The sequence below is a fragment of the Oncorhynchus mykiss genome, chromosome 23 (assembly GCF_057628025.1).
Source record: "Oncorhynchus mykiss isolate SJ-2025 chromosome 23, ASM5762802v1, whole genome shotgun sequence".
Lineage (NCBI taxonomy): Eukaryota > Metazoa > Chordata > Actinopteri > Salmoniformes > Salmonidae > Oncorhynchus > Oncorhynchus mykiss.
The window spans coordinates 18,268,295-18,509,715 of record NC_143044.1 but is presented as its reverse complement, the minus strand read 5'-3'; the positions used below and the strand labels follow the sequence as shown (position 1 = coordinate 18,509,715).

General features: G+C 41.9%; 4 protein-coding genes, 1 long non-coding RNA gene and 2 pseudogenes across 6 annotated transcripts; 3 read left to right on the top strand and 4 right to left on the bottom strand.

Moving 5' to 3' along the window:
* Positions 1-15,228: 15,228 nt before the first annotated feature.
* On the bottom strand, positions 15,229-18,180 carry LOC110502527 (ubiquitin-conjugating enzyme E2 D4). The gene is made up of 7 exons (XM_021580602.3): positions 17,897-18,180; positions 17,185-17,248; positions 16,948-16,979; positions 16,511-16,588; positions 16,293-16,398; positions 15,998-16,091; positions 15,229-15,645 (listed from the first exon to the last, which is right to left on the bottom strand). Exons 1-7 carry the CDS (start codon positions 18,098-18,100, stop codon positions 15,600-15,602), a joined length of 624 nt encoding a protein of 207 aa, XP_021436277.2. The 5' UTR covers positions 18,101-18,180; the 3' UTR covers positions 15,229-15,599.
* A 6,652-nt stretch (positions 18,181-24,832) lies between these two features.
* Positions 24,833-143,000, top strand: LOC110502525 (regulator of G protein signaling 7). Of its 2 annotated transcripts, XM_021580599.3 has the most exons (19): positions 24,833-25,230; positions 26,118-26,233; positions 96,474-96,570; positions 97,275-97,346; positions 120,385-120,435; positions 123,380-123,486; positions 123,934-123,985; positions 125,168-125,232; positions 126,988-127,064; positions 127,263-127,344; positions 128,423-128,497; positions 128,601-128,699; positions 128,786-128,847; positions 129,249-129,359; positions 129,595-129,720; positions 137,360-137,546; positions 137,730-137,819; positions 141,856-141,892; positions 142,318-143,000. In XM_021580599.3, exons 2-18 carry the CDS (start codon positions 26,156-26,158, stop codon positions 141,874-141,876), a joined length of 1,452 nt encoding a protein of 483 aa, XP_021436274.1. In that variant the 5' UTR covers positions 24,833-25,230; positions 26,118-26,155; the 3' UTR covers positions 141,877-141,892; positions 142,318-143,000. The 2 variants fall into 2 exon arrangements, with proteins under 2 accessions (XP_021436274.1, XP_021436275.1); XM_021580600.3 differs by lacking the exon at positions 97,275-97,346 and having other exon boundaries at positions 24,835-25,230.
* LOC149972530 (uncharacterized) lies at positions 62,824-71,003 on the top strand. The gene is made up of 2 exons (XR_016490991.1): positions 62,824-70,344; positions 70,457-71,003. It is a non-coding gene; the product is annotated as an uncharacterized LOC149972530 (long non-coding RNA).
* LOC149972529 (uncharacterized) lies at positions 103,439-106,691 on the bottom strand (annotated as a pseudogene).
* A 511-nt stretch (positions 143,001-143,511) lies between the features above and the next one.
* LOC110502526 (gremlin-2) lies at positions 143,512-152,992 on the top strand. Its single transcript, XM_021580601.3, has 2 exons — positions 143,512-144,593; positions 151,689-152,992. The coding sequence occupies exon 2, from the start codon at positions 151,690-151,692 to the stop codon at positions 152,242-152,244; it is 555 nt and encodes a 184-aa protein (XP_021436276.2). The 5' UTR covers positions 143,512-144,593; position 151,689; the 3' UTR covers positions 152,245-152,992.
* A 2,355-nt stretch (positions 152,993-155,347) lies between these two features.
* LOC110503097 (uncharacterized) lies at positions 155,348-216,886 on the bottom strand (annotated as a pseudogene).
* Positions 216,887-233,045: 16,159 nt separating this feature from the next.
* Positions 233,046-239,388, bottom strand: LOC110502523 (muscarinic acetylcholine receptor M3-like). The gene has a single exon (XM_021580597.3). It carries the CDS (start codon positions 239,368-239,370, stop codon positions 237,493-237,495), a length of 1,878 nt encoding a protein of 625 aa, XP_021436272.2. The 5' UTR covers positions 239,371-239,388; the 3' UTR covers positions 233,046-237,492.
* Positions 239,389-241,421: the final 2,033 nt, after the last annotated feature.

Genomic DNA, 241,421 nt, shown 5'->3' with positions numbered 1-241,421 from the left:
GTGAGGAGAATCATACTGTATAAAAAAAATCATGACAGCTCTGATGAAAACAGGAAGTTTCAGTCTAATTTTATAAATGCCGGTAGATCATTTGTTAATTCGACATGGTAGGAACTTTTTGTATCGGTACAATTAACTATACGAGAAATGGTGGTGGAAACACCTTTATGCGCAAATGTTGATATAACAACCATCATATCAAAGTAAATTTGGATTCATGCGATGCTATAGTGGTTTGTGGTCCTATGACTCGGGAAACCATACAGTTTATTAGGCTACAGGTTAAATAAATGAGGATGAACTTCACAGGGTGGTGAAAGTGCACAGTGATTGATGCTCCTTATGTTAATATTGCTGTCATTCATGTTAATACTGTGGAGTTGTTTATCCATCCTCAGTTTTCTGATATCTTATCCATTAAACCATGTAACTGTTTTAAAATCACCACTGGCCTCATGGTGAAAATCCTTGAGCAGTTTCCTTCCTCTCCGTCAACTGAGTTAGAAGGACGCCTGTATCTTTGTAATGACAAGGTGTAATTAAAAACTTCAGGGATATTCAGTGTCTGCTTTTTTAATTTTTTTAACATCTACCTATCGGTGCCCTTCTTTGCAAGCCATTGAACAGCCTCCCTGGTCTTTGTGGTTGAATCCAAGCTTGAAATGTACTACTCAATTAAGGGACCTTACAGATAATTGTATGTGTGGGGTACAGAGATAGGGTAGTCATTCAAAAATCACGTTAACCACAATTACTGAATACGGAATGAGTCCATGCAACTTATTATGCGATTTGTTATGCACATTTTTAGTCCCAAACTTATTTAGGCTTGTCGTAACAAAGGGGTTGAATACTTTTTGACAAGCCCTGTCATAGGCGTCCTAAGGATAGCCTTTCCCCTCCCTATTTAATCTTGCTCTTGTGACTAACTGGGTTTGAACCAGGTCTCCTGCATGTCGCAAGACTGTCTGCTCTATACCAATAGATTTGTCACAAAAACTGTTGTGTTAAATTGCAAACTGTGCCTACTCTGGTCTTGGCACGTGCACTCTAGCCAACAATTTGCAGATACAGTGCGGGTAGGCTTTGCGGGTTGGCTAGTCTACATGATGAGATTATTATGGATAAGAGCAAGAATATTTGTATTTGTCAAACAGCAGTCAAGCATTGATCATCCTGTCACCAGAATAAACCTGTTGATATTTACTTGAAAGGAGCATCAAGATCACTGTGCACTTTCACCACCCTGTGAAGTTCATCCTCATTTATTTAATCTGTAGCCTAATAAACTGTATGGTTTCCCGAGTCATAGGGGGGGGACCACAAACCACCATTTCATCGCATGACTCCAAATTTACTTTGATATGATGGTTGTTATATCAATATTTGCACATAGTGTTTCCACCACCATTTCTTGTATAGTTAATTTTACCGATACAAAAAGTTCCTACCATGTCAAATTAACAAATGATCTGCCGGCATTTATAAAATTATACTGAAACTTCCTGTTTCCATCACAGCTGTCATAATTTTTTTTATACAGTATGATTTTCCTCACATACAAGCTGTGGATGGAAACAAAAACAAATAAATAACAATAATCCTAGTCAGCCAGTAACTTGCCTAACTAGGCTAATTAAACACTCATGTAAATATGCACATCAGCCAAATGATACCCAACCAGCCTAAAAGTCTATTTAAAGTGAAATACGGAGGAGCATTTTTCTTCTCAACTTTTTTAGTCACTAATTATTCAATAAACAAGCAGTGGAAAGAAGTAGTTTGACAAGTGTTCAAAAGTCAGTAACAAGTCTTTAAAATAAAGCTTCAAATATATATTCTCTACAAACCTAGTTAACATTAACTACACTGCAGTGATGATGGCGGGAGTTAGCTAGCTAGCTAGATTTGCCCCAGCAGTTTCAATTTAGCTACCTAGCTAGCTAATGGCATTTATAATCTACTTCAACAATCAGATGGTTAACTAACTAGAAAATATATTTGTTTTCCCCTGGTCTGGAGTTTGTCTGAAATGTACCATTATATTCACATGATAAGCAAACTGCTGTCATGCCTTTTCACACACCAAAAAAAAAGATGAACACAGATAAAAGAGACTATTACTTTCAAGTAGATTGTTTTCATTTAATTGCCCTCATCCTCTTTTGCTCATGTGGGGAGCTACTTCCTGAGATTTGATTGATGGAACTATCCAGCCAATGTTTAGGCAGTTTTGGCAGAGGGAACTGGTTGTCAGGAGTAAAAGGTCCTGCACCCAGAGCGCAAATCACATTTTCACTTCCAAATATCTTTCTACAAACATACAAAACATTCTACAAGCTTATAAATCTCTTGGTAATGTGATAACAGTCACAGAACTCAGAACGTGCACAGATTCAAAATCTGCAAGTGTATTTTTATTCACAACAGAATATTCATACTCATAAAATATCTTACTTTTTATTTTTTTAAATTTTATTTCACCTTTATTGAACCAGGTAGGCTAGTTGAGAACAAGTTCTCATTTGCAACTGCGACCTGGCCAAGATAAAGTGTAGCAATTCGACACATACAACAACATAGAGTTACACATGGAATAAACAAAACATACAGTCAATAATACAGTAGAACAAAAGAAAACAAAAAGTCTATACAGTGAGTGCAAATGAGGGAAGTTAAGGAAATAAATAAGCCATGGTGGCGAAGTAATTACAATATAGCAATTAAACACTAGAAAGGTAGATCGGCAGAAGATGAATACTTGCTAATCTTATTGAATGTATTCAAATGTCAAATTACAAGTTTAGCAAGTTCCTTGGTGTCCACATCAACAACAAACTAGAATGGTCCAAACACACCAAGACAGTCGTGAAGAGGACTCAACAAAGCCTATTCCCCCTCAGGAAACGAAAAAGATTTGGCATGGGTCCTGAGATCCTGAAAAGGTTCTACAGCTGCAACATCGAGAGCATCCTGTTGCATCACTGCCTGGCACGGCAATTGCTCGGCCTCTGACCGCAAGGCACTACAGAGGGTAGTGTGTACGGCCCAGTACATCACTAGGGCTAAGCTGCCTGCCATCCAGGACCTCTACACCAGAAGAAGGAAGGCCCTAAAAATAAGAAGTCAGAAGAAGGCCATGAAAATTGTCAAAGACCCCAGCCACCCCAGTCATAGACTGTTCTCTCTTCTACCGCATGGCAAGCGATACCGGAGTGTCAAGGACAAAAAGGCTTCTCAACAGTTTTTACCCCCAAGCCACAAGACTCCTGAACAGGTAATCAAATGGCTACCCGGACTATTTGCATTGTGTGCCTCCCTCCCAACCCCTCTCTTTACGCTGCTGCTACGCTCTGTTTATCATATAGTCGTATGAAAAAGTTTGGGCACCCCTGACAATTTCCATTTATAAATAATTGGGTGTTTGAATCAGCAATTTCATTTTGATCTATCAAATAACTGATGGACACAGTAATATTTCAGTAGTGAAATTAGGTTTATTGGATTAACAGAAAATGTGCAATATGCATTAAAAAAAATGAGACAGGTGCATATATTTGGGCACCCCAATAGAAAAAAATCACATCAATATTTAATAGAGCCTCCTTTTGCTAAAATAACAGCCTCTAGACACTTCCCATAGCCTCTGATGAGTGTCTGGATTCTGGATGAAGGTATTTTGGACCATTCCTCCTTACAAAACATCTCCGGTTCAGTTAGGTTTGATGGTTGCCGAGCATGGATAGCCCGCTTCAAATCATCCCACAGATTCTCAATGATATTCAGGTCTGGGATGGCCATTCCAGAACATTGTACTTGTTCCTCTGCATAAATGCCCGGGTAGATTTTGAGCAGTGTTTTGGGTCGTTGTCTTGTTGAAATATCCAGCCCCGGCGTAACTTAGACTTTGTGACTGATATTGAGTGGAATCCATGCGACCCTCAACAGCCCCACAGCATGATGGAACCCCCACCAAATTTTACTGTGGGTAGCAAGCGTTTTTCTTGGAACACTGTGTTCTTTTGCCGCCATGCATAATGTCCCTTGTTATGACCAAATAACTCAATCTTTGTTTCATCAGTCCACAGCACCTTATTCCAAAATGAAGCTGGCTTGTCCAAATGTGCGTTTGCATACCTCAAGCGACTCTGTGGCGTGTGTGCAGAAAAGGCTTCTTCCGCATCACTCTCCCATACAGCTTCTCTTTGTGCAAAGTGCGCTGAATTGTTGAACGATGCCCAGTGACACCATCTGCAGCAAGATGATGTTGTAGGTCTTTGGAGGTGGTCTGTGGGCTGTTTTTGACCGTTCTCACCATCCTTCGCCTCCCCGATATTTTTACTTGGCCTGCCACTTCTGGCCTTAACAAGAACTGTGCCTGTGGTCTTCCATTTCCTCACTATGTTCCTCACAGTGGACACTGACAGCATAAATCTCTGCGATAGCTTTTTGTAGCCTTCCTCTAAACCATAATGTTGAACAATCTTTGTTTTCAGGTCATTTGAGAGTTGTTTTGAGGCCCCCATGTTGCCACTCTTCAGAGGAGAGTCAAAGAGAACAACAACTTGCAATTGGCCACCTTAAATACCTTTTCTCATGATTGGATGCACTTGTCTATGAAGTTCAAGGCTTAATGAGCTCTCCAAACCAATTGTGTGTTCCAATTAATCAGTGCTAAGTAGTTACAGGTAGCCGGCTGTGACAGAGCCTGGACTCGAACCCAGAATCTCTAGTGGCACAGCTAGCACTGCCTTAGAATACTGCGCCACTCGGGAGGCCCCAGCGTTTGTAAATTGGGTCTGATAATTATCTGTACAAAACCGTTAATCTGATAGTACTTGTGGAATATACAAATACTTGATGTTTTCCAGGTTCTTGAAATACTTTGCAAATGCAACTTCTATGTGAAAACTGAAATGGTCTACTCTTCCTTTTCCATTTTAGTAGATGCTCTTATCCAGTGCATACATTTTCATACTTTTCCGTACTGATCCCCCATGGTAATCAAACCCACAATCATAGCATTTCAAGCGCCATGCTCTACCAAATGAGCCACATCATCGTCACAAACCACTTGATGTCTCAATGTCCTTAAACATTGTATTGTGCATTGTTATTCTTCATGGTGATGGAAAGTCTCAGGGTACAAACCTACATGACCATACAGTAGTGTACATTTGCATTACGTGGTTTGTAAGGATGGTAAATTAATACTGCAGTAGTGTTTGTTTGATCAAGAAAACATTTGAATTTAATGTGGATGTTGTCTTTTCCCATAACTTTGCACCTTTTGATGTAAATGTTTGAGGAATTATTTGTATTTTGTCTGAATACCATTAGAATGACAATCGCAGAGAAAGGGACAGGGCAACAACTCTTACAATTCCACCTATTGAATATTTATTTTTTTGCTCCTGCTACAGAGTTCTATATCAGTCTGCTAATATTAGTAAAGGCCCAGTGCACTACTTTTGTGAAGAAAAATAAATATATATATCATTTTTAACAGGGGGTGTTGCAGCACCCCTACTTCCCGCTGCTATAGAGGTGACCGTGACCACACGTAACAATGCTAAACTTAAGTCTAAATTAAATAACTAGTGTTGCATAAACTATTGTACCGTGTCTATAAAGTTTGTTTTGATTGAGGCAACGTTCTATATCTGACTATATGCCCATCCTAGGGGGAAAAAATACGATATGACATTGATTATATCTCAATTCCATCCCAGCAGAAGCCACAATGTCTAGTTGCTTTCTGTGGTCAAAAGAAAGTACAAAGAAATGTTTCAAATGGTGACAAAAAAAATGTGCTGGACAGTCTAACGCTACAAAGTAATACATAGGCCTACAAATGACTGGACACGAAAATAAGCAACTGAATGTGGAGGAGAAAACTACAAATACCATATGAAGAGTAAAACATCGTTTTTGGAAGCATACCGTTGGCATCATTCCCATTCTCAAAACAAAGGAATGTTTTAAACTTTTGCAAAACATGGCAAAAATATCTGTATTTCTTTCTTTACCTAATAACATGATTTCCAGTTTCTTGCGGTCCACTCGAAATCTCTCCTCCGTCCACTCCGGGTCTGGTAAGGCATGGGGTCCGCTCAAGTCATCCTCGGACCCGGGGACCGGGGAGTCAGTACTACGCTCGCTATTTGAGCCCTGGTCCGACTGTTGCAAGTATCCGCCCAGGGAGTCGCACTGGGTAGCCATTGCGCTGCACAGCAACGTTTCCAATGGCCACTGCGTTTCTAAAAAAAAAAGTAAACTACCACGTTGTGGATTGTAAAACCTACTTTCCCTTATTTATCTATCACTTTGAGATTTTGTCCAGACTCATTGTTGCGCATTGACTTCTTCCTCGACCGTTTCCTCGAGCCCCTCTGTTTTCCCCATTGAGTGGCGGTTTGGTTTGCTGAGTCTAGAACACAAGTAAAGTTTCAGGTGTCAGACACAACTCCAATATGTGGGACTCCTCCCAAATGTAGTTTCTTTGGCATGTACTATTAATTTCTCTCATTTGTCCCAATCAACAGGTTTATTTTCCATTGACCCAGGTTTATCCGACAAAAACGTCGCAAAAAAAAAACATTTGAAAATGTGTAACGAAGATAGGTATAGGAGGAATGTTCTATAGATCGACAACATTTCTATTCGTTCGGGAGGTGTTCATCTTCTTTTGTCTAATTTTTTTCATTGCGCCAAATTATGATGTAAACGGTGTTTTCGAATAAATTAGGATTGCCGAATAATTTTGAAGGTACGCAGGTCACATGATGTCAACAAGTATCCTACCCTAACTATAAAGCTCCACTCCACATTGAATTCTAAGGGTTGAGGGATTGATTGAAATTTACAGAATGGTTACCTGGTGGAAAATGGGGGCGGGTCATGCTTTTTCAATTTCAATCAAGGGGAGGATTTAGTATTTTTGTTCAATCTAGTTCAGGGGAAGGTCGTGTAATTTATTCTCAGTGTTTTAGAATCAGTTACTAATTAGGCTATAAATTGATGTGTGCTCGATGTTGCCCCTCATCTCTGATTCTCAGCTGGTACTGCAATGTCAAGTGCGCCTATAGGCTATTTCGTGTGTTCTCAATCAAGTGATTCATTGCCTATATGCTACGGAATGCATGCTCGGGAAAAGCACAGATCAAAATTATATTTCTATTATAGCTGCTGGGATGGTGTAAATGACATGATGAGGAGGACCGAAGGTCAGCATTGATAGCTTGTTACTACTATAATTTATTTGATTAAAATCAATAGGTTTCTTGCCCATTATGTATTTATCAGGGTTATTGACCTCACAATAAGCCAGATTCGAGTAACTTACATTTTAGTGCTGAAACATGAAGCAGCAGCAGCTATGCCACAATCAATCTGCCTGTTTGACAGATTCAATTAGGCTGCTATATCCATAGATTTGTCGGTCAATTCCGCCTCTGTGTCAGTGAAGGGCTGTAAGTTAAAAACCAAGACTCAAATTGATGGGGTAAGAGAGGGTATGTCATAGGCCTACCTTTTATTAAAGAAAATGGCAAAAAGCACACGCCTATCCCTTGTTAGCTTAAGATTTGGAAGAAAATAAAACGGATCAGAATATACAAAGTGATCTATAACAGTTATTTAGGGTGGCAGGTAGCCTAGTGGTTAGAGTGTTGAGCCAGTAACCGAAAGGTTGCTGGATTAAATCCCTGAGCTGACTAGGTAAAACTCTGTCATTCTACCCTGAGCAAGGCAGTTAACAACCCACTGTTCCCCAGTCGCTGTGGATGTTAATTAAGGCAGCCCCTTGCTCTTCTCTGATTCAGAGGCGTTGGGATAAATGTGGAAGGCACATTTCAGTTGAAGGCATTCAGTTGTACAACTGATTAGGTATCCCTTTATTTGGTCCGCAATGCTTTATGCTAGAAACATGTCTATCCATGCTGGCTTTTGCAGGCAACCTGAGACATGAAACAGATAGGTGGAAGGGCGTACAGGCTGTAGCCAATTTATTATTGAGCAATTTACCTAAATGGGTAAAGGAAACCTTTAAAAACTACTTCATTTTTATTCAACAGTAAACATGTTTCCATCCACAGCTTGTATGTGAGGAGAATCATACTGTATAAAAAAAATCATGACAGCTCTGATGAAAACAGGAAGTTTCAGTCTAATTTTATAAATGCCGGTAGATCATTTGTTAATTCGACATGGTAGGAACTTTTTGTATCGGTACAATTAACTATACGAGAAATGGTGGTGGAAACACCTTTATGCGCAAATGTTGATATAACAACCATCATATCAAAGTAAATTTGGATTCATGCGATGCTATAGTGGTTTGTGGTCCTATGACTCGGGAAACCATACAGTTTATTAGGCTACAGGTTAAATAAATGAGGATGAACTTCACAGGGTGGTGAAAGTGCACAGTGATTGATGCTCCTTATGTTAATATTGCTGTCATTCATGTTAATACTGTGGAGTTGTTTATCCATCCTCAGTTTTCTGATATCTTATCCATTAAACCATGTAACTGTTTTAAAATCACCACTGGCCTCATGGTGAAAATCCTTGAGCAGTTTCCTTCCTCTCCGTCAACTGAGTTAGAAGGACGCCTGTATCTTTGTAATGACAAGGTGTAATTAAAAACTTCAGGGATATTCAGTGTCTGCTTTTTTAATTTTTTTAACATCTACCTATCGGTGCCCTTCTTTGCAAGCCATTGAACAGCCTCCCTGGTCTTTGTGGTTGAATCCAAGCTTGAAATGTACTACTCAATTAAGGGACCTTACAGATAATTGTATGTGTGGGGTACAGAGATAGGGTAGTCATTCAAAAATCACGTTAACCACAATTACTGAATACGGAATGAGTCCATGCAACTTATTATGCGATTTGTTATGCACATTTTTAGTCCCAAACTTATTTAGGCTTGTCGTAACAAAGGGGTTGAATACTTTTTGACAAGCCCTGTCATAGGCGTCCTAAGGATAGCCTTTCCCCTCCCTATTTAATCTTGCTCTTGTGACTAACTGGGTTTGAACCAGGTCTCCTGCATGTCGCAAGACTGTCTGCTCTATACCAATAGATTTGTCACAAAAACTGTTGTGTTAAATTGCAAACTGTGCCTACTCTGGTCTTGGCACGTGCACTCTAGCCAACAATTTGCAGATACAGTGCGGGTAGGCTTTGCGGGTTGGCTAGTCTACATGATGAGATTATTATGGATAAGAGCAAGAATATTTGTATTTGTCAAACAGCAGTCAAGCATTGATCATCCTGTCACCAGAATAAACCTGTTGATATTTACTTGAAAGGAGCATCAAGATCACTGTGCACTTTCACCACCCTGTGAAGTTCATCCTCATTTATTTAATCTGTAGCCTAATAAACTGTATGGTTTCCCGAGTCATAGGGGGGGGACCACAAACCACCATTTCATCGCATGACTCCAAATTTACTTTGATATGATGGTTGTTATATCAATATTTGCACATAGTGTTTCCACCACCATTTCTTGTATAGTTAATTTTACCGATACAAAAAGTTCCTACCATGTCAAATTAACAAATGATCTGCCGGCATTTATAAAATTATACTGAAACTTCCTGTTTCCATCACAGCTGTCATAATTTTTTTTATACAGTATGATTTTCCTCACATACAAGCTGTGGATGGAAACAAAAACAAATAAATAACAATAATCCTAGTCAGCCAGTAACTTGCCTAACTAGGCTAATTAAACACTCATGTAAATATGCACATCAGCCAAATGATACCCAACCAGCCTAAAAGTCTATTTAAAGTGAAATACGGAGGAGCATTTTTCTTCTCAACTTTTTTAGTCACTAATTATTCAATAAACAAGCAGTGGAAAGAAGTAGTTTGACAAGTGTTCAAAAGTCAGTAACAAGTCTTTAAAATAAAGCTTCAAATATATATTCTCTACAAACCTAGTTAACATTAACTACACTGCAGTGATGATGGCGGGAGTTAGCTAGCTAGCTAGATTTGCCCCAGCAGTTTCAATTTAGCTACCTAGCTAGCTAATGGCATTTATAATCTACTTCAACAATCAGATGGTTAACTAACTAGAAAATATATTTGTTTTCCCCTGGTCTGGAGTTTGTCTGAAATGTACCATTATATTCACATGATAAGCAAACTGCTGTCATGCCTTTTCACACACCAAAAAAAAAGATGAACACAGATAAAAGAGACTATTACTTTCAAGTAGATTGTTTTCATTTAATTGCCCTCATCCTCTTTTGCTCATGTGGGGAGCTACTTCCTGAGATTTGATTGATGGAACTATCCAGCCAATGTTTAGGCAGTTTTGGCAGAGGGAACTGGTTGTCAGGAGTAAAAGGTCCTGCACCCAGAGCGCAAATCACATTTTCACTTCCAAATATCTTTCTACAAACATACAAAACATTCTACAAGCTTATAAATCTCTTGGTAATGTGATAACAGTCACAGAACTCAGAACGTGCACAGATTCAAAATCTGCAAGTGTATTTTTATTCACAACAGAATATTCATACTCATAAAATATCTTACTTTTTATTTTTTTAAATTTTATTTCACCTTTATTGAACCAGGTAGGCTAGTTGAGAACAAGTTCTCATTTGCAACTGCGACCTGGCCAAGATAAAGTGTAGCAATTCGACACATACAACAACATAGAGTTACACATGGAATAAACAAAACATACAGTCAATAATACAGTAGAACAAAAGAAAACAAAAAGTCTATATACAGTGAGTGCAAATGAGGGAAGTTAAGGAAATAAATAAGCCATGGTGGCGAAGTAATTACAATATAGCAATTAAACACTAGAAAGGTAGATCGGCAGAAGATGAATACTTGCTAATCTTATTGAATGTATTCAAATGTCAAATTACAAGTTTAGCAAGTTCCTTGGTGTCCACATCAACAACAAACTAGAATGGTCCAAACACACCAAGACAGTCGTGAAGAGGACTCAACAAAGCCTATTCCCCCTCAGGAAACGAAAAAGATTTGGCATGGGTCCTGAGATCCTGAAAAGGTTCTACAGCTGCAACATCGAGAGCATCCTGTTGCATCACTGCCTGGCACGGCAATTGCTCGGCCTCTGACCGCAAGGCACTACAGAGGGTAGTGTGTACGGCCCAGTACATCACTAGGGCTAAGCTGCCTGCCATCCAGGACCTCTACACCAGAAGAAGGAAGGCCCTAAAAATAAGAAGTCAGAAGAAGGCCATGAAAATTGTCAAAGACCCCAGCCACCCCAGTCATAGACTGTTCTCTCTTCTACCGCATGGCAAGCGATACCGGAGTGTCAAGGACAAAAAGGCTTCTCAACAGTTTTTACCCCCAAGCCACAAGACTCCTGAACAGGTAATCAAATGGCTACCCGGACTATTTGCATTGTGTGCCTCCCTCCCAACCCCTCTCTTTACGCTGCTGCTACGCTCTGTTTATCATATAGTCGTATGAAAAAGTTTGGGCACCCCTGACAATTTCCATTTATAAATAATTGGGTGTTTGAATCAGCAATTTCATTTTGATCTATCAAATAACTGATGGACACAGTAATATTTCAGTAGTGAAATTAGGTTTATTGGATTAACAGAAAATGTGCAATATGCATTAAAAAAAATGAGACAGGTGCATATATTTGGGCACCCCAATAGAAAAAAATCACATCAATATTTAATAGAGCCTCCTTTTGCTAAAATAACAGCCTCTAGACACTTCCCATAGCCTCTGATGAGTGTCTGGATTCTGGATGAAGGTATTTTGGACCATTCCTCCTTACAAAACATCTCCGGTTCAGTTAGGTTTGATGGTTGCCGAGCATGGATAGCCCGCTTCAAATCATCCCACAGATTCTCAATGATATTCAGGTCTGGGATGGCCATTCCAGAACATTGTACTTGTTCCTCTGCATAAATGCCCGGGTAGATTTTGAGCAGTGTTTTGGGTCGTTGTCTTGTTGAAATATCCAGCCCCGGCGTAACTTAGACTTTGTGACTGATATTGAGTGGAATCCATGCGACCCTCAACAGCCCCACAGCATGATGGAACCCCCACCAAATTTTACTGTGGGTAGCAAGCGTTTTTCTTGGAACACTGTGTTCTTTTGCCGCCATGCATAATGTCCCTTGTTATGACCAAATAACTCAATCTTTGTTTCATCAGTCCACAGCACCTTATTCCAAAATGAAGCTGGCTTGTCCAAATGTGCGTTTGCATACCTCAAGCGACTCTGTGGCGTGTGTGCAGAAAAGGCTTCTTCCGCATCACTCTCCCATACAGCTTCTCTTTGTGCAAAGTGCGCTGAATTGTTGAACGATGCCCAGTGACACCATCTGCAGCAAGATGATGTTGTAGGTCTTTGGAGGTGGTCTGTGGGCTGTTTTTGACCGTTCTCACCATCCTTCGCCTCCCCGATATTTTTACTTGGCCTGCCACTTCTGGCCTTAACAAGAACTGTGCCTGTGGTCTTCCATTTCCTCACTATGTTCCTCACAGTGGACACTGACAGCATAAATCTCTGCGATAGCTTTTTGTAGCCTTCCTCTAAACCATAATGTTGAACAATCTTTGTTTTCAGGTCATTTGAGAGTTGTTTTGAGGCCCCCATGTTGCCACTCTTCAGAGGAGAGTCAAAGAGAACAACAACTTGCAATTGGCCACCTTAAATACCTTTTCTCATGATTGGATGCACTTGTCTATGAAGTTCAAGGCTTAATGAGCTCTCCAAACCAATTGTGTGTTCCAATTAATCAGTGCTAAGTAGTTACAGGTATTCAAATCAACAGAATGACAAGGGTGCCCACATTTTTGCATAGCCTATTTTTCACATCTGATTTAATTTCATACAACTTAATATTGCTACACTAAAAATCTTTGTCTACTTTCCAACAAACACTGGGAGACAAATTCACCTTTCAGCAGGACAATAACCTTAAACACAAGGCTAAATCTACACTGGAGTTGCTTACCAATATGACATTGAATGTTCCTGAGTGGCCTAGTTAGTTTTGACTTAAATCGGCTTGAAAATCTATGGCAAGTCTTGAAAATGGGCAAAGATTGTACAATCCAGGTGTGCAAAGCTCTTACAGACTTCCCCAAAAAGACTCACAGCTGTAATCTCCGCCAAAGGTTATTCTAGAAAGTATTGACTTAGTGGTGTGAATTGATTAAATTGAGATGTAAATGAGATATTTCTGTATTTTATTTTCAATAAATTAGCAAATATTTCTAAAACATGTCATTATGGAGTATTGTATGTAGATGGGTGAGGAAAAATATGTAATCCATTTTGAATTAAGTCTGTAACACAACAAAACGTGGAATAAGGGGTATGAATACTTTTTGAAGGCACATAAACAGCATAGGATGACATTGGAAGGAATTAGAGGGAAATAAGAGTAGGAAAGGAAAGAAAGGACAATTGGAGAATCTCAATTTCATGGTTCTCGCGTAGTCGCTCCTCACCTTCTCAGAACCATTGGAGAAGAAGCTCAGAGTGGTGGGACCTCTGGCTATCTGATCCAATGGGTTTTGAGGAGGCAAGAAAAGAGAACTCAAGGAGTAGGCCGAGGCAATTGGGATTCTCTCCATTACATGTAAGAAAGGGAGGATAGAAAAGAGGCTACATTTATGAAAGTGGACAGCATTTGGAGGGTAATAGGTGTTTCAGTATCAATTAAAAGCTGTGCTCCTTTAATTATATTTTCACCAAGAGCATGGAATGTCCCCAAATCAATTTTACAAGGACATGGAGAGGGTCTAGTGAAAGGTTGTCATTTTCAAACAGTGTTATCTAAGCCTCTACAAAGTCTTGACGATTTCACAAGTGCCAGGTAGAGTGGGACACAAATGTATTTCTAATGAGAAAAGTGTCCGCTTCATGTACATAACTGTGCCACTAACACTGAAAGACACGCTTCAGCAAAAGTAGGGTTATGATGTTTTAGGGGTTGTAGCGTCCACCGAATAATACATTCTTGTTTCATATTATTTTTTATACATTACCTTAATTGAACTGAACATCACAGGATTTGTGGTAGAGTGATTTATCTACCAAAAAGTGTCCCACCAATGCAGACTTCAGCTTATGTCTTCTATTCATTAAATATTTAAGAAGCAATTCACATTCTAAAGCATCCTGAGGCAGTGTGCCCAAATTACATTCAGCCAAGGCACATTTTTTTCTTGAGTGGTATGTCGAGAGGTCAGAACATAAATAATATATACACTGCAAAATAACCACAAGAAGCTCAAACAGATATAGTACTTGAATACAATCATTTCAAACCTTGATTACATTGGGGTATGAGCACATATGCCTCTATTTATCCATGGGAATACTTAGGAACAGATTTCCTAAATAAATTAAAATCAGAGCTGATTTCCTGGTGATTTTAGTCCTTTGGCCAACAATGAAAATATATATTTTTTGCTCAGAAAACTTTGGGGGCCAAATAAAAATCACCCGCTGCCACCTATTGGAACCCTGCAATACAGAAACAGCTTCTGTACAAATTGATACCGTGAGATAACATTGTCGATACCAGTAAAGATAGTTGAATTACCTCTGAAATTGAAACATTAATGCGCAATTTAATTTAGGCCTACATTTTACAGCTCTATTCCACAGCAATCCAGGTAGTGCATAGGGGACTGAACAAACAGTATGTATATTTTATTATAATTCAATGTTTAAGTTCACAATGTTAACTTTTATCCTCACCTAGGCTTAGAGCCTCTGAAGTCAGAATTCCCTGTCAAATAATTAAACCTGAGTCGCAGAAGTAAGCAACCGTACCATGCCATTAACTGTGGAGGTATTGATTAGGAAAAACAAGGTAACTGTAATCGATTGGTGTAATTTGCCATTGAACTGAGCATAGCAGGTGAGAACAGGTAAATGCTGTCATCTAGTGGTGAAGTAAAAAAATGACATGGGGACAATTTCTGAAATCTGCTGCCCTGACCAGAAAAAGCCTTAGATCTGAAAGAAATGGACAGGTATAAAAGCCCCAATTTCCCCTCTGATATGATAAGAGGGTGCTTTTTGATGTTGCCATAATGTAGCTTCCTTTTCAATCACTTCAGTTAAAGGGTTGATGCACAATGGGAAAGAAATACTGTACTTCTCTAAACATTAAGGTCCAGAACTGGAAATCACAATACAACGCATCTCCAGTATCACAATAAAGACAAGATCCATTTGTTTTACTTTTTAATGCAAAATAATAAAAATAGATTAAGTATAGCTTGATACTATACAATAAAAATATCTAAAATAAAGAAAAAATTACCTATAAGATGAGGGATGGGACTGGATTCATATATATATTTTTAAATCTTTATGGCCATCTCAGCAATAACTGAATAATAATTTATATAACATTGGAAATGTCAAAGAAAATAATGAGTTCAAAGCATAAAAACAGTTAATTTGGGCATAGAAAGTGCTTCCCATATAAAACACTTTCTTGAACCAGTGTGGATGAGGGGTGGCAACAGTACTTTGTTTTCAGAGGTGTCCAGGAAATACATTTGCTTAAGCTTTTTCCGTTGTCTAAAACGTCAGTCCTTTACATTGCATACTTTTGAGTCCAATCTCTTGCTAATCTGTTGTACCTGTAAAAACAAAAGAAAATGAAAACCAGGTTTAACAAAGACCGATTGCGCAATCTACAGCCAAAACGTACATTCAGCAAGTCTTGTTGTTTCAGCAGCCATATCACTATACAGTACATATCCTGGTAGGAGTGTCTATTTTCAGAATGTATGTTTATTCTATAATTGACTGGAAGCTGTAAACATGAAAGAAATTCAGTTAACCCACTGTTCCTAGGCCATCATTGAAAATAAGAATTTGTTCTTAACTGACTTGCCTAGTTAAATAAAGGTAAAATGAAAAAAAATATACACACATTTTCCTGCTAAAAGAGGGATGGGGGTGTGTGTGTGTGGGGGAGAGTTAACTTACTTTTCTTTGTCCTGCTTGTAGATGTGTGCTATGTCTGGGACTAGGGGGTCATCTGGGTTTGGGTCACATAGCAAAGAACATATGGACAATAAAACTGGAAGAACAAAAGGTGAGGATAACCAGGATGAGTTTATTTTGCAATTACACCGTCACAATAGTCAAGGGCAACAGTTGAACAAATTAGGAAAACATTTGAGATGCATTTTGCTTTAATTATTTCATATTGTGCAATTAGGGTAGAAACGAGACAAAACAAAGTTGGTTTACAAACTGAATGTGAGCCAGTTTGTCTTACCTTTCGAAACTGTAAGTGCTGGGGACCACTGTGACCTCAGAATGTCCAGACAAATGCTACCATTACTGTTTATGTTTGGGTGATAGATTTTCGTTGTGAAGGCTACCTATGGAAACACAATACATGCAGAGAAAAAATGTCAGGCCTAAATGTGGTTGAGGGTACTCTACACCCAGGGGAATATTGAGTAATAACAGGAGCTGTGAGGTGTTTCTAACCTTTGGTGGTTTGAAGGGATAGTCTGTGGGGAAGTGGATGGTGAGGAAGAATACTCCTCCCTGATATGGGCTGTCAGTCTAAAAGAGATAAAGGTGAATTGTTAAACCAGTGATGTGAACCATAAAGTAACATGCATTACTCCATATAATGTTAAAGCCCACAGTCAACCTCACTTTATGTGTCATTGTTTATAGCAACAAGAATGTGATGGGGGTTTACTGGAGACGATACACATCCAAGCATATCATGTAAGTAACTCAGTTACAGAAGGCTATACAGTAAGACAAGGAGACCATTAACACTTGTTTCTTTGGTGGTGCAAAAAGGTTGAGCTTATAACAAATGGGATCAATGCAGAATAAAGAGCTTCTACCAGCAATCAACATAATGTTGACAATTATACTAGAAAAAAATGTGAATTTAGAAAAGGGCTTACAGGTCCCATGATGGTGGCTTGCCAATGAAACACTAAAATAAAGATGAGACAGAATAAATAATAATTATTGACAATAATACAACGCAAATAGTAATCTAAAAGGAATGAGTTGACCAGGTAAACTCCCCTTCATGTCCTATCAACTGAGTCACATACAAAGTCCGTATTCATCCAATTTTATTTCTGTTTATTTTTTTGTTTATTTGGGGTGGACACAGCAACTGTACTGGAACTTACAGTCCTCTCCAACTGGTCCAGCTGAGCATTGAGCAGGAGGGTCCCTTTGCAAGTCATGCAACTCCTGTTAAAAAAAAAAAAAAAAGCATGGTAGCACAATGAAATTTGTATAGGGGGGGAAATTCCATACATGTGCATTGACTACTTTAACAATGTTGTTACTTTGACAAGCCAGTCTTGTGGTCTATGACTTTATACAGATTCAAGGAGGCCTTGCTATAGCTAGCTTATATCTGTAGATTGGAATTGATCGCCATATCAATAACTTAGTGCAAAATGTAATGAATTATATCATTTAAGGCGCATTGCTGATATGTTATGTTGAAATATACACTGAAAGTAAACCAAGCAGATATACAATAGCCCACTCGTGATGATCGCGGTTCCAGAAGCGTTTTTATTCAGGCCCACATTGCTCATCATAGACAGAAATAACCAGAACAGCGACACAACTACCGAAAGCTAGCTCATTTATCTAGTTAACTAAAGTTACACCGAAAGCTAGTTAATTTGGCCAGTTACTGATTGATAATAAATTAGTTAATGATTGACTGGTGCTGGTAGTTAACGTAACTAGGCTATGTAGTTGTAGCACAGAGCATACAGACCAATAGCCACTAGCTAACGTTATGCTATCGTTGGATTTTGTGTCAGGACATAGACCAACCGTTTATTAGCATGACGACGTAAAAACATTTATGGACACACTTACCTTCTGTATTCTTTTCAAAGCCATGTCAGCCCCCTGCTTTAGATGTATGATGTAACGACTGGACACTGTCAGTTGTATACCCGTTTCTCGGCTCAGCTCACAACAATTAGTTTTGAGATATGTATGATTTCTTTTGTTTCCGCTTTTTGTTCGAGGAAGCAAACCGCGGGGAATTCTGGGGATTATAGTTTTTACTTCTAACATCAGCCTGTTAAAGTGACAGTACACTCTGGACAGATGCAAGTAATATATTGGGCGCGTCCTCAGCCCAGGCGTTGCTGACGTATGCCAGATATTACAAGGCCTGGATAGGTATTTAAAGAATCAGCAAACCATGTAATAGTGTACCCAAGAATGCAAAGGTAACTGAACTAAATGACTATCGCCCTGTAGCACTCACTTCTCTCATCATGAAGTGCTTTGAGAAACTAGTCAAGGATCATATCAGCTCCACCTTACCTGTCACCCTAGAGACCCGCTTCAATTTGCTTTACCGCCCCAATAGGTCCACAGACGATGCAATTGCCATCACACTGCACACTGCCCTATCCCATCTGGACAAGAGGAATACCTATGTAAGAATGTGGCCCTGGGTCGGAACCCCTCCCTGTGAAACTGTATTCTATTCTACTGTGTTTTAGTCAATTCCTCTCTGACATTGCTTGTCCTAATATTTATAGTTCTTCATTTCATTATTTTACTTTTCGATTTGTGTGTATTGTTGTGATATGTTAGATATTAACCTCACTGTTGGAGCTTGGAACACAAGCATTTCACTGCACCCGCAATAACATCTGCTAAATATGTGTATGTGAAAATTCGATGGAGCGAGACACGTACAAGGCAAACAGGGTTGAGCTCCGCAAATCCATTAAGGACGCAAAAAGACAATACAAACTCAAACATGAATCGATGTTCGACAACTCAGACTCGCGACGCATGGTTATCACGGACTACAAAGACACATCCAGCTGTGTGGTGCCCACCTAAGCCTCCCTCCCAGAGGAGCTTAACACATTCTATACTCGCTTTGAGGCAGACGATAACGAGTCATCCAGGAAAGCTCTCGCTGCTCTGGATTACCAGGTGCTTTCTCTCTCCAAGGCTGACACGAGGAAAACTCTCAAAAGAGTGAATATTTACAAAGCCGCAATGCTTCTTTACACTCTGCAAGCTTAAGCCGGAAGCCAGCCGGACCAATGTGTTGAAGGAAACGTCATACAGCTGGTGACCAAAATCAGCGTGCATGCGCCTGGCCCAACACAAGGAGTCACTAGAGCATGATGGGACAAGGACATCCCATCCAAACCGTCCCCTAACCCGGTTGACACAGGGCCAATTGTGTGCCACCTCATGGGTCTCCCGGTCGCAGCCGGCTGCAACACAGCCTAGGATCAAACCCTAGTCTGTTGTGACGCCTCTAGCACTGCGATACGGTGCCTTAGACCACTGCACCACTTGGGAGGCCCAGATCACACTTTTCTACACAGTTAGAAAAACGTTTCTCTCATTGATCTTTCCTGACTGAGAGGACCTACTACATACACCTTAGCCTAATACATTTAAACTCAGTTCTTCACAATTCCTGACATGTAATCCTACTAAAAATTCCCTGTTTTAGGTCAGTTACGATCACCACTTTATTTGAATAATGTGAAATGTCAGAATAATAGTAGAGAGAATGATTTATTTAAGCTTTTATTTCTTTCATCACATTCCCAGTGGGTCAGAAGTTTACATACACTCAATTAGTATTTGGTAGCATTGCCTTTAAATTGTTTAACTTGGGTCAAACATTTCAGGTAGCCTTCCACAAGCTTCCCACAATAAGTTAGGTGAATTTTGGCCCATTCCTCCTGACAGAGCTGTTGTAACTGAGTCAGGTTTGTAGGCCTTTTCAGTTCTGCCGGTAAATTTTCTATAAGATTGAGGTAAGGGCTTTGTGATGGCCACTCCAATACCTTGACTTTGTTGTCCTTAAGCCATTTTGCCACAACTTTGGAGGTATGTTTGGGGTCATTGTCCATTTGCGACCAAGCTTTAACTTCCTGACTGAGGTCTTGATGTTGCTTCAATATATCCACATAATTTTCCTCCGTCATGATGCTATATATTTTGTGAAGTGCACCAGTCCCTCCTGCAGCAAAGCACCCCCACAACATGATGTTGCCACCCCGTGCTTCACTGTTGGGATGGTTTTCTTCGGCTTGCAAGCCTACCCCTTTTTCCTCCAAACATAACGATGGTCATTATGGACAAACAGTTCTATTTTTGTTTCATCAGACCAGAGGACATTTCTCCAAAAAGTAAAATCTTTGTCCCCATGTGCAGTTGCAAACCATAGTCTGGCTTTTTTTATGGCAGTTTTGGATCAGTGGCGTCTTCCTTGCTGAGCGGCCTTTCAGGTTATGTCCATATAGGACTCGTTTTACTGTGGATATAGATACTTTTGTATCTGTTTCCTCCAGAATATTCTCAAGGTCCTTTGCTGTTGTTCTGGGATTGATTTGCACTTTTCACACCAAAGTACTTTAATTTCTAGGATACAGAACGCATCTCCTTCCTGAGCGGTATGGCGGCTGCATGGTCCCATGGTGTTTATACTTGCATACTACTGTTTGTATAGATGAACGTGGTACCGTCAGGCATTTGGAAATTGCTCCCAAGGACGAACCAGACTTGTGGAGGTCTACTATTTTTTTCTGAGGTCTTGGCTGATGCCTTTTGATTTTCCCATGATGTCAAGCAAAGAGGCACTGAGTTTGAAGGTAGGCCTTGAAATACATTCACAGGTACACCTCCAATTGACTCGAATGATGTCAATTAGCCTATCAGAAGCTTCTAAAACCATGACATCATTTTCTGGAATTTTCTAAGCTGTTTAAAGGCATAGTCAACTTAGTGTTTTTTATTTTATTTTTTATTTCAACTTTATTTAACCAGGTAGGCTAGTTGAGAACAAGTTCTCATTTGCAACTGCGACATGGCCAAGATAAAGAAAAGCAGTTCGACATATACAACAACACAGAGTTACACATGGAATAAACAACCATACAATCAAAATACTGTACAAAAATCTAGATACAGCATGTGCAAATGAGGTAGGATAAGAGAGGTGAGGCAATAAATAGGCCATGGTGGCGAAGTAATTACAATATAGCAATTAAACACTGGAATGGTAGGATGTACAGAAGATGAATGTGCAAGTAGAGTTACTGGGGTGCAAAGGAGCAAGATAAATAAATACAGTACGGGGATGAGGTAGCTCATCATTAGATGAGCTATGTACAGGTGCAGTGATCTGTGAGCTGCTCTGACAGCTGGTGCTTAAAGCTAGTGAGGGAGGTAAGAGTCTCCAGATTCAGAGTGTTTTTGCAGTTCGTTCCAGTCATTGGCAGCAGAGAACTGGAAGGACTGGAAGTGTATGTAAACTTCTGACCCACTGGAATTGTGATACAGTGAATTATAAGTGAAATAATATGTCTGTAATCAATTGTTGGAAAAATGACTTGTGTCATGCACAAAGTAGATGTCCTAACCGACTTGCCAAAACTATAGTTTGTTAACAAGAAATGTGTGGAGTGGTTGAAAAACCCAAGTGTATGTCAACTTCTGACTTCAACTGTAGATCTAAATGTGTAAAGATAAGTCAAATAAGGCATATCTGGCATATTCTAAAACTATGTCTGGTTGTTCGCTAGCAGTAGTCACTATTCTATTATCATTGCACTAGTTTGAGAAGTGTTCTGTCTTGAACCACCAGATGGCTCTAATGTTCTTTACTGTGTGAATTCCCTGAACTGTGTATGATCCTGTGTAAAAACGCAGACATCTAAAATAAAATAACATAAGCTTAAAGTACAACCTCCACTGTTTGATCAAATATAGAGGAAAAAATGTACTGCATTTGTTTTTCTATTGAAAATTGAATGAAAAAATAAAGCGAAACAGGGATTTTTTATAATGAGCAAAGACTTGGCTTTCATCTTGGTCATAGGATAAATACTTGCATACATTTTGCGGCGAACAGTAATAGCATCTTCCTCCAGAGCTCCATATGGTCTCCCTAGGACTGCTGCACTCAGTTGTAGCTGACTTTTGTGGATAGATCAGTCTTGGCAAGTGGGCAAGAAGGATGCAGGTAATGTGACATATGTTAAACCCACAGGGTTCTCTCACAGGATGGGATGCAGTTCTCAGAAGGTACCCAGGTGGCTGTAGTTAATTATACGGAGGTGTTCAATATAGGGAGATCCCCAGTAACATGTAGTCAATGCTGCATAGAGGCAGTGCTTGACTTGGGTAGGAGCTCACCGGAACTGAGTAAGGCACCTCGAATAGATATGGAATGATGGGAGAGGGAGAAAGGGTTTTAAAAGACAATTCTGCTTGATGAAGTGAGAGGCCCCTAGATATGATTGTAGACAAACTGTTGGTGATAGATTGCCAGTTTTAGGCATCCTGGGTTAACTGCATGCACCCTAAACATAATGTCTATGGAAATACAAAGTATCCGCGGATTTATATATGCCAACAAATGTATGACACTGTGCAAGGTGTACTGACAGTCTTCAAGGACCATCTTATTGATTAATTCTGATAATTTGAAAACATTTTTTCATTGTATGAAGTTTGGGGAAAAATGAAAGGGAGATGGAGGAACAGGGTGTGGGTTGGGATGAGACACATGAGTCTTGAAGCTAATTTCTGTGCAAATCCTTTGTGCTCTGACAGTGGTGTGACTTCCAGTCAAAGATGCTTCAGTGAAAGAGGTTGTTAATTATTTCTGGATATTCAGGACTGAGTACAATGCATCTATTTGACCATAGCAGCAAACAGGACGGAAGACAAAAAAAAGTTAGGACACAGTGTCAGCTAAACCCGAAAGCTATACATACTGTGCATGCATAATGAAGTAAATCGAGATGTATTGTAGGCAACCAAGTTCTGGGACACTGTAAAGTCCATGGAGAATATGAGCACCTCCTCCCAGCTGCCCACTGCACTGAGGCTAGGAAACAATGTCACCACCGATAAATCCACGATTATCGAGAATTTCAATAAGCATTTTTCTATGGCTGGCCATGCTTTCCACCTGGCTACCCCTACCCCAGTCAACAGCTCTGGATCCCCACAGCAACTTGCCCAAGCCTCCCTCATTTCTCCTTCATCCAAATCCAGATGGTTGATGTTCTGAAAGAGCTGCAAAATATGGACCCCTACAAATCAGCTGGGCTAGACAATCTGGACCCTCACTTCCTAAAATTATCTGCCGCAATTGTTGCAACCCCTATTACTAGCTTGTTCAACCTCTCTTTCGTATCGTCTGAGATCCCTAAAGATTGGAAAGCTGCCGAGGTCATCCCCCTCTTCAAAGAGGGAGACGCTCTTGAACCAAACTGTTACAGACCTATATCTATCCTACCCTGCCTTTCAAAGGTTGGTTTCGAAAGACAAGTTAACAAACAGATCACCGACCATTTTGAATCACACCGTACCTTCTCTGCTATGCAATCTAGTTTCCGAGTTGGTCATGGGTGCACCTCGGCCACGCTCAAGGTCCTAAACGATATCATAACCGCCATCGATAAAAGACAATACTGTGTAGCTGTCTTCATCGACCTGGCCAAGGCTTTCGACTCTGTCAATCACTGCATTCTTATCGGCAGACTCAACAGGCTTGGTTTCTCAAATGACTGCCTCGCCTGGTTCACCAACTACTTCTCAGATAGAGTTCAGTGTGTCAAATTGGAGGGCCTGTCGTCCGGCCCTCTGGCAGTCTCTTTGGGGGTGCCACAGGGTTCAATTCTCAGGCCGACTCTTTTCTCTGTATACATTAATGATGTTGCTCTTGCTGCTAGTGATTCTCTTATCCACCTCTACGCAGACGACACCATTCTGTATACATCTGGCCTTTCTTTGGACATTGTGTTAACAAATCTCCAGATGAGCTTCAATGCCATACAACACTCCTTCCGTGGCCTCCAACTGTTTTTAAATGCTAGTAAAACGAAATGCAATACTCTTCAACCGATCACTGCCCACACCCGCCCGCCCGCCTAGCATCACTACTCTGGACAGTTCTAACTTAGAATATGTGGACAACTACAAATACCTAGGTGTCTGGCTAGACTGTAAACTCTCCTTCCAGACTCACAGTAAGCATCTCCAATCCAAAATTAAATCTAGAATCGGCTTCCTATTTTGCAACAAAGCCTCCTTCACTTTTGCTGCCAAACATACCCTCGTAAAACTCACTATCTTAGCCTCCAACACTCTACTCAGCAAATTGGATGCAGTCTATCACAGTGCCATCCGTTTTGTCACCAAAGTCCCATATACAGCTTACCGATCATTGCACCTGTACACTGCCCGTCTGAAAATAGCCCATCCAACTACCTCATCCCCATATTGTTATTTATTTTTTTGTTCCTTTGCACCCCAGTATCTCTAATTGCACATTCATCTTCTGCACATCTATCACTCCAGTGTTTAATTGTTAAATTGTAATTATTTCACCACTATGGCCTATTTATTGCCTTACCTCCCTAATATTACTACATTTGCACACACTGTATATCAATTTTTCTATAGTGTTATTGACTGTACGTTTGTTTATCCCATGTGTAACTCTGTGTCTTTTGTGTCACACTGCTTTGCTTTATCTTGGCCAGGTCGCAGTTGTAAATGACAACTTGTTCTCAACTGGCCTACCTGGTTAAATAAAGAAGAAAAAAATAGATTTAATGACCTAAATGCTAATCAGATATCTCTAGGCTATGTCAATATGATTAACATTCTAGCAATGTATGCTTAGAAAATACAAATTGAAATGACTCTTGAATATGCTAAATGTAACAGTGTGTACAGAAATATAATCAATTCATAAAGTATACAGGGATACATTTATTTATTGGTTTGGTCGGTACTCATTACACTATTAAATGCAATTTACTAAATGTGTATTCCCAATTATCATCATCATCATCGTCATCATCATCATCATTACTGTTTTATAACAACAACATAGCGCTATCCTACTTCAAGCTGATGGTCCCCTGTAAATTTGCCAGAAAGGGGTTTAGATTTCTTGCACATGATTGGTCATGGATGACAGTTGGCACGTTCACGTTATTCTGCGCGTCCATTCTTCAGCGTCATTGTGGAGAGGAGGGAAGCGGTAAAAGTAACAACCAAGTCTGCATCGTATGCCTGCCTTTTCCCATTGCCAATGAATTGTCCTCGCATTCCTATGTCTTCCAGTTGACATACTGCACGCACGGCACACCAGTTCTGCAAAGAAACAGGATATTCGCAGGCTGTGTAATTTTCAGGTAAATCATCCAAGAACGATTTCTTATGTACTTATTTGTATTTTATTCGCCATACATTAACGGTCGATAAAGGGAGCGGGCATTTTTGCAGTATCTGTCCATGTTCCTGATATCATCGGGTTCTTGTCTTGAAGGAGACATTTCATTGACTATTAGCTATGTGATGATGAGAGCTTTGTCTTTATCGGAAACATCCTTGAAAGGATGTTGTGGGTGTCTTTGGGGGTGGCGATAAAGATGCTGAATCTCGGATGCACACAGAATACCCTCGAACATTTCTCACCGTCTGTAATTAAACGGTCTTTTGTATCCTTTATATATACGTTTTATCTTAAAATGACACTAAATGAAATATTTGTGTAACAACTCGGGCCTATTTTCGATTTAGAGCTTGGGTGCACGTTATCTTGCCACGGTGTGTGCTGCCTTCTCGGATCCCTGGCTATTGAATTCTCCAATGTCAATAAGCACTATCCTATAGCAGTCATCTTAGGCTACATATGATAATGAATACAGAAATCAATAATGTCTTTGTATCAGCTTTCATTTAAGCTAGACATTATGCATTTGTTAAAAATGTGGAATACTGAAGGAATTAATAATGACAGAAGACAAGAATAATAATGATGAGGATCACATCACTGTAATTACTACAATTTGTACTAAAATGAACCAGCCATAACATGTCGTTAATAGATCAATTCGTTGATCACCATTAACATTTCTACCATGTTAGCCTATGATTAAAAACAGACTAACAACTGATAGGTTATTTTAATGTGCATAGCCATGCAAAGGAGAGAGTTGCATTTGTTTTGTTTTGTGTGGATTCTTCTATAATGTATCCATGTTATAATGTTCTCCACTGTCCAATCTCTCTGCTTCAGCACCTGATCATTGCTGACTCTGTTCACCCTTCTGGATCATGGCACAGACCAACAGTGTGGGGCAGGGGTGCAATGGAGTAGCCGATGAATCGCCGAACATGATTGTATACAGAAAGGTAAGATGTGCAGAACAGTGGGAATTGGCCTGAAATGTTTCTTACAGAAGAAGTATGAAATGCATAACCATGGTAGCAAATGAAAGGGAACCGTGTGTATATTATGGGGAAATTATTAGACCAAAGGGAGAACACAACAGTTGACCTGACCAAGACTGAATCCAAACATTGCACTGTTGATTTTGTGTGCATTTTACATTTATTGTACTTTTTGTTGAATTTGTTGATATCTGAAAATATTCTGTATACATTCAGTAACAAGATAAGAATATTCCTGGAAAATATGGGGTAGGTGCAACAAGACAAAACAATTAAAAGGGTTTGTGTGAGAGGACTAACGAGAGGACTAACTGGTGTCTCCAAGTGAACACAGTTCCTAAGTAATTTCAATGCGCTTTTATGCCTTTAATGCCTCAAAGAAGAGTGTTCAACTATAAGGTTGAGCTCTCCTAGCTGTGCTGTTGAGGAACTAGAGGAAGCACACTTGAATTTGTTTTGTTTGGAACACAACACTGGATCCACACCATCAAACAATTACTGCTGTTGTTACGAAGTCCAAAAAACATCCATTATATATTGTAATCTGAATCTGGTGGGCATCATTTGAAAGCTTGTTCTATTGCCTAAATTATACAATTCAATATTGCAGTGTTAAGCATTCACAATGCAATTCAGGGAAACAAATCATAATTTCTGAATTGTTCGTCCGAATTGCTTTACAATAGACACACAGAGCAACCCATGTCATCTTGTAACTGTATATCAAACATAGTGATCATAAACATTGACACTCTGTATGACATGCATACACAACCCAACCAAACCCAGAAGCCAGCCACACCAATGTGTCGGAGGAAACACCGTGTACCTGGCAACCTTGGTTGGCGCGCACTGCGCCCGGCCCGCCACAGGAGTCGCTGGTGCACGATGAGACAAGGATATCCCTACCGGCCAACCCCTCCCTAACCCAGACGACACTAGGCCAATTGTGCGTCGCCCACGGACCTCCCGGTCACGGCCGGTTACGACAGAGCCTGGGCGCGAACCCAGAGTCTCTGGTGGCACAGCAGGCGCTGCAGTACAGCGCCCTTAACCACTGCGCCACCCGGGAGGTCTAAAGCTGTATTTATTATAATCCTCAACGTCTCCTCTTCGAAAATATATAGTCCTCTTAATTTACAGTATTTCCCTCACTCAGACAACAACAACATTTGCAAAAGTTGCCCAATTAGGAGAAGGGATAGGGGCAACTTCTTGTCGCACAAGGTGCTCAAGTTCAGAACGTCTGTCAGTCAAAACCCACACAGCACTGTGAGGCGCAGAGACAGGGCTCTGACGTCATGTATAGCTCGTTACTGTACAGCCACTGCATTCCAATATAGGTGTGTATCAGTGCCCACATCAGCCATTTTCAACCTGTATACGGGTACGAGTGCAAAGGGTTAAATTGGGTGAAAACCCATTCAACCTCAGTGCACTGTACTTTAGTAGTGACACCTTTATAGGTTGATACAAATTCAATGCTTAAGGCTACACATGTAGAACTAAAATACTTTGACTGTACTGGAATTATGTCCTTGATTTGGTGTTGTAGCGTGAGCTAGCTATGTGTGCTTCGAATGAGCGTGTGACAGGGGTGTCACCGGGTGCACAGTGGCAAATGACTGTCACCGGGTGCACAGTTGCAAACATGCATAGACAGGCACTTGTGCTTGCATGCCAACACACTCAGGTCACATGCTCTGGTTTGTTCTAGTTGCTCTGGTTCTATATGTATGACATTCAGCCATTTTGAACCAATTGAGTTACATATTTTGGAGCAAAAGAAAGGAAATTGCATTAGAATGTCTAGTATGTTGTCATTGCAGTATTTCTTTAGATTCAGCTGTGGAATCTAGTCCATCAATGCAACTCCCCCCTGAGAAAGATAAATGTATTGATGTTTTGTCAAGATATCTTCTTACTTCAAGCTTCAAAATAGCTTGAAAAACGTAATGTAAAGTAACGAGCCCTTTCCCAACAATGCAAAGTAAAGATTTTAGAAAAATTGGCACAAAAAAATACAAAAACTAACAGTAACACAACAAAAGAACAATAACGAGACTATATACATGTAGTATGTGCAGGGGTATGAGGTAATTGAGGTACTATGTACAGTGCCTTGCGAAAGTATTCGGCCCCCTTGAACTTTGCGACCTTTTGCCACATTTCAGGCTTCAAACATAAAGATATAAAACTGTATTTTTTTGTGAAGACTCAACAAGTGGGACACAATCATGAAGTGGAACAACATTTATTGGATATTTCAAACTATTTAAAAAAATAAAAAACTGAAAAATTAGGCATGCAAAATTATTCAGCCCCCTTAAGTTAATACTTTGTAGCACCACCTTTTGCTGCGATTACAGCTGTAAGTCGCTTGGGGTATGTCTCTATCAGTTTTGCACATCGAGAGACTGAATTTTTTTCCCATTCCTCCTTGCAAAACAGCTCGAGCTCAGTGAGGTTGGATGGAGAGCATTTGTGAACAGCAGTTTTCAGTTCTTTCCACAGATTCTCGATTGGATTCAGGTCTGGACTTTGACTTGGCCATTCTAACACCTGGATATGTTTATTTTTGAACCATTCCATTGTAGATTTTGCTTTATGTTTTGGATCATTGTCTTGTTGGAAGACAAATCTCCGTCCCAGTCTCAGGTCTTTTGCAGACTCCATCAGGTTTTCTTCCAGAATGGTCCTGTATTTGGCTCCATCCATCTTCCCATCAATTTTAACCATCTTCCCTGTCCCTGCTGAAGAAAAGCAGGCCCAAACCATGATGCTGCCACCACCATGTTTGACAGTGGGGATGGTGTGTTCAGGGTGATGAGCTGTGTTGCTTTTACGCCAAACATAAAGTTTTGCATTGTTGCCAAAAAGTTAAATTTTGGTTTCATCTGACCAGAGCACCTTCTTCAACATGTTTGGTGTGTCTCCCAGGTGGCTTGTGGCAAACTTTAAACAACACTTTTTATGGATATCTTTAAGAAATGGCTTTCTTCTTGCCACTCTTCCATAAAGGCCAGATTTGTGCAATATACGACTGATTGTTGTCCTATGGACAGAGTCTCCCACCTCAGCTGTAGATCTCTGCAGTTCATCCAGAGTGATCATGGGCCTCTTGGCTGCATCTCTGATCAGTCTTCTCCTTGTATGAGCTGAAAGTTTAGAGGGACGGCCAGGTCTTGGTAGATTTGCAGTGGTCTGATACTCCTTCCATTTCAATATTATTGCTTGCACAGTGCTCCTTGGGATGTTTAAAGCTTGGGAAATCTTTTTGTATCCAAATCCGGCTTTAAACTTCTTCACAACAGTATCTCGGACCTGCCTGGTGTGTTCCTTGTTCTTCATGATGCTCTCTGCGCTTTTGACGGACCTCTGAGACTATCACAGTGCAGGTGCATTTATACGGAGACTTGATTACACACAGGTGGATTGTATTTATCATCATTAGTCATTTAGGTCAACATTGGATCATTCAGAGATCCTCACTGAACTTCTGGAGAGAGTTTGCTGCACTGAAAGTAAAGGGGCTGAATAATTTTGCACGCCCAATTTTTCAGTTTTTGATTTGTTAAAAAAGTTTGAAATATCCAATAAATGTCGTTCCACTTCATGACTGTGTCCCACTTGTTGATTCTTCACAAAAAAATACAGTTTTATATCTTTATGTTTGAAGCCTGAAATGTGGCAAAAGGTCGCAAAGTTCAAGGGGGCCGAATACTTTCGCAAGGCACTGTACATGTAGGTAGTGGTAAAAGTGACTAGGCAATCAGGATAGATAATAAACAGAGTAGCTGCAGCGTATGTGAAGAGTGTGAAAGAGTGTCTATTTGTGAGTGTGTGTGTGTTTTGTGTGTGTGAGCATATGTAGTGTGTGGGAGTGTCAGTGTTGTATGTGTGAGTAAAGTCCAGTGAGTGTGCATAGAGCCGGTGCAAAGAGTCAGTGCAAATAGTCAGGGTAGCCATTTGAGTAACTGTTGAGCCGTCTTATGGCTTTGGGTTAGAATCTGTTCAAGAGTCTTTTGGTCCCAGACTTGGCACTCTGGTACCGCATGCTGTGGGTAACAAAGGGAACAGTCTATGACTTGTGTGTAGGGCTGACCCCAATTAGTCAACTGGTTGATTGTTTGGTCGTTAGGCTGTTGGTCGACCGAGATTGTTTTAGTCGAGCAGTAACAAATATACAGTTGAAATCGGATGTTTACATACACCTTAGCCAACTACATTTAAACTCAGTTTTTCACAATTCATGACATTTAATCCTAATAAAAAATCCCTGTTTTAGGTCAGTTGGGATCGCCACTTTATTTTAAGAATGTGAAATGTCAGAATAATAGTATCACATTCCCAGTGGGCCAAAAGTTTACATACACTCAATAAGTATTTGGTAGCATTGCCTTTAAATTGTTTTACTTGGGTCAAACGTTTTGGGTAGCCTTCCACAAGCTTCCCACAATACGTTGGGTGAATTTTGGCCCTTTCCTCCTGACAGACAGTGTAACTGAGTTAGGTTTGTAGGCCTCCTTGCTCGCACACACTTTTTCAGTTCTGCCCACAAATGTTCTATGGGATTGAGATCAGGGCTTTGTGATGGATACTCCAATAGCTTGACTTTGTTGTCCCTAAGCCATTTTGCCACAACGTTGGAAGTATGCTTGGGGTCATTGTCCATTTGGAAGACCCATTTGTGACTAAGCTTTAACTTCCTGACTAATGTCTTGAGATGTTGATTCAATATATCCACATCATTTTCCAACCTCATGATGCCATCTATTTTGTGAAGTACACCAGTCCCTCCTGCAGCAAAGCACCCCCACAACATGATGCTGCCACCCCCGTACTTCACGGTTCGGATGGTGTTCTTTGGCTTGCAAGCTTCCCCCTTTTTCCTCCAAACATAACGATGGTCATTATGGCCACATTTCTGTTTGACCACATTTCTCCAAAAAGTACAATCTTTGTCCCTATGTGCAGTTGCAAACAATAGTCTGGCTTTTTTTATGTTGGTTTGGAGCAGTGGCTTCTTCATTGCTGAGTGGCCTTTCAGTTTATGTCGATAAAGGACTCGTTTTTACTGTGGATATACTTTTGTACCTGTTTCTTCCAGCATCTTCACAAGGTCCTTTGCTATTGTTCTGGGATTGATTTGCACTTCTCGCACCTAAGTACGTTCATCTCTAGGAGACAGAACGCGTCTACTTCCTGAGCGGTATGATGGCTGAGTGGTCCCATTGTGTTTATACTTGCATACTATTGTTTGTACAGATGAACATGGTACCTTCAGGCGTTTGGAAATTGCTCCCAAGGATGAACCAGACTTGTGGAGGTCTACAATTTTTTTTCTGAGGTCTTGGCTGATATCTTTTGATTTCCCATGATGTCAAGCAAAGAGTTACTGAGTTTGAAGGTAGGCCTTGAAATACATCCACAGGTACACCTCCAATTGACTCAAATGATGTCAATTAGCCTATCAGAAGCTTCTAAAGCCATGAAATAATTTTCTGGAATTTTCCAAGCTGTTTAAAAGGGCAGTCAGTGTGTGTAAACTTCCGACCCACTGGAATTGTGATACAGTGAATGATAAGTTAAATAATCTATCTGTATTTGCGGCCTTCTCAGTGAACTAATCCATTGCGGAGACTAATAGCCAAAATGTGGTCAGAGGCTCAATATGGAGGGTGTGATGCAATTGCATAGCCTCCAGGGGCATGCAGAGGCCAAATCAAGCTCCATACTGCATCACCATGTGCCTCCCAAATGTTTAACAATGCAGAGGGCCCTGTATATCTCCGCATTGACATGATTGGTTGACGGTAGGTGGGGACGGTACATCCTGTAGAAAACACAAACTCACTTCCTTGACAACAGCTCTGTACTGCTCCACGAAGTGCAAGAAGTATGAATGCCCTGATTTCTGCTGTGGCTGTATCATCGAAAATGCTGGATGGCCAATGCAGATCGGATTGACCATGCGCCCAGATGCACAATGCACTTCTCTCCAGAATGCGCTCTCTCTCTCGCAAATGTGTGCACATTCATTGTTTCATAACTTCATTGTGTGAATTGTTTGTGTTTGATTGTTGGTGTATGTCAATTTCCCATTACAGTATCAGTAGTACATTTACCGTTAATTCCTATAATTTATCATTTACAATGTTTGTTACTTTGGTTATGGTAATTTCAGTTAATGCATTCAATATTATTATTATTGTAGTCTTCCCGTTATCATTGTGGACATTGTTGTGGACATTGTTTGCAGAGTTCACAACCTATGCTAAGCTTGTGAGAAACAAGTTTTAGTTTAAGTCCATTCCATTTTGGAGTTTTGTCAATTTAGTCACTGTCTTTTGTTTGGAGCGCTGTCAATGTTTAGTAAGGACATGGACACATAGAAGTAGGCCTATAGGCTCCCTGGCCTGCTCGCAAATATAGGCATATCAATGTGCCCATTTGGGGACCTGATAGTATTTCTGATTGGCTTAACGCACCACCACTAAATACCTGTGGAGCTTCTCAAAGTAAAATGTTTTCTTAACCTCAAACAGCAAGCAAACAGAGTCTGTTTTTACTTCCATTAAGAATTACAATAGTTCCTCAATGTATTTGAAAAATCTTTCCAGCTCTCTCCCTTTCGATAACCACTCAGCGTGAAAGGGAAAAATGTCATGCTCTGATCCAGTGGAAACGTCATAAAATAGGCCTACCTGATTACTTCTTATCTGTGTTTGACTTGGACTGAAATATAGAGTATTCGGAAAGTATTCAGACCCCTTGACATTTTCCACATTTTGTTACGTTACAGTCTTTTTCTAAAATTGATTAAATTAATTTTTCCCCTCATCAATCTACACACAATACCCCATAATGACAAAGCGAAAATAGGTTTTTAGAAATTTTTGAAAATGTAATACAATTTTTTAAAATTAAATATCTTATTTACATAAGTATACAAACCATTTGCTATGACACTCAAAATTGAGCTAAAGTGCATTCTGTTTCCATTGATCATCCTTGAGATGTTTCTACAACTTGATTGGCGTCAACTTGTGGTAAATTCAATTGATTGGAAATGATTTGGGAAGGCACACACCTGTCTATATAAGGTCCACAGTTGACAGTGCATGTCAGAGCAAAAACGAAGCAATGAGGTTGAAGGAATTGTCCGCAGAGCCCCGAAACAGGATTGTTTTGAGGCACAGATCTGGGGTAGGGAACCAAAAAATCTCTACAGCATTGAAGGTCCCCAAGAAAATGGTTGCTTCCATCCTTCTTAAATGGAAGAAGTTTGGAACCACCAAGACTCTTCCTAGAGTTGAGCCATATGGGGAGAATAGCCTTGGTCAGGGAACCTGATGGTCACTCACACAGAGCTCCAGAGTTCCTCTGTGAAGATGGGAGAACCTTCCAGAAGGACAACCATCTCTGCATCACTCCACCAATCAGGCCTTTATGGTACAGTGGCAAGACGGAAGTCACTCCTCAGTAAAAGGCATATGACATCTCCCTTGGAGTTTGCCAAAAGGCACCTAAAGGACTTTCAGAACATGAGAAACAAGATTCTCTGATTAAATTATTATAATTAAATTAAATTAAACTATTTGGCCTGAATGTCAAGCGTCACATCTGGAAGACACATGGCACCATCCCTACGGTGAAGCATGGTGGTGGCAGCATCATGCTGTGGGGATGTTTTTCAATGACAGGGACTGGGAGACTAGTCAGGATCGAGGGAAAGATGAATGGAGCAAAGTACAGAGAGGTCCTTGATGAAAACCTGCTCCAGAGCAGTCAGGACCTCAGACTGGGGCGAAGGTTCACCTTCCAACAGGACAATGACCCTAAGCACACAGCCAAGACAATGCAGGAGTGCTTTCGGGACAAGTCTCTAAATGTCCTTGAGTGGCCCAGCCAGTGCCCGGATTTGAACCCTATCAAACATCTCTGGAGAGACCTGAAAATAGCTGAGCAGCAACTCTCCCCATCCAACCTGACAGAGCTTGTGAGGATCTGCAGAGAAGAATGGGAGAAACCCCCAAATACTGGTGTGTCAAGCTTGTCGCGTCATACCCAAGAAGACTTCAGGCTGTCAAAGGTGCTTCAACAAAGTATTGAGTAAAGGGTCTGAATACTTACATGTAAATGTGATATTTCAGTTTTTTATTTTAATGACATTTGCAAAAATATCTAAACATCTGTTTTTGCTTTGTCATTATGAGGTATTGTGTTTAGATTGATGAGGTGATAAAAACTATTTAATAAATTTTAGAATAAGGCTGTAACATAACAAAATGTGGAAAAAGTCAAGGGGTCGTAATACTTCCCGAATGCACTGTACATACATATAAATACACTGCTCAAAAAAAATAAAGGGAACACTTAAACAACACAATGTAACTCCAAGTCAATCACACTTCTGTGAAATCAAACTGTCCACTTAGGAAGCAACACTGATTGACAATAAATTTCACATGCTGTTGTGCAAATTGAATAGACAACAGGTGGAAATTATAGGCAATTAGCAAGACACCCCCAACAAAGGAGTGGTTCTGCAGGTGGTGACCACAGACCACTTCTCCAGTTCCTATGCTTCCTGGCTGATGTTTTGGTCACTTTTGAATGCTGGTGGTGCTTTCACTCTAGTGGTAGCATGAGACGGAGTCTACAACCCACACAAGTGGCTCAGGTAGTGCAGCTCATCCAGGAAGGTACATCAATGCGAGCTGTGGCAAGAAGGTTTGCTGTGTCTGTCAGCGTAGTGTCCAGAGCATGGAGGCGCTACCAGGAGACAGGCCAGTACATCAGGAGACGTGGAGGAGGCCGTAGGAGGGCAACAACCCAGCAGCAGGACCGCTACCTCCGCCTTTGTGCAAGGAGGAGCAGGAGGAGCACTGCCAGAGCCCTGCAAAATGACCTCCAGCAGGTCACAAATGTGCATGTGTCTGCTCAAACGGTCAGAAACAGACTCCATGAGGGTGGTATGAAGGCCCGACGTCCACAGGTGGGGGTTGTGCTTACAGCCCAACACCGTGCAGGACGTTTGGAATTTGCCAGAGAACACCAAGATTGGCAAATTCACCACTGGCGCCCTGTGCTCTTCACAGATGAAAGCAGGTTCACACTGAGCACATGTGACAGACGTGACAGAGTCTGGAGACGCCGTGGAGAATGTTCTGCTGCCTGCAACATCCTCCAGCATGACCGGTTTGGCGGTCAGGTGTGGGGTGGCGTTTCTTTGGGGGGCCGCACAGCCCTCCATGTGCTCGCCAGAGGTAGCCTGACTGCCATTAGGTACCGAGATGAGATCCTCAGACCCCTTATGAGACCATATGCTGTTGCGGTTGGCCCTGGGTATCTCCTAATGCAAGACAATGCTAGACCTCATGTGGCTGGAGTGTGTCAGCAGTTCCTGCAAGAGGAAGGCGTTGATGCTATGGACTGGGCCGCCCGTTCCCCAGACCTGAATCCAATTGAGCACATCTGGGACATCATGTCTCGCTCCATCCACCAACGCCACGTTGCACCACAGACTGTCCAGGAGTTGGCGGATGCTTTAGTCCAGGTCTGGGAGGAGATCCCTCAGGAGACCATCCGCCACCTCATCAGGAGCATGCCCAGGCGTTGTAGGGAGGTCACGTATAGGGCACGTATAGGCCACACACACTACTGAGCCTCATTTTGACTTGTTTTAAGGACATTACATCAAAGTTGGATCAGCCTGAAGTGTGGTTTTCCACTTTAATTTTGAGTGTGACTCCAAATCCAGACCCCCATGGGTTGATAAATTTGATTTCCATTGATAATTTTTGTGTGATTTTGTTGTCAGCACATTCAACTATGTAAAGAAAAAAGTATTTAATAAAAATATTTCATTCATTCTTTTTAAAATATATTTTCCTTCATTATTTTCCACTAACCTCCCCACTCCTCCCCTAATTGGAGTAAACGAATGAACAACAACATTTAGGCTTCTTCTTCCAGCTTATACACACTATATACATTTTACGGAGACAATCTATTTTACAATAGTTATATTTTGTTTGTTTTTAGTCCTGTCCTTCCTCTACCCTCAACCTCTACTTATGGGTATTATTTATTCCATCTTAGAAACACTTCACTTTTGAAAACTGTCACTTCTGTGAGCTGTCAGTACAGAGGGCTCAGTCTGGTGTGTGGGTGAACCTTTATCATAAATAAACCAGATCTGAAGACATCTAAATTGTGGTGGCTGAACCTTATCCGCTGGCACTTATGGCTCTCTAGTGCCCGTTCTGCATGGTCCTCCTGGATCAGCTGTTTAGTATTTTTCAAAGTGTCTCCTTTCATGCTGTAGCTAGTGAAAAACAATGGTACAGTACTTTATATCCTCCTCCTACAGCTGCCTCCTACTCCACTGGAAGAGAATGGCATTCAACGTTGGACTGTTTGAAAAGTAGGGAAAACATTAAGGGTTAGAGGGTTGGGTTGGTATATTTCAACAGATTTGTTATTCTACATTTGTTTTAGCCAGAGTGTGGGAGGGACATTTTGTTACTTATTTGATTAAACAAAGGAAGCAGTTTGGAGAAACAGTATCAAAGACTCCCAGGCAGAAAATCATAGCATCCTCTAAGAGCATTCCTATTGATTTGTGGTCTTTTTGGCTACTCAATTACCAATATGATGTCTCTTCCTTCCTCCCACTATTGATCTCAAACCCTTTTTAATCACTTAATGATTGGTCATGGGATATAATAATGTAAAAATGCAATTCTACAAAATATTTCATCCTGTGCAGTTCTGGCCAATTGTTTAAGTACAAATCTCTGATCTCCTTTTTGTCTTTTTATATCAACATTTAGCCCACACACTTCAGGCTTCCACACATCTCATCCTCACGAATATGAAATTGAACCTTCATTTTCATCAGGGTAGAAAATTGGTATGGTAATGTGAATAAATGAGTAGCGTCTGTAAAATAAATGTCCAAGCAACCTCCTTACACTTGGCTTCGATATCAATGTATTATCAGATCTATTTCTGTTCTATGACTGTGATCTTTGCTGATCTCATATACTTTTCCATTCGGTCACTTCTTGACCACATGTGGCCACTGCACAGCCACAAAATACTGGATGACCCACATCTGAAGACATTTCTAAGAGAGCTAACTCAAATTAGAAAAGTACTGTGGAGTGTGTTTTGGTGAACTGATGACCCAAGTGCTTTCACATGGACATGTATTGGTAATTTGGCCCTCAATAGGAAGGAATATTTTCAAGTGGCTAAGATGCACTTACTTTCATGTGCAATGACTTTTATGAGTAAGCTTGGTTAGCTCTACAATGTTGTCAGAGATCCTCAAAGTTCAGAAAACCCAACTAGTCACTATTCTCATAATTCCTTACGTAATCCATTCCTTGCACAATATTTGCACAATCATGCCATTTCTCAGTTGTTTGAATTCCATTTTTCAAAATGTATTGTAGGCCATCGTCAAATTCCTTTCCTGCAAAGAGTTTCATGAGATATTGGTCTCTGCTCCCTAGGCATCAAATAAAGATACACTTTCTGATAGTGAATGGCGGTTTTACAGGGACTCCATTGAGAGTAACACTCCATATCCTCTCTCAGCTCTAGTTGTTTACCTCTAATGAAAATGGATGGAAAGGGGGTAGAGGTGCTGACCTGATTACTGGGGAGCTGTGGGCAACTTTTCCTTCACACACATATGAATAGCATGCACTGTGATTACCTGATTTATTGACAGTACTCTTGGGTGACACTGATGTTAATTTGTATAGAATATCCCACATGAAAAAAATACTACAGTTTACTATAGAATTCTGTAGTAAAATGCAGGATACTTATGGAAAAGGCCCATGGAGTTGGTGGAATCGCCCTTTAATTCATGGCAACTTACGCAGCTGGGCCAGAGCACTTTAATTAGGTCAGGTGGGAATGTCCAACAGATCTCAACTCATTAAAAGGAGGAAATCGCCACCGCCCAACCTTACGGCTTTCTCTCCCTTAACTCCTTCTAATCCAGACATTGTGTGCATCCAAGAATCAAGTAAATATACCACTTTGTGGTTAAATTAATTTCTGCCTCAGTCTCCTCCATTCTTCTCAGTCACCTGACCCGTGACCATCTGTTCACCTTCACTATTGTCAGTCATCTTACCTGTCTGGCTACACACACAGAGATCCCAATAATCTTTCAATACTGTAGAATACTATACTACACACTGTAGTATCCCTTGATAATGTCTACTACTTGCTATAGAATTGTGTAGTATATTGTAGAATACATAAAAATACTACATTATAAACTGGGTGGCTCGAGCCTTGAATGCTGATTGGGTGACAGCCGTGGTATATCAGACCATGGGTATTACAAACATGTATTTTTACTGCTCTAAATACGTTGGCAACCAGTTTATAATAGCAATAAGGCACCTCTGGGTTTGTGGTAGATGGCCAATATACCACGGCTAAGGGCTGTATAAGCACTCTGCATTGCGTCATGCATAAGAACAGCCCTTAACCGTGGTATATTGGCCCCATATTACCACACCCCCTCGGGCCTGATTGCTTATGTATACTACAGACCGCTAAAACACTACAGTAAATACTACAGTAATGTCCGCAAAAACACTACTGTAATTGCTACAGTATATTATACTACAGTATTTCATTTGCATATACCCTGCCCATTAGCCTCCCCCATATCTCAATTTGTGCCACCCATAAGTGTGAAACCTACAGTCGTGGCCAAAAGTACATCTGCTAATATGGCCTGCACGCACAGTGAGACGAAGACTTTTGGAGGATGGCCTGGTGTCAAGAAGGTCAGCAAAGAAGCCACTTCAGGGACAGACTGATATTCTGCAAAAGGTACAGGGATTGGACTGCTGAGGACTGGGGTAAAGTCATTTTCTCTGATGAATCCCCTTTCCGATTGTTTGGGGCATCCGGAAAAAGCTTGTCCGGAGAAGACAAGGTGAGCGCTACCATCAGTCCTGTGTCATGCCAACAGTAAAGCATCCTGAGACCATTCATATGTGGGGTTGCTTCTCAGCCAAGGGAGTGGACTCACTCACAATTTTGCCTAAGAACACAGCCATGGATAAAGAATGGTACCAACACATTCTCCGAGAGCAACTTCTCCCATCCATCCAGTAACAGTTTGGTGACGAACATGGCCTTTTCCAGTATGATGGAGCACCTTGCCATAAGGCAAAAGTGAAAACTAAGTGGCTCGGTGAACAAAACATTGATATTTTGGGTCCATGTCCAGGAAACTCCCCAGACCTTAATCCCATTGTGAACTTGTGGTCAAACCTCAAGAGGCGGGTGGACAAACAAAACCCCACAAATTCTGACACACTCCAAGCATTGATTATGCAAGAATGGGCTGCTATCAGTCAGGACGTGGCCCAGAAGTTAATTGACAGGATGCCAGGGCGTATTGCAGAGGTCTTGAAAAAGATGGGTCAACACTGCAAATATTGACTATTTGCATCAACTTCATGTAATTGTCAATTAAAGCCTTTGACACTTATGAAATGCTTGTAAATACTTCAGTATTCCATAGTAACATCTGACAAAAATATCTAGAGACACTGAAGCAGAAAACTTTGTGGATATTAATATTTGTGTCATTCTCAAAACTTTTGTGCCATGACTGTACATATCAAGTATTATAGACGTGACAATAGGTGTTAGTTAAAGTGAGTTTTTCCCCTCTTAATTTCTCTGTCAATACTACATATTACAGAACGGTTGAGAACCTAATTGGTCATCAGATAACTAGTGAGCAGATCGCGGCGTCTTCTTGCTGGAAGGATGGATAGATATGTTGCATTCTCCCATAGGGATTCTCTAAGAAGACATTTAATAAATTCCACAAAATTGTCAACAGTGACACCCAAATGACAGAGAATGATTACATATAAGAAGTGCCTTCCATTTGAATATCTGAGAATGGTGTTGTTGATGTAATAAAAAAATATTTTCTTTGAAAATTACATGTAGGATAACAGGCTAATATTACATTTTTGTTGAAGGAGAAAGAAAAGGATAGGTAGATCATAGTCTCATTCAAAGGGAGAATTGCTGCATGTCCTCAATGGAAATCTATATGTTCTATGTACCGAGCGGTGATGCAAAACTGAAACCTAGCCACACTCGTATCTAAGCAACAGTAGCTAGTGACACAAGGTTTTTAGCTAGATAGCCAACGTTATATCCCAAAAACATTGACGCTCAATATATTTTTGTTCTCAGCCATATCTAAGCCATATTCAAAATGTAATTCAAGCCAGTTCAAAGACTCTAACCCTAACCCTAACCCTACATTATTGAAATTGAATCTGTTTCGTTTGTTGACGTTGTAATGTTAGTTGATAGCTAGCTAGTATGCTAGCCATGCTCTTTTTTTATTTTTTATTTTTATTATGCACACAACAAATACAAAAAAACAAATATACAAACAAGAGTACATAAACCATAAACAGACATATCAAGATTAATTTTCAATTTGTTAAATACTTTTATGGTGCGTATTGCTTTTTTGTTTTTACATTTACTGATAATTTCAGAATAATATTTCAATTATATATTTGTTCTCTGCCCACTTCATTTTATGGACAAAGAATATTCCATGAAAGATAAACAAATTAACAATGAAAGTTAAATCAGGGTCCATATCATTTGGATCAAAATTAAACAGAATATCAGAGTCTTTCAAATTAACATGAATAGTAATGTCTTTTAAAGTAAAATATTCTAACTCAATAATTGTTTAACCCAAATAATGTTGTTGTCAAACCAGTCCTGGAAAAATTAAGACTTGTTTTTGTATTTTATGTCTTTATTATTCCAGATTGTATTACCTATGAGGGGAAACATAGTGTTTGTACATGAGGTTCCAAGTTAGAAGTACTTGTTTATGAAAGTTTGCACGCTTAGTAGGGATTTTATCCAATCTGTTGGAATATTAAATTAGGGATGATATTCCAAATGCAATCCTTATTTCTTAAATAGTTTTGTATCCATTTAACCTTACATATTATATTAGAGGTTTTACAATCCTGAGCATTCAACCCTCCCTCACTTTGGGTGCTACATATTACCGCTTTTCTTAAATAATGAGCTTTATTCCTCCATATGAAGTTAAATAATTTAGTATCAACCAGTTTAGTTACTGACAGAGGAACACCCAAGGCAAGAGAGGTATAAACTAATCGGGACAGACCTTCAGATTGTGATAAAAGTACACGTCCAGATAAAGTAAGATCTCTTAATAACCAGGAGTTAAATCTCTTTCCAATTTTCTCTCAATAGGAGATACATTTAAGTTGGCCCTTTCTTTCTGATCATTGCTAACTGTAGTACCACAATATATGTGATCACGTCTTTTACAGGGATATTACATACTGAGTTTAAGTCACATCTTTTCAACGCAAAAAAAATCACATTTCCTAATATTCAGAGATTAACCTGATACGTGTGAGAAGGCATTAATACACTCAATAGCTTTCCTGACTTCATTATGATCTTTTTACAAAAATGCTGGTGTTGTCAGCCAATTGTGAACATTTTATCTCTTTGTCTTGTATCTGAATACCCCAAAAACGATCCTTATTTATATGAAGTGCCATAACTTGTGTGACCAATAAAAATAAGAAAGGAAATATTGGGCATTCTTGTTTAATTCCACGTCTAATGTCGAATCTTTGAAGTTCAATGGGATAATTTAACAGAGCTGTTACTATTATTGTAAAATGTCTTAATTACACTTTGAAAATATTGACCAAAACCACAAAATCGAAGTCTCAAAAAGAAAATAATATTCAACTGTATCAAATGCCTTGTAAAAGTCTACAAATAAAATAAAGCTATCTTCCATAACATTATATGTCTCCCCTTCATAAAACCAGACTGGGTATCATCAATGATTTGGTCAAGACCTTTTTTCAGTCTTTCTGCAACGATGGATGCAAGTAGCTTTACATCATTGTTCATTAATGTGATTGGTCTCCAATTTTCTAACATAGAATCTTTGTTTGGTTTGGGTTTTACAGACCTTGTGTCATAGAAACAGGCAGGACCCCTAAATCAATTGCCTCCTTAAAAACAAATATAAATTCAATAATATCCTCCTGAAAATATTTATAGAATTCACTGATAATGCCATCATTCCCTGGAGATTTGTTCTCTTTTTAACTTGCTGACACATTTTTTTTATTTCATTGATAGAAGTAATTTCATCACAAGACTTTTGGAAGTCTTTGACAGAGTCTAGAAAGGCAGATATGTCACTAGTAGGACAGGCATTACTGGTATAAAGGTTACCATAGAATTCTGAAACGTATTTTGAAATATCTTTGGGTTTTTCATTTTCTTTGCCATCTATATTAAGCTTATGAATAGATGTAAATTCAGAATTTTTTCTTTCTAAATTGTAAGAGCATTTTGTATTTTTTTCACCTTCCTCCAACCATCTCCTTCTTGATCTTACAAATGACCCTTTTGCTCTCTCTTCATACATTCAGTTCATTTCTAGTTGTAAAGAGAATAACTGACCCTTTCCTTCTTCATCAAGGTCCTCCATAGAGATTAGAGAAAGTATTTAACTACCAATGTGGGTGTTTCAGGGGAAGGGGGTGTATCTGATCTCAATCACCTAGGACTTGACAATGGTTAATCAAATCTCCCCATTTTTGCCAGTTTTTGCTAAATTTTACATGCCTTTTCATACAGCTGCAACTGTATATGAATTCGTAAATCAAGGCCTTTCTTGAGTTGGGCTCTGGGATGGAACAACTGTTGAGCATCTGAGTTCATGGTTGTTTGTGGGGGATGGGGTTGAGTGTGTGTGTGTGTGTGTGTGTGTGTGTGTGTCTCCCACAACTGTTGCTAAAAATAATACAAATTGAGGTGAGGGCGATGGAAATGCTTTTGCCGGCTGATCTGCTTCTGTTCTGTGTGCTCTTTTCAAAGGATGTGTCTTGGGGGCCCTGGTATCCGGGGGGGGCGAGGGTGGTCTGCCGGTCACTGGGAGGACAACCCAACTCAGGATGGGGAGGGGTTTTAGCGTGTGGAATAGTGGGGACAAATTGGAGGTTTACTTTGTAGCAATGCAAATATCATGGTATAGATATATGGACACTCAATCACTATAGTACTTTTAATGGTGAGTTTACGAACATATATTATGATATATAGATTTGAAACTTTTCATAATATTTTCATAATGGTAAATGGTGAAATAACTATAGCCAGTTATAATTGTAATGGCTTAGCAGATAATAAGAAAAGACGGTCTGTATTTACCTGGCTAAAAGAGAATTAATATAATATATATTGTTTACAGGAAATTCATTCAACAATTTTAGATAAAGTGGGATATTATAATATGGTTTAAATACTTCTACCGAGCATAAAGGAAATCACACCACAAACTATCACCATCAGGCACTTAAAGAAATCATGAATGTCATGGATATATTGGAATTAGCGGATATATGGAGGCTTAAATACCCTGACTTAGTGAGATATACAATCTTGATTACTTTCTTAAGTCATTCTCTCTGGCACCAAAAGTTTAAAAAATTGTTGATAGGGGACAGAATGCGGTCGGACCATCACATAATGGTGCCGGAGAAGAAGGCAGACGTTTTACGGGCCCCCAACAGATTGTGTTTTTTGTTTGTTTATTTGCGTTTTTTGTAACTTATTTTTGTACTTATTTTGTACATAATGTTGCTGCTACCATCTCTTATGAACGAAAATAACTTTTGGACATCCGGACTGTGATTACTCACCACGGATTGGCAAAATCCTTTTTTGCCTTTAACAAGTCTGACGAGCCCGACGTGAACGATATACTGCTTTCTCGGGAACAGGCTCAGATCCCCGTGATTTGTGTGAAGAGGAGGCGGAGAAAAGGGGTCCGGAGGGCGGGCTGCCTTCTGAGAATGGAAGGAAGCTAACTTCCATTCTGCTGGCAAACATACAATCTTTAGACAAAAAAATATGACCTACGCGGAAAATTAAACTACCAACAGGACATTCAAAACTGTAATATCTTATGCTTCACAGAGTCGTAGTTGAACGACGACACAATCAACATACAGCTGGCTGGTTATACGCTGCACCAGCTGGATAGAACAGCAGCTTCTGGTAAGACCAGGGGCGGCGGACTATGTATTTTTTTTTGTAAGTAACAGCTGGTGCACGATATCTAAGGAAGTCTCGAGCTATTGCTCGCCTGAGGAAGAGTATCTCATGATAAGCTGTAGACCCCACTATCTACCGAGAGAGTTTTCATCTGTATTTTTCATAGCTGTTTACATACCACCACAGTCAGAGGCTGTTACTAAAACAGCATTGAATGAGCTGTATTCCGCAATAAGCAAACAAGAAAACGCTCACCCAGAGGCGGCGCTCCTAGTAGTCTGGGACTTTAATGCAGGGAAACTTAACCCTTTCACACCTACCATCATATGTGTGTGATCGTTCTACAGTGGTCCCTGAAGCGTACGATCACACCCGTGTGATTAGAATGCTTATTTAGAACGGCCAGTTTCGATTGACGCAACAATCAGCATTTGATCAGCCACACTTTTTTCAGAAACTGTTTACGCAAACACAGTCCTTACAAAGTTATGTCCAGAATGTGAGCAGTTTATTTTTGGATGCAATGTTCAGATATTCACATAAGTATTTATAGCATAATGCAATCATCCAAACCGGAAAAATGTAGGTTAACTGAGGAAACGGTCATATTTTATAACTCCCGGCTGACATAAATTACAACATGTATTAGCTAATAGAAATTACTATTTATAATTAATCACATCACGGGTGAGCTCACTATTGTCAAAATAATTGAGTAAAACACTTTCTAGAAATCGAAAGTAATCCGACGCTGATTAGTTTCAGCGTGCCGCCATGCTTTTTTTCCTCACAGAAACCAAAGATAAGAGAAGACTAGATGAGTTTGGTCTGTTTATAGTACGCATGTTGAAGGGGTGTGTCGTCTACCATCGTTCACATTCCACCATTCACTTCCTGAAGTTCTCAAAAAATGAGTGAACCCTTACTCACCTCATTTTATTATAGCATCTTTGGTCTGACAGACGATTACGTGAATCCCAGAATTCATTGTATGTCAACAAACATGGCTCCACACATAGCTGGAATTAGCTTAGCTCATCATAATCAGTACAACCTTCAAAAAAGTATTTTACACACATATTATATGCCATTACAATCTATGCAAGAATCGGAATGCATGATTTATCACCGGGACTTGAAAAACATGTATAAAACAGTAAATATATCAATAATTACCACACAAAATATTCTCTGATAGTAATTTATTGATACAAATGGTGCGTGCAGGCAGTCAATTACGTCATCTCTCACTCCCTCTCACTGAGCCATTTAGTGTTGTTGTTTATGTATGTAGCTAGTGAGCTACGATGTAGCATTAGCAATGTCTTATAAAAGGAGACAACTCGGAAATTCTGAAGATTTAAAAAAATTCTGACAATGAGTCTGAAAGTCAGGAATCAGATTCTGCCAGTGAAAGTGAGGAGCTTCCCCCCCAGCCATTGAGAACCCTGAATCTGAAGACCCCTTGTCCACTGACAAAGTCCCAGTTCCCTTTGAAGATACTGGTGGTGATGGAGGCAGACCGACAGTGGATGAAGTACAGGAGTTCTGTGGTAGCTGGAAGGCTGCCAGCCATTTCACCCCTCCTGACCCTGCTGTTTGCCCTGATGAGTCCCAGTCTGGAGTGCCATTCCCCTTGCCATTTCCATCTGAGGCTGAGTGCTTCAAGTTGTTTCTGACAGAGGAGCTGGTGGGAGACATATCAGAGACCAATCGTTATGCTTTGGAGTTACAGGAGAAGAGAGAGCCAGGAGTTGGGGGGAAACTCGCTAAATGGGTGACAACCACAATTAGTGAAATGTATACCTTCCTGGTGACAGTCCTTCTCATGGGAATAGTAAAGAAGAACTACCTAAGAGAATACTGGAGCACAGATCCTATGTTTGCAACTCCCTTCTTTTCCACCATCGTTTACCAAGACTGCTTCCTAGTTCTGCTGCGATGACTGCATTTCATCAACAATGCTACTGCCATCCTAAATGATCCGTTATGCAAAATAAGAAATGTTAACAGCTGGCAGGAAAGTGGCATGACAAACGAGACATCCATGACCTCTCCATTGTCCATACAGCAACCATGTTGGCCACAGGGAAGGTGGACCACCTGACGGGAGAGAGAAAAATTAAACCAGACTGCGTGCTTGACTATAACCTCAAAATGGGGACAGTGGATAAGGCGGACATGATAAACAGCTTTGTGGAATGCACTCAGAAAACGACCAAGTGGTATAAGAAGATATTTTTCAATTTTTCCGGGGTAGCTTCAAAATACAACAAGCCAATACTTCTCTGACGCAATTAGCATTGTTTTACAGAGCTAAAAGAAGAATGTAGCTAGCTATATAAGCACAATTAAAAAATAACACCATAAAGGTTATGAAAAGAGTAATGTTACCTCGCATGTCCGCGGTTATAAGGAATATAAACAAATAAATGATGCTCCATACACACAGTGAGCTACAGTAAAAACGGTATAACACGACATACAGAAACTATTATAATGTAATAAGGTAGTTACTTTGATAGAAACGCAGTCTGGATTTGAGCCTGGGTGTCTGTAGTGACGCCTCTAGCATCTAGCATAGATAATACTTCTCTGACGCAATTAGCATTGTTTCCCAGAGCTAATAGAGGAATGTAGCTAGCTACCTAATCATTGAGTATAACACCATAAAGGTTAAAAAATGAGTAACGTTACCTCACGTGTCCGCGGTTATAAGGAATATACACAAAATATTATGCTACAGTAGAAACGACATAACACGATATGCAGAAACTATTATAACGTAATAAGGCACTTACTTTGATAGAAACTTACACATTTCCAAAGTTAGTATTGGTAATCAAAACAACTATGACTGCGATGCAGGCAACAGACGGAAGATGTGAACATGTGTGTGCAGGACGAGAGATGAGCAAATTTCTGCAGACTTGAAATGCACAAACAATTGGGAAGTGTTTGGGGAATATTGACAGGATCAGAAATGTAAAAAAAAATGAATTGTTCTGCAAAAGTAAAAACGACTACTTTTATGTGAATGCATGAGGTGGAACACACCTCAATTCAAATTGTTCTTAGAAAAAACATTTGTTTTTTGAAAATTGTTGAAAAGTTGAAAATTGCCTATAAATAAAAACAGGCTGCGTGCCTTGGTTTGAGGGCAGTGCGGATGAAATGTACTGTTACATAACAATCACATTCTGGAATGGAGAGAACGTTCTAACATCACTTGCATAAAAAAACTCACGCTGGGACGACCGTTAGAGATATTTGGAACTCACGCATGAAAGGGTTACATCCGTTTTACTAAATTTCTATCCGCATGTTAAATGTGCAACCAGAGGAAAAAAAACTCTGGACCACCTTTCCTCCACACACAGAGACACATACAAAGCTCTCCCTCGCACTCCATTTGGAAAATCTGACCATAATTCTATCCTCCTGATTCCTGCTTACAAGGAAAAATTTAAGCAGCAAACACCAGTGACTAGATCAATGAAAAAGTGGTCAGATGAAACAGATGCTAAATTACTGGACTGTTTTGCAAGCACAGACTGGATTATGTGCCGAGATTACTCCAATGGCATTAAGGAGTACATCACATCAGTCATTGGCTTCATCAATAAGTGCATCAATGACGTCGTCCCCACTGTGAAATACCCTAACCAGAAGCCATGGATTACAGGCAACTTCCGCACTGAGCTAAAGGGTATGCCCTCCGACGAACCATCAAACAGGCAAATCATCAATGCAGGACTAAGATCGAATCATACTACATCGGCTCTGACGCTCGTCGGATGTGGCAGGGCTTGCCAAGCATTACAGACTACAAAGGGAAGCACAGCCAAGAGCTGCCCAGTGACACGAGCCTACCAGATGAGATAAACTACTTCTTTGCTCACTTTGAAGCAAATAATACTGAAACATGCATGAGAGCACCAGCTGTTCCAGAAGACTGTGTGATCACGCTCTCCACAGCCGATGTGAGTAAGACCTTTAACCTGTAGTGACGCCCAGCCTGTGAACGGGACCGTTATCATCATCTGACACTAATTAGCATAACGCAACAGACATATATCTTCCTAGAAAATATTCCTATTCATGAAAATCACAAGTGAAATATATTGGAACACAGCTTAGCCTTTTGTTAATCACCCTGTCATCTCTGATTTTGAAAATATGCTTTACAGCCAACGCTAGACAAGCATTTGTGTAAGTTTATCATAGCCTAGCATAGCATTATGCCTTACTAGCAGCAGGCAAACTTGTCACGGAAATCAGAAAAGCAATCAAATTAAATCGTTTACCTTTGATGAACTTCGGATTTTTTCACTCACGAGACTCCCAGGTAGACAGCCAAAGTTCATTTTTTCCCAAAATATTATTTTTGTAGGCGAAATAACTCCGTTTGTTCTTCACGTTTGGCTGAGAAATCGCCCGGAAATTGCGGTCACCACAACGCCGAAAAATATTCCAAATTAGCTCCATAATATCAACAGAAACATGGCAAATGTTGTTTAGAATCCATCCTCAAGGTGTTTTTCTAATATCTATTCGATAATATATCAGTCGGGACAATTCCTTTTCACTTTGACCGATTGGAGTAATGGCTACCTCTGTATTTTACGCGAGAATCTCTCTCGGAGCCACCATGTGACCACTTACGCAATGTGGCTGCCTACGGCTATTCTTCAACAGAAATGCGTAAAACTACGTCACAATGCTGTAGACAACTTGGGGAATACGTAGAAAGCGTAAGGTCGTTGATGGTACATTCACAGCTGAATAGAGAGTCATTGGAACGCAGCGCTTTCAAAACCTGGGGCACTTCCAGATTGGATTTTTCTCAGGCTTTCGCCTGCAACATCAGTTCTGTTATACTCACAGACAATGTCTTTACAGTTTTGGAAACGTTAGAGTGTTTTCTATCCAAAGCTGTCAATTATATGCATATTCTAGCATATTTTCCTGACAAAATATCCCGTTTAAAACGGGCCAGATGGATTACCGGGACGTGTACTGCGAGCATGCGCTGACCAACTGGCAAACGTTTTCACTGACATTTTCAACCTCTCCCTGTCCGAGTCTGTAATACCAACATGCTTTAAGCAGACCACCATAGTGCCTGTGCCCAGGAACACTAAGGTAACCTGCCTAAATGACTACCGACCAGTAGCACTCATGTCTGTAGCCATGAAGTGATTTGAAAGGCTGGTCATGGCTCACATCAACACCAATTTCCCATAAATCCTAGACCCACTCCAATTTGCACACCGCCCCAACAGATCCACAGATGATGCAGTCTCTATTGCACTCCACACTGCCCTTTCCCACCTGGATAAAAGGAACACCTATGTGAGATTGCTATTCATTGACTTTCAGCTCAGCGTTCAACACCATAGTGCCCTCAAAGCTCATCAATAAGCTAAGTACCCTGGACTTCCTGACGGGCTGCCCCCAAGTGGTAAGGGTAGGTAGCAACACATCCGCCATGCTGATCCTCAACACAGGGGCCCCTCAGGGGTGCGTGTTCAGTCCCCTCCTGTAGTCCCTGTTCACTCATGACTGCATGGCCAGGCACGACTCCAACATCATCATTAAGTCTGCAAGTGACACAACAGTGGTAGGCCTGATTACCGACAGCGACGAGACAGGCTATAGGGAGGAGGTCAGAGATCTGGCCGTGTGGTGCCAGGACAACAACCTCTCCCCCAACGTGATCAAGACAAAGGAGATGATTGTGGACTACAGGAAAAAGAGGCCCGAGCATGCCCCCATTCTCATCGACGGGGCTGTAGTGGAGCAAGTTGAGAGCTTCAAGTTCCTTGGTGTCCACATCATCAACAAACTAACATGGTCCAAGCACACCAAGACAGTCGGAAAGAGGGCACGACAAAACCTATTCCTCCTACGGAGACTGAAAAGGTTTAGCATGGGTCCTCAGATCCTCAACAGGTTTTACAGCTGCACCATCGATGGCATCCTGACTGGTTACATCACTGCCTGGTTTGGCAACTGCTCGGCCTCCGACCGCAAGGCACTACAGAGGGTAGTGCATAAGGCACTGTACATCACAGGGGCCAGGATTTCTACAATCCAGGACCTCTAAACAAGGCTGTATCAGAGGAAGGCCCTAAAAATTGTCAACGACTCCAGCCACTCTAGTCATAGACTGTTCTCTCTGCTACCGCAAGGCAAGTGGTACTGGAGCGCCAAGTCTAGGTCCAAGAGGCTTGTGAACAGCTTCTACCCCCAAGCCATAAGACCCCTGAACACCTAATCAAATGGCTACCCAGACTATTTGCATTGCCCCCACCCCTCTCTCCCCCTCTTTTACACCGCTGCTACTCTCTGTTGTAATCATCTATGCATAGTCACTTTAATAACTCTACCTTCATGTACATATTACCTCAACTAATCGGTGCCCCCCTGTATATAGTCTTGCTATTGTTATTTTATTGCTGCTCTTTAATTACTTGTTACTTTTATTTCTTATTCTTATCCATATTTTTTAAAACCGCATTGGTGGTTAAGGGCTCGTAAGTTAGCATTTCACTGTAAGGTTGTATTCGGCGCATGTGACTAATACCATTTGATTTTGATCATTGGCATATATATATATTACTTTTACAGAATTTCCATATTGGAAATTGAATCAAAGTCTATTGGATGATAACTTGTTTTTAACGAGGACAGAAGAATTTCTAACTGTTATTTTCCAACATAACATAGGTACAGCAGATCCCCTTATTGTAAGGGACACTTTTAAATGTGCCTTTAGAGGCCATCAAATTCAGTACTCATCTATAAAACAAAAGCATTTTAGGTCAAAAATAGTCCATATTAACAAAGGAAATGGAAGGACTAACAGTACAGATATATAGCAGTAAAACCTGTACCATAGATGCTCAGAATAAGTTAGAAGAAAAAGAAAAGGGGGGAACTTCTTCAAGAAAGATCCTGTATAATATATCAGAAAAATAAAGCGAACTGGATAGAATATGGGTAAAAATGCACCAAAAATATTTTTTAATATTCAACATAGAAATGCTACCAAAAATAACTGACTGAATCTTGTTACAAATGATGGAGTCACCCATGATTCACCAAACAATATTTTGAAAGAGGAAGCAAATATTTTAGTTTCAGTCTCCTCCATCTCCACTAACTGAAGCTAATTGTATGGATTTTTTTCCCGATTAATAATGTAAAATTAACATCTGTACAGAAAGACTCATGTAAAGGCCAAAATACAAAGGCGAAACTTCTTGATGCAATTAAAGCCTTTAAGGCTGGGAAAACTCCAGGGCTGGATGGTATACCAGTGGAGGTATACCAATCTTTTTTTTATATTCTCAGAAGACCGTCATTAGCTTGTTTTAACCACTCCTGTATAAATGGTAGATTATCGGACACTAAACAACGTCTGATTTCATTATTACTGAAACAGGATCCAAGTGGTAAATATAAAAGATCTAGTCGATTAAAAAAAATGCCTCTTACTCTTCAGTGTTGTGATGCAAAAATTCTAGCTAAATGCTTAGTGCTTTGAATTAAAAAGGTATTGTCTGATATTTTGCATCCTAATCATACAGGGTTTTTTTACATGGACGATACATTGGAGATAATATAAGACAAGTACTGGAAACAATGGAACACTATGAAATATTTGGGAAACCAGGCCTGGTATTCATAGCGGACTTTGAAAAGGCCTTTGATAAAGTACGACTAGAGTTTATATATAAATGCCTGGAATATTTCAATTTTGGAGAATCTCTTATAAAATAGGTTAAAATCATGTATTGTAACCCTAGGTGTAAAATAGTAAATAATAGCTACATCTCAGAAAGTTTTAAACTGTCAAGAGGAGTAAAACAAGGTTGTCCACTATTGGCATATCTATTTATTATTGCCATCGAAATGTTAGCTTTTAAAATCAAATCCAACAATAATATTAAGTGATTAGAAATCCAGGGCTTAAAAACTAAGGTGTTAATGTATGCTGATGATTCATGTTTTCTTTTAAATCCACAATTAGAATCCCTCCACAGCCTCATAGAGGATCTATATACTTTATCTCACCTCTCTTGTCACGTTCTGACCTTAGTTCCTTTGTTATGTCTTTGTTTTAGTTTGGTCAGGGCATGAGTTGGGGTGGGTTGTCTATGTTCTTTCTTCTATGTTGTGGTTATGTGTTTGGCCTGGTATGGTTCTCAATCAGAGGCAGGTGTCGTTCGTTGTCTCTGATTGAGAATCATACTTAGGTAGCCTTTTCCCACCTGTGTTTTGTGGGTGATTATTTTCTGTTTAGTGTTTTTCGTCACCTTACAGAACTGTTTCAGTTTCGTTTGATTCTCTTTGTTATTTTGTTTAGTGTTTGGAGTTTAAATAAATACACCATGAACACATACCATGCTGCGCTTTGGTCCTCACCTTCTTCTTCATACGACGACCGTTACATCTCTGGATTAAACGAAATGATGATATGTGTATATTACATATTGGATCACAAAAAAATACAACTTCTACATTACCGTGTAGTTTACCAATAAAATGGTCTGACTGGGATGTGGACATACTCGGCATACATATCCCGAAAGAAAGAAATTATCTCACTCCAATCCATTTTAACAGAAAGTTAGCAAAAATAGTTAAGATATTGCTACCACTTTTGTGAAACATCACAGCACAGTTGAAAAATATATGGCACATTTTTTGTCCATTACATTGATCAGAAATACAGTGTAGACATTGTTCATGTTGTAAATTACTATTGTAGCTGGAAACGGCTGAATTTTAATGGAATATTTACTTAGGGGTACAGAGGCCCATTATCAGCAACCATCACTCCTGTGTTCCAAATGGCACGTTGTGTTAGCTAATCCAATTGATCATTAGAAAACCCTTTTGCAAATATATTAGCACAGCTGAAAACTGTTGTACTGTTTAAGGAGCAATAAGACTGGCCTTCTTTAGACTAGTTGAGTATCTGGAGCATCAGCATTTGTGTGCTCGATTACAGGCTCAAAATGGCTAGAAACAATTAACTTTATTCTGAGACTCGTCAGTCTATTCTTGTTCTGAGAAATGAAGGCTATTCCATGCAAGAAATTGCCAAAAAACGGAAGATCTTGTACAACGCTGTGTACTACTCCTTTCTCAAAACAGAGCAAACTGTCTCTAACCAGAATTGAAAGAGGAGTGGGAGCCCCCGGTGCACAACTGAGCAAGAGGACAAGTGCATTAGAGTGTCTAGTTTGAGAAACAGACACCTCACAAGTCCTCAACTGGCAGCTTCATTAAATAGTACCCGCAAAACACCAGTCTCAATGTCAACAGTGAAGAGGCAACTCCGGGATGCTGGCCTTCTAGGCAGAGTTGCAAAAAAAACGCCATATCTCAGACTGGCCAATAAAAACAAAAGATTAAGATGGGCAAAAGCGCACAGACACTGGATATAGGAACTCTGCCTAGAAGGCAGCAATTTACTTCGGAAATTTCTGTCTTTTTCAGCTTCAGACAAAAGCTCATATTTGACTTAAAACTATTTTTGTATTAATTAGACCATATATATAACCCTGTAGGTTATAGAAAAGAGCAAAACTCAATATTTTCTACCTCCAGGTTATGGAACATTTGCTCTTTTAATATCAAGGAGAATGCTACAGTAGCCTATACAACATCTCCTTAATGATGCTTGGCAGATGCACATACAGATAGATGTAGGACCTTCATTTGATCACCCTGTTGCAGGAGAACTTTGAGGTTTAAAAAGGCTTCTGATGTTTGTAATTTCACAATTGGTTTTGTATGGACCACTACAAAAATGTCCATTCATTATAATTTACATTTCCTGTTGTTGCAGGATTATTTTCCTGATGTAACAAACTGCTCAAATGAAGATCGGTACTACATTGGTACTTAAACGTGTGGTGTTTCCAGTCACAGCCCAATCATCCCTCCGTTGTATTCTTCCCAATCATATATAAAACATATGGCTATATCATATATCACGGTTGTGAGTGTGCTATGATGAATAATGCTCTGCTGTGTTCTGTATCTAGGCCGAATGATGCTAAGAGAGAGTATTGAATTTTTCATGTGGGCCAAAAACAGCCCTGGCGAGACACTCAGTACAGAGTCACACGGAGGAGAGAACAACATCCTCCCCCAGAGCCAGAGCCAGGCCACAGCCATATATATATATATATGTGTGTGTGTGTGTGTGTGTGTGTGTGTGTGTGTGTGTGTGTGTGTGTGTGTGTGTGTGTGTGTGTCTCATGGGCACAGGAATCCAAAATAATCAATGCTTTGCAAAATCGAATGCTTCTAACCGAAAGAGTCACCTTACCTTGATACTTAAAATCGATACTGTCATTAATGTGGTTCTTCAATAATTATGCATGATACTTGTTGGATGCGCATTTGATGTTCAGCTGATTAGTTACGCTGTGATATTTTCACACATTTTCAACTGATCCAGGAAGGAATTTTCTAAATGACAGTCAAGTGACGAACAACTGTTGTGATAACGCATGTGATGCAATAACAGCCCAATTGCTGGAAAAAAGGTATTCGCGAGGAATGTCCAGAATATTGTGGGGTCTCATTCATTACGCCGGTGAAGACAGTTCTGCATGGATCCATGTTGGATCTAATACCCCTAGCGAATTGATGTTGATCATCTGTTGTTGTCTGCTTGATTTGCAGTAGGGCCTCATTAGATTTAACAGAGATGGGCTTTACTTGGCTCATCGCGCTCTAATGATTACTTGTGGCGGGCCGGGCGCCTGCAGGCTGACTTCGTTAGTCAAATCAAATCAAATCAAAATCAAATGTATTTATATAGCCCTTCGTACATCAGCTGATATCTCAAAGTGATGTACAGAAACCCAGCCTAAAACCCCAAACAGCAAGCAATGCAGGTGTAGAAGCACGGTGGCTAGGAAAAACTCCCTAGAAAGGCCAAAACCTAGGAAGAAACCTAGAGAGGAACCAGGCTATGTGGGGTGGCCAGTCCTCTTCTGGCTGTGCCGGGTGGAGATTATAACTGAACATGGCCAAGATGTTCAAATGTTCATAAATGACCAGCATGGTCGAATAATATTAAGACAGAACAGTTGAAACTGGAGCAGCAGCACGGTCAGGTGGACTGGGGACAGCAAGGAGTCATCATGTCAGGTAGTCCTGGGGTGTTTCCTCCGACACATTGGTGCAGCTGGCTTCCAGGTTAAACGAGTGGGTGTTAACCTCTCTGGGATATGTGGGACGCTAGCTTTTCGGCGAAAGCAAACGATGCTGTTAGCTGAGGATAGCACCTCCGTAAACAAAGAGAGAAAAGCATATTTCAACCCTGCAGGCACGACACAAAACTCAGAAGTAAAAATATAACTCATGCCTTACCTTTGATGAGCTTATTTTGTTGGCACTCCAATATGTCCCATAAACATCACAAATTGTCCTTTTGTTCGATTAATTCTGTCGATATATATCCAAAATGTCAATTTATTTGGCGCATTTGATCCAGAAAAACACCGGTTCAAACTTGCGCAACGTGACTACAAAATATCTCAAAAGTTGCCTGTAAACTTTGCCAAAACAATTCAAACTAATTTGGTAATACAACTTTAGGTATTTTTTTACGCAAATAATCGAGCCCGTTGGGGGGTTGGAGCGATGAGACAAGATTGTAATTGGATCACAATTGAATATCACGAAACTGGGGAGAAAAAGGGGTATAAAATTATAATGATATTACTACACAGATCATACACATAACATTAGCTAGCGAGCTAACAGTACTCTTTAACTTGCAATGAAAACAACTTTCTGACAAAATTAGCAACGTATAATATCTGAAAATGTAGCAAGACTCTTACCCGCATTTCCTCATTGTCTGATTCATTTTTAGAATCAGAGAGTGTCATCATGGGCGATTGTACTCCAGAAAGTATCCCAGCAAAACTTTTTAATTTCTTCATGATATCTTTAAAAAAAGTGATGGGAGAAAGAATTGTCCACACATAATGAACAGCTCATATTATAGACAGGAGCATGCTACATGGCAGACCAATCCGATCCCATCTCTCGGCATATCCAGCCTGTCCATTATCTCAGCCAATCATGGCTATCGAGAAGGTTCCTGTATTCTTCCGTGGCTAAACCAACTAGGCTCGTAATTTAACCTGTTAGAGCTCTAGGGGCGCTATTTCATTTTTGGATAAAAAACGTTCCCGTTTTAAGCGCGATATTTTGTCACGAAAAGATGCTCGACTATGCATATTCTTGACAGTTTTGGAAAGAAAACACTCTGAAGTTTCAGAATCTGCAAAGATTTTGTCTGTAAGTGCCCCAGAACTCATTCTACAGGCGAAACCAAGATGATGCATCACCCAGGAATTAGCAGAATTTCTGAAGCTCTGTTTTCCATTCTCTCCTTATATGGCTGTGATTGCGCAACGAATGAGCCTACACTTTCTGTCGTTCGCCCAAGGTCTTAGCAGCATTGTGACGTATTTGTAGGCATATCATTGGAAGATTGACCATAAGAGACTACATTTTCCAAGTGTCCGCCTGGTGTCCTGCGTCGAATTCGGTGCGCAATTGCCAGCTGCTTCTACTTTACCATTTGATTCAGGGGAGAAAGCATGTGTCCAAGAACGATGTATCAATGAAGAGATATGTGAAAAACACCTTGATGATTGATTCTAAACAACGTTTGCCATGTTTTCAGTCGATATTATGGAGTTAATTTGGAAAAAAGTTTGCGTTTTGAGGACTGAATTTATGGATTTTTTTTGGTAGCCAAATGTGATGTATAAAACGGAGCTATTTCTAATACACAAGGAATCTTTTTGGAAAAACTGAGCATCTGCTATCTAACTGAGAGTATCCTCATTGAAAACATCAGAAGTTCTTCAAAGGTAAATGATTTTATTTGAAGGCTTTTATGTTTTTGTTAATGTTGCGTGCTGGATGCTAACGCTAATGCTAACGCTAAATGCTAACGCGAAATGCTAACTCTAGCTAGCTACTTTTACACAAATTATTGTTTTCCTATGGTTGAGAAGCATATTTTGAAAATCTGAGATGACAGTGTTGTTTACAAAAGGCTAAGCTTGAGAGATGGCATATTTATTTCATTTCATTTGCGATTTTCATAAATAGTTAACGTTGTGTTATGCTAATGAGCTTGCTGATAGATTTACACAATCCTGGATACAGGGGTTTTTTCATAGCTAAACGTGACGCAGAAAACGGAGCGATTTGTCCTAAACAAATAATCTTTCAGGAAAAACTGAACATTTGCTATCTGAGAGTCTCCTCATTGAAAACATCTGAAGTTCTTCAAAGGTAAATGATTTTTTTGAATGCTTTTCTGTTTTTTTGTGTAAATGTTGCCAGCTGAATGCTAATGCTAAATGCTACGTTAGCCATCAATACTGTTACACAAATGCTTGTTTTGCAATGGTTGAGAAGCATATTTTGAAAATCTGAGATGACAGTGTTGTTAACAAAAGGCTAAGCTTGAGAGCTAGCATATTTATTTCATTTCATTTGCGATTTTCATGAATAGTTAACGTTGCGTTATGGTAATGAGCTTGAGTCTGTATTCACGAACCCGGATCCGGGATGGGGAGATCAGAAAGGTTAACAATGTTATTCGTATTTACAGATGGCATATACATTTGTAATGAAGGCACATGAAAGTTCACATGTTCCAGAAGGCATTTCTGCCAAATAACACGTTTGGATAAACCAAAAAAAAGAATACTTCCAATACCTCTCCTGTGAAGTAATGAAATGCGACATACGCCTAGCTTTTTGGAACGGGTCACAATTATACAATTGTATAACAATGATGTCCTTGAAAATCATGGTCCCACTTTAAATTATGTGCAGCTTATAAAGCCTTCATAAAGCCTTCATAAAGCCTCAAACATAAATCAGATTAAATTGAGGCTTCACAAAACATATTTAATCTTGTCATGCATCCTGGTAGAGCATTGCAATGCCAGGATAGTGGGTTAGATTGCCGGGACCACCCATACATACAAATGTAAGCAGGCGTAACTGTAACATGCTGACCAAACTGGATGCGCCCCCCATCACGTGCCCCATTGAGTGCATGTTGATTTTGTCCCTTCATACCAGACACGATCAGGACACACAGGTTGAAATATCAAAACAAACTCTGAACCAATTATATTAATTTGGGGACAGGTCAAAAAGCATTAAACATTTATGGAGATTTAGCTAGCTAGCTTTCTGTTTCTAGCTAATTTGTCCTGGGATATAAACATTGGGTTGTACCTGAAATGCACAGGGTCCTCTACTCCGACAATTAATCCACAGATAAAACGGTAAACCAAATTCCTTTCTCGTCATCTCTCGTCCTTCCTCAGACTTCTTTTTTACTTCTTTGGACTTTATATGGTGGTTGGCAACCAACTTTACGGCATTAATACAACCGACTGGATTGTGGGCATCAGTTCATCTATCAATCATCCACGTGGGTATATGCTCCTAAACACCAATGAAAAGATGGCATGTGGGTATATGCTCCGAAAAAACAATGAGGAGATGGCAGAGGCTGGACCTGCAGCGTGTTGAGTGTCACAAATAGAACATATTTATATTTTAGTGCCTGTCCACGCAGACGCTCGCTGAGGCGCGCGAGCAGTAATGATATTGCAAAACAATAAACTTTTGACAGGATTTATTGTTTAGATCCCCACTGACCATTTCACACATTCATTATGTTAGAAATATTGTTTCAATGTCCAATCTTTTGATGTTAAAGTTTTGGTAGAGTCTCTCTCTACACACAAAGGATTTTTTTGACTTCTCCATACTGCAGTGCAAGAGAGAGAGTTTAGGACCGGTCGTTAAGTCATAAAATCATTGAGGAACATGTAACTTGTTTCCAGAAAAAAGCCACATTCAATTTCCTTAAGTTGGGGACTTTCATCAAGGTAAGTGTTTCTTGGTGTCATGTCATCCCCAGGCTATTGCTCACACAGCACATAAAAGCCTGGGATATTATCAACCATTCATAGTTGGCCTTAGTGGGAGTGACCATAGAATATTATGGGAGTAACCTTACTAAGTGAAGTATTTGTCATCAGGCTATGTCCTTTGTTAGCAAAAACATTCTCCCTGGTCATCACTAGTTAACACAGCCACAAAGTCATCATTATGGCTAAACTATGCCTATTTCCACAATTTCTAATCTGTCATTTTATTTTAAACCTAACCCTAACATGTCTGGGAATGAGATTAGGTGTAATGTGACTAACATGACTTCACTTCCTTCAGCACAACATCAGCCATCCTTCAGCACAACATCTCACCCTTTATAAAGCACATGTTTATATCATATTCGTATCGCTCCCTCTTATAATTTGGGATCAAATATGCTCTGAAAGCAAACATGTTGACATGAGTACCCTGATATCGGGGAATTGGTGCCATTCTGAATTTTTTTTAAGATTTTTTTTACATTGGCGATTATGTCACAGGTATGCACACTTTATAAACCATGACATAGTTACATATGCTTTGTAAGACATGCATGTAGTTCTTATGAAGGCATTATGAAGGCTTTATGAAGCCTTTATAAGCTGAATGGCATTTAAAGTAAGCCCAATATTAAGTGCTTGAAAAAGTCCCTGACAGTCCTTGAATTTGAGTTGCCGATGTCTGTATGAACCCTGCCTGAAGGATGTATAGTCCTAGGCCTATGTTGTTGTATAGCTGGAGTTATGGGTCAATTTGCATATATTTATACTTCTATTCCTTCAAGTACACATGTGGAACAGCATGAAAATCCTTTTGTTTAAAACCATTTTGAAACGTTAATCCCAATGTCAGACATTTGCCCCATTATTTATAGAAAGACGACTGTGTTAATTAATTGTACACTATGTTATTGATTTGTTGATTTATGAGGGCATAGTGTGTATGCAGGTCATTATGTAGGAACAAGCCTAGGTTTGTCTTCGTCACACTAATACAGCTGTGGAAAATGTATCTTGTCTACAGACACTACAGTGAATCATCAGCTGGTTATCAGGTCTATTCAGGCCCTTGCAGTTGTACATATGAAACCGGGTGAAGAGCTGTGAAGTGCCAAGCTCCCCAAGCAGCAATCAGTGAGAGGCTCATTAATTGGAAGATCAGAGGAACCTTTGTGTGAAGCCCTTTGTGTGTTATATAGGCCAGCGGAAATGACTACCAACTGGGCACACCATGTCATTTCAACGTGGGTAATTGGGTAATATTTGGTTGATTGATTAGATTACAACCTGTATTCACCCACTCAAAAAGGCAGCCAAAAATGTGTTCAATTTCCAATGTGTTATCACTATGCTTTCAACCATCTAAAAGCACAACCAAATTCCAATGGAAAAACAATGTCTCATTTTTGGTTTAGTTGTCACTCAAAAGCACAGCAAAGTTCAAATGGGAATAAAATGTCAGATATTTTGTTTATTTATACGACAGATTAAAGTGTTATCTCTGTCCTTATTCTAATAGCAGAACCAAAAGACCTGGATTGCAGTTGAGATTACATTAAATGTACATGGTACAAGTGATCAATGCTGTTCAACACTGATTATTCAGATTATTCAGCAATTTTAAAGATCTCCACAGACCTGCAACAACATATGTATTATATCTTAAACATGCACACTTTATATGATTACATAAGAAGACATTTATAGTTACGGTAACTTCAGTCTAACTCATTTTAAGGTTGAATGTTACATTAGTTTGTAAAATAGCCTTACATTTAGGCTATTTACTCTATTACAAAAGCAATATTGAATTATTTTTGATTGACAATGCAACCAAATATTAACATTAAAAAGAGATGTATCGACTGCTTGGATAGTTTCATCATCATTATAAATAAGAAAATTAAACAGGTATGGAGAGCCTTTCCACACAATGAACACAGCAAAAAAAGAAACGTCTCTTTTTCAGGACCCTGTCTTTCAAAGATAATTTGTAAAAATCCAAATAACTTCACAGATCTTCATTGTAAAGGGTTTAAACACTTTTTCCCCATGCTTGTTCAATGAACCTTAACCAATTAATGAACATGCACCTGTGGATCGGTCGTTAAGACACTAACAGCTTACAGACGGTAGGCAATTAAGGTCACAGTTATGAAAACTTAAGACACTAAAGAGGCCTTTCTACTGACTCTGAAAAATATCAAAAGAATGATACCCAGGGTCCCTGCTCATCTGCGTGAACGTGCCTTTGGCATGCTGCAAGGAGGCATGAGGACTGCAGATGTGGCCAGGGCAATAAATTGCAATGTCCGTACTATGAGACATCTAAGACAGCGCTACAGGGAGACAGGGCGGAGAGCTGAACGTCCTCGCAGTGGCAGACCACGTGTAACAACACCTGCACAGGATCGGTACATCCGAACATCACAGGTACAGGACGGCAACAACAACTGCCTGAGTTACACCAGGAACGCACAATCCCTCCATCAGTGCTCAGACTGTCTGCAATAGGCTGGGAGAGGCTGGACTGAGAGCTTTAGGCCTGTTGTAAGACAGGTCCTCACCAGACATCACCGGCAACAATGGGCACAAGCCCACCGTCGCTGGACCATACTGGACTGGCAAAAGGTGCTCTTGACTGACGAGTTGCGGTTTTGTCTCAACAGGGGTGATGGTCGGATTTGCGTTTATCGTCGAAGGAATGAGCGTTACACTGAGGCCTGTACTCTGGAGCAGGATCGATTTGGAGGTGGAGGGTACGTCATGATCTGGGGCGGTGTGTCACAGCATCATCAGACTGAGCTTGTTGTCATTGCAGGCAATCTCAACGCTGTGCATTACAGGAAAGACATCCTCCTCCCTCATGTGGTACCCTTCCTGCAAGCTCATCCTGACATGACCCTCCAGCATGACAATACCACCAGCCATACTGCTCGTTCTGTGCGTGATTTCCTGCAAAACTGGAATGTCAGTGTTCTGCCATGGCCAGCGAAGAGCCCGGATCTCAATCCCATTGAGCACGTCTGGTACCTGTTGGATCGGAGGTTGAGGGCTAGGGCCATTCCCCCCAGAAATTGCCGGGAACTTGCAGGTGCCTTGGTGGAAGAGTGGGGTAACATCTCACAGCAAGAACTGGCAAATTTGGTGCAATCTATGAGGAGGAGATGTACTGCAGTACATAATGCAGCTGTTGGCCACACCAGATACTGACTGTTAATTTTTGATTTTGACTCCCCTTTGTTCAGGGACACATTATTCAATTTCTGTGGAACTTGTTCAGTTTATGCCTCAGTTGTTGAATCTTTTTATGTTCATACAAATATTTACACAAATAAATGCAGTTGACAGTGAGAGGACGTAATTTTTTTTTGCTGAGTTTACATTGACATACCCTGACCAGGTGAAAGCTGTGATCCCTTATTGATGTCACTTGTTAAATCCACTTCCATCAGTATAGATGAAGGAGAGGAGACAGGTTAAAGGAGGATTTTTAAGCCTTGAGACATTTGAAACATGGATTGTGTATGTGTGCCATTCAGATGATGAATGGGCAAGACAAAAGATTTAAGTGCAGTTGAATGGGGTATGTGTTAAGAACTGCAATGCTGCTTTGTTTTTCTGCTCAACAGTTTCCTGTGTGGGGGGGTCGGGGGACTGTGATGACAAATGTCCATTCATAGTGACCATGTGCTAGGCTCCAGGTTTAAACATCTACAAATGGTCTGCATTCCATAATAATTAAAATAGGCTACATGTCCCAAATGATTGCACAACTTGTAATATGTTAGCCTAATATGATCTACTATTGCTGGCACGTGACATAGCAAAGAATGGAATGATGCAACATTTAAGGAAACGAAAACTGAAGTGACAGTTATAAATGTATGTGGGTATAGCTGACGGTGGCTACCGATAGTGGCTAATATTTAACACCATACAAATGATAAAATAATTCCCTGAAAAGTCTGGCCATATAATTAAACCGTTCAACTTGGTAGGTTGTTGCTATAGTCGTTTGCGCATGGCCTATAGCGTGGGTCTACACATTTCATGGCTTCCCTAGCCGCGTCCTCAGAGCATGCACAGACCAGCTGGCTGAAGAGTTTATGGACATTTTCAATCTTTCCCTATCCCAGTCTGTTGTCCCCACATGCTTCAAGATGTCCACCATTGTTCCTTTATCCAGGAAAGCAAAGGTAACTGAACTAAATGACTATCGCCCCGTAGCACTCACTTCTGTCGTCATGAAGTGCTTTGAGAGACTAGTCAAGGGTCACATCACCTCTTCCTTACCTGAAACCCTAGACCAACTTCAATTTGCTTTACCGCCCCAACAGATACACAGATGATGCAATCTCCAACTCACTGCACACTGCTCTATCCCATCTGGACAAGAGGAATACATATGTAATAATGCTGTTCATTGACTATAGCTCAGCATTCAACACCATAGTACCCTCCATGCTCATCATTAAGCTCGAGGCCCTGGGTCTGAACCCCGCCCTGTGCAACTGGGTCCTGGACTTCCTGACGGGCCGCCCCCAGGTGGTGAAGGTAAGAAACAACCTCCACTTCGCTGATCCTCAACTCTGGGGCCCCACAAGGATGCGTGCTCAGCCCCCTCCTGTACTCCCTTATCACCCATGACCGCGTGGCCACGCAGGCGTCCAACTCAATCATCAAGTTTGCAGACGACACAACAGTTGTAGCCTGATTACAAAAATTACGAGACAGCCTACAAGGAGAAGGTGAGGGCCCTGGGAGTATGGTGCCAGGAATATAACCTCTCACCCAACGTCAACAAAACAAAGGAGCTGATCGTGGACTTCAGGAAAGAGCAGAGGGAGCACCCCCCTATCCACATCAACGGGACCGCAGTGGAGAAGGTGGAAAGCTTCAAGTTCCTCTGCGTACATATCACTGACAAACTGAAATGGTCCAGCCACACAGACAATGTGGTGTAGAAGGCGCAACAGCGCTTCTTCAACCTCAGGAGGCTGAAAAAATTTGGCTTGGCACCTAAAACCCTCACAAACTTTTACAGATACACAATTGAGAGCATCTTGTCGGGCTGTATCACCGCCTGGTACGGCAACTGCACCACCTGCAACTGCAAGGCTCTCCAGAGGGTGGTACGGTCTGCCCAACGCATCGTCGGTGGCAAACTACCTGCCCTCCAGGACACTTACACCACCCGATGTCACAGGAAGGCCAAAAAGATCATCAAGGACAACAATCACCCAAGCCACTGCCTGTTCACTCCACTATCATCCAGAAGGCAAAGTCAGTACAGGTGCATCAAAGCTGGGACCAAGAAACTGAAGACTGAGACTGTTAAATAGCCATCACTTGCACATTATAGGCTGGCACCCTATATACATAGACTTGAAATCACTGGCCACTAATAATTGGGACATTAGTCCCTTAAATAATGTTTACATATTTTGCATTTCTCACCTCATATGTATATTCTGTCCTATTCTACTGTATCTTAGTCTATGCCGCTCTTACATTGCTGGTCGAAATATTTATATGTTCTTAATTCCAGTGGAAATTCTTACTTTACTTTAGATTGTGTGTATTGTTAGATATTTCTTGTTAGATATTACTGCACCTTTGGAGCTAGAAACACCAGCATTTCGCTACACCCGCAATAACATCTGCTAAACACGTGTATGTGACAAATAAAATTTGATTTGATTTGAAGTTGAATGTTCATATGCTTCAGTTTGCTGCCATATGACTGTTTTCGCTAGCTCTTATCAATATCTCTTATCAATTTGTAAGTTGCAGTGCTTGGAGAATCATGTTATTTCTATCTGGAAAAAAATAAAGTAGATGTTGTTCCACCAGGAACCGACAGGTTCCTCGACCTTATTCATCGCTTCCTCGCGCAACAACTAGGTGGGATTATGAGGGAATTAAGTCAAGAACAACTGAATGTAATGAGCAACTTCTCCTTCTGAAAATGGTTGATATGAGTCAGAAACATTTATTAAAGTGTCAAAATTGACCACAAAGTCTAAATGGGATTCGATATACAATGATGGCAAAAAACATTTGAGAGTGTGCTGACCCTGGTGCAAGATGGGGTACGCAGCTGGAGGTTGAATGTTTGAAGGGGTATGAGACTATAAAACATTTGGGAATCACTGGTGTAGATCAATTAGGGTTTCCAATCTCTCCAAAAGAATGTGGTGTTTTATGGTGTCAAAATCGGGCACTATGGTCTAGGAGTATGAGGACAGATGCAGAGCCTTTGTCTGATGCAATTAAAAGGTCATTTACCACCAAAACAAGTGCAGTCTCAGTGATATCATGTGGTTTAGAACCAGACTGAAGCATTTCGTATACATGATTTGCCTACAACAGCTTTTTCCCCAATATATGAGAGGAATAGAAGATTCGATATAGGCCGATCATTTTATAGATTTTCTGGGTCAAGGTTTGGCTTTTTCAAGAGAGGCTTTGCTTCTGCCACTTTTAGTGAGTTTGGTACACATCCAGGGGATAAGGAGCCGTTTATTATGTTCAACATAGGAAGGCCAAGCACAGGATGTAGCTTTTTCAGTACTTCAGTTGGAATAGGGTCCAGTATGCAGCTTAAATGTTTGGAGGCCAGACTATTTTCATGAATGTGTCAAGAGAAATATGATAAAAAACTTGAGTGTCTACATTGATCCTAGGTCCTGGCAGTGTTGTGCAGACTCAGGACAACTGAGCTTTGGAGAAATACGCAGATTCAAAGAGTCTGTAATTTGCTTTCTATTGACCATTCTCTTTTTTTTCAGGAAGTTAACCTGTCTAGAACCCCGTTCCGCTAGCGAAACCCCTCGCCAACAGCCAATGAAATTGCAGTGCGCCAAATATAAATCAACAGAAATCTCATTAATCAAATTTCTCAAACATACAACTATTAGGCACCATTTTAAAGATACAATTCTCCTTAATCCAGCCACAGTGTCTGATTTAAAAAATGCTTTATAGCAAAAGCTCCACAATCGATTATGTTAGGTCACCACCAACCCACAGAAAAACCAACCTTTTTTCCAGCCAAAGAGAGGAGTCACAAAAAGCACAAATAGAGATAAAACTAATCACTAACCTTTGATGATCTTCATCAGATGACACTCATAGGACTTCATGTTACACAATACATGTATGTTTTGTTCGCTAAAGTGCATATTTTTATAAAAAAATCGCATTTTACATTGGCGCGTTACGTTCAGTAGTTCTAAAACATGCTTTGATTGTGCAGAGAGCCACATGAGTTCACAGAAATACTCATTATAAATGTTGATTAAAATTCAATTGTTATGCATGGGACTTTAGATACACTTCTCATTAATGCAACGGCTGTGTCAGATTTAAAAAAAACTTTACGGAAAAAGCATAATCTGAGTACGGCGCTCAGAGCCCAAACCAGCCAAAATAAATATCCGCCATGTTGCGCAGTCAACATTAGTTAAAAATAGCATAAATAGCATCGTACGAAAAGTTCAAAACGTTATATTACAGGTCGAAGAAACTGGTCAAACTAAGTATAGAATCAATCTTTAGGTTGTTTTTATCATAAATGTTCAATAATGTTCCAACCGGAGAATTGTCTGTAGAAAAGCAATGGAATGCAGGTCGCTCTCATGTGAAATGCGTGTGACCAGCGCGTAGCTCTCTGCCAGACCACTGACTCAAAGAATTCTCATCGGGTCCCACTTCACAGTAGAAGCCTGAAAAAACGTTCTAAAGACGGTTGACATCTAGTGGAAGCCTTAGGAAGTGCAACATAACCCATATCCCACTGTGAATTCGATAGGGGCTGAGTTCAAAAACGACAAACTTTCGATTTCCCACTTCCTGTTTGGATTTTTTCTCAGGTTTTTGCCTACCATTTTGCCTGTTTTTGCCTTCTGTTATACTCACAGACATCATTCAAACAGTTATAGAAACTTCAGATTGTTTTCTATCCAATACTAATAATAATATGCATATATTAGCATCTGGGAGGCAGTTTTCTCTGGGCATGCTATTGATCCCAAAAAAGTTTTTAATGAATTCATCACTGTTGAATTAATCTTCTGTTTTTTCACAATGTTTGTAACTTATTTTGTACATAAGTATGCAACTACTGTCTCTTATGACCGAAAAGAGCTTCTGGACATCAAGACAGCAATTACTCACCTTGAATTGGACGAAGAATTTGTCTTTAATGAGTCGGAGGAGAGGGATTTATTCCAGATACCGAACAAGGCCCTCATCCTCGTAATTCGCAGGAGAAAGATACCGAAATATCTCAGAAGGAGATCGGGGTGGCTGGTAAGGAGCCAGCGACGAGTGACTAATCTGCCTTTGCCATCAGTTATATTGGCCAACGTACAATCGCTGGATAATAAAGTGGACGAACTACAATATATCCTACAAACGGGATATTAAAAACTGTAATATCTTATGTTTCATAAGTCGTGGCTGAATGACGACATGAATAACATTTAGCTGGCGGGTTATACACTGTATCAGCAGGATTGAACAGAAGCCTCTGGTAAGACAACAGCTGGTGCATGATATCTAAGAAAGTCTTGAGGTTTTGCTCGCCTGAGGTAGAGTATCTCATGATAATCAATCAAATGTATTTATAAAGCCCTTTTTACATCAGCCGATGTCACAAAGTGCTATACAGAAACCCAGCCTAAAACCCAAACAAGAATTGCAGAAGCACGGTGGCAAGGAAAATCTCCCTAGAAAGGCAGGAACCTAGGAAAAAACCTAGAGAGGAACCATAAGCTGTAGATCTACCAAGAGAGTGTATCTATATTCTTCGTAGCTGTCTATTTACCACCACAAACTGATGTTGGCACTAAGGCCACACTCAATAAGCTGTATACGGCCATAAGCAAACAGGAAAACATTCATCTAGAGGTGTCTCTCCTAATGGCCGGGGACTTTAATGCAGGGAAACTTAAATCCGTTTTACCTAATTTCAACCAGCATGTTAAATGTGCAACCAGAGGGGAAAAAACTGTAAACCACCTTTACTTCACACACAAAGACACGAACAAAGCTCTCCCTTGCCCTCCATTTAGCAAATCTGACCATCATTCTATCTTGATTCCTGCTTACAAGCATAAACTAAAGCAGGAAGCACTAGTGACTCGGTCAGATGAAGCAGATGCTAAGCTATAGGGCTGTTTTGCTAGCACAGACTGGAATATGTTCCCAGGATTCTTCCGATGGCATTGAGGAGTACACCACATCAGTCACTGGCTTCATCAACAAGTGCATCAATGACATTGTCCCCACAGTGACTGTATGTACATGCCCCAACCATAAGCCATAGATTACAGTCAATGTCCGCACTGAGCTAAAGGGTAGAGCTTTCGCTTTCAAGGAGCGTGACTCTAACTTGGAAGCTTATAAGAAATCCCGCTATGCCCTCAGACGAACCATCAAAAAGGCAAAGCATCAATACAGGACTAAGATCGAATCGTACGACACAGACTCCGACATTCGTCGGACGTGGCAGACTACAAATGGAAGCACAGCTGCGAGCTGCCCAGTGACATAGCCTACAAGACAAGCTAAATTATTTATATGTTTGCTTCGCAGCAAGTAATACTGAAACATGCATGAGAGGATCAGCTTTTCTGGACGACTGTGTGAGTAAGACCTTTAAACAGGTCAGCATTCACAAGGCCGCAGGGCCAGATGGATTACCAGGACATGTACTCCCAGCATTTGCTGACCAACTGGCAAGTGTCTTCACGGACATTTTCAACCTCTACCTGTCTGAGTATGTAATATCAATATGTTTCAAGCAGACCACCATAGTCCCTGTGCCCAATAACACTAAGGTAACCTGCCTAAATTACTACCGACCGTTAACACTCACGTGAGGAATAACAATATCCCTATACTCTCTACACCTGCCAGTTTTAGCCTTAGCCAGCACCCTCTTCAGATTAGCCTTTATTTCGGTAGCACTGCCCTTCGGGATGATTATTTTTAAGTCTAGTACTGCCGGTAATGGAGTCACCAATGACTAGGGGTTTTCAATTTGTCAGAGCTAATGGTGGGAGGCTTGGGCGGCTCAGACCCTGTAATGGGTGGAGGAGAGACCATAGAAGGCTCGGCCCCTGACTCCGACTCATTGCTTAATGGGGAGGACTGATTGAAAGTTTCTGTCGGCTGAATGAGCGACACCGGTTGAGCATGCCGACAGCATTTCCTCCAGAAGCCTTGAGAAAATTGTCTTTCTGTGGAGACTCCTATCTGTACTTACTGGCGGCACAGACGCTGTTTCATCCTTTCCTACACTTAAATTACCATTGCCTAACGATTGCATCTGAAGCTGGGCTTGTAGCATGGCTATCCTCACCATAAGGTGATAATTGTTCTGTATATTATGAGTACAGCGACTGCAATTAGATGGCATAGTGTTAATATTACTACTTAGCTTTGGCTGGTGGAGGTCCTGGAGAACCATGTCCAGATTAAGCTTCCCGGGTAAAAAAGTTGAATGAAAAAAGTAGAGCGAGGAAAAAACATAACGTTGATAAATGTGTAAAATTAAGATTTTGATGAAACGGTTATAGAAAGTAAAAACCATAAAGTTGGCATGTAGCCAAGTAGCAACAAAGTAGCAACAAACAGCACAGCAGCATGGAGAAGTGAAATAAAAAAGTGAATGCAGCGATCAGGTTGGTTCCACCATGCTAATCATAGCCACCATTGATAATGCAATCAGTACTAATCAGTAATCAGTACTGTGTGTGTTTGTGTGTGACCGACCAGTATCTTTGATGAGGGCACAGAAGATGATCTACGCTGCCATGCCCATAAATGGGGTGCTGGCAAAGAGCTCAACGTTGTCGATGGGGAGACCAGAATAAGGTAGGTTTAGTCTGACCTGTTCAAACATCAACATAGTATATGCTCGTTAGTCAGATATCACCTATCCTAATTGCCATTGGTATTACAATATTGACTGTATATGTGTTCACAGATGCGTCAATGGAGCCAGCACTTGCAAACTTGCAAGATGATGTGATGGAGTCCTGACCGACAGACAGGCTTGATGCTGATGTCTCTGAATGGAGACAGGCCTTGCACTCAACACATACACAATGTGGGACTGAAGGTGATTACTGATAATACAGTACATCAGAAATGTCCAGTATTTGCAACACCTTTTCCATTCCTTGTGTCACTGATGAACTCTGCCTCAACCTTGCCTATTTTTACAGATGGATAGGGCTGTAGATGCTTTTGCCAGACGCCATCCTCGGTTGTTTGATAGGGAGACTCATAATTGGATAGGTTTTATCTGACCTGTTCAAACTTCAACATAGTACCTGTTTGTGTGTCAGATATGACCTATACTAACTGCCATTGGTAATAGAACAGTGACTATATGTGTATGTGTTCACAGAAACATGTATGGAACCAGCACATAGAGACTTGATGATGTGATGACTGACATACGGCTTGATTCTGATGTCTGTAAATGGAAAGAGACCTGGCACTCGGCATTAAAGTTTTACTAGACACAACTTTTACTTGTATTGTCTTTTTTCAATTATTGAATTGAATGGTACCAGTCAATATGGGGAGGGAGAACCCTGTGCATTCTACACCAGAATCAGGGAACTCCTGTTGTATACAAATGAAATCAAATGGTATTTGTCACATGCTTTGTAAACAACAGGTGTAGACTAACAGGGAAATGCTTACTTACAGGCCCTTCCCAACAATTTAGAGAGAAGAAAATAGAAATAACAGAAAAATAGACAAATTGTAGTAGAATAAATACACAATGAGTAACGATAACTTGGCTATACCAGTCCTGAGTCGATCCCGAGATATGAGGTAATTGTGGTAGATATGTACATACAGGTAGGGATAAAGTGAATAGACTACATAATAGTAACAATAGTAACAGTAACAATAGCAAATGTGATGAGCCAAAAGAGTGCAAAAACTGTCAATGCAGATAGTCTGGGTAGCTATTGGTTACCTATTTAACCAACTATTTATTTTTCTTTAACCTTTTTTTTAACCAGGAAAAGCCCATTGAGACCCAGAGTATCTTTTTCAAGGGAGACCTGGCCAAGAAGGCAGCAACAATCAATACATTACAAAATTACAACAATACAACAATACAATACAACAACATAATCCAAAAAAAGCAATTACACTCCACTGTATCAGAGTCTCCCATCAATATTTTTAATGAATTCAGTGGCACTATCATATCCAGATGAAGCATGTATTGTAGACTATTCCATGCGTCTGGTGCACAAGAAGAGAAGGCAGTCTTGCCTAATGCTGTGAATGTCCTGGGGACTTTAAGTAGCAACCACCTAGCAGTCCGGGTATGCTAACTGCTGGTGGGGAAGGAGACCAGACTAAAGAGGTAAAGAGGGAGTTTACCCAAAAGGGCTTTGTAGATAAACACATACAAATGTATCTTTCTGTGCATATAAAGTGAGGTTCAACCTACCATTTAGTACAATGTGCAATGGTGGGGGAGTGACTTGGCATTTGTAATAAAGCGCAAGGATGCATGATAAACAGAGTCCAGTCTCTAAGACGGAGGAGGTTGCATGCATATACAACAAGTCACCATAATCAATTACAGAGAAAAAAGTGGCCTGAACAAGCTTCTTTCTAGCCATAAGCAAGAAGCTAGCCTTATTACGAAAATAAAACCCAATTTCAATTTAAGCTTTGTCATAAGATTATCCACATGAACTTTAAAGGACAACTTGACACTTTTTCAATGGATAAGCCACCAGATGTGACAATGCTAACGTTCTCTGGCAGAGTTCTAGCTCTGATAAAGGTCATGATTTTAGTTTCTTTGTACATTCAATACCATTTTGAGACTATAAAGGGAGGCCTGCAGTGACTGAAAAACAGCTCTTCAACAGCATGAACCAGAGAAGGAGCACATGAAAATATAACTTATAGCTTTGGTATAGAATCTGTTCAGGGTCCTGTTGCTTCTAGATTTTGTGCATCGGTACTGCTTTTTGTACGGTAGCAGAGAGAACAGTCTATAACTTGTGTGGCTGGAGTCTTTGAACATTTGTAGGGCCTTCCTCTGGACATTGCCTGGTATAGAGGTCCTGGATGGCAGGGAGCTTGGCTCTTCTCTTGAGGGGGAAGAAGTGTTGTCGTGCCCGCTTCTAGACTGTGTTGGTGTGTGTAGACTATGATCATTTCTTAGTGATGTGGACACTCTTGACTTGCTCCACTACAGCCCCGCTGATGTGGGTGGGGGCGTGATCGGCCCGTCTCCTGTAGTCCACGATCAGCTCCTTTGTCTTTCTGACGTTGAGGGAGAGGTTGTTTTCCTGGCACCACACTGCCAGGTCTCCAACCTTCTCCCGGTAGGCTGTCTCATCGTCGGTGGTGATCAGACATACCACCGTCGTGTTGTGGGCAAACTTAATGATGGAGTTGGCGTCGTGCCGGCCATGCAGTTGTGGGTGAACAGGGAGTACAGGAAGGGACTAAGCATGCACCCCTGAGGGGCCCCGTGTTGAGGGTCAGCGTGGCAGATGTGTTAATGCCTACCCTCACCACCAGGGGTAGCCCGTCAGGAAGTCCAGAATCCAGTTGCATAGGGAGATGTTTAATCTCAGGGTCCTTAACTTAGTGATGAGCTTGGAGGGCACTATGGTGTTGAATACTGAGCTGTAGTCAATGAACGTAAGTGTTCCTTTTGCCCAGGTAGGAAATGGCAGTGTGGAGTGCAATAGAGATTGTGTCATCTGTTGATCTGTTGTACAGATTGGGTCAAGGGAGGTTGAAAATGTCAGTGAAGACACTTGCCAGCATGCTCTGAGTACGCGTCCTGGTAATTTGTCTGGGCCTGCGGCCTTGTGAATGTTAAAAAATATATATATTTTTTATTTTTATTTTTTATTTCACCTTTATTTAACCAGGTAGGCCAGTTGAGAACAAGTTCTTACCCACATCAGCTATGGAGAGCGTGATCACACAGTCGTCCGGACAGCTGGTGCTCTCATGCATGGTTCAGTGTTGCTAGTCTCGAAGTGAGAATAGAAGGGATTTAACGGGACACCACACAGGAAGGTATGACCACTCTGAAGGTATGACCACAAGGTAGCACCATTAGCAATAGACAAAATACAGATAGGCACAGTATCTGTATCGGCTCGGAATGAGAATGAAAGGTGAAAGGTGCACATTGTTATATTAGCAGAAACTGTTTCTATGTTATTATGTAAATGTTTGTTTATTCTATATGGACTTGTTACTACATTTTAAAGTTATAAAAATGCTTGATTTAGAATACATAAATTCAGTAATTCAGTAATCATATGACTCTGTAGGCTACTGACCTATTCAAAGCTTCCTCCTGCATCTCACTGTACAACTGCCTGTAGTTATTGAACTCAACCTGCAGGAGGTTTGTATGTTGTGATTGAGTGGGGGGAAACAGCAGTGGGCAAGATTCTGACAGATGAGTGTGTGTCGGTGGTGGCAAGAACACACCCAAGAAACACCCACATCAAACCACACCCCCGAGCCAACTCACATTTGGCTTCTGTCATGGCTGCCAGCATTTCGAGGAGCAAGCGAAAAAAAAAAGTCAAATCAGCAGGTGCAGTTCCTTTTTAATGGTGAAAGTGCCATGTCCGTTTGCAATATTACTACAACAAAGAAGTTACTGCAAACCACAAACATTTTTTTATACGTCAGACAGCATTGCAAGTGCGATGGAACAGCAGAATATGTACAGCTTTTTTCTTACATTGCTCCCCATCTCCGCTCTGCCTCTGCTTTGTCAACAAAACAATAACAATGCCATGAGGCAGACAGTGGCACTGCTTCCCCTACTGCGGATTCCATCTTTAATGAGCTTGTAGATGGTCAGCTCTTAACAACTCCACAGAGGGAGAAAAGCTGACAGATTGGCTTAAAGGGATAGTTCACTCAAATTACAAAATGACACATTGGTTTCCTTACCCTGTAAGCAGTCTATGGACAACGTATGACTGGAACTGTTTTTAAATGCTAACATTTTAGCATTAGTGGCACAAATCCTATTCGATTCATGGTACCAACATAAGCATCCAGAAGTATCTAAAATTGATTTGTGAATAACAGTCACTTGTATATGTGGTTTGAACATGATTCATGACAAATGCTAATATTGGTACCATGACTTGATTTTCTTTCTCTCCATCTCTTGCTTTTTATTTCTTTCACTTTCACTCATGCTCCTCTTTCTGGTACCACCTCTTCTCCACCCCTCACTCTCTCTCTCTCTCTTGCTCTCTCCTTTCTTTCATTATTTGTACCCCCCCCTCTCTCTCTTACCCCAGTGTGAAGTCCAGAGAAAGAGAAAGAGAGAGATTGTATTTAGGTGTTGCGTAGCACAATTATTTTTCCCCCCTATATGAAATGTTGATTCGCTCATGAGTAACAGCTTTTTTTGGTAGGAACACTAGACTACCTTTTTTGTTGCAGTTTCATCAAAACTGTTATTCGAGGGTCTTACTTCTGTTCTATGATGTATTTTTTTAACATATCAGTCCTCCAACTGAAATGGAATAACTAACAGTCATATTTGAATAAATAGTGTATTGCATCATGCCTATGACAATTATATTACACTGAACAAAAATATAAATGCAACATGTAAAGTGTTGCTCCCATGGATCATGAGCTGAAATTAAAGGTCCCAGAAATTTTCCAAAAAGATTATTACACTCAAATTTTGTGCACAACTATGTTTACATCCATGTTAGTGAGCATTTCTCCTTTGCCAAGATAATCCATCCACCTGACAGGTGTGGCATATCAATAAGCTGATTAAACAGCATGATCCTTACACAGGTGCACCTTGTGCTGGGGACAATAAAAGGACACTCTAAAATGTGCAGTTTTGTCACACATCACAATGCCACAGATGTCTCAAGTTTTGCGGAAGCATGCAATTGGCATGCAGACTGCAGGAATGTCCACCAGAGCTGATGCGAGAGAATTGAATCTTAATTTCTCTACCAAAAAGCTGCCTGCAAAGTTGTTTTAGAGAATTTGGCAGGACACCCAACCGGTCTCACAACCGCAGACCTTTGTGTGTGGCGTCCTGTGGTCGAGCGTTTTGCTGATGTCAACGTTGTGAACAGAGTGTCCCATGGTGGCAGTGGGGTTATGATAAGGGCAGGCATAAGCTACGGACAACAAACACAAATGCATTTTATTGATGCCAATTTTAATGCACAGAAATACCGTGACAAGATCCTGAGGCCCATTGTGAGGCCTATTTTGTTAAGGTATCTGTGACCAACAGATGCATATCGGTATGCCCAGTCATGTGACTGATTTCCTGATTGACCGATGAACTGTAACTCAGTAAAATCTTTGAAATTGTTGCATGTTGAGTTTATGTTTTTGTTCAGTATACTTATTCACCATACAAATTCCAGTGCAGTGCTGAATGCTGGAAAATATTTGAGACCTCAATATTGAAAGTCACATTATTCATGGGCCAGCGGTCACAGCACTTGCAACTCAGCTCACAGCTTCATGCCATTAGTTCAGTTTGGCAGCCCTAGCTCACCTCAACTACCCATTCTCCATCCAAGCTCTCTGCTTTGTCTCTGTTCACCCAGAGAATGTCTTCCTGTAATATTATTTGTGTTTCGTTTCCGTATATATACCATGGTTTTGATATTGATAATGATGACAATATTGTTACTACAAAAGCAAACTACTTTTATAAACTTTCATTTATGTAGGGATTTTCAGTCTCCAGTCTACAATAGGTACTCAAATCATGCAAGTACATTTCTGAATAAGTTTGAAGATGCAATCATACTTGCAATGTGATGAAATTAATGTACAACTCTGTTAAAAATGAACCATTATAATTGTAATCAAAATCATTTCTATTTTCATTCAGTTAACATGGTGCAATTAATTACAGCCTCCCTAGTTAAAGTAGATGGTAGTGTGCAACTCTGTATACATCCCTGGAAATTCTCCTGAAGCTAATGACAGGGTCTCCATTCAGGATGGTTAAACAGTTGCAGGAATGCTATAGGAAGTTTTCAAGATTTCACAAAATGGAACCACCATAGGAAAATGCAAGTCATTCTTCCATGTGACATGTCTTGTCATTATTTGTCTCACAGAGTGTTTCAGTCTCCTTGTCTTGGTTATCTACTGATTGGAAAGTGACATTCCAGTGGACAATACTAGTGTCTGGGAAAGTTGTGCTTTTTCACTCTGCTCCACGCTCCACTGGGGTTACTGATGGATAGCATTCCAACAGGATGTCCGATAGATCCCTGGCTAACCGAGGGAGTGAGGAATGTGTCAGGTTGTGTGTGTGTGTGTTCATTTTGAATTAATTTATTTTTTGCATTATTTGAGGTCAAATAACACTGCATATTTTTTGTTATTTTAACAAGCTGTAATTTTCTGCAAATAAATGCTCTATATGACAATATTTTTATTTGGAATTTGGGTGAAATGTTGTCAGTAGTTTAAAGAATAAAACAAAAATTTTCATTTTCCCCAAACACATACCTATAAATAGTCAAACCAGAGAAACAGATCATTTTGCAGTGGTCTCTACATTTTTTACAGAGCTGTATATAAATGTATACGTACACTACATGACCAAAAGTATGTGAACACCTGCTCGTCGAACATCTCATTTCAAAATCATGGGCATTTTGATTGAAATCTATTTGATTTATTAGGATTCCCATTACCCGACACCAATTTCAACAGCTAACTGGGGTCCATCGGCATTAATATGGAATTGGTCACCCCTTTGCTGCTATAACAGCTTCCACTCTTCTGGGAAGGCTTTCCACTTGATGTTGGAACATTGCTGCGGGGACTTGCTTCCATTCTGCCACAAGAGCATTAGTGAGGTCGGGCACTGATGTTGGGCAATTAGGCCTGGCTCGTAGATGGTGTTCCAATTCATTCCAAAGATGTTTGATGGTGTTGAGGTCAGGGCTCTGTGCAGGCCAGTCAAGTTCTTCCACACCAATCTCGACAAACCATTTCTGTACGGACCTCGGTTTGTGCATGGGGGCATTGTCATGCTGAAACAGGAAACGGCCATCCCCAAACTGTTACCACAAAGTCGGAAGCACAGAATCGTCTAGAATGTCATTGTATGCTGTAGCGTTAAGATTTCCCTTCACTGGAACAAAGGGGCCTAGCCCGAACCATGAAAACAGCCCCAGACTAGTATTCCTCATCCACCAAACTTTACAGTTGGCACTATATATTGGGGAAGGTAGCGCTCTCCTGGTATCTGCCAAACTCAGATTAATCCGTCGGACTGCCAGATGGTGAAGCGTGATTCATACCTACAGTTTGATTGAAGTGGATTTAACAAGTGACATCAATAAGGGATCACAGCTTTCACCTGGATTCACCTGGTTAGTCTATGTCATGGAATGAGCAGGTGTTCTTAATGTTTTGTATCCTCAGTGTAGATGTATCAATAGTATGTATCAAAAAGCTTATGATCTCTATACATTTGCTTCTCAGTTTGTGCATTATTTTGCCTGTCGGTATAACATTCATGGCTGAGTGTCTGTCCAATCTGTCTCTCAGTCCCGTCTCTCTCTCCAGAGACAGGGATGTGGCCCGGAATGCCAATCGGGATCCAGCTGCTTCCAACTTATTGGTATTCAAGAGACAGCGCATTCCCGAGCGTCTGTTGCACGTGTCAAGGAGGTGCTTGGCTGGGCTAGAGGTGCTCCTCTCTCTCTCTCTCTCTCTCTCTCTCTCTCTCTCTCTCATGTTATTAGGATCTAAAAATAGGAGCCATCCTCCCTCCAATCCCAATGCACCTCTGTTTTCCTCTACTACTTCCCTCCTTCTCCATCCTTGTCTGTGTTTTGTCTCAGTAAACATGGCTGGTGTTCACAGATAAGACTCTTCACATCTATACCCAGACTATTTAGACTGTAGTTACGCACTTACCCCAATTTGGGTGAAGCCATACTCAGCTAGCACAGTGGATCTGTGCCGATTCCGGCTGAGAGTTGGGACACTCGGCTGAGAGTCAGACTCGGCTGACATCACGTGGCCTGAGTCTGGACCGTCTTCGGAAGTATTACTTATTACTAGGATGCTGAGTTATCTGGCCCAAATGTATTACTTGGGGTTCGAGCTGATTGGGGCTACTCTCTGGCAGATGATTACATGGGCTGCTTTATGTAATTAACATTTCATTATTTATTTATTTTTCCATATTTTCCTCATTGTTTCTGTGATCAAAAGATACAATCAACATTTAAATAAAATGATTTAAGAGTCCTGTGTAGTATTTTAGTATTTTGATACTTTGTGCAAAGCAATTGATAAGCATGAAAAACTTTGTGGCTAGAACCTAAGGCGCAGCGTTCTAAGACACTGCATCGCAGTGCAAACTGCGTTGCTACAGATGCTGGTTTGAGACCCGTGCCAGCCGCGACCGGGAGACCCATGAGGCAACCCACAATTGGCCCAGCATCGTCCAAGTTAAGGGAGGGTTTGGTCGGCCGGGATGTCCTTGTGCCATCGTGCTGTAGCGACTCCTGTGGCGGGCTAGGCGCATACACACTGACATGGTCACCAGGTGTATGGAGTTTCCTCCGACACAAAATGTTTTTTGTTTTTGTGGATGAGTATAATTTGTATTTATAAAATGTATAATAGTAATATTTAAAATTACTAAATTGGGTAATTTTGTATACATTTATTTAAATTTGCATCGGGCTGCTTCTGGGGGATTCTGGTAAGATGCCGGCAAAGTCGGCTGAATTCCGATAGATGGAAACAGCCCGATGTACTTGGGCCGATTCTGGGCAGTCATTCATTTTGATTCCAGGCTGAGTTCGACACCCAATTCTGGGCCGATTCCTCATTGATAGCTGGCTATTCATTAAAACCCACTGCTGTGTTACATTTCCTCGTTTCAAATTATCAGCAACTGTTAAAATGCAACCATCTCTGAATCTCTAAGCTGGGTTTGATGACCCCCACCCGCCCTCCCCCAAACCTACCAGTAATTTACCAAAGTTAATATAATTTTCTGTAATTTTGATAATAAACAGATAATCTAGGGCAATCTATGGTCATTTTTAGTCATTTATACTTGAATAACTTGTAAAAAAATTTATTCATATATAGTTTTCATTTTTATATGTTTCCATATTGTCCATGAGTTTCTATTGGATAGACCATATGGTTCAAGAGAAAATAGGCTTATTAATGAAAAAGGCATCTAATCAACAATGGCATTCTTTTCAATTAACACTTTAACTCTTCCAACTATTGACCTTTCTTCACTACTGCCACCAGTTTGGTGCCAAAACATTTACAACAAAGACATATTGACATAGGAGAATAAATAAAAGTATGCAAACAAATATACTAAGGATAATCCATGCTGAAACCCTCATATTAAACACCAATGGTATTCACTAAATTGATGGTTTATATTTAGGATAATGTTTTACAGCATTGTCATTCATTTTCTAAAATAAATTATATTTGATGTTTTTTTCCTTTCCAGGTGATAAGGCCAGACAGAGGGCCATAGATAATTATAGACTCCTAGAGCCGGAGGGTAGGGCTGCCGTCTTATCGGCTCTCAACCAATCATGCTATTTTGTTTGTTGTTCGTAACTTGTTTCGTACATAATGTTGCTGCTACCGTCTCTTATGAACGAAAAGAGATTCTAGACATCAGAACTGGGATTACTCACCTCAGATTGGACGAGGAGTTCTTCTTCAATGAGTCGGAGGCCAGGGATATATTGCAGACACCCGACCATGTCCCGATCCCCGTGAGATTCGCTGGAGATAAAATACCATGAAATCCTTGAAAGTTACCAAAATGCTGGTAGTTTACAGGTAAACTTTGAAAGTTAATATACTGTAACTTAACAAAATGTGGAAAAAGTCAATTGGGTCTGAATACTATCCGAATGCACTGTACATAGCAAATGCCCCATGCTGCTACATCATTATAAAACTGCTTTTGATGAATTGATTGTGCGCTCATAGAATACATTATAGATGAACACGTACAGTAGCAGCAATAATATAAAATACATTTACAGGACAGGCCAGGGTTTATATTTGTTTAGTAAATACCCTTATAAACATGGTCACAGTATGTATTTTCCTTTTCTCGGATTTCTTAATCATCATTAACTCCTGTGGCTGATTCTTCAACAGTGCAAATCAGCCAGCTTAATTAGTCACTGCAGAAAATGTTGCATGGATCCAAAAAATATGCAGCTTTTATTTGTACTTTATTTTGACATTTTCAGCAGGCTGTTTGAGTGATTAAACCACAGTAGGTGGGCAGCGATATATGCACTCGGTAGAATCTGTTCCAGCACACGACCAACCTTGGCTTAGTCATTTCGCCCACCGTCCGCCCACTAAGAAACACAGAGAGATAGGCCGTTCCCCAGGATCTCTATCCCACCATCAACCAGAGAGATAGCCATCCAAACAGTAGAAACAATAACAGAGAGCACAGACCCAGCTAGAGGCATTATACAGACAGCAAGCCAAACAATAGAAAACAACAACACTGAACCTAGACGCAATAATGTACGACAGCGTATGAAGAACAACAGAAAACAATAGAGACAGCATTGGAGTTCTAAACAGTGGTTGTAAAGGCAGACTTGGCTATAGAAGCAATGACTATGTTTACAATAACGGTATTAGAATCAGCAAAATTGAGTATTGGGACCATAACTGAATTAGTAGTGTTAGTAAGAGAAACCGCAGAGCCATGATATACCACTGCCAAGTCTGTGCTAACTGTAGAGAGATATCAGCGATAGAATCAGAGACAGCAGCATATTGTTGTTGTCAGACAATTTTTGTTTTGTTTTTGGTAAAAAAAAATATGGCATTTTCTAAAAAATGTATGTTTTGAAGATAATACGTTTTTATCCAACAGCGATGATATATATGACTGCAATCTGAGTGAGCCTCTATCTAGGGAGGTGTATGAGAATGGTAGGTGGAAATAAACCAGCAAAGAGATGAGAAAGCTGACTGGCATAAAACTCCTGTCAGACATATAGTGCCTTCAGAACGTATTCACACCCCTTGACTTTTTCCACATTTTGTTGTGTTACATCCTGAATGTAAAATGTATTGAATGTATTTTTTTCATCACTGGCCCACACACAATACCCCATAGTGTCAAAGTGGACTAATGTTTTTTGAAATTTTAACTAATTAATTAAAAAATCAAATCTGAAAATATGTTGAGTCGCAGCCCAATCCAGATCCAGAAATTTGACAGTGGCTTCTGATTAAATTACATTTTCACAGAACCGCTTGTTACAATTTCGATGAGGCTCTCGTTCAGATATCGGTAAGTGGACTGAAGGCAGGGCATGAAAGGGATAATGAATCCAGTTGTTTGTGTCATCTGTTTCGGGAAAGTACCTGCGTAATTGTGCACCCAGCTCACTCAGGTGCTTGACTATATCACATTTGACATTGTCCGTAAGCTTGAGTTCATTTGCACACAACAAATCTTACAATGATGGAAAGACCTGTGTGTTGTCCAGAGAAGAGCTCCAACTTCTTAATCATAGCCTCAATTTTGTCCCACAATTTGAAAATAGTTGCGGAGAGTCCCTGTAATCCTAGATTCAGATCATTCAGGCGAGAAAAAACATCACCCAGATAGGCTAGTCGTGTGAGAAACTCGTCATCATGCAAGCGGTGAGACAAGTGAAAATGATGGTCAGTAAAGAAAACTTTAAGCTCGTCTCTCAATTTTAAAAAAATGTGTCAATACTGTATGTTGTAAAAGCATTACATGGTCACTGCCCATATTGCATAGTGCAGAAAATACATGACAGTTCAGGGGCATTGCTTTGACAAAGTTAACCATTTTCACTGTAGTGTCCAAAATGTCATTGAAACTGTCAGGCATTCCCTTGGCAGCAAGAGCCTCTCGGTGGGTACTGCAGTGTACCCAATTGGCGTCGGGAGCAACTGCTTGATGCGCGTTACCACCACTATGTCTCCCTGTCATGGCTTTTGTGCCAACAGTTCATATTTTCAAGCATGTTATGGGTATGCTTGTAATCGTTAAGGACTGGGTAGTTTTTCAGGATAAAAAATAAATGGAATGGAGCTAAGCACAGGCAAAATCTAAAAGAAAACCTGGTTCAGTATGCTTTTCACCAGACACTGGGAGATGAATTCACCTTTCGGCAGGACAATAACCTAAAACACAAGGCCAAATCTACACTGGAGTTGCTTACCAAGAAGACAGTAAATGTTCCTGAGTGGCCGAATTACAGTTTTGACTTAAATCTGGTTTAAACTCTATGGTTGTCTAGCAAGTTTGAAGAATTTTGAAAATAATAATGGGCAAATATTGTACAATCCAGGTGTGCAAAGCTCTTTGATACTTACCCAGAAAGACTCACAGCTATAATTGCTGCCAAAGGGGATTATAACATGTATTAACTCAGGGGTGTGAATACTTATGTAAATTACGTGTTCTGTATTTAATTTTCAATATATTTTCCCAAAAATGTTTACTTTTTTTTTTACTTTGTCATTATGGGGTATTGTGTGTAGATGGCCGATTAAAAAAAGTATTTAATCCATTTTGAATTCAGGCTGTAACACAACAAAATGTGGAATAAGTCAAGGGGTATGAATACTTTCTGAAGGCAGTGTATCTCACCTGTGAACTGTGTTAACCCCAAAAAATGTCAAATGAGGATAAATGCTGCTGTTTTTCCAGGCAGCAGGCTTACCTCTCATCCATGCGACACAGTTCAGCTTCCAATACATGTAATTCCCCGGAGAGGGGTGAGAGAGTATTCAACATTTCCCTGTAGGTATCCAGACATTTGGCTTATTCCCTCTGGACTCCGGGTTAGAGCAACCACATCTTGTGAGCTTTGTTCTCTCTCTCTCTCTCTCTCTCTCTCTCTCTCTCTCTCTCTCTCTCTCTCTCTCTCTCTCTCTCTCTCTCTCTCTCTCTCTCTCTCTCTCTCTCTCTCTCTCTCTCTCTCTCTCTCTCTCTCTCTCTCTCTCTCTCTCTCTCTCTCTCTCTCTCTCTCTCTCTCTCTCTCTCTCTCTCTCTCTCTCTCTCTCTCTCTCTCTCTCTCTCTCTCTCTCTCTCTCTCTCTCTCTCTCTCTCTCTCTCTCTCTCTCTCTCTCTCTCTCTCTCTCTCTCTCTCTCTCTCTCTCTCTCTCTCTCTCCTCTGTGTCTCTCTGAAAGCTCATACGTAGGAGAGATGTGAAAATGGGGGCAACATGTTCCAAATGCTTGCCTTTGATGAAAATACACCGGTTTGACAATTCAAAGAGATGGGTGATTGGCTGAGGTGGAGGGTGAACAACTTACATCTATCTATCTATACCTCTACTCACATAAAAAATAACCCAGCATTACTTTCATATTATTCTCTCATCTCAATTTACTTTAGCATGGCAAATACACTGTGTTTGATTAGATCAGTTAAAGTTGCCAACAGATCATCAGTGATACGTCTGGGAAAGCTTCAAAGCCAAATAGGAACGTTGGTGTCAGTCTGTCGGCAACCATCTGGAGCACAAGCTAAATGGAATACAGAAAGTGAGAATGCCATCTGTCAAAACCCTCGTAGAAATCACAATAATATACTATTAACTGTGAACTGGGGTAGAACTTTCAAATCAAAATCAAAGGTTATTGTTTATTGTGGCATGTGCAGCTAAATGTTTCTAGCTCTCTCACCCTGTTGCACATTTTATACCAACTTTTCAGGATGTTGTGTGAGTTCAAGTTGTCAGTTAAAATGTAATTATTTCTCGGCCAGAAGGGAAATGTTGTGTCCAATGAGGGAGCGTTACAAAATTAGACAAAAAAAGAAAAGAAAGAACGGAAAGATTATTTAGCAAGAGGAGACTTTCAATGAATGGATGCTCCACTGAATTGCTTTGCCTTATGGTTTGGATGGTACTACACTACAATACCAAAACTATGTGGACACTTGCTCGAACATCTCATTCCATAATTATGGGCATTAATATGTAGTCGGTCCCCTCTTTGCTACTATAACAGCCTCCACTCTTCTGAGAAGGCTTTCCACTAGATCTTGGAACATTCCTGCGGGGAGTTGCTTCCATTCAGCCACGAGCATTAGTGAGGTTGGCACTGATGTGAGGTCTGGCTTGCAGTCGGCGTTCCAATTCATCCCTAGTCTGAATCATGAAAAACAGCCCCATACCATTATTCCTCCTCCACCAAACTTTACAGTTGGCATGCATTGGAGCAGGTAGCATTCTCCTGGCATCCACCAAACCCAGATTTGTCCGTCGGACTGCCAGATGGTGAAGCGTGATTCATCACTCCAGAGTATGCGTTTCCACTGATCCAGAGTCCAATGGCGGTGAGCTTTACACCTTTCCAGCTGATGATTGGCATTGCGTATGGTGATCTTAGGCTTGTTTGGAACTGGGTAGTGAGTGGTACAACTGAGGACAGATGATTTTTACACGCAATGCCCATCAGCACTCGGTGGTCCCGTTCTGTGAGCTTGTCTGGCTTACCACTTCGCAGCTGAGATGTTGCTGCTCCTAGACATTTCCACTTCACAATAGCAGGTCAGACATTTGACAAACGGACTTGTTAGAAAGGTGGCATCCTATGACGGTGCCACATTGAAAGTCACTGAGCTCTTCAGTAAGGCCATTCTACTGCCAATGTTTGTCTATGGAGATTGCATGGCTGTGTGCTCGATTTAATACACCTGTCAGCAACGGGTGTGGCTGAAATAGCCAAATCCACTAATTTTAAGGTGTGTCCACATACTTTTGTATGGATAGTGTATATGTTAATTTAACACTGCACCATTGTTACTCTAATACAAGGCCCTCCCTCTCCCTCCTTTCTGCAAATCTGACCACGACTCCATTTTGATCCTCCCTTCCTATAGGCAGAAACTCAAACAGGAAGCACACGTGTAAAGGACTATTTAACGCTGGTCTGACCAATCGGAACCCACACTTCAAGATTGGTTTGATCACGTTGACTGGGATATGTTTTGGGTAGCTTCTGAGAATAATATGGACGTGTTCACCGAGACGGTCACTGAGTTTATCAAGAAGTGTATAGGAGTTCCTCTGTCCAGTGTCTGTGCGCTTTTGCCCATCTTAATCTTTTATTTTTATTGGCCAGTCTGAGATATGGCTTTTTCTTTGCAACTCTGCCTAGAAGGCCAGCATCCCGAAGTTGCCTCTTCAATGTTGACGTTGAGACAGGTGTTTTGCTGGTACTTTTTAATGAAGCAGCCAGTTGAGGACTTGTGAGGCGTCTGTTTCTCAAACTAGATGCTCTAATGTACTTGTCCTCTTGCTCAGTTGTGCACCGGGGCCTCCCACTCCTAGTTCTATTCTGGTTAGAGCCAGTTTGCTCCGTTCTGAGAAGGGAGTAGTACACCAGATCTTCAGTTTCTTGGCAATTTATTGCATGGAATAGCCATTATTTCTCAGAACAAGAATAGACTGACGAGTTTCAGAAGAAAGTTATTTTTTCTGTGTATTTTGAGCCTGTAATCAAACCCGCAAATGCTGCTGCTCCAGATACTCAACTAGTCTGAAGAAGGCCAGTTTTATTGCTTCTTTAACAGTTTTCAGCTGTACTATCATAATTGCAAAAGGGCTTTCTAATGATCAATTCGTCTTTTGAAATTATTAACTTGGATTAGCTAACACAACGTGCCATTGGAACACAGGAGTGATGGTTGCTGATAATGGGCCTCTGTACGCCTATGTAGATATTCCATAAAAAATCTGCCATTTCCAGCTACAATAGTAATTTACAACATTAACAATGTCTGCACTGTATTTCTGATAAATTTGATGTCATTTTATTGAACGAAAAATGTTTTTTTCTTTAAAAAACAACGACATTTCTAAGTGACCCTAAACTTTTGAACGGTAGTGTTTATACTGATTTCTATACTATCTATTGCATCTTAGCCTATGCCGCTCTCACGTTGCTCATCCATATATTTAGATATTCTTATTCCAATGCTTTACTTAGATTTGTGTGTATTAGGTATTTGTTGTGGAATTCTTAGATATTCAACAACTGAGACATAAACTGAACAAGTTCCACAGACATGTGACTAACAAAAATTTAATAATTTGTCCCTGAACAAAGGGGGGGTCAAAATCAAAAGTAACATTCAGTATCTGGTGTGGCCACCAGCTGCATTAAGTACTACAGTGCATCTCCTCCTCGTGGACTGCACCAGATTTGCCAGTTCTTGCTGTGAGATGTTACCCCACTCGTCCACCAAGGCACCTGCAAGATCCCAGACATTTCTGGGGGGAATGGGTCTCGGTCTCGGTGTAACGCTCATTCTTTCGACAATAAACGCAAATCCAAACATCACCTCTGGTGAGACAAAACCACGACTCATCAAAGAGCTCTTTTTTCCAGTCCTGTCTGGTCCAGCGACTGGGCTTGTGCACATAGGCGACATTGTTGCCGGTGATGTCTGGTGAGGACCTGCCTTACAACAGGCCTAAAGCTCTCAGTCCAGCCTCTCCCAGCCTATTGCAGACAGTCTGAGCACTGATGGAGGGATTGTGCGTTCCTGGTGTAACTCAGGCAGTTGTTGTTGCCATCCTGTACCTGTCCCGCAGGTGTGATGTTCGGGTGTACCGATCCTGTGCAGGTGTTGTTACACGTGGTCTGCCACTGCGAAGACAATCAGCTCTCTGTCTTGTCTCCCTGTAGCGCTGTCTTAGGCGTTTCACAGTGCGGACCTTGCAATTTATTGTCCTGGCCACATCTGCAGTCCTCATGCCTCCTTGCAGTATGCCTAAGGCATTTTCACGCAGATGAGCAGGGACGCTGGGCATCTTTGTTGTGGTGTTTTTTAGAGTCAGTAGAAAGGCCTCTTTAGTGTCCTAAGTTTTCATAACTGTGACCTTAATTGCCTTCCGTCTGTAAGCTGTTAGTGACTTAACGACCGTTCCACAGGTGCATGTTCATTAATTGTTTATGGTTTATTGAACAAGCATGAGAAACAGTGTTTAAACCCTTTACAATGAAGATCTGTGAAGTTATTTGGATTTTTACAAATTATCTTTGAAAGACAGGGTCCTGAAAAAGGGACGATTATTTTTTTGCTGAGTTTATATAATCCATAATTTGGGGTTTGATATCATGTCTCTCCCCAAAACGGTGAGCTCATACCACTGTCTGACTGTTATCTCAGAGAAGGACAGCTTCAAGCCTGATATGTTTGATAGTGAATTATCCTGTTAAAATGAGGAAAGAATGGTTGCTTGGTTAAAATGTGGGGGACAGATTGACTTACATTTTGATGAATAGAAAGGTATTTTATGAAAACCAAACAGGCTAATATTGCATGATTTTCATGAAGACTGTGCTTAAAGTATTAAAACACCTCTATAACACTGGCTAGTAAATTAATAAATAATTTCTCCATATATTTTACACTATATGAGCTTAAATGTTTATTTTAAAGGGCAAAGTCTTGGATGGATTTAGCTGACATAGCCAGATATTTTATCTATTCATATTTAACTCTATTCTTTAGATCTATTCATATGGCCTGTTCATTTGAACAGGGGGCCCCACAGCTGTTCTGAACAAAAAAAACAACTTGTTTTATTTGTTTCTTACATGTTTGGGACATTAAAGTCTGTAAAAACGTTTTAAAAGTGATTTTAATGTGAAAGTATGTTTCAAAGTATTCCCACGCATAATAGAGAGAGATATATGTGACCGTATACAAATGTCAGCAAGGTTAGAAATGATTATGTTTTCGTCAAATATTATATCTGGTTGGGCTTCTTGTGGACAATTTGCAGTCTACAAATTTATTTGTTATCATGTTCCGGCCCCCTGACCATCCGCTCAAGAAAAAAATCGGCCCACGGCTGAATCTAGTTGATGATCTCTGCCCTATAGTGAGAATTGGTTTTGGAACGAGTCAATACGCAAATGCATCACACTGTTCAACATTGTGTTTACTATTGCTTGTCAACATACTGTGTTCTAAATTATAACATCACACATTTTGCCAAAGTATTATGAACAATCCTCTGTTTCTGATTGCAGTGGATGATTTAAAAATGCTACGGGAAGAAGAAGTGTACATGACCAACTCTCACTCAAATCTGCATGAAATCTGCCTGTGTGCTCCATAATGTGTGGTGTACTGTGTGCTACTCCAAAATGTTGCTTTTCTATAGTGTGTAAGGTGTCAGTCTCTGTGTGGAGTGTTTGTGGGGTCTCTAGCTGTGTGAAATTCTATACGCTTTGTGTACTCAGATAACAGCAGCTGGATAATTCCATTCACCCACCATTGTTTCAGCATTGCAGTTGGACAATCATCTATCACAGAGTAGGAGAATAATGGAGGAGCTTTTCATTTCATTACAGTGGGCCTGCTGCTAGGGCTTTATTTTCTGTGTAAACCACAAACAGACTTGAACTGCTTATTAGACATTCATAATGGAATTGGATCAATATTTCTTAGAATGTATTATTCCTTCCTTTCTCTGTCTTTTTCCGGGTAGCAAGCAGTTCAAGTGAGTAGATAGATGTATGAAGCACTTAGATGCAGAGTAAGAAGCAGAGTTAGAAGTCTAGTAGTCCATTTAAAAAGTGAACGTTTGTTCTTTTGTCTCAAATCCTCATTGTGGCTCCCCGAAAATTCTGAGACACATCACGAAGTAGTTGGAATAGCACCATGGAAGCCTTTGTTATATTTGGAGCTTTTTTTGGTCATGCCATATTTACAGACTTGTGTTTAGTCATGTTTGTAATGAACACGAGGGGAGAGCTAGTTTCAAGCGCAGGGCACAAGCAGGTGTTTATTGAAAAGGACCACAGGAGGAGGCAGGTAGCTGGGTCCTGGGGCAGGCAGAAGGTCATACACAGGGGGTCCAAAAGGCCAACAGTACAAGCAGGGAAAAGGCAGGGAAAAGGCTAGTAACGTAGTCCGGGAGATCAGGCAATAGGAAGATATCAGGGGATCTAGGTGTTTGAGAGTGTGAGCTGGAAAGTGAGCTGCGTTCAGGGGATCTACGTGTTTGAGGGTGTGAGTTGGAAGCAGACGTTACAGTACACCTGTGCACCACAGGAGGATGGAGGGCTGTACCTCACAGGCTTGAGAAGGGACACAATGGAAGGATGAGGAGATCCGGTAATGGCGGGCCAACTGGAGACGGTAGGTGACATGATTGATGCTGTGTTTTATTTTGAAGGGACCAATGAACCGAGGACTGAACTTTTTGCAGGGGTCACGAAGCCGGATGTCCCGGGTAGAGAGCCACACACATTGCCCAGGGTGGAAGAGTGGAGTAGGTTGGCGACGCCGGTCAGCGAACCATTTCTGGGAGAGGGAAACTTGATGGAGGTGCCAATGTATGGTCTCCCAAACCTGCTCGTTCCGTCGAAACCACTCATCAACGGCAAGCACAGTTCCGGGCTCTGTCTCCCATCGGAACACGGGGGGTATCCGAGGACACACTGAAATGGAGTGAGATGGAGTGAGGTTTGCACCAGGGAGTTCTGTGCGTATTCGGCCCAGGCTAGATAGCGACGCCACTCATGTGGTTGGTGGGTGCAGTGTTGGCGAAGGTACTTCCCTATTTCCTGATTCAGGCGTTCCGTCTGCCCATTGGTTTGAGGATGGTATCCGGAGGATAGGCTGATGGAGTCCCCCAGTTGGTCAAGGAAGGCTCACCACACCCTGGAGACGAACTGGGGTCTCCAAAACTATGTCTTTCGGGATCCCATACAGACGAAACATGTTGGAACATGCACTCGGCCAATTTCATGCATTAGGTAGATTCGGAAGGGGGACAAGTCTGCACATCTTGGAAAACCGGTCCACTACAATTCAAATAGTTGTGAAGCCCGAATAGTCAGGGCAGATCCGTGAGGAAATCCATGGCGATGTGAGACGATGGTCTGTGTGGTGTAGGTAAAGGCTCAAGCTTACCGGTAGGGGTGTCAGGAGGTGCTGGGTCGTGGCATAGGGCCTCTTGGACGGCATAGGGCCTCTTGGACGGATATCCCACTGTATGGGTCCCATGACACAAGCCGGAGGCAGAATGGGCTCAGGAGCTGGGTTAGAGGAAGGTGGGTTATATAGACAGGATAAGGAATACGTTTTCACATTTTTCTTGCCAGACAGATTGGTGACGGTGAAGGTGAAGCGGGTGAAGAGTGCATAGCAAGCATGTCTGGGGTTGAGCCTCTTAGCACTTTTTAAGTACTCCAAATTGTGGTGGTCGGTAAGGACAAGGAATGGGTGATGAGCTCCCTCTAACCAGTGGCGCCACTCTTCGATAGAGTGGTGAGGAGCTCTCGGGTTCCCAACATCATAGTTCCTCTCAGCGGGTGACAGTTTCTTGGAAAAGAAGGCACATGGGTGTAATTTGGGAGATGTCCCAAACCGCTGAGAGGGAACCGCTCCCACGTCGACCTCGGTTGCATCCACGTCCAGAACAAAAGGAAGGGTAGGATCTGGTTGCAGAGGTTACGAGGCATTTCGAGGTCTCAAATGCAATAAGGGCTGCGTCGGTCAATTGGAGGGTCAATTGTAGAGCTGAAAGAGGAGTGGTTGTGCTGCTGCAGTTTTGGATGAACCGGCAGTAGTAGTTGGTGAATCCAAGGAACCGTTGTAGTTCCTTTATTGAGGGGTCGGTAATCTATGCAGGGACGGAGACTACCATCCTTTTTTTTTACAAAAAATAACTGGATGCAGCCGGAGACGTGGATGAATGGATGAATCCCATGTCGAGAGCCTCTTCTATATATGTGTCCATAGCCTCATTCTCTGGGATGGACAGGGGGTAGATCCGACCCTTAGGCGGCGATGCCCCAGGAAAGTCAATCACGCAGTCCTCTAGGCGATGAGGGCAGAATAGACGCCTTTCATGCTGAAGACACTCAGAAACTGGGCATATACAGGTGGGATGTGGGTTGGAATGGCAGACCCCGATCCTTCTATAGGTGGCTCAACAGGTTAGACTGAAGCAGTTCTTGAAACAGGCGGGAGACCATGACAGCAGTTCCCCTTTGCCTGCCAGGAGATGGCAGGGTTGTCAAGGCTTAGCCAGGGGTGACTGAGGATGAGGGGTTCTTTAGGTGAAGACAACACCATTAACCGAATGACCTCAGAGTGAAGGAGACCAATCTGAAGGGTTATACTGTCGGTCATGCGAGTCACAAGACCAGTTCCGAGAGGTTGTCCGTCCAGCGCATTAATCCTAAAGTGAAGATTAACAGGGATTTATTTAACCCTTAACTGTTGTGCGAATTGTTCGTGAATGAAATTTCCCGCAGCCCCCGAGTCCACTAGTCCGTCCACAAACTGAGTGACCTCATTAGCAGAAAGAAGAGCCAGGATCCCAAACTGCCTTTTGGTAATGTTCAAAAACGTAGAGGTGCTTACCCCGGCGGAAGTGGAGGGGTTGTGGTCACCCCTTCGTGGGGGGCGAATCGGACAGCTCTCTCCACAATAGAGGCACAGGTTCACGTAACCTCCGGTGTCTCTCGGCAGGCATGAGAGGGGCGTGGTCAAGTTGCATGGGTTCGGGGCTATTGGACCGTGGTGGAAGAGAGAAGGACGTGGAAGACTCGCAGGCCATGGGCAACTGTATAGATCTGCGGTCCACCAGTAGGTTGCTAAAGAATATGGACATCCGCACGTATTGGTTTAGGTCCTTTAAATCTCCTCTGCATGCCATTTCTGTTTGCAACTCCCGATTAAGACCCCTCCGGTAGACTGTATTGAGAGCTGGTTCACTCCATCCACTGCTGGCTGCCATGGTACGGAAGTCAAGGGCATACTCAGTGGTGAAGCGACGGCCCTGTCACAGCTCACATAACAGGTCCCCGGTGTGACGACCTGGAACTGAATGGTCGAACACCTCCTTGAAGAGGGCGTGGAAACGTGATTCAGAGGACAGATCAGAACTTTGAGTGGCCTACAGGGCTGTGACCCAATCCAGAGCTTTGCCTGTGAGTATGGAGATGACGAAGTCCACCCTGTGTTTGTCAGAGGTGAAGTCAGCGGGGTGATGGTCAATGTACAGGTTACACTGCATGAGAAATCCTTTATATTTCCATGGGGAGACGTCGCATTTATTAGGCATGGATATAGGGGGAGATGAACGAGAGGAGGCTGTGGCACTTGATATCGGTGAAGCAGGAATGAACTGGCGAAGGAGGTCGCAAAGTTCATCGATACGTTCCTCCTGTCGGGCCAGACGTAGCTGCAGCTCCGCTGAATCCATCTGTCATTTTTGGTGAGGTATTCTGTAATGAACACACGGGGAGACAGAGAGCTGGTTTCAAGCGCAGGGCACATCAGGTGTTATTTGAAAAGGACCATAGGAGGAGGCAGGTAGCTGGATCCAGGGGCAGGCAGAAGGTCATACACAAGGGTTCCAAAAGGGCAACAGTACAAGCAGGGAAAAGGCTAGTAACGTAGTCCGGGAGATCAGGCAATAGGTAGATAACAGGAAATCTGACTAAGTACAGGCAGGGAATAGGCAAAAGGCGCCGTTAGTGAGGCAGGAAAAAACTATCATACACGGGAGGAGTAAATCAGAGCTCTGAACGACGTGTGGTACAAAACAAACAATGCCTCACAGTGATCGGGTGCAAAGAACTGAACTAAATAGTGTGTGATAATAACACAGGTGTGTGAACAGGATATTAGAATTCAGGTGATTGGGATCTGGAGAGTGAGCTGCGTTCAGGGGATCTAGGTGTTTGAGAGTGTGATCTGGAAAGTGGGCTGGAAAGTGAGCTGTGTTCATGGGTTCTACGTGTTTGAGGGTGTGAGTTGGAAGCAGACGTTACAATATTTAATAAACCACTGTTCAGAAAACATACCCAGCAGGGTCTAGTTATAGTCTGCGTAAGAGACAAACACTTCTTCTTCATGACATGTACACGCATGAATATCTTAAATCCAAAATATTCAGGCTGATGGTATTTTACACTGAGTGGGAGGGAGAGACAGTGTTAAGTCTCGATTATCACTCTGTTATCCTGCTGGTTAGCTCAGTGAATTACGTAACTTAGTTCTAAAAAGTGTCAGCCAATGTGATGTCAATCTGCCAGATGTAATTTAGCTATGGCTGATCTATTGGCAATGTGAATACTGGAAGTGGCTGTCTTTGACCTAAGGATATATGTTTGTCAAAGTGACAGTGCTTTGTTAGACTGCTCAAAATGATCTGATGAGAGCTGTCCAGCACAGCTCTCAATCCTCTGTCTGGCACCAATTTCACCTGTTAAGTGGGGAGGACATACATATTTATAAATCTGATCTCATGTTAGATAGGCATCTCTGTAACCCCATACACTACCTACAGCTCTTTTGGTTCTATGTCTGTGTTCTATCAGTCCATTACAAACCAATTACTCGATAGGTTTTGGCTTCAGTGTACTTGAAATAGGGCAAACTCTTTTTGTAAGATGCTGGTCCCATTTTCTAAAAATATTTAATTGATTCAATTTTTTTGAATTGTTTACTTATCTATAGTTGATTATTATTGATTACAGTGGAGTCTGCTCTCCACTGTTCCATATTCAATATATTTCAGTTGATACATTGGTACATCCTAAATTGCTATGGTACTGTATCTAGCATTTACAATTACGTGTTCTCGTCAGCAAATTCTTAGGACATCCAAATAGTCCATTAGAACAAAAAAATAAAATCCTGACCTTCACCTTCACCTTCACCTTAAGATCTTAAGATCTTAAATGAAATGAAATGAAATACAACAGATCTGATGATTGAACAACATTTTGCAGTAAGTAAGTACCTCTATTTTAGACTCTATGGTACAAAGATCCAGTGCTTAGGTAACGGTAACTGAGACTTACATGGCAACTTCTGGGGCGGCAGGGTAGCCTAGTGGTTAGAGTGTTGGACTAGTAACCGGAAGGTTGCAAGTTCAAACCCCCAAGCTGACAAGGTACAAATCTGTCGTTCTGCCCCTGAACAGGCAGTTAACCCACTGTTCCTAGGCCGTCATTGAAAATAAGAATTAGTTCTTAACTGACTTGCCTGGTCAAATAAAACAAATTAAACTCAGGCTAAGAGTACTCAGGCTAACAGCATTTTTGCAAATTACCATAGAAAACAGTTTTATGGTTATGTTACCTACACAATCCCTTCCAGAGCACAGCTGCCAGAATAAAATGTAGTTGTCAAGATATTAGTGTAGTTGTCAAGATATTGTACAGACTTAGGGCGAAAGTTGATGAGGCACAGGGAAGCCAGTCAGATTAGCAAAATGCAGGATAGAAAATGAGCTTTTGTAACCAACACTAACCAATAAACCTTAATGGTTCCCAATTACTATTCAATATGATACAGTATATGGGCAGTGCATTGTAGTCTATGTAGCAGAAAGAGAGCAGCAGGCCTTGCATTGTGTGTGTGTCACATTGTTAGCATGTATTTATTCATGCCACAGGGCTGGTTTGAGATATCTCTTGGCATCCATCCGTGAAGGCAGACAAATACGGGCCACGCTCTGCTCCACTCCGTCCTGTCTGTTCCTGGAAATAGGGCCATCTGCCAGGGCAGCTGAGCCATGGTGCAGAGCAGTGCTCCTGTCCTGGAGAGTTGTAATGCAGATCTGTCTTTCTGTGACATGTCTGTTTTGAGCCAGGTTGTCATGTCCAAACACACCAAGACAGTTGTGAAGAGGGCACGACAAAGCCTATTCTACCTCAGGAAACTAAAACGATTTGGCATGGGTCCTCAGATCCTCAAAAGGTTCTACAGATGCATCATCGAGAGCATCCTGACTGGTTGCATCACTGCCTGGTACGGCAACTGCTCGGCCTCCGACCGCAAGGCACTATAGAGGGTAGTGCGTATGGCCCAGTACATCACTGGGGCTAAGCTGCCTGCCATCCAGGACCTCTACAACCAGGCGGTATCAGAGGAAGGCCATAAAAATTGTCAAAGACCCCAGCCACCCCCAGTCATAGACTGTTCTTTCTTTTACCGCATGGCAAGTGGTACCGGAGTTCCAAGTCTAGGACCAAAAGGCTTCTCAACAGTTTTTACCCCCAAGCCATAAGACTCCTGAACAGGTAATCAAATGGCTACCCGGACTATTTGCCTTGTGTGCCTCCCTCCCAACCCCTCTTTTACTCTGCTGCCATTCTCTGTTTATCATATATGTGTAGTCACTTTAACTATATATTCATGTACATACTACCTCAATTAGCCCGACCAACCGGTGCCGCTGCACATTGGCTACCCGGACTATCTGCATTGTGTCCCACCACCCACCACCCGCCAACCCTTCTTTTACGCTACTGCTAATCTCTGTTAATCATATATGCATAGTCACATTAACTATGCCTACATGTACATACTACCTCAATCAGCTCGACTAACCGGTGCTGTATAATGCCTCGCTACTGTTATTTTTCACTGCATTTTTTAACTGTTTTTATTTCTTTACTTATCTAATACCTTTTTTTAACTTACAAATTGCACTGTTGATTAGAGCCTGTAAGTAAGCATTTCATTGTAAGGTCTACACCTGTTGTATTCGGCGCACATGACAAATAAACTTTGATTTGATGTCACATTTCTTTTAGGTTTTAGCTCAAAGGTGTGATTTTATTCATCACAGTGCCCTTTTAAATGTACCTGAGATGTGACATTTAGTTCTGTCCTGTTTGTTTTAAGACACGCGGGATAGGGAAACATTAGGCAGAAACGTTGCTGTAAGATTAGCACTAATCCAATAACATAGACTGACATTGATAAGAGAAGTGTCTCTGCTGCAAATATCCAACTCAGCTCTGTGTCACAGAGGCCATTCAGAACTCAGTAAGACACCACCACTCCCTCACTTCAGCCTCTTTCCTCAGTCTCTCCTCCAGACAATAATAATCCTATGTTATCTTAAATAATGTCTTCTCTCATTTCTTCCAGATGGAGGACGTAATAGCACGCATGCAGGATGAGAAGAATGGAATTCCTATCCGCACTGTGAAAAGTTTTTTGTCCAAGATTCCAAGTGTTTTTTCAGGTAAAAGTCTTGATTTAACTAAAGCTGTTGTGCTAATACATGGAGTATACCAAACATTAGGAACACCTTGAGTTGCATGGTGGACCATTCTTGATACACAAGGGAAGCTGTTGAGGTTGAAAAATCCAGCAGCGCTGCAGTTCTTGACACAAACCGGTGCACATGGCACCTACAACCATACCCTGTTCAAGGGCACTTCGATTGTCTTATCCCATTCACCCTCTGAATGGCACACATACACATCCATGTCTCACTTGTCTCAAGGCTTAAAAGTCCTTTAACCTGTCTCCTCCCCGTCATCTACTCTGATTGAAGTGGCTTTAACAAGTGACATCAATAAGGGATCATAGCTTTCACCTGGACTCACCTAGTCAGTCGATGTCATAGAAAGAGCAGGTGTTCTTAATGTTTTGTATACTCGTGTATATTAAAATGGTAATATAAGGTAATAAGGACTTTTGGATTCTGACTGACTTGGAGAGCCGTCGGTGGTTCTGAAAACTAATTTACGTAAACCAGAGAGTAGACAGAATAATGTTGCAGGGAACTGTCCAGAGTTCTGAAAAGAGAACCTAAGGCTGAGTAACAAAAACTCAAAGCTAAAAACAATGCTTATGGAAATTGGAAAGGCTAGATAGCCTTATAAATGTGGCTTGTTCTCTATAACACCTTGTAAAAAAGTGGTATGCTTATTCCCTTTGCAGGACTGCAAACAACAGATATGATCTGGAATCGGCCAGGGTGTCTCTTAGTTGATATTATTCATTATACAACAGGTGGGTCTAATCCTGAATGCTGATTGGTTGAAAGTGCATTCCAGCCGGTGTCTATTTCACAAGTTACCACCTGCTAAATCTATGACGTTAAAATGCCTATGTACTTTGTTCCATCTGACTGCCCAATCCACTGTTTCACCAGCCTAGGCAGGCTGAGATTAACTTGATCTCCACTATAAAAAGCATCGAGACATGATCTCACATTTCTTTCAGAATAACATTAGTTTTCAACAGCGGAGATTTGTATAAACTTTGTTGTCTGGCTCTCCGACATTTGTAACATTGTTTCAATATTCAAATTTGATCTCCAAGTGTCCCATAGTAATGCACGTGTAGGGGTCGGGAGTCAGGATGAGAGAGAGAAGCAGGCAGTGTTTCTCAGTCAGTCGAAATCATGAATCAGCTGGCATCATTTTTATGGATATATACAAAGAAATGTCAATTGAAAAAATGTCAAACGAAACATGTGCAGCTAGTTTGCAGTCTTTCCAGCTTCAGTTTGAATTCATTGTGTTAGCTGTGTTGTTGGCTAGCTCCTCTGAACAACACTGTCCTAGTGAGAGAGCACATTTTCTATGCCAGGCGAAATCGTGCCTCATTAGCTCATTGTTATGGATGCATCCAAATAAATGTCACTAGGAAACAAATGCAGCTACTGTTGTTATTCTGTCTGCACTGTTTGACGTGACTGTAAGTTAGCCGTAGTTGGCTAGCAAGGGATAAGAACATTGCCAGCCAGAATGGCAATGGAACATTTTGAATGAACAACTAAGTCGCGTCCATAGATACAGAACAAAAAGACTGAACGACTAGGTCGCGTCTCTGGCAACCGAACAAATAGAACAAACAACTAGCCGGCTTGGGTAGCAACCCTAGATTTGTTTCGGGACTATATCTTCTGGAAGGATGAAATAGTATGAATTAATTCATCAAAATAATGTTTTTAATGACCATCTGTCAATCATTATTTGAATATGTTGGTAACCCGTTGTAAAAACGTGATAATGCCCTCAAAGGCGGTGTTTGGAGGATATATTGGCACGGTTTGGCGACCCTCGACTTCATCTCAGGCCTAACAACACCCGTGCCAATATATCCTCAAAACACCGGCTTCTCGGGCATTATCACTTAAGTATGTCACTAGTGACTTTCCCCAGAGTATACAAACAGAACAGTTGATGTAATGCGAGTAGGGTTCCTGGAACAGTAAAGCACTCCGGGGCCGAGATGACTAAATTAATAGCACAGCCACAGGATGAATGGATGAGCTGTTCTGTTCATTCTTATTCAGTGTTGCTCAGCATTCGGTTAAAATGAAATGCCCTCTATTTAGTAATAGCTGCAGTTCAATAATGTGTTAATTGAGACACATAAACTCTCCTCCAGATTTATTTGGACAGTGAAGCTACATATTTTAAACATGGTTCTATACTCCAGCATTTTGGATTTAAGTACAGAATGTCACCTTTTATTTGAGGGTATTTTCATACACACGGGTAACTGCCAAAATAAAGGAAATACTTGTGTAAATGAGGGATACAAAGTATGTTGAAAGCAGCTGCTTCCACACAGGTGTGGTTCCTGAGTTAATTAAGCAATTAACATCCCATCTTGCTTATTGTCATGTACAGTGCCTTGCGAAAGTATTCGGCCCCCTTGAACTTTGCGACCTTTTGCCACATTTCAGGCTTCAAACATAAATATATAAAACTGATTTTTTTTGTGAAGAATCAACAACAAGTGGGACACAATCATGAAGTGGAACGACATTTATTGGATATTTCAAACTTTTTTAACAAATCAAAAACGGAAAAATTGGGCGTGCAAAATTATTCAGCCCCCTTAAGTTAATACTTTGTAGCGCCACCTTTTGCTGCGATTACAGCTGGAAGTTTTGTTGCAGTGTCATGTACACGCTTAAAGTGGCGTTTAAATACAAAACAAAATTGATAATATAACTTTCATAACAGTTACATACCAATAAAACATTATTTTTTAAAGACTAGCCTGCTGGCCTTATTGAGTCAATAGGAACATTAGCCCGAGTTTTTTAGGAGGGATTTCACACCTGGCACAAATGATTGTCTAGTTCTGTTTTTGCTGCTGAGGGGTGCCCTATACCTGCGCCCATAGGGTAGTAGCTCCAAGGCCGAGTACAGGGGTTGGCTTGGGTCTAATGCAGAGTTCAATATAAAAAACAACAACATTGAAATAGTGACACGAGGAATAAATACAAAATGAATAAAGAGTAACAATAACGAGTCAAAATAACATAGCTACAGTACATACAGGGAGTACCAGTACCAAGTCGATGTACAGGGGTATGAGGTACAGTGGGACAAAAAAGTACTTAGTCAGCCACCAATTGTGCAAGTTCTCCCACTTAAAAAGATGAGAGAGGCCTGTAATTTTCATCATAGGTACATTTCAATTATGACAGACAAAATGAGAAAAAAATCCAGAAAATCACATTGTAGGATTTTTAATGAATTTATTTGCAAATTATGGTGGAAAATAAGTATTTTGTCAATAACAAAAGTTTATCTAAATTTTTTGTTATATACCCTTTGTTGGCAACGACAGAGGTCAAACGTTTTCTGTAAGTCTTCACAAGGTTTTCACACACTGTTGCTGGTATTTTGGCCCATTCCTCCATGCAGATCTCCTCTAGAGCAGTGATGTTTTGGGGCTGTTGCTGGGCAACATGGACTTTCAACTCCCTCCAAAGATTTTCTATGGGGTTGAGATCTGGAGACTGGCTAGGCCACTCCAGGACCTTGAAATGCTTCTTACGAAGCCACTCCTTCGTTGCCCGGGCGGTGTGTTTGGGATCATTGTCATGCTGAAAGACCCAGCCACGTTTCATCTTCAATGCCCTTGCTGATGGAAGGAGGTTTTCACTCAAAATCTCACGATACATGGCCCCATTCATTCTTTTCTTTACACGGATCAGTCGTCCTGGTCCCTTTGCAGAAAAACAGCCCCAAAGCATGATGTTTCCACCCCCATGCTTCACAGTAGGTATGGTGTTCTTTGGATGCAACTCAGCATTCTTTGTCCTCCAAACACGACGAGTTGAGTATTTACCAAAAAGTTCTATTTTGGTTTCATCTGACCATATGACATTCTCCCAATCTTCTTCTGGATCATCCAAATGCTCTCTAGCAAACTTCAGACAGGCCAGGACATGTACTGGCTTAAGCAGGGGGACACGTCTGGCACTGCAGGATTTGAGTCCCTGGCGGCTTAGTGTGTTACTGATGGTAGGCTTTGTTACTTTGGTCCCAGCTCTCTGCAGGTCATTCACTAGGTCCCCCCGTGTGGTTCTGGGATTTTTGCTCACTGTTCTTGTGATCATTTTTACCCCACGGGGTGAGATCTTGCGTGGAGCCCCAGATCGAGGGAGATTATCAGTGGTCTTGTATGTCTTCCATTTCCTAATAATTGCTCCCACAGTTGATTTCTTCAAACCAAGCTGCTTACCTATTGCAGATTCAGTCTTCCCAGCCTGGTGCAGGTCTACAATTTTGTTTCTGGTGTCCTTTGACAGGTCTTTGGTCTTGGCCATAGTGGAGTTTGGAGTGTGACTGTTTGAGGTTGTGGACAGGTGTCTTTTATACTGATAACAAGTTCAAACAGGTGCCATTAATACAGGTAACGAGTGGAGGACAGAGGAGCCTCTTAAAGTATTTAAGAGTACCGATTTTAAGTACCTTGGCATCATACTTGATTCCAACCTCTCTTTTAAAAAGCATGTGAAAAAGGTAATTCAAATAACCAAATTCAACCTAGCTAATTTCCGATTTATACGAAATTGTTTGACTACAGAGGTAGCAAAACTGTTCTTCAAATCTATGATACTCCCCCACTTAACATACTGCTTGACTAGTTGGGCCCAAGCTTGCTGTACAACATTAAAACCTATTCAGTCTGTCTACAAACAGGCTCTCAAAGTGCTTGATAGGAAGCCCAATAGCCATCATCATTGTCACATCCTTAGAAAGCATGAGCTCTTGAGTTGGGAAAATCTTGTCCAATACACCGACGCATGTCTTGTATTCAAGATCCTTAATGGCCTGGCTCCCCCTCCACTCAATATTTTTGTTAAACAGAAAACCCAGACATATGGCAGCAGATCCACAAGGTCTGCCATGAGAGGTGACTGTATAGTTCCCCTAAGGAAAAGCACCTTTAGTAAATCTGCATTCTCTGAGAGCTTCCCATGTCTGGAATACACTGCCATCAGACACACATAACTGCACCACATATCACACTTTCACAAAATGCTTGAAGACATGGCTAAAGGTCAATCAGATTTGTGAACATGGTCCCTAGCTGTGTGTTGCCGCTTTCCATGTTGTCTGTTGTCTGTAGCTTGTGAGGTGTGGAAACACTTTGTTGCTTTTATGAATTTTGTCTTGCTGCTTTTTGTTTTGTTGCTCTGTCTGTATGCTGCGTCTTGCTTGTCCTATGTTGCTCTGTCTGTATGCTATGTCTTGCTTGTCCTATGTTGCTCTGTCCGTATGCTATGTCTTGCTTGTTCTATGCTGCTATTGTCTATATTGTAATTGTTTTTAATAACCTGCCCAGGGACTGCGGTTGAAAATTAGCCGGCTGGCTAAAACCGGCACTTTTACTGAAACGTTGATTAATGTGCACTGTCCCTGTAAAAATAAACTCAAACTCAAAGAAGAAGTTACAGGTCTGTGAGAGCCAGAAATCTTGCTTGTTTGTAGGTGACCAAATACTTATTTTCCACCATAATTTGCAAATAAATTCATTAAAAATCCTACAATGTGATTTTCTGGATTTTTTTTCTCATTTTGTCTGTCATAATTGAAGTGTACCTATGATGAAAATTATAGGCCTCTCTCATCTTTTTAAGTGGGAGAGCTTGCACAATTGGTGGCTGACTAAATACTTTTTTGCCCCACTGTAATTGAGGAAGCTATGTACATACAGTATCAATCAAAATATGGACACCTACTCATTCCAGGGTTTCTTTATTTTTACTATTTTCTACATTGTAGTATAATAGTGAAGACATCAAAACTATGAAATATCACATATAGATTAATGTAACCCAAATAATGTTAAACAAATCAAAATATATTTGAGATTCTTCTGTCACGGTTTTCTAGGTGTGAAAGAGAGTCAGACCAAAATGCGGCGTGGCTTTTGCGATCCATGTTTAATGAAAGTGAAGCAACACGAATCCAATACAAAAACTACAAAACAATAAACGTAACGAAAACCGAAACAGCCTAATACTGGTGCACATAAACACGACAGAAAAAGGACACTAAGGACAATCACCCACAAAACCCAACACCAAACAGCCTAATACTGGTGCACATACACACGACAGAAAAAGGACACTAAGGACAATCACCCACAAAACCCAACACCAAACAGGCTACCTAAATATGGTTCCCAATCAGAGACAATGACGAACACCTGCCTCTGATTGAGAACCATATCAGGCCAAACATAGAACTAGACAAACTAGACATGTAACATAGCATGCCCACCCAGCTCACACCCTGACCAACCAAAACATAGAAACATACAAAGCAAACTATGGTCTGGGTGTGACATCTTCAAAGTAGCCACCCTTTGCCTTGATGACAGCTTTGCAATCTCTTGGCATTCTCTCAAATACCAGTCCTGGGACAACTGTAATTTCACCAACACTCAAAATGAAGGGAAAAAACATAGGGCCTCACTGACTTGCCCTCCTCTTTCTCTCTTTTATCATGGCATGTGTCTTAGTTCTGTGGCCTTACTCTCCAACTCTGTCTAATTCACACATTATCTCCTCCTGAGAGTGTTGGACCTGGTGATGAGCTGATCCATCAAGGTGCCGGATTTGCACTCTGCTTGCTCTGCAAATTTGTCCGCATTCTTCTCCAGGCTGTCAGATACCTTCAGCAGAGTTATTTTTTTCCATCTCATCTTTGGGGTGGCAGGTAACCTAGTGGTTAGAGTGTTGGGCCAATAACTGAAAGGTTGCTGAATCGAATCCCCAAGCTGACAAGGTAAACATCTGAACAAGGCTGTTAACCCCCTGTTCCCTGGTAGGCTGTCATCCCTGGTAGGCTGTCATTGAAAATGAGAATTGTTCTTAATTGACTTGCCTAGATAAATAAAGGTTACTTAAAAAATCTGTGGTCCTCTGCAGCCTTTTTCTTCTGACCTTGTAGAGCACTTTCATTCTTCCTCTTCTCCTAGTCCAGGTGTGCTCAGTATTTTGACCTTGCTGATCCAGCAGAGGTCAGCAGCTCCTTGGTGAGTGGGACCTTGACACCCCCAATGACATAATCACACACCAGTCTCTGGGCGATGACTGGGCCTTCCTGCATGTTACAGGTTTCCAACTCCTTCTTGATGGAGATGCCTCTCGGTGGTTGCTTGCCCATGGGAAGCCATGCAGGAACACATCCAGCCTCGTCTCTGTGGGCCGGAAAGAGAGGAAGTGCTCACTTTTGGCCTCGGGATAGGAAGTTCCCAAACGGTTGGGTAATCACGTCACCTGAAACAAAACAGATTAAAGGAAATAAGTGAAAATTAGTCATTATATTACATCAGATAGGCTTCTTCGACATACAAGTTATAATTGTGTATACATTTGGTAATAATCGGGAACAAAACATTTTCCAGAATCTTCTGGACAAGACTGCTCATCCTTCCCTGGTACAGTCTGGGTCAGAATACATGAGAGTGGGGTCCAAACCCGCAATCTGTCTCCCGGTGGGGTATTTCAGGGGGCTCTTGTCCTGCACTTTCTGTAGGATGTTTGAAATACCCTTGATGCAGTTCCTCCTAAACTCTAGGAAAGTAGGCTCTCCTATATTGGATTTACTCTGCAGTTCCTGACAGAGTGATAATGGATAAATAGTGCTAAATAACTTAATACAATAGTGAGGATGCAGGCAGCAGATAGTTATCTATCATTTAGGAATGCTTTTCCAACTATCTTGAAGGAGTTCCCACATATGCTGAGCATTTGTTGACTGCTTTTTCTTCACTCTGCGGTCCAGCTCATCCCAAACCATCTCAATTGGGTTGAGGTCGGTCGATTGGGTAGACCAGGGCCCTTCTTGGTCAAATAGCCCGTACATAGCCTGGAGATGTTTTGGGTCATTGTCCTGTTGAAAAACAAATGATAGTTCCACTAAGCCCAAACCAGATGGGATGGCGTATCGCTGCAGAATGCTGTGGTAGCCATGCTGGTTAAGTGTGCCTTGAATTCGAAATAAATCAGTGTCACCAGCAAAACACCCCCACACCACCTCCTAAATGCATCACGGTGGGAACCACACATGCAGAGATCACCCGTTCACCTACTCTGCATCTCACAAAGACACGGCGGTTACAAGCAAAAATCTCAAATTTTAACTCATCAGACCAAAGGACAGATTTCCACCAGTTTACTGTCCATTGTGTGTGTTTCTTGGCCCAAGCAAGTCTCTTCTTCATATTATTGGTGTCCTTTAGTAGTGGTAAATCTTCATGAAGGCCTAATTCACGCAGTCTCCTCTGAACAGGTGATTTTCAGATGTGTCTGTTACTTGAACTTTGAAGTATTTATTTGGGCTGCAATCTGAGGTGAAGTTAACTCGAATGAACTTATCCTCTGCAGCAGAGGTAACTCTGGGTCCCCTCCTCCTCATCGCCAAATGTCATGGAAATTTCCTCTATTTACCAAATCATGAGAGCAAACCACACACAAGTCAGAGTTAGTTATCACAAAGTCCATCTTTAATTATATGAGCTCTATCACAACCCTGTGACTCTCAGATCAATTCAGTGTATATCAATGAATTCTCTGAGAGTCCCTCACACATTGCAACTGAGATCCTTTATAGCAAAGACACACATAGTGAGACAGCATAGGCATAATTTATCGTCCAGCTTTGTCTCCTAAACTATGCTCTCTTCTCAAACTCAGAACCATAAACAAATCCTCCATATCAACAGGCATATATCAAATCCATCCTATCTTGACAAGATCAGAGACACACTGACTGGCACACAGACATTGTGGAGCCAAGAGATACACGCTTGACCTCTCCCCTCTCTCCGGCCCAAGTAACTTAGTCTTGACATAGATCAGATACTGCAACCCCGCCACAGTATTATACAAAAATAACATTCTGATGAGAAGTAACTTACAAACATATGATGAATATAAAACATCTTACCTATGTTACCAACCAATTCTGATTACTCCCCAACACCTGTCTCCCCACTCCCAGTATTTGCACAAGATCACCGTCCTATCCCCCAGCACTTAATCAATATCCCGTCTTAATCTCGGGCGGATGTGCCTCTCATGATTAAGTTTAGTTTATTTACGGTAGTGCACATTACCACAGGTTATTTTCGAACCTGCTCAGTGTATATCGGTTATACAAAACCCAGTGTATGTTGGTCATACAAAACCCTGTGGGAATAGCAAAGCTCCCATTATTGATGAATTCTGAAAATTTTAGAACATCAAAGAACTCAAATCCCCCCAGAATCGAGAATAAAGGCTACTGACCTGCTGCCGACTGGGAAAAGCACTGTTCGTTTTGATCTGTCACCTCCTTGTCATCTGGGTTAACACACCGGGACTGTTTTTAACTTCAATCCAGAAGCCAGGTCTTTTTTTTTTCTTTTTTCTTTTATTAACGTGCACGTTTTTTCCCGGCGTACGACCTCCAGATGGCAGGGACGGATTTTTAGATCCCGGCTTCGAAGGACCAATTGTTGAAGGAATTCTAAATTCCTCCGTTTTAATTCCCAATCAAAATTAAACACTCTGTCCATTCTTATAAAATAAGCGTCTTACAAACCCTTAATGCATTGACAGAGTGTTTAATTTTGATTGGGAATTAAAACAGAGGAATTTAGAATTCCTTCAACATAAACACGAAACACAAACAACGCACCGACATGAAACAGAGTCAATAACACCGGAGGAAAGAACCAAGTGGAGTGACAGATATAGGGAAGATGAGGCACTGATGTGCTTGACGATGGTGACAGGTGTGCGGGATAATCAGCAGCCTGATGATCTAGAGGCCGGAGGGAGAGTATACGGGACAGTAACCCCTCCCCGACGCACGGCTCCAACAAAGGGGATGAACCTGGGGATTACGGGCGGAGCGGACCGGTCACCCCTGCGGAGGCACGGGAACCCGTCACGTTGGCTGAGGCGCCGGAACCCATCACGTCGGCTGAGGCATGGGAACCCATCACGTTGGCTGAGGCGCTGGAACGCGTCACGTCGGCTGAGGCACGGGAACCTGACGATCTGGCTGAGGCATGAGAGCCTGTAGCGGCTCCCGGACCCAACATCATTTACACTGACACAAAAAAACACTCCCTTATGTTTCCCTTAGGCGAGGTGTTATTCTATAACGAGTGCGCTGAGATTCGGGAAGCAAGAACAGGGAGTGAGTGTTTAAATAAATAAAACAATAAACACGAAACACAACCAACGCACCGACATGAAACAGAGTCAATAACACCTAAGGAAAGAACCAAGGGGAGTGACAGATATAGGGAAGAAAGTCAAGGAGATGATGGAGTCCAGGTGAGTGTCATGAGGCACTTGTGCGCTTGACGATGGTGACAGGTGTGTGGGATAATCAGCAGCCTGATAACCTAGAGGCTGGAGAGGGAGTATACGTGACAACGATACTGATTACCGATATTACACATTTTTGCGGCCTTTTAAGCATTCTAGTACAGTTAAATTGACCACTGTGTCCATGTGTGTGTGTTAACTAAGGCACTGCCTCTCAGTGCAAGAGGCATCACTATGGTCCCTGGTTCGAATCCAGGCCGTCCCATACGGCGGCGCACAATTGGCCCAGAGTCATCCGGGTTTGGCTGGGGTAGGCCATCATTGTAAATAAGAATTTGTTCTTAACTGACTTGCCTAGTTAAATAAAGGTTACACACACACACACACACACACACACCACACTGACCAAAAAGTTATTTTGTTGGCATTTACGTAAGTCCCCATTACCAGTAAAACATAATAAAAACCTATTTCTTTCACTTACTTGATGTGCTGTTTCGTTGTTCATTTGTTCAGTCATTTCATTGTCAACCAGGATTTCCTCATACATGTCAAGCAGTGAAGTGTCATCTCTGTCTGTCCGTGGCCTCTCCTTCCTCGGGGGTGCACTGTTACTGTGTCCATTTCCAACTTGTCCAGCTGTGTATGTAACATTTCACGTAAACCCTGTTTCTTGTCTGCATCGAAGTAGCGGTCCTTGTACATAGCATCGAGCATGGTGGCGACACAGTAAAGAGAGAATGCCACCGAATTGCTTATTCACAGCCTGTGTCGGCAGTTTTGTTGAGCAGGCATTTCAATGCCATGACAGGGGGTATCACGTCTGCTGCAGGCGCAGTTGAGAATATTATTTCTCGAGTCAGTTGTTTGAATGGAGCTAGCTAGTGTGTTCAGGTTTCCAAGTTCATGTTTCCAAGTTTTCAGACATGTTATCAAATGCCATGCACATTCAACGAGCACATTCATGAGCAATACGACTTTTCTCAGTATGAAATCCTCGACGACCCACATGCTCATGGGGCTGATATCGCTGGTCCAAATGTTAGTTGTGAAGCTAATAGCAGTGACGCTATTACTGTGTAACTCCGGTAGGGCAACATCTGAAAAATGGCGCACTTGGTAGTGTGTACCGGTGCTCGACCAGTCGGCGAAAGCCAACATCACCCATAACAGGGAATGGTTGCTTGTCAAGGGCAATGAATTCCATTATCTTGGCGTTAATGGATTTCGCCTTTGAGTTGTCTCGCTGAAATTGTCTTACTCTTTCAAATGACTGCTTGACTTGTTGACTGCTCGATCCACACAGCTGACACTGTAGGCTAGGTTAGGAATGCTATGTTGCACGGGTAGCGCAAAATTGTATGGCATCATTACTTCATGTACCTACCTACATTATATAGATGTGCACGTCAGCTTTGACATCAGTTTTGCACATCGGCGTTAAACTAGACATCGGGCCGATGTCGATGTTGGCATTTTTAGCTAATATCGGCCGATTCTGACATATTCACCGATATATCGTGCATCCCTACTGTATAACATTCCAAGTCTACTGACCAAAATGAGGCAACAAAAGATATGGAATAGGCTAATGCTATTAAATGGCATCTTCTGTAGATTTCCCTATGCTTCTGTTGAATATATCCTAATAAAATTCCATAATTAGCTAATGAGCAAAGTATTGTGAACGCACCTGTGACATTAACTAACATTTGCTAATAAATAATATAAATAACATTAACAATAATTAAATCATTTATTGATTATTTACTTTGAAATGTAGTAAATCCCGAGCTGTTGCATGCCCCATGAACTGTGACCCAGGTACCTTGACTGAATGCAATCTCCCTCCCAATAGCATAAATGCAGATCCAGTTTTTAACTTTTTGTGCTTTGGTTGAGGCTTTTGTTGGGGAACATCGCCTGAAAGACCTCTCCAAATTGCTCATTGGCAATATAGGACTGACGCCTCGCCACTGAGTTTAGACTCCATAGCACCTCTGCTTTTAGTGTGGGCGTAGAGCCAAACGTTGTTCGGGAGATTGCGTGATTCTGCTGTTCCCTGCAACAAGGTTGTTTGAGTGCTAATGTGTCTGGCTGTAATTGGGTCATCTGTGGTACTGTGGCGGGGAGACGACTGAACAGAACTGAGAAATTACGGGCGTTGGCGGCTTTTCACAGCGGTTTGGTGTTTTTCACACTGCGTGTGGAATTCTACAGCTTTAATTCCCATAGTGCTAAGTGATTTCAACCACGAAGTAAAGTTGCTGTTCTCCAACCAATTCTCGTTGAATTTGCACTTTCCGATGGTAGCTGCAGACTAACATTAACTGTCTAGCATAGTTTAGAGTCTACCTTCATTACCACTTCACCGTAGCCAATATTTGCTAGCTAACAGACGAACGCACCAGCAGCATGAGAGAAAAGCAGCCAACAGTCAGGAAGGTCTCGCTGACTTCTGACAGCTGCGGGAAAGTTACTAAGTGTGGTTCCGCTCTGTGCATAACTCAAGCTTAAATGCGTTCCATTGAAGTAAATTGGGGCGTAATAAAAAGCAGTCCATCTCCCAGTCTACTTTTTTAAAGACCTTTGAAAAATGTGTTGTAGAAAATGTAAGATTTTTATTAAGGCCTTTAACTTCTTTGGGACTGGGGGGCAGTATTGAGTAGCTTGGATGAATAAGGTACGCAGAGTAACCTGCCTGCTACTCAGGCCCAGAAGCTAGAATATGCATATTCATAGATTTGGATAGAAAACACTCTGAAGTTTATAAAACTGTTTGAATGATGTCTGTGAGTATAACAGAACTCATATGGCAAGCAAAAACCTGAGAAAAAATCCAACCAGGAAGTGGGAAATCTGTTTTCAAGTCATTGCCTATCAAATATACAGTGTTTATGGGGTCATATTGCACTTCCTAATGCTTCCACTAGATGTCAACAGTCTTTAGAACCTTGTTTCAGGCTTCTACTATGAACGGGAAGCGAATAAGAGCTGTTTGAACCAGGTGTCTGGCAGAATGCCATGAGCTAAGTCAGGCTCGCGGCCGTGAGAGCGAGCTGCATTCCCTTTCATACCTAAAGACAAAGGAATTGTCCCATTTGGAATATTATTGAAGACTTATGATAAAAACATCCTAAAGATTGATTATATACATCGTTTGACATGTTTCTATGAACTGTAATGGAACTCTTTTGACTTTCGTCTGGACTAAGTGCCTGCGCCTTATGAAAACATTTATCGTGGAACTGGGATTCCTGGGAATGCATTCCGATGACGATCATCAAAGGTAAGTGAATATTTATAATGCTATTTCTGAGTTTTGTGACACCTCTGATTGATTGAAAAATTGCTATGTTTTTCTGTGGCTAGGCACTGACCTAACATAATTGCATGGTGTGCTTTTACCGTATATTTTTTTAAAAAATCTGACACAGTGGTTGCATTAAGAAGAAGTTTATCTATAATCGTATAACACTTGTATCTTAGATCAATGTTTATGATGATTATTTCTGTAATTTGATGTGGCTCTCTGCAATTTCACCGGATGTTTGTTTGAGACAATGCATTTCTGAACATAACGCACCAATTTCAAATGAGGTTTTTGGACATAAAGATGAACTTTATTGAACAAAACACACATTTATTGTCTAACATGGAGTCCTGTGAGTGCCATCCGGTAAAGATCATCAAAGGTTAGTGATTCATTTTAACGCTATTTCTGTCTTTTGTGACACCTCTCCTTCTTTGGAAAATGGCTATGTGGTTTTCTGTGACTAGGCGCTGACCTAACATAATCGCAAGGTGTGCTTTCGCCGTAAAGCCTTTTTGAAATCAGACACTGTGGCTGGATTAACAAGAAGTTTATCTTTAATATGGTGTATAATACTTGTATGTTTGAGGAATTTTAATTATGAGATTTATGTTTGAATTTGGCGCCCTTTCACTGGCTGTTGGCTAGCATCCCACATATCCCAGAGAAGTTCATTTAGATAAATTCATTTAAGACCTTTTAAGGATCCGCAGGCACCCTGTATATAATGCAACAATTTGTGACGAAACTATCAGTATAGTTGAACATGCGATTGAACTAATTTGAATTTTCTCCGGTACATGAGAATTTATTTGTACTTGCAAAACCTCATCATGCACAGCCTTTTATCCGCAAAAAGTCTGTATGCTGGAAACGCACCTATTATTTTATGCAGATTTTTAAATATTTGCATTAAAATCTGTCGCAAATTGGATGGAAACCTGGCTTCTGTCTTGGAGTGTTCTGTTATGCGTAACAGATTTTGGAATGCTGTTCCTTTCATTCAAGATTTACAAAATGCCATTTAATTTCCCCATCAATCTCCCAATGCCTATCCACTATTTAAACTTACAGGCTGCAGGTCAATGAAGGACTGTCTGGTCTCATTGAAGCTGGGTAGGAATATCTTCCTGCCTATTTTGTAGACTGGTGTTGGGAGGATCACTGGCAGAAGTCTTAAAGCAATGTCACCTTGTGTATCTGGAGAGAAGAATGTTTAGTGAATAAATTAATTGTTTCAGGCTATAAATAAATGAGCATCTGAGACCCCACCAGCAGGGTCATTTCAAACTATACCTGCATTTCAGAGAGAAGATCTTGGCCCTGCTCCTCTCTGGGCTGGCGAAGCAAGGTTTTGTCCTTGAAGACCGTGATCTAGTTAAGTGAGTGAAAAACGACAGAGTCCATGTGTGTTTCTGAGTAAGGGTTGTGAGAGAGAGCTTTCAATTTCGTGCAGATACGGGATATACATTTAAAATAAATTATGAATATAGTTTATTTATTTACTGTCCTATCATGATGGAATGGTCCCCAACCCTATACCCTAGACACACACCTGAGCAACCCATACACTAAGGAGAAGTCCTTAAAAGTTTTATGTGCTTACTGTAAGTAGCCTATAAGCAGCCAAATCAGAAAGATGAATGTGGTCGGAGACGTACTAAAGCAGCAACGCCCCCCTCAAGATTCCGAGCCTGCCTGGCAGGGTTGGTTCTACAAAACCAAAGCCCCCTGAGGGGAGAGCATAATACACAAGTAAATTCTCAAAGCTGCTAATGTGAACCTTGACGACCTTGTACCCTGCCGGTGGGGATTCCGGTGGGGTGCCCCCACCCAGGCAGTGCTGGCAACACTAGCTGCAGTATCCCATGGGGAGGGGGTCACACATTCAGAGAGGGTACACATTATTGTGGCCCTGGTGGCACAAAATCATCAAATGTCTGACTGCACATAGATGCTTGGGTATATGGTCACAACATGTGACCAGCGTGTGGGTGTTTCAGGGGAAGGGGGTGTATCTGATCTCCATCACCTAGTACTTGACAATGGTCAAATCCCCCCATGTTTGCCCGTTTTTTCTAAATTTTGCATGCTTTCTCATACAGCTGCAACTGTATGCATTCATTAATCAAGTCCTTCCTTGAGTTGAGCTCTGGGATGGAATGACTGTTGAGCATCTAAGTTTATGGTTGTTTGTGGGGGAAAGGGGTTGAGTGTGTATGAGTGTGTGTGTACATATCCTACAATTGTTGCTGTGGTAGCCGTGCTGGTTAAGTGTGCCTTGAAGAGTTCCGTTACAGTTCGCAGAAACATGTCAAACGATTTATATAATCAATCTTTAGGATGTTTTTAACATAAATCTTCAATAATGTTTCAACCGGAATATTCCTTTGTCTTTAGAAATGCAATGGAATGCAGCTACCTCTCACGGGCACACGCCTGACTGAGCTCATGGCACTTTGCCAGACCTCTGGTTGAAACAGCTCTCATTCTCTCCCCCTTCACAGTAGAAGCCTCAATCAAGGTTCTAAAGACGTGGAAGCCTTAGGAAGTGCAATAGGACCAAATTTACACCAACTTGGATTGGCAAAGAGTTGAAAAACTACAAACCTCAGATTTCCCACTTCCTGGTTGGATTTTTTTCTCATGTTTTTGCCTGCCATATGAGTTCTGTTATACTCACAGACATCATTCAAACAGTTTTAGAAACTTCAGAGTGTTTCCTATCCAAATATGCTCATCATCTAATCATATGCATATCTTAGCTTCTGGGCCTGAGTAGCAGGCAGTTTACTCTGGGCACCTTATTCATCCAATCTACTCAATACTGCCCCCCAGCCATAAGAAGTTAACAAAAATACTTTTATAATTTTTCACATTTCATATATAATGTTAAGGATGGAAACTTGACAGAAAAAGGGGATATACTTTCAAGTTACAGTAGTTTCAAGTGGTGGTAGTTTTTCTTTAGCATTTGAAAATGTCCAAAGAGCATTTAGCACCATACAACAGAATCTGTATGATTTGAGGCTGGTTCTGAATTTGTGTAAAACAAAATTCATGTTATTTTCAAATGCCAGGCATGTTACTAATCATGTTGTGGCCAAACGTTTTGAGAATGACGCAAATATTAATTTTCACAAAGTCTGCTGCCTACATTTGTATGATGGCAATTTTCATATACTCCAGAATGTTATGAAGAGTGATCAGATTAATTGCAAAGTCCCTCTTTGCCATGCAAATTAACTGAATCCCCCAAAAACATTTCCACTGCATTTCAGCCCTGCCACAAAGGACCAACTGACATCATGTCAATGATTCTCTCGTTAACACAGGTGTGAGTGTTGACGAGGACAAGGCTGGAGATCACTCGGTCATACTGATTGAGTTCGAATAACAGACTGGAAGCTTCAAAAGGAGGGTGGTGCTTGGAATCATTGTTCTTCCTCTGTCAATCTTGGTTAACTGCAAGGAAACACGTACCGTCATCATTGATTTGCACAAAAAGGGCTTCACAGGCAAGGATATTGCTGCCTGTAAGATTGCACCTAAATCAACCATTTATCAGATCATCAAGAACTTCAAGGAGAGCGGTTCAATTGTTGTGAAGAAGGCTTCAGGCACCCAAGAAAGTCCAGCAAGCGCCAGGACCATCTCCTAAAGTTGATTCAGCTGTGGGATCAGGGCACCACCAGTACAGAGCTTGCTCAGAAATGGCAGCAGGCAGGTGTGTGTGCATCTGCACGCACAGTGAGGCGAAGACCTTTGGTGGATGGCCTGGTGTCAAGAAGGGCAGCAAAGAAGCCACTTCTCTCCAGGAAAAACATCAGGGACAGACTGATAATCTGCAAAAGGTACAGGGATCGGACTGCTGAGGACTGGGGTAAAGTCATTTTCTCTGATGAATCCCCTTTGCGATTGTTTGGGGCATCCGGAAAAAGCTTGTCCGGAGAAGACAAGGTAAGGACTACCATCAGTCCTGTGTCATGCCAACAGTAAAGCATCCTGAGACCATTCATATGTGGGGTTGCTTCTCAGCCAAGGGAGTGGCCTCACTCACAATTATGACTAAGAACACAGCCATGAATAAAGAATGTTACCAACACATCCTCCAAGAGTAACTTCTCCCAACCATCCAGGAACACTTTGGTGATGAACTATGCCTTTTCCAGCATGATGGAGAACCTTGCCATAAAGCAAGAGTGATAACTAAGTGGCTCGGGGAACAAAACATTGATATTTTGGGTCCATGGCTAGGAAACTCCCCAGACCTTAATCCCATTGAGAACTTGTGGTCAATCCTCAAGAGGCGGGTGGACAAACAAAAACCCACAAAATCTGACAAACTCCAAGTATTGATTATGCAAGAATGGGCTGCTATCAGTCAGGATGTGGCCCAGAAGTTAATTGACAGCATGCCAGGGCAGATTGCAGAGGTCTTGAAAAAGAAGGGTCAACACTGCAAATATTGACTCTTTGCGTCAACTTCATGTAATTGTCAATAAAAGCATTTGACACTTATGAAATGCTTGTAATTATACTTCAATATTCCATAGTAACATCTGACAAAAATATCTAGAGACACTCAAGCAGCAAACTTGTGAAAAATCATATTTGTATCCTTCTCAAAACTTTCGGCCACAACTGAACATTGGATGGACATACAGTGAGGGGAAAAAAGTATTTGATCCACTGCTGATTTTGTACGTTTGCCCACTGACAAATAAACCTAATGGTAGGTTTATTTGAACAGTGAGAGGCAGAATAACAACAACAACAAATCCAGATAAACGCATGTCAGAAATGTTATAAGTTGATTTGCATTTTAATGAGGGAAATAAGTATTTGACCCCCTCTCACTTAGAAAGATTTCTGGCTCCCAGGTGACTTTTATACAGGTAATGAGCTGAGATCAGGAGCACACTCTTAAAGGGAGTGCTCCTAATCTCAGCTTGTTACCTGTATAAAGGACACCTGTCCACAGAAGCAATCAATCAGATTCCAAACTCTCCACCATGGCCATGACCAAAGAGCTCTCCAAGGATGTCAGGGACAAGAGTATAGACCTACACAAGGCTGGAATGGGCTACAAGACCATCGCCAAGCAGCTTGTTAAGAAGGTGACAACAGTTGGTGCTATTATTCGCAAATGGAAGAAACACAAAAGAACAGTCAATCTCCCTCGGCCTGGGGCTCCATGCAAGATCTCACCCCGTGGAGTAGCAATGATCATGAGAACGGTGAGGAATCAGCCCAGAACTACACGGGGGGATCTTGTCAATGATCTCAAGGCAGCTGGGACCATAGTCACCAAGAAAACAATTGGTTTTCGCTGTGAAGAACTGAAATCCTGCAGTGCCCGCAAGGTCCCCCTGCTCAAGAAAGCACATATACATGCCCGTCTGAAGTTTGCCAATGAACATCTGAATGATTCATAGGACAACTGGGTGAAAGTGTTGTGGTCAGATGATACCAAAATGGAGCTCTTTGGCATCAACTCAACTCACCGTGTTTGGAGGAGGAGGAATGCTGCCTATGACCCCAAGAACACCATCCCCACTGTCAAACATGGAGGTGGAAACATTATGCTTTGGGGGCGTTTTTCTGCTAAGGGGACAGGACAACTTCACCGCATCAAAGGGACCATGGACGGGGCCATGTACAGTCAAATTTTTGGTGAGAACCTCCTTCCCTCAGCCAGGGCATTGAAAATGGGTCGTGGATGGGTATTCCAGCATGACAATGACCAAAAACACACGGCCAAGGCAACAACGGAGTGGCTCAAGAAGAAGCACATTAAGGTCCTGGAGTGGCCTAGCCAGTCTCCAGACCTTAATCCCATAGAACATTTGTGGAGGGAGCTGAAGATTCGAGTTGCTAAACGTCAGCCTCGAAACCTTAATGACTTGAAGAAGATCTGCAAAGAGGAGTGGGACAAAATCCCTCCTGAGATGTGTGCAAACCTGGTGGCCAACTACAAGAAACATCTGACCTCTGTGATTGCCAACAAGGGTTTGTGTGCAAACCTGGTGGCCAACTACAAGAAACATCTGACCTCTGTGATTGCCAACAAGGGTTTTGCCACCAAGTACTAAGTCATGTTTTGCAGAGGGGTCAAATACTTATTTCCCTCATTAAAATGCAAATCAATTTCTAACATTGTTGACATGCGTTTTTCTCGATTTTTTTGTTGTTATTCAGTCTCTCACTGTTCGAATAAACCTACCATTAAAATTATAGACTGATCATTTCTTTGTCAGTGGGCAAATGTACAAAATCATCCCTCACTGTACATAGAGCAAGTACAAATGTTTGTGAATGTGGGTGGATGACAAACTGAGCTTCACTATTCATGTGGAGAACTTGATAAGGAACCTTGCAGCAACAAATTCATTTTTGTAAGGGACTGGCTCAAATTAATATCCTACATCTGTAACATTTTGGAGAATTAACGTATGGTTAGGGGAAGTGTTATATAAAATGCCACAGTTGTCTCTGACAGTTGCGTTATACGCCCACCCATACTCCTTGACCAACCTCCCTATTTTCATTTCGGTCTTAAAGATGCACTATACAGAAATTGCTCCGTCATTTCCTCATTGCAAAAATTCTAATAGTTCACCTAATTTCAGTGTATGTGACAAAGCAAGCAAGTATAGTGCAGAGTATCATTGTACTATCTAAACCACTGTGAAATATCTTTAACATGTCAAAAATTATTGTATTTTCAGCTGTTTGAAGCTGGTGTACAAAACCAAAAGTAAAAGAAGCAAAAACGAAACTTAAGAACAGGATGCATAGAAATAGCGCACATAGAACATATCGAATACTTCTCTTTTCAATGAGAATGACAGATCTATAACCCACATGTGAATTTGGTCGGGTCACCCAAAAAGTTACATATTGCAACTTTAAGTAACCAGACCATTATTCCATTTGTAACGTAACATGTACTAAATGGAGGTACACAAATTTAAGTAACATATCCTATGTCTGGCTAATGTGGTCAGGCTGAAAATAGTGTCGTTTTCAGGTATCAAGGTAAGACCCAGATGCAGAGCGTGTCGAAGTAACAATGCTTATTACAGCAACAGGGGCAAAGGTGCAGGACGGCAGGCAGGCTCAGGTCAGGCAGAGGTCAGTAATCCAGAGGTTGGGCAACAGTACAGGACAGCAGGCAGGATCAGGGGCAGGCAGAGTGGTCAGGCGGGTGGGTACAGGGTCAGGACCGGCAAGGGTCAAAAACCACAGAGGCCGAGAAAAGAGAGACTCGAGAAAAGCAGGCTTTGACACAAAAACGCTGGTTGGCGTGACAAGACGAACTGGCAACAGACAAACAGAGAACACAGGTATAAATACACAGGGGATAAATGGGAAGATGGGCGACACCTGGAAGGGTGTGGAGACAATCACAACGACAGGTGAAACAGATCAGGGTGACAGTAGGAGCAATTGTTAACTAACTGTAAACAATTTTATCTGGCATCTTGGATAACTGTGAGGTGAACAAATTCACATATTTACCATTAATTAGTTACCTCTAGTCTCCAAAATAGCAAGGTGTCTCCAGCAATGTTTACTTTTTGACTTCCTTTTACATTTCCACTTTCCAAGCGTATTCTATTCTGTCCAGTTGTTTTAGCCTATCTTAACTAACTAACTACATCGGTAACACTGATGTACTGCAGATAAGATGTCTCATTGAGTGTAGGCGACTCTTCAGCATTACACTATGCACTGAATATACAAAACATTAAGAACACCTGCTCATTCCATAACCATAGACTGACCAGGTGAAAGCTATGATCCCTTAATGATGTCACTTGTATGTGACAAAACACTTCAATCAGTGTAGATGAAGGAGAGGAGACAGGTTAAAGAAGGATTTTTAAGACTTGAGACAATTGAGACATGTATTGTGTATGTGTGCCATTATGGGTGAATGGGCAAACAAAATATTTAAGTGCCTTTGAACAGGGTATGGTAGTAGGTACCAGGCGCATCGGTTTGTGTCAAGGACTGCAACGCTGCTGGGTTTTTCGAGCTCAACAGCTCAACAGTTTCCTGTGCGTATCAAGAATGGTCCACCACCCAAAGGACATCCAGCCAACTTGACACAACTGTGGGAAGCATTGGAGTCAACATGGGCCATCATCCTTGTAGAACGCTTTCGACACCTTGTAGAGTCCATCCCCCGACGAATTGAGGCTGTTCTGAGGGCACCTAATGTTTGGTATAATCAGTGTATATGTATTAAGGTGTCCTCCTTAGCGTTAGTTAGACAGGTTATGCCATGACTGTTCCAGCCACTCTTATCAGGGGTGTAATTTGTATTAATGGGAACAGAGTTAGGTGGTTTCTAATGGGAGAGCTTGGGACTCTAATGTTCTATCTGCAAAAGGATGATTCTGAGATAATTGGCTTTAACGTTCTGATTTGAATGGTGTCAGCATTTTTTATCTACTATTCTTTTGAATTTAACAACATGCATTGGGATATTTACAGTACTATATACAGTGGAGAGAACAAGTATTTGATACACTGCCGATTTTGCAGGTTTTCCTACTTACAAAGCATGTAGAGGTCTGTAATTTTTTATCATAGGTACACTTCAACTGTGAGAGACGGAATCTAAAAAAACAAAAATTCAGAAAATCACATTGTATGATTTTTAAGTAATTAATTAGCATTTTATTGCATGACATAAGTATTTGATACATCAGAAAAGCAGAACTTAATATTTGGTACAGAAACCTTTGTTTGCAATTACAGAGATCATACGTTTCCTGTAGTTCTTGGCCAGGTTTGCACACACTGCAGCAGGGATTTTGGCCCACTCCTCCATACAGACCTTCTCCGGATCCTCCAGGTTTCGGGGCTGTCGCTGGGCAATACAGACTTTCAGCTCCCTCCAAAGATTTTATATTGGGTTCAGGTCTGGAGACTCGCTAGCCCACTCCAGGACCTTGAGATGCTTCTTACGGAGCCACTCCTTAGTTGCCCTGGCTGTGTGTTTCGGGTTGTTGTCATGCTGGAGGACCCAGCCACGACCCATCTTCAATGCTCTTACTGAGGGAAGGAGGTTGTTGGCCAAGATCTCGCGATACATGGCCCAATCCATCCTCCCCTCAATACGGTGCAGTTGTCCTGTCCCCTTTGCAGAAAAGTATCCCCAAAGAATGATGTTTCCACATCCATGCTTCACGGTTGGGATGGTGTTCTTGGGGTTGTACTCATCCTTCTTCTTCCTCCAAACAGGGCGAGTGGAGTTTAGACCAAAAAGCTCTATTTTTGTCTCATCAGACCACATAACCTTCTCCCATTCCTTCTCTGGATCATCCGGGTGGTCATTGGCAAACTTCAGACAGGCCTGGACATGCACTGGCTTATGCAGGGGGACCTTGCGTGCGCTGCAGGATTTTAATCGATGACGGCGTAGTGTGTTACTAATGGTTTTCTTTGAGACTGTGGTCCCAGGTCTTTTCAGGTCATTGATCAGGTCCTGCCGTGTAGTTCTGGGCTGATCCCTCACCTTCATCATGATCATTGATGCCCCACGAGGTGAGATCTTGCATGGAGCCCCAGACCGAGGGTGATTGACCGTCATCTTGAACTTCTTCCATTTTCTAATAATTGCGCCAACAGTCACAGAGACACAGACAGAGACAATAAGAATGTGTTCTTAACTAACTTGCCTAGTTAAGTAAAGCTATTTTAAAAAAAAAAATCTGCAAATCGGCGCCCAAAAATACCGATTTCCGCTTGTTATGAAAACTTGAAATCGGCCCTAATTAATCGGCCATTCCGATTAATCGGTCGACCTCTACTCTACATGCTTTGTAAGTAGGAAAACCCGCATAATCGGCAGTGTATCAACTACTTGTTCTCCCCACTGTAGGTAGAGAACATTGAACAGAACAACTACATTTGGACAAAAATGCAGATGAAACTATAGTCCCAAGCTCTTGAATGGCTGTAATAAAAGCATATTGTTTTGGATTGACAATTACCCCCTCGCAATTGTTCTACCTGGGAGGAATTTGCATGTAATAAAGAGGCCGACTCCATTCTATAATTTACATCACTGTGCTAAAAGGTGCTGTACAGTATGCTTTTGGTGTATTTACGTATGTTGTTTTCCATTCCAGGTTCTGACATTGTACAGTGGATGATCAAAAACCTGAACATTGATGATCAAGGTAATGTATGCTCATTAGTGTCCTCATGTCTTTACTTATGTGACACTAGACACGTGAAAGAGTGAGTCATTTAGAGTTATGTTACATACAACACCCTTATTCTTGAGAAGTTCCTTCCATGTTTAACATGTCAATGGCTAATTAGAATCATTGTAACATTAGTTGAAAAGTAGCCTAAAGTCAGACTTTGTTTCTCTAAAACCCCAATGCATTCGGTAGCAGTGCTTTTCTAAAGCAATTGATTTGATTATATAACCTAGTAGGCGCCATCATGTTAGGTCACGTCACTCGAAGGGAACAACATGTTTCAAAAGGTTGGTTATTATCACTTTGCCATGGAGTGAGAGGAAGGGGGAAGGTTTTCAATGGCGGACAGAGGGAGGCAATAGGTATAACCCATGTCACTGATTTAGAGGAGAGGGGAAGCCTTTGAGTGCTGGACAGAAAAAGAATTGGCATGTCTTCTCTCCCTCAGGCTCCATACCCGGCAAAAGTCTGTTGAGACTCTATTGTATTTCCTCGTCTACCTACCTGTTTTCAAAGCACTCAGTTAACAGCTCCACACACGGCCTGTTCAATAAGACAATCACAAAGAGCCCTTGATGTGTGTGTGTTTTCCTATGTGTGTACCTTCTGGTGCATGCCTTGGTATGGAAGGGTCGATTCACCCGCATTAGTGATTTTATTTTCACTTTTTAAAACAAAGCTGACTCAACAGCACTCCACAAATTGCGCATGGACCGTGGAGCACTGGAGAACTCTGAAAAAAGCACTGCAGTCAGGCTGAAATACCTGCTCCTATGCTTCAGCAGAAAACAGGTTCAGACTGAATCTCTGATTCCTTTACTTCAAGAGGAATGATTGAGGAATCTCATTGCACTGTGTCGTCACTCACAAGGTCTGACGAGCAGGAAATTGCACAGAAACACATTTAAGCTTGAGAGAATCTTGTTTGAGGTCCCAATGGTCCTGTGAGAAAAATTTGATTACAAATGATATAGAACACAAAAGTCCCAATACGCTCATTAGAACATTCTAGTATAGAAATGACCTCAAATTAATTATAATCTGCATGCCAGGGTATTCACGAGGACAGTACAGTCCATTTTAATGGCTGAGTCACTGTAAAGACGATTACAGGGCACACGAGTGTAGTCGGGGGTCAAAAAGTCAGATAGCTTTACATTAGCTAGGGAATAACAATTTGAGGACACTCCCCAAGCCAGACACTCATTTCTATTTCAGTTTAAAAAATGATATTTTTTATTCTCCTGTTCCCTCCTTTGTTTAGGATGTGAATCCGATTAGCCTACAAAGCAGCTATGTACCTCTTGGTTCTAGACACTTGTATCCACAGTTGGTGGATATAAATGCATGCTTTAGCACTTAGGGCTATGTGCTAACAATCCATAAAGTTGTTAAAAGTTATTTTGTGGGGTGACTGGAATCGTCTTTAATCCTGTTTGATATCCACTGTGTCTGAAGCTCTAACCAGACAGCAAAATAGATGAATGTGCAAATCCTCTTTCAGAATTCCAGAATATACAGTATGCCATCTGTGTAGCTTCCCAACAGAAGATAATATCTGTCTCTTTCTTTCTGTAATTGATTTATCTATAACAATTTTGCTGTTTTGGTTGAAAACACTGTATCCAAATTGCAGACTAAAAATCTCACACAAGCATACAATGCATAAAACATATCACATATCCACACACAAATACACTGAAAGGGCACATTTATGAGTAAGCTAAACATACACTATATGACCAAAAGTATGTGGACACACAGATCTCCATCGTCACAGCATTGTCATGCTGAAACAGGAAAAGGCCTTCCCCAAACTTTTGCCACAAAGTCTGAAGCACAGAATTGTCTAGAATGTCATTGTACGCTGTAGTGTTAAGATTTCCCTTCACTGGAACTAAGGGGCTTAGCCTGAACCATGACAAACAGCCCCAGATCATTATTCCTCCTCAACCAAACTTTACGGTTGGCACTATGTATTGGGGCAGGTAGCGTTTTCCTGGCATCCGCCAAACCCAGATTTGTCCGTCAGACTGCCAGATGGTGAAGCGTGATTCATCACTCCAGAGTACGCGTTTCCACTGCTCCAGAGTCAAATGGCGGTGAGCGTTACACCACTCCAGCTGACGCTTGGCATTGCACATGGTGATCTTAGGCTTGTGTGCGGCTGCTCAGCCATTGAAACCAATTTCATGAAGCTCCCGACGAACAGTTCTTGTGCTGACGTTGCTTCCAGAGTCAGTTTGGAACTCAGTAGTCAGTGCTGCAACCGAGGACAGACTATTTTTACACACTACACGCTTCAGCACTCTGTGGTCCCGTTCTGTGATCTTATCTGGCTTACCACTTCGTGACTGAGCCGTTGCTGCTTCTAGACGTTTCCACTTCCCAATAACAGCCCTTACAGTTGACCGGGGCAGCTCTAGCAGGGCAGACATTTTACGAACTGACAGTGCCACGTTGAAAGTCACTGAGCTCAGGCCAATTTACTGCCAATGTTTGTCTATGGCGATTGCATGGCTGTGTACTCTATTTTTTTAAACACCTGTCAGCAACGGGTGTGGCTGAAATAGCAGAATCCACTAATTTGAAAGGGTGTCCATTTTGTATATAGTGTATCTTTAAACATTAATGAGTGATCATTTATTAATGCATAGCTGGGTCGTACACATTCTAGATACAGAGAGACAAGGTGGAAATAGTGATAAAAATATAATGTGTTTCATTTTACATTAGGAGGGGTAACGGATATGGCATATGAGGTCAGAATTACCTTTGAGGCAGTCCCTAAAGGTACTATGCTGACCTCATATGCCATACCCCGGTGGAGGGGGGAAGTGGGATGTTTCAAACGGGACAATGGGAATATTAGGGGTGCTGTGGTGGAAAATTATATGATGTTGTTTGTGTTGTCCAGTGGAGGCCCTTCACATAGGGACCCTGATGGCTGCCCATGGCTACTTCTTCCCTATCTCAGACCACGTACTCACACTCAAAGACGACGGCACTTTTTACAGGTTTCAGGTACAGTGAATTCATAGGCTGTATGGCTCTTATATGTACTATAATGTACTCCTTCTTTATCTCATCCAATCCATATCAGACCACACAGGCAGGACTCAATCCATATGTCTTTGTTGAGTGCTATATCTTTTACACTTAATCCATTTATATTGCTGGATGTTTTACGGAGGCAACTAAAGTGCCTCGCTCAAGGGCCTAATGGGAATTTTAGCCAGGCGTCTCAGTTCTTAGATCAGTTCTTAGATAAAGGAGTCTCAGTTCTTAGATCAGTTCTTAGATAAAGGTGTCTCAGTTCTTAGATCAGTTCTTAGATCAAGGTGTCTCAGTTCTTAGAACAGTTCTTAGATAATGGTGTCTCAGTTCTTAGATCAGTTGTTAGATAAAGGTGTCTCAGTTCTTTAGCTGCCTCGTCCCTCACTCTTTTCTTCTTACAATCACTCTTCTCAGACCCCCTACTTCTGGCCATCAAACTGCTGGGAGCCAGAAAATACAGACTATGGTAAGAGCCTTAGCAGAAGTGAATAGTATTACACAATGGAAGGCTGAATGGTGCATTGAATGTAACCATATATAGATAAAAATAGATTTTGGGCTACTTTCAATCTGTAGTACGGACGATCCGCCTTAAAGCGTGATTGGAATTAAAATAGTATTTTTGATTGAGCCGTCATATGCGGCGTTTACCATCAATGCAGTCAGTCCCCGCAAACGCAGGAACATTGCTTTTAAATTTCAATTGCGCTATAGCACGGATCTTCAAACCTTTGGATTGAATCTAGGCACACATTTGTATAGCATCTGACATGCTGTACATTGTAACCCAACGCTCCAGCTTAGCAGAAGAAAACAACCAAAAATTGTGCTTTAATGGAAAAGATAGGGCTATGTTAATTTGAGTCTTATTTTGTATGTGAGTTGCAAGAACCACACCAGCCATATAGAGACCCATTTGCATCCCCAATGCAGCTCTTTGATTCGTCCCTATTGTGTTGTTGAAGTGCTGATTGCATGGGGGGAAATGGAGATGGGGGGAAGGGATTGACCAGGCGAGGGAGATGTTTGATTGTGTAAACCGATAAAAGAGGAAATAAAGCTGAGTTTATTAAACACCTGTAGCGCATAGCTAACACCAAGCACATTCATTTCCTCTCCTTTTGTGTTGGGGTAGGAAGACTAATGAATGAAATGGGAATAACCATAGCATTAGGGAACCTCTAATTACTTTGTACTAGACAACAGACTGGCATGATTGACACTTTCTAATGAATACACGTACAGGGGTAATGGAATAATGAAATCTCTACAGATGGTCAGTGTAGAGAGGGATAGAGGGTTGGAGTAATATTGATGGAATGGGAGGGAAGGTGTTTCCATCCAAGTCCCTGTTCAATTTCACAGACGTGCTATGGTTATTGACCTGTGTAATTTACAGGCTAGTTTAGATTGGCCATTGAGTGGTTTCGGTAAACAGGTTAGGACCAGTTAAGGATTTTGTTAAGGTGCATTAACAAGCCACATTATACTCTGGTCATAGGGATTTACTTTTCCAGAGGCATCTCAATGTTGTGGCCTTGTCTGCAGCTGTTGCAGGAAGGGTTTGGCAAAGTAAAACTTGATCAACAGCCAGCATCTGTCAACAGTAGTTTTCTCTGTTTTCTGATACGTTTGTTCTGTCTCTCAGCTGTTTACCTGTGCAAAAGAACAATGCAAAACAAAGCTCGTCTGGAGCTAGCAGATTATGAGGCGGTAAGAGGTCTTCTCTGTTCATATCGCAATTCTCTCTTTATTTTGTTAGCAGTAGAGTAATTCATATTGATATCAGCCTGATTTGTATCCTCACAGCGAAAACCTTTTGTTCTGTTGGTATTATTGTGTTATTGTATTACAGTGCCTTGCAAAAGTATTCATCCCCCTTGGTGTTTTTCCTATTTTGTTGCATCACAACCTGTAATTGAAATATATTTTTATTTGGATTTCATGTAATGGACATACACAAAATAGTCCAAATTGGTGAAGTGAAATTGAAAAAATAACTTGTTTAAAAAAAACTACGAAAAGTGGTTTGTGCATATGTATTCATCCCCTTTGCTATAAAGCCCCTAAATAAGTTATGGTGCAACCAATTACCTTCGGAATTCACATAATTAGTTAAATAAAGTCCATCTGTGTGAAATCTAAGTGTCACATGATCTCAGTATGTATAAACATGTTCTGTATGGCCCCAGAGTCTGCACACCACTAAGCAAGGGGCACCACCAAGCAAGTGGCACCACAAAGACGAAGGAGCTCTCCAAACAGGTCAAGGACAAAGTTGTGGAGAAGTACAGATCAGGGTTGGGTTATAAAAAATATCAGAAACTGAACATCCCACAGAGCTCCATTAAATCCATTATTTAAAGAAATGGAAAGAATATGGCACCCCAACAAACCTGCCAAGAGAGGGCCTCCCACTAAAACTCACGGACCAGACAAGAAGGGCATTAATCAGAGAGGCAACAAAGAGACCAAATATAACCCTGTCTGTCCATAGGACCATTTTAAGCCGTACACGCCACAGAGCAGGGCTTTATGGAAGAGTGTCCAGATAAAAGCCATTTAAATAAAAAAATAAGCAAACACGTTTGGTGTTCACCAAAAGGCATGTGGGAGACTCCCCAAACATATGGAAGAGGGTACTCTGGTCAGATGAGACTAAAATGTAGCTTTTTGGCCATCAAGGAAAACGCTATGTCTGGCGCAAACCCAACACCTCTCATCAACCCAAAAATACCATCATTTTTCATCGGCAGGGACTGGGAAACTGGTCAGAATTGAATGAATGGATACAAGGGCTAAATACAGGGACATTTTTGAGGGAAACCTGTTTCAGTCTTCCATAGATTAGAGACTGGGACGGAGGTTCACCTTCCAGCAGGACAATGACCCTTAGCATACTGCTAAAGCAACACTCAAGTGGTTTAAGGGGAAACATTTAAATGTCTTGGAATGGCCTAGTCAAAGCCCCGACCTCAATCGAATTGAGAATTTGTAGTATGACTTAAAGATTGTCATACACCAGAGGGACCCATCCAACTTTAAGGAGCTGGAGCAGTTTTGCCTTGAAGAATGAGCAAAAATCCCAGTGTCTAGATGTGCCAAGCTTATAGAGACATACCCCAAGAGACTTGCAGCTGTAATTTCTGCAAAAGGTGGCTCTACAAAGTATTGACTTTTTTTTTTTTGGGGGGGGGGGGGGGGGGGGGGTGAATAGTTATGCACTCTCAAGTTTTCTGTTTTCTTATATCTTATTTCTTGTTTGTTTCACAATAAAAAATATGTTGCATCTTCAAAGTGGTAGGCATGTTGTGTAAATAAAATGATACATACCAACCCAAAATATATTTGAATTCCAAGTTGTATGGCAACAAAATAGGAAAAATTCCAAGGCAGGTGAATACTTTCACAAGCCACTGTATGTCATGGGATAACTGTCTGGATTTTTTATGCTTATTGTTGATTCAGGAGAGCTTAGCGAGGCTACAGAGAGCATTTGCCAGAAAATGGGAGTTCATATTTATGCAAGCAGAAGCACAAGCAAAGTAAGTTTCCAAATGAAACAAATGTAGTACTCTATGCGTTGATATGCCCTCATCTCTAACTACCACTTCTCATCAGTTTCCTAATAACACCAAATTTTAGGCCAGGGGAAGTGGCAAAGAAAAAACAGTAATAATTACACAAAATATGTTTCTGTAAAATACCAAAAAAGTAATTGCCTGTACTGTGTATCTCCTCAGAGTTGACAAAAAAAGGGATAAGATTGAGAGGAAAATTCTCGATAGTCAAGAAAGAGCATTTTGGGATGTGCACAGACCTGTGGTGAGTTTATTGTGCTTTTAAAATCTTATGCTTCAAGAGTCACATTATTTCCATAACATAACATCTAGCTACAGTATTTGGGCAAATTTTCCACTGCAGTATTCAGTTAATTGGAGGCTGTGCTCAAATTAAATCCATATCTTTGAAGTTCAGCTTTGTAGCATAATTACAATTTTAAGTTAATTTCCGATTGAGCCGACATATGCAGCGAATACTGTGAATGCAGTCTCCGTGAACACGGTAACATTGCCTTTAAATTTAAATCGCGCTATAGCGCTGAACTTCCACGATAGGTATTGAATCGAGTAAACTTAGTATTCCTTTGTGCAATATTGTTGTCGTTTGTCATACATACATGTTTAGAAATATTAATTGTCAACAACCTGTGCATTTTTTCAGTCCTCAAAGCAATTTCCTTCACCGTTCAGTGTCAATAATGTAATGGATTTGGATAATAGTCACATTTTCAGAGCTTGGTAAAGGCAGAGATTTTTTCTTTCTTCTTTGTCTACTGTAATATCTAAATGTTATTACTGTACTGTCAATTCCTCCCCCCAAAAAATTAACATAGAGGTCTCCAGTGGTCTGTTTGACCTCATCATCCATTCAGACACATATCCTTCTTAGCATTAGCTTCCACTCGGGAATGGATCTGCCTCTCCGGCCATGAACTTAATTGGAAAATAACAGGATTAATTGATGCATTCTCGGAGCATTATAATCAGGTTCCTTTCTGATTTCACAGCAGCCTCGTCAAACCACTTAACCACCGTGATCCTGGAGGATGCCTTGATTGTACCCTTTGTTTAACCATGCACGACGTACCGACAATATGTTTTATTTCTCAGTGACACATTGATTGTTTGGAATTTTTGTTAGAATTTTTACATTAATATTTCACAAGACCATGTTTGACTGCGCATGCAGCAAATTGCAATGGAAGAAGTAGGCTATGGTTTGCTGGGTTCACTAAACAGTCCTAACTGAGCTGCTAGTGAATCAATAAGAAGAAGCAGAGAATGCTCTCTGAAGGTGTTTATTTTATTAATTTATACTGCTAATTTTTGTTGCTCTCCAGCCCGGATGTGTAAACACAACAGAAGTTGACATAAAGAAGTCCTCCAGAATGAAAAACCCCCACAAGACAAGAAAGGTTAGAGTGTCTGATAAATCCATTGCTTCTGAATAACAGGTCACTTGAAAATACTGTTGTTCGAGTTTGACTTTGGTGGGTTCTGTTTGTCTCTCTGCCTCAGTCTGTATATGGGCCTCAGAATGATGTGCGCACCCACAGCCCCACCCACACCCCTGCCCCAGAGGCCAAGCCGGCCACAGAGGAGGAGCTACAGGACCAGGTAATGTAGGGCGTGCTGGACTGCCTGGTTGGTTTTCTCTTCACAATAATATATTCACAAAATATTATTTCCCCTTGCTTTTCCAGATCACTTATTGGGGAGGGCAATTAGACAGACATCGACTGAAAATGTCCAAAGTGGCCGAGAGGTGAGCTACGTTCTCCTTCTCTACACCCCCCCCCCCCCATTGATCCATTGTTGAACTCTTTAATGTTTATTGTAGCCAGTAATTAAGAGCTTAGACAACCTTGAAAAGTGTTTAGTCCAAACAATACCCGGATGTGTATCATCAGCACTAAGGCTTTTTGTCATTTACTGTGCCGTAACACTGAACAGAATGTAGATTCCCATCCTTAGTTGCCTGGGTAACTCACTATTGTGTTTGAGTAAATATGCTAGATTACTTCACTTCCTGCTATCTTCGAAGGTCAAATACTGTATAGCACTGCTCTTAGTCGTATCCTGAGTTCCCCAGGCGGCATGAAACATTGTTACCTTTTCTGTCCACTTTACCTGACTGAACTGAATAGTTTGTTTTCTTTCTCCCAGTTTGTTGGCCTATACAGAGCAATATGTGGAATATGACCCCTTCATCACGCCAACCGACCCCTCCAACCCCTGGATCTCAGACGACACCACTGTGTGGGAGCTGGAGGCCAGGTTTGTCTTCTTGTACTGTCTTTTTTACTTTTTTTAATGTTTTATCTGTGTTGTTTTACACTGGTACAAGTATAGTGTGTGGTACCAGTATATGCTTTGTAAGTTGCACTGCTGAAAACCATCTCCCGAGGGATGTCAGGTAATAATATAATGATTTGTAGCTGTGTAGTGTGTACTGTTCACTGAGGTTTCCCGCTATACACTGTGGTGTCTGACTGCGTGTGTCTCTCCCCAGTAAGGAGCCAGGTCAGCAGAGGGTGAAGAGGTGGGCGTTCGGAATCAATGAGGTTCTCAAGGATCAGGTGGGGAGGGAGCAGTTCCTTAAGTTCCTGGAGTCTGAGTTTAGCTCAGAGAACCTGAGGTAGGGGATACAGTGCATACACATACATATAACACATATCTACGCACGTACGCCCCCACATGCAAACACTCACTTCCTTTCTGTCACACAATCATAATGTATCCTTGCATAAACTTTCACGTTGCCTGTACTCCCTCTGCTGGTACTTCTCTGAACTGTTTTGCCCAGGGGTAATCTTTAGGTCAATCTGGTAATGTAACTAAGTGAGAGTTGATATTATCTAACTGAGTGAGAGTCAGAGGTGAAATTTTACACCTAATCCGTCACATGAATTACCCTATAATTAGATAGATGTGATGTTATCACCAGCAAAGGACATAACTGAGTACTGAAAATGAATTCAAATACAGTTGAAGTCGGAAGTTTACATACACTTAGGTTGGAGTGATTAAAACTCGTTTTTCAACAACTCCACAAATTTCTTGTAAACAAACTATAGTTTTGCAAGTCGGTTAGGACATCTACTTTGTGCATGACACAAGTAATTTTTCCAACAATTGTTTACAGACAGATTATTTCACTTATAATTCACAGTATCACAATTCCAGTATGTCAGAATTTTACATACGCTAAATTGACTGTGCCTTTAAACAGCTTGGAAAATTCCAGAAAATGATGTATTGGCTTTAGAATCTTCTGAAAGGCTAATTGACATAATTTGAGTCAGTTGGAGGTGTACCTGTGGATGTATTTCAAGGCCTACATTCAAACTCGTTATCTCTGCTTGACATCATGGGAAAATCAAAAGAAATCTGCTAAGACCTCAGAAACAAAATTGTAGACCTCCACAAGTCTGGTTCATCCTTGGGAGAAATTTCCAAATTCCTGAAGGTACCATGTTCATCTGTACAAACAATAGTATGCAAGTATGAACACCATGGGACCACGCAGCCATCATTCCGCTCAGGAAGGAGACGCGTTCTGTCTCCTAGAGATGAACGTACTTTGGTGTGAAAAGTGCAAATCAATCCCAGAACAACAGCAAAGAACCTTGTGAAGATGCTGGAGGAAACAGGTACAAAAGTATCAATATCCACTGTAATACAAGTCCTATATCATAACCTGAAAGGCCGCTCAGCAAAGAAGAAGTCACTTCTCCAAACCCCCATGAAAAAGCCAGACTACGGTTTGCAACTGCACATGGGGACAAAGATCATACTTTTTGGAGAAATGTCCTCTGGTCTGATGAAACAAAAATAGAACTGTTTGGCCATAATGACCATCGTTATGTTTGGAGGAAAAAGGGGAACGCTTGCAAGGCGAAGAACACCATCCCAACCGTGAAGCACGGGGGTGGCAGCATCATGTTGTGGGGTGCTTTGCTGCAGGAGGGACTGGTGCGCTTCACATAATAGATGGCATCATGAGGCAGGAAAATGATGTGGATATATTGAAGCAACATCTCAAGACATCAGTCAGGAAGTTAAAGCGTGGTCGCAAATTGGTCTTCCAAATGGCTTAAGGACAACAAAGTCAAGGTGTTGGAGTGGCCATCACAAAGTCCTGACCTCAAACCTGTAGAAAATTTGTGGGCAGAACTGAAAAATCATATGCGAGCAAGGAGGACTACAAACCTGACTCAGTTACAACAGCTCTGTCAGGAGGAATGGGCCAAAATTCACCCAGCTTATTGTGGGAAGCTTGTGGAAGGCTACCCAAGACATTTGACCCAAGTTAAACAATTTAAAGGCAATGCTACCAAATACTAATTGAGTGTATGTAAACTTCTGACCCACTGGGAATGTGATGAAATAAATAAAAGCTGAAATAAATCATTCTCTCTACTATTATTCTGACATTTCACATTCTTAAAACAAAGTGACCTAATTGACCTAAGACAGGGAATTTGTACTAGGATTAAATGTCAGGAATTGTGAAAAACTGAGTTTATATGTATTTGGCTAAGGTGTATGTTAACTTCCGACTTCAACTGTATATCAGACAAATATTTCCAGAGAAAATCTCTAATACTATACAGAAATTCCTTTAAGAAGGCATGGTGAGAAAATGTTCTAGACTAGACATGCACAAGCATGCACACTTAATACGTTGGTAGTCCTGTATTAGCCTCAAGATTGATAGAGAAAGGCAAGAATAGAGCAGTTAAAATGATAAACGCAAATAAACGCAACATGTTTAGCTGAAATAACAGATCCCAGAAATGTTCCATATGTCCATTGCTTGTATTTCTTAGCCCAAGTAATTGTCGTGACGTTGTATTAGTTAATGTGACGACTGCTGCTCATCGAATGATTAACGGTTTATAATTGCGTGATTAAATGAATCAGGCAATTATTAACTCATTAACCTGGGGCACCATGGGAAAATTTGTTTTAGAATATCGATCAGAATATCGATTTTACAATAGTTGCTAATTTATCAATTTCCTCTACAGTCTCATTCTGAACGTCGCATAATCCGTGAATCTGCAAAATCCCGAGTCCCACCAATGAGTTCGTACCACACCAATTGTTGTTCATTATTTATTTACTAGAAAGCTAAAATGATAATAAAAGATACACAAAACACAGTCTAGGCTATTGATTAGAACTGAGTACAACGGGCCAACACACTCTGGCGAGAAAGAGAAAAAGGGAAAGTACACGAGAGAAATATACATTTGGGTGCATTTATCAGCTATGCTTATTTGAACCCTAACCTTGCCCCAAACTGCCGCTCTTATGGGTCAGAATATAATGATGTAATTATGTGTTGAAGGTCTCCGCTGTGGGTCTTTGTGTGGACCGTTTCGTCTTCTCGGATGGCGCACTTCTCTGGTTGTCCTCACGATGTCAGTGTCCTTTTTGCTTAACGGTCTGATTCCTCCCCCTTATTCTGAAAGGGTTCTTCTGAGGACAGCCAGCCCTGTAGCTCAGGGCTCACAGCGTAGGAATGAAAACAGTGTATATACCACGATTCGATGGGGGGGTGGAGACCGGGTGGTCCAGCTTGAATTCACCCGCTTAGACGCAGCTATTCATCCGTAGTATGGGTAGAAAAGGATTCCTTTGTCTTCAACCTTGTGTTGCGTTTTGGGCTTGTTGTCTACTCAGACCTTTGCTGCAGCTCGGGTCACTTAGTCTGGTATGTTCATTCTTAACTTCTTATGGCCGGGGGGCAGTATTGAGTAGCTTGGATGAATAAGGTGCCCAAAGTAAACGGCCTGCTCCTCAGTCTCAGTTGCTAATATGTGCATATTATTATTAGTATTGGATAGAAAAATGAAAATGATGTCTGTGAGTATAACAGAACTCATATGTCAGGCAAACACCTGAGGAGAAATCAAAACAGGAAGTGAGAAATCTGAGGCTGGTATGTACTCAACACAGTTATCATTGAAATCCCCTTGAGATATTAATGATGTTGCACTTCCTAGGGCTTCCACTTGAATGAGGCTTCTACTGTGTTGTGGGACTGAATGACAGCAGAATGAATCAGGTGTCTGGCAGTCAGCCATTTTCTGGTAACGCAAATTCCACATGATAGCGACCTGCGTTCCATGGCTCCTGAAGACACAAAGGAATGCTCCGGTTGGAACTTTATTGAAGATTAATGTTAAAAACATCCTAATGATTGATTCTGTACTTAGTTTGAAATGTTTCTTCAACCTGTAATAACCTTTTGAAGTTTTTGTCCGACGTAACGCTGACCAGAACGAGCGTTTGGATATGTATACAGAATGCGCTAACAAAAGTAGCTAATTGGACATAAATAACGGACATTATCGAACAAATCAAGCATTTATTGTGGATCTGGGATTCCTTGGAGTGCATTCTGATGAAGATCATCAAAGGTAAGGGAATATTTAGCATGTAATTTATAGTTTATGTTGACTTCAACATGGCGGCTATTTTGACTTGATTGTTCTGAGCGCCGTCTCAGATTATTGCATGGTTTGCTTTTTCCGTACGTTTAAAAAAAAATCTGACACAGCGGTTGCATTAAGGACAGGTATAATTCCATGTGTATAACTTGTATTATCATCTACATTTATGGGTATTTCTGTTGAATCGATGTGGCTATGCAAAAATCACTGGATGTTTTTGGAACTAGCGAATGTAACGCGCCAATGTAAACTCAGATGTTTTTATATAAAAATGAACTTTATCAAACAAAACATACATCTATTGAGTAACATGAAGTCCTATGAGTGTCATCTGATGAAGATCATCAAAGGTTTGTGATTCATTTTATCTCTATTTATGCTTTTTGTGACTCCTCTCTTTGGCTGGGAAAATGGCTGTGTTTTTCTGTGGCTTGGTGGTGACCTAACATAATCATTTGTGGTGCTTTTGCCGTAAATCCTATTTGAAATCGGATTCTGTGGTGGGATTAACAACAAGAATACCTTTAAAACAGTATAAGATACATTAATGTTTGAGGAATTTGAATTATGAGATTTCTGTTGTTTTGAATTTGGCGCCCTGCACTTTCACTGGCTGTTGTCATATCATCCCGTTAACGGGATTGCAGCCCAAAGAGGTTTTATACCCTCGGGTCAGAAGTGGGTGTAACCGCCTTTAGGGAAATTCTCTGTGCGTACCAAGTTAAGAGGCAAGGTCTAGATTTTCTTAAAATCCAATTTGAGATAACTAACTTCACATTTCATCTTTACCAAAACATTCTCTTTGATTTGGACATTTTACACACAACGTACAATGTATAAACATCAAGCATATACTAGGAAAACTCTTGAAGTTACAATGTTTTCGTAATAACGTCACCCTTTAACCTTTAAAAACAAAACAAAAATGACATTAATTTTCATATTCCGTCTATCGTCATTACCACCATTGTGGCTGACGGAAACTATTGTTCCAAAGTCCATTTATTGCATGTTTAATGTTCTGAGGCCGGTTCTCCATAGTGAGGGGACAAAGGAATTTTTTCTGTTGCCTAAGATTTACAATGGGCGTGAGGGGTCATGAAACCCCCACATCTTCATACCACTATATTTCTCCTCTTCTGTTGGGGTTGAGCGATAATCTGTAGGGTTGTGGTCTCCTGTAACCTGATCTGATCAGGACAGTCATGACACAAGTGCCTTCTTATTGGTGTCCTTTTAGTAGTGGATTCTTTGCAGCAATTCGACCATGAGGCCTGGTGCGTGGTGCCGGCACTGGTGGTACCGGGCTGGTGACACGCACCTCAGGGCAAGTGCGGGGAGGAGGAACAGGGCGTACTGGACTGCCGAGGCGCTCTGTAGGCCTGGTGCGTGGTGCCGGCACTGGTGGTACCAGGCTGGGGACACACACCTCAGGGCGAGTGCGAGGAGCAGGAACAGGGCGTACTGGACCCTGGAGGCACACTGGAAGAAGAGTGTGAGGATTAGGAACAGAACACACTGGGTTGTGAAGGTACACTGGAGACCTGGTGTGTATAGCCGGCATCAATTGTTCCGGAACTTTAACACATGTTTCAGGATGAGTACGAGGAACTGACACAGGTGGCATCGGACAGCCAACACGCTCCTCAGGGTGAATGCCATGCATACTACGCCAAACCAACAGCTCTCTCTCTTCACTCTCCTCCAATTTCATCAACAACTCCTCGATTGTCTCATAATCTCCCCTCCATTCACTCTCCTCCATTCTGTCCAATAACTCCTCGACAATCTCTGACTCACCCCTCAACTTCGCCCACTGCTCCATGTGTCCCCTCCCCAAATTTTCTTGGGGTTTCTGTGGCCTACCTCCCCGACGTCGTTGCTGTCCTCTCTTACTTCGCCGTTCCTCCTGCGCAGTTTCCACCTGCCTCAATGGTAGGCGATCCTCTCCTGCCAAAATCTCCTCCCACGTCCAGGATCTTTTACCGTGCAGTATTTCGTCGCAGGTCCATTTTTCCACAAAGCGCCGTTCCTCCCTTTCACGCTGCTTGGTCCTGATTTGGTGGGTTATTCTGTCACGTTCGCCATATTGATGAGACCAAGGCGCAGCGTGATAAGCATACATTCTTCTTTTAATGAAGGAAAACCACTAAACAAACTAACAAAGAAACAAAACGAACGTGAAGCTACAGTATATAACACGAGTGCTAACATGCAACTACACATAGACAATAACCCACAAAACCAAAATGGAAATGGCAACCTAAATAGGATCCCCAATCAGAGACAACGATAAACAGCTGCCTTTGATTGGGAACCAACTCAGGCCACCATAGACCTACATTTACCTAGATATATACGAAAACCCCATAGATATACAAAAACCCTAGACAAGAAAAAAACACATACCACCCTCGTCACACCCTGACCTAACCGAAATAATAAAGAAAACAAAGATAACTAAGGTCAGGGCGTGACAGAGAGTGATTGATTGATTTCAGCTTATATTTCTTTCTTCACATTCCTAGTGGGTCAGAAATGTACATACACTCAATTAGTATTTGGTAGCATTGCCTTTACATTGATTAACTTGGGTCAAATTCCACAAGCTTTAAGTTGGGTGAATTTTGGCCCATTCCTCCTGACAGAGCTGGTGTAACTGAGTCAGATTTGTAGGCCTCCTAGCTCGCACACGCTTTTTCAGTTCTGCCCACACATTTTCTATAGGATTGAAGTCAGGGCTTTGTGATGGCCACTCCAGTACCTTTGCCACAACTTTGGAAGTATGCTTGGGGTCATTGTACATTTGGAAGACCCATTTGCGACCAAGCTTTAACTTCCTGACTGATGTCTTGAGATGTTACATCTACAGGTAAACCTCCTTTCAGAAGCTTTTCTGGAATTTTCCAAGCTGTTTAAAGGCACAGTCAACTTAGTGTATGTAAACTTCTGACCCACTGGAATTGTGATACAGTGAATTATAAGTGAAATAATCTGTCTGTAATCAATTGTTGGAAAATTACTCGTGTCATGCACAAAGTAGATGTCCTAACCGACTTGCCAAAACTATAGTTTGTTAACAAGAAATGTGTGGAGTGGTTGAAGGACAAGTTTTAATGACTCCAACCTAAGTGTATGTATATTTCCGACTTCAACTGTATGTCTGTTACTTGAAATCTGTGAAGCATTTATTTGGGCAGCAATTTCTGAGGCTGGTAACTCTAATTAACTTATCCTCTGCAGCAGAGGTAACTCTGGGTCGTCCTTTCATGTGGCGGTCCTCATGAGAGCCTGTTTCATCATAATGCTTGATGGTTTTTGCAACTGCAGTTGAAGAAACTTTCAAAGTTCTTGAAATTGTCCAGATTGACTGACCATGTCTTAAAGTAATGATGTGCTGTCGTTCCTCTTTTCTTATTTGAGCTGTTCTTGCCATAATATGGACTTAGTCTTTTACCAAATAGGGATATCTTCTGTATACCACTCCTACCTTGTCACAAAACAACTGATTGGCTCAAACGCATTAACAAGGAAAGAAATTCCACAAATGATCTTTTAACAAGACATACCTGTTAATTGAAATGCATTCCAGGTGACTACCTCATGATGCTGGTTGAGAGAATGCCAAGAGTGTGCCCAGCTGTCATCAAGTCATACTACATGATTTCATGTGTTATTTCATAGTGTTGATGTCTTCACTATTATTCTACAATGTAGAAAATAGTAAAAATAAAGAAAAACCCTTGAATGAGTGTCCAAACTTTTGACTGGTACTATATAAATTATATATTATTTTTTTGTTGTGTCTTGCAGGTTCTGGCTAGCGGTCCAGGAGGTGAAGAAGAGGCCAATCCGGGAGGTCCCGACCCGGGTTCAGGAGATCTGGCAGGAGTTCCTGGCCTCTGGAGCTCCCAGTGCCATCAATGTTGATTCTAAGAGCTACGACAAGACCACCCAGAATGTCAAGGACCCTGGACGCTATGCCTTTGAAGACGCACAGGTAACGCTATAATAATATGTCAGTGAACTTTACATAGGCAAGTTACTGACTTATGTATCAGCTGGATAAGCTACTATACTGTTCAGTACATTCTTCAGAACATAAAGTATTCTGGAATGTTGAATCTTATCAAGGGTTCTTACTACGTGACCTGTGGTTGAACCATTTCTTTGTGGTTTACAGGATCACATCTTCAAGCTGATGAAGAGTGACTCCTATAGCCGCTTCATCCGTTCCAGTGCCTATCAGGAGCTGTTACAGGCCAAGAAGAAGGTAAGGTCTTCAAAGCCTTAATGATTAATTTAAACAATACTATTCTAAGTTAGACACTTCTGATGGAACGGAACCAGCAATGATATACTGTCTATAATTGAAAACCAAAATGAACTAGATCGGCCCTTTACAAAAACAGAAATCATTTTATAGGGAGTTTAAGGATTTGCTTATTCCTCTCTTGATGGATGTTCTAAATGTATCTGCTGAGACGCAGAGCCTTCCGGACTCCTTTTCCACGGCTATTATAAAAGTTATACATAAAAAAATAAAGATCCTCTACAATGCTCTTCCTATAGGCCGATAAGGTTCCTCAATGCCAACTATAAATCAATTTCTAAGGTGTTGGCTAACAGATTAGGACAATATTTGCCAAACCTGATCCTCCACCAATCATTTGTGCTGGTTATTCAACGTAATTCACAGTGTGAGGAGTGATCATAGTATAACAGTATCTCTAGACGCTGAAAAGGCCTTCAATAGGCTGGAGAGGTGTCGTGGAAATTTCCTGTATTACCAAATCATGAGAGCAAACCACACACAAGTCAGAGTTATCATAAAGTCCATCTTTAATTATATGAGCTCCATCACAACCCTGTGACTCTCGGATCAATTCAGTATCTATAAATGAATTCTCTGAGATTCCTTACATATTGCAACTGAGATCCTTTATAGCAAAGACACAGATAGCCAGACAGCATTGGCTATAAATTATCGTTCAGCTTTGTCTCCTAAACTATGTTCTTATCTCGCTCTCAGGACCATAAAACAAAACCTCATCAACAGGCATATATCAAATACACCCCTACTTGACAAGATCACAGAGACACAGTGACTGGCACACAGACATTGTGGAGCCAAGCGATAATTGGTTCCCCCTCAATCATCCCTTAAACATGGTTTAAAAGATATGTTTACATATGAAGACAAGCTTGACCTCTCCCCTCTCTGCGCCACAAGTAACGGAAACCTTGACAGAGAACAGATATCTGCAAATGGCCACCACTATAGTACAACAAGATGCATTCTGATGGGAAGTAACTCATCAAGCATATAATGAAATTAAAACATATTATCTATGTTACCCAACTATTCTGATTATTCCCCAACAAGTGGCCATACCTATTATGGCCATACCTATTCAAGGTCCTTGGTAAATTTAACTTTCGTTTGTCAACTGGGTTATGACTTTATACCATAAACCGCAAGCTAAGATCACCACTAATGGCATGATGTCAGCCACATTCCCACTCTTCAGAGGTAGTAGACAGGGCTGTTCACTTTCCCCACTCCTTTTTGTGCTAGCCACAGAATCCCTCGCAGAGGCCATAATAACGGATCCTGGCCTAAAGGGCTTTCAGGTAGGCCAGATAACGCACAAGGTCTCATTGTTCTTAGACAACATTATTTTGTTCCTCCCTGACCCGACCGGATCCCTCTCAAAACTACAATAGCTTTTGGGTACATACAGCTCTATGTCAGGTTACAAAGTCAACATGGACAAAAGTGAAATACTTCCACTGACTCGCTTTGACTATAGCATCTGTGAGAAAACAGGTCCTTTCAGTGGTTCAAATATCTAGGAATCACAGTTGATAATTACTTAAGAAATTTGTACAAGCTTAACTACTGTCTTGGGTCAGAAGGTGGTGGATGACTTGAATAGATGGATAGATCTGCCTCTTACATTATTTGGGAGAATTAGCTGAATTAAGATGAACGTTCTGCCTAAGATGAGGAATAACTCCAACATCAAATGTACAGAAATCACCCTGTCACTGCAAGAAAATATGTCGCATTGACATGGAAGGAAATCAGATTCCCCTCTCCCAATTACAAGATGGCTCTCTGAAATGAATAACAATATTCCTATGGAGAAGATTACCTATGCTTTAAGAAATAAATTCAACAACTAAAAATAGGACAACACTTCCTGGACTATCTGGAAACTCTTCCATTGGGGTTGGTGAATGTGAGCTTGTAGATCGATGTAGCTATTGTCTCTTTGTAATTTACTGTTTGTATTGCTTTGTGAATATGTTAGTCTCTCTTGTCATTTGTCATATTTAGTCATTATTAGTATTATTACTATTCTAATTTAATTTTGTAATTTGTCATTGTTTTAATTTAGTTTTTATTTTGGGGGGTAGGGTGGATTGACTTAACTTTTGTTGTAGTACTTATTACTCTTGCTGTATTGTAATGTTCTGTTGTTGAATAATTGAAGAACCCCCCCAAATAAAAATAATAATAATGATGCTCAAATTGAAAATCATTAAACTAAATAATGAGGATTTCTATCAGCCTAATCAAGGTGTAAATTATATCTCACATTCCAGTGTATAATGGCGGGAGCTGCTTGTGGATTTGACAGCTCTAAAGCAGTTCCAACACCATCGAAACATCAGATGTCGGCTAAAGCGGATCTAATTGAATCCGGCCCTAAAGAGATTTGTTCCTTTTGAACAGAATTATTGTGTTTCATTTGAGAAAAGTGCCTATATATTTCACGATTAACTGATTGATAAGACATTTAATAATGAAAACAATAATTTTGCAACAATGGTAGTTAGACATTCACCATTACATTTCAAGAGCTAGATGCAATAAGAGCACAAGTACACTACCATTCAAAAGTTTGGGGTCACTTACAAATGTCCTTGTTTTTAAAAGAAAAGCACATTTCTTGCCCATTAAAATAACATCAAATTGATCAGAAATACAGTGTAGACATTGTTAATGTTGTAAATGACTATTTTAGCTGGAAACGGAATATTTTTTTATGGAATATCTACGTAGGCGTACAGAGGCCCATTATCAGCAACCATCATTCCTGTGTTCCATTTCTGATTAGCGCTAGTTTGTGCTGTTCTGTGAAGGGAGTAGTACACAGCGTTGTACGAGATCTTCAGTTTCCTGGCAATTTCTCACATGAAATAGCCTTAATTTCTCAGAACAAGAATAGACTGACAAGCTTCAGAAGAAAGGTCTTTGTTTCTGACAATTTTGAGCCTGTAATCGAACCCACAAATGCTGATGCTCCAGATACTCAACTAGTCTAAAGAAGGACAGTTTTATTGCTTCTTTAATCAGAACAACAGTTTTCAGCTGTACTAACATATTTGCAAAAGGGTTTTCTAATGATCAATTAGCCTTTTAAAATGATAAACTTGGATTAACTAACACAACATGCCAGGAGTGATGGTTTCCGACAATTGGCCTCTGTACGCCTATCTAAATATTCATTAAAAATCAGCCGTTTTCAGCTACAATAGTCATTTACAACATTAACAACTGTAATTTTTGATCAATTTGATGATATTTTAATGGACTTTTCTTTCAAAAACAAGGACATTTCTAAGTGACCCCAAACTTTTGAACGTCAGTGTATATTTGGACATGACCTATTAATATTGTTTTTATACAGTAGACGGGTTGGCTGTAAACGTCACGAAAATTATGCACGTGCATCGCTGTGGCCGGAAGGCGTGCATTGATATGATTCTGAACCGTCAGATAGCTAGCAACAATTACAAGAAGCTGCCATGTGGGGTATCATAGGTAGCTAGTTTCAGCTCGTATCTTGTTATTGATACCATGTCTTGTTTTAAGGTGTTTTGATTGATGTCATGTCTATGCTAATATGGCAAAAATTCGGAAGCTAACTAACCAACAACTATAACGATGTATTTCAGAGAAAAAATTTGTTTTGTGCAAAAAAGTTTGGAGATTAAACATAGTTTACATGTTGTCAACAGTCTAAACCAACCCCGTCTGTTTTGCCCCATAGTTGCACAAATCTCAGTTTTGTGGAGAACAACCAACCCGTCTAGTCTTGTGAAGTCACGTTTTATTAATGGAGGTTGCTACAAAATGCTGCATTTGATGAGTTATCTCTTCTGAGAGTTAGATGAGTCAGCTGAGCTGTTTCAGGACAGAGGCATGTGACCTCTCCTGCATGTCTCAAATTTTGGCCTCTGAAACCAACCTGCCAAAATGTCCTCCCTCATTCTGTGTTCTCTCCTTGTCCCCACAGAAAAGTAAGAACTTGTTTTGAAGGATTTTGCTTCCAGGTAATAATGCCAAAGCTCTGTGCCGAGTGTTACAGTAAATTGCATGTGGTTGCTCACCTCACTTACTGTCATCCTGTGTTTTCCCTCACATTAGTGCATTAATAAATCTCTTGATAGCTCTTGATGTAAACTGTATTAATTGACTCAGGATTCATTGATTCAGGAACCTACAGCATGTCTGACATCACATAACACAGTATGATGCCAAATCAAGTTGTACACTTGATGCCCATAGGATGTCAGTATAACCCAGACATTCCCTCACACACACTTCCATATTCCAAACTGGTAGAACTCTTACACCCTCTGCTGACATACAGTATGACTTTTCCACACGCTAAGATTACAGAATGGTGTCAGGATGGATATATGATTACATTTTCTACTGTATCTTCTCAATCCCTATCCTCTTCTTCTTCTGACAGGGGAAACCCCTTACATAAAAGAGGCTGACCAGTCTTGTGCCATCATGCTAAAACATAGCCACTCTCGGATATAGAGGAGGACCATATCATTTCTACGTCATCGCCGTTTGCTTTCCACTCAGACGATGAGCGGGACAGTACATCAGATGTTGCATGTCCAAGGAGAAGACTTGTTATTCCTTTTACCTGATCTATGTCTACTATTGGAAAGGAGAGGCATTTGGAGACTTTTACAAATATTGGGGCTGGATAATGCCTTTCCAGAAAGTCAGTGTCCAGTTACTTACACCATATCTGATGGACATGTATGTCCCTCTCCAGCTGAGCTAATAATGTCAGAAATTTTTTTTAAATGAAGGAAACGTGAGCTTAACAGTAAATTCTATTCAAAATATCATCACTATACAGTACTCGATCTGTAATCACAGATACTTTGGTCACGCTAAGGGAAGTGTTGTGCGGTATGCATAAATGTAAATTGTTATGTTCATTTTGCATTGATTTTATTGCACTACAATAATTAGCACAGTTTTCATTACACTTGTAAAGTCACATTTGAGCTGTAAGAAAAGGTGTTTTCTGTCTTATGTAAAACGTAATTCTTTGTTACTCTCTCCTGCATTTATTTTTATACCATATTTAAAGACACTTAAAAATGTATTAAAGTTGTCCCTTTATCTGTTTTCACTGTCCTGGTAATGAATCAATACATTTTGTACTGGCCAGCAAAGAGTAGATGTACACACTGATCTGGGGTCATTGTAATAGATCATTGTTAATCTCTCTCTGCTCTGTCTGCTGAGGGGACAGACTGTCATCTGCAGTTTTAGTTGCTACAGCTAGATGGTGGTAGATTTAACAGAGCAGTAGCTCGTTTTCTATTATTTTACTGTAATTTAAGGGAATACGTTTTATGTTTACAACAAATTATGCTTTGCTTGATTTTGTTCAAATGTGTTATTTGTCAAAAATGTAGACATTTCCTATACTGTACAAAAAGTAAGGCTTCATTCTAATACAATATTCAAAGTTTCACCAACCATAACCTTTAGGCCACTCAGTATATTTTAGGCCACTCAGTATATTTAAGCAATGAGAAACCATGACTAAAGACATTAGTCAAAGTATGGACAAAGACCGAGGCCTGAATTCTGCTGCTGTAGTGTCGTGCCATTCTCTACTGGTATGATGAAATGATGAAATAGTTATTGTTTGGCGAGTCTGACGCTCTTTTTTTTTGTAGACGTTTCAGATCTTTGATAGTGAATGACAGACAGTGTTTTTTGTCTTAGTTCCAGTGGTCAGAAATCAGAACCACACACATAATTGTCTTACTTCTGTATGCCTAAACCAAAGGAATGGGAATGGCAATTTCAAAGGGTCCTGTCGACGTATGGAGTATGGAGTCGACGCAGGAGTAAGACTGATTTATGGATTATGTGATTTCACACACCCAAAGAGAGCTCTGTATTGAAGACTTTCCAGTGGCACTGGAACACCCCTAATCATTTTACCCACCTCGTGTTCAGGTGAGAAGAAAGGTGGATATATGGAAAGAGAGAGAGGGATGAGTATGAAAGTGAGCTAGAGACGAAGGGTAAGCCAGGGAGGAAATTGCGTGAAGGGGAAATGGTGGGAGAGCAAGAGGGATTTGGGGTATCAGACTAAGAGAGGGAGTAATAGAGGGAAGAAGGGAACCGGGAGGGAGAGAGCAAAAGACTGACGGGATTTCAAGACTGGAGAGTCAGCAGTTAGTATGTTTGTGGAAAGAGGAGGGGGGATAAGTATTGAGAAAAAGAGGTAGGGAAGGGAGAGAGGTGAGGCTTGGTTTGATTCATGTTGTGATCAGAGCCAATAGAAAGCCCCCGTCTATGTCTAGGAGGAAGCAGAAGTGAGAGTCCAAACCCAGCAGGAGACATACAGAGACGCACAAACCTACAGACACAGAACTAGGATACACAGACATAGAAACCCATTGGCATGGAAAGAAAGATTACAGAGAAAGGTTAAGAGATAATGACATGTATTATTAGATAATATATATTTGAGATGGATATGAGATAGACATGGATTATTAATAAACTCAAAAATACAGACTCAGTGGAGAGAAACAGGACCACAGACCTTGGGACACGCAACTGACAATCTACCTCAGCAACCACTGCTGTTCCCATGGAAACCAATACCAGGATTCACTCTCCAGGACTGGTAAGGGTGGACAGCTACCCCTAACAGAGACAGGATCACCCCACTGTCCCGGGACACTGTGGCAAGAGGTACAGTCACTGTCTTTCTCCTTCAGGACATGCAGTGGTCCTTGGTGGCTGGTCAGATATTCAGGCTGGAGAGAGACAAGTATAGAGGGTGGGATTCAATCATAGGAATCATTTTCCTGAATGTTAATGGAGGTGATAGCCGTCTGTGAGTTAATGGGTGTGTGGGTGATTGCTGATTTGGCTAATGAATGAAAGACCTTTAGTAAGCAATGATTTGATGTGGGTAGGTGTGAGAGGTATGGTAGCATTAAGGTAAGAATGTAACTTTGTGTCAAAGTGTAAATCCATCAGTGTGCATGTGTCTATTAGAGAGAGTGTGAATATGTGAGAGATGAATTATGTGTGTGACATGAGTGAATGTTGTGTGAGTAGCGAGCATGGCTTTTGATCTGACTCACCGCTCTGGTTACTGCTCCACCTAGCGTCACAGACTCTGATTTCCATGTGGCTCAGTTGGTAGAGCATGGTGCTTGCAATGCTATGGTTGAGGGTTCGATTCCCATGGGGGACCAGTGTGAAAATGTATCCACTCACTACTGTAAGTTGTTCTGGATAAGAGTGTCTGCTAAATGGCTGAAATGTCAATTCCAAAGAGGATTTTTAGGCAGGACACACATCTTTGTCCTGATATAAACCCTTCCCACACCCTTATTATATCCAATATAATTATATCCAAATCCAACAAGCTCTTTGTTCATTAAGCAATAAGGCACAAGAGGCAGTGCTGTATTATGAACACAGTCACAGGTAAATGGCGATGTTCGGCCCGATATTCAAGATGCAGCACTGCCTCTTGTGCCTTATTGCTTAATTCATTCATGATACAGCACTGCCCCTTGTGCCTTATTGCTTAATTCATTCATGATACAGCACTGCCTTATTGCTTAATTCATTCATGATACAGCACTGCCCCTTGTGCCTTATTGCTTAATTCATTCATGATACAGCACTGCCTCTTGTGCCTTATTGCTTAATTAATTCATGATACAGCACTGCCTTTCGTGCCTTTTTGCTTAATTAATTCATGATGCAGCACTGCCTCTCGTGCCTTATTTCTTTTATAAAACTGTTAACGACAAATACAAATAACAATGAATTACATATACTTTCATTCTTCCACGAGAAGATATAGTCCAGACGAAAATCTGGTTGTTAGTTATTTTGGTCATGTTGCTACAAATGATTTTTGCATAGTTGCTATGCAAAAGGACTGGTCATCAGCTCTAAACAAAATGTTCGCTGTGCAGGCTGGATAACGTTATTGTCATGTTTTAGCTAGCAAGCCAACTTCACCTAACTTAGTCACGTCAAACATTGAAACCTGAAGTGACAGTACACATTGACATTAGCTGTATATTTTGTTTGTTTGAGCTTTTTTTCTATTTGCATTTACTTGGATATGTCCATGATAATGACATTGATGCGTGATTTCTCATAAGAAGTTGTCTCGTCTAGTCTGGGCACTGTTTACTCAATGTATTGTAGCTACAGTGCTAGAAATTCTAAAGAGAAACATTGTTTCCGAGGTTGGACAGGCAGACAGCAAGTCTTCCATTAACCCCGCTCTACCAAACTAAATGCCAGGCTGGAGGCAAGGTGAAATAATGTGCGAGTAGTGATAAATACAAGAAATGATTTGGATGGCAATGTGAACATGATATTCTTATGGAGGAGCAGTGATCATTTTCAGATGGAACTGTTAGCAGCCATAGTGTGACTGTGACTTCCAATACAGCACGGTTGGGGAACGCTGCTTGTCCAATCAGTATCCAGGATCCAAACAACCAGATTTAAAATGCATATTAAATATACATTTCCAAACATACTCTCTGTTTTTAAAATTTAAACAATGCCTTGCCTTGTTGGAGTAGAGCAATTGATTCTCACTGAATCTCCCAAGTTTAATTTATTCAAATACCACCTTCTCTAGACTTGTAATCGGTATATTTTTTAACACTGTTTTTCTCACTTGCAGTGGAGGCTGCTTAGGGGAGGATGGCTCATAATAATGTCTGGAACGGAGCAAATGGAATGGCATCAAAACATGTTTGAGATGTATTTGATACCATTCCATCTATTCCGCTCCAGTCATTACCACGAGCCCATCCTCCCCAATTAAGGTGCCACCAACCTCCTGTGCTCACTTGACAGATTTAAGTTATCCAAACAGACACTGGTAGGGACTGTACAGGCCTGTCGTTGTGTGTTCAGCTCCAATTTAGGGTTGGTTATGTTATGCCGTGATTAACTCCCTCTAGGTGGGGAACACCCTTTCAATGATATTGTAGCGATCCTCGCTATATGAGCCACATTACAATTCCCACAATGCGGGTTAAACCCTATTGGTGCAATGCCTCTGGTGGTTTGTCTTTCATGCCAGTGACCCAGGTTCACTTCTCTGCCCTGCTGTTTGCTACAATATGTTGTTCTCATTCTGTGTGTACTGTACAGAGCAGGGTAAACATCTCCACCAATGCTGAGGGCAATGGAGTCCAAACTGCCTCTCCTAACTGTAATAGACCAGCATAGCATCTCTCAGCTGGTAGAAATTATGAAGATGGATTGTGGTGACAAATGGCTGTCCAAACAGCTCAGGGTCCCCTCATGGCATGTTGGCATTCACCCAAAGTTCTTCAAAATGGACGTTTTCACTTTTAATGAGCCGGAAGAGGCCAGTTTTGGGAAATACAAGCCACAAATTAAGATAATGACATGCTTGCACCTAATGTAATTGCTTTCATGTAAAAACACAGAGTTTTGTTTTCTGTGTGTGAGCTTTGGCCTGTTGAATTGAATACAATAATTGACGTGAGTTATCTGTCTATGAAACTTCCTGGCGCACCTAGCTATAATTATAGTCTGGCTCAGGCTTTGTTTTGGCCTGTCTTTTTGGGCCAGTTCTTGTCATTGGTAGCACTTTATTTCAGGGCCCATGTCTAAGGTACTGCTTTGAACTTATTGACGGAATACTTAGCGGATTGGATTATTGAAGGACCCTTGACCTGACATGGTTAATCTGCTCCAATAAAGGAACTATGTACTTTGGTGCAGACGGAATGTCCATCCAAGTGTTGCTGCCCACTGGAGTCAGTAAAGCTCAAGTTGCTATTGGCAATTCTTACTCTGGGAGATGGCTATCCCAGTTTTGTTTTTGGAGTCCAGTATTTGTAGACCCGAGGACTGAGACTGTTTATTCAAGCATATAGACCCTAGTATTTGTAATTGTGCAATAATAGCGTGGTCCAGTTTAGCTCTGTCTCACTGATAAAAACAAAAGCAATAGTCTCCCTCCGGCTCAGTCTCCATGATGATTAGTATGAGAGAGAGAGAAAGAGAGTCAGGGGGTAGATGAGGGAGGCCTCAAGTACTAAAGTCAGGGCTAAAGAGTTTGTTTTGTTTTCCAACAGTCTCTCTGTACACTATCATTAACCCCCCTACTTCCACCCCAACTTCCAAACCACAATTTGTCTAGCTGGGAGAATGATGACGATAGCTGGCAGGGTCGGCTGTATCATACATAGACAAAGTTTGGAAGTGGGAAGGGACTGAAGCCGTGACTGTATAACATATGTCATCTGCTGTGTACACAGTCAGGATATCCCTCCAACCCCCAGGGCCTTGTAAGTCACCAGACCTGGGATAGTCTTATCTAATGAAGGGGAAATAGAGAGACAACACCTTCCAGGACTGAGTTCATACAATATGAACATTTTTAGGGCAAATTGCATTTATTTAACTGGTAAATAAATTACAGAATTATGGATGGGGTTAAGTCAATGAGATGCAGTGGGGACCAAAGGAAAAATCATGATTAGGTTTGACACTGTGTGGTCGAGTGTGTATGTGCATGTAGGACGTTTGTCTTCATGCTAGAGTTTAGCCAGACTCAGTCGTGTGTAACATAAATATCTTACTGACATCAACGCGTAAATTACGTTTAAAAAAGCATTCTTCTCTGGATGACACTGAAGAGGTGAGGTTTGACTTCCCTTGTCCTTCTCATGACCACCATTATCCACAATACACCTTTCATTCAGTCTTCTCTAAACCTGCCACTACCATCCTGGTTCCTGGGTATACTGTACCTAGCCCTCCACCAACCTCATGGTTCCTGTGTATAGTGTACCTAGACCTCCACCAGCCTCATGGTTCCTGGGTATACTGTACCTAGCCCTCCACCAACCTCATGGTTCCTGTGTATAGTGTACCTAGACCTCCACCAGCCTCATGGTTCCTGGGTATACTGTACCTAGCCCTCCACCAACCTCATGGTTCCTGTGTATAGTGTACCTAGACCTCCACCAGCCTCATGGTTCCTGGGTATACTGTACCTAGCCCTCCACCAACCTCATGGTTCCTGGGTATACTGTACCTAGCCCTCCACCAACCTCATGGTTCCTGGGTATACTGTACCTAGCCCTCCACCAACCTCATGGTTCCTGGGTATACTGTACCTAGCCCTCCACCAACCTCATGGTTCCTGGGTATACTGTACCTAGACCTCCACCAGCCTCATGGTTCCTGGGTATACTGTACCTAGCCCTCCACCAACCTCATGGTTCCTGGGTATACTGTACCTAGCCCTCCACCAACCTCATGGTTCCTGGGTATACTGTACCTAGCCCTCCACCAACCTCATGGTTCCTGGGTATACTGTACCTAGCCCTCCACCAACCTCATGGTTCCTGGGTATACTGTACCTAGACCTCCACCAACCTCATGGTTCCTGGGTATACTGTACCTAGCCCTCCACCAGCCTCATGGTTCCTGTGTATAGTGTACCTAGACCTCCACCAGCCTCAAAGTTCCTAGCCCTCCACCAGCCTCATGGTTCCTGGGTATACTGTTCCATACTTAATAACTCTCTGGTCAAAGACCCAGTAGACCCAGAGGGGAATGGGCAAGGTATATGCAAATTTAATATTGTAGTATTTACTATAGTTAGAAGTGTAGTGTAGTGTTTTGACAGACTGTAGTATTTTTGCGGACATTAGTGTAGTACTTACGACAGTGCTTTTTATTTACAATAGTATTCTACAGTGTACTACAACATTTTATAGTAAGTACTACACATTATCAATGGATACTACAGTGTGTTGTATAGTATTCTACAGTATATGTTTCTATAGTAAGCACTCTAGTATTCTACCGTAAACTGTAGTATTACATTTTCATGTGGGACAGCAGCATAACATTTTATTACCACTTGATTTAGCCTACATCATCATCAATATTCAGTCTGATTGGCTGATACACACAGCTGAGAGAGGTAGAAAAACAGAGGAATATCACAATTAGTAAAATAAATTGAGCTAGCTAACTAGCAGATTTACATCAATCATCAACATCATTGCTCGGATGATAGCACACCCTCTTTTCCCAATGTCAATCATTTATTCAGGAGGCACTGCCACTAGCTTTTTACAATTTGTGATGATGAGTGAGAATTTCAAGATATAATTTCAAGATATGATGTTATGAATTTCAAGATATGAATTTCCTGATACTGTACCTAGCCCTCCAACGGGCCTCATGGTTCCTGTGTATAGTGTACCTAGCCCTCCACCAGCCTCATGGTTCCTGGGTATACTGTACCTAGCCCTCCACCAGCCTCATGGTTCCTGGGTAAACTGTACCTAGCCCTCCACCAGCCTCATGGTTCCTGGGTATACTGTACCTAGCCCTCCACCAGCCTCATGGTTCCTGGGTATACTGTACCTAGCCCTCCACCAGCCTCATGGTTCCTGGGTATACTGTACCTAGCCCTCCACCAGCCTCATGGTTCCTGTGTATAGTGTACCTAGACCTCCACCAGCCTCAAAGTTCCTAGCCCTCCACCAGCCTCATGGTTCCTGGGTATACTGTTCCATACTTAATTACTCTCTGGTCAAAGACCCAGTAGACCCAGCTGCTCAATAGATTACTGTGAACATTAGAACAGTTTCATTGAGACTGAGAGAGCTTAACAGGGTAGAGCGCCATGACCCAGGGTCAAGAGCAGAAACTAAACAGAGACAGAAACGCAAAGTGGATTATGATAAAGTCATTGTCCCCCGTCAAAATGTGTACAAGTCCAGGAAATGGAGAAGGGATGTAAAAGTCTTATAGGGAATAGGAACAGCCAATTACCTTGGGGCATTTTGGTCCACATTCAGAATTGTTACTTTATACTATCTATGCAATTCAAGAACAACATCTGTTGCAAAGATTCTTGAGTGATTGACAAATTGTACTGGCATTAACACTGACAGTTATGTACAGATACATACATACCAGTAATCCTCAGAGTCCCAACAAGGATATTCAACTTAAAGCATACTTTTCTCAACACAAATCAGAAAGTCAAATTCTAGAGAACGTTTCAGATGACATTGTGAATTGTGTGTGTGGTTGGTTGTGTATGTATGTTTTCGTGTGTGTGTGTATATGTATGTCTGTGTGTGTGTGTTTACGGGGGGGGGGGGGGGGGGGGGGGGGGGGGGGTTCATCTCAGTCTCACATCTGTCAATCGGCAGTGTGGAGAGAGACAGAGACTTGCTAGGTCACTCTCAGTTCATTGTGCTCTATAGGGCTTGGTCACAGAGTGGGGATCTGGACCCACAGTGTAATGTTTCACTCCCCTAATAGCATTACGATTGGCCTGCTAATGCATGTTTACATATCTGGTGCATAGTTTATAACTAGAGTAAGCATCGCCTAATTATTTCATTAATTACGCCTGATTATTTTATTCAGTGTTTATTTCTGGATAAAGTTCTGTAGCTGAGAAGCACATATAAGTAATGACAAAGAGACATTGACAAATGGAGTTGCAGATGATAGATTGATCTCCTCAATGATGCCTGAAAGGCTAGACTGAAAAGGGCACGTTCACACACATACATAGGCTAAACACCAAAACATTCACACACTGACGGAGTGCTATTACACTGGAATAGATTAAGGATTGATAGATACCTAGTAGACCTAACCTCGCTACATTCTTAAACCAATAGATGCTGCTCACGGTAGATTCACTGCTTATACTGTGAAGGTACAAGGCTCAATCTTGGTTTAGTAGCATTGTTACTAATCTTTCTGTCTTCTCTTTCCCAGAATGTTTTGGAGAATCACTCTTCCAGTCCTACTGGCTGGGGTACTCTGCGTAGCCACAGAAACAAGGAAGCCCCGTCCCCAAGGCTCCATCCCCTCACCTTTCAAGACCAAAGGCAACCTGTCAGATCGTCAGCGCCTGTTGCCGCGGAAACCCGAAGTCCTTTCGTCAAGTCGGGAGGCCCTGGTGGTCACCGAGCGCCGGTACCTCCGACGTGACTGGTGCAAGACACAACCCCTCCGCCAGACGGTGAGCGAGGAGGGCTGCCGAAGTCGTACGGTGGTCAACCGCTTCTGCTACGGCCAGTGTAACTCCTTCTACATCCCCCACCTCATGGGCCCCAGCTCAAATCGAGGCCCAGGGTCCAGCCGGAAAAACCACAACAAGGTCCAGGAGCCCTTCCAGTCCTGTTCCTTCTGCAGGCCACACCGCTTTACCCAGCTCACTGTTCAGCTGGACTGTCCGGGCCTGCAACCTACCTTTCGCCATCGCAAGGTACAGCGTGTCAAACAGTGTCGCTGTATGTCGGTGGACGTGACTGGCAACGGGAAACTGTGAGGAGTTCTTTGGAACCATACCATGACAGTCACCATGGATACTAATGTGACAGTGAAAGTGAACATTAACATGAACATGAATAGCATAGATATGACAGGGGACATGCTAGTACTTCTCCCTTATATTGGGTTATTCTGCATAATCACTTTGATTGGTCACACAAAATGAACCTGACAGGTACTGATAGTACAGAGTGACCCAGCTATAAGACCTTTGACTATATGGGCAGCTATGGTGAAAACTACAATGTGCAGACATAAATGGATGGATGCATAGCACAACACCAACTGAAGCGCAGACATGTTTCAGTTCAACGCAGTCAATCATATGAAACAACTGGGTCCTTCAACTCTCTATAAGCTCATACAGGTTGTGATATTACCTTACCTAGGGCCATGGACTGATGGCCCCTTTCATCTGACTGTTGGCTCTAGAAGGAACATACATATAAAACCACAAACACAAACAAGTTCTAGACTGAAAGTGGAGCTCTTAAGCTGGCTGTGTCATGTTTTACTCGGTTTACCTGGGGGAACTCTCCAGCCAATAAGGCTACGGACTGAGAGAAAGCCCCCATAGCCTGTCTAAGTTTCTGCCTTTTTAATTCAAGAGCCGCCTGTGAAATAATTCTGACAAACATCAAGCTAACCAGTAAAGAAATTATATTATTATATTATGTATAACTGTGGTACTATATAAGTATATGTCAAAAGATAAGACACTATAAATATATATACAATCTATTTCATGTGAAACATCTGTGTGGTCTGAATGCGAACAATGTTGTGGCATTGAAGGATATGGTTGACTAACAATGGTTGATAAGAATAGGCTCAACAACTTTACATTTTATTTTTCATTTTCATTTATTTAACTAGGCAAGTCAGTTAAGAACAAATTCTTATTTACCAGAAGGCAAAAGGCCTCCTTTTGCGGGTGCTGGGATTAAAAATTAAATATCAATATAGGACAAAACACACATCACGACAAGAGAGACACCACAACACTACATGAAGAGAGACCTAATACAACAACATAGCATGGCAGCAACACATGAAAACACAAGATGACAACAACATGGTAGCAACACAACATGGCAGCAGCACAACATGGTAGAAGCACAAAACATGGTACAAACATTATTGAGCACAGACAACAGCACAAAGGGAAAGAAGGTAGAGACAACAATACATCACGCCAAGCAGTAAGAGTGTCCATGATTGAGTCTTTGAATGACGAGATGGAGATAAAAACGGTCCCGTTTGAGTGTTTTTTGCAGCTCGTTCCAGTCGTTAGCTGCAGAGAACTGAAAAGAAGAGCAACTCAGGGATGTGTGTGCTTTGGGGGACCAAAGAAAGAATGTGACTGGCAGAATGGGTGTTGTATGTGGAGGATGAAGGCTGCAGTAGGTATCTCAGATAGGGGGGAGTGAGGCCTAAGAGGGTTTTTTCAAATACGCATCAACCAGTGGGTCTTGCGACAGGTATACAGAGACAACCAGTTTACAGAGGAGTATAGAGTGCAGTGATGTGTCCTATAAGGAGAGTGGCAAATCCGTTGGCCGACTGGTAAAGAACATCCAGCTGCTTAAGAGCACCCTTACCTGCCGATCTATAAATTATGTCTCCGTAATCTAGCATGGGTAGAATGGTCATATGATTCAGGGTTAGATTGGCAGCTATGGTGAAATAGGAGCGATTACGATAGAGGAAACCAAGTCTAGATTTAACCTCAGCCTGCAGCTTTGATATGTGCTGAGAGAAGGTCAGTGTACCGTTTAGCCAAACTCCCAAGTACTTGTATGAAGTGACTACCTCAAGCTCTAAACCCTCACAGATATTAATCAAACCACATGCAAAATCCTAGAGGAAAATCTGGTTCAGTCTGCTTTCCACCAGATACTGGGAGATGAATTCACCTTTCAGCAGGACAATAACCAAAAACACAAGGCCAAATCTACACTGGAGTTGCTTACCAAGAAGACAGTGAATCTTCCTGAGTGGCCGACTTTCAGTATTGACTTAAATCTGCTTGATAATCTATGTCAAGATCTGAAAATGGTTGTCTAGCAATAATCAACAACCAATTTGACATAGCTTGAAGAATTAAACAAATTATAATGGGCAAATGTTGTATGTACAATCCAGGTATGGAAAACTCTTAGAAACGTACCCAAAAAGACACACAGCTGTAATCACTGCCAAAGGTGTATTGACTCAGGGGGGTGAATACTTATCTAATAAAGATATTAGTGTTTTATTTTACATTCATCTTTTACAAATGTTCAAAGCAAAAAGCCACTTTGACATTACAGAGTATTTTGTGTAGATCATTGACAAAAACACTGCAGTGAAATCCATTTGAATCCCAATCTGTAACACAACAAAACGTAGAAAAAGTGAGGCGCTGTAGCTAATCAAAACAATAGAGGATGATGAGAAGTCCTGATGACGTACTAAATACCTTAGCAGCTAAGCTCAAGTCACGGTTCATTTCATGATTTATTGCATAAACCACAACTGTACATCACGTATCATTCTTGAACTATGGTGCATGATAAACTGATGATTGTCACAATGCAGGTTTTCACTGAGCAGGACTGGTTTCCATACAGGTTGTATTGACAGAGTAATTTAGTTGAATTTCATTGGCTCATTTGTCTTTAACTAGGCACTTGCTATCCGGTAGGCAAATATTTATATAGGCCCACTTTTGTGCTCCTCTTTATACTTGAAGGCAGTGCAGAGATTGATATAAATAGCTTATTTTCTCTGTAAAACATGATTGTCTTAACTGGTGTCTTATCTATAGCTACAGGGGATAGGCTGATACCACAACACATGTCTCACTGTAAAACAATGTATTTCTCTTTACAATGGCACCTGTCCAAAAATTATTAGCTCTTTAATTAAATCTACATTCTTACTTTGGACAGCAGAATGCGCTGTTTGGAACTAGGGGAAATGTATCATTGACAGATTACGGCAAAGTGTGGTACTGTGTTAATATCACACTTTCCAACAAGGTGACAACCTGTCAGGCATACATATACCCAGTTAGGTGACTGAAAGAAACAATTAAAAAAGAAAATAACACAGTAAATATATTTTTAAACACAATACAATAGCTAAAAAGCTTGTGTTGATCTCACTTGTGCAAACTTATCCTGGATAAGACCAGTCCATTGGCTCAGATCTACTGACCCAGTTTGGCTTTCTGTGGAACACAAAACAGATGAAAGTGAGTTACAGACATTACAATGGTGCACGTAAATGAATTCATCCGTGCATTTTCGAACAAAAATAAGGTATGCGAGAATCCTATGCACTCAAAGTGGTGACGGGTGGGGGGAAATTTATACAGAGATTTTCAAAACGAGTGAGAATGGGAGAAATATACAAAGAATAAGAAGACAAAATAAAGACATAAAGGGGTTAGGACAAAGACAAAAGAGACAAAAAAGAGAACTCACTATTCCAGAAGACTGTTTGGGTTTGATGCTGTACGAGGCCTTCTCTCTGGCTTGATTGAAGACCTCTGCCATTTTCAGTCTGAAAAGACACCAATAGTTTCAGCCATTTAAAATGTATCTTCTCCTAGAAATGGACATAGGGTATGTTTGCAGTAGTAAAAGGTCAGGCAGTTCAGCAATGAGGTTCTCCAGGCAAGATTTGGGTCTGTGCTGTTTACACACAAGAAAGATTTGGGTCTGTGCTGTTTAGACACAAGAAAGATTTGGGTCTGTGCTGTTTACACACAAGAAAGAGTTGGGTCTGTGCTGTTTACACACAAGAAAGATTTGGGTGACCAGTTTCACTGTTTTAAGAAACCGCTTTCTGATCTACTGTACCGATAGTGCAAGCTCTAAACCATTCAGTGGCACAACTTTCCACACTGCACGAGGTAAAAGATACATTCTAGACCAGTGACGGGCAACTTTTATGGGGGTGGGGGCTATAAAAAAATCTAAACTCATCATGGGAGGCGTCAGTTGCTCGCAGTTCTGCGTACCCACATCCTTACCCACACATACAGCCGGCCCTAGCCTTTTCGGGGGCCTAAGCGAAATTTAGTTTGTCTGCCCCCATCCATTCTACACATTTTGCCGTGGGGCGGAGAGAAGATTTTGCAATTTTATAACACATTTCCTGCCCATTTTGCCATGGGGCAGAGATAACTGTTTTTAATATGATATCTGACTGAGAGTGACTAATAAAATCAATGGGGGCCCCCCGGTCGGTAAATCGACCATGATTTCTACAAGTTTAGATAGGTGGCTGCTAGACTAACATACCAATCTAAACAATGTTTGCTGACATGCTAATTAAGTGACTGTTAGTGACTTCTGATGCACAACCAAATTTTGAAATTACACTCTCAATATACTTTTTTTTGCCTTCAGAAATGTATCCACGAGCCTATAAAAGGGGGGCCTTTGGCCGCCAGTTGCCCATCCCAATTCTAGACCAGTAAATTCAAATGTGTGTGCGTGTTTGTCCAAATTTGGTATGCCTTTGTAGTAAGTCGGGGGGGGGGGGGGGGGGGGGGGGGGCTCTCATTTTATAGATGGTGGTACACTGTAGGCCAAATAGTTAATGATTACAAATTTGTTTTTGTTACTTATCCAGCAAATGAGCAAATACATATCACAATCTAATCTACATCCAGCAGAACAAAACAATTTGCATTTCAAATGCTATCTCTAAACCCATCAAACCACTGGAAGCTAACAGAATCACTCATGTGTTCTTTTTATTGGTGGGGTTAAGAAACCGATCTGGGTCATTTCAACCCTCCTCTCTCTCATCTTATCTATGAATTTGAATGACTCTGATAGGATCTAATAGTGAACATGTGATGCATGCTATTGGAAACTCATGTTTGGGGATCATTCCAACACTGAAGATTCAACACTCATCTATGAGAACTCCTGACTTTCTGCTTGATATTGACCTAACAGGGTTGGTTTAACTTTTCAGCGATATGAAGCTGGAATCCTTAATTGTGAAGCTGACCTATCCGTTTAAGATATTACAACAAAGAAGTTACTGCAAACAACAAACACTGTTTTCTTCCCTCTGACATCATTGCACACGCGACAGACAGCAGAATATGCACTGCAATTTGTTGTTGTTGCAGTACACCTCCACTTCGTCAACAAAATAAAACCATAACAATGGCGGTGGGTCGGACAGTGGCGCTGTTTCCCCTACTGCAGATTCCATCTTTAACTTCTATAGGAAGCAAAATGTCGGTTTGTCTTATGCTTCTCCCTGCTATGAAATGATTACATAAAACATATACTGCATACTGGGATTAATGGTGTTCGGTTGCTACAGCATCCGTGGTTGTTACAACACACACCCTTCTCTATTGTTTCAAAGGGAGTTGAAGAGCTCAATGTGCACTACATTTGACCTCAGTCAAGGTGCTTTATTCTACACATTAAGCTGACAGATGACTTCAATTGGCTTGTCAAGGTAATGTGCTTGAAGGTGAATGTGAAACAGTATGTTCATTGTGTTCATGCACAGGGGGATATAGTAGTGCAGTAGACATGTCATTTTGACATGTACAGTCATTCTGTGGTAGGTCTGTAGAAGGTCAGAACATACATTGTACAACAATCCCCAAAGAAAGAGTGGCTTTCATTGAATAGGATAGACTCAACACACATGAAAGAACTGCAAAGTGTATTTTACACCAATCCTTACGGTTCCTGTAACATTCTTTGTTTTCCTTCTTCCAAAGGTCTTTGAAATCAGTGGAGAACTCATGCCACACCGAGAACAGCGTGTTGGGAGACACTTCCTTCTCACCTGCCTTAGCCTTGACTGAAAAGAACAAGCTAAACTGCAAGAAACTGAGGATAGACAGAACAAAAACATGAAATCAAACCTAAAATACCAAAATTACAACAATAGATTACAGAAAGACTAAGTCATTGTGAAACCTGTATGCTTATAATAATTATGCAAAATGTGAAAAGTAAAAAGTTAATCTTAAGACCATTTCATGCATTAAACTTGATATGGAAGTATACTAAATAGAGGCGACTGGCCATTTCGTAATAAAACACAGCAAATATTAGAATGTATTAGCTGCCACAATGGCATTCTTTCCTAAGTCGATAACATAAATATTTTCCCTCCACAGATACAGTTCTAGGCGTACAGGTTATAAACCCTTAAAAGGAAATGAATCTTGATGTGCTCAAGTCTCAAGAGGGACACACACATAAAGAAAGGGAGAGAGAGAGAGAGAGTGACAGAAAGGAGAGAAAGATAAATAGAGGAAGAGAGAGCACACGTGAAAGTGACAAATGCCCTGGCGTTGCGCTTGATCAATGCTCTGGACAGGTTGGGGACCCTTTGTTTGGAGTTTGGAGGGAACACTTTCCTGCCTAGTGTTAACAGAAGCCCGGAGCCAACGCTGTCTACTCTGGCTTTGCTTAGGTAAACAACACAGACACTGGAGGCCTTCAGTCTATCATAGGACCCGCAGTCAAGGCCATCTAGAGGTAGAGGTTCCATGTAGCCTCGGGATCTAAACATCGACACAGGACCTGTACGTACTGGCATGCAGTAGTAGAGAATAGAAGTGAGTGAACTCAGCTCGCTGTATTGAAAATTGTTCTGACACAACATTATCCTTTGAGCCAATGTTATCATACTGCAGCTCAAACATCTTTAAAAAAAAATGTTTCTTGTGCCTCCAGATCAGTTTTAGCTATAAAAAGAAAACATAGTCAGAATATAGGCATACGGTAGATAACAAGCCACTCAACAGGACAACATCAGGAAGTGAAGTAGTAGGCTATGTAAAGGCAAGGACAGCAGTAATGGATCATTATAGAAACATGTGGCACTCCAGCCCATGAGCTAGTTACTAGTTAAGTCATCATGGACAACATTAAGCTACATTGCGGTGATGATAACAATGTGGTTACACGTAAGGCATAGAACAAGGTTTTATTATCAGTACTGAATAGATTAAACCATTTTCAATAAAGGCAGAATGATTGGTTTTGCATATACAGACGGTTTACACAGGATTTCACACATCAACATTATTAACACTTGCTGTCATTTTCAGGGTTAGTTCATGTAATTGAGTGTTGAAATGATTGTGGTGGCACCACTGATAGATGAACTCCATGGTTTTCTGGGCAAGTATTCTTTGTGTACATTTAGTATTATTGAGTTCAGTAAATTATTATGAAATGTCCTCAAACTCGTCCACAGAATAACTTGATATGAGAGAGCAGCATCACATTGTGCAAAGCCTCAAACAGGCAGAGGAATTCCAGAGGATATCCTTAGCCTTAGGAGGGATTTTTTCATAATTCTCTCTCTTTCCAGCTAACTTCATAGAGATATCGAGGAAGTCTGTGCTACTGTAGCCTAGGTGGTCCGGTGAACCAATGTTGTTTGAGACCTGACTTGCATTAGCTCCCAGAGATAATGCCTATAGACCAAGGTTTTAGTTTAGCAGGCTAACACAGTCTTGTAGTGTGCAATGAGCAGAGGAACATTTTAAAGCTAAGGTGAAGTGTAAGAGAGTTGGTTCAGTGAACTACAATGGTGCTTGGGCTAACAACCAAGTATTTTGGTGTGCAGTCGACCCGGGTTCAAACCCAGCCTATCGCATGTGCGTGTCTCTCCAGTTATATTGGTTTTGCTTTCACACACAATTCTAAGAAATGTCTTAGTAGCTTTCAAGAGCATATTCCAAATCCGTAGCAGCCTAAAACCGTTTATTGGTCTGAAATTACCCATAACCTCTTCATAGCTTTCCAAGACATCCACTAAAGCAGACGATCAGGAATCTCTCCTGGCATGGATCTCTGGCCTGCCTTTATTCAGGGAATATCAAATCACTGTGTGTAATTGAAGCCAGAGCCACATCTAAGGAACCCTGACATGTCCAATGGGACGATCACTTTTGTCCACGGCTCCCCATACTAAATCATCCTATAACTGATCCCCATTTTTACATCTGCTTTCTGTTGCTCATCAATAACCAATCAGAAATCAGAACAGGATGGATGTCATCAGATCAATGCAACAACAGTCACCAAAGGAGTATGGAATCCATGATGCAGTGAATCAATATAGTGACCCATTTGAGTTTTACAGTGCTAGTCTAGAGGTTTCAAAATACATTTAGGACAACAATGAATAGATCTTATCTGACATGATGTTACGTGTAGATTAGGCCTACTCCTGGAGACAACTCTACTAGCCAAGGCAGTAGTCAGTCCCCTGAAGAGAGCATGCAGCTAGTATAACTAATCGTTATTTACATCAGAAACAGATTATCACATGGCCAATGTTCTGTTCAGAGGAATAGAGGCTCCATCAAAGGCATCGCACGCATGAGAATCTGTGAAACCAGTGGGGAAAATCGAGCTAGACCAAACAGTGCCGTTCCTACGAGTCCGCTTCCACTGTTATTCTGTGGTTAGTTTCATGGTCAGAAAATAAACAAGAGTGGTCGAAACTGTGGAGCCAGAAACTGTTTAACCCCGGGGTCTGAAATTATAGAAATAACACAAATAAGACATTGCTGTTGTTGCTTTTTTTTCTGCAGTGGAGGCACCCAGTGAATTTCGTCTGGAGCCTTCCAAGTCACATGTCAGTGTTATATCGAACATTCCTCTCTCTGTGGACAACCTCGTCATTTGCCTCAAGGGAAAACCCAATATTTCTTTCAGAGGGACACTTTCATCCAGGCTTCCTTTAAACTGCGACTCAAGGACAGAGAGCGACATAGTGGAAGAACATGTGTTACAAATTACCAACTCTCATTTGAATACAAAAGCACTTGAGAAAGGGTCAGTGAGCTCAGTCTTACAACAAGAATGGAAACAGTTAGCTAGAAATAGCCTGCCGCAAAGCCCATGTAAAACTGCCTAGAAAGACATCCCACATGTTTTAATAGACATGACAACCAAACCTTACACTTAAGAGTTGTGAAACATTCATCAATAAACATTTTAATCTTGGCTTTACACAATACTTTGTCTGTTCTGATGAGAATAGTTCCATTATTTTAGAGTTTTGGAGGCTTTACTTCAGAGGTAAGTTAGTTAAAGGGTCTGATATGCAGGGGCGAAAGGTACTCTTTCACGGGAGGTTGTTGAATGGGTCTTCGTGGGAAGGTGATAACAATCACACTGTGGTCAAATGAAAACAAACATGGCCGATCGCAGAGGGAAGGTGGATTCATCATCAACCCTCGTTCCACTGCTAATTCATCATCTCTGTTTTAACTGCTCTCAGGGTAAACAGCTCCCTCCAAGTGTTTATTTTATGTCCTGATATGATAGAGGGAGGAATGGAGATGAACAGAGAGTAAACAAGTGACGGCGAGAGAGGGGCTTCTTCAGAAGGTAGATAGAGAGAGACAGATAGTGCTGAGGAAGGAGGATAAAAAAAGAGGTGAAACTGGGGTAGAGGTCAAGGACCGGATAGGGAATAGTAAGAGCAGAGGGAGTGAAAGAGGTGAAGAATGAACAGGAGGAGGAAAACAAAGATAAACCAGGTTGCCATTATGGTTACACTATCAACCTTGAAAAGTTAAAGGAGAGCCGCACACTCTAGGAGCTCAGATGCAATAATTTAATAACCTAATATCCACCGTTTCGACAGACACGCTGTCTTCATCGGGGTATAAGAGAGGGGTACAACAATTGTCAGATTAATACTGCCATTGAGAAAATTCAAAGCAAACCGAGACATTATCTTTTTCAAGGACAGTCTCGCAAAAAGAAGCATTCTTGTGTTCTAACTACTCGCTATTCAAAGTGCTCTGAACAAATTAAGGGAATCGTTCACAAACAGTGGCACATTCTAATCAGGACCCTTCCTTGGTCATATTCTCAGGACAGAAATCTCAGAGATCAATTGATAAACTCTGATCCCTGCCCAACGTCTATTTACACTCCTACTGGATGGAAACTACGAGTGTAATGGATGTGCTCAATGCAATGGCACTTATAAATGTAGATCCTTCAGATCCCAATTAAAGGTGTTATCACGTGCTCCACTACGGCCGTTATTTATCTAATAACTTGTCCTTGTGATAAAAATGATGTGGGTAAAACAAAGCATAAATTAAAAGTATTAATCTCGTAGCGTCATTAGGTGCAAAAAAATCAACTTATCCAGTTGCGGCCTACTCGATTTTGTACCTAAGTTATATCAGCATCGAACATGTCACTCTCCCTAGGAGAGGGGGTGACCTCGACAATTTATTGTTAAAATGAGAGGCTGCCTGGATCTTTAATTTGAAGACCCTTGCTCACTTCGGCCTCAATGCAGACTTTGATCTGAAGCCATTCTTGTGATTATTGTGATTTTGCAGTTTGTAAATGTCTGTTGGCCTCTGTAGCCAAATTGTATCTATGATCGTATGCTATCCATTCATGGCATGTTATTTTTTTTATCTATCGGAGAATTAACCAATGATATCAGGCCACCTCAGGCCATTATTACAAACACCTGTGTGTGTCCTTTGACACTATATACTGTAAACTAGTCACCCTGCAGTGTTTGTCATTATACCCTGATGAAGACAGCTTGTCTGTTGAAACGTTGGATATTAGGTTATTAAATGATTGTATCTGAGCTCCTAGAGTGTGTGGCTCTCCTTTCATTTTTCAAGTATTCTACTCCGCTAGCTAGCACCTCGCCTAAATAGGTGTTTGTATCTTTCGCCTCGAGATAACACTATCTACCTTGTCAGGGTCCAATTCTGCCAACAGCCCTCATGATGTGTTCATATTTGGCCTGGATGTACATCATCTATAGTTTGGAAGGATATCAGCTCCTACAAGAGAAGAAAGTATCTGTTTTTTATTCAATAAGTATCTGTTGGTATTGTCTTGCGAAGGCAATTGAATTTAAGTGCTGTCCTACCTAGTAGCCTACTTAATCATTGCTGTTTGAACTGTCTGTTCGCTCATTATTTGTGTCCGTTTCTGTGGACTTAGTTTCAGGCCTATTTCAGCAATCGTCTTGTGTTGTAAGGGGTGTTTTCTGTGTTTTCTTCAACTCTACCAGCAATTAGTGGTGGGAGCTGCATCTTTCACCTCTGCTGGGCAATACACGATTAGTGTTAGTGCTTCAGTCTCCGAGTGTTTATTCAGTGGCAGCTGGCGGTCTTGTCAAGCGGTGGTGTTGTCGCTGAAATGAAGACTTTCTGCCAAGCGGTTTGAGGAAGGAAAGAGGAGGAAGGCTCCACATCACTCTCTCACTTGAGTATCTCACCTAGTTATCTTCTGATGATCCAATTTGGCTCTTTTGCAGCTTTGTCAAGTATGTGTGTGTTTCCTATCCCTGTTCTCTTCTCTCCCTGTAGGTTTTACAGACGCTCCCCACCCCTTGGCTACATTCCCTTCTAATTTAGTATACCCTGCCCACTCACTAGAAGCTGTTCGCCTACCACCTCCTGCCCCTTGCTCTGCTCTGCAGAGGACTTTGTCGACCAATTTGAAAAAAAGGTTTACGACATCTGTTCCTCGTTCCCTTAGCCTACTGACTCCACTGGTCCCACTCTAACAGAACTACCCTACACTTTGACCTCTTTCTCCCCTTCCTCTCCAGATAAAATCCTGCGACTAGTGATGTCTGGCAGCCCGACCACCTACCGACTTATCCACATCCCCTCTTCCCTTCTCTAGACCATCTCTGAAGACCTACCATTCCTTACTTCCCTCATCAACTCATCACTTGCTGCATCCTCTGACTTCAAGATGGCCAGGGTTGCTCCCATCCTCAAGAAACCAACACTTGACCCCTCCAAAGTAAAAAACTACAAAACGGTATCCCTTCTGTGTTTTAGTTCCAAAACACTTGAGCATGCTGTCTATGACCTATTCTCTCGTTATCACTCTCAGAATGATCTTCTTAACCCTAACCAGTCAGGCTTCAAGGTGGCTCACTCAAATGAGACCGCTCTCCTCTTATATTCCTACCAGCAGGCGTGGAGAGGGTCTGTGTCTGTTCCAACTGCTTCTCACTACTTGTGTCCTTCAGTCCTCGATTATTTACACCAAGTCACTCGGCTCTGTCATATCCTCACATGGTCTCCCCTATCATTGCTATGTGGATGACACTGAACTACCCCCCCCCCCCCCCTTCTGACACCCAGCTGGCGACGCACATCACTGATTGCCTGGCAGACGTCTCAGCTTGGATGTCGGCCCACCACCCCAAGTTTAACCTCGACAAGATGTAGCTGCTCTTTTTCCCGGGGAAGGCCTGCCAGCTCCAAGACCTCTCAATCATGGCTGACAACTCCATGGTGTCCCCTTCCCAGAGAGCAAAGAACCTTGGCGTGACCCTGGATAACACATCATTCTCTGCAAACATCAAAGCATTGACATCCGTAGAGTATGACCTTTCCTCACACAAGAAGCGCCACAGGTACTAATCCATGCACTTGTCATATCCCGTCTAGACTACTGCAACTCTGTTGGCTGGACTCCCCGCTTGTGCCATCAAAACCCCTGCAACTTATCCAGTACGCCACAGCACGCCTGGTGTTCAACCTTCCCAAGTTCTCCTATGCTACCTTGCTCCTCCGCACACTACACTGGCTTCCAGTCGAAGCTCACATAATCTTCAATACCTTGGTGCTTGCCTACGGAGCAACAAGGGGAACTGCCCTTCCCTACCTTTAGGATATGTTCAAACCCTATACCCCAACCCGAGCACTCCATTCTGCCACCTTTTCCTACTAGCACTGACTTTGCAGATAACTACTTTGTTGAGGGAAAATGTACTTTCTAGGATTGTGAAACATTGTTGTCTAATGATGAATTCACTAATGTAAGTCACTCTCGATAAGAGCGTCTGCTAAATGACTCAAATGTAGGTCTGCTCTTGAAATATCTTTCAGACAGAGGTCAAAGGCTCAACTACCAAGTGCTGCTGCAATCTATCATAACAGATGGAAAAAGTTGAAACAATAGCCTTGAGTTATTCAATACAGCCTGGGATAAGCAGAGGTCCCCATGGAAACTGCGTTGAATGATGGTCTGTACACATCTTCCTTCCAAACACTGTACATTAACCAGGAGAGCAACTGAGACATCAGTCTTGGCTGGACAGATGCAGTGTAGTCTAACCAAGGGTTAGCATGATGATCAATGGCCCATCTCTACGTTCTATTCTATATACAGTGCCAAGATGGCTTCCTCATTTCAGGTATTCTGACACTGAACATAATCCAGGGAGATATCTGAGCCATTAGTCATTGGCCTTCGTCTTTGGGGCAGCTATAGTTTAGCTAACCAAGGATAAGGGGGATCAATGACCCATCTTGAAGCTTGACTCTCAGTTGAAAAACCAAAATGGCTTCCCTTGTCAATGATCAATGGTCCATTTGCCTCACCCACAACCCCAAATGGCCTCAGTGATTGAGTCATTTGTAAAGTAACCACAAGTGGGACACCTTCACTCAGAAATGCCTCTATCTTCTCCTTAAAGGGTTGCAAGTGCTCTCCAGAAGAGACCTGGTTGACCATCTCTGTCTCGGCCGAGCATACTGGAGTGGAGGAGGAAGAAAGAAAAACATGTTTTGATGAGTTTTTCTGTCCAACAAAGAATGAGCTTGTAAATCATAAGACCATTTTTGACATTGCAGTATTACATTCTACCTGTTTATGTAATTAGAGCTAACTACCAAACATAATGGAACGGGCTAAGCTAACCAGTCATGATGCATTCCCATTCACCCTACTACTTTTCTCCAAACAATGAGTGATGTCCTTGGAACCTGCAGACCCCTTAAGCATCCCTTGGAGCACTCCAGAGTCATGGTCCATCAGCGCCCATGATGAATCCAAAAAGTGCATGTTAGAGTTCCCGAAGCTAATTGTTTGACCACATGGCCCCCTCTGTGGAGGTAGTTAGCTAGCTGTTGTCCTGAGGGCCATCCCAGCCCACTGCTATGGGATGCCTACTCAACCTAACCCCCAGGCAACTGTCATTGAAGCCCACATCTGTTACAGCACTCAGCTGGTCCCTGTAAAGTGAACCCTATACAGTTTGTGATGAAGCATTTATGTGCGCCATCATGGTACTCTGCCATGTAGGTTAGTGTATTTCGTCATGAATCTTGTTCTGGAGGCAGCTCTGCAGAATGGTCACTGGCTGGTACGGGCGCAAAGTCATACAATTTGATTTTAAACCTAACTTTAACCCTAACCACACTGCTAACCCTAATGATTAACCTTAAATTAAGCTATTTTTTGGCAGCTTGCTATCTAAGGAGAAATCACTAATTTCTGCCTCCAGGACAAGATTCATGACAATAAATGTCAACCTGCCTCTGCTATTGGGAATGAGCAAGCAAGTCAGTATCCCAATGGACCTGGTCAACTCGATCTTCACGCACTACAAATAATGAGATGCTTCACAAGATTGATTGCAATGCAGTAAAAAACATAGTTGGCAAAATACAAGCCTTGATTGGTTTAACGGTAAGATACGTGATAGAGAACAGAGGAGATTTGGGTGATTATTCTTGATCGACACATACAAAAAGTTGTACTCCGTTAGCATTAATGTTTCCCCACCTGACCCCTATAATGTGTTAATGAGTTAGAACTGAGTAATGAATGTACGTGTTTCCCCATTCAGTCATTCAATCGGTCTCATAGGGAATTTGTTTAACCGTGAACTTGGCTTTAAATGTTTCATCTGATTTCCACACTTCATCATGGATTTTTGTTGTTCCCTAATTCCTACTATTTGACTCATGTTACCCTGGGGAAAAAACTTGAAAGACTTTCAGCCTAACCCTAGTCTGATCGAGGTAATTCCCTGTAAACCTCTAACATGTTTATAAGTGCTACCTGGACTCATATTATATGCGAAGTGACCTAGTATTTGGTTTGAAGTATTATGAAAAGGATACACAGACTTACAAAAAAATATTCTGTTCTTGTTCAACTAGATGGCAGTCAAACATTATTGCTACCCATACAGTACACTGATGGCTTTTATTATGGGACCTTCAGATCTTATGGTTTGTAATGTGCGTATGCGGGTGCTGCATGAATAAGGCGGCCTCTCCAGGCCCTTGACTCACTCTGAGGGACATGAGCTGGAGCACAGGTAGAAGAAGCACCCTGAACCTTCATTTTTTTTGGAGCTCTGTGTTGTGAGGACAGTAAAAGGGCGCCTAGCAGATTCTGGAGGAGCCTACTCCGGACTCTCCATCTGGTTCTAGTTTGGGGGTTTGTATGACAAACAGATGCTATCTGTTGACCCTGTTTTGTGATCAAAACATCACTATGTCTCGGCAAACTTTGAAGAATTTTCCGTTATAGAGATACAGGAATGCATTTAAAATAAGTAATACTTTCATAAATCCTACACAACGGTATCATAAACATGATGTGACACCTGTCATAATCAACGTTGATTCAGGTTTACTACCTACCGTTCAACATATATAGCTCAAGGATTATAAATAGAGCTACAAATGGACCAGAATATATTTGTGGGAGTCAGTCTCACCATTAAGATCTTTCCTTAGCTTGCGTAGGTCTCTCTGAAAGTCGTCAAACTTCATTTGAGAGGCCTAGAAGAGGTCCTGGGGTTCAGGGAGAGGGTAGACACAGGTCTCTCTACTGGCATCCTGAGCACGCACGCATGCACGCACGCACGCACGCACGCACGCACGCACACACACACACACACACACACACACACACACACACACACACACGCACACACGCACACACGCACACACACAGTCAAAGGCAATCATCATCAAAGATACATACATCTCAGGTAAGATTGGGATGGATGTCGCTGCCATTCTTATCAGTAGTCCAAACATTTCCAGTAAGATAATGTTGCATGGTGGTAATGGCCATCAGCTAGAGTGGAGCCATTGTAATCAAAGCGTATGTTCGTCATGTCCATCAGTATTACTAGGGAGCCATTAGGAGCCGAGAACCACGTTGTGTATGTTGATTTTGGCAATGTACTTTTGGCTGAGTTCATCTCATCTGGCTAACCTAATTATTTACAATAGGCCTCCTTTGGATCCTGTGGAAGCTAACGTACTACAGGTCCAGGCGAACTGGGAAGGAGACATTCATTTCTTTTGCAAATGAGGAAAAGGAAAATAAATAATTTGATAAGAAAAGCCATTCTATCCTCGGGCGAGAGAGAAGATGAAAAGGTGGTTGGATAGATATCTAAGTAAATCAGAAAGGGATTCAAATAAACAGGAACCAAAACATACCTCATCAAAGTTCCTTAGATAGTAAGCAACGATGTATGACAAAAGACAAAGACAGTTATCCTGGAAGAGAGAGGGGGGCAAAGGATCCAAATAAATAAACCATAATTTACTTTTTGTCATTAATCTAATCATTTTAGAGCAGAATGTTTCGATTGGTATGTAGAACATATCTAAAGAGGACTTAAAAGTTCATCACCTCAAAGCAATGGATCAAACACGAGTGAAATCTCTGCTGGGGAGAATGTCATAACTTAGAGCTGGTAACGTGTCTTATGTTCTTTATGGGCATCTCTCTAGGATTCCAATACCGTAAAAACTGAGCACTGTGTTCTTACATGACAGCACTGATCATACACTAAAATCTAATAAACAGTCAGTCACTCACTCATTTGGGGGCAAATAATTGCCTAAGCACCATAATAGGGCAGTTACGGTCAGAGCTCAACACACACTCACACTGCTCTTGATGTCCTTGAGTTTTGGCAGGATGTCCAGAGTGAATCCGTCAGCCTGCCCACGCGATCGGTTCCCTCCGTTCATGAAGTTCCCAAAAGCTAAGATGAGGCCTAGCACCTGCAACACACACTGATCACTCTGCAGAGTCTAATAGACAGCATGGGGAAAGACATGGAGGTAGAGGAAGGGGAGGGAGAGAAGGAAGAGAATAGAAGGAGAAAGGAAAGGAGAAAGATGTAGAGAAATGAGGGACAGAATATATAAGAGAGGGGTAGAGAAGAGGGAGCGAAAAAATATGGAGAATAAAAAAGAGAATTGGAAAGAGAATGAGGAGACAGAGGTGTAAACACAAACAGAAGAAGAGAGAGATAGTTCAGTTCAGTGCCTCTAGTATCAATGAGGCATACTGTATATTTGCCATCTGCAGAGAAAATGGCTCTCATTCCTTATGTACTCAACACTCTCGATGTAGAGAAGAGGAGACTTACTGTACACACTCTCTGAAGATTTCTACTTTCCAGATGATGGAGGAGATACATTCAACAAAGGTTGATTGAAAGAGGATGCCAAAGACCCTTCCTGAGAAATTGGGGATTTGGGACAACTGGAAGAGAAACCTTAGAAAATAGGAAAGAGAAGAACAAAATTATAGTGTTAAAATACTTCAACAGGGCCCATTTAGAAATTGCCATTTTCCTGACCTTTCCTATCACCAGCAATTGAGCGAGAAACAGAAACAGGACAGACTTGGCACAGAGGAAAGATTTGCTCTTACTGTTCAGGCTTGTCCAATGGCTTTGCGTCGTTCTTGCCTTTGGATGATTTGATGTGCTTCTCAATCTTCTCCATCTCATCTTGCTGGATTCTCTTAAATAAGTAAGGAGTGTGATATTGGGTAAACAGTAAGTGGCACTCAAAATATACCCTGTACTTGAGATATACCATACATGCAAACAAACTCTGTTCCTTCACTTTCAGGGGAACTAAATATAGGCAAATACAGCCATTGTAGATACTTTATAAACACTATAGGGTGAAACCTACAGTAATTTTTCGATTTCCAACATGTTTTCCACTTTCCAGACACAAAACCACAGTTTTATACAAAATTAACCAGGCCAGAGATGCCCACTCTTTTCACAAAGACAAAGACAATAGAGGTTGACAGACCTGGTGCAGGCTGGCAAAACCACAAAACGTCCGACAAAGAGAAATGTAAACTCTGTATGTCTCTCATGAGTTCCGGTTCGTCTGAGAAGCAGGTTAGGGGAGCCGACGTTGACTCCAGGGTCTGGCCCAGGCATAACTCAGCAGCAGCACATCAAATATGGGCATCAAACACCGAGCAAATTAGTATTCAACACACTCAGCCTTGGGTCCGCGAGGGCAAGCTCTGGTTCTGGTTTACGACATGTTTAAATACATCTAACACAAAACATATCCTTTTTCAACGTGTGGGCGTACCAATGTGAGCAGTAATTTGGGGACAAGAAGATATGATGGTGAGATCTGTCAATTGGTGCATTTGTCTTTGGCTCTGACAACATGAAAGACACATGTCACCGCAGTCCCCACATTTCTGGTCAACAGTTTTTTTCTTAACTTCCCATGTATGGCGCTAAACTTCAAGTCAATGTTGTTTTCTGATGAATGACTTTTATGAGAACGTAGCCTGAGGTGCTATTGTTGTACCACTGAAATACAGTACCAGTCAAAAGTTTGGACACACCTACTCATTCAATAGTTTTTCTTATTTAAAAAAAAAACTATTTTCTACATTGTAGAATAATAGTGAAGACATCAAAACTATGAAATAACAGATATGGAATCATATAGTAACAAAAAATATATATTTTTGATTCTTCAAAGTAGCCACCATTAGCCTTGAGCGTGCATTAGCCAAGAGCGTGCAAAGCTGTCATCAAGGCAAAGGGTGGCTACTTTGAAGAATCTCAGATATAAAATATATTTTGATTTGTTTAACACTTTTTTTTGGTTACTACATGATTCCATATGTGTTATTTAAAAGTTATGATGTATTCACTATTATACTACAATGTAGAAAATAGTAAAATAAAGAAAAACCCTTGAATGAGTAGCTGTGTCCAATCTTTTGACTGGTGCTGTATGTCACTGTCATCAATTCTGTGTTTATCCATACAAAGTGACAGTGTTGTTATAATGTCCCTCAACCTCTGCAGTCACAGCCTATGAGTATATTTCATGAGTGTAACTGTTGTGGTTTGTCATGTTGTTGCTTATCATGTGCAAAGTGATGTGGTGTTGGGAGTGGTTCCCTGAACTTCTAAGAGTCGTGTCAGAAGGTTCCGACTCCTGATATTTGCGGGGACGGGTACCTCACAGTGACCCCTTCCTGCCTGTGGGTTTGTGTTGTGAGAGCAGAAGTGGTTTTATTGTACGAGCCCACAGACAGGGTGACTCCATTTCTTCCTGTGAAGTGAGGAGTGAACTCCTCCATGGCTCTATGTTTGTGTGTGTGTTCTAGAACTGTGAGGGTGTAACCATTAGAACCCACCATTCCTAAGTCAGGGTGGCTACGCTGCCAACTGTGGTTAGGGTTTAGAGACTGGGAGACAGGATGGAGTCTCACAATACAAAATAGAAACAATTTGGCTCCACAACTCAATAACATAGCCTCAGGCAGGAGAGAGAAGGGCGTGGGGAGCGGGGTGCGAGAGATGAGGATGGGTTAAGCAGCTAAAAGACTCTTTTTGATCCTCTGTTGTGACACATTTCCTAAAAAATACACCATGTCTCAAGTCACAGTAATTTGAACATGATCAATATTATTAATGTGGCTCTAGCAGTCAAAGGACGGGCCTCTTGTGTTGTCCAGCCAAAAGCTTCTCAGGAATGTCATAGCGTCTTAAAACTGTATCACGGTTGAAATGTAAAAAACATGCCCCTTTTCATGCTCTTCTCTTTATTGACATAACAATGCATCGGGCTCTGAATGTTCTGCTGAAAGAGACAGGATTAATGTCATGCAGGGCTTTTGATGACAATGCTTGGCTGTAGCTATTGGAACCTTCACAACCAGCAGGGTGTACTAGGGAGTCTTTTTCTAAAGCGTTTAAATAATAACAAACTTTATAACATTATCCCGTTATCTCATTGTACTTACTAAAAGTGCCCATTATAACATTGGAGAGGGATACATTAAAATCCAAGATATAATATGTCTCTACTCCCCATGTATGATGATGTATGTCTTATAAGAGTGGAGACAACACCTTTCAACCCATACCCTGGGTGGTTTGAGCCCTGAATTCTGATTGGCTGACAGTTGTGATATATCAGACCGAGGTTCTTCCTTTAAACTCTATACCACATGTATGACAAAACGTTGATTTTTATTGCTCTAATTACATTGGTAACCAGTTTATAATAGCATTAATGCACCTCGGGGGTTTGTGGTATATGGCCAATATACCACGGCTAATGGCTGTATCCGGGCACTCCGCACTGTGTATAAGTACAGCCCCTTGCCGTGGTATATTGGCCATATACCACACACCCTCATGCCTTATTGCTTAAATAGATGTTTACTCGAGAAATAGTACTGTATATCTCCTTCCAGCAGACATACTGTACACTCGGACTGACTCTGTGGCCAAACATCACACATACCAGTAGGGCTTGTGGTTTCCATGTTTGTTTTGGTATTTAATGCACATTTTCTTTAGTTGGCCTTTCAAGTGGACTCGATGGAACATGAACTCCAGATACAGAGTAATGTTCAGAGCAGACGCTGTGGAACTGACAACCAGAACAAATTCCTTAAACTGTTAATAACTAAAGATTAAAAGACTGTTATTAAAATGCCACCTTTCTATATGTTCCAAGGAAGGACCACTTCATTTATGGGAATTGTTGTTCTGTTTTGTAGTCCAAATAAAATAAAAGAAATTACTGACTGATTTTCAACTAGTTGCTAGTACTGGGGCTTGACTATTACATATTTCATTATATAATAAAACCATAGCTTCCTGTAACTACAGTCAGGTCTAAAATTATTGGCTTCCTTGATAAAGATGAGAATAATTTTTTAAATAAAATAAATCATACAAATACTGAGCTATATTGTATGCTCCCCAAAAAATATTATTATATTGTACTCAGAAAAATATTTTTTGCCAAGAGTGCGCAAAGCGGTCATCAAGGCAACAGGTGGTTAATTTGAAGATATTTTATATTTAACTAGGCAAGTCAGTTAAGAACAAATTCTTACTTACAATGATAGCCTACTGTAGGAACAACCTTGTAGGTTGGAGGAACAACCTGCCTTGTTCAGGGGCAGATAGACAGATTTTTACCTTCTCAGCTCAGGGATTCAATCTAGCAACCTTTTGGTTACTGGCTTAATGCTCTAACCACTAGGCTACCTGCCGCCCCATGAGATTAAGAAGTAATATTTATTTTCTCAATGAAAGATACATGTCAAAGTGATTGGCACCCTTAAAGATTCCTCAAAATAAAAACAAACAAAATACAATCTGCATTAACATTCAACTTTTTTAATGAATCAATTACAATAATTCAATTTTGATTGGTTGTGTACAAATAGTTTGTAGATGTTATCGCAGGTGCAGAGAAAGGCTTATGTTTCTGTCTCCAACAGGGCAGTAATACCGAACAAAACAAAACAATACACATAACTTCCAAAAATATCAGATCGAGCAATGTCAGAGTCTGAAATATATTTATATATACAGTACCAGTCAAAAGTTTGGACACACCCACTAATTCCAGTGTTTTTCTATGTTTTTACTATTTTATACATTGTAGAATAATAGTGAAGACATCGAAATTATGAAATAACAAATAACAAAAATGATAAACAAATCAAAATATATTTTATATTTAAGATTCTTCAAATTAACCACCCGTTGCCTTGATGACCGCTTTGCACACTCTTGGCATTCTCTCAACCAGCTTCATGAGGTAGTCACCTGGAATGCATTTCAATTAACAGGTGTGCCTTGATAAAAATGTATTTGTGGAATTTCTTTCCATCTTAATGCGTTTGAGACAATAAGTTGTGTTGTGACAAGGTAGGGGTGGTATACAGAAGATAGCCCTATTTGGTAAAAGACCATAAAGTCCATATTATGGGAAGAACAGCTCCAATAAGCAAAGAGAAATGACAGTCCATTATTACTTTAAGACATGAAAGGGAAAGGGAAAGGGGGATACCTAGTCAATTGTACAACTGAATGCTTTCATGTCAATGTGATTCATGTCAATTCAATGTGTCTTCCGCAATTAACCTAACCCCTCTGAATCAGAGAGGTGCGGGGAGCTGCCATAATCAACATCCACCTCTTTGGCGCCCGGGGAACAGTGAGTTAACTGCCTTGCTCAGGGGCAGAACGACAGATTTTTACGTTGTCAGTTCTGGGATTCAAAGGTCATTCAATCTGGAAATATCAGGAACTTTGAAAGTTTCTTCAATTGCAGTCACAAAAATCATCAAGCACTATGGTGAAACTGGCTCTCATGAGGACCGGCACAGGAAAGGAAAACCCAGAGTTACCTCTGCAGCAGAGGATAAGTTCATTAGAGGTACCAGTTTCAGAAGTTGTGGCCCAAATAAATGCTTCACAGAGTTCAAGTAACAGACACATCTCAACATCATTCAGAGGAGACTACGTGAATCAGGCCTTCATGATCAAATTGCTGCACAGAAAACACTACTACAATGACCCAACACACCTCCAGGCTGTGGAAGGAATATTTGACCAAGAAGGAGAGTGATGGAGTGTTGTATCAGATGACCTGGCCTCCACAATCACCTGACCTCAACCCAATTGAGATGGTTTGAAATGAGTTGGACCGCAGGAGGAAGGAAAAGCAGCCAGCAAGGTGCTCAGCATATTTGGTAATTCCTTCAAGACTTTTGGAAAAGCATTCCAGGTTAAGTTGGTTGAGAGAATGTCAAGAGTGTTCATTTAAAAAACAAAGTGAATATATGTCAATCACAATTTGAATATGTTGGTAAACCGTTGTATAAAAGTGATAACGCCCTCGAAGCCATCTTGGGCCTAATTAAACAAGGATTGGAGGGGGGGGGGGGGTTGGCTAGCTAGCTAGTTTATGTCTTAAGGTTACTCTGCAGCACAGAGAGTGGTAGCTAACTATAGTTAAAGTTATCGTAGCTTTCTTGAACGATTTTCAAACCACTTGATGAACTTAGGACTGCCAGAGCATCTAGCTAGCTGACGTTATGAGCTGGTATAGCATTAGCTTACTAGCTACGATTAGTCACTGTAGCTATGTCAATTGTCAGACAATGAAGAGAACGTCCACGGATATCTCTTCTTTCTTTAAGAAGAAAAGTAGTACAGTGGAGACGCAGCCGACAGGGGACCAGCAGCAGAGAAGAGGACGTTAGAGAGGATGCAGTCGACGATGATGATAACGTCATTGAGCAAGCCAATGAACAGGCAGAGGCAGTGAGAGAGTGTGACAGAACAGAGGCAGAACATGACAGCGACGAACAGGCACAGGCAGCATCAGTGACAGAGCACAGTGAAGAACAACAGACAGCAGCATGGCACGAACGTGTGGAACAGAGAGCAACAACAGTCACAGAGGTTGACAACCAAGCGAGGCAGGACTCAACTAGAGCTATTCAACCCGTTCCTGGACTAGCAGGTGAAGTTAGGACGGTGTGACAGTGACCCTGATAATGAAATGGATGGCTAGAGAGTAACATTATCTGGATAAATGTATGGTTATAGTGTGTCTACATTGATTTATGAGTCATGACACAATCACATAAAGCCTTCTGATTCATGTTTATTGGTAGTTGAGTTTGAATAGTCTGAATAGAATTGTCTATAGGCTGATATTACAAATGTAATGGGTAATTACTATGGAGAGGGGCTAGCTACTCATGTTATTATTATTATTACTTTTATTATTTTAAAATAACTGATTTTGCCTCTTGTTTCATCCTAGATATATCCCAGTCAAGAACAGAGGGGTCCCGTCTTCAGGGGGATAGAAGAAGGTGATTCATGAAAGAGTGGTACAGTACGCATAAATGGCTGGAATACTCTCAGTCTCAGAGTAAAGACTCTGCCTACTGATATGCCTGCAGTCACTTTATTCTCCCCTCCTCAGGTGATTCAGTGTTTACACCTGAAGAGGGGTTAAAACATTTGGAAAAAAAGCAACTTACAAAGATGGGGGATTTGTAAGCCATGCTAAATCAGAATCACATAATAATGCTATGTTAGCATGGGCAGAATATGAAAAGTCAACTGCAAGCAAATGCTCTCTCTCAGCCTCCTTAAATACAGAATATAATACATTTGTGAGGGAAAATAGAGAGTACATTAAAACTGTTGGAGAAACCCTGCTCCTCACAGCTACACAAAACATTGCACAGAGACCACATGAAGAAACGGAAGGTCAGAATAAAGGACATTTCCTCTCAATTATGGAACTGCTAGCCAAGCATGATCACACATTCTAAAGAAAACAACAAGTCAAAGAAATGCAACATACCTTGGGCATAGTACACAAAACAAAATAGTTGATTGCCTGGCTGAAATGATCCACACCTCAATCAATTGTGAAGTTGCACAAAGTGAGGCTTTCAGCGTTATGGTCGACGAGACCAAAGACATTAGCAAGAAGGAACAGATGTCCTTTGTAATTCGATACTATTACAATGGGTCAATATTTCAAAGTTTCCTCACCTTTGAAGCAGCAGAGCGCCTGGATGCTGCAGCACAGAACATTGTACAAATACTGCAGAAGCCTTGACTACAGAAACCACCTAGTAGGGCAAACATATCATGGTGCATTTGTCATGAGTGGAAAGAACACAGGTGTGCAAGCACACATGAAATCAGAGGCCCAATTAGCTTTTTATGTTCACTGGAATGCACATTGCTTAAATGTAGTATTAGTTGACAGTGTGAAATGCATCCCCGGAGCCTATTGTTTATTTTCTCTTTTGCAGAAACTCTATGTCGTTGTGTCATGGTCATATGTGCACCAAAGGTGGCTAGAGGTACAAAGGGAGATGTTTCAGCGAGCCCAGAAAGAGTTACAAAGGCTGATGGAGACACGGTGGGCATGTAGGTACAATGCTTGCAAGACAGTGAGGGACAGACTGCCAGCCATCATACTTCTACTGAAAGAAATATCTGAAGAGAGAATGGTGACAGAGCTGTAGAGGCAAGAGGTCTATTAGCCCAAATAGATCTACAGTTTGTTGGCCTCCTTGTTACATTCACCAATGTTTTTGGTGATATAAAACATCTGTCAGATATTTGACAGTCCCCCACAACTCAATATGAGCACGACTGATACTGTGACCCTTGCCAAGCTCTATGCTTGTAGGGTACTACATTTCTACTCCAGTAGTTCAAAGACAGGTCATCACAGAAAAATAGTCATTTCGGGCAGGTTCATTCATTCCAATTGTTGATGTGCTTCTCTCTGAGGTGAAGAGAAGATTTTCTGAACAAAATTGTGTCAAAATGCAAGGGATACAAGCATGTAATGTAGTGTTTCTATTTGCCTCACAATACAACTGCAGCACTGAGGATCTAGAATATGAGCTCGCACAGCTTCACTGAAATCTTGATAGGAAGCAAACTAGTGGCTTGGAAACACCAACCAGTTTAATAGAGCTCACAGTCTTCCTTGAGCCATATAGGTAGGTGTTCCATGAGATGTTTAAACCTTTCAGTATTGCACTTGTATTACCTGTGAGCACTGCAGCATGCGAGTGCAGTTTTTCTGTGCTAAAGTCAAGACTGTCTTGAGAAATACAGTGAGTGACAAGAGATTGAGCAATTCGGGGGTGTTAAGTGTAGAGTCAAGAAGGGCTAGGGCCATAACTGTTGATGATTTTAATGGATGTGTTTGCCAAAAGACACATCAAAAGGTGAATAAAGCTGTATAAAGAAAATAATTGAAAATAATGTATCCTAATAAAGCAGGGACATGAATAGGTTGTGCATTGGCTATAGTAAAATGTACAATGATAATGCTTTGTTTTGTTTTTCATTTCTGGACATATATAATATCATATTTTAGTTTACAAAAAGACACAGCAACAGCCGAATAAAGCTGTTTTAAAAATAATTGGAGGCCTCTGTGTGGTGTTTTGAAACTTGACTAGGCTCGTTCCCAGTAAATGTGCTGTAGATGTCCTGGAGGGCAGGCAGTGTGCTCCCGGTGATGCATTGGGCTGACCGCACCACCCTCTGGAGAGCCCTGCAGTTGCGAATGGTGCAATTGCCTTACCAGCTCCTTATCAGCTCCTTCTTTTTTTTGACGTTGAGGTAGAGGTTATTTTCCTGGCACCACTCCGCCAGGGCTCCCCCCTACTCCCTGTAGGCTTTCTCAACGTTGTTGGTTATCAGGCCTACCACTGATGTGTCGTCTGCAAACTTGGTGATTGAGTTGGAGTTGTTCGTGGCCACACAGTCATGGGTTAACAGATAGGGGCTGAGAATGCTCCCTTGAGAGGCCCCAGTGTTGAGGATAAGCATAGCGGAGGTGTGTTGCCTACCTTTACCGACTGGGGTCGGCCCTTCAAGAAGTCCATGATCCAGTTGCACAGGGTGGGGTTGAGCTGAGCTGTAGTCGATGAACAGCATTCTTACATAGGGATAGGGCAGTGTGCAGTGCAATTGCGATTGCGTCATCCATGGATCCGTTGGGGCAGTATGCAAATTGTAGTTGGTCTAGGGTGTTGGGTAAGGTGGAGGTGATATCATCCTTAACTATTCTCTCAAAGCACTTCATGATGACAGAAGTGAGTGCTACAGAGTGATAGTAATTTAGTTCAGTTACCTTAGCTTTCTTGGGTACAGGAACAATGTTGGACATCTTGAAGCAAGTGGGGACAGACTGGGATAGGGAGAGATTGAGTATGTCAATAAACACTCCAGCCAGCTGGTCTGCACATGCTCTACGGCCGCAGCTTGGGAATCCATCTGGCTGGCAGCCTTGCGAGGGTTAACACGCTTAAATGTCTTACTCACGTTGGCAATCTTAAGGAACTGCATTGTGGCCTTCCACGGATTCCTGTTTCATGAGGTGACATGCATTTAAAATCCCTTTGTCATCCATCACCATGGGAAAAGGCAAAGCACGAAGAGAGACACATGGTTGTTGAACTTCATAAATCAGGCAATGGGTAAAAAACAACAACTATGAAATTACTATATACCACTTACCACTATTATTGCAACAACTAAGAAGTTTAAAACCACTGGAACAGTGGTTAATTTGCCTGGTACTGGTCACATGCGTATATTGTCCCAACACAGAGTGAGGAAGATGTTAGGGCCAAAGTTGGAGAATTACATAACCTGGTGGCATATTCGGTTCACCAAATCTACAAATGCCAGGAAGAAAGCCTTTATTGAGAGCAACCAACAAATGTATATGTCTGGAGTTTGCTAAATGGCACTTGGATTGGAAGCGTTGCTATGGCCAGGCGAGATGAACATATAGCATATAGCTCTTGTATGGCGTCGAAAGACGGATGCCTACAGTGCCTTCAGAAAGTTCACTTAGGACTTCCAGTGTCACTTTTTCCACATTTTGTTGTGTTACAAAATTGGATTAAAATTGATTTAATTATAATTTTTTGTCAACGATCGACACAAAATACTCTGTAATGTCAAAGCGGAGGAAAAGGTTGAGCATTTGTAAAACATACATGAAAATAAAACACTATATATCTTGATTAGATAAGTATTTAACCCCTGAATGAACACGTTAGAATCACATTTGGCAGTGATTACAGCTGTGAGTCTTTCTTGGCAAATCTCTAAGAGCATTCCACACTTGGATTGTGCAACATTTGCCCATTATTCTTTTCAAATTCTTCAAGCTCTGTCAAATTGGTTGTTTTCAGCCGTTCAGGAACATTCAATGTCTTCTTGGTAAGCAAATTCAGTGTAGATTTAGCCTTGTGTTTTAGGTTATTATTGTCCTGCTTACAGGTGAATTAATCTCCCAATGTCTGGTGGAAAGCCGACTGAAACAGGTTTTCCTCTAGGATTTTGCCTGTGCTTAGCTCCATTCCATTTATATTTTATCCTGAAAAACTCCCCATTCTTTAACGATTACAAGTATACCCATAACATGATGCCGCCACCACTTTGCTTGAAAATATGGAGAGCGGTACTCAGTAATAGTCCTCAATTAATCGTGTATAATGATGAGTGACAAAGTTACAGAGGAACAAATATCATACCCCCAAGACATGCTAACCTCTCACCACTACAATAAAGGGGAGGTTAGCATTTTTGGGGGGTATAATATTTGTGTGTCTGTAATTTTCTCACTCATTATTATTCACTATTCATTCAATACTATCAGTAATCATTGTAGCATCCACATTAATGTAGAAGTGTGTAGAAACATATTATATTATTTTTTTAAATAAAAATGGGGTCAAAAATGGTGTCAATAATTTCAGACCCCACTTTATATGGCATGAAACTTAAAATAATGAATCATGAGCAAACATTTTAACAATGATTGTTTAATACCTAACCGCTTATTAGAAATATAAAGTTCAATCCAAAAGCTACAAATCTAGTTGATATTTGGCATGGGTCCTCAGATCCTCAAAAGATTCTATAGCTGCATCATCGAGAGCATGGTTGCATCACTGCCTGGTATGACAACTGTTCGGCCTCCGACCGCAAGGCACTACAGAGGGTAGTGCGAATGGCCCAGTACATCACTGGGGCCAAGCTTCCTGCCATCCAGGACCTCTATACCAGGCGGTGTCAGAGGAAGGCCCTAAAAATTGTCAAAGACACAAGCCACCCTAGTCATAGACTGTTCTCTCTGCTACCGCAAGGCAAGCGGCACTGGAGTGCCAAATCTAGGTCCTAGAGGCTTCTAAACAGCTTCTACCCAAAGCCATAAGACCGCTGAACACCTAATCAAATGGCTACCCAGACTATTTGCATTGCCTCCCCACCCCTCTCCCCCTCTTTTACACCGCTGCTACTCTCTGTTGTTAATATCTATGCATAGCCACTTCAATAACTCTACCTTCATGTACATATTACCTCAACTAACCGGTGCCCCTGCACATTGACTCTTTCCCGGCACCCCCTGTATATCGTCTCGCTATTGTTGTTTTACTGCTGCTCTTTAATTACTTGTCACTTTTATTTCTTATTCTTATCCATATTTTTTTTAACTGCATTGTTGGTTAGGGGGCTCGTATGTAAGCATTTCACTGTAAGGTCTACCTGTTGTATCCGGCGCATGTAACTAATAAAATTTGATTTCATATTATTGTGCATACAAGTAATTGATGTATCTTACCTGACTTGTGGTAATGTAGACATGTTTCCTTGTCCATTGATTGATCTTTCATATTCCACATGTCATAAACACTGCCAAAAACTATTTTCACTCAGTGAAAGTTCTTGTCATTAAACACTTACAACAAAAAAGCATAGCATATAATCATGAATACATTACAAACAACTTACCTTGCTATACAGCGATTGCAAGGTCTCAAGGTCCACTACAGTGTTGTCCATGTTCAGAATGGCTGTAAAGGAAGGGAAAGAATATATCGCGTTTAAAGATAAGCTATACCAAGTTCCTATTGGACTAATTATTTTGGTCCCATCTCACGAAGAACTCTTAACCAGTCATGACAAGTAAAACAACTTAATGTATTTCAACCTTGGCAGATCTGCCATAAACTCATACCTCTAGCCCTCTGAGTTATCATTCATGCTGGACTGAAAGATAACTCATGTCAAGATATCTGAACTGATTCCAGTCCCATTTCCCTACTAAATACTGATATTAAAATGTGTGGAGAAATTGATCCTGGATTTTCTCCATGACGAATATGAGAAACAGACATTGGCCTGTTGCTGTAAACACAGTGACTTCAACACATGAATAATCTACAGTACAAAAACAAATACCCATATCTGAAGTACATTTGGTTTAAGGTTGTTTGTACCAGGGCCGTTCTTGCTGACCATCTGATGAGCTGGTGACACCAGTGATAATAAAACGTTATTTAAAAAAAACTATTTTGAAAAGCCACAATTATATAAAGAATGGTCAATCTTTGTTGTTATCTAATGTTTTTTCCTCAATGATTCTGGTGTTTTTTATTCTCCAAATCTATTTGCTAAAACTGCATACAAAACCTCAGGACTGGTGTCAGAGTATGCATGCCTTCATTCCCATCCATTGAAATCGTTGACGCCTGTTACTGACTCCAGTCACTGTTGATGAACAGGGTCAGCATGGGCCTCGCTGCTTTGCCTAGCTTCATTTGTTGCATTGAGCCGATTTCATATTTTGTGCACACAAATTGCCTAAACATGTTGTGTAGGTAAGCCTGGGGTAAGCTCTGCACATTTGGGCGTGTCTACATCGTTTGGTAATCGCATACCTTGAACTGAACAATAACAACCTGACAAATGGACACTATACTGCACCCCAAATAATTTTCCAAGCTTGATTTTCAAGGCAAACTTGGTATTATTCTGGATGACACACTGCTTGATGGCCTCTGGATATGATATCTGGCTGTCAAAGGCATCAACCGTCTTCCGGCTGATGGTCTATTGGGAGATTTTCAGATAAACTGATGCACTCTTTCGTGTTATGCAGAATAAAATAATGGAATGGGGTTCTGCTGTGCACATACAGTATCAGTGACCTAATGAAAGTTGTGGATGCCCGGAGACAAGAGTTTGACACTTTCTATGATCGTTTGGATCACAGAGAGGTTCACCGTGAAGGACGATGAATGGACTTCATTTACAAGGATAGGTAGACCTAAATGCATTTAACTTTGCAATTTGCGGGTTCAATGAACATGAGAATAGACAACATCCCTTTGATGCATTTGATTTATGAAGATAGAATTTAGTTTTGATTAGACACTTTCTTTATGTTTTGACCTGCATTTTCAATCATTTTGATTGTTGATATGGACCTTTCGTTAGAACATTATTTATTATGCATGTGCGCGTAATAATATTTAACATAATAATATTATTGTGTGTGTGTGTATGTTTGTGCGGTGAATTGGAAGAATTGTAAATCCATTGTGAAAGGCTACGGAGTTTGTGTTGCAAACTATTCGGATGAAATGTTGACATATATAGTTATTTTAGTGCCACCTATTGGTTGTAACTGTCGATGCTACGGTCTATGACTGAGCTGAGGTGAACTGAGTTGAGTGTGTCATTTTGTCGGATGATATGAAATATGCGGCCATCGAAGGCTATCATTTGTTTATCTTGGCTACGTTGTTATCTACCACACGTCACTGTCTCACACACTGCAGTACAGACTACTTTCTCACACCGCAGGTACTATTGGCTCAAAGTTCAACCTGTAACACTGGAAGTCCTAAACTAAAATATAAATATGAGTTCTGTCAAGGTACACCTGTAAGTACAATACTTGTGACCCTGTGAGTCTACCTTGTTTAATCTGAGCTGTTGAGTTATGCACTGGAATTGAGCACAGTGAGACCATGTACGCATAACGGCTTTTCACACTGTTTTGATCTACAGTGGGGAGAACAAGTATTTGATACACTGCCGATATTGCAGGTTTCCCTACTTACAAAGCATGTAAAGGTCTGTAATTTTTATCACTTAAACTGTGAGAGACATAATCTAAAACAAAAATCCAGAAAATAACATTGTATGATTTTTAAGTAATTCATTTGCATTTTATTGCATGACATATGTATTTGATACATCAGAAAAGCAGAGCTTAATATTTGGTACAGAAACCTTTGTTTGCAATTACAGAGATCATACGTTTCTTGTAGTTCTTGACCAGGTTTGCACACACTGCAGCAGAGATTTTGGCACCAGTATAGACTAGCGAGTCTTCAGTGATGACGGTTACAATGCAGTAATTATTTAAATTAGGTAAGAGAATAAGATGTGTTGGATTTGTCCCTAATGTAAGGATTTGCATTTAGGCCAAAAAGTTCATTCATTTTGTGAAGAATTAGTTTAGTGCCTTGTTGCATTCATATGCATGTTTTGGAAAATATTTCGAAAAACTCGCTGGTTTTTGTAGTTGATTCTGTGCTTGAAATTCAATACTTGACTGAAGTATCTTACAGATGTTGTATGTATGGGTACAGAGCAAGGGGTAGTCATGTCAACCCCTATTATTTCCAACAGAGTGAGTCTGCTGAATTTATTTCAAAGCCACTTTGTAACGCAACAAAAGATTATAGGCTATTGTAAAAAAAAATATATAGGTTCATTATCTTTTCTACATAGTTTCTATTTGATTTTGGTCGTTTAAGTTTACACTGAAAGCATTTTTTCATCCTCTAAATTTATTTCAACACATTCTCCCATTGAGATAAGCCTATAGAGAGGACTTATACGATAGACAGACCGTCCCCAGTGTAGATCCTGTAAGCAGTGTTTAGACACACGGATGAGGGAGGAATGGCGAGGCAATCAGAGGACTATAACAGGAGGAGAATCCATTCTCATTAAAGTCTGGAGTAGTTCCGCTTTAACAAGGTATTTTAGACTAAGGAGCAGAGTGACAATAGATTAGAGAAAGAAAGAGCGAAAGCCAGATTAAGGAGAATATAGTAAACTAAATGAAAGACGGAAACACAGAGACAAAGATAATCATACATCATTTATACTTCAAAGTCTAGTGATAACCCAATAATGAGGCCTCTCATTTGAGTTTTATGCTTGAATATTAGCTTTTATTTTTATTCATTTTAAGATGATGATTATTTTTAATTAAGTTTAGTTTCAGTTCATTTTCAGATCTGATTTACTAGTTGTTATTTTAATTACATTTTTATTTAAAAAATATCTATTTTGTTTTAGATTTCTATTTCGTTTCTGTTGCGGTGAGTGAATGAGGACCCAAAAGCGAACTAACTTAAACAGAGCTTCTTTAATAACCAAACATAGGTAGGCTCAGATAGACCGGCAGATTCCGACAGGACAGGACAAGGTTACAGCAAACATGACGATAGTCTGGCTCAGGCATGAAACACAACAAACAAGAATCCGACAAGGACAGGAACAAAAACAGAGAGAGATATAGGGGACTAATCAGAGGGAAAAGGGGAACAGGTGGGAGAAGGGGTGACGAGGTAGTCAAGAGGAGACAAGGAACAGCTGGGGGAAAGCGGGGGAGAAAAGGTAACCTAATACGACCAGCAGAGGGAGACAGGGTGAAAGGACAGGACAGAAAGACACAACATGACAATACATGACAGTACCCCCCCACTCACCGAGCGCCTCCTGGCGCACTCGAGGAGGAAACCTGGCGGCAACGGAGGAAATCCTCGATCAGCGCACGGTCCAGCACGTCCCGAGAGGGAACCCAACTCCTCTCCTCAGGACCGTACCCCTCCCAATCAACGAGGTACTGGTGACCACGGCCCCGAGGACGCATGTCCAAAATCCTGCGGACCCTGTAGATGGGTGCGCCCTCGACAAGGATGGGGGGGGGGGGGGGGAAGACGAGCGGGGGCGCGAAGAACGGGCTTAATACAGGAGACATGGAAGACCGGGTGGACGCGACGAAGGTATCGCGGAAGAAGAAGTCGAACTGCGACAGGATTAATGACCCGAGAAATACGGAACGGACCAATGAACCGCGGGGTCAACTTGCGAGAAGCCGTCTTAAGGGGAAGGTTCTGAGTGGAGAGCCAAACTCTCTGACCGCGACAATATCTAGGACTCTTAGTTCTACGCTTATTAGCAGCCCTCACAGTCTGCGTCCTATAACGGCAAAGTGCAGACCTGACCCTCTTCCAGGTGCGCTCGCAACGTTGGACAAAAGCCTGAGCGGAGGGGACGCTGGACTCGGCGAACTGAGATGAGAACAGCGGAGGCTGGTACCCGAGGCTACTCTGAAAAGGAGATAGCCCGGTCGCAGACGAAGGAAGCGAGTTGTGGGCGTATTCTGCCCAGGGGAGCTGTTCTGACCAAGACGCAGGGTTGCGAAAAGAAAGACTGTTCTGACCGTTCTGCTTGACCGTTAGACTGGGGGTGAAAGCCGGAAGAGAGACTGACGGAAGCCCCAATCAAACGGCAAAACTCCCTCCAAAATTGAGACGTGAATTGCGGACCTCTGTCCGAAACGACGTCTGACGGAAGGCCATGAATTCTGAAAACATTCTCGATGATGATTTGTGCCGTCTCTTTAGCAGAAGGAAGCTTAGCAAGGGGAATGAAATGAGCCGCCTTAGAGAACCTATCGACAACCGTAAGAATAACAGTCTTCCCCGCTGACGAAGGCAGTCCGGTGACAAAATCTAAGGCGATGTGAGACCACGGTCGAGAGGGAATGGGAAGCGGCCTGAGACGGCCGGCAGGAGGGGAGTTACCGGACTTAGTCTGCGCGCAGACCGAACAAGCAGCCACGAAACGACGCGTGTCATGCTCCCGGGTGGGCCACCAAAAACGCTGGCGAATGGAAGCAAGCGTACCCCGAACGCCAGGGTGGCCGGCTAACTTGGCAGAGTGAGCCCACTGAAGAACGGCCAGACGAGTAGGAACGGGAACGAAAAGAAGGTTCCTAGGACAAGCGCGCGGCGACGGAGTGTGAGTGAGCGCTTGCTTTACCTGCCTCTCAATTCCCCAGACAGTCAACCCGACAACACGCCCCTCAGGGAGAATCCCCTCGGGGTCAGTGGAGGCTACTGAAGAACTGAAGATACGAGATAAAGCATCAGGCTTGGTGTTCTTAGAGCCCGGACGATAAGAAATCACGAACTCGAAACGAGCGAAAAACAGCGCCCAACGCGCCTGACGCGCATTAAGTCGTTTGGCAGAACGGATGTACTCAAGGTTCCTATGGTCAGTCCAAACGACAAAAGGAACGGTCGCCCCCTCCAACCACTGTCGCCATTCGCCTAGGGCTAACCGGATGGCGAGCAGTTCGCGGTTTCCCACATCATAGTTACGTTCCGACGGCGACAGGCGATGAGAAAAATACGCGCATGGGTGGACCTTGTCGTCAGAGAGGGAGCGCTGAGAAAGAATGGCTCCCACGCCCACCTCTGACGCGTCAACCTCGACAACGAACTGTCTAGAGACGTCAGGTGTAACAAGGATAGGAGCGGATGTAAAACGATTCTTGAGGAGATCAAAAGCTCCCTGGGCGGAAACGGACCACTTAAAGCACGTCTTGACAGAAGTAAGGGCTGTGAGAGGAGCTGCCACCTGACCGAAATTACGGATGAAACGACGATAGAAGTTCGCGAAGCCGAGAAAGCGCTGCAGCTCGACGCGTGACTTAGGGGCGGGCCAATCAATGACAGCTTGGACCTTAGCGGGATCCATCTTAATGCCTTCAGCGGAAATAACAGAACCGAGAAATGTGACGGAGGAGGCATGAAAAGTGCACTTCTCAGCCTTCACAAAAAGACAATTCTCTAAAAGGCGCTGGAGAACACGTCGAACGTGCTGAAGATGAATCTGGAGTGACGGTGAAAAAATCAGGATATCGTCAAGGTAAACGAAAACAAAGATGTTCAGCATGTCTCTCAGGACATCATTGACTAATGCCTGAAAGACAGCTGGAGCGTTAGCGAGGCCGAAAGGAAGAACCCGGTATTCAAAGTGCCCTAACGGAGTGTTAAACGCCGTCTTCCACTCGTCCCCCTCCCTGATGCGCACAAGATGGTAAGCGTTACGAAGGTCCAACTTAGTGAAAAACCTGGCTCCCTGCAGGATCTCGAAGGCTGAAGACATAAGAGGAAGCGGATAACGATTCTTAACTGTTATGTCATTCAGCCCTCGATAATCTATGCAGGGGCGCAGAGACCCGTCCTTCTTCTTGACAAAAAAAACCCCGCTCCGGCGGGAGAGGAGGAGGGGACTATGGTACCGGCTCAAGAGCTACAGACAAATAATCCTCGAGAGCCTTACGTTCGGGAGCCGACAGAGAGTATAGCCTACCCCGGGGGGGAGTGGTTCCCGGAAGGAGATCAATACTACAATCATACGACCGGTGTGGAGGAAGAGAGGTGGCCCTGGACCGACTGAACACCGTGCGCAGATCGTGATATTCCTCCGGCACCCCTGTCAAATCACCAGGCTCCTCCTGTGAAGAAGAGACAGAGGAAACAGGAGGGATAGCAGACATTAAACATTTCACATGACAAGAGACGTTCCAGGAGAGGATAGAATTACTAGACCAATTAATGGAAGGATTATGACAAACTAGCCAGGGATGGCCCAAAACAACAGGTGTAAAAGGTGAACGAAAAATCAAAAAAGAAATGGTTTCGCTATGATTACCAGAAACAGTGAGGGTTAAAGGTAGCGTCTCACGCTGAATCCTGGGGAGAGGACTACCATCCAGGGCGAACAAGGCCGTGGACTCCCTTAACTGTCTGAGAGGAATGTCATGTTCCCGAGCCCAGGTCTCGTCCATAAAACAGCCCTCCGCCCCAGAGTCTATTAAGGCACTGCAGGAAGCTGACGAACCGGTCCAGCGTAGATGGACCGACAAGGTAGTGCAGGATCTTGAAGGAGAGACAGGAGTAGTAGCGCTCACCAGTAGCCCTCCGCTTACTGATGAGCTCTGGCTTTTACTGGACATGAAGTGACAAAATGACCAGCAGAACCGCAATAGAGACAGAGGCGGTTGGTGATTCTCCGTTCCCTCTCCTTAGTCGAGATGCGGATACCTCCCAGCTGCATAGGCTCAGCTCCCGAGCCGGCAGAGGAAGATGGTAGTGATGCGGAGAGGGGGGCAACGGAGAACGCGAGCTCCTTTCCACGAACTCGGTGACGAAGATCAACCCGTCGCTCAATGCGAATAGCGAGTTCAATCAGGGAATCCACGCTGGAAGGGACCTCCCGGGAGAGAATCTCATCCTTTACCTCTGCGCGGAGACCCTCCAGAAAACGAGCGAGCAAAGCCGGCTCGTTCCAGCCACTGGAGGCAGCAAGAGTGCGAAACTCAATAGAGTAGTCTGTTATGGATCGATTACCTTGACATAGGGAAGACAGGGCCCTGGAAGCCTCCTCCCCAAAAACAGATCGATCAAAAACCCGTATCATCTCCTCCTTAAAGTCCTGATACTGGTTAGTACACTCAGCCCTTGCCTCCCAGATTGCCGTGCCCCACTCACGAGCCCGTCCAATAAGGAGAGATATGACGTAGGCGACACGAGCAGTGCTCCTGGAGTAAGTGTTGGGCTGGAGAGAAAACACAATATCACACTGGGTGAGGAACGAGCGGCATTCAGTGGGCTCCCCAGAGTAACACGGCGGGTTATTGATTCTGGGCTCCGGAGATTCGAAAGCCCTGGAAGTGGCCCGTGGATCGAGGCGGAGATGGTGAACCTGTTCTGTGAGGTTGGAGACTTGGGTGGCCAGGGTCTCAACGGCATGTCGAGCAGCAGACAATTCCTGCTCGTGTCTGCCTAGCATCGCTCCCTGGATCTCGACGGCTGAGTGGAGAGGATCCGAAGTCGCTGGGTCCATTCTTGTTCGGATTCTTCTGTTGCGGTGAGTGAATGAGGACCCAAAAGCGAACTAACTTAAACAGAGCTTCTTTAATAACCAAACATAGGTAGGCTCAGATAGACCGGCAGATTCCGACAGGACAGGACAAGGTTACAACAAACATGACGATAGTCTGGCTCAGGCATGAAACACAACAAACAAGAATCCGACAAGGACAGGAACAAAAACAGAGAGAGATATAGGGGACTAATCAGAGGGAAAAGGGGAACAGGTGGGAGAAGGGGTGACGAGGTAGTCAAGAGGAGACAAGGAACAGCTGGGGGAAAGCGGGGGAGAAAAGGTAACCTAATACGACCAGCAGAGGGAGACAGGGTGAAAGGACAGGACAGAAAGACACAACATGACAATACATGACAGTTTCAGTTTTAGTGTTAGGGACAGAATGTAGCCTGTGCGTGGAAGGCTTGGAGTCATTTATGATGTGTAGTTTTTGCGATGTACCTTCTTGCCACTGTGGGGGGGCAATGCATAAGGTGATGTGTCAGGTCATAGGTTAGGTTTATATTTACACACTTAAAAGAGCGTTCCCGTGTAGCGCAGCAGTCTAAGGCATTGCATCTCAGTGCAAGAGTTGTCATCACAGTCCCTGGTTCAAATCCAGGCTGTATCACATCCGGCCGTGATTGGGAGTCCCATAGGGCGGTGCACAATTGGTCCAGCATCGTCTGGGTTTGGCCAGGGTAGGCCGTCAATTAACATAATAATTTGTTCTTTACTGACCTGCCTAGGTAAATAAAAAATGTAGAAGCTGGAATTTCAACCTGTTTTGGTGGAATGGAGTTTTGGCCTGCCAGGAGACATCACCAGGTGATAAATCAGTTAAGAGACCAATAATAAAAAGAGAGTTCCAAACATCTCTGCAAATAACACATAGTTTTCTGTTTTCCACACCCCACTCAGACCACTCCCAGACAGTCTTAGCAAAATTCTAGCTTCAGAAATTTCACTTTGCTAAGAAGCAATAAAAAAAAAATTAAAAAATGTTTTTTTTTAAAATTTGAAAACAATGACAGTAATGTACTTAATTGCTACATAGATGCACAAAATATACAGTAGTAGTGGGTCAATTTCCTCAACAACTTTGAACTTCAAGGCTAAACTTCTCAGCTGTTTTGGTCTGTAGCTACCAAGTTGTAGCAGCATGAAACGCACCAGTGCACATGCGTAGATACTCTGTGTGACTGTGTGCTAATTCAGAGAGGAAGAGGCAAAGCGAGAGGATTTACCTCACCCAAAAATCTGTCTACGTCAGATAAGCAGACCAAGTGGGGATTGAATGTTTTTTTTTCACTTTCATTTCATTCTGCCTGTAGCTTTAGAATCGGTTCCTGTTTAGATGTATTTGGTCACGTTCGCATGGGTCAACCAAAAACTCCCTACTGATTTTTTGACAAATAGTGCCTCCCACTGTGCCGCAGCCGGCTGCGAGCTGGAGACCCTTGAGGCTACGCACAATTGGCCCAGCATCGTCCGGGTTAGGGAACGACGCTGGGCGGGGCGGACTAGGGACTCCTGTGGCGGGGCGGGCGCATGCACGCTGACTCCTGTCGACAGTTGTACAGTGTTTCATCTGACACATTGGTGCGGCTGGCTTCTGGGTTAAGCGAGAAGTGTGTCAAGAAGCAGTGCGGCTTGGTAGGGTATGTTTTCGGTAGTTGCAGCGAAGAGACAAGACTGTAACTACCAATTGGATATCACTAAATTGGGGGTAAAAAGTACCACCAAACAAATGGTGAAGTCGATGACCATTATTGGTCATCACCTTTCAAAGTGTGTTGCATTATGGGGATAAATATTGGCTGACTTGCACCTACAGTTGAAGTCGGAAATTTACATACACTTAGTTTGGGGTCATTAAAATTAGTTTTTCAACCACTCCACAAATTTCTTGTAAACAAACTAGTTTTGGCAACTCGTTTAGGATATCTACTTTGTGCATAACACAAGTCATTTTTACAACAATTGTTTACAGACAGATTATTTCACTTATAATTCACAGTATCACAATTCCAGTGGGTCAGAAGTTTACATACACTAAGTTGACTGTGCCTTTAAACAGCTTGGAAAATTCCAGAAAATTATGTCATGGCTTTAGAATCTTCTGATAGGCTAATTGATATCATTTGAGTCAATTGGAAGTGTACCTGTGGATGTATTTCAAGGCCTACCGTCAAACTCAGTGCCTCTTTGCTTGACATCATGGGAAAATCAAAATAAATCAGCCAAGACCTCAGAATCAAAATTGTAGACCTCCACAAGTCTGGTTCATCCTTGGGAGAAATTTCCAAACGCCTTAAGGTAGCACGTTCATCTGTACAAACAATAGTAAGCAAGTACAAACACCATGGGACCACGCAGCCGTCATCCCGCTCAGGAAGGAGATGCGTTCTGTCTCCTAGAGATGAATGTACTTTTGGGTGAAAAGACTTGTCCCGAAGCCACTCCTGCGTTGTCTTGGCTGTGCGCTTAGGGTCGTTGTTCTGTTGGAAGGTGAACCTTCGCCCCATTCTGAGGTCCTGAGCACTCTGGAGCAGGTTTTTCCTCAAGGATCTCTCTGTACCTTTTTCCGTTCATCTTTCCCTCAATCTTGACTAGTCTCCCAGTCCCTGCTGCTGAAAAACATCCCCACAGCATGATGCTGCCACCACCATGCTTCACCATAGGGATGGTGCCAGATTTCCTCCAGATATGACGCTTGGTATTCAGGCCAAAGAGTTCAATCTTGGTTTCATTAGACCAGAGAATCTTGTTTCTCAAGGTCTGAGAGTCCTTTAGGTGCCTTTTTTCAAACTCCAAGCGGGCTGTCATGTGCCTTTTACTGAGGAGTGGCTTCAACCTGGCCACTCTAACATAAAGGCCTAATTGGTGGCGTGCTGCAGAGATGGTTGTCCTTCTCGAATGTTCTCCCATCTTCACAGAGGAACTCTGGAGCTCTGTCAGAGTGACCACCGGGTTCTTGGTCACCTCCCTGACCAAGGCCCTTGGTGGTTCCAAACTTCTTCCATTTAAGAATTATGGTGGCCCCTGTGTTCCTGGGGACCTTCAATGCTGCAGAAATGTTTTGGTACCCTTCCCCCGATCTGTGCTTCGACACAATCCTATCTCGGAGCTCTACGGACAATTCCTTCAACCTCATGGCTTGGTTTTTGCTCTGACATGCACTGTCAACTGTGGGAACTTATACAGACAGGTGTGTGCCTTTCCAAATCATGTCCATTGAATTAAATTTAGCACCGGTGGACTCCAAGTTGTAGCAAAGGGTCTGAAAACTTATTTGCAATTTGCAAAAATATCTAAAATGGGTTAATTTTTTAGTATTGTGTGTAGATTGAATAAGACTGTAACATAACAAAATGTGGAAAAGTCAGCAGGTCTGAATACTTTCCTAATGCACTGTATGCATCAAAAGTGTAGAGAGGTTGGGGCCTCCCGAGTGGCGCAGCAGTCTAATGCTTCACAGCAGATCCAGGTTCGATCCCAGGCTGTGTCGCAGCCGGTCGCGACTGGGAGACTCATGAGGGGGCACTCTATTGTCCCAGTGTCGTTCAGGTTAGGGGAGGTTTTGGCAGGCCGGGCGCAATGCCAAAACCTGAGAGGTCAATGCATTGTCTGAGAAACTTGAGTTGAGGAAACTAGCTGGGCAAAACTGCTTGCAATGATTTCATGATGCTGTGTTGAGTGAAGTGGGTTGAGGTGGAGCATCACCACTCACCATTCTGGATGTCCTTCATGGATGCTAGACAAGTGGATGCTAGACATGAGGATCCCCACGTTCTGTGATCGCTTGGTGTTCAACAGCTTCACCACCTGAGAGAGAGAGCGAGAATAGAGAGCAGAGAGAGAGAGAACAGAGAAGGGAAAGAGGATCAAGCTTTAGAATTAGTCCAAAACAGGCCATAACAATCTCTATCCCCTTTATCTTTTCATTTTATTGGAAATTAATTGTTGCCACTTATCCCACAAACATTATGCAAATTATAAACTTGTCTAGTCGAATTAATGTGATTAATTTTCCCTTCCAGTTCAGTTCTCCAAATATATCATATATTCGATGAGGGGGATCTAGAATTTGTAGATCTTAGAGACATCTTGACTTATTTATTTCCAAATATTGCCCACTAAATATACAGTAGTATACGTTCATTGTGCTCTTTTTTCCTGTGATTAGATGTTCATCAAATTACGTTTTCCACAAACCACAAATTGCAGGCTGGGTATCAATGGCAAGACATTTGAGTATTTAAAAGTCAAATGTCACAACAACAATGTGAGAAAAGATTGGCAGATCACAAATATATTAAGTTAACTGCTTAAGATTGTGGAGTCTCAAAATATTGTTTATCATGTACAATAATTATCCATCATCACTCTCTTTTACTATTGTCATGCCCTGGCCATAGAGAGGCTTTTGTTCTCTATTTTGGTTAGGCCAGGGTGTGACTAGGGTGGGCATTCTAGTTTCTTTTGGGCATTCTAACATCTTTCTATGTTTTCTGTTTCTATGTTTTGGCCGGGTATGGTTCTCAATCAGGGACAGCTGTCTATTGTTGTCTCTGATTGGGAATCATACATAGGCAGCCTGTTTTTTCACCGTAGTTGTGGGTAGCTGTCTGTGTTAGTGGCCTGTATAGCCCTAGTCAGCGTCACAGTCGTTTTTGTTGTTTCTTGTTTTGTTGGCGACCTTTATAACATTAAAAGAAAATGTACGCTCACCACGCTGCAGTCATATCCCTGGTCCAGTCATTTCCCTGATGAGGTTCGTGACAACTATATGTCACTATATTGTGCCTAGTAAATCATACATTTACAACTGCTGAAGAAGTTTTAATATATATTTAAATATATTGTCACGCCCTGACCTTAGAGATTCTTTTTATGTCTCTATTTGGTTTGTTCAGGGTGTGATTTGGGGTGGGTATTCTATGTTCTATTATTTGTATTTCTTTTTAATTTCTTTTAATTTCGTGGTATCCAATTGTTAGTAGTTACTATCTTGTCTCATCGCTACAACTCCCGTACGGGCTCGGGAGAGACGAAGGTCAAAAGCCCTCTGAAACACAACCCAACCAAGCCGCACTGCTTCTTAACACAGCGCGCATCCAACCCGGAAGCCAGCCGTACCAATGTGTCGGAGGAAACACCTTGCACCTGGCGACCTGGTTCGCGTGCACTGTGCCCGGCCCGCCACAGGAGTCGCTAGTGCGCAATGAGACAAGGATATCCCTACCGGCCAAACCCTCCCTAACCTGGACGACGCTATGCCAATTGTGCGTCGCCCCACAGACCTCCCAGTCGCGGCCTGCTGCGAAAGAGCCTGGGCGCGAACCCAGAGTCTCTGGTGGCACAGCTAGCACTGTGCAGTGTGCAGTGCCATAGCCTTTAGCTTCACGGTTTGTTTTGTAGTGTTTATTGTTTTGTTCGGTGTCTTTTCTAATAAAAATAATATGTATGCTCACCACGCTGCACCTTGGTCTCCTCCTTTTGACGGCCGTGACATATACTGTATATTAATAAGCCAACAGCCATGGACAGTATCATATACAGTACAGATGTTCGATCTTAATTTGACCAGTTGATCATAACATGAAAATAATCCTGCCGCATCAGGACATGTGCATCTGAATTAAAATGTGGATTATAATTCATTGACATTTTTGTAGGGGTTGATTTTTAGTTAGGACATTTTTAGTTAGGACAAATCAAGTCTGACATTTTAAAGTGGAAATTACAAACTTCAGAAGCCTTTATAACCTAGAATACACTACAAGTGTGCATTTCCTGCTGTTCAGGGCAATTGTCAGTGACAACAGTGATTACATTAAGATAGTTCACCCGTATGGTTTACAGTAGATTTTCCCTGTGACCACAGTCAGGCTGAGTATACAGAGTGACTGCTGGGTAATAAGGTTGTGTGGTGAGTGTAGATAGTAAACCCCAGCCTCAGGCATACCACTTTGATGTGCTCCAGATCACACAACTCACAGTGGAGATAAAAATATAATAATTGAACATAGAGTCAGTTACATCACTGAACTCCTGCCTATATATCTAGCTAAATGGTTTCCAAACACACTGTGGACATGATATAATTTAATTTCAATGCTAAAAGACACACAGCATGAGCAATTATGGGTGCATAATGGTGGTACTACACTGCAGATAATATTGTCTGATGTGTTCATAGTGAAGATATATCACATTGTATATAATTTTTACAGGATCTACAGAATAACTATTCCCCTGGAGAATATAATAACACTTTAATCATAAACTGTTTTATTAATTTACAGTAAATTGACCATTCAAAACATTTTCCTGATGTGAATTGCTGCGGGAGTTTCACCTTCGCAGTTCAGGATCCAAAACATCTGCAACCAAAACCCAGCACCTCTCCTCCGGTTCATACCCCTCCCACTCCACGAGGTACTGAAGGCCCCCTACCCGACGCCTCGAATCCAGGATGGAACGAACGATGTACGCCGGGGCCCCCTCGATGTCCAAAGGGGGCGGGGGGACAGATTCCTGGAGCAGACCAGCCACCACCGGCCTGAGGAGAGACACATGGAACGAGGGGTTAATATGATAATCAGAGGGAAGCTGTAATCTATAACATACATAGTTCACCCTCCTCAGGACTGTGGCCCCACCGCGAACCCAAACCGCGGACCCAGCTTCCGGCAGGGCAGGCGGAGGGGCTGGTTACGGGTCTCACTGCGGTGACGGTCCGGGCTGACTTTCTGGCGACGCGCGGCTCGCTGGAGATGGAAATGGGCGGCCTCCCATGTCTCCTCTGCGCGCCTAAACCAGTCTTCCAACGCAGGAGTCTCGGTCTGACGTTGATGCCACGGTGCCAGAACCGGCTGGTACCCCAATACGCACTGAAAGGGGGAGAGGTTAGTGGAGGAGTGGTGAAGCGAGTTCTGTGCCATCTCGGCCCAGGGCACAAATGCTGCCCACTCCCCCGGCCGGTCCTGGCAATAGGACCGCAGAAACCTGCCCACATCCTGGTTGACTCTCTCTACCTGCCCGTTATTCTAGGGGTGAAAACCTGAGGTAAGGCTAATCGAGACACTCAGACGTTCCATAAACACCTTCCAAACTCTCAATGTGAACTGGGGACCCCGATCCGACACTATATCCTCAGGCATCCCGTTGTGCCGGAAGACGTGTGTAAACAGGGCCTCCGCAGTCTGTAGGGCCGTAGGGAGACCAGGCAGCGGGAGGAGACGTCAGGACTTAGAAAAACGATCCACAACGACCAGGATCGTGTTATTTCCCTGTGAGGGAGGAAGATCCGTTAGGAAAGACGCGTCCACCTGCACTATGAATGCCAAAGAGGGATACGGATGGGCCTGCACTGGAGCCGAAGTAAACAGAGCTCTTGGTTGCCAAAAAGCCCTGTCCGCCTCAACTGACCACTGCAACCTTACAGGACCCCTCTTCAGCAGTGAGGTAATGGGCACAGCAACCTGGCCAAAAGCCTGGATAAATGTCCGGTAGTAATTGGCAAACCCTAAAAATCATTGCACCTCCTTTACCGTGGTGGGAGTCGGCCAATTACAGACGGCTGCAAGGCGGTCACTCTCCATCTCCGCCCCTGGGAAGGAGACGGCCTATTGATAGAACAGACATTTCTCAGCCTTGACGTACAGGTCATGCTCCAACAGTGGTCCAAGTACCTTGCGCACCAAGGACACATGCTCGGTGCATGTAGCGGAGTAAATCAGAATGTCATCGATATACACCACTACGCCCTGCCCGTGCAGGTCCCTGAAAATCTCTTCTACAAAGGACTGGAAAACTGATGGAGCATTCATCAACCCGTATGGCCTGACGAGGTACTCATAATGCCCTGTGGTGGTACTGAATGCTGTCTTCCACTCGTCTCCCTCTCGGATATGCACCAGGTTATACGCACTCCTGAGATCCAGTTTCGTGACGAAGTGCGCCCCATGCAATGACTCAATCGCCGTGGCGGTAAGAGGTAGCGGGTAACTGTACATCACTGTAATTTGATTGAGACCTCTATAGTCAATGCACGGGCGTAAACCTCCATCCTTCTTCTTCACAAAAAATTAACTTGAGGAGGCGGGTGAAGTAGAGTGCCGAATGTACCCCTGACGCAGGGATTCAGAGACATGTATCCATAGTCACCGCGTGCACGGTGGAGACCTGGTCTGGACTTTCCACCGTGGTAGCACCGTGGTAGCACCAACGGAAACCCCTACACACCTCCCTGAGCACTCTCACGACCACCCCGTGAGAGCCCTCTGTTGCCGGGGTAATTGTGGGGTTATGCAGAGCCAACCAAGGAAGGCGTAGTACCACAGGAAACGCAAGAGAGTCAATGAGAAAGAGACTGATTCTCTCCCCATGATTCCCCTGTATAACCATGGCCAAGGAGATGGTGTCCTCCTTGATTATGCCGGATACTAATGGTCGACTATCTAGAGCATGTACCGGGAAGGGTCTAGCTATAGGAAAAATGGGGATCCCTAACCTAATGGCTAATGCTCTGTCGATAAAATTCCCAGCTGCGCCTGAATCGACGAGCGCCTTATGCTGGGAATGTGGGGAAAACTCAGGGAAACAAACAGGCACAAACAGTTGATCAACAGAGGACTCTGGAGGAGTGTGGTGCAAACTCACCTGGAGTGACGCCAGAGTGCCATGCCTGCTGCCTCAACTCCCAGAGGAACCTACACAGCACCGACCGGCAGTGTGTCCTCTGCGGCCACAGATGGTGCCCCCTCTGGACGTCCGCGGGTGACCATCAGGTTACCCAACCGGATGGACAAATCTATCAGTTGGTCAAAGGAAATAGTGGCATCCCTGTAGGCCAGCTCACGTCGGACATCCTCTCGTAGGCTGCATCAATAATGGTCGATGAGGGCCCTGTCGTTCCAGCCTGCTCCGGCGGCCAAGGTCCGGAATTCCAGGGTGAAGTCCTGGGCGCTCCTCGTTCCCTGTCTCAAATGGAAGAGCCTCTCCCCTGCCGATCTGCCCTCAGGTGGATGATCGAAGATGGCCCTGAAGCGACGGGTAAACTCCTCGAAGTGGTCTGGCACCGTGTCTCCTTCTCTCCACACGGCGTTTGCCCACTCCAGCGCTCTTCCTGTGAGGCAGGAGACGAGGGTGGTCACTCTTTCCCCTCCTGAGGGAATTGGGTGCACAGTGGCCAGGTAGAGGTCCAGTTGTAACAAGAATCCCTGTCACTGTGCTGCCGTTCCATCATACTCCCTGGGAAGGGAAAGACGTATCCCACTGGAATTCTCTCTGGATGGAACCGGTGGAGACAACCCCGGTTTGTGCTGGTCGAGGCACTGGAGAGACTTCCTGTCTCTCCCAGCGGTCCATGGTCTGGACAACGTGATCCATCATGGCACCAAGATGATGTAACATGGCCGAATGTTCCTGGACGCGCTACTCTAACCGGGGTACCTGCTCCTGCTGACTCCATTGGAGGTGTATCATTCTGTCAATGGTGTGTCAATGGAGGCGAAGTCAGGTGCAGGAGAGCAAAGCATAATGAACAGGCTCACTTTTATTATAGTTCCAAAAAACGAGATCACTACATCAATCAGACGCGCTCAGAAAACGGAACATAAAAAAATAAAGTGCGTAAACTAACACCACATGACATGAAACAATTACACACAAAACATGAAGGGTTAAATACAAGTAGATTGATTGGGGAAATGAAAACCAGGTGTGTATGGAAACAAGGCAAGACAAATGGATATATGAAAAATGGAGCGGTGATGGCTAGAAAGACGGTGACGTCGATCGCCGAATGCCATCCGAACAAGGAGAGGAGCCGACTTTGATGGAAGTCGTGACAGTGGACCTCGCTATGTGCACGGTGCATTGTCATGCTGAAAACAGGAAAGGGCCTTCCCCAAACTGTTGCCACAAAGTTGGAAGGACAGAATCATCTAGAATGTCATTGTATGCTGTGTTAAGATTACCATTCACTGGAACTAAGGGGCCTAGCCCGAACCATGAAAAAACAGCCCCAGACCCTTATTCCTCCTCCACCAAACTTTACCGTTGGCACTATGCATTCGGGCAGGTAAAGTTCCCCTGGCTTCCGCCAAACTCAAATTTGTCCAATGGCGGTGAGCTTTATACCACTCCAGCCGACGTTTGGCATTGCGCATGGTGATTTTAGGCTTGTGTGTAGCTGCAAGGCCATGGAAACCCATTTGATGAATTGTGCTGACGTTGCTTCCAGAGGCAGTTTGGAACTAAATAGTTAGTGTTGCAACAGAGGACAGAATATTGTTACGCACTTCAGCACTTGGCAGTCCCGTTCTGTGAGCTTGTGTGGCATACCACTTCATGGCTGAGCCGTTGTTGCTCCTAGACATTCCACTTCACAATAACAGCACTTAATAACAGTTGACCGGGGATGCTCAAGCTGGGCAGAATTTTTTTGGAAAAGTGGCTTCCTATGACGGTGTCACATTGAAAGTCACTGAGTTCTTCAGTAAGGCCCTTCTACTGCCAATGATTGTCTATGGAGATTGAATGGCTGTGTGCTTGATTTTATACACCTGTCAGCAACGGGTGTGGCTGAAATACTTTGAATGGGTGTACACATACACTACCGGTCAAAAGTTTTAGAACACCTACTCATTCAAGAGTTTTTCTTTATCTTTACTGTTTTCACATTGTAGAATAATAGTGAAGACATCAAAACTACGAAATAACACATATGGAATCTAGCAACCAAAAATGTAAAACAAACATATTTTATACTTGAGATTCTTCAAAGTAGCCACTTTGCCTTGATGACAGCTTTGCTCATTCTTGGCATTCTCTCATCCAGCTTCATGAGGTAGTCAACTGGAATGCATTTCAATTAACAGGTGTGCCTCGTTAAAAGTTAATTAGTGAAGTTTCTTGCTTTCTTATTGTGTTTGAGCCAAGGACAGAAGATAGCCCAATTTGGTAAAAGACTAAGTCCATACTTTGGCAAGAAAAGCTCAAGTATGCAAAGAGAAACGACAGTCCATCATCACTTTAAGACATGAAGGTCAGTCAATCTGGAAAATTTCAAGAACTTTGAACGTTTCTTCAAGTGCAGTCGCAAAATCCATATAGAGCTATGATGAAACTGGCTCTAAGGACCGCCACAGGAATGGAAGACCCAGAGTTACTTCTGCTTCAGAGGATAAGTTCATTAGAGTTAACTGCACATCAGAAATTGCAGCCCAAATAAATGCTTCACAGAGTTCAAGTAACAGATACTTCACAATATCAACTTTTCAGAGGAGACTGTGAATCAGGCCTTCGTGGTCGAATTGCTGCAAAGAAACCACTACTAAAGGACACCAACAAAAATAAGAGACTTGCTTGGGCCAAGAAACAGGAGCAATGGACATTAGACCGATAGAAATTTGTCCTTGGGTCTGGAGTCCAAATTGAAGATTTTTCGTTCCAACCGCCGTGTCCTTGTGAGATGTGGTGTGGGTAAATGGATGATCTCCGCATGTGTATTTCCCACCGTAAAGCATGGAGGAGGAAGTTTTATGCTGTGGGGGTGCTTTACTGGTCACACTGTCTGTAATTTATTTAGAATTCATTATTATCCAGCATGGCTACCACAGCATTCTGCAGCGATATGCCATCCCATCTGGTTTGGGCTTAGTGGGACTGTAATTTGTTTTTCAATTGGACAATGACGCAACACACCTCCAGACTGTGTAAGGGCTATTTTATCAAAAAGGATAGTGGTGGAGTGCTGCATCAGATGACTTGGCCTCCACAATTCCCAAATTGAGATGGTTTGGGATGAGTCAGACCACAGAGTGAAGGAAAAGTAGCCAACAAGTGCTCAGCATATGTGGGAACTCCTTCAAAGCTGTTGGAAAAGCATTGCAGTTTGAGAGTGCTAAGAGCGTGCAAAGTTGTCATCAAGGCAAAGGGTGGCTATTTGAAGAATCTCAAATATAAAATATATTTTGATTTGTTTAAAACATTTTTGGTTACTACATGATTCCATATGTGTTATTTCATAGTTTTGATGTCTTCACTATTATTCAACAATGTAGAAAATAGTCAAAATAAAGAAAAGTCTTGAATGAGTAGGTGTTCTAAAACTTTTGACCGGTAGTGTACTTTGTATATATAGTGTATGCTCTTCACTGCAGCTCTGACTGAGAGAGTATGAAAAGTGAATCAGCATGGGGTTCTGCTCTTCGCCATTCATTAAAGTTTGTCTGTATTCCTCTGAATACACAGAGGTAGTCCCTCTAGAGGGAAGAGCACACACAAGGCTCTGTCCCAATTTTCTACTAACCCCTCTTTAATATCCTCCCTTCCTCTGTGACCACATAGAGCTGAAATACTCGGCTAGTGCTCTACCATGGTACTTAAATCTATCAAATTATTTTCGATCAGTGGCTGACAGAAAAGGACAGTAGAAACTTAGGATGGGACGCTATGTAAGACTGTTGGGTCAGAGCCACAGAGCAGCAGTCTCAGGGGAGGAAAATGACAGACTGGCCTGCCACAGCGTCTCCCAGTCATCAGTGTGGGTTTATTCGCCACACGCCACTCACTGGCTCTGCACCTCACTAGGGCCTAGAAGCCAGACCCCACACCACATAATCACTGTCTGGCTACAGTACATCACTTCCTCATGTCATTCACAGGCAAGGGACTAGAGTGACGGAGAGAGGGACAGCAAGAGACAGAGACAGGGATGGGACCGACAGACAAACGTATGCACACACAATGTACAGTACCTGTTTGGCCTTGGACTTGGTGATGGCGTCTTCTCCTTCATAGAACTTTTGGAGAACAACTCAACAAACTCATCAAAATCCACTGATGGCTCCTCGATCTTCTCCCAGACCAAAGAACCACTCGCATCCCTCAAGTAGAAGACAGAAAGACCTGCATTACATTTCTATCATTGGATCTCTATCCTGTTGATGTATGCACTCTTAGAGAAAAAGGTGCTATCTAGAACCTAAAAGTGTTCTTCGGCTGTCCCCATAAGAGAACGCTTTGAAGAACCCTGTTTGGTTCCAGGTAGAACAGTTTTGGCTTCCATATAAAACCCTTTCCACAGAGGGTTCTACATGGAACCCAAAATGGTTCTACCGGGAACCAAAATGGGTTCTCCAATGGGGAAAGCCAAAGAATAATTTTGGAACCCTTTTTTCTAAAGAGTGCACCTCAAACTTACAATTCAAAATGTCTGACATGTTGTGCTTTACCGAGCCCCTGAATGCAGAGAGCAGTACCACAGTACCTCTTCAGACAACTACTGTACAGTACATTACATTTCCAATAACTTAATATAAACCCACCACTATGTCCACTATTATAAGGTGGACTTATTTTCTGACATGTCACAGTACTACAGTATTATAGCATGCATGACATCGTTATGTGTGAAGTCAAGTACATCAGTACCAAAGCACATCGCAACACCCGTTTCAACTCAAACACCATCTCATCACACTCTTTTCCCACATCTTTCTCTCATTTTACACTGGGTTCCCATCTCTATAACATGGCTGATCTTTATCTTCAGCAGAAAACCCCTTCTATAGTTTGGTAAGGAAAGCCTCCATAAATGTCAATGATCCATCTCTACCTTTTGCATTCTCATTCATGAGTTATGTTGATGGTTTTCTCATATAGCTAAACAGGTAACTATGGATAAACATATACACTGGCTGTACAAAACATTAAGAACACCTCTTTCCTTGACTAGGTGAATCTTGGTGAAAGCTATCATCCCTTATTGATGTCACTTGTTAAATCCACTTCAATCAGTGGGAAATGAAGCAGAGGAGACAGGTTAAAGAATGATTTTTAAGCCTTGAGACAATTGAGACATGGATTGTGTACTATATCTGTGCCATTCAGAGGGTGAATAGGAAAGACAAATGATTTAAGTGCCTTTGAACTTAAATGGTAGTAGGTGCTAGGCGCACCGGTTTGTGTCAAGAACTGCAACGTTGCTGGGTTTTTGATGCTTAGCAGTTTCCTGTGTGTATCAAGAATGGCCCACCACCCAAAGGACATCCAGTCAACTTGACACAACTGTGGGAAGCATTGGAGTCAACATGGGCCAGCATCCCTGTGGAATGCCATTCCCTGACGAATTGAGGCTATTCTGATGGCAAATGTAATGTTTGGCAATGTAACGTTTTGTACACTCAGTGTATATCTAAAGTGATTGGACTAAAGTGGACTAGTAATTACTTTTTAGAATGCAGCTGGATCCTGGTCCAGTAGAGAGGCTTCATGGGCTTGGGGGCTCGATGGGGGGCTTCTGGGGGCCAGCCTCCTGGGCCATGGAGACCTTGAAACCTCCGGGAGGGGGAGGAGGGCCAAAGCCTGGGGTAGATGAAGGTCCACTGCTGGGGGGTGTGGGTGGAGGAGGGGGGCCCTTACCTGGTAGAGGGGGTGTGGGTGGAGGTCCAAAGCTCTGCAGGGGAGGGGGTGGAGATGGGGGACAAGGTCTGCACATACCAGGTAAAGGAGGAGGAAGGGGTGGAGGAGGAGGACCAGCCCCACCAGAGAGAGGGGGTGGTGGTGGCCCTCCAGAGAGCTGAGGTAGAGGATGAGGGGGAGGAGGAAGAAGAGGAGGGGGTATATCTGGGGTGGGGGGAGGTGGTGGCTGGGTACCACTCTGCTGCTGCTGTTGGCAGATACAGACAAAGCCAGGGTTAGGGAGGGAGGAGGAGGAGATCAATGGGACAGAGGTTGAGGAGGGGATTGATCCTCCCTTGAAAGGCACTTCAAATCTAAATCCCTCCTTCACAGGTGATGTCTATACGGAAACCTCCATCCTCTTCGTCCATGTGTGGTTGACACCCCCTAAGGCCACAGTATTGTCCCTATCCCCACTCTCCTTAGAGTGGACCTCCATCTCCAGAGATGCATGCAGGATTTCCAGTGCTGCAATCTTTATCCTCAAGTCATTGATGATCCGCTCCAGCCCTGGAATATCACTGCCATTATCTTCTTGTGACAGATTCCCTGACTTTGATGAATTCTGTCAGGAAAAAATTATTTCAGACCCACTCTTCCAGCAGCAGCAATAAAAAATACAAAACATTGTACATATTAATATTACATGAAGGGATGTTTTGAAGCCCTTCTTGAAGGATGTAAACTGTCAAGCAGGATTACATTAACACTTTTCAAGGAATGTGCTTTCTAGGCCTAGTATACCACATGCTATATTTTGAATAATTTCTCAGACTTAAAAGCTAGTGGATGTGACACGCCACACCCTGAGTGAAAAGGGTAAACACCCACAACTGAGCGTGTTTGGTTGCAGGGGTTTGGACCATTGTAAGTTGAGGGTAAGGTCAGGATCAGGGAAGGCCACATGTCTAGACTCCATTCTTGTAGCTCCTGGGTAGATAGAACAGAGATGGGGAGACTCTTCGAAGATTTAACCCGCAAGACGATCAAAGTCTCAATGAGCTCCAAAGAGGCCTTGTGAAGAGTGCAGAGCCCAGAGTTAGACGCACATATTCCAGCCATGTCTATAGTTACTCTACAGTTTGTGTTGAGTTTACAGTTCAAATATTTTTAAGTGAAGTTTAGGATACCATTACAAGCTAAAAAGCTCAACAGCATATCAAGAATTGACCTTCTTCTGACAATGATCTACCTATCATGGAATTCTTCACATTTTACTGTGTTACTAAATGGGATTAATATATATCAACGGTCTACACAAAAAAGGAATGAAACACTAATATACTTTCATTAGATAGTCATATTCTTTTCAAAGTTCTTCAAGCTCGGTCACAGTGTTGGGGTTCATGGCTAGATAGCAATTTTCACATCTGGCCATGGATTTTCAAGCAGATTCAAGTCAAAATGATACTCAGGAACATTCAATGTCTTCTTGGTACACAACTCCAGTATAGATTTGGCTTTGTGTTGTAGGTTATTGTCCTGCTGGTGTCTCCCGGTGTCTGGTGTAAAGCAGACTGAAGCAGGTTTTACTCTAGGATTTTACTTGTGCTTAACTCCATTCCATTTCTTTTTATCCTGAAAAACTCCTGTCTCTGCCAATGTCAAGCATACCCATAACATGATGCAACCACCACCATGCTTGGAAATAAGGAGGCAGTTAGTAAGTGAAGTGTTGTGTTGGATTGCCCCAAACATAAGGCTTTGCATTTAGGACATTAAGTGTATTTCTTTGCAGTATCTTCTTGCAGTATAACTTTAGTGCCTACAAGACACTTTTCATTTAGATCATTATTGTGGAGTAACTACAATGTTGTTGATGCATTCTCAGTTTTCTTCTATCACAGCCATTGAACTCTGTCACCATGGCCTCATGGTATTCATTATGGATCCCCATTAGCTGCTGCTAAGGCAAACAGCCCCACAATCGTTTTATTATCTATTTCTATCAGTCAATCAACAGTCATAGAGCTGTGCTTGTTCAATGTCCTTCCCTATAATGCGTGCTGAAAGTTTGTCGTCAATTTGTTTACTGTAAAATAGAATTATATTGTAACGTGTGCACTGGGAGTCAGGAAGCAAGTTCAGGGAGTGAATAAATTAATCAATAAACAAAACATAATACAAAACAAGAAACCCGAACAACACACAGACACAAAACAGAAACAATGACGCCTGGGAAAGAAACCAAAGGGGTAGGTAATCAAGGAGGTAATGGAGTCCAGGTAAGTGTCATTATGCGCTGATACGCGTAATGATGGTGACAGGTGTGCCCCCATACCAAGCAGCCTGGTGACCTAGAGGCAGGAGAGGGAGCTCTAAGTGACCTAGAGGCCTGGCATGTATCCGGTAAAACACCATTTTCCCAATAGTTTACAAAGTTGGTAACAGGCTGATTGGTCAACTATTTGAGCCAGTAAAGGGGTCTTTACTATCCTTAGGTAAGGGAATACATTTTGCTTCCCTCCAGGCCTGAGGGCACACACTTGCTAGTAGGATTTAATTGAAGATATGGCAAATAGGACTGGCAATATCGTCCGCTATTATCCTCAGTACTTTTCAATCCAAGTTGTCAGACCCTGGTGGCTTGTCATTGTTGATAGACAACAATAATTTTTTCACCTCTTCCACACTTACTTTATGGATTTCAAAATTACAATGCTTGTCTTTCATAATTTGGTCTGATACTTGGCCTTGTTGCTGGCATGTCATGCCTAAGTTTGCAAATCTTGCCAATGAAAAAATGATTAAAGTAGTTGGCAATATCAGTGGGTTTTGTGATGAATGGGCCATCTGATTCAATGAATGACGAGGGCGTAGGTGCTCCAAAGCTTTTTACAATCATTATTTATCTTTGTTTCATGGTTAATAATTTAACAGGTTTTAGTCATTTTCTTATTGGGTGCATGCTTATTATTTAACTGGGATAAGCACATTTATAGAAGTGTCAAGTGCAGCGTCTGGTAGCTCCTCAACACACCACGGACCAACAAATATTCTTTACATCAACAACATAAGAATCACTACAAAACTTATTGTATGGCCTCTTATGAGCTATATTAGGGCCAGCCTTTGGAACTTTGGTTTTCCTAGATATTGCTACTGTATTGCGATCACTACATCCGATGGATTTGGATACTGCTTTCTAACAAATTTCTGCAGCATTAGTAAAGATGTTATCAATACATGTTCATGATTTCATTCCTGTGCTTTTTGTAACTACCTTGGTAGGTTGATTGGGGCGGCAGCGTATCCTAGTGGTCAGAGCGTTGGACTAGTAACCGAAAGGTTGCAAAATCAAATCCCTAAGCTGACAAGGTACAGATCTGTTATTCTGCCCTGAACAAGGCAGTTAACCCACTGTTCCTAGGCTGTCATTGAAAATAAGAATTTGTTCTTAACTGACTTGCCTAGTTAAATAAAGGTAAAAACATTTTTGATAACCTGGACCAGGTTGGAGGCACTAGTTTGAAGCTTTCTCTTGAGTGGGCAGCCTGATGAAAGCCAGTCAATATTTAAATCACCCAGAAAATATACCTCTATTTATATCACATACATTATCAAGCATTTCATACATGTTATCCAGATACTGACTGTTAGCACTTGGTGGTCTAATACAGCTTCCCACCAGAATGGGCTTTAGATGAGACAGATTAACCTATAGCCATATTACTTTAACAGTATTTAATGAGATCCGGTCTAAGCTTTACAGGAATGTGGTTCTAAATATAAACAGCCACACCTCCACCTTTGGCATTTCTGTATTTTCTGTAGATAGTATAACCATGTATTGCTACCACTGTATCATCAAAGGTATTATTTAAGTACATTTCAGAGATTGCCAGAATATGAATGTCTGTTACTAGCAAATGAATGATTTTATGAACCCCTGATCAGTGTCCTTCCTATCCTGCAGCTCAGTTCACAAGGACAACTGTATCTTTGTTGTGTCTGGGTGGTTTCATCCACAGCATAATTATTAACTTGACCGTGTATAATAAAGAGATATTCAATGTCTGATTTGTTATTGTTACCCGTCTACCAATCACTGCCCGTCTTTACATGAGGCTTTCGAAAAGCTCCCCCAATACATGACTGAGGGACCTTACAGATGTTGTAAGTATGGAGGACAGAGGATTGGGTAGTCATTAAAAAAATAATGTAGATCCCTATGATTTCACACAGAGTGAGTCCATGTAACGTATTATGTGATTTGTTCAGACATATTTTACTCCTGAACTAATTTAGGCTTACCTAAACAAAGGGGGTGAATACTTATGCAACAACTATATTTTAGTTATTTAATTTACATTAATTGATAAACATTTGTAGAACTTTCTTCTTACTTTGACATCATGGATTATTTTGTGTAGAATAATTGCAAAAAGAAAACACAATTAAATCTATAGCAATCCCATTTTGTAATTACACAAAATTGAAAAAAAATTCAGTGGGTGAATACTTATGAAACCTGTATAGTTATTATAGGACAAGCCTGACCTCTGTTGGAAGAACAGGAGTGATATCTACATGCTCTGTCATTATACAAAATATATAAAATATAACCACAAGAGGACAGTATTGTATCAAAACCTGTCTGGGACTGGGTATTAGTTAACATAAGAGCAAATAAAAGACTACAAAGATCTGTTATCCTCCTGAGGCACTCACAGTAATTTTCCATTCAGTTGAATGTGGCCAAACATTTTCAATGTCTTCCTGTTTGAACAAACGTTCTTCTCTGAAGCTCTGCTTGAGGTGGTCCACAACAAAAAACAGTGTTGATAACATACCTGAGCTGGCTGTGGAGGGTGCCTCAAGGCCTTGATGCGGCCTGGGGTATGCCCTTCATGGGGCACCCAGAGGTAGGAGGGCAGGCCGAAAGTAGCCCAGGTATATATAGCTGGTCCTCCTGGGGAGAGAAGGCAATGAACATGCATTTTTCAGTATCTACTTTTAGATATATATTTTATTCACAGTAACACAGTGATCATAACCGGAACGTTTTACCAACATTATTTAAATTGATTTGGTTTACTTATACACACAAATAAAGAAAATTGTCCAAAAGAGGACAGCGGACAGACAAAAGGGCAGATATCTATTTAATGTACAGTCCAATAGCTGACAGACAAACAGGAAATCATATTTACTTATCTTCAAGGAATATTCAAGGAATCCTATGTCTGTTGATTCCAGTTCAGATGACATTCACCAACAATGCCAAATAGAGAGAATCCGAATTGAACAAATACAAATGTCTACTTTTCAAAAGTGAGGTAAGGTACAGTGTTTGCTAAGCACAAGGCTCCCTATGGTAGAATGCAACCTCTGGCAAATTGCGAGAAGCTAAAAGTTAACACCACCTTCAAAGCCAATCTCATTCATCTGAGGTATGAAAAGTCTTCTTGTTACTGTGTATATTCTATTAGTTCCGCTTAATGCATGAGAGTGTATTCCTTAACAACTGAGCAAATTATTTTCCTGGGAAATGGCTGTGAATGGTTTCCACTGTAGAAAGCAGTTTCAGCACGGCACAGTAATATGATATTGACTACATAACCAGATAGAATTGGACAATTCTCAGGGCCCAATTTAGTGTGAACGTATTGCAAATCATAATTCAGAGACCATTACATAATGACTATCCATCTATGTAAGAATCTCAAGCCATTCCAATACTGTGCATGTGTGTGTGTGTTTATGAGTGTGTGTTTACACTTTAGGGACAAATACACAATACGCAAGAGCTGACCTTAGGTATCACTCTCTCTGTGCAGTTAATGCCAGAACAAAACACCAACTAGAATCACAACCACAGAACAGACCCAGAGGAAAACATGATCAAAACCTGTTATAGCATCCTACTCTATAACATCAACCTTAATAAAAGGTAGCATTACAAAAACGTGAGAAAGGAAAGAAAAAAGAAAAAAGGGCAAGAGATTGAGTGAGAGAGAGAGACAAAAGAGAGAGAAGGGAGAACAATGGGTGAGAGAGAGCAGCATTGTCAAAAGACACGGGGAAATGTTGACTCTGGTCAAGTTGAATAATGCAAAGCTGGGGACCAGGAACAGGTAGGGACAGTGAGAGGGGACAAATGCTCTTACCAACCCAGGCACAGTGAGCATTCTGCTGGGTAAGAGCAGCCTGAGCCCTGGGAACATGGGGCTCTTATGCAAAGCGGTCAGCAGATGCTCTACGCAAGCAGTGTGTGTGTGTGTGTCACAGAATGACTGTTTTTTAAGGCATGCATGCGTGTGTGTGTAGGTACTGAATGAAAACATGTGTGAATATGTGTGTGCCTGTTTGTTAGTGTGCATACTTTGCAGGGAAGTTCTGTATTTCTATGTGAGTTCGTGTGCATGTTATGTCTGAGTGTTTGTGACAATGTGTTTACGTACAGTGCCAGTCAAATGTTTGGAAACACCTACTCATTCCAGGGTTTTTCTTTATTTGTACTATTTTCTACATTGTAAAATAATAGTGAAGACATCAAAACTATGAACATACAACTATATTTTATATTTGAGATTCTTCAAAGTAGTCACTATTTGCCTTGGTGACAGCTTTGCACATCTGGAATGCATTTCAATTAACAGGTGTGCCTTGTTAAAAGTTCATTTGTGGAATTTCTTTCCTTCTTAATGCGTTTGAGCCAATCAGTTGTGTTGTGACCAGGTAGGGGTGGTATACAGAATATAGCCCTATTTGGTAAAAGACCAAGTCTATATTATGTCAAGAACAGCTCAAATAAGCTAAGAGTAATGCAACGGTCCGTCAATGTAGAACGTTTCAATAACTTTAAGAACTAAGTTTCTTCAAGATCAGTTGCAAAAACCATCAAGCGCTATGATGACACTAGCTTTCATGAGGACCGCCACAGGAAAGGAAGACTCAGAGTCTGCTGCGGAGGACAAGTTCATTAGAGTTAACTGCACCTCAGATTGCAGCGCAAATAAATGTAACAGACACATCTCATCATCAACTGTTCAGAGGAGACTGCGTGAATCAGGCTTTCATGGTCTAATTGCTGCAAAGAAACCACTATTAAAGAACAACAATAATAAGAAGAGACTTGCTTGGGCCAAAAAACACAAGCAATGAACATTAGACCGGTGGGAGTCTGTCCGTTGGCCTGATGAGTGCAAATGTGAGATTTTTGGATCCAACCGCCGTGTCTTTGTGAGATGCAGAGTAGGTCAACGGATGATCTCTGCATGTATGGTTCCCACCGTGAAGAATGGAGGAGGTGTGATGTGTGGGGGGGTTTTGCTGGTGACATTGATGTGGGAATTATTTATTATTCAAGGCGCACTTATTCAGCATGGCTACCACAGCATTCTGCAGTGATACGACATCCCATCTGGTTTGCGCTTAGTGGGACTATCATTTGTTTTTCAAAAGCACAATGACCCAAAACACACCTCCAGGCTGTGTAAGGGCTATTTCACCAAGAAGGAGAGTGATGGAGTGCTGCATCAGATGACCTGGCCTCCACATTCACCATACCTCAACCCAATTGAGATGGTTTGGGATGAGTTGGATTGCAGAGGGAAGGAAAAGCAGCCAACAAGTGCTCAGCATATGTGGGAACTCCTTCAAGACTGTTGGAAAAGCATTTGATATGAAGCTGGTAGAGAGAATGCCAAGACTGTGCAAAGCTGTCATCAAGGCAAACGGTTGCTGGAATGAGTAGGTGTGTCCAAACTTTTGACTGGCACTGTACATAAACACATTGTCACAAACACTCAGACATAACATGCACACAAACTCACATAGAAATACAGAACGTCCCTGAAATGTATGCGCACACACCAATATAGTACCATATAAACAGGCACAAATTGACACACGCTTTCATTCAAGACACACACACACACACACACACACACACACACACACACACACACACACACACACACACACACACACACACATGCCTTACAAACAGTCATTCTGTGACACACACACACACAGTGCAGCCAGAGACAAATGCTCAACTGTTCAGATACAAATTCTGCTTTGGTGGCTGAGCAAAAGAAAAGCAGCTCTGACAACATGTCACACCAATGAAGGAAACATGACAACCCATTGCCGCACAACACAAAGTTCAGTCCCTATGAAGATACTGCAACAGGGAGCACACACACACACACACATACACACTTATACACACGTGCATACACGCACACATGCATGCTAACAGAAAATATATGAAATGTATTTCTAGTCATGAAAAAATACTAAGTTGCGAAATCTATATTTGAATCCGCATTCTAAGAACCTTTCATCTGAGTGGATTCAGCTGCCACGGGCCTGTGATAAAAATGGCACTGACAGCGTGCGTGCCTGACGAACTATGTGGGATATGTTATAATCACACACATGAGATTACATCTGTGAACTGTTACTTGGAAAATCATTTTTACATTTATGAAATCAGCTTTCATATGGTAAGCCTGTCCATAACAACAGTTCTCAACATAATGGAATGCTAAAAGATTAAAAGGTAGAGTAAATAGGGAGGTAGATGGTCGATAATGTAGTTGTTACATAACCCAGAATACATTTGTTAGAATTACTTTTTTCATGTACTCTCATTCAGTGAACAATACTAACAATGATCAATGTGATATTTGTTGAAATGGCAGCAGTGAAACAATGTGCTGAAGTAAAGAGTTGGTTTTCACATTAAAGGTGGCTGTGACTGGACTGACAATGTCTTCATGCTGCTCTCTGAAAAAGCCACTAAGGGGCTGCAGCAGCCCCAGGCCCATCATACGACAACACAATCTCTCCGCCTCACCGTTCGCTCCCTCTCCCACCTGCAGACATAGACGCTCCAACAGGGCGAGAGCTGGTGAGCGAGAGAGAGAGAGAGAGCGAGAGAGAGAGAGAGAGAGAGAGAGAGATTCAGACAATAGATATCTAGAGATGACACACACTGTTATGAAGATAGAGATACTGCAGATAAAGACATGAATATTGATGATAGAGCAGATGGCTTTTTTAGGGGAAATGTCAGATATCAGATTCAGCCTCGAGCTTTTGATCTGCTTCATTACATAGGGAGAGAGGAGGACATGTGCTAATTATCCTACAAAATGCTGAAACAAAACCAGATACACATTGTATGGATAGTTTTAGCTCCCACTAAGTAGCTAATGTATCACTGTGTGTTATTTTGTCTCGTGCCAATATATCCTCCAAACACTGGCTTCTCTGGTATTAACACTTAAATATAGTATTGTAAAACAGTATTGTGTTAGCACTATTATTTTATATATACTGTGATTTCAACTGCTCTGCACAACATGTATTGGTCCCGAGGAGACCAAAAGAGGGCACCTTCTTAGAAATCACATGATGAAAATGTCTTTCTGCAAATGCCACACTTTAACCTTCACATTAACAGCTGGCATTTAAACAGTACTGTACAAACCATCAAAATAACAGTATTTATCAGGGCCATCCTGGTCAATCCGCCTTAGGAGGAGGGGAGGAATAGTCATACCACATTGCTCAGCTGTGTGTGGTATGAAAGTGATGGAGAAAGTTGTAGATGATGGGATTATTATAGAGTCGCAGATGGTGGAATTATTATAGAAATCACTGTGATATTCTGAAAATCTGTGAACAGGCCTAGACAGAGACAGGGAAGAGACAGGGAAGGCCTGATTTTGTAATCCAAAGGCTCCTCTGGTCACAATGCCATGACTTGGGCCTTGCAAGTCATGGCATTGTGACCAGAGGAGCCTTTGGTGAGGAGAAGAACTCCCCTACTGATCCATGTTCTACTGGCAGGTGATTCATTTAAACATTCATACTATAAATCCTCTTTAATGCTATTATAAACATGTTATAACTTGATTTAGCGCTAAATTAATACTAAAACATGTGAGCCACAGAGAAAAATGTGGTTTAAATGTTTAAATGTCACATTTACTAATGAAAATATTGGCAAATTTCAATTACATACCACTAACAATGAAGGAATGAAGGAATATAAAAGTTGTATGCGTCGTGACGCTGCAAACTAGGTTTTAACCGCGCTGTGAATACGATTGGATCTTGTTCGCGAGGTAGCAAAAAAACATTTAGCAATATAAAATTAATTCTGGTCCTTGCAGCGGATGTTTGTTGGATTTTGATCAGGTAAAAATGGAAAGCTATTTTAGCTATCTAGCAGTGTGATTAAAAGAACATGAAGAAATTGAAATGATTACTAAAATACGATGTTGCTCCGATTTCATGCAATAGCCACCACTCTTTCAGATACACGTACAGTATTATGATGAACAACCTTATCCAAAGGAATAAAAGTGACACACATGAACAAAGAACAACAACAGCACCAGCAAAACAGTTGACAGGCTAGTGACCTCTGTCCAATTTAAACTCTGCTATTGATGTCCTCTGAAACAGATCCATGTCACATGACTGATTACTCCAATAGCTGAGGTAAACCAGGGCCAGACTGGATATCAAAATAGTCTGGCTGACCCAGATAGAGTGATAAACTAATCATCAAGCTTGACAGCTCAAATCTTGGGCAAGACATAGCAACTTACCACTGTATCAAGGAATGATCTGAATAGCTAGCTATAGTTGTACTGTGCATATGTGAAGGAGTGTGATTGTGGGTGTGTGCATCCCTCCCAGACAGTCAGGCAAAGAATGGCATTGCCATGGGTGAGTGATCATTTTCACACTCCCTGCTCTGCTGCAGGAGCTGAGAGCCAAAAAAGGCTAAGCCACAGACCATCAGCATTCTGTAGCCTAATAATACTGAGATAGGAGGATATTCATGTCAACATACTGCTTAATAAGGAACAGCACAGTGTTCTTACAGGGGGTCGATCTTCAAATTCAGTATACTGTATCATTACATTACATGACGTGATGTTTAATGTTTAAATCTAAATATTTATTCATGGTTATTGTAGTTTTACATGATGATACTTATCATTACACAATCCCATAATCCCTGTTGGGCAAAAAGGCATCTAGCCGCAATATTTACCTCCTTTTCACCAATGTTACTCTATAACTCATGAAGCACCTCTACGCTCAGTCACTTACCAGAGAAGACATCTTGATAGGGTCCTGTGGTAGTGGTCTGGACACCTGAGAGGCATTGTCTGGTGCATGGGGTCAGACTCGCCCCTGGAAAGCCTCTCTCTGAACCCCCACGCTCCTGGAGGTCAGTGGCGGCCTCATGGCTCAATCTGAGGCCTTCCATATCCTTGGTCCAGTCTGCAGAATGACTGAAAGGCCCGGCGATACTGCAGGACCTCTGCCTGGGGATTCTCCATCCCTGGGGCTTGTGGCCCCCAAATCCTGCCCCAGAGGCTGGCTCCGTCCTACGAGGGCTCTGGCTTGGTGAGCCTATGGGTCAGCTGCCTGGTGGTGATCTTCTAGTAGGTAGGGTGGATGGGAGGACAGGGCTTGATAGTGGAGCTAGTGGAGGACGTCCTTCTGGAAAGAGATGTTTTGGAACTGTAACTCTTCAGCAGAGAGACAGAATAGCTACTCTTCCTCCTGCTCAGAGACCGGAAGACTCTCCCCATGTCCCCCTCCCTCTCCACATTCAGTTCTATGTTACTCACACTTCTGGATAAACCTGAGTCCGGTCCCAACCTGAACCCCTCAATGGTGCTACCTGCCCCATCAAAGCTCTGGCTCTGAGTCAGCTGGGAGGTCAGCACCGGGCTCTCCAGGTCGTCCTGGGTCTCCTCAGCGCTCTCATATGACATGGTGGTGGAGTTGGTGTCTGGGAAGCTGTAGGTGCTGGTGGTTTTGGGCAGGGGGCTGTTGCTGCTCCCCTCCGTATCTGCCGAGGAGGGGCGACTGTCGCTTAGTGAACCTAAATCTGACTCCCCCCAGATGCAACCCTTTCCTCTGCCTCTGATTGTCTATGCTCAGCACTTTGGTCTGGTCCTGCAGTATCAGTACCAACAGTCTCATCAACCTGTCCCTTTTCCAGTTCTGGCCCCAGAGTGGAGCCTACCTCCTGTGGGTCAGAGGGGTCAAGAGCCAGGGATTTAAAATCACCATCTGTGGTGGGGGAGGTGACCCCCTCAGCAAAAGGGACAGTGACTCTATCCAGGACCACATCAGTCTTCCCATGATTCTCCCTGATACCTTGCTGGATGTCAGAGAGCAGATCCACATGAATCACATGCTCATCCGTAGTAGAGTGGAAGCTGTAGAGGTCCCCGTCTGATTCTGAGCTCGTTCTCCGGCCCTCATCCGACATTGTCAAGTGGGCATGCTCTGGGTCACCATCCGACATCATTCCCAGCTCGTCTGCAGAGAGGCTAAGGTTGACCCCACCAGCTCCCTCCAACTGGGACCCCTTGCCATCCAGGATATCCTCCTTGGACAGCCCCTTTGCCTTTGACAGACTCTTCCTGATTTGCATGCCCAAAAACTTCAGATTGAGATTTTCTTCTTGCCACCACCTCCCCCTTTGGACTTGCCTTTCTTGGAGCTCTCAGGTACCCTGTCCTCAACTCCCCCATCACAGGGGACATCTTCCCTTGCTGCCTTCCTCTGCTTGGCCTCCTGGTTCCCCATCTTCCTAAACAGGCGGACCCCCGTGACAATCAGGCCATGGTGCTGGGGCTGCTGCTCCTGGGTTGTTGAACTGGCTCTTTGGGAGCTCAGCACGAATCCCTGCCTGCTCAGCGGTGTTGCGAGCAGCTATGAGGATGCTGTCTCTGAGAGGAGGCTGACAGGCTCACTCTCTCCCTCCCCGTACCTCCTATCTGCTCTCTTGCATAATGGCTGCTGGATGAGCGACCCACCCAAGCATGTTCAATGCGAGGCTCCTCACCGTCCAGAGAAGGCGGAAGCGTCCGGTGAGGATGATGTTGTTGTTGCTGCTGTCTGCGGAACATCTTGGTCACACTAATCTTCACCCTGTCTTTAAAGGCTCTGGCGAAGAAGATCTCTGTCAGGAAAAGCACCTAGGTCTCTGCGGACTGTATAGTCTGCATTCTGTCTGCAGGAGGGTACAAGCTGGACAGTCGAAATGAACAATAGAGAGAGTGGAAGTATTCAGTAGCCATTCATTCAGTTTATATTTAAACATCTTTACAATCAGATGAGATGCATTTTGTTTTCAATGGAGCCTGTGTGTGTGTGTCTTGAATGAAAGCGTGTGTCAATTTGTGCCTGTTTATATGATACTATATTGGTGTGTGTGCATACATTTCAGGGACATTCTGTATTTCTATGTGAGTTTGTGTGCATGCTATTTGTCTGTTTGTGACAATGTGTTTATGTACAGTGTCAGTCAAAAGTTTGGACACGCCTACTCATTCCAGCAACCATTTGCCTTGATGACAGCTTTGCACAGTCTTGGCATTCTCTCTACCAGCTTCATATCAAATGCTTTTCCAACAGTCTTGAAGGAGTTCCCACATATACTGAGCACTTGTTGGCTACTTTTCCTTCACTCTGCAGTCCAACTCATCCCAAACCATCTCAATTGGGTTGAGGTAGGGTGAATGTGGAGGCCAGGTCATCTGATGCAGGACTCCATCACTCTCCTTCTTGGTGAAATAGCCCTTACACAGCCTGGAGGTGTGTTTTGGGTCATTGTGCTTTTGAAAAACAAATGATAGTCCCACTAACCAGATGGGATAGCTAAGACACTAAACAAACCGCAATGGAAAATTCCTGTTCAAACTCCCTTTCACTTTCAGTCACATAATGTAGTCGGACCATAATATATGCTTTCAAAGTGTCTGCTATTGCCATTATCATTAATCCATCGTCTGGAAAAATAATACAATATAATAAGCTCTCTGCTTTGTGCATCATAAACATTTCAAATATCCATTGTGGTTATTAACCCTGCCTTGTTCATTCTCACGTTTTATTCTCTTGCGTATTCCCTGTACTGTAACAAATATGTCAGCAGTTGTTTGTGTCATGCCTATAGTCTGAGTGACAATATGATTCACATAATTCAATTTCCACAGCCTGCATATCTATTAATAGCTGTGGTGTTTATTCCAGCCTGCCTGTCTTTGCTCTAGTACAAACCCAGTGAGCTTGATATTACTTTGATCCTGAACTAACACATACCACAGTGCCATCTTCAGTACAGTAGGTTGAACTGGGAGGAAACATATCACTTGTGTTTTATCTAAGTAGTTACCGTTTACACCTGCAAGATATTTATACACGGGCATTCTGTTGACTCTTGTTAGACACTGTTGACTCTTGTTAGACACACTAGGTTCACTGTTATCAATACATCTAGTTCATTCAAACAATGATAACTAATTGAACTTTGGGTGTGGCTCATTGGAAGATCATTGATGAAGATCGCTTCACCAGAAAATGTCCACTATGATACAACTATCAATGGTTAGCATTGCACTCAGATGTAAAATGCATATTCAATTACCTGAGAATTATCACTTTTGATCATGAAAATACACTGCTCAAAAAAATAAAGGGAACACTTAAACAACACAATGTAACTCCAAGTCAATCACACTTCTGTGAAATCAAACTGTCCACTTAGGAAGCAACACTGATTGACAATAAAGTTCACATGCTGTTGTGCAAATGGAATAGACAACAGGTGGAAATTATAGCCAATTAGCAAGACACCCCCAATAAAGGAGTGGTTCTGCAGGTGGGGACCACAGACCACTTCTTAGTTCCTATGCTTCCTGGCTGATGTTTTGGTCACTTTTGAATGCTGGCGGTGCTTTCACTCTAGTGGTAGCATGAGACGGAGTCTACAACCCACACACGTGGCTCAGGTAGTGCAGCTCATCCAGGATGGCACATCAATGCGAGCTGTGGCAAGAAGATTTGCAGTGTCTGTCAGCGTAGTGTCCAGAGCATGGAGGCGCTACCAGGAGACAGGCCAGTACATCAGGAGACGTGGAGGAGGCCGTAGGAGGGCAACAACCTAGCAGCAGGACCGCTACCTCCGCCTTTGTGCAAGGAGGAGCACTGCCAGAGCCCTGCAAAATGACCTCCAGCAGGCCACAAATGTGCCTGTGTCTGCTCAAACGGTCAGAAACAGACTCCATGAGGGTGGTATGAGGGCCCGACGTCCACAGGTCGGAGTTGTGCTTACAGCCCAACACCGTGCAGGATGTTTGGCATTTGCCAGAGGACACCAAGATTGGCAAATTCGCCTCTGGTGCCCTGTGCTCTTCACAGATGAAAGCGTGTGATTTTGAAAGCGTGTGATTTTGTGTGATTTTGTTGTCAGCACATTCAACTATGTAATGAAAAATGTATTCAATAAGAATATTTCATTCATTCAGATCTAGGATGTGTTATTTTAGTGTTCCCTTTATTTTTTTGAGCAGTGTAATTACTTTAAGTTTCACTTTTCTTATCATGAATATTAATTGTTTTCTACATAGTAATAAACCAAAACTACATTAGGTCTACTGTATACTACGCATACAGTATAGTCAAACCAATAAAATACTTGCCCAGTAAACATCACCAAGCAACTGTCTGCAGTAGGCTACTGTTTATCTGTATACATCATGTGGCAGACCAGGGGGGTTTGGTCAAGACGTTTACACAGATTAGACACGGACAGAGTAGAATTAGCTTGGTTTCAAGGGTGTTAATTTAAATAATAAATCAAAAAGAAAAGGATAGGTCTCCCCATGAGACCCTCTCTGGGGTACCGTCTTCTGGGCTCCAGGTCTTGCTGTATCCTGTCGGGATCAAAACTGCACTCACTCCTGTTACCTCTGTAACCGTCCCCAACTATATGGGAGTCCTTTCTTCCCCCACTGTGTCCCTGTGTGCTGCCCTTCTGGCAGTTTTATGGGCCTTGCGCAGCTGGTGAGCAATCAGCCCTTGATAACTCACCAACTCCTAATCAGCCGCAATTAGTCCTGGCCTGGAGCACCCGTCGAGACCTGGCACGTCCAGCAGATAGAGCCATTGTCTCGTGATGTATATACCGTCTGTCACCAGGCCTCGACGAGTCTCCCCCTGGTGGCTGACCTGCTGTACGCCACAATTATCACAATGGGCCAACATGAAAATCTACAACACAGTTTACATTAATAATATACTAGATATACATACCTTCAAAATATAGTAGAAGTCCCGCTACACACAGAGGAGAGAAGAGAAAGAAAGTCCTTGCCTTAGCGGTTTCTCTCCAGCATTGAGTGGAACACAATCAAGTGTTTGTGATCTCCACTGGGCTTTTCCTTTTCCTTGGTAACATGAAGAAGTGATGTTCATCATCACATGTTCTGATTCTGAATCAAAGTGAAAGAAAATTATAGAAATCGTTCCAAATGACAAAAAAATACTAAATGAGGATGTATTGATTCCGTGTCTTCACACCTCAGAGTTAATACTTGATGGAAGCACCTTTGGCAGCCATTACAGCTGTGTGTAATTTTGATTAAGATTCTACTAACCTTGGACAACGTTTAGGGCAACATACTGTGCCTTCAGAAGATATTCACACACCATTTAAAAATGATGTTTTTATCACTGGCCTACTCACAATACCCCATATTGTCAAAGTGGAAATATGTTTTTCTAAATGTTTACAAATTAATTAAAAATGAAAAGCTGAAATGTCTTGAGTCATTAAGTATTCAACACATTTGTTACGGCAAGTCTAAATAAGTTCAGGAGTACAAATGTGCTTAACAATTCACAGAAGTTGCAAGCGGCTCAATAATAGTTTAACATTATTTTTGAATGACTACCTCACTTTTGTGCACCACATGTACAATTACGTGCAGTCGTGCAGTGAATTTCAAACACAAAGACCAGGGAGGTTCTCCAATTCCTCACAAAGAAGGGCACCTATTGCCAGATGGGTAAAATAAAAAAAGCAGACATTGAATATCCCTTTGAGCATGCTGAAGTTATCAATTACACGTTGGATGGTGTATCAAAACATCCAGTCACTACAAAGATAAAGGCATCCTTACTAACTCAGTTGCCAGAGAGGAAGGAAACCGCTCAGGGATTTCACCATGAGGCCAAGGATGACTTTAAAACAGTTACCGAGTTAAATGACTGTGATAGGAGAAAACTGAAGATGGATCAACAACATTGTAGTTACTCCGAAATACTAACCTAAATGACAAACATGTACAGAATACAACTATTCCAAAACATGCATCCTTTTTGCAATATTGCACAAAAGTAAAACTGCAAAAAATGTTGCAAGCAATTAACATTTTTTCTTGAATACAACGTTTTTTGTTTGGGCTAAAGCCAACACAACACACCACTGAGTTGTGGCTGCATCATGTTATGGGTATGCTTGTCATTGGCAAGGACTAGGGAGTTTTTGGGGATAAAAAGAAACGGAATAGAGGTAAGCAATTCTAGAGGAAAACCTGTTTCAGTTTACTTTCCAGCAGACACTGGGAGACAAATTCACCTTTCAGCAGGTCAATAAGGTGATCCATAAGGCCAAATATACTCTGGAGTTGCTTACCAAGATGACACTGAATGTTCCTGAGTGGTCTGGTTACAGTTTTGACTAATATTGGCTTGACAATCTGTGGCAAGACTTGAAAATGGCTGGTTAGGCTGTCAATAATCAGCAACCAACTTGACAGAGGTTGAAGAATTTTGCAAATATTGTACAATCCAGGTGTGCAAAGCTCGTAGAGACTTACCCAGAGAGTCTCACAGCTATAATTGCTGCTAAAGGTAATCCTAACATGTATTGACTCGGGAGCGTGAATACTTACGTAAATGAGATATTTCTGTATTTCATTTTCAATAAATTTGAGGGGGAAAAAATGTGTAGATGGGTGAGAGAAAAACATCTATTAAATCAATTTGAATTTAGGCTGTAATACAATCAAATGTGGATTAAGTCAAGGGGTGTGAATAATTACTGAATGCACTGTAGGTTGTATCCCTTTTTAGATAACATTTCAAGATAACACATTTTGAAGACTGTGCTAGGGGTGTGCAGACTTTTTCTATGCACTGTATTAAAAAGGGCAAAAAACAACCAGAAATGCTACGTACAGTGCATTCGGAAAGAATTCAGACCCAGTGACTTTTTCAACATTTTGTTATTTAGAGCATTCTTAAAAGATGTATAAAATAGTTTTTATCCTCATCAATCTACACACAATACCCCATAATGACAAAGCAGAAACAGGTTTTTAGAAACTTTTGCAAATGTTGTAAAAAACAACAACTGAAATATCACATTTACATACAGTGGGGAGAACAAGTATTTGATACACTGCCGATTTTGCAGGTTTTCCTACTTACAAAGCATGTAGAGGTCTATAATTGTTAACATAGGTACACTTCAACTGTGAGAGATGGAATCTAAAACAAAAATACAGAAAATCACATTGTATGATTTTTAAGTAATTCATTTGCATTTTATTGCAAGACATAAGTATTTGATACATCAGAAAAGCAGAACTTAATATTTGGTACAGAAACCTTTGTTTGCAATTACAGAGATCATACGTTTCCTGTAGTTCTTAACCAGGTTTGCACTCCCTGCAGCAGGGATTTTGGCCCACTCCTCCATACAGACCATCTCCAGATCCTTCAGGTTTTGGGGCTGTCGCTGTGCAATACAGACTTTCAGCTCCCTCCAAAGATTTTCTAATGGGTTCAGGTCTGGAGACTGGCTAGGCCACTCCAGGACCTTGAGATGCTTCTTACGGAGCCACTCCTTAGTTGCCCTGGCTGTGTGTTTCGGGTCGTTGTCATGCTGGAAGACCCAGCCACGAGCATTGGTGGCAAATCTGATGGCCTAATGGTAAAGAACATCTAGCCGCTGGAGAGCACATGTCCTCCATGTCTCCGTAATCTAGCATGGGTAGGATGGTCATCTGAATCAGGGTTAGTTTGGCAGCTGGAGTGAAAGAGGAGTGATTATGATAGAGGAAACCAAGTCTAGATTTAACTTTAGTCTGCAGCTTTGATATTTGCTGAGAGAATCACAGTGTACAGTCTTGCCATACTCCCAAGTACTTTTATGAGGTGACTATGTCACATCTGCTCCTGCAACACCCCTCTACTGCTCATCCTGTGTCTCCTTGACCTGCTGCCACTCCCCCAGTACTCTCTCCCTCTCACGCTCTCTCTCTGTGTGTGTGTGTGTGCGTGAGCAGAGACAGGTGTGCTGGAGTCAGAGCAGATCCCTCCTACAAGCTGCAACCTGTTCCATTATCAAGACCTCTAACAAATACTCAGCCCTGCCACTTCCACGCTGCCAGATCGTAATCTCTGCTCAGTCAGTCTATGTTTCTAGCCGTTTGTTCCTGTTTAGATCCAGTCGTGCCTGTTTTCCCTTGCCTGATGCTGTTTTCCTCTCCCCTACAGTTCTGCTCTCTCTGACTCTGGTCCCTGTCTCCAGTCCCACGTCTCGTCATCCTGCTACTCTGTCCTGGATTCCCCACTCTACTACTCCCTTGGATTCCCCTCATGACCTGCTTATCCTGTCCCAACCCCTCTAGCCTCAGCCTCCACACCTGGGTTCCTGTTAACAGCCCCAGCTTCCCCTGGCCTGCACTCCATCTTCCCACGTGTTTTCAATAAATACCTTGGTTTCTTCATCCTAGTCTCCCCACCTGAGTCTGCTCTTGGGCTCCCCTGTTCCACTCCGCATAAAAGTACGATCTGGCCAAAGAGATGAACCCAGCAGACTTAAATACTCTCTACCAAACCCTCGCCAGCCAAGGCGCCCTGCTCGAGCAACTTAACCAAGCTCTGAAAACCCTTCTGGAGCACATCAAGGAGTTTTCACAGAGCCTGTCTGACCTACAGGGCCGAACCTTCGCCCAGAGCTCACAACCAGTCCCAAGTCCCAAGATTCTCTGGCTGCAGGACTTATCAAGCCATCTTCCTCCCCGGTGGTTGGTGGGTTTTTCTTTGTGAAGAATAATTATGGGTCACTGAAGCCATGCCTAGACTACCGTGGGCTGAGTAATATCACTGTAAAGAACAAGTACCCCAGCTCTGCTTTTCCCTCCCTCCATGGTGCCACGGTGTTTGCCAAACTCGACCTCCGGAATGCCCACCACCGTGTCCTCAAAAGAGAGGGGGACAAGTGGAAGACTGCATTCAACACCCAACTTGGTCACTTTGCATATTTGGTCATGCTTTCTGCTGTTTTCCAGAACCTAGTCAATGATGTGCATGGGGATGCGATTGGATGCTTTCTTTTTGTCTATTTAGATGACATCCTAATTTTTTTCCACCCTGAGGCTCACCAGCAACACGTTAGCCAAGTCCTTAAACGGCTGTTGGAGAATAAGCTTTTTGTTAAACCTGAAAAATGTGAGTCCCATGCTGCCACAGTGTCTTTCTTGGGTTATATTATTTCCTAGTGACAGTTATGTATGGACCCCGCCAAGGTCATGGCAGTCACAGAGTGGCCTGCACCCTCCAACCTGAAGCAGCTACAGCATTTCCTGGGGTTTGCACATTTTTATAGAATTTTCAACCGTAACTACAGCCGTCTGACAGCACCTCTCACCACTCTCACCTCCACCTCTACTCCGTTCCACTGGACTCCTGAGGCAGAGGCAGTATTCCTGGAACTCAAGTGTCGCTTCACCTCCGCTCCGGTCCTTACTCAGAACTCCAGTTCATCGTGGAGATGCCGCTGACACTGGGGTAGGTGCTGTTCTGTCTCAACGTTCCCACTCGGATCAGAAGGTCCACCCATGTGCATTTTTTTCTCATAAGCTCTTACCTGCTTAAGCGTCACCTGGCAGATCGAGTCCCGTATCCGCCAGGTTCAGCAGAACCAGCCTGACCTGGGTAAAGGTCCTAGTAATGCTCTGTTTGTTCCAGATTGTGTTCGCTCTGATGTTCTTCAGTGGGGCCATTCTACCCATCTCATCTGTCACTCTGGTATGAACCAGGCACTCGCCTTCCTGGCCCACCATGTAGAGAGATGTCCGGGAGTTTGTCTCAGCCTGTCTCGCTTGTGCCCGGAACAAAACTTCCAGTAAACCCACTTCTGGTCTGCCCAGCCCTCTTCCCATACCCAGTCACTCCTGGTCACACATAGCTCTGGACTTCATCACTGGCCTCCCCCATCTAACGGTAACTCTGTCATCCTCCCCATTATTGACAGGTTTACCAAAATGGCTCACTTCATTCCCCTCTCCAAGCTCCCGTCCCCCAGGGAAACTGCGGACCTGTTAGTATCCCATGTGTTTTGTCTGCATGACATCCCCACTGACAACTTTTCCGACAGAGGACCCAAGTATACCTTCCAGGTATGGAGATCCTTCTGTTCAGCTCTTGGTATCAATGTCAGTCTTTCTTCTAGATATCACCCCCAGACCAACGGCCAGACCGAACGGGCCAACCAAGAGATGGAGACTGCCCTACGCTGTATGACTTCTGCTAACCCTTTCTCCTGGAGCGCTCAGCTACCCTGGGTTGAATATACCCACAACACCCTCACCAGCACCTCGTCAGGTATGTGACCCTTCGCGTGTGCTCTGGGTTACCAACCCCCCTTTTTCCCTGCCCAAGAGGTTTCATTTTAATTTAGTAAATGCCGGATCTCTATTGCAAGATGCATCATTTACCCAAGTTTCATCAAAATTGTGCTACTGCTGTCTGAGATATCGCGAGTGACTAACGAACGAACAAACGGTCGAACAAAAGGATGGAGACCGATCCACAGTCCCATCCCCGATTTCATCGTGGGAGACATTAATGTACAAGTCAAATGATGGGAACTGGGGATGACATTTGACACTTACTACCTGGGAGTTGTTTCCACAAGGATGCTGGTCCATATTGATTCCAATGCTTCCCAAGGTTGTGTCAATTTGGCTGTATGTCCTTTGGATGGTGGACTATTGTTGATACACATGGGAAACTACCATACCCTGTTCAAAGGCACTTACATATTTTGTCTTGTCCATTCACCCTCTGAATGGCACACATACACAATCCATGTCTCAATTGTCTCAAGGCTTAAACATATTTCTTTAACCTGTCTCCTCCCCTTCATCTACACTGATTGAAGTGGATTTAACAAGTGACATTAATGAGGGAACCTAGCTTTCGCCTGGTCAGCCTATATCATAGAAAGAGCAGGTTGAACACACAATGTTTTGTACCCTCAGTGTATCATGAATAAGTAGACAAAACACTACAGGTAGACTACACCCGCTTTTCAGTAGGGATCAGTAGAGTTCTGCAACTTGTGGCTGCACTTCCTGTGCTTGTGACCACAGAAGAAGACAAAGGAAGTAGTTGGTTGTTGTTATCTAGATACTGTTTCACAATCCTGAATGTAATCACCTTACATCCTTTGTCGTTCTGTCTTTCATATCCCTTATGCTGACACCATCTGTAAGGTGACTTTCCTTTATGTCATTGTTTAACCTTTTACTATATCCAAATGAGTTCTTGCCAAAACGGTCTTAGCCGTTGTAAAAGAGATGCTAAACATAATACATACCTTTTTGCTAGCCCCATTGAAATGAGCTATGTACCTCTGTTTTTGTCATACTAGCTAATAAGTACTTTATGTGTTTGTATGCAAATGTGCAATATTTTCAAATTAGTATGCTTACCCACACCTCTTTTGACTTGTTGCAACGGAGGCCCTCAACCTAAGACTGGAGGCCATTGTTGATAAGATCAAACATTTTTATCATCATTGTTTTGTGTTGTCTGATTGGTAATGGCTTAATATGTCTTTATTTTCTAAAAGGTTACGTGGTGGAGAAATGTGTCTACAACAAAAAATAAGATCTGAAGATAGTTAAGTCAAAGCTGAATGCATAATTGTAATTAAGGATTGTAAAATGTAATTAATTTAATAAAAAGATGCAATTAAGTTTGTATAAGCTTTTTTTTTTTTTGATGAACATGGAGGAATGTGGAGGATTTAAGTGGTAGATACCCAAAAGCTCAGTTACACAGTAGCCATTAAAGAAAGATTTTGTAGTGATTTGAGTAGGAAATATGTGACTCGTTTCAAGAAACTAGGCATATGTCGCAAGTCACGACTTCACAGGAGAGGCGTTTGAACATGTATTTTTAATCTAAATGCGTTTTTTTGGCAGAAATGCATTCTTAAACATTTGAGCTTTCATGTGCCTTAACAACAAACTTGTATGCCATCTGTAAATACGAATAAAGTTGTTCAATTATGAGCCTCGTTGGTTTAGCCGCAGAGAAAGACAGGAACCTTTCCCCTACCCGTGATTGGCTGAGAAAATGCAATTTTTTTTGGTGGCTGGACATGCCGAGAGATTCGTTTCGGATTGGTCTGCCATGTCTATAAAATGAGCTGCTTGTTATGGGTTGATAATCCTTTCTAATGCAGTTTTTTCCCCGAAAGATATAGCGTAAGCCATGGAGAACTGCAATTATGTTGCTACTGCTCTCAATAACCTTCCTGCCGGGAATTTATCAGGCGCTATTGACAAAGGTCAGTGGGGGAAAAGTTGTGATGGACTACTTTCATGCTGGCTCTCTCTGGCTCAAATTAGTTATATTCTAATTTTAGCAAGCTAACGAGCTAACATTTAACCTATTTGGTTAACTTTAGCTAGCTATGAAAATCGGTTTGTATTGCTAGTACTCTATGGATTGGGATTATGGTTAAAGAAATTGGCAGTTAGCTACATGTCTAAACAAAAGACTCCACTTCGCCAGATTACATGACCCATCAAGTTATCCAGGTGTGTCTGACGGTAATTTTAGCTAGCTAACGAGCTAACATTGAACCTATTTGGTTAAATTTAGCTAGCTATGAAAATCGGTTTGTATTGCTAGTACTCTATGGATTGGGATTATGGTTAAAAAAAATTGCCAGTTAGCTACATGTCTAAACAAAAGACTCAACTTTGCCAGATTACATGACCCATCAAGTTATCCAGGTGTGTCTGACGGTGATTACGGCTATCTATTGTATAATAATGCTAAAATATTTGTCTCTGGAATTTGTCTTTCAGCATAAATAGAATGCACCTGACTCTCCTCCACCAGTCATACAAGGAGAATGGTTTAATGCCTCCCATAAAAAAGAGAGCTGGCCCAAGCAAGAACATGTCTGTCTACCAGAGAGAATGCCAAGTGTGTGCAAAGCTGTCATCAAGGCAAAGGGTGGGTGCTTTGAAGAATAAAAAATCTCAGATATATTTAGATTTAAAACTTTTTGGGTTAATACATGTTTCCATATGTTAAGTTTTGATGTCTTCATTATTATTCTACAATGTGGAAAATAGTAAAAATAAAGAAAAATCCTTGTATGAATTAGGTGTATCCAAACGTTTTACTGATACTGTGTGTATATATACTGATAGAAGGTAAATGCCTTACACTAAGCTGTGTAAAGACACTGTCAGGGGTGAGCAAATAAATTGCAATTAAAGGGAAAGGCGTACCGCTAGATCTCGGCCTCGACAACATCCGGTGAAATTGCAGAGCGCAAAATTCAAAAATACAAATACATGATGAAACATTCATGAAAATACAAGTGTTATACATTGGTTAAAAGCTTAACTTCTTGTTAATCCATCCGCTTTGTCAGATTTCAAAAAGGCTTTATGGTGAAAGCATACCATGCGATTATCTGAGGACAGTGCCCCGCATACAAAAGCATTAAAAACATTTTCCAACCAAGCAGATGCATCACGAAAGTCAGAAATAGCGATAAAATAAATCACTTACCTTTGAAGATCTGCCTCTGTTTGCAATCCAAAGAGTCCCAGCTACATCATAAATGGTCGGTTTGTACGATGAAGTCCTTCTTTATATTCAAAAAAGTAAGTTGTGTTGGCGCGCTTAACTCAGTAATCCACCTGTTTCCCCTCGTTCAAAATGCATACAAATGAATCCCATAAATTACAAATAAACTTCTTCCAAACAAGTCAAAAATATTCCAAATCGCTCCTCAGGTACCCTAACATGCAGACCAGACCGGACACGTCGCGTGCGCGAGCGTCGCAAAATACATTTAGAAATCCTTGTTATTCAATTATTGCACCCACACTGCTCGCGCGTGCCAACGAGGGTCTGCAACGCCAAGGGATAAAATATAACTAATGTCTATTTCTATAACTAATGTCTATTACGCAGATCACGCTGCAAGTCCTTATACCCACGTGGGCGAATGAAAGACGAAATGTTTTGCCTGTAGTCATGGTAAAACAATGAAAGTTTAGATGCGATCACCATATAAATTAAATGATGAAAAAGCCTGGAAGGAAGAGAGATGAGTAGAAACGATTCGGTTGGCAATTTTATGTGTGGATTAATTGTCGAAGTAGAGGTCCTTGTTCATTTCAGGTTAAATAACAACTCAATGTTTATATACCAGGACGAATTAGCTCGCAACAGCAAGCTAGCTAAATAGGACAAATTAATGTTAGCTAGCAGGTGCAAGCTAACTAGCTAAATTGCCATACATGTTTAATGCTTTTCGACCTGTCCCCATATGAATGTCATTGGTTCAGAGTTTGTTTTGATATTTTAACCTGCGTGTCGTGATCGCGTTTGGTGTGGGGGGGCAAAATAAATGTATACACGATAGTGCACGATGGCGCACGCACGCAGCTGGTTTGGGTTCCGTGTAATATGTAAATAAACAATAAAAGTTAAGACAGAGAATAGTATATTCATTACCGGAGTACAGTGCCTTGCGAAAGTATTCGGCCCCCTTGAACTTTGCGACCTTTTGCCACATTTCAGGCTTCAAACATAAAGATATAAAACTGTATTTTTTTGTGAAGAATCGACAACAAGTGGGACACAATCATGAAGTGGAACGACATTTATTGGATATTTCAAACTTTTTTAACAAATCAAAAACTGAAAAATTGGGCGTGCAAAATTATTCAGCCCCCTTAAGTTATTACTTTGTAGCGCCACCTTTTGCTGCGATTACAGCTGTAAGTCGCTTGGGGTATGTCTCTATCAGTTTTGCACATCGAGAGACTGAAATTTTTTCCTATTCCTCCTTGCAAAACAGCTCGAGCTCAGTGAGGTTGGATGGAGAGCATTTGTGAACAACAGTTTTCAGTTCTTTCCACAGATTCTCGATTGGATTCAGGTCTGGACTTTGACTTGGCCATTCTAACACCTGGATATGTTTATTTTTAAACCATTCCATTGTAGATTTTGCTTTATGTTTTGGATCATTGTCTTGTTGGAAGACAAATCTCCGTCCCAGTCTCAGGTCTTTTGCAGACGCCATCAGGTTTTCTTCCAGAATGGTCCTGTATTTGGCTCCATCCATCTTCCCATCAATTTTAACCATCTTCCCTGTCCCTGCTGAAGAAAAGCAGGCCCAAACCATGATGCTGCCACCACCATGTTTGACAGTGGGGATGGTGTGTTCAGCTGTGTTGCTTTTACGCAAAATATAACGTTTTGCATTGTTGCCAAAAAGTTCAATTTTGGTTTCATCTGACCAGAGCACCTTCTTCCACATGTTTGGTGTGTCTCCCAGGTGGCTTGTGGCAAACTTTAAACGACACTTTTTATGGATATCTTTAAGAAATGGCTTTCTTCTTGCCACTCTTCCATAAAGGCCAGATTTGTGCAATATACGACTGATTGTTGTCCTATGGGCCTCTTGGCTGCATCTCTGATCAGTCTTCTCCTTGTATGAGCTGAAAGTTTAGAGGGACGGCCAGGTCTTGGTAGATTTGCAGTGGTCTGATACTCCTTCCATTTCAATATTATCGCTTGCACAGTGCTCCTTGGGATGTTTAAAGCTTGTGAAATCTTTTTGTATCCAAATCCGGCTTTAAACTTCTTCACAACAGTATCTCGGACCTGCCTGGTGTGTTCCTTGTTCTTCATGATGCTCTCTGCGCTTTTAACGGACCTCTGAGACTATCACAGTGCAGGTGCATTTATACGGAGACTTGATTACACACAGGTGGATTGTATTTATCATCATTAGTCATTTAGGTCAACATTGGATCATTCAGAGATCCTCACTGAACTTCTGGAGAGAGTTTGCTGCACTGAAAGTAAAGGGGATGAATAATTTTGCACGCCCAATTTTTCAGTTTTTGATTTGTTAAAAAAGTTTGAAATATCCAATAAATGTTGTTCCACTTCATGATTGTGTCCCACTTGTTGTTGATTCTTCACAAAAAAATACAGTTTTATATCTTTATGTTTGAAGCCTGAAATGTGGCAAAAGGTCGCAAAGTTCAAATGGGCCGAATACTTTCGCAAGGCACTGTATATACACTGCTCAAAAAAATAAAGGGAACACTAAAATAACACATCCTAGATCTGAATGAAATATTCTTAATAAATATTTTTTTCTTTACATAGTTGAATGTGCTGACAACAAAATCACACAAAATTATCAATGGAAATCAAATTGATCAACCCATGGAGGTCTGGATTTGGAGTCACACTCAAAATTAAAGTGGAAAACCACACTACAGGCTGATCCAACTTTGATGTAATGTCCTTAAAACAAGTCCAAATGAGGCTCAGTAGTGTGTGTGGCCTCCACGTGCCTGTATGACCTCCCTACAATGCCTGGGCATGCTCCTGATGAGGTGGCGGATGGTCTCCTGAGGGATCTCCTCCCAGACCTGGACTAAAGCATCCGCCAACTCCTGGACAGTCTGTGGTGCAACGTGGCTGGTGGATGGAGCGAGACATGATGTCCCAGATGTGCTCAATTGGATTCAGGTCTGGGGAACGGGCGGGACAGTCCATAACATCAATGCCTTCCTCTTGCAGGAACTGCTGACACACTCCAGCCACATGAGGTCTAGCATTGTCTTGCATTAGGAGGAACCCAGGGCCAACCGCACCAGCATATGGTCTCACAAGGGGTCTGAGGATCTCATCGCGGTACCTAATGGCAGTCAGGCTACCTCTGGCGAGCACATGGAGGGCTGTGCGGCCCCCCAAAGAAATGCCACCCCACACCATGACTGACCCACCGCCAAACCGGTCATGCTGGAGGATGTTGCAGGCAGCAGGATGTTCTCCACGGCGTCTCCAGACTCTGTCACATGTGCTCAGTTTGAACCTGCTTTCATCTGTGAAGAGCAGAGGGCGCCAGGGGCGAATTTGCCAATCTTGGTGTTCTCTGGCAAATGCCAAACGTCCTGCACGGTGTTGGGCTGTAAGCACAACCTCCACCTGTGGACGTCGGGCACTCATACCACCCTCATGGAGTCTGTTTCTGACCGTTTGAGCAGACACATGCACATTTGTGGCCTGCTGGAGGTCATTTTGCAGGGCTCTGGCAGTGCTCCTCCTGCTCCTCCTTGCACAAATGTGGAGGTAGCGGTCCTGCTGCTGGGTTGTTGCCCTCCTACGGCCTCCTCCACGTCTCCTGATGTACTGGCCTGTCTCCTGGTAGCGCCTCCATGCTCTGGACACTACGCTGACAGACACAGCAAACCTTCATGCCACAGCTCGTATTGATGTGTCATCCTGGATGAGCTGCACTACTTGAGCCACTTGGGTGGGTTGTAGACTCCGTCTAATGCTACCACTAGAGTGAAAGCACCGCCCGTATTCAAAAGTGACCAAAACATCAGCCAGGAAGCATAGGAACTGAGAAGTGGTCTGTGGTCACCACCTGCAGAACCACTCCTTTATTGGGGGTGTCTTGCTAATTGCCTATAATTTCCACCTGTTGTCTATTCCATTTGCACAACAGCATGTGCAATTTATTGTCAATCAGTGTTGCTTCCTAAGTGGACAGTTTGATTTCACAGAAGTGTGATTGACTTGGAGTTATATTGTGTTGTTTAAGTGTTCCCTTTTTTAAGTGTTCCCTTTTTTTGAGCAGTGTATATTTATTTAGACTTTTGTTACTTTCTTTGCTTTTAGGCCCACGGAAAAGGGGTGGTAACTGAAATGCTCTAATATGCTAAAACAGAGATTCTTGTTCCCAAACAATTTGATCATCATCTGTACAAATTGTACTTTAGACCTACGGGACTGTACTGCACTGTCATCTTCTTCAATATTCTGTGATTTTAAATATCACTCAGACACTGGAGGAATACAATTTTATAAACATTCAAATAAATGTTTTTTTGGCCGGTAAACATGATACAGACCATCTTCTGTCAATAAAAATATTTGTGTTTATTGACATAACATGGATACGATTAGCATACTTGAAATGTAACAAAAAACAATTTAAGTAATATTTTGTTAGTCATTTTATCTTACTTCAGGTAGTTCACATCTCAAACATAAACACTTCCCTTGATCAGGAGTATAATAACACCGTAGCACGTGGTGTTGAAAGCAGCTGAAATATCCATTGGCAATTCAGACACTGAATAATTTCTCTTTCATCATTATCTGGCTTACATACCCCATTGGGTGACACTTTATAATAACGTTCCTGTCTGATCGTTATTAGAAAGTGTTTCCCCACATGGTAGCATTCTGTTATTCTACTCAATATCACATACTCAACATGCCTGTGGTACATATATGGTATTTGCTTTCACTATCCCTTTACAAACCTAAGTGTAATACATACACTTATACAGCAAAAATATTTCAAACAGTATTCATCACATTTAGGCCTGAACCACTGTGCATAACATAATAACAATACATTAAAATGTAACTATTACATTATTTTAGCACTGTGTGATATTAAAACATGTATAGAAATCACCATAAATCACACTGTTTGCACAGCCAAATAACTTTATGTACAATTGATAGAAATGTTCAATTTTGGAAATCACTGAAATGAAAAGCACCACTATTCAGCTCCATATGTCATATGTAGCAGGTCTAAGCTAGTCTATCCAGACTCTTTTGAGTTTTGTATCTGTTTTGTATCTGATTTCTGGCCAGAGGAGAGGAGCAAACTCCTCCGTTTGCTTAACCAATTGAAACTCTCCTACATATAGTGAATTTGGAAAGGGTTCAGACACTGACTTTTTCCACATTTTGGAGCTAGGGGGCACTATTGAAGCTAGGGGGCACTATTGAAGCTAGGAGGCACTATTTTTATGTTTAGAAAAATAACGTTCCCAAAGTAAACAACCTATTTCTCAGGACCAGATGCTAGAATATGCATATAATTGACAGCTTGGGATAGAAAACACTCTAAAGTTTCCAAACTGTAAAAATATTGTCTGTGAGTATAACAGAACTTATATTGCAGGCGAAAGCTTGAGAAAAATCCAATCAGAAAGTGACTCTTATTTTGCAACCCCTGTCTTTCTATGCATCCCTATTGCCCATTGAAAGGGATATCAACCAGATTCCTTTTTCTAGCCTTTAGACATAGTTTCAGGCTTTTATTTTGAAGAATGAGCGTGAACAACCACATTGCGTAAGTGGACAAGTGGGGGCTTGTGCGCAAAAGAAAGAGGCGGCCATTGTTACTCCCGGTCCTAGTGAAAAGCCAACTGTCCCGGTTGATATATTATCGAATAGATATTTGAAAAACACCTTGAGGAATGATTATAAAAAAATTGGACATGTTTCTGTCATTTTGAATTTTTGTCTGCGTTGTCGTGACTGCTCTTTCCGGTGGATTCCTGGGCATAATGCACCAAACTAACAAAGGTGTTTGGATTTAAGAAATATCTTTATGGAACAAAAGAAACATTTGCTGTCTAACTGGGAGACTTGTGAGTGAAAACATCTGAAGGTCATCAAAGGTAAATGATTAATTTGATTGCTTTTCTGATTTTAATGACCAAGTTACCTGATGCTAGGTGTACTTATTGTTTTGCGATAAACTTACACAAACGCTTGTATTGCTTTCGCTGTAAAGCATAATTTCAAAATCTGAGACGACAGGGTGATTAACATAAGGCTAAGCTGTGTTTCGCTATATTTCACTTGTGATTTCATGAATATGAATATTTTCTAGTAGTATTATTTGAATGTTGTGCTATGCTATTCAGCGTTGCTGATGACAAATATACCGGATCCGGGATGGGTGGTTCTAAGTTACAGCCTTATTCTATCTTTTTTTTTTTATCATCAATCTACACACACAATACCCCACAATGACAAAGCAAAAACAGGTTTTTAGACATTTTTGCAAAAGTATTACAAATGATTTACAGTGCATGTCAGAGCAAAAACCAAGCAATGAGCTTGAAGAATTTGTCTGTAGAGCTCAGAGACAGGATTATGTGGAGGCACATATCTGGGGAAGGGTACCCAAAAAAATCTGCGTCATTGAAGGTCCCCAAGAACACAGTGGCCTACATAATTCTTAAATGGAAGAAGTTTGGAACCACCTAGACTCTTCCTAAAGCTGGATGCCCGGCCAAACTGAGCAATCCAGGGAGAAGGGCAATGTCAGGGAGGTGACCAAGAACCTGATGGTCACTCAAAGCGCTCCAGAGCTCCTCTGTGGAGATGGCAGAACCTTCCAGAGGGACAACGATCTCTGCAGCACTCCACCAATCAGGCATTTACGGTAGAGTGGTCAGACGGAAGCCCCTCCTCAGTAAAAGGCACATGACAGTTCGCTTGAAGTTTGCCAAAAAGCACCTAAAGAAACAAGATTCTCTAGTCTGATGAAACCAATATTTAACACTTTGCCAAATGTCACGACTGGAGAAAACCTAAAAACATCCCTATGGTGAATCATGGTGGTTACAGCATCATCCTGTGGGTAGGTTTTTCAGCAGCTGGGACTGGGAGACTAGCTAGGATCGAGGGAAAGATGAACGGCGCAGAGTACAGCGAGATCCTTGATAAAAACCTGCTCCAGAGTGCTCAGGACCTCAGACTGTGGCGACGGTTCACCTTCCAACAGGACAACTACCCTAAGCACACAGCCAAGACAACGCAAGAGTGGCTTCGGGACAAGTCTCTGAATGTATTTGAAATGTCCTAGCCAGAGCATCTCTGAACATCTCTAAGACCTGAAAATCACTGTGCAGCGACGCTCCCCATTCAACCTAACAGAGCTTGAGAGGATCTGCAGAGAAGAATGGGAGACTCCCCAAATACAGGTGTGCCAAGCTTGTAGCGTCATACCCAAGAAGACTCGAGGCTGTAATCCCTGTCAAAGGTGCTTCAACAAAGTACTGAGTAAAGGGATACTGAATACTTATGTAAATGTTATATTTACTCTTTTTAAAATACATTTGCAAAAATGTCTGAACCTGTTTTTGTCATTATGGGGAGTAGATTGATGACGGAAAAAAAACAATTTGTTTTAGAATAAGTATGTAATGTAACAAAATGTGGAAAAAGTGAAGGGGTCTCAATACTTTCCGGATGCACTGTATGGCTACCATTTTTCGGTTTCCAGGTAACGGAGGAGAGGCGCACGGAGGAGTCAAGTAGAGTACAGACATTGACCCACCCAATCTCCCATTTATGGCCCCACAACAGCATTTCCCTGACGGAAGTAAACTGGAAGTTACTTGTGTATAATTCTATTCATCCAGCAGATGCTGCTGTGGCACTGCTAAATCCTCTAGGAGAAAGAGAGTGTTCATCTAGGGACCACAGACCAATATTTTAGGATTACATTCGGACAGCCAGTGAGAAGAAATGGAGAAACCTTTTCAAATATAATCTAATAAATCAAAACATTACAATTCATAGTGACTGATCTATTTAGTGTACAATAAATCTTTAGGTATCAAGGTAGAAATAGCAATATACCATTACTCTCAACGTAAACAACAATTGAATAAGTTGATTCACTTATTGTCTCTACCATGTAAACAACAACTCACATAGAACACGAGCAGCTCATTGAAGTGCCGTAGAATTGTCAAAATTCAAAACTTTTTTCAGACTGGCGCAGAATCTATAGAGGAAAAACTATAGACCAATGTATATACAAAAACAACCAAAAACTTTGAAAAACTGGTCGTCATAAATAGGACACTGTTTTGTTTTAAATCCTCTCGTCTTCTAAGACTCAAGAAAGCAATATCCAAGTGTAAGGCAATGTACAGACATCAGAGTAAAAAAAAACCCATATATAACAAATAAATCAAATTCAGTTAGCCAAAAGGGAGCTCAAAATCAATACAGTGCAGTCTATTGACACAAAATGTTTTGGCCTTTGCTTTATATACTATATTACAGTACAGATGCAGTTGACTTTGAAAATCCAAACTGCTCTGTACCTTACAGATCTGACTACCACAAAATGAATGGTAAGAAATGGAAAACCCCAAATCCATTAGAAATGTTACATCATATAATCTCCCTAGGTATCAATTGCACTTTGAATTGTCCGCCCAATGCATTTAAAGCCCTTGCTCTATTCGTTTTCACTGTCAGTCTTTTTAGCTGCACTTCTCTGCAATGATCAATCTAGAGGAACCTTTCACCACAGGAGCTCTCCTGAAGAAACAGAGGAATATGTCACTTGGGAGGTTGTGGCTACACAGAGAACATCAGCCATCACAGCAGCAACATGGCTGCCTCCTTGTGAATCTCTGTGCAGTTAAACACCACAGACAGAATCTTTAGGATGCCTCGTCTATCCACTGAGCTGTCAGATTCTAGACTCATCATCTTCATCACCCGATTCCCACTGGGTCTATATATCTCACTACGTTGAGTTTTTAGGAATTCTCCTGTGGAACACTACGGACTGCCGTGCCTGGAACTGTTGCTTCCGCCGCCGCTTGCGCTGGTCCCAGTGGCAGAGCAGTATCATCTTGAAGGTGGTACGGAAGGTCTTGTTGCACAGGGCATAGCACATGGGGTTGACGGTACTGTTGACGTAGCACAGCCAGTATCCCAGTGCCCACAGAGCCTCGGGGATGCAGCCATTACAGAAGGTGTTGACCAGCACCATGATGTTGTAGGGTGTCCATGTGATGATGAAGGCAAACAGAATGGCGCTGAGGGTCTGTGCCGCCTTCTTCTCCTTTACCAGAGACATGCGCTTGCGCTTGGTGATCTGTGTCCGTGCCCTGGAGGCAAATCTCTTGGCTAGAGCTGCCTCTCTGAAGGAGATTGGCATCGAGGGTGATTTGGTGGTTGTGGCAGGGGAGCCAGAGAGTGGCCCCACTCTGGTGGCCTGGATGGCAGGCATGGACTGGACTCTGGAGATCCGGGAGGAAAAGCGTTGTTGGTAGCTGTTGGTGTCTGTGTTGGCCCCATCAGGGGTGGTAGTAGTGGTGGTGGTGGTGATGGTAGAGAGGCTGCCCCGACTGCCCTCCTCCCCTCTCAGGGTGTCCTCTTCTGAGGCTATGTCCAGGTCCTCGCAGGAGGTGAGGTGGGAGTTGACGGCTGCCTTCATCCCTGGCAGGTTGAGCACTATGGAGAAGATGGTGTGGTCCTGGGGCATCATCCTTCTACCATTTCTCTCCTCATCCTCAGACGAGCCCGAGTGGTCCACTGACAGCCCGGCGTTGTTGTTGTTCCAGCTGTCGCTGCTGCTGTGGTCGGCATCCCCCTCTATGGGCCGGGCGCTGCCAGGCCTCCAGGAGCACATCATGGGCCAACAGTGGAAGCGTGCGGCCAGCGCCTGGCTGGGGCTCTTCTTCTGGGAAACTTGGCTTAGCTCATAGCTGCTGCAGCTCCTGGCGCTCCCAGTCTGGTGGTGGACGAAGTGAGCCCTTTCTCCACCCCTCCCTCGGCTCCCTGAGCCCTGCAGGCCCTCCAATTCCCGTGCGCGGTTCTGCGTCTCCCTGTAGATACGCCAGTAGAGCACACTCATAATAGTGACAGGCAAGTAAAAGGCAGCAATAGCCGTGCAGAATGTAATGATGGGCTCTGAGAGGAACTGGATGTAGCACTTATCAGGGGGCACTGTGCGCTCCCCCGCAAAGTACTGCCAGAATAGAATGGCTGGGGCCCACAGGACCAGGGACACGAACCAGGCCATGCCGATCATCAAGCCAGCCCGCCGTGTGGTCCGCTTGGCCCGGTAGGTGAGTGGCCGGGTGATGGAGAAGTAGCGGTCAAAGCTGATGACCAGCAGGTTCATGACTGATGCGTTACTGGCCACATAGTCAATAGCCAGCCACAGATCACAGGCCCAGTTGCCTAGCGCCCATTGGCCCATGATGATGTAGGTGGTGTAAAGGTTCATGGAGATGACCCCGATGATGAGGTCAGCCACGGCCAGGCTGAGCAGGAAGTAGTTGTTGACAGTCTTGAGCTGGCGGTTTACCTTGAAGGATACCACCACCAGGATGTTGCCGATTATGGTGACCAGGGACAGGAGGCCGGTGAAAAAGACAATGAGGACCACCTGCCACACTGTGTGACCCCCAAGAGGGTCATAGGTCAGAGAGGTCACTGTTTCGTTGTGCGATCCTGTAAAATTGAAGAGGCCACTGATGGAGTCATTGTCATCGGGGCTGGTTAGCTCTTGCCAGATGTCCTTGTGGAGAGCGTTGGTGTCTGGGTCGTCAATGCCCATTCCTGGGGAGCTGACGGTCAGGTACAGGCCAAGGTCTGTGCTGTTGGAGCTCATTATGACTTCCTGGCATATTCTGAGGAGAACACAGATAGAGATAGATTACTACACTGTATTGTGAGAGTCGCTCCAGTAGGTGATGCTAACAGCATATTTTTACTCAGTTTTTAAAATATTTTTTACGTTTACTGTGAGCAGTTAAGGTGTTTACAGTTTACCCACTTTTCTAGTCAAACTATCTTGTTTGTAAACAATTTGTATTCATAGGTTTTGCGTTTAACCTTTGCAGGTAAATGCATTGATACACAAATTTTTCCCCAGTTAGACTATACAAGCAATAATCCATTTTGACACATTCATCTCGACAATTTTTTGTTGGAGGGTCCATTACAAAAACATATTCCTGTGATGACATCTTGCAAATTGCCAAGACAGCATCGCAGCACAACATGTCATCCTGTGATGCATCCGGAGCCTCAATCTGATTGTAAGGAGCATATTTAAAAACACAATTACACTAATGCTGTAAACAACACCAAGGCTTGGAAACGTCTCCTGTCAGACTACTGGTGTGACTTAGCATGCAGGTGGTGGCAATTATGTAAATTCAGCTCCTGTGTCTCAGTGAAATAAATCACAGTCCCATCCGACCTGAATTCATGGCCTGTCTGTTAATCTCACTGATAGGTTACAGAATAGAATGTTACTGGCTCTTGCCCAAGGACATTCATGGCCAGCGAGTTTTAGAAGAGATACCTATCCGGCCCAGACAGAATAATACAAGCACACACATACACGCATACATAATACAGGGAAATATAGAGAAACATTTCAATTCTATTTCAAGAGATATTAAAAGATAATTCGAATTTGACCTTCACATGCCTAATAAAAAAAGTATAATTATAATCAGAGTGAGGCAAGCAAACAGCCTCCAAACTAAAGTTTACTACAACAAACTTTATGATTGATGTAACTTTGGGAAAGAAATGAGCGGAGACAAGGAGGCTGAAGTGGAGAGACGAGGAGACGAGAGGCTAAAATTGCCTTACAATGCCAAGGACTGAATCTAAGTGAGAATGAAGTTATTAGCTAGCTAGAGCACTCTGCACTCCGTCACATTATGTGCTCACACTCTCACAACAATGTCTACATCTGGGTCTCTTGGGCAAACCAAGTACGGGCTTGAAGAGAGCAAAACGGATGGAGGGAGCATTCCCACTCCCAGCTCTTTGGCTCTGCCTCTGAATATCCATGTCTCTGTGTCTGAAAACACAGAGAGCTGTTTCTTTTCCCAAGAATGTTTGCTAATTGGATTCTACTGCTGTGATGGCCCACTGGATATCAAACCATTGAGGAAAGTTCTTCCTTTGGCAGGCAGACAACCTGATGGTGGAACTATAAATACTATTTCAATAAGGAATTGCCAAATTATATTGGCTGGGAGAGTGATGGAAATAGTTCAACATTTAAATGTGAACTATTTTCATGCCATACTAAAATGGTAGCCATTACAATTCAAAATCTCACTTTGAATTGTTTAACTATGTATAGAACTTTCTCTGATGTCTCTGTTCAAGGCTTTGTATGTTGGCCCTTCAGCCAACCTGGTCTCAGAGGATTTCATATGATTCTGGACGTAAATCCAAGACACTCCATTTAGAATGTTATGTTTGGTATGGTTACAAAAGACAGATGGTTACTTAAGGCAACGAGAACATCTAGCAACTCAATGGTTGCGAGTTCGAATCTCATCACGTACAGAGTTAGCATTTTAGCTAATTAACTACTTACTACTTTTTAGCTACTTTGCGTCTACTTAGTAGGTTAGCTAATCCTTCCCCTAAACCTACACATAATGTAACCCTTTTAGCTAACCCTTCCCCTAACCCTAACCCCTGGCCTGGCTAACATTAGCGAGCTAGTTAATGTTAGCCACCTAGCCAGAATTTGTAACCTATCATAAATGTAGCAAATTTGTAACATATCGTATGTTTTGCTAATTCGTAACATATAATAGGAAGTGTAATTCATAACATATCATACAAAATGGGTGGTGGACTTCCACAAATTAATGCGCAACATGTAACATATCACAAAATGGAATG

What these genes read in the sequence shown, in the direction of transcription:
- LOC110502525 (XM_021580599.3), top strand. Translation starts at nt 26,156, where the DNA reads ATGGCACAGACCAACAGTGTGGGGCAGGGGTGCAATGGAGTAGCCGAT. An exon ending in GATTCCAAGTGTTTTTTCAG is followed by an intron (nt 96,571 to 97,274) that starts GTAAAAGTCTTG and finishes TTCCCTTTGCAG; the next exon opens with GACTGCAAACAACAGATATG. An exon ending in ATGTCCAAAGTGGCCGAGAG is followed by an intron (nt 128,848 to 129,248) that starts GTGAGCTACGTT and finishes TCTTTCTCCCAG; the next exon opens with TTTGTTGGCCTATACAGAGC.
- LOC110502527 (XM_021580602.3), bottom strand. Translation starts at nt 18,100, where the DNA reads ATGTTAGAAGTAAAAACTATAATCCCCAGAATTCCCCGCGGTTTGCTT. An exon ending in TGGACCAGTTGGAGAGGACT is followed by an intron (nt 16,980 to 17,184) that starts GTAAGTTCCAGT and finishes TCTTTATTTTAG; the next exon opens with TGTTTCATTGGCAAGCCACC. An exon ending in AAGCCACCATCATGGGACCT is followed by an intron (nt 16,589 to 16,947) that starts GTAAGCCCTTTT and finishes TATCTCTTTTAG; the next exon opens with ACTGACAGCCCATATCAGGG.
- LOC110502523 (XM_021580597.3), bottom strand. Translation starts at nt 239,370, where the DNA reads ATGAGCTCCAACAGCACAGACCTTGGCCTGTACCTGACCGTCAGCTCC.
- LOC110502526 (XM_021580601.3), top strand. Translation starts at nt 151,690, where the DNA reads ATGTTTTGGAGAATCACTCTTCCAGTCCTACTGGCTGGGGTACTCTGC.